Source organism: Macrotis lagotis, chromosome 3 (genome assembly GCF_037893015.1).
Source record: "Macrotis lagotis isolate mMagLag1 chromosome 3, bilby.v1.9.chrom.fasta, whole genome shotgun sequence".
In the NCBI taxonomy this organism is placed as follows: Eukaryota; Metazoa; Chordata; class Mammalia; order Peramelemorphia; family Peramelidae; genus Macrotis; species Macrotis lagotis.
The window spans coordinates 111,373,196-111,661,553 of record NC_133660.1 but is presented as its reverse complement, the minus strand read 5'-3'; the positions used below and the strand labels follow the sequence as shown (position 1 = coordinate 111,661,553).

At 34.7% G+C, this 288,358-nt stretch overlaps 4 protein-coding genes across 6 annotated transcripts; all 4 read left to right on the top strand.

Moving 5' to 3' along the window:
• Nucleotides 1-62,054: 62,054 nt before the first annotated feature.
• Nucleotides 62,055-154,217, top strand: GUCY1A1 (guanylate cyclase 1 soluble subunit alpha 1). 2 transcript variants are annotated; one of them, XM_074229068.1, is made up of 9 exons: nucleotides 62,055-62,826; nucleotides 104,324-104,697; nucleotides 109,295-109,356; nucleotides 115,565-115,623; nucleotides 116,747-117,444; nucleotides 125,215-125,700; nucleotides 129,098-129,241; nucleotides 134,440-134,594; nucleotides 148,125-154,217. In XM_074229068.1, the coding sequence occupies exons 2-9, from the start codon at nucleotides 104,443-104,445 to the stop codon at nucleotides 148,324-148,326; spliced, it is 2,061 nt and encodes a 686-aa protein (XP_074085169.1). In that variant the 5' UTR covers nucleotides 62,055-62,826; nucleotides 104,324-104,442; the 3' UTR covers nucleotides 148,327-154,217. The 2 variants fall into 2 exon arrangements, with proteins under 2 accessions (XP_074085169.1, XP_074085170.1); XM_074229069.1 differs by lacking the exon at nucleotides 62,055-62,826 and adding an exon at nucleotides 63,207-63,540.
• Nucleotides 154,218-171,716: 17,499 nt separating this feature from the next.
• GUCY1B1 (guanylate cyclase 1 soluble subunit beta 1) lies at nucleotides 171,717-241,478 on the top strand. Of its 2 annotated transcripts, none has more exons than XM_074229066.1 (14): nucleotides 171,717-171,829; nucleotides 172,624-172,697; nucleotides 201,906-202,006; nucleotides 206,039-206,157; nucleotides 220,013-220,210; nucleotides 225,333-225,563; nucleotides 226,660-226,776; nucleotides 228,610-228,743; nucleotides 231,280-231,477; nucleotides 233,107-233,344; nucleotides 234,815-234,955; nucleotides 237,480-237,634; nucleotides 237,954-238,080; nucleotides 240,272-241,478. In XM_074229066.1, the coding sequence occupies exons 1-14, from the start codon at nucleotides 171,827-171,829 to the stop codon at nucleotides 240,293-240,295; spliced, it is 1,860 nt and encodes a 619-aa protein (XP_074085167.1). In that variant the 5' UTR covers nucleotides 171,717-171,826; the 3' UTR covers nucleotides 240,296-241,478. The 2 variants fall into 2 exon arrangements, with proteins under 2 accessions (XP_074085167.1, XP_074085168.1); XM_074229067.1 differs by lacking the exon at nucleotides 171,717-171,829 and adding an exon at nucleotides 172,293-172,347.
• A 19,041-nt stretch (nucleotides 241,479-260,519) lies between these two features.
• Nucleotides 260,520-264,677, top strand: LOC141519184 (putative E3 ubiquitin-protein ligase TRIML1). The gene is made up of 5 exons (XM_074231570.1): nucleotides 260,520-260,936; nucleotides 262,423-262,653; nucleotides 263,541-263,563; nucleotides 263,733-263,833; nucleotides 264,148-264,677. Exons 1-5 carry the CDS (start codon nucleotides 260,520-260,522, stop codon nucleotides 264,675-264,677), a joined length of 1,302 nt encoding a protein of 433 aa, XP_074087671.1.
• Nucleotides 264,678-278,228: 13,551 nt separating this feature from the next.
• Nucleotides 278,229-283,592, top strand: LOC141519183 (putative E3 ubiquitin-protein ligase TRIML1). Its single transcript, XM_074231569.1, has 6 exons — nucleotides 278,229-278,249; nucleotides 278,627-278,722; nucleotides 278,972-279,202; nucleotides 280,413-280,435; nucleotides 280,824-280,921; nucleotides 283,045-283,592. The coding sequence occupies exons 1-6, from the start codon at nucleotides 278,229-278,231 to the stop codon at nucleotides 283,590-283,592; spliced, it is 1,017 nt and encodes a 338-aa protein (XP_074087670.1).
• The last annotated feature ends 4,766 nt before the right edge of the window (nucleotides 283,593-288,358 follow it).

Genomic DNA, 288,358 nt, shown 5'->3' with positions numbered 1-288,358 from the left:
CTAAAAACACACACACAAGCAAACTTATTAGCTTTATGGGACTAAGTTATATCATTTGAATATGTATATATGTGTGTGTATATGTGTGTGTGTGTGTATGTATATACATATATATGTAGTACATAAGCTCCAGGGTACTTTAATCAATCTCATCCATTTGACTATCTCACATACTAAAGAAGCTTATAATATATCCATGCTTGCAAGTTTTGAGTGTCATACAAATCTTCCCATAAAATCACTGTCAAAGATTCACTCACTAGATTAGGAAATTTTCTCAAATTCCCTTTATATGATAAGAATATCAGTGGAGCATGAGCTGCAGGTTCAATTGCTTTCTCACTTTAGGTTCATACTTTCATCTTTGTTTTCATCATATATTTCACTGATGATATCTTTTATATCACAATTTCCTTATAACTCCTTGTTTATAAGATATCTTAGCTTGTTCAGATCCACCATTCATCTTTTTGGATAATTTTCAACTTTAATTCCTTGAAGATTGTAATTTTCCATGATTTACAGCCATATAGGTTCAAATCCAGTCTCAGATGCTTAATAATTACCTAGCTGTGTGGCCTTGGGCAAGCCACTTTAACCCCATTTGCCTTGCAAAAAAAAAAAACCTAAAAAAAAAGAATATCAGTGCTAAAAGTATGATTCCTCATTTAAAGAAGTTAATATGAAATTAATTACAGTTTAACAAAGGTAATTCAACCCTCATTCCTATTCGTTTTTGTGTCTAAGTGATTGACCAATTATTTTATCTCCAAGATTATAATTTTTACCATCTAAATAATTTTTTCATGAAAATAATCTATACATGAATTAAAGGTTCCTTTGATGAAAATATTAAAAGAGAATAGACAGGCTTTTGCATGTGATTTTTCATAATAGAGTATAGTTTTACCATCAATGAATTGACTGAAAGATATAAAGAATCTAAGATCCTACTATGTTAATTGCTTAATATTGATTACAAAAACTTATTTGTTTGGTTAGAATGAAGTACTGCTTGAAAAAGCTTTCTAACATCCATCTCTCTTGCATATGTTATAATTATACAAGATTCCTTGAAGAATATATCAACTGAGAGAACCTTATTCAATGAATTTTTGGTTGTTATTGTGAAGTAGGATATAAACACAGTCAAGAGCACACCACTTGAATATCAAAATTGGTCAAATGTGTTTTGATCATATAGATAAAAATTTTTTTGAACTCTATGTAGGGTCTGATGTAGATTTAATAAAGGGGGTTTGATAAAGTAAATTTAACAAAATATTTTGAAACAAGAATATTGGGGTCTTTTTACGTTCATTTATAGATATTTATTTTGTTTTCTCCACAGCACCAAGAAAATGGTAAACACTGAACAAGTGTTTGATTTATTGGAGAATATTGAAAAAGGAGTAATATCATTAAATAAATGTTTTCAGAAAAGTAGCTCAATATCATGTACATTTTATGTGTGGAGGGAGAAACTGAAAGGGAGACAAGCTAATATGCTGTATAATTTTTGATAAATGTTGACTTTATGAGATTCAGAGCAGAATTTGCCTTCTTTTCCCTGAAATTACATTTATTCATTCATTCATTCATTCATTCATTCATTTACTTACTTACTTACTTATTTACTTATTTATGCTTTGTACTCTTCCAAATGGAATATAAACTCCTTGAGGACAGGAATATAAATCCTTTTGCTTTGTTTTAATCTTTTTTTTTTATCCCTAGTAGAATGCTTTAAAAAGAAAACTTTAATAAATTATTATTGAATTGAGTTTAAATAAAAGAACAAGTCTTTTAGTATTTAAATGTTCTAAAATACATTTTATGATTATGATTCTCCAAAAGAGAGGAATGCTAAATTTAAATCACAAAGAATAAGAGTCAAGAAGATCTGAGTTCAAATATAACCTCATTTAAATCATTTGACTTCTGTTTTCCTCAATTTCTTCAAATAAAAATGAATTTTATGAGAACACTCTGAAAGTGTATGTGGAGGTGTCAAATGAGATGATATCAATATATCACAACACAGGACCCCGACACATAACACATGATTAACAAATGCTATTAATTCATGCTTAATAAAAGCATATGCTTTTCTCCCCCAACTCCACCCTATTACATTGCACTATTTCAGTGTGTTGGAAATCCATTGGAGGAAAAAAAAAAATAGCCCGAGATCATGTAGAGATATTTTAATGCACTGGGTAGAGAGCTGGTTTTAGAGTCAGAATATCATGGTACAATTCCTATGGCTATTCCTATTCATATTGGTTGTGTGACTCTGAGTGAATCAGTCACTTAACATTTCAATTAAAGACTGATTGCAAATCTACATTGATAAAGGTGTTTCCTTGGGAAGGATTTCCTTATTAGGAGTTTCCTCATCAGGAACTTCCCATGCCAATGTAATCACCAGACCTCACCAGAACCCAACCAAACATAGTATTTAGAGCTAGAAAAAGTTCTTATATCTCATTCAATTCAGCCCATTTATTTAACAGAAATGTAAACAGAGACCTGAGAAGGGCAATGACTTGGATAATATCATACTATTAAAACAGACTATGTCAAAGCTGGGATTCAAATTCTGAATTTGATGGTCACAATAGGAACATAATATCTTGTTTGTTTTTTGTCACACTGCTGAATTGGAGATAGCCCATGTCCCATTTCCCATTTTCTCTACCACCTTACTCATTCTTGCTTCCAGCTTATTTAATTTAATTTAATGCCCATTAGTGACCCCAGTTTGTGGAATGCCTGGGCTCCGTACAAACTCTTCAGCTGTTGCTATAATTAAATGTAAGAAGCAGCTACCATGTGCCACCTAGCCACCCTGGAGAATATATTTCAATAAAAACTAAAATTCAGTATTATTTGTGACTACTTCCGTGCTGTGTTACAGAAAGATACTTATCCAAACATGAATTTTCCAGAAGTAAATTTCTGTTTAAAAGAAAATAAAGGGGTGGCTAGGTGGTGTAGTGGATAAAGCACCAGCCCTGGAGTCAGGAATACCTGGTTTCAAATCCAGTCTCAGACACTTAATAATGACCTAGCTGTGTGGCCTTGGGCAAGCCACTTAACTCCATTTGCCTTGCAAAAAAAAAACTAAGGGAAGAATATAACTTTCAATCCCTTAAAATACAAAAATCTTAGATTTAATTATTAGAATAAGAAATTTGGAAAATTAGCTAGACACTTTAGTAGTGGGTGAATTAATTGGCCATTACATCCAATTACTTATTGTTAAGACCATAAAAACATGATGCCTCCAAATTTTCCTCAGTGTTGTCCTATCCACACTCATATATTCCACATGATTGATCTTTAATTGATAAATAGGTACAGTATACTTAGTAATGAGCCATTATCTTCTAAAGACTGTTTTTATCTTTCACTTGGTCATTGCCTCTTACCCATACATCCAAAGATAAATTCTTTTCTTGCTCCTCTAATTTGCTTTTAATAAAACCTTTCATATCTAAGTCATGTAACCTTGTGGACCTTGTGATATGAAGTGCTGGTCTGGACTGTCTATCATACAGCTTTTTAAAAAAAATATAATAGCATTAAGTAAAAATATTAGATCTATATTTAACGTGCAATGTCTCCATTCAGTTTCATAATGCTGGAAACACAAAGAGCAAGGAGTTCTATGTGACTGTACATACCACAACTCTGACACATGATGGTGGAAAGAGCAGAAGGTTTAAAATCAAAAACGGTTAGATCCTAGTCCTAATCTATCCCTTGAGGAAAGAAATTCACTTCTCAGTTGTCACAGTCATAAAATGGGAATAACACTGGGGATAAAAATGAGGAAGGCAGCACAGAGCTAGAATGAGAATAAAGTCAAATAATATGGTTGAATGACTGGATGAAAAGAGTCTAATTGAGTGATGTGCCAAACATTGTGAATTCTGTCATAAAAGTGAGACAGTCATTGCTTTCAAGAGGCTCATATTTTAACAAGGGGAGATAAAATATAGGAGCATAAAGCAGCAAGGTAGATGGGAAGGTCAAGTGGTCCTGAGGGCATAGCAGCAAAATAGATGGCAAAGCAGTTTTTTATTTAGTAAAATCATTTCCATTTTTGACATTGAACCATTTAAGAATTCCAAAATCTTTAGTAATGAGGACTTAAATATGTAAGTTGCAAATTTAATACAAATAGAAAATTATTATTAGCATTATGATGTTTACTCTAAAAGAGGAAATTCCTTAATTCTTTTTATGAGGCCTTTAGGGGCTCATAAAATTTTGAGAAAATAGAAAGTCTTTAGCTAAATCTCATAAAAGAAAAAAATCAACATGTTTGATATGACTCATTCTTCCCCTGAGACCTCACACTCAGATAAAGGGTCAGTGCTACATAAAAACAAAATCTTTTCAGCTTTCACTGGTGAGAATGGCTTATCCTTGATAGTCTTATTATTGTTCATTTTATAAGTGCAAATCATTTTGAAAACAGTGATAAGTAGAGGCGGCATAATAATGATAGAAAACTGTCCCTCTTCATTTTTTTCTCCATGTATACATTCTGGCAGCAGGAAAGGAAAAAAAAAATTATAAAAGATTCCTTAAGTAGTGCGACAAAATTTCCCCTTGCCATTATTTAATAAAAACTATTTTTAAAGATCCTGGAGATCTCCAAACAGGAAGGAGAAAACATCGTCATATACTCATCATTACCCTCATCATCAGGGCTGGCATTTATGGAGCACTTAGAAGTTTTCTAAAGAACCTGACATATATTCAAAGGAGAACTTTGAAAGGTTCCATGTGAACTGCAGTCCAACATGGATCAGTTGGTCTGGAGAGACAGGCAAAATTGCTGTTCTGACGAGATGGGGGATGGACTCTGTTGCCCTCAGTCAATTGAAAAGGAGTCAGGTTCAGATCCCATTATCCAGAATGGAGGTAGAATAGAGGTAACAATCACTGGGAATCATCCAATGTGATAGATCCTGAAGATATGGTGGGAACCCCAGGGAAAGTTTTCTTTTCTTTGTGAAGGGCAATGCTGCTCTGGAATTGCCCTCCTAATTTCATCCAGTGAGCAAGAAAGAGTATTTGCAAAACTGAGCAGTACAGATCTCTGAGTGATAGGGTGCTTTGTCCTACTATGGAAAATTGTCGCTAATTGTGCCATATTGTTGAACAATCTGTTTTACATTACTGACAAAAGACTATCACCATAAAATTGCCATGCTAATGATTAGAACAACAAGAGAACAGTTTGCATATGCTGTATTGTCACAAATTTGTCACCAGAAAGTCATATACTTGTGCTTTGCCCAATGTTACTGAAGCACCAGGATGCCTCACTGATATAGGAGGGACCCATATTTATAAATCCAAATTCCACAGCATCCAGTCCATCACCAAAAGTCCTAATTCCTATTAAATCAGGTCATGGGGTGACAACAGTTATGAAAAAGACACTGAAAAATATGTCTTTGTACAATATTCCCCTTATCATAATAAACATAATGTGCAAGTCATATCATACATATGTGTGTATATATATGTGTATATATATATATATATATATATATATATATATATATATGATTTGAAGGACAACTTCTATGACAAATATTTTCTCATTTAATCCTCATACCTCTAAGAGATAATGTTATCTATCTATTTAACTATTTTATTGTTGCTTCTTTTGAAAATGAAGAATGAGAGTAAACAAGTCACTTATCCAGGGTCACACAGCTAGTAAGTCTCTGATATGAGATTCAAAGACTGTCTTTTTTATTTCAAGTACTTATTTGAGAATGAGATGGACTGTTAGCCCAACTCTGAAATGCTTCCACAAACTAAATAGATGATGTTTCTTCTTTAATTCTTAGATATGTGAATTACAGGTCATCTTTCATTATCTCAAAAAGTCCCAAACACTTGGATTTTGCATACAAGTATTTTTGTAAAAGTTGGAGTTTTTGCATTCAGTAATTACCTAAGATGATGAACATAGTTTGGCTTCACAAAACATAAATTGAATCTTTTATACTGCATTCAACACACACACACACACACAAAGCACACATACACACATAAACACTTGTCCCTTCCAAATAATGAATTAGGAAAGTAAAGAGATCAGACCTTAGCTTGATGCAATAGAAAGAGGATAAGATTTTGATTAAGAGGGTCTTAATTGCAATCCAAATTCTGCTACTTGTTATAATATGATATAGGGCAATTCACTTGACCCATCTAGAGCTTGGTTATTTCATCTGTGACTCCATGATCTCTGAAATCCTTTCCAAATCTAAATTCTTTACCATGTGTTTTTATTAGATTTATTAAATGGAGACTCAAAAAAGAAAGTTACCTTTCTCCCCCAACCAAAAAAGTGATAATAAACACATAATTCCCAGAATGCCAGAAAGATTCTGACTGTCAGGCTATTTCTGAGAGGGGCACCATATATACACAAAATGCTTGGAATAATAATAAAAAGTAAAAGGTAGGAAGTTGAGGGTAGCAGTGGATAGAAGAGAATGGATGAGCTTAGGTAAGAGAATTGATATAGTAAGTGGGAGAGAGATTGAGGAGCTGGCAATGATACTTTGGTTGATAAACATGGAGGAAGAGGATTCCTTTGTCAATAACAGGGAAGTTGGGAAAGAAAAGATAATGAATTTACTTTTGGATATATATATATATATATATATATATATATATATATATATATATATATATATCCAGTTTGAGATAAAAATAGTACATCAAGTTCAAGATATTCAATAGGAAAATGGACATGCAAGTCTCCATTTATCCAGGTTTGAATATATTGTATTGTTGCCAATCTGTAGCCAGAAAATCAAAAATTGGTGCTTTGCCCAGTGATGCTAGAGTGCCATGATATCTTGCTGATGTGGGAAAGACCCACATTCATAAAGGTAAGGACTCTGACAGAATCCAGGCCATCACCAAAAGTTCTATTTCCTATTAAATCAGACCTTGGGGTGATAACAGTTATGGAAAAGTTATGAGATAGATCTGCATATATATTATATATGAATATATATATATATAATTATGAATTCATGAGAGCTGACCACACCACCAAATTAGAAGAAAATGAGAGGAGGACTCAGGAGAGAGACTTGAAGGACAGTTAGCTTTAGCAGAGATGACCTAGGTGCAGGCTCATCAAAGGATTGAAGAGGAGCTATTAGACTAGTAAAAAGAGGACCAGGAGAGGATAGTGTCAATAAAACCTAGAAAGAAGAGAAAATAATGAAGAAAAGGATGACTGAGAATAACAAAAACATTGGAGTAATCAAAAAAGTCAAGAAAGATAAGAATTGGAAAATGGTCATTAGATTTGGTGATTGAAAGATCATTCATAACTTTGGAGAGAGTACTTTCGGGTTAAATGATGATTTCGGAAGAAGACAGTAAAGAACTATGAAGAAAGTAAGTAGAGACAATTTTAGATGGGCTTCTCCAGGAGTTTACATACAAAAAGGATGAAAGAGTTCAAAAACTAGTGAAGATGGATGGATGAAATGAATGTTTCATGAATGTGTTTATAGGTGTTAGGGAAGAAGTCAGTGGATAAGGAAAGACTGAAAATTAGTGAAAGGGTAGGAATGATAAGAGGGGACCAACTATCATAGAAAATAGACTTCATAAGCTCACTTGTATGAGTAAAGGGATTTGATTTGGCACTTTATCATGTTGGATGGGAGTGAAGAAAGAAATAGTGGCAGAAGACATATGAGTAATCTGAAATAATTATAAGGGAAGTTTTCAGCAAATAAGCTCTATTTTTTTTTCAATGAAGTTTGAGGTAAGGAGGGAGGGGAGCTGAGCTAAAATGGCAGAGCAGAGGAAGGACTCAGGCAAGTTCTCCAATATTCCCCTCCAAACAACTTTAAAATAACATCTCAAATTAAATTGAGAGTATCAGACTCAACAAAAAAATCAACTGAATATATCTTTGGACTTCAGAAGAAAAGAATTGTGATCCAGAGCCTATATGGATGAGACACCAGTGCTGGAACTTGTTGGTGGCAACAGATTCAGCATTAGCTTTAGGAGCTCTCAAGCCAGAGATGGTAAAAAGTTTCTGGAAATTGGTCAAAAAGAGATTATAGGGGATTCCTGTGCTAGCACTGGATGTAGGATGTAGAACACTTTTTGTCAACTTTATTACCTAAATGTCCTTCTGGGTCTTAGTTCAAGGGCAGAGAAGTGTTTTCATTAACATAAAAATCTGAGATCCTGAGGAAAGAAAATGAGTTGTGATCCCAAGAGAGTGGGACTGTGCTTCCATTCCCAAGGGAAATAGGTACCATTCCTGAATAAGTATTTGGAGAACAGTAGCCAAACATTTCCCCAGATCACAACACTTTGGAATCATCAAAAACTTCAAATCCTCCAGCCCTCTCCCCCAAATTAGTTCTGAAAATAGTAGTACCCCCAAACCCCCTAAGCTTTGGGAAAGTGCCCCTTTCCACTCCAGAGAGCACAGCCTTAACATGAAATTCAAAGTCAAGAAATAGACTGAGAAAGTGAGAAAGTAACAACAACTAAAAAAACATATCACAAAAACGACTATAGTGGGAAGGAGGATGAAGACCCAAACTCAGAAAACATTGATGTCAAAATAGATACAAGCAAAGCCTCAAAGGAGGAAAATGTGATTTTGACTCAAGCCCAACCAGACTTTCTAGAAGAGCTAAAATTGATTCTCAAAATCATATAAAAATAATATAGGGAAGACTGAGTAAAAAAAGATGAGTGCAAGGAAAAAAAATTATGAGAACATAATTAGCAGGTTGGTAAAATAGGCACAAAAAATATTAAAGGAAATTTAAAAAAAGAATTGACCAAATGACAAAAGAAGCATGTAACTTCATTAATGACTATAACTCATTAAAAATCAGAATTGACCAAATGAAAAAAGTTACAGTAGCTTACTGAAGAAATTCATTCCTTAAAAATTATCATTGGGCAAGTGAAAGCTAATGATTCTATGAAATATCAAGAAACAATAAAACAATAACAAAAGAATGGAAATAGAAGGAAATATTAAATCTTTGTTTGGTACAAAAACTGGCCTGAAAAAAAAATCAAGGGGAAGGGGCAGCTAGGTGGTGCAGTGGATAGAGCACCAGCCTTGGAGTCAGGAGTACCTGGGTTCAAATCTAACCTCAGACACTTAATAATTACCTAGCCATGTGGCCTTGGGCAAGCCACTTAACCCCATTTGCCTTGAAAAAAACTAAAAAAAATCAAGGGGAGAGAATTTTTGAATTATTGGATAACTTAAAAGCCAAGGTCAACGAAAGAGCCATAATTTCAAGAAATTGTGAAAACTGCCACACTCAATTTAGTAGGGAAAAGCTCTTACTCAACAAAGAAGGTGGAGTAGAAAGGTATAAAAGATAGAGGTAGGTAAAAAAGGGAGGGCTGATATAAGAAGGAAACAGTCAGAAGTAAAACAGACTTCAGAGGAGGAACAAGATGAAAAAAAGTGAAGGATAAAAAGAAGAAAATAGATGGAAGGTAATGCACAGTTAGGAATCATAATTTTGAATGTGAATTGGATGAACTCCCCTATAAAATAGAGGTGGAGAGCAGAATGGATTAGAAATTAGAATCCAAGAGTATACTTGTATAAGAAACACATGGGAAACAAGGTCACAAAATTAAAATAAGGAGCTGGATCAGAATCTATTATGTTTGGCTGATGTAAAAAAATGCAGAAGTGGCAATCATGATTGGGGGGCAGGAAAAGCAAAAATAGATCAAATAAAAGGGACAAGCAGAGAAACTATATATTTCTAAAAGGAACTACAATGAAGTAAAATCAATACTACATACACACATATGAATATATATGTATATATATTATGTATGTATATGTATCATATGGCATGTTATCTAAATTTTAAAGGAGATTAATTACAAGAGGAAACAGACAATTAACGATTCTCAACTTTTACATTTCATAACTAGATAAATCTAACTAAAATAAATAGGGAAGATGTTAAAAGAATCTTAGAGAAGGTAAAGATGATAGACCTCCGGGGGGGAAAATGAATAGGAATACAAAAGAATATAACTTTTTCTTAGCCATACATGGCACCTTCACAAAAATTGACCATGAATTAGTGTATAAAAAATCTCACAAACAAATGCAAAAATGAAGAAATGTGAAATGTGTCCTTTTTACCATAATGCAATAAAAATAACTTTCAATAAAGGACTATGGAGGAATAGATTAAAAGCTAATTGGAAACTGAAAAATCTAAAACTAAAGAATGTGTGTGAAAGAACAAATCAAAGAAATAATAATTTCATCAAAGAGAATGACAAGAAGAGTCAACATACCAAAATTTGTGGCATGTAGCCAAAGAAATACTTGGGAGAAAATTTATATGTCTAAAGGTGTACATACCTAAAAGAAAGTAGAGATCAATGAAATAAGTGTGCAACTAAAGAAATTTTAAAAATTAATAAATCATAGATCCTTACAGTTAGAAAAATGGAAATCTTGAAAATAAAAAAGTGATGAATAAAATTGAAAGTAAAAAAATGAACATTGAACTAATAATGAAAGCCAGGAGCTTTTAAAAGTTCAATAAAATAAACTATTGATTGTTTTAAAAGATTTTTAAAAATGAAAGAAAACCAAATTACTAGTATCAAAAATGAAAAGAGTGAATGCATCACCAATGAAAAAATGAAATTAAAGCAATTATTAGGATTTATTTTGCCCAATTCTATGCAAGTAAAAGTAATACCTATTAAATGAATGAACTTTTAATGTAATTTATCAGATTAATAAAAGAGAAATAGAATACTTAACTGATCCTATATTAGAGGAAAAATAATTGAACAAGGTATAAATAAGATAAGGAAAAAAATCTGTAGGAGCAGGTGGATTTAACAATGAATTCTACCAAACATTTAAAAAAACAATTATTCCCTATATTATATCAGCTTTTTAAACTTAGATTTAAGAAAATTACTTTCCATAACTTTTATGATGTGTATATTTGTATATATAATTAAATATTTCACAAAGACTTATAAAGATTTTTTAACAATTTTGGAGGTTTGGATTTTGCAAGACAATAGGGTCAAATGACTTACCCAAGGTCACATAGATAAGTAACAATTAAGTGGCTGAGGTTGAATTTCAACTCTGGTCCTCCTGACTCCAGAGGCAGTGCTCCATCCACTGCACCACTTAGTTACCCCAACAATATTTTTAAAATTTCGAGTTCCAAATACTCTCTTCATGTCTCCCATTCCCCTCCACCTTGAAATAACTAAGAAATTTATATTAATTCTACATATGTGATTATGTACAACATATTTCCATGTAGTCTATGTTTCAAAAGGAAATAGACAAAACAAAAAAGATAAAGTTTAAAAAAATTGTGCTTCAATATTTAAAATTCATCAGTTCTTTCTCATTTTTCATCATGGCACCTTTGGAATTGTTTTGGATCATTATCTTGATTAAAGTAAATAAATTTCACAGTTATTTATCCTTACAATATTGCTATTAGTGAGCAAAATATTCTCCTAGTTCTGCTCGCTTAACCTTACATAAACTCATATAAATCTTCCCAGGTTTTCTGACACCATCCTGCTCATCATTATTTATAGCATAATAGTATTCTATGACAATCCCATGCTACATCTTGTTCAGTTGTTCCCCAATTGATGGGTATTCCCTCAATTTCCAGTTCTTTGCCATTACAAAAAGAACTGTTACAAATATTTCAGTTCAACTAGATCCTTTCTATTTTGATTTCTGGCATTGCTGGGTCAAAGGGCATACAGAGTTTGATAGGGCTTTAGACAAGAGTTCCAAGTTGTTCTCCAGAATGGTTGGACTAGGTCACAACTCCAAAGCATTTTTAGTGTCCCAATTTTTTTACATTCCTTCCACTGTTTGTGATTTTCCTTTTCTGTAATGTTAGTCAATCTGAAAGATATAAGGTGGTAGGTAATTCAGAATTGTTTTATTTTTCATTTTTCTTAAAAGTAATAATTTAGAGCATTTTAAAATATGACTATTGATAGTTTTTATGTCTTCTTCTGAAAGCTGCCTATTTAAATCCTTGGACTATTTATCAATGTGGGAATAGTTCTTGTTTTAATAAATTTGACTCAATATTTTATATATTTGAGAAATGTGGTCTTTATCAGAGAAACTATTATAAAATCTTCACCCTAATTTCCTGTTTTCATTATAATTTTGGCTGTGTTAGTTTTATTTCTACAATTTATTTTTAGTTTCATTTAATCAAAATAATTATTTTATATCACCCAATCTTCTCTATGTCTAGTTTGTTCATAAATTCTTCCTTCATCCATAAATGTGATTGGTATATTTTCCTATGCTCTCCTAATTTACATAGGATATTATCCCATATCCAAATAATTTATATTTTGACCTTATCTTGGTATACATTGTAAGACGGTGTTTTATGCCCAATTTCTGCCACACTGTTTTCCAGTTTTTCTGGCAATATTTTTCCAGTGGTGAGTTCTTACCACAAAAGCTTTATAATACTCTAGATTACTATGATTTCTTCCTTTCTGCATTTCTTTATACTACCAACAGTATCAGAAGCAAGAGATTTATAGAGAATGCCACTTAAAATAACTGTAGATAATAAAAAATTCTTGAGTCTATCTGCCAAGACAAACCCAGGGATTATATGAGCAAAATTACAAAACAATTTTTCACACAAATAGAGAGAGACAAACAATTGGGGAAATATTAATTGTTCATGGGTAAGTCAAGCAATATAATAAAAATGATCTATTTTGCTGATGTAAAATTTCCCATAAGTACTGCTTTGGCTATATCCCATAAATTTTTGTATGTTGTCTCATAGTTATCATTCTCTTTAATGAAATTATTGATTATTTTTATGATTTGTTCTATTACTTATTCTTTAGTATTAAATTATTAATTTCCAATTACTTCATAATCTGTCTTTCTACAGTCAGAATCAGTAGACTACCTGGAAGCCATGATTAAAAGGAGAACCTGGAGTGTATCTTTCAAAAAAATTATAAAGCAAAACTGCGCTGATACACTGGAACCAGGGGGGAAAATAGACACTGAAAGATTCCGCCAATCACCTCAGAAAAGAGATCCCAAAATGAAAACTCCAAGGAACATTATTGCCAAATTTCAGAACTATCTAGTCAAAGAAAAAAAATACTACAAGAGGTCAGGAAAAATCTATTCATATATTAAGGAGGCACAATATAGATCACACAGGACTTAGCTGCAACATTAAACAATTGGAGGTCATGGAACAAAATATTCTAAAAGTCAAAGGAGCTAAGATTACAATAAAAAATTGCTTAACTGGTGAAATTAAGCATAATACATCAAGGGGAAAAATAAAACCAAAAATTTGATATTCCAAAAGAAGTATAAACAGGTAAAAAGGAAAAAGAAAAGAAAAGGGATTCAAAAGAGGTAATTGTTGAAATCCTTATATATGAAGATGATACTTGTACTTCTTAAAAAATTATACCATTTTCTTTAAAATTGTGCCGTTAATAATACAGCTAGAAAGAATATCCATAATCAGAGGATACGGATATAAGGTGAATATAATTTTATTGCATTATGATTTTAAAAATAATTTAATGTTTCTATCCTTCTACATTTGATTTTGAGATTTTTAATGCCTTAATAGTACATGGTCAATTTTTATATAAGTGCCACATGCCGCTGAGAAAAAGATAAATTCTTTTTTGTTCCCCTTCAATTTTCATCAGAGGTCTCTCATATCTAGTTGTTCTCATATTCTATTTTCCTCCTTAATTTTTTATTTTTAATTTTTAAGTTGGATTATCAAATTCTGAGAGAGAACAGTTGAATTCCTTCACTAAAATAGAGTTGCTGTTTATTTCTTCTTATAGTTCACTTCAGTTCTTCTTTAAGAATTTGGATGCTATGACAAATGATGCATATTTGTTCAGTATTGATATTACTTCTTTGTTTATAGTTCCTTTTATCAAGATATAACGTTTCTCATTATCCCTTTTAATTAGATCTATTTTTGTTTTGGCTTTGCTGAGATCATGATTGCTATCCTTGACTTTTTTTTAACTTTAGCTGAAGCATAATAGATCCTGTTTCAGCCCCTAATTTTAACTTTGCATTTGTTTCAGTTTCAACTGTGTTTCATATGAACAACCTATTGTTGGTTCCTGATTTTAATCCATTCTGCTATACATTTAATTTTAATGAGTGATTTCATACCATTCACATTCGCAGTTATGGTTATTATTAACTGTATATTTCCTTCCATCCTATTTTTTTATGTTTAGCTTTCTCACTCCGTTTCTTTTATTTTGTCCCTTTTGTAAAGAGTGTTTGATTTCTGACCACTATTCTCTTATTTATCACCTTTTCTTATTCCCCTTCCCCTCCCATTTCTCTGTGGGTTAAGCTAGATTTTTATTACCAATTTAATATGTATATCCATATTTTTCATCTTTGAACCAATTTAGATGTGAGATGCAGTAATTCCTGCCACCCCATTTCTCCTTTCAATGTAAAAACTCTGCTGCATGCCTTCTTTATGTGAAAAAAACTTTTCCCCATTCATCCTCTCCCGACTGTCAGGATTTCCCTTCTTCCTTTGTATCTTTTTTACATCATTCCAACAAAATCCACACACTTCTGCACCCTCTTTTCTGAAGAATCCTTTTAACTTGCACTAATAATTATAAAGTTCTTAGAGGTTACATGTATCATCTTCCCATATCAGAAAGGAAATAATTAACCTTATTGGATGTCTTCTGATTTCTTTCTGGTTTGCCTTTTTATGCCTCTCTTGAATTTTGTATTTAAAATGATATTTTCTATTCAACTCTATCTTTTTGGTAGGAATGCTGGAAAAATTCTTTATTTCATCAAATGTCTATTTTTTCCATTGAAGGATTATATTCAGTTTTCTGGATAGGTTCTTCTGAGTTGTAATATTAGCATTTTAGCTTTCTGAAACATCAAATTTCAAACCTTCCTTCCCACTTCTTTAACATGATAGCTTCTAAATCTAGTATGATCCTGACTATGTTTCCATAGTGTTTGAATAAAATATTTCTTTCACCTGGGAACTCTAGAATTTGATTATAGGATTCTGAGTTTTCACTTTCAGGTGGTGATTTATGAATTCTTTGTATTTCTATTTTGCCTTCTGATTCTAGTTTATTTTCTTATTTTCTATTTTCATACAATGAAATGTAGGCTCTTTTTTGATCATGGCTTTCAAGCAGTCCAATAATTCTTTTTTAAAAAATTTATTTAAAGCATCAGAGTTAAGTGATTTGTCCAAGGTCACACATCTAGGCAATTATTTAAGTATCTGAGGCTATATTTGAACTCAATTCCTCCTGACTCCAGGGCCTGTGTTCGATTCATTTTGACACCTAGCTGCCCTGACTCAGTAATTCTGAAATTTTCTCTCCTTGATATATTTTCCATATCAGTTCTTTTTCTGATGTGATAGTTTGCATTTTCTTCAATTTTGTCCTTCTTTTAACTTTGTTTACTTCTTGGAGTCACATGGAATCATTGCTTTCCATTTGCCCAATTCTAATTTTTTAGGAATTATTTCCTTTGATGAGCCTTTATACTTCCTGTTCCATTTGACCAATTCCATTTTAAAGGTGTTTTTTAAAATAATTTTTGTCAAGCAATTGTCATTTCCTAATTTTCATCCATAACTAATTTATTTATCCAATATTTTGAATCTATCATTCTTAATAGATTTTTAAATACATTTTTAAAGTTTGGACTTTTGTGCCATTTGTATTTTCTTTGAATATTTGCTTATAGGCATTTGACCTTCATTGTTTTCTACTGAGCATATGTCGTGTTCTTCCCTATCACTACTGTAGCTTTTCATGGTCAGGTTCTTTTCTTGCTATTTGATCATTTTTTTCTAGCCTATTTCATGATTTTGAACTTTATGTTAAATTTGGGTGCTTATCGAGTGAATGAATGTCCATCAGTGGGGGAATGAGTGAACAAATTGTGGTATATGTACATTATGGAACACTATTGTCCTATTAGAAACCAGAAGGGATAGGATTTGAGAGAAGCCTGGAAAGACTTTCATGAACAGATCCTGAGAGAGATGAGCAGAACCAGAAGAACACTCTACAACCTAACAGCAACATGGGTGTGATGATCAACCTAATGGACTTGCTCATTCCATCAGTGCAATAATCAGGGACAATTTTAGGGTGTCTGTGACAGGGAATACCATCTGTATACAGAGAAAGAACTGTGGAGTTTAAAAAAGACCAAAAATTATTACCTTTAATTTTAAAAAAGTTGTTTTATGTACTACATAATTTTGCTATCTCTAATATCTTATTTTTTTCCTCAAGGATATGGTTTTTTCCTCTCAACAAATTCGATTTTGATCAATGCATAACATGGAAACAATGTAAAGATTATCAGACTGCTTTCTGTGGGGGGGGGGGGGTGGAGGAGGAAATGGAGGGTGGGGGAAAATTGTAAAATTCGAAACTTTACCAAAAAATGATAGGTAGAAAACTACTGTTGTATATAACTGGAAAACAATTATAACATTATTTTAAAAGAATACTAAAATTGCTTTTACATGTAATAAAGAAAAAATAAAATAAATACATTCTTTAAAAAAGAAAAAAAATGGGTTCTTTTCTCAGGATGCACAAGGTTGTGGATCAGCATTATTTCAAGTTCTAGGTTTTTTCACACTGCTATTTTCAGCGGTTTGTAAGTTTGTAGGTTTCCAAAGTGTTGTGATCAGAGGAGATATGGGAAAGGACAAAAAGGTTTGGAAAAATCTTAAGAGAATTAGTGAATCAGTTTAGGATATTTAAAAAGAGTGAGGAACCAGTTGAGATTAAGGAACCTAAATTTGTAGTGAACCCAGGTATTATAAAATTGTGATTTTCTCCAACTTTGTTCAATAGACTATCAATGGAAATGAAGGAAACATGGTTGCAATAATACAAGACTGAGGTTTTGAAGGACAAGGTTGGCTAGTAGAGTAAAGGAAGAAGGAACTTGAAGATCTATAGAAATTCAAAACATTGATTCCTCATAATCCACCAACCATTTTAAAAGATATATCTAACATAACCTTTCAGGAATAGCCACCCTGTTTCAGTCACTTGAGGTTTCACTTTAGAAGAATAGAACATCTTAGTAGTGAAGCTCATTAAAACATCATTTTTATTACATCTATTTCAATTGCTTATTTTTTCCCTCTTCTATACTATATATTTTGGAATTTCTCATAAATCACTAAAAAAAATCTACCTTCTAACATACATTGATGTGGAAAATAGTCATTCTTTTGGGATGTCTTCTTTTTTTTAGGTTTTTGCAAGGTAACGGGGTTAAGTGACTTACCCAAGGCTACATAGCTAAGTAATTATTAAGTATCTGAGGCCGGATTTGATACCCCCCTGACTCCAGGGCCAGTGCTCTATCCACTGCACCACCTAGCCACCCAGGAATATGTCTTTTGCCTGTTAACGCAATATTTTTTTATTTCCCTTTTTTTCCATTCTTCCAAATTCTATTAAAAATATACTAATTGCATTGGAAAGTTGTACCATTTAATTCTTGGGAATATACAAATATTTGTTAATCCACTATCTTATCCCAACCTTGCACCTTGACTTAGAATAATGTTTTAATGTCATGTAACATATATTTGTTAAGAAAAATGAATTGAAAATATGCAGCCATTTCTCTTTTAAATGTTCCATCTGTTAAATCAAATTTTATGACTTCTTTCTTTAGCAATTCAAATCTCCAACCGATTTATGTTAGTCCATTTCTCAGTAACAGTTCAGTAAACTTTTAGCAGATTAATCCAGTTCTATTATCCAGGTCAATCAAAAATCCATCCTAAGCATAATGGCACATAAGAAGCTAATGAAAGATGCTGAACAGTGAGATTGTTTCTCCTGGGCCTTAGGAGGATTATTTTAATAGCTGTGATTAATAAATAATAATTATAAATAATATGTTTTGCACTTAAAGTTTTGCAAAATTCCTTACAAATATTGTCTCATTTAATGTGAAGAATGGAGTTCCTGTTTCCTTATCTGAAAAAGAGATGAATAGACTAGATGGCATTTGGAGTCTCTTAAGACTCTAAATCTATGATACCATAAATCTATGAATTTAAGATAAGTAGGAAAAATACCCTCAACATACAAATACTATAGAAACAGACATTGTACTTTTAGGAAGGGCCTAAAGTTCCTTGGTTATTTATGGTATAACTACTGCAAAACCACCAGCTATGCTAATTTCTTAGTATACTAGAAAATTCTAAACTTGTAAACTGCATGAGTCCTTCCTTCTTTTATGTAAAAGATTGGTATTATATTTGAATATCTCTCTCTTTTTTATAGTATGTTTCTGGGGGGGGCAGTGTTGCAAGACAATGAGTTTAAATGACTTGCCCAAGGTCACACAACCAGGTAATTATTAAGTATCTGAGGCCAGATTTGAACTCTAGTTGTCCTGACTCCAGGGCTGGTGCTTATCCACTGTACCACCTAGCCATCCTTGAATGTATCTCTCTCTTGATAGCATGTAAGTTTCTTGAGATCAAAGTCTGTTTTATTTTTATCTTTGTATTGCCAGCACCAGCAACAGTACCAGGTATTATATACACATTAAAAAAAACTTATAGATTGATTGATTGTATCACACTTCATCTCAAGAAATGGCAGTGAGCAACTACTTTACTCTCATATTATTTTGCCTTAAGAAATATATTATAAAAATTTGGAGGAAGCTAATTCAAATATATTGAAATATGGATTGTGCTATGCTGATATCTCATTTCCATTCCAGCAAAAGGAAAGAGGGTCAGGGTAGGGAAATTCTGACATATTCCTCCTATTGGCATAATCCCCTGTCCCTTCCAGGCAGTTACCTTCCACTGATAATGATTTTGTTGTGGCAGTTTTATAAAGGAGAAAATTGGGTTTCAGATTTACATACTCATAAGCAAAGCTCGTTTTTATAGTGAGAAAAGGTCAGCATTGCCAAAATATTTCCCTAATGCTTATGTGCTATGGAGATTGAGTCTTCACTTCTTCCTCTCTTTTTGTCTAGACTTTATATCATAAAGAAAAATATAAGTGTGAAATTGATTTTGAAAAGGTTATCTTTGGCAGAGCCCTTATATGTCTACTTCACTAATCTCTCCCATAACTCATCTTCAAAATGGAGCATTCAAACTTGATTTTCTATTCCTTTAATATCTTGCCCACCCTCTCAGGCATCCAAGAAAAAAATCTTTTTTTTTAAAGAATAAAGCCTACAGTAAAATTCTTAGTACATTCATTTTTTTCTTCTTTATTGTTCTATACATAGATTAATTTGGCAGTAAAAGACATGAGCAAAAATGTTATAAGAACAGTGGAGAACAAAAGACCCATAAGTCCCAAGTAATCTTTAATGAATTTTCTAGAACTTAGGGAATTTGTCTTATAGCAAAGGAAGTAAGGTGTTTCTTTTCTTTTAATTCCCAAACAAATTATTATTGTTGGTATCTACTGCTTTAAAAAGGAATACAGGTGCTTAAACCTAAAGCTAAGAAAATGTGCATCTCTTTATGATTTCATTCCTCTTTACAAGACAGTTTTACTTAATTTTCTACCAAGGATAGAAACCTGGCTACAACTAAGGCATCCTGTCATCCTGGTGACATTTGAGTCAGAAGCAATATGGATTTGAATTTCTCTTCTCTGACACTAAATGTGTGATTATAGACAAGACCCATCACCTCTTTAGGACTCAGATTTCTCATCTCTAAAAGGAAGGTTACACCTGCAGGATATATGCTAAAATGTTTTTTGTGAAGTTGATATTAAATTGCATGAATTTGAAGTTGACACATCTATAAGAAATAATTTCAGTCTTATAATATTCACTCTCAAAAAATTCAAGGTCAACTCAAGTTTTAGAAATGCATAGGGAGGGGGCAGCTAGGTAATGCAATAGATACAGCAAAAGGCCTGGAGTCAGGAGGACTTGCGGTCAAATCCTGCCTCAGACAGTTAATAATAATTGTCTAGCTGTGTGACCTTGGGCAAGTCATTTAACCCCATTGCCTTAAAATAAATTTTTAAAAAAATTTAAAAAGAAATGCATAGGGAAAATATATCATGTGATATTTATCACCATACATTAGTATATTCTTAACAGAGAAATGGTACAGCTTTCTTATGCAATTGACTGTTGTTAGAAAAAACTTTTATATACAAATGGTGAATTTTTGTATGAATGTGAATAATATGAAAAAGAATGTGGATGAGGATAATGAGAATAAAACTTTAAATTTTAGAATTTTAGTTTTGAAGAAATTGGGAAATGTCTCTCAAAATGTCTTCATTTCTGGATTCAAGATAAAATTTGGTCATAATGGGGGAAAGGGAGTGACAGATGTGATAAAGGAAACTGGAAGAGAGGAAACAGGGAAGAAAGAAGTGAGTAAAGAAGGGAAGAAAAAGTGCTTCAAGTATACAATTAACAAGGTTTTCCTTCAGATATAGTATAGCACTTGCAAGTCTGCTTGTCTTGAGGATCTCTAGAAAACCTCTTCTGTCAGACAGCCTTAGTTCCTCAAATATCCAGGTCATTTACGGGAATTGCCCCTGGCCTAAATTCATAAAAATATGACCCATTTTAGACAGATAGCATTGACATCTTCCAAACTCTATTTCAACTCAGGCCCCAATCAAGATATCTAAAATGTTCAGTAGATGAATGAATAAATGATTTAATAAATTAAAGAGAAAAAAAGGAGGGTAGAAGAACAGATGAATAAAGATGAAAGACAGTCAATTGAATATAAGGGTAGAAAAGTCAGAAAAATTACAAATACTGTGGCAAATATATTGGAGATATGCAAAGCAAAATTGGAATAACAGCATGCTGTAAGGGCATGGTGTCTGAACACAGAGTGATTAATCAGTGCTAAGAGGATCAGACACTGTATCATTGGTCTAGGATTTTAAGCATTGTGGAATTTTTCCACAGTGGCTTGCATCATAAAAATTTTTAGGGGAGCTAAACCACAAGTAAAATGTCACCTCAAGTATTGTAGAAAGCCAATCCAAAAAGAATATTCTTCTCCCTCTGGAGATATTTGCATATTATTGCTATTAGCTTCAGTGAGAATTGAATATGCTCCATTTACTAGTAATGTTAATAAAAACTATTAGAGATGATTTTCCAGCATTGTTATAAAATAGTATTTGTGCTTCCCTAAGCAAGAGCAGGTGTGTGTCTGGAACAAATTCTGCTGCTGCCACTTTCAGGTGCTTAAAATGTTCATTAGTTGCTATTGACAAAAGTTCCTTATTCCAATTTCAAGAGGGTCTCTTTGAAATGGCATAATACAGTTTTAGATGCTAAACAAAAGCATTATCACAAGATCTCTCCAAGGTGCCTATCCAATTAGTGCATTAAAATGCCTATTGTATCAAGTAATCAATTTCTCATAAAAGATCCCAATGACAGAGAAAGAAGTCATTAATCTTGATGTACTTATCAAGTAGAAGATAGAAAGGGTGACTATATATATATATATATATATATATATATATATATATATATATATACACATATATATGTATATATCTTTGCTTAACATTCATACTAGAACAATTTTCTCCTCTTAGTTGATAGTTAATTACAAATTGATCATTCCAAACTGCATTATGCTGAGAGGTTCCATAAGTGTCCTATCTATAAAAAGTGTCCTATCTATAAAATGCTCAGAGAGCTTTTTTCTTTGAATTCATTTTTTTGCATCTTTGTGAATGATTCTTTCAGTATCACCTTTGACACAGCCTAATGTCCTTTCCTACACAAGTGATCTTGGGTACTGAAGAATTTTAGACCTTGATTCTTCCTGTATGCTATTTAATTATCTACTTCCTTGTTACCCCAGGTCAGTTGACCTCCCAGAGGTAAGTTTTTCTCATTAATGAATAAAAAAAGGATAGACTAGATAGTCTCTTGGAGGTCTTCCAACTCATGATCCACTATGTCATGATCCACCATGTCATGTCATGTCATCAATGCCATTCATTTCATTCACAAAAGTACAGAGTTTCCAAGGTATTTTTGAAAATAAATTAATAGTATAAAGTCATTACATATTTGAGGAAAAGATTTGAATACAGCACAATTGTCCTCTTTCAAAATTCTTCTTTTGGGTTGATCTCAGTTTTCCTACCTTTTCAGGTAGACTCAATTTCACCCTCCTAACAATGTGCTTATGTTTTCATATCCCATTTCCCATAGACAAGGTGGGAAAGGAAGGAAACAAGTATTCGTCAGTGGGTCAGGCACTGTGCTAAGTGCTTTACAAATATTTCTTTTGATCTTCACAACCACCATGGGTATTTGTTGTTACTGTTATTATTAATATTGCCATTTTGCAGTTGAGAAAACAGAAACATACAGAAATTAATTGACTTGCTCAGAATCACGCAGTAAGTGTCTATGGCCAGATTTAAACTCAAATTCAATTGCACTACCCAGCTAACAAAGATGTAAAAGTTTCTTTGAATCAGTCTTCTTGTTGCTTCCCTTCTAGAATTTCTGACTCCTTGATCCTGCCACCAGCTGATCCTACACTTTGATTCACTCAGCTATTAAACTATTACTCATGTATCATCTCTTGGACTCTTACTTTTGGACTATGACAATGAAATAACATTCAGCATTTGCCTATAAAGACACACAAAGAATAAAGAGAAGAAATACTTTGAAAGAGCAAATTTTTAAGACAAGAAAAAAATTCCTAAACAGTTTCAAAACATCTTGTTTGATTTAATTTTTACTTGTTTACATATTGCCTTATATGTGTTTCAAATAATCTCACAACAATCTATAACTATATATCAAATACTTGGTGGGTGCCAGGCATTTTGTCTGCATACAAAGACAAAAGAAAAAATAATCCTTATGTTTAACAGCTTACTTTTTTAATTCTTATTTTATTTTACTTTTATTTTTCCCCAGTACATTTAAAACAAGTTTTAACATTTATTTTTAAAACTTTAATTGTGAATTCTCTCCCTCCTTCCTACCCCAAAGTCCCTCATTGAGAAAGCAACTTATTTGATATAGATTAAAAATGTATAGTCTTGCAAAACATTGCCATAATAGTCATGTTGTGAAAGTAAGCATAATCCCCCCCAAAAAAGAAATCTCAAGAAAAATAATGTTAAAAAAAGTATACTTCAATCTTTATTTAGACACCATCAGCTTTGTCTTTAGGGATCAAAATATTCTTTAAGAAGTTCTTCAGAGTTCTCTTTGGTCACAATATTGCTGAAAAAAGTCAAATCATTCACAGCTGATTGTTCTGTGGTATCACTATTATTTGTATATAGTACATTTCTCATTGTATTTGCCTTTTCAGGTATTACTGAGAGTATCCTTCTTATCATTTTTTATAGAAGAATAGTATCCCACCATAATCACATACACCAATTTGTTCAACCATTCCCCAACTGATGAGTATCTCCTCAATTTCCAATTTCTCAATTTCCTTGCCACCAGGAAAAAGAGCCGCTATAAATATGTATACACACACACACACACACACATACATACATATATATAGATATAGATATAGATATAGATATCCTTTTCCTTCTTATTTTTTTTTATCTCTTTTGGTATGTAGACCTGGTAGTAACAATGCTAGGTCAGAGGGTAGGTATGGTCATAGTTTCAAATTTCTCTATAGAATTCGTGAATCATAAAACAACTTCTCCTGCAACAGTATAAGAATTTATGATTTTCCCAATATCCCTTCTAACATTTGCCATTTTCTTTTTCTGTCCTATTTGTCAATCCAATAGTTATAAGGTAGTATATTAGAATTGTTCTAATTTACATTTCTCCAATCAATAGTGAATTAGGATGTTTTTAATATGGCTGTAGATAGAATTGATAAAAACTGTTCATAGCTTTTGATCATTTATCAGTTTGGAAATGGCTCTTATTTTTTTTATAAATTTGACCCAGTTCTCTATGTTTGAGAAATGAGGTATTTATCAGAGAAATTTATTTCATTATTTTCCCACAGTTCCAATTGCTAGTTGGAATGCCCCTACCTCCCTTTATTCTGTTCTCTCTTCAAAAGTGATTTGCTTCTTACTGTTCCCTCCCCAAATCTTCCTTCCTTTCTACCACCTCCCCCACCCTTTCTACTATTCCTTTCTCTTCCTACTTTCCTCTATGGTAAGAAAGACTTCTATCCTCAATTGAGTATGCATATTATTCCCTCTCTGAATCAATTTCAATAAAATTAAGGTTCATTCACTCCCACTCAATTTCCCTTTCTCCCACTATACTGCAAAAACTTTTTTTCTTGCATATAAAGAATATGATATAATACCTAGCATCTGCATAGGTTTATATAACCTGTAAGCCACTAGGTTGTACAGTAGAGTATGAATCTGGAGTCAGAAAATCTTGAGTTCATTTCTGAACTCAAAATACTTTATGAATATTGTCTCATTTTAATCTCACAATAATCAAGGATATGGGTACTATAATTATACTCATTTTATAGATGAGGAAATTGAGGTAGGCAGAAGTTAAATGACTTGTCCAGGGTTATACAACTAGAAAAGATCTGAGGCTGGTTTTGAATTCAATTTTCCTGCTTACAGTAGGAATCTGTGACTACAAGGTCACCTAGAGGAAGATGAAACTAGTAGTTGTGGAAAGATCACAAAAGGTTTCAGTTAGAAGGTATTTTATAAAATAAAGTTTGAAAGAAATCAGGTATTCCAATAAGTTGATATGAACACTTGAATGTATGTCCTATTATTATAAACATAACCACAATTTTTAGTTGTCCCTCATCTCCAATACTTATCCAACTGATTCCAAATGATCTTTCAATAACTATTTGTGTGTGTGTGTGTGTGTGTCTGTGTGTGTGTGTCTGTGTGTGTACTTTGATGCTTTCTATGTTTCATCCAAACTAGAAACCTCTTCAAGGTAGTCCATCTCTCACCTCCGTACTTGACATAGTCTGGCCCACACTCAAGCCTTCAGGGCTCTCTTTTTTCACTTCCAACTGATGGAATCTCTAGCTTGTTGCAAGACTTAGTTCAAGTACCAATTTCTATATGAGACTTTACTTGATGCCCCCATTTTCTTGAGCCTCATTCTAAAACCTTCCCTACTCTGCATACATTTTGTATTTACTTATCTCTTCACATGACCAAACCCTAATGTACCAGCACTTTGATTTCAGGATCTGTTTTCATTTTTTCCTTTCTATTGTTATTTCAGTGCCTGGCACAAATTTTTGTTGTTATTGAATGTTATTTAATAATAACATAAATTGAACTGAGTTGCATTGAATTACTTAGCACAGAATCCTAAATAATTCATTAAAAGGAGTTCATGGCAATAGAAACATCATTTTTCAATAGTCTTATACAACTAGTTAGTTGAACTTACCCATTCACCTACCTATTCTTAATGCAAATAACCAAGGGACCTAAAAATAGAGTAGTCAAAAGATAGAAGTCACAGTTATTGGTTTTCATTGTTTTGCTTTTCCTCATTTTCCTAGTTTTACTTTAGCTTCTCACTTGTCTTTACTAGATCATCAACCATTTCTTATCCCATTAGCATGAATGTCCACTCAGATTTTATCTTTTGTTCCCTCTTCCTCTTTCTCACTATACTTTCTTTCCTGATGATTGCATTAGTTCCTATAGTTCTAATTACCACCTCTGAGAAGATGACTCCCAAATAAATGTGACTCATTTATCTCTCTCAACTATTTGCTGGGTATCACTTAGATGTCTTGTCATTATTTTACAATCAACATGTTCAAGATAGATTGATCATTCTCCCTAAACAAACCCTTCCCACAAACTTTTGTTGAGAAAGTACTGCCCACCTTTCTTCCAGTAAATCAGACGTGTAACACCAGAATCATGTTTGATTTGTCCTTGTCCATCAACCCTAAATGGTTATTCAGTTGCCAAATCCTATCAATTCTATTTACAATATCTCAAATATGTCCTCTTCTTCAAACATATAATCACCACCATGATTTAAGTCCAAACCCCTAAATCTACTGTCAACTTCAGAGACTTTTCGTTGCTGATGGATTCTGTTGTAGACTCTAACACAGACCTTGATGCCTACAGGGAATTTCACTCTCCATAATGGTGTTGACTGCTGTTCACATGGTGCAACAACTCCAGATTATACTGTCACCATCTTAAGTGGTTTGAAATGCTTTCTCTCATTCTCTGCTGTTCTCACCCTCTGCATAGGGAAGGGGGAGGGAGAAGGGGAAAGCTTACTTTTTTTGGAACTTTGAAACCCAAACCTATGTCTCAAAAAACATTTTAGAAAAATCAAGGGACCCCCATGCCTTCTTCCTGGTTTGGGGGGGTTGGACAATGACTATGTTTATCAATAGATTATTGATTGGGAAGCTTCATGGTTTAATTAGTTAAGAGAAAAGAGGAAGATTTTTTCCTAGGACTGGGATATTCGGATGTTATCTTTCAAATGAAGTCTGAGCCTATGGCTTATATTTCTGTTGACTGGTCTTGATTGTTTATGTGTGTATGTGTGTATTTGAACATCTATAGGGCATTTTACATTTCTCTACTGACCTAGAGAGGTGGGAGAATGTTTCTATATTCTGAGACCTGGTACTGGCCAGGGTGTCAGTCTCAGCTTGGTAATGTAATACAAGAGAATTGTTTTCTGTGTTTCTGTTAGTGTCTAAACTCTGAAATAGTTAGGTAAAGTTAAATGTTACTCCTTTTAGTTTGAATTTTGAATTTGATTTCTTTGAAAGGTTTTTTGTTGGCAAAAGAAAAACCTTTGTAATCTTTGTTTGTAAATTGGGGATAAAATGTATTTCAAGGAATTTGGGAATATTGGCTTTTATATTGTTAAATTGACATTTGTTTATACTATTTTTGAGCTTTTGTTTACAACTTATGTGGCATTCATTATGTAATAATTTTGTTTCAAAAAAAAAAGAAGGGGGATATGTTAGGGACTGTTGTGTGTGTGGGAGCATTGTAAACTGTCATCACTGACCTTGAGCACCAGAACTTTGTTTTACTAAGTACCATGGGAGTGGGAGTGGATTAGAGACTGGGAGGGATATTCAATTACTTGTTTTTTGGTGGATAAATGAAGACCTTGGAGACCTTGGTGTATAGGGAGAAACTTGCCTTCCTTGTCTCCTGCCCCTTCAATGCTGGCCTTGGGAAAGAGTGAGGGAGTCCAGAAAGGGATTCAACATATGATGGACTTGTACATATCATCAGTATAATAATCAAAGACAATTCTAAAAGACTTGTGATGGAAAATATCATCCATATCCTGAGAGGGTATTGTGGAGTTTAAATGTAGACCAAAGCTTCCTATCTTCAATTTTTAAAAGTTGTTTCATATATTATACATTTTTCCTCATTTTTTCTACATTTGAATTTGAGTCTTCTTTTACAACATGATTAATATGGATCTATATTTAGCATGGTTATACATGTATACCTTATATATTAGATTCCTTTCTGTCAGGTAGGAGGGGGGAAGGGAGGGAGGGAGAGAAAAATGTAAAATTCAAAACCTTGCCAAAAAACAATTGTTGAAAACTACCATTGAATGTATTTAAAAAAAATTAATCCCCAAAAAAACTTATTTTCTTGCTGCACTAAAATTCATCTTTTCTTTGAACTTAATCCATCATTTCTTGTGATTGTGTATTTGGATAGGCTATCTGACCTTCCTTAAATTTATCCCTTCCTCATCTGCCCTGCTTAAAAATCACCTTCCTTCAAAAATCAGATTATGGGACCATAGGTTCAAAGATGCCAGGAACTTTAGAAGTTATAGTGTCCATCACTTCACTTTATAGTTGAGGATACCAAAGTTCAGAGAGGTTAAGCAAGTGGCAGAATTAGAATTTGAACCCAGATCCTCTGACTCCAAATCTAGCACTCTTTCCACTGACATGCTATCTCTGTAAAATCTTATAAAAAATTGCAGATTTTTAATTTTGTGTCTCTGTGTCTCTGTCCCCTCTCACTGTGTTTCTCTCAGCATAGAATTATTTATTTATGGACCTGTTAGACATTCTTCCCCCTAGTATAATGTAAATATCTTGAGGATAGAGACTGTTTTGGTTTTCTTTGTTTTCTTGTCTTTGAATCCCTTGACCCCTGGCAAAGGGTCTTAGACAAATGTTTGATGAATTGAATTAAATGGATCCTTAAAATATATTGGCTTTTTTCTTCAACATAACACTGTTGGCTCAGATTGAACTTGCAGTCACCTCAATCTCCAGATATGTCTGGCATACTGCCAAGTAGCTCTTCTTTATCCTATAGCTGTATAATTAATCTTTTGAACCTAAATACAGGACTGAGCATTTATCATTGTCAAATTTTCTTCGGCATTCCAGTATATTAAAGGCTTTTCAAATACCTCTAGATTGTTTCACCTATGGCATTATATCATCCCATGCCTGCCAATCTGATAAGCTTTTCCTTTTAATTCAAATATTAATAGTACACTGAACAGACTATGGCCAAGGACAGAGAATAATGGTACTTTGAGGAAACAACATTTCAGTAGCTGTACTATTTCTCTGCCACTACCTTACCCTAGCAACGATCTATTCCTTTCTTGTTTTTCTTGCTCTGAAAATAGATTTTATAGTATTGGACTGCCCACAGGTTTCCCACAGAACTTTTGGAACCTGTTACTACTGCCCTCCTTCCTGTCCATCTCTTCAAAACCATGACCTAATTTCCCGTGAAAGCATTTCAGAGCCAGAGAGTAAGCCAATTGTGTCTTTCTAACCTCATTGTCTAGTTCAGGTCTTGATGAATAGTAGGCTTTCAATAAGTTCTTCTTGATCATTTTATTAAATCTTAGAATGCAAGACAATTAGAGAAAAGGGAAAATAAATAAGACATTGAAGCATTCTTTGTATCCAATAAAAAAAGATATTTGCCATTTGCTCTGCCTCCAGGGGAGTTAAGCTCCAATTTCGAGTCAGTCCCTCTATTTTCCACCATTATCATTCTCCTTTCAGTCCAATGGGAAGAAGAATTCAATCATTTAAGACTAACACCACTGACTTTGAAATTTAGGGTGCAAATCATCTGCCTCTTGAGGTTTTTTTTTCCTCCATCGAATTGCAAAAGGGAAAGTTTTAAAATATTTGAAATCTCTGGGTTAAACAAATACTGAAGCCTTTTACATGCCTTGACCACAGTCAAATATTACTGTATTTCCTGTTAATACTTCTGATTTCTCCTGTCCATTCAACATGCATTGCTTTCAGTTTCTCTGTTTTGGTTCTTTAGCATCCATCTTGTGATGGTTGCTTCATATAGCTGTTCTCTCCTACTTCCAAATCCACACAACCAGATCTTTCCCCATGTGGACATTTGTTTTAAAAACCTTGAACAGAGTCATTCTTTACCTGTATCATACTTCTTAAAGTCTTTTTATTGTTTCCAGCTGATAAACTCTTTATTTTTACAGAGCTATGTTTTTTTCTTTTTACATTTGTCCTTGGTTATTATTGGTTCCTTGGGAGCATTTGTATATAGCAATCAAAAGTCAGCTTCCAAAACACAATATAAATTGGCTGATGTAATCTATTTTATTTGCAGCTAAGCTCATAAAATGCCAATAGAAAATTTTGGAACTAATGAAATTGGTTGAAAGGAAGTATAGTATAATAAAGAGAAGGTTAGGGTTATGAGCGAGGAGTTTCAGTTGTAGTCCCAGATCTTCAGCTAAGTCTCCATTGAACTTGGACAAGCTAATCAACCAAACTCTTTGGGGTCTGTTTCCCTATTGTTAAAATAGCAGTGATGAGGGAGGAGAGGAAATGAACTTAATGATTTCTAAGGTTCCCAATTCCCCAAATCCTATGATTCTAGTCATTTGTAGAAGTGGTGGTATGATGCGATAAGCATAATTATTCAACAATTCTTATTTTATATCTTTCATTCTCCTTCTAACTTATTGCCCAGATAGATTTCTTATAATGTTCCTCCTCTATTGTGGGAAGTTATATCAAAAAATTTGTATTTTTATTTCTGAGCCTCAAGCCATAGACAGCTATGGTGACTATGGCAAAACATCTGTGTTGTCTCTCTCTCTCTCTCTCTTTTTTCTTCCCTCCTCACCACAATAATTTTTTATTTCCAAAATACCAAGACGTACAAAGGCTTTACTTAAACACCATTTATAAAGACAGAGTAAATATGCAAAACAGAGAAATGTAAACAGATTTCTCAAGTCCAGGAACAAAGACTTCAGGCTTCCACTAGCACTTTACAAAAGTGATTTCATTTTATCCTTGCAACCCCCTTGAATATTAGACACTTTTATTATCCTCATTTTATACATAAGAAAATTGAGGAAGATAAAGATTTCATTCTCCTGTTTTCTTCCTAGTGTCAGGAAGGCATTTAAAAAATTCTGAAACAATTGATGAAGTCTTTCATATGCAATGGCCACTTCAACATGACTTTGTCTCTTGTCATGTCAATAGAGAGGTTTCCCTTTCCTATTGCCATATAGCTTTGTCAAGTTCTCTGTCTTGGTTCTTTGGGATCTGCTTCCAAGATGAAATGACTTATTCAGAATCACAGAACTAACAACTTTCATAATTGGGATTTGAACTCAGGTCTTCCTAACTCCAAGACTTGTACTTTATCCACTATATCACCTAGCTGATGGTAGGAATTCCTAGAGGTCTTAAAGTCTGTAGTGGGAAATGGTTTCTGAAACGTAACTTCTGTCCTGATACTTGACTCTTCTCATACCTGATCTTGCTCCCAGAATTCTGGACCCTTTATTTCTGGCAGCTTTGTTTGTGTTTCTGTTTTAGCCCTCCACAACTTCACATGACTTCCTCTTACGGATTTCCATCTCAATGAGATGTCTTATTTGGTTCTTGTCTCAAACTGTTTGAAGATCTAACAACTCAACATTTCAAAAATCCTCAGAGGAATGACTGGTTTTCTGCTCTTCCTAACCAGACTTCCTTTAATTCCATAAAAAGAAGGGGTTCATACTTTGTAAAGGATCCACATTTAATAGTACTATTCGTTACCCATGTTTTAATGCCTTTTTGTTTTCTACTTTTTTATGAATAGGTACTAGGTCTTCAATACTACTCACTCTCTTAAGTTGAAAGTTTAGAGAACTTTGCTTTAGAACAGTGGTGCTTAACCTAGGGTATGTGAACTTTGTAAAAAAAAATTGATAACACTATTTCAACATAATTGGTTTCCTATGTAATCATATGCACTTTAGTTTGAAACATTCTTCTGAAAAGAAGTCTTTAGACTTTACCAAACTTCCAGAGATCCATGTCACATATGTTTAAGAAATGTTGTATTAGATTGTTCACCCTAGTGAGGGAGGAGATGCTCAGGATACTAGTGTAATATTTGGGTACTTTCAAAAGGATCACATGATGGACTACAGCTGTACTCTAAGCCTTCAGGTTCCAGGTGCCTTCTCCCCTCTAGAAGTTATTTACATTCCAGAAGTTTTAAACTAGGATATTAAGACTGACTACACCTCAATTTGGAGTTCATAAACTACACCCTGTAACCCAGGATGATCACCGATCTATGTTAAAATTCTGTGTGGTAACATGTCAAAGAGCCTCTCTAACTCACCCTTATTGGAAATGATAACATCGTTGTACCTCTAGTGTTTGTCCCTACTAAACTTGAAAATGAACACTGGGAAATCAATTTTTTTTCTTTTTTGAGAAACAGTATATATATTTCCTCTTCTACTGAGTATCAATTTCTCTGTTCTTTAGGAAGATAGGTAAACTGTATTGACCCTTCTAGTTCCAAAATTCCTATCATTTGTTTCATTTTTATTTTCTTTTCAGTGTTATTATATTTGATAATATCAGTAAAATAGGTGGTTTCTATTTAAACACACATTTGTGATATTTTTTCTAATAGCAATATTTAAAAGTCCTATTTTATCTTAGTTTTTAACAAGAGTTTACAAAGGTAAAATAGATTAATCATAGTACAATCAAAAGGTTTTAATAGTCTATATGGATAAACAGAAAAGTTTCCCATAACTTGATCTCTAAAATAATATACTCATTTCATCATGACTATATAAGCAAAGTGTGTTAAGAAATCCGGGAGGTCAAGTTTAAAATCCCAGTAGGTGAATTTCAACCAAAGAAAAGCAACAAATTGTCTGTCTGGATCATATACCAAGGTAAATGGAACTTAAAATTTAGATTCTTAGGGAAAATTTAGAATTCACTGAATAATTATTGTGGCTGATCTGCATGCCCTGTGGCAAAGTAAAAGGAGTCCTGACTAGGAAATTCTATTCTACCACCAGTCCTGCTACTTATGTAAATCATTTCTCTGGGCTTCAGCTTTCTTATCTACTAAAGGAGAGAACTGGGCCAAATTATTTACATGATATCTTTTAGTACTAAGTCAGTGATTATAATGGCTACATATATGTAATATCTACTTTGAGTTTTGAGTGACCAAGACAAATATTTGTCATAAGTAAAATTAATAAGGGAAAATGAGAGATGGGGAAAATCCCCTTAAAACAGAAACCTGTGTTTATAGACTTTATTTTTATTATTGTTATTATTGAAATTTAGCAAAATAGCAATGTAAGACGCTGCTATTATAATTTGAAATGTTGATCTCCTATGAGTCCCAAAGAACAACTTCTGAAAGGATTACCATTTAGATTGGAACAAATAAGAATGGTCAACAATGAACTTAATAATTATTTTTCTGGAGCTTTAAGAAGAAGGGCTGGTAGATGAAAGTCACTTTTCACAAAGGTATAAAAGTTTCCTGATAGATCAATCTAACAATTGACAATGCTGCTTAGAGAAAGCTTCCTGAATTGTAAATAGAATAAAAGTTTGCTTTATTAATTCTATCAAGAGCCCCCATAACTATCTCCCCTTTTTAGAAGGTCCTTAGGACAGCTGATAAGGAACTTCTTTTACCAGAATATTTGATGTTCAGGTTTTCTCTGATCCTGACTCTTTCTGAGTTCCCCTGTCCCTTCCTGAGTTGCTGCAAACCTCTTCTGAGTTGGGTGGGGGATACCCTTCTTTGATTAGATAAGTTACAGGTAACATTTCATAGCCTTCTGCTGGTCAAGGCTCTGTGTAGGCACAGAGGGGGTGGCACTCTAGGTAAACCTCTCCCCCCTCTCATGCTGGCTAAGTCCATGACTTAGAGAAATATCAATAAATATGCTTGACAATCTAATTTTTGTTTTGCTCTTTCTTAAGGTCTTAAAGGTCTTATAACATTTTCCCTGAATAGGATGAACTCTGGATTTAACATTTGTCCCTGATTAGAACAAACTCTGGGAAGATTAGTATATGTTTATTACTAATAGGCCAAAACACTGTGATGACTCTTTCTCATTTTGGTGGACCTTTTCACACAATGGATATTTGCTTTGGTAAATTAAAATATAATAACCAATAACCTTATTATTTAAGCCCAAATCTAAGATATGATATTTATTCTCCCTACAAAATGGCAAAAATACATTGCTAAAAATAGATCTAATGGGTTGATTAAGGGGACTTCCAACAGAAAATAATATAATTGAAATGAATCAGTTATTTATACATATAGGGGTTTGAAATCTAAATTTAGTGATATTTGTTAAAGTTCTAAGATTCTTGTAGCACAACTTCTACCCTTCCTAAAAAGTATTCCTAAGAAAATTATTTATTTTGAGAACATATAGAGATGAATGCTTCTTCTGGAATGGACTTCCAGTCTAAAGCTATAAATCACTAGAAAGAATGAAGCTAGTGACTTTATATAGTCCTCCCACACTTAAATTCAATTCATTTGTATGTCACAGCATCACATCCCTTGGAGAATGAAGGGCAAACAACAACAATAGAAGTCACAGATATTAGTTTAATGAAATAATATTATTGAAATGAATAATATTAGTTTAATGAAACCAACATTTTCTGCCTTATTCCATGTATTCAGTGACTACTTTCTTCTTTGAAAGAAGTAAAGACTTTTCCTTGAAATATACTGCTTGTGGAAGGAGTGGGGTAGGATTTTTGACTGTATATTTTCTCTTCAAGTGTTATTATAATACATTTCATTTATCCTCTATTTTCCTTAAGACTGATTAATTCTTTAAAATGTTTATATTCAAACTGTGAGGCCAGGCTCCCTAGGAAGGCATTGACCTTTTCTAGAAAGCATAAATGTAATCCCAGTGAAATGAAAAAAAATGCTTATTAATTTACATTATCTCTATCCAGCACAAAAACAAAAGGGGCTTTGGTGGTTATTTAACTTACTTAGTCAATATAGACAACTATATTTAAAGAGTTCATCAATATCTTAATAGATTAAAATAATATTTGTAATTTGAAAATCATGCAGCAATCTCTTAAAAGTCATTCATAATTTAACATTCAGGAAAGGAGATTAAAGATCAGAAGTAGGCTTATAAATAAGATGAAAATTTGTAAAAGTCATTACCAAGAAAATCAACAAGGTAGTGTTTAATTAGTAAATTTTAATATAATATATAAATAACAGATCTCATTTCAAGGGATGTTATACAAAATAAAGGGAAATGATGAGATGGAGAAAGAGCCTTCTTTTCTCTGAGGAAAAGTCAGTGACAGTCACATTGATAAACATAGAGATTATGTGGTCAGTAGAAAGAGTACATGATTTGCAGACAGCAAAAGTATGACTCAAATCTGCCTTCTGGCAATTACTACATGGTAGATTAGGGCAAATCACTTCTCTAAGACTGCTTCCTCCTTGGGAAAGGGTTGTTATACCTTTCTTATAGGACCTTGTGAGAACAAAATGATGTAGAAAAAGTTTTGTGAATGTCAAAATAGTATATAATTGTGAGCTGTTGTTATTTTGTTTTCCATTGTTTTTGAAATTTAGGGAGGGGGAATGTACAAAGAGACCCAAGTTAGTGTGACTGAAGAGAAAGAAAATAAGAAGCATTTCCTGGAAATAAAAGATAGCAATCACAGATTAGTATTCTTTCTTTAACGTAGGTACAGATATAGCAAAAGAATTTCAGGACTTTTGATACCAGTTGAAATTACTGAATGTCCCAGAGAATCACACAAGTCCAAGTAGGATCTAGCTCCAAGAAAGAGTGAGTTAAAAAAAACTGTTTACTTAGGTCAGTGACAAAACAGGTTTAGAATTGGTGGTTGAAAATAACTTTCCTCAATTGATAAATAATTAAAGGATATGAACAGGTAGTTAGAAATTAAAGCTATATATGATCATAAGGAAAATGTTCCAGATTATTACTGATTAAAACAACCTTGAGCTACCACTTATCAAATTGGTTAAGATGAAAAAAATGGGAAATGATCAATGTTGGAGAGGTTGTGGAAGGACTGGGACATTGATGCATTGCTGGTAGAGTTGTGAACTAATCCAACTATTCTGGAAAGCAATATGGAACAATGCCCAAAGAGCAATTTGATCCAGCAATACCACTAATACTAGGCCTATATTCAGAAGAAATCATAAAAAATGGGAAAAGTCTCAAATTTCAAAATATTCATAGCAGCTCCTTTTATAGTGACAAAGAATTGGAATTTGTGGGAATGTTCATCAATCAGGAATGGCTGAACAAGTTATGGTATACGAATGTTTTGAAGTGCTATGGTTCTATAAGAAACCATAAATGGTTGAACTCTAGAGCAGTATGGAAAGAAATACAGGAATTGATGCTGAGAGAAGGGAAAAGAACCAAGAGAGCATTTCTCATATTAACAACAACACTGTGAGTTGATAACTTTGATGGATGCAGCTCCTCTCAGCAGTTATGAGAGTTAGAACCTCTGGAAGACCTGTTAAGGACAATGGCATTCACTTCCAGACAAACAAAACAAAACAAAACAAACAAATTCTACTCTGAATAAACATTATGTTCACTTTAAAAAAATTTCTCTCACGTTTTCCTTCCTATTTCATGGTTTCTTTCCTTTCCCTTAATCCTAATTCCTCACACAGAAAATGACTAATATGTGAACATGTTAAACATAAATGTACATGTGCAAACATTTACTAGACTGTTCACCATTGAGGGGAGCTTGGGTGGGAAGGGAGGGTAGAAGAAAATTATGTAAGTTATAAATATGGATTTCAATGAATGTTGAAAAACTTTCATAATATGCAATTGGAAAAATAAAATAAAATATCAATAAAAAAGGAAATAATAGACAGCTAATCAATATGGAAGTTACCAATGTTTAAATATTTGTTTTTCTTTTAATCTTGCCCTAAACTGTGTCATTGATATTTTTAATTTCCAAGTTAAAAATAATGTTAACCATCAATCACAAATACTTTAAAAATCTATGATTTATCATTATGTATTTTTACTTCACTAAGGCTGAACATAAGTCTAATAAATCACTATAGAGGAAGGGTTTTTAACTTTTTTGTGTCCTGGTCCCCTTAAATCTCTTCTCAGAATTTTTATGCATGAAATGAGCTATATAAATATTTGCCAAGGAAATTAATTCAATTGCAATGTAGTTAATCAAATATTTTTAAAAGTTTATGGATACTCAGAAACCTATCCATAGATTCCTTGGGATTTCATAGATTCCAAGTTAAATAACATTTCCATAAGTGATAATTTCATTATCCTCTGGGTAATCACAAGAAGTCCTTGGGTGACCTACAATACCCATTCATCATCTGGTCCTAAACTCAAAACCTTTCTAGTTTGGTAGGAATAATCAGAGTTTGTATTTCATTAAAATATCCTGTGGGAACCCTGGGTCATTTCCATATCATAATAAGGCACTAGAATTCATTAATTGATATACTTTGATGTCAAAAACAACTCTATTTTTACTACAATTAGCAAAATTGAATAAAAAGTATGTTCATGTTTTTAACTGATGTTGCCCATGGGAATCCTGGCTGACCCGGAGGCCCAGGTATAATCCAGTGGTAGAGAACTCATGTATCATATATAGTCTCTAGATTCCCTATCTTCTTTCTCACACATGGACTGCTTAGCAAAATTAAACATGGAATGGGAAAGCAAACTTCACAAAAATTCATGTGGTTTCATGGTTTTCTTCTAGCCTCTATCAAATACAAAAACTTCAAAGTCTATATTTTCCTACCCTCAGTTAAATGATTAATGGTTAAAACAGTGATTACTTAGTCATTTTGTAAGTGCCTTCTATATTCAGATCACTATCTTAGATTCTGGAAGATGAGGGTGGGGCACAGTTAGATGATGCAGTGAATAGAGCTTTGGCCTTGGAGTCAGGAAGACCTGAGTTCAAATTCCAATTCAGACTCTAGATGCTTATAGCTATATTAAGGGAAAAAAATGAACAAAAGATGGTTTCTATCTTCATACAGTTTACACATCATTTGTTTGCTAATTCATTTTTACAGACATTTATTACCTGTGCTTCCTACTTCCTGATTCATTGAACACTTAAAAAAAAAAAAAAGAAAAAGAAAAATCTTCAAGATAAAGGTGCCTGGTCCAACAAAACAAATTCTCAAATTGGTTTTGTCTAAATATGTAAGATTCATTTTGCATTTTACTTCCATCACATCCCTGGCAGGTCTTTTGTAATAATAATTTTTCATTGAAATTATGAGAGAAATCTCTCAAAGTCATTTTTTCTAAAATATTTTATCATATAAATTATTTTCTAGTTTCATCACTTTACTCTTTATCACTTCAAAGAGGTCATGCCAATACCCTCTGAAATTATTCAATTTGTCATTTCCTCCAGCATATATATAATTCCACATTTTCCAGAATGGCTTGATCAGTTCACATCTCCACTAATATAGCATCAGTGTTATATAATCGTCATGGTATCTCTCAAAGCATAAACAAGAGAATCAAAGGAGACATTCATAGAATCTCTGAAGTATTCCAACACCTTTTCTAGAGTAACTGAGATCCATGCTTGTGGTGAGCAGGAAAAAGGACCTGCTATATGACTACAAAAATTAGAATTGTGTCTACCTTTCTTTCTGATATGTCTAAGATATGATTGATTTAGGAGAAAAATAAACTTCCCTGATCATTATCCCTTAAAGGGGAAAGAGTAGCCCTTAGTTCACACAATCCAGGTTTATTTTTTCCCATCAACTACTAGACACAAAAGATCACTAATAATGAACAACAAATAAATCTCTATATCCAAGGATTCAAATATTTTAAAACATACACAAGAGTAAACAACTTTTTAAAGTCAAGTCAGCTAGCATTTATTAAGTGCCTCCTATGTGTTTGGCATGATGCTTAGCACTGAAAATGAAAAGAAAGACAAAAAAGTAGCCCTGGATCTGAAATATGCCAACTATATTCAAATAAAATATACACAAGAGAATAGTCATAATGTCAGAGGGAAAACACTAAGATTAACAACTAGGAAAAGCTTGAAGATGAAACTGAAAGAAATCCAAGAAGCCAGGAGGCAGAGAGATATAAGTAAGTTCCCATCTTATCAACTAAGAAACACCCCAAGGGGAAAGTTCCTGAAGCCTCTGGAGAGGCAAGCTAGAAATCAAGGCCGTGTTGAAGAGCTGTGTTTCCCTGCATTTCTCTTTCTCCTCCCTGGAGCCAGTCCCTAAAAGAATCTAGGACCACACAACTTTCTCATGAAAGCAAGAATAAAGAATGTCTTCCAACTCTACCCCCTTATGTAAGCACATACATTGTGTCAGTATATCCTCCACCATTTAGGAGAGTTTCTTGAGTCTCCAGTTTTGACTGAAAATCTAGGATGTACATGCATGCATGCATATACAGATAATACACATGCATACATATGTATATAAACACATATATGAACTTATAGGGGAATAGAAAATTATGACTATTCAACTGTTCTACTAATAGAGGTCTATACTTAGTTGACAATGAAGATATTTAAATAATCAGAATATTCCACTCATTGAACAGACCTGGTAGGAGAGTTTCCTGTCCTACAAAACATAACATTTGGGAGGAAGCATCAGTATTTGGGAATCTGTCAGATTATCTACTGCAAAAGATACAACTGTGGTGAACTGAAGATCTTCAAAAGAAAATATCAATGTTGATTTTCCATTTAGTTATTTTTCGTTAGCTATTTAGTTAAAGCATTTGATTTCACAATGCATTGAATTTATCTAATCAATAATTGATGACAGTGTCCAGTCTGAAATCAGGAAGACTCATCTCCCTGAGTTCAAATCAGGCCTCAGACACTAGTTTTGTAACCTTGGGAGTCACACCCAAATTGGATCATGAAGAGTGAGACAAGATTAAAAAAAACCCAACAAACAACAAAAATTCATAACTGATATTATTGTTCTCTTGACTTACATTTGTAAAGTATTAAAGGGAAAAATCTATTCCTTGTAACATTATATTAAGAGCATATCCACCCCAGTCCCTTGAAAAAAAAAGATCTTTACTGGTTCCCTATTGTTTTTAGGATAAATGTTTTTGGTTTTGGGTTTTTTTTTTTTTTTGCAAGGCCATGGGGCTAAGTGACTTGCCTAAGGTCACACATCTGGGGCAATTATTAAGTATCTGAGGTCAGATTTGAAATCAAGTCCTCCTGACCCCAGGGTCAGTGCTCTATTCACTCTGCCACTTAGCTGTCCCCAAAATAGACATTTTTTGAAGTTACTTGAGATCCTCTCCCACCAATATTTCTCTAAGTTACATTTCCAGCCTTATTTCACAATTATTTCCCTTCATACCATATAGATGGCACGAATCTGTCCAGTTTCATAGGTAATCACTTAGTCTCTTTACCTTCCTGGACTGAAGAAATCCTTAATATACTTTAAAATATGGTTTGTGTGTCATTTCCTCTATGAAGTCTCTGATTTTTCCCAACTAGAAGTGATTACTTCTACAATCTCAACTCTTTTCTTATTGATCTCATATATGAATTATCATCTTTTAATTTTCATCCCTATTTAATGCATATCTTGTCTGCCCAAACCTTAGCCCCTCCACCCAAGATTGCAAAATCCTTGAGGGCAAAAACTATGTTTTTTCTAAATTTTCATATTCATCTCCAGGACCCATCCCAGTGCTCTGAACTAAAGAGGTTGCCTGGAACTTTATTTACCTTTGTTAAGATTGCCTATAAATTCAAGAGGAAAATTTTCTATTTATGCAAAATGATTATTAGTGATGTTCTAGTCTAGTTACTGACTAAAACACAGGGAGAAGTACTATGAAATAGGGGAAAATTCAAATTAGAATTTAAAATGGATTTAAGCTACAAATAAAGCATAGAAGTCACAGAAAAAAGGATCAACATTCACATATTCTACCTCAACATGCACATGACTAAGGGGCTTTGAATGCTGTCCCTCTTAGTATTGTAGTGACATTTTCATTAAAGCATGCATTACAGAATCCATATGCATAAAGTGGGGATATAATGCAGAGGAAAGAGAGACAAAGATTTATATGTGAATTAACAAAATGACCTTTCCAAGTAAGGAAACTAATACGAAATATGGAAATAAAAAAGGAAGCTGAATACAGAATGCAATGCAATAATGGAAAAACTACAAAATTAAGTAGAGAGAGGTCATAAAGCTAACAGAAAAATCTATTTGAAGTACATAAATACCATAAATTGAAATGATCTCAAATGTGTTGCTATTCCTTCAGGTATAAATGATTGAATTTGGTTCAGTAGAATTAAGATCACTGTTCCAAGAAGACCAGTAACTAGCAGTTCTGACATCTAGCACAAGCAGCAGGAAACAACTCTCAAAATAACTTTGCAACCTGTGAAATGAAAATGCTACAAGGAATAAAAATATTTTTAACAAAACAGGGTATTATTCAATATTGGAGCTTTGATATGCATGTAATTAACAATTTGAACCACTAAACTAATTATTACACAAATAATGATTCAACTAGGTTCTTTCTTCTAGATTAATTTTTACACCCTCTAAAATTCTCTACCCTGGGGCAGAGCTCATATTATCCCAAACTAGCCATATCTCTTATTACAGGCTTTGCTATTAACAAGTGAGAGGAAGTACTATTCTCTGACTCTTCCAGAGTTCTAGAGACCTTCCTTTTCAGATGAAAAAGTGAATTAGTCTCTCTGCTCTTAAATCTAAATTAGGCACTAGCATTTTTATGGACAACTTTAGGAGGAGATGACTAGAGAATTGTGCAAGAGGCACCCTTATATCATAAAAGAATGTCTTTCCAACAAAATAATTTGTTGTCAATAAACCTTTATTAAGCACTTACTGTGTGCCAGAAACTTGTTAAGCATTGTGGCTATGAAGGAAGATAAAAAATAGTTCCAGTTCTTAAGAAGTTCTTGATCAGGGGAGATATGCAAATAATTATGTATAAATAAGATATATATATTTATACCAAATAATTTGGAGGTGATCTCAAAGGGAGGGCACTAGTACTTAGGGGGAATCAAGAAAAGTTGAAAGAAGAAGGTAAGATTTTCACAGAAACTTAAAGAAAGCCAGGCAAATCAGAAAACAGAGAAAGAATTCTAGTCATAGAAGTACCAAGTGAAAATGCATGAAATCAGGAGATGCAGTATATTAAACACAGTGCAAAAAATAATGCATATATCTCTGGATTGCAGAGTACAAGGAGGGAAGTAAAGTATTATGAGACTAGAAAAGTAAGAATGGGTCAAATTATAAAGACTTTAAAAGTCAGAGATTTTGTATTTGATCTTGGATATAATAGGAAGTCACTGAAATTTATAAGGCTAGTGTGTGTTTGTGCGTGTGTGTATATATGCAACACAGAATATGTATGTGAGACAGAAAAAGTGTGTATGTGTGTGTCTGACAGAGAGACAGAAAGCATGTGTGTGTGTGTGTGTGTGTGTATGTGTGTGTGTGTCTCAGAGAGAGAGGCAGAGACAAAGACAGAACAGAGAGGGAGACAGACATAGAAAAACAGACAGACAGAGACAGAGAGAGATAGACAGAGGCAGACAGAGAGAGACAGGGAGAGATGTCAGATTTGTACTTTAGAAAGATCTATGTGATAGATGAATGGAAGATGGATTGTAGAGAGGAGACTTGAGGAAGGAGACCAAACAAAAGGCTTTTGTTATAGTCTAGTTTTGAGGTTATTATACCAGAGTAGTGGCAATGTCAGAAGTGAGGATGGGATTTCCACAAAGAATACTAGGAAGATAAAATCAACATTAATGGAAATAGATTGCTTATGAGGGAGGGGTATGAGGAATTGAGGATAAGATCTAAGTATTGAGTTTGATTATCTGGGAAGATGATGATACCCTTCATAATAAGAAAATTAGTAAGATAGGAAGGTTTTTATTAGAAGATAGCTAAAGTTTGGGGACAGGTGGAGTTTAAGATTTTTATAGTATATCCGATTTAAAATGTCTAATAGGCAGTTGGAGATGTGTAACGAGATCAAGATAAGGGTTAAGAGTGGATAAGTTGATCTAACAATCTTCTCCAAATAGATGATGATTTAATGTGTGGGAAATCAAGATATAATAAAGAGAAATAGTATAGAAGGAGAAAAACTTAAGGCCCAGGAAAATACCTTGGAAAACTCATAAGAAGATTCCATGAAAGAGTCTGAGATGGAGCAGTCAAAAAGGTAGAGGGAGAAGTGGGAGAAAGCAGGATCATGAAATCTTAGGGAGAAGAGACTATCAAGAAAAAAATGGGGGCAACTAGGTGGCGTAGTGGATAAAGCACCGGCCTTGGAGTCAGGAGGACCTGGGTTCAAATCTGGTCTCAGACACTTAATAATTACCTAGCTGTGTGGCCTTGGGCAAGCCACTTAACCCCATTTGCCTTGCCAAAAAACCTAAAAAAAAAATGAGGAGGTGATACAGTCTTTAGATTTGGTAACTAAGAGATCATTAATGACTTTTGAATGAGTAGCTTTTTTTGAATGATGATGATGATTTTGAATGATAAATAATCAAACTGCAGAGTGTGAAGAAGAGAACTGGAGGCACTAAATACTAAAGCAAGTTTTCTCAAAGTTTAGCTATGAAAGGAAAGCTATGGAGAGATGGAACCATGATGACTTTTTGAGCAATGGAAGATTGGTATGTTTATAGGCAGTATACAAAGAAATACTGAAGACTGGTGAAATAATGGCAGTGATAGAGAGGGGACTCTATTGAAAATGACAGGATGAAGTGGGATAATTTATTCATACAGAGGGTTTTAACTTGGTAAGGAGAAGTGCCACCTCTTCAAGTGAGACATGAATGAAGGAGGAGAAAATGAAAGAAGGCATCTGAGAGATGTAAGATGATGAGAAGGTGAAGAGAGAGATCTAAGAGGATGGGAAGGAGAAGCCAAAAGAGACTTGAAGGGGAATAAAAATATTTATATAAACTGCTTGGTAAGTGGAACAGTGAACTGATAGGTATAAAAGGAAGACTTCACTGCAGTAATGGCCCAGTTAATAGAAGGCAGCATAAATTTGTAGTATACTTGGTCAATATGGATTTATAAGTTTCTATAATTTCATTCTGAAGTAATGAGTAGCAACAAAATCAGTGGTTGATGGGAATAATCCAAAACTGTGGTTTAGCAGGGTAATATTGACAATAAGACAGAGAAACAGGGAACCCAAGAGAAGAGTATAGAGTTCAATTGTTTCACCAAGGTGTCAAGATAGATAAAAACAGTACAGGATGATGGGTAAGGAAAGAACTGAAGGGTAGAATGTTTAGAGGTCATGTTGAAGATGAAGAATAGAGGAATTGTAAAGCAGAAGCAAAAATGCAATGAAAAAGCCTTATAATCAGATAAAGGAATTTTAGAACTCATTCCCATGGAAGTGGAATTCTTATGTGAATTGAGGAATTGCCAAATTGGGGTAATTGAAGGGCTATAAATATGCACATTAGAATCCCATAGTATGAGTGTAGAAAGAAAGACCATGGGCTAAGTACTGCACTAATTGAGGAGAGAATAAGGTCATTGATGTTCATAGGAAAACTGCAACAAGAATCTTGATTAGATGATAAATATCAATTGAATGAATATCTAATGAAGAACTCAGTTATGATGGTAGGAGAGCCTGGAAGTGACCATGAGAAGCAAGGAATATTCTGACTCCCCTACCATGATTAGTCAGTGTAGGGGAGAAGTCATAAAGAAAAGTGTGACCAGAGTTGGAAAGGTGATCCTGGACCTTGGCATCAAGTGGGAGCTAGTGAAATCAACTTGATCAGACTCAGGAGAACTGCTTTGTAAATTTTTGGAGTGATCGTTCATACTTCAGAAATTCTCACATGCTACAATCAGGGAATGATTGATTATCTTTTAGACTTAGAAATAGAGAATGATATTGGGACAACTAGGTGTTGGCACAGTGGATAGAGCACCAACCCTGGAGTCAGGAGGACTTGAGTTCAAATCTGGTCTCAGACACATAATAATTACTTAGCTGTGTGACCTTGGGCAAGTCACTTAACCCCATGGCCTTGCAACAAAAAAGAAATAGAGAAATATTAATAATACAGAAAGTAGGTTGTTAAGTATTGACCAGTACACCATTGGAACTATGTGTCAATGAGTACAAGATGGAAGTAGTGAGAAAGGAAACATTTTTAGAGATTTTAAGAAAGCATTTAAGAGAGCACCAGAAGGCTGAACAGATCTGCTGTTGGAGGAGTTGGAGTGAGGGAGATAGAAATAGAAGAAAGTGGATTGGGAATAGGATTAGTGTGAAGCTAATTAGGGATTAGCAATATACAATAGTTCATTTAGCTGCCTATATCTTAGGTGAAACAAAGACAACATGCTTTGCTCTGTCCCAGATTGTAAAACATTCTGCAGTTCATCAACCATTGCTCTGCATCCATCTTCCTCATTCTTCTTTCACATCTCATCTCCCTGCAAATAGCTATCCTCCTCAAGTTTATGTATGTCTGTTGTCCAAACACAAAAGAACAAGTTAAAAAGAAACTTCCATTGGTCTTGAGATCCATCAAAAATTTCCCCAGATATTATATATGATCAAATTAAATGAGTTGGAAGGAATCTAAGAAATTATCTGGTATCTCTCCCTCATATTGCAAATGAAGAATCTGCAAACTAGAGTAGTTAAGTGATTTGCAGTAGCATACACAAATAGTAGGCAATGTGGTGGCTAAGTGAATAGAGGACTGGGCCTGGAATCAGGAAGACCTGAATTAAAATCTAATATCAGTCACTAGCTGTGTGACCTATAAGCAAGCTTCTTACCCCATGTTTGACTAAAATTCACAGGAAGAGGAAAAGATAAACTATTCCAATATCATTGCAAAGAAAATTTTCATGGACAGGAATTGGTCAATGGGGTCATAAAGTCTTACACAGCTGAGTAACAACACACAGATAGCAACGAAGCTGGTTCTAGAATTCTAGTCTTCTGAGCCCTAGTCTAGTTCTCTTTCTACCATACTGTCTGACTCCATAAAATTGTGTAAAACAAAGTTTTTATCTGAAATTATAACAATAATAAACTTTTATGTAGCACTTTAAAGTTTTCAAAGCATGTTGCTTACATTATCTTAATTGATCACATGACACAGATGCTAGCTGCTAAAAATATGAATATTTAAGACAATTGAATGGCCACTGTTCCAAATTAGGGCTATTAGCAATGTTCTTTCTCATGTTTTTGGAAATATGATTCAAAGTGGAAAAAAAGCTGAACTAATAGAATACTATCTATACTAACTATAATTGTTTAATTAAAGATAACAATAATAGTAACAGATTGGTATTATATACAATAAAAGAAAGTTAAAAAGAATCAGAAATAAGAATGACTTGAGTACTACTCTCATATATATATATATATATATATATATATATATATATTATTTAGGGTTCCTCTGTGTGCTTCATAGATATTAATCTAAAAGAAACCTTAAGAGGTCATCTAATACAATATTCTCATTTTATAACTGAGAAAAGGGAAACCTAGAGAGGTTAGATGACTTGTCCAAAATCATTCAGATAACAAGATGCAGGGTCTGGATTTGAACTCACATCTGATTACTAGTGTAGGATTAAGCTTTTCACTGCACCTCAATATGCCTTTAAGATCAGCAAATTATCTAAGAATTTCCATCTTTTTTTTAATGATGTGGGCTCATGAAAATGAAGCATGTAGTCCATGGTCTCACAACTTAAATATGTCAAAGTCAAGATTTGAATTCTGGTCTCTCTGACTCCATGTTTGACTCTTTCTCCACTATGTCTCTCACTGGGATGGGCTTAAAAGTTATTATATAATGAAAGTATTTAGAACTATGAACAATCATTCATAAGGTTTTTGGGGTGGGGGAAAGGGTTACCTTACCTGTTTTTTCCCTACTTTCTTTTCTTATTCTGTGGCTTATATATTTGAGTACTTCCATTTATTAATGGAAGTTAAATAAAAGTTCTTTTAAAAATTGAATATGTATAAGTGAGTGAATATATGATCATCTAAAGATGAAATCAATGAAAATATAAAAATTAATCTGATATGTACTAATGACATGTATTATAATTACTTTGTCTCTTGGACCAGAAAAATGAGAGGCAATAAAAGGTATTTTCTAGCATTTATCTAATTGTGGGACCAAAGGAAAGTGACAACTTTTTTATCTTAATTTTTCCGTTTAAGAAAAATGGACATAGCATTTACAACATCTACCTCCCAGAATTATTGTGAGGAAAAACCTTTGGACATTTTAAAGAAATATATTATTGTAAGAAAAAGTAATATGCAAAAGAGAAATCTTTCCTATAAATGACTAATTAATATGACTCTTATGAAGCCAGAATGAATTTGCGGTTTCTCTCTTCTGTTTTGTCATAAACTCTGAGTAGAGTGAGCAAGGACAATACAAAAGACTTGATCCATAGAAATTAGGACAACTGGTAAAATGACCCCAAGTGCAGTACAAAGTCAGTGCCCCGGTATCTATCAACAATGGGCTGCTAGATGACTCAGTGCATAGAATGCGGAGAATGGAGTCAGGAAGATCTGTATTCAAATTCAATCTCAGATACTTACTAGTTGCATAATTCTGAGCAATTCTTTTAACTCCAATTTGCCTGTAAAGTATGAATAATAATAGTGTCTACCTCTTAGGACTACTGAAAGACTAAATAAAATAATTGTAAAGCACAGTGCCTGGCCACAGTAAGCTATATAAATACTTGTTGCAGTTTCTGTTTTTGTTGTTAGTGTTAGCAGTTTTTCTTCATACTGGAGATTTAGGAACATGCTGTACAAACACATGAACTTACTATATATTTCCCCTGGGAGTCACTATTAATGACTCCCAAGGAGAAGGGAAAAAGCAAAAAAAAAAAATCACTTTTTCTCCCTTTTTGCTGTTATAATAATAATAAGAAAAAGAACAACAACAACAACAAATAGAAATCCTAATGAGAGAACAAGCGTGCATTGTTCTCACAGTTGACTTGATGTAGACAATGAAGGCAAGTATGAGTCACTCTTCCAACAAGGGTCTGTCTCTCTAACTCTCTGTCAACAATTATCTTGAAGAAAGCTCTAGTTCCTGAAATTCAATCTGGTAACTTCTTAGTTAGGTGTTATTTTCAGACTCTTTCCTCAAAGAGAAGGTGATCTGCATATTGCTCCAAAAATAAGGACCAGATCCAAGAATCTCATCAAGTTAATGAGGGAACTTTTTAAATTGACCAGGAATTTCCCTATTTAAACCCCTTATATATGCAATTAATTGATAACCCAATCTCTCAAACAAACCTTTGCCTGGCAAAAAAAACCCAACTTACTTGTAGTCTGATTTGGAATGTGGGTGACAATAGGGAATATTTCTTGGAGGAATGATTATTTGAGCTGGGCTTTAAAAAAAATTGATAAAAGTTTAATGGAAAAACTTGGATAATGGATAAAAGAAACAAGGAAGACTACACTCAGCCTAGGTAACAATTTTAGTCACTCCAAGAACAATTAGATGTTCAGAGGTAAAGAATGGAATATTTTGACTGGAACACAGAATTTCTAGAAGAAAGTAACATGAAATAATGTTGATAAAGAGACAACAGCTTGTTGACAATCTTGAATTCCAAACAAAAGAGTATGAATTTCCTTGGGAAACTGACAAGTTTGCTAGCAAATCGTGGAGGTCTGCATTATGACTGCAAGTAATGCATTCATTATAATAGAATTGCAAACAATTTGGAGACCATGAGAATACTGTATTCCATCTCTTTGTCTTATGTGTTTCTTATTTAGAGGATATATTTTTTAAGAAAGATAGACATATGCTGGAGATTATTCATTAACAAATAAGGAATTACTCTAAGCTAGGGATAGGGACTAAACTTGTCATTTTACTGGTTTAAGTAACTCCTGGATGAGGAAATTCCCTTTACCAATATAGGTCGAAACTTTTTCTTCAGCTTACAATCTCAGAGAGTTGTCTTAAGCACATGGGTCAATGGCTTGTCCAGAGTCACACAGCTGGTAAGGGTCAGAGGCAAAATTTCTACCCAGGTATTCCTAACTCTATGACTAACTCTATCCACTATTGTCTACTACCTTGCTTATTTATTGTAAAGGATTACCTAGAAGGCATGATTATATCATAATATCACTTTACGCTTGTGGTTGTGTGTTTTTATGCACATTTCCTTTTACTTCTTTCTTGTTTGTGGGACATAAATGACATGAGTTTTCTATAATATTTCTCTTCTTTAATTGCTGGGATTGTGTAACTGGTTATTATTTCTGTAAGAGTTTTGCTATTTCCACTTTTTAAGAGATCTTTGTGGGGTGGCTAGGTGGCACAGTGGATAGAGCACTGGCCCTGGAGTCAGGAGTACCTGGGTTCAAATCGGGCCTCAGACATTTAATGATTACCTAGCTGTGTGGCCTTGGGCAAGCCACACAACCCCATTTGCCTTGAAAAAATCTAAAAAAAAAAAAGAATATTTGATATCTATTATCCGTTCAATTGGGCAAAGAACTCTTTTTTTTTTTTTTTTTTTAGGTTTTTGCCAGGCAATGGAGTTAAGTGGCTTGCCCAAGGCCACACAGCTAGGTAATCATTATGTGTCTGAGGCCCGATTTGAACCCAGGTACTCCTGACTCCAGGGCCAGTGCTCATCCATTGTGCCACCTAGCCGCCCCGATATAAAATATTCTTAACAGCATAAATTGTGGTCACATAAATAAACTGGATTAAAGAATGATTAAACAATTTTAGCATGAATGTAGTAAAATTATTGAATGGTAAGAAATTATTGAAATGAGGAACTAAAAGAAATATGAGAACAATTGGCAGATGAGATGTGTGAGCAAATATCAGAGCTATGTGAATGATCATGGCTTACCTTATATCCATCAGATAGGCAAAGATGACAAAAGAAGAAAATAAATGTCAGAATAGCTGTTAAAAGACAAACATACTAATACTTTTCTCAAGGAAGTGTCTGGGCTCATACTGCTGCTTCTTTCTTGGGGCACTGATCATTGAATTAATCTAGGATGACAGGTTCAACTTAGACTGAGGACATACAAGCTTTCAGTGGTCTCATCAGGATATGTATCTAGGGCAAAGTCTGATTGTTGCACTCAAGAGTCAGTGCTCTTGAGTGTCTGACCTGGGTTTGGGTCTGAGTAAAAGGCCTATGGACATTCCCTGGTTAGGTCCTGTGGACAGTTCTTTGACTCAATCACTATCAGCCTCTTGAAAAGCTCTGCTAGTTCACATAGGCAGGACTGGAAGTATCCTTTTGCTCTGCGATTTCTACTTTGGTTATTCCTCTGCAAGCTCCAAATTGGATTAGAACCTAGAACTGAGACTGTTTGAAGGTAGGGAAATGAGGATAGAGATATTTGCTTCTTTCTGCTACTCCACTACCTTGGACCCCCTCAATTAAATATAAATTTCAGTGCCTAGGATACAAAATAGAATGGCCTTTATATGAGCTCTCTAAAGGAAGTCAGTTGGAATTAGCTGTGATTTTATCATATATAAGGAAAGATTACATATTGGTCCTTGGAAAAAGCCCATATAGAGATTTGATAATGAATTTTCTTAGGTTGAGAAAATATCTTGGAAAATGAGAAAGGTACCAAAAGATTAGAGAAAAGCAAATGTTCCATTTTTCATATTTAATTTGCTTATTTTCACATTACTACAATAGTCACACACACACACACACACACAGATAGAGAAACTTAAAGAAAAATAAAGTGAGAGAAAAAAATGTATACCTCAGTCTGTGTTCGAACTGTCTCTGGGATGGATCATGTTCTTTACCATGAGTTCATCAGAAAAGTTATTTCAATATTTTTCTCAACAGTTGCTATTGCTAGCTGAATTTCTCTCCACCCTGGTCTTCCCCACCACCACTTAATCTATTCTCTCTCTCCTTTCACCCTGTCCCTTCTCAAAAGTGTGTGGTATCTGACTCATCTCCCATGATCTTCCCTCTTATATCATCTATACTCCTCCTCCCCTCCACCTGTCCCCCTTTCTCCCATCCCTTTCATCTCCTTTTTTCTCCAGAGTAAGATATATTCTTTCCACTTTGAGTTACTTTGAAGGAGAATGAAGGCTCACTCATTTCTCCTCACCTTCCTTCCTTCCACTTCATTGCAAAAGATCTTTCTTAACTCCTTTATGTGAAATATTATGACCCATTCTATCTCTTCTTTCCCTTCCTTCCAGTACATTCCTTTCTCTCCCATTGACTCTTTCTTTATAATATACCATACCTTCATATTCAGCACCCTAGTGTTCCTTGTCTATATATGTTCTTTCTAACTGCTCTAATAAATGAGAAAATTCAAAGGAATTATCAGTATCATCTTCCCATGCAGGAATATAAGCAGTTCAATATCATTAAATCTCTCAAAATTTGTCTTTCCTATTCTCTCTCTCTCTCTCTCTCTCTCTCTCTCTCTCTCTCTCTCTCTCTCTCTCTCTCTCTCTCTCTCCTTCACCTGAGTCCTGTTCTTAAAGAGAAAACTTTCTGTTCAGCTCTGGTTATTTCAACAGGACAGTTTAAAAGTCCCCCATTCCATCTTTTCCCCTGAATTCTTCAATTTTGCTTCAATTTTGATTCTAAGTTATCATATTCTAAGCCCTATAAGACCTTAATGTAGATGCTGCTAAATACTGTGTAATCCTGACTCTAGTGCCACAATATATGAATTGTTTTTTCTGTCTATTTGTAATATTTTCTCTTTGACTTGGGAGTTCTGGAGTTTGACTATGATATTTCTGGGAGTTTTTATTCTGGAGTCTCTTTCAGGAGGTGATCAGTGAATTCCCTCATTTTATATTTTACCCTCTGCTTCTAGGATATCAGGGCAATTTTCCTGGAGAATTTCTTTAAAAAATGAAGTCTTAGGCTCTTTTCCTGGTCATTACTTTCAGGTAGCCCAAAAAATTTTAAATTATTTTAAAATTTTAAAATTATTTTAAAATATATTTAAAAATATTTAAAATTATGTGTCCAAGATCTGTTTTCCATGTCAGCTGTTTTCCAATAAGATATTTCATATTTTCTTCTAGTTTTTTCTTTTGTTTTTTTCTTGTTTCTTGATTTCTCACAAAGTTATCAGTTTTCCTTAGCTCCAGTCTACATTTGAAGGAGTTATTTTCTTCAGAGAGTTTTTTTTAATCTCCTTTTCCATTTGGCCAGTTCTGTTTTTAAGAAAGTCTTCTCCTCATTTACCTTTTGCACTGCTTTTTCCATTTGACCTAAACTGTTTTTAACATGCTGTTTTCTTTGGCATTTCTTTGTATCTCCTTCACTAAGCTGCCAACTAGGTTTTCATGAGTTTCCTCCATCACTGTCTTTTCTCTTCCCAATTTTTCCTCAACCTCTCTTACTTGCTTTTCAAAGTTTTTTTTTTTCTGGGCTCTTCCATAGCCTGAGACAAATTCATATTTTTCTTGGACGCTTTGTAACTTTGAAACTTCAACTTTTGGGACCAAAGTAATTGTTTATAGTCTGATTCTTTTACTTATGTTGTTTGTTCATTTTCCCAGCCTATGACCTGATTTTAACACACTTTCCCAAACTTTTGGATGGTTTTTGGACAACCACTAGGCACCTCAATTCCTGCAAGGATTTATGACATGCTCTAACTGCTCTCCTGGCCTATGCTCTGATCTGTGCATAATCACAAGCTTTCCCCTCTGCCCTGGAGCTATGTAGAGAATCCCTGCTCCACTATGGCAGTATGGGACCCTAGACTGTGACCTAGATCTGGGTATGGGCAAAGCAGCAGAGTTCTGTCCCATCACTCCTTACCAATTATGAGTTGAGCTCTCTGGAAGCAGCTGCTGAATGATTTCACAGATTCCTGGGGCAGGGTTGCACTGAAACCAGAATTGACTTAGACTCCATGCTCACTCTCATGCTCCAGAATTTTCCAGTTGACCTTCTAAATTATCCTTGTTAATCCCTGGGTTGAAAGGTCTGGAAACCACTTGCTTGCCACAAACCCCTAGGAGCCCAAGCACCAAGTGGGCTGTTCCTGGAACACTGGAACTGGTTTGGTCTAGTGGGGAAAGGCCCAGACTGAACTGTGGCCCTTTCCAACCCTAGTGGAACAGACCCTTCCTGGGGAATCTTCCAAGTTGTCTTGAACTGGAAAATTGTTTCACTCAGTCTTTCTGTGGGTTCTGTCACTCCAGAACTTGATTAGAGTCATAATTTTAAGATATTTGGAATGGTCTGGGAGAGAGCTTCTGGGAATTCCTGTCTCCATTCTGCCATCTTGGCTGTGCCCCACCCCAATATTCCATTTTTTTTATAAAGGAAAGAGGACAAAGTCTGAAAACTACAGATTAGTAAACATCCCTTTAATTTCTGGGAAATTATAAAATCATTAAGAGAGAATTGGTCAACATGAAGAAAAAAGAAATTACAAAAAATGAATGTGGTTTCATCGAGAATGGATCATGTCAGGTTAAAATCATTTCATATATACATACATACATATATATATATATATAATTACAAAATTCAGAGAGAAGAATGCTATTCATATAATTTACCTAGATTTCAGCAAAATGTTTAACAAATCTATAAATTAAATAGTCCTTGGAGAAGGTAGTTATGAATTAGATGACAATACAATGAGAGGTATGTAGAATCAATTGGATGATAAGATTCAAAGAACAGTTGTTAAAGATGAAATGTCAACAGGGCAGGAAGTCTTCAGTAGATTAGAGTACCACAAAACTTAATTAAAGGTTTGCAGATGACACAGGACAGGAAAGTTCAGCAAACACAGTGGATGACAGTCAGAATCTAAAAGTATCCCAGCAGGATAGAGCATTGGTCTGAATCTAATAAGATGAAATTCATGGGAATAAATGTAAAATCTTGCATTTGGGTATAAAAATTCAACTTTATAAGCATAAAATGGTAGACTTTGCCAGAATTGATACAATAGTAGATTAGGTTGTCTCATGAGATGGTTGGTTACTCTCTTTGAGAGTTTCAAGTATAATAGGGATGGGGAAACTTTATTTTGCCAAGGACCATTTGGATATTTATAACATCATGCACCTGCTATATTTGATCATTCAATTAATTCCATCCTTAAAAAGCTCCTAGATGTATAGAATTTCAAGACCTGCCTATAGTTACCATGGCAGCACCCTACCAAATGATTTCATCTGCCTATGGCCCCATGGCAAGCCATTCCCCACCCCTGAAGTAGAAGATGAAACAGCACTTGTTGGATAAGATATATTATAGCAAATATTCTTTTGCATTTGTGTCAGACTAGATACATGGTCAGTGAAATTCCTTGGAATTCTCAAATTCTATGATTCTATGATTTGCATGAAATCAAAAATTAAATTAAAGTTAACTTAAAAGTTAAAAAAACTGGGGCAGATAGGTGACCCAGTGGATAGAGCACCATCCTTGATGTCAGGAGGACCTGAGTTCAGATCCTCAGACACTTAATAATACATAGCTGTGTGACCTTGGGCAAGTCACTTAACCTCACTGCCTTGCCAAAAAAAACCCCAAAACCAAAAAATCCAAAACAAAAGTTAAAAGTTAAAAAAATCAGGGGAATGATAAACAAAATGATTCCAATAATGTAAATGAAATTCCCATAACTCTAATTGCAATAGATAATTTTATCCCATATAACAAATGAGGAACTAGTTCTCTCTCAATATTGTATTTCTGTCAGATGTTTTACTTTATTCTTTTAATTTTGCTTAACTTTTTCTTTGCCATAAAGGAAATGGATTTAAATGGAGAAGGGGAGATATTGGAAAATTATTTTGGCGTCAAAACAAAAGGTAATGATAAAACAATTTTAAAGTTACTAGGAGAGATTTCTAACATTTTCATATAAAGGCATTGAAAATTCTGAAATAGAAAGAATGGTTTGAAGACAGAGAACTTTGGGACAAGTTGATTTAATCTCTCTGTACTAAATTTTCTCATCTGTAAAATGAGACTTTTGGTGTAGATACCTTTTGAGACTCCTTGCAGCTTTATGTCTCTGATCTTATAAGTAAAAGTAAATATTCTGCTTTTAGTAAGAAATAATGCAGCTTGAATCCATTCTTCTTTTGCTATATCATTGGAATGGTTAAAACTGGCAAGATAAAGTTTCAACTTTTTCAATGACTTTGATGAATGTGGAAAACCAGGTGGGATTGTTGGGGTCAAGAAAGTTTTTCTTTTTGCCAAATTATCCACAAAATTTCTTTAATTATAAAGATTTTTAGGAATTATCCATATTTTCTTCAAGATTTTTTCTTTGCAGACATAATCCTCATCTCTATAAACATAATTCAATCCCATTTAGTTGTGCTCTCAGTTTTATGATTTTATATATATTATGTATGGTATACACATATAGATACATTTATATTTTATGATATATTATATATGGCATTTAATACATTTTATGTGGTATATATAGTGTGGTATGTTATGGTAGATGTGATATACACATATGCATATATATATGCACATATACTATTAATAGTTGTGTATATCTATGTCCATACATACAGATATGGTTATACTAATATCTGTGTGTATGCCCATACATATATACACACATATTTAAATGTATGGAGTTCATATATTGTGGATGTGGATATGTGTGTTTTGTGGATGTGTGTGTGCACACCCAGGTTGTTTTCAAGGAAAGATTTTTCCAGGCAAGAATCCTACTAATGTTACAATAAAATGTAAAACTAGTGATTGTGTCCCAATGTTTTTCACATACTGATCTCAGTTCACTTCTTATGTTTATATGATTCTTCTCTGCCAGCAGAGAGAAAGAACTACATGACGAGAGGAATAAGATATAAATAGCTTAACGTGATATCCTTTGAAGCCACTAGTTCTCAAAATCCAGGTAGTTTTTTCCTCCCTGTACATATTTTGTAAAATCTAACTCTATATATATTAGATTAAGCATTGGGTTTAAAGTGAATAATTGAGGTCACAAAGTACCTTAGAGAATCTCTATACAGAAACTAGTTCCCATCAGGCATTTTCCCTTTATGAACTTGAATCACAAATCATAGCAAAATGTCATCAACTTGGATTTATTCACTTTTCCTTTTAAGGAGAATGAATAAAGGAATCTAAGAGTAAATGGAGCCTTTCTGTCAGACATACAATGATCACGGGACTCAGGACTCAGGTTAGTTAGAAAATGGGGATGGGTGGAGAGGTAATTAATATACTATAGTTTTTGTCTTGAGCAACCTGATGCCTGGGGGAAAATCCCTTGAATGACCCAACCCATCACACCAACACCTAGAATTTTATTTCCCATTGAGCTCTGGAAAACTTTATTCACTAGGAGAAATTGTCTATTCTCCAGTTCTCAAGGGAGTTATGTATAGCATCACATAGTAAGATAATACTCCAATTAGGAGAATATGGGATTCAGGGTAGGATGTTTAAAAAAACAGGGATGGAGGGGCAGCTTGATGACACAGTGGATAGAGTACCAACCCTGAAGTCAGGAGGACCTGAGTTCAAATCTGACCTCAGACATTTAATAATTACCTAGTTATGTGGCCTTGGGCAAGTCAAGTCACTTAACCCCATTGCCTAGCAAAAAACAAGAACAAAACAAAAACAAAAACAAACCAAAAAACAGGGGTAGGGAAAGCTAGATGATACAGGAGATAGAGCACCAGTCTTGGAGTTAGGAGGATCTGAATTCAAATTTGACCTCAGATACTTACTAGCTGTGTGATCCTGGACAAGTCACTTAACCCCAATTTCCTTGCAAAAAAAAGGCAAAGGAAGCAAAGACATAGGGTTGTTATCTGGACAATAGAAGAGACATGACTGTAAGAGAAGTGTGTTCATAGCATCCCCAAATCTTAATATTGTTTTTCCAAAATGACAACAGAATTGAAAAGAAAAACCATCAAGCTGTTTTTCATTCTAACTGAAAGATTCTTTGGGAAGATTCCAACAGGCAAATTAAAACATACTCCTGGAATCCAACTTAGGAAACTATGTGTTTCAAAGTGACTAGCAGGGGAATCAGATTTTAGGTATCCCCTCATGGTGAAAGAGATTGTAACCCTATGTGAATGAAGAGGAAAAAATAATTTACCACTAAAATAGGTGACCTCTCAGATCTCCCCCAGATCTCAATCTATGATTCTATAATAGATATCATTTTATGTCTTAATGTTTTTAGTATTGATTTATTTATCTCTGACTCAGTCTAACAATTTAGTAATAGATCAGATAGAGGCTCAGGCCATATCTTACATAAATGACTGCCCCCAAGCAATGTTACTGAACCTGGAAATAGTAAGAGGTGCTTCACATATGTGAAAGTATGCTATTCACAAAATTATGCTTTATGAAAACCAGGGGAAAAAATAGAAAATTTCAAATGAATAACTCACAAAGATACCACAAAGAAAACCATCCTCACTTATCATAGTTCTAAGTACAAAGTTTCATTTGACTGAGGCTCTCCACAGGCTTATCTCTCTTTACATGCTGTTTCCTTACATTCAGCAGTCTTTTTTATACCTTTCCTCATTAAAGCCAAAATTAGTATTTTTGGCACCTGATTAAAGGAGAGAAGAAGCTAATGAATTTTTTATTAGCCATCAGAAATCCTAAGTACATATTTTATAGAACTACTGGGGATGTTATGAATAAGTAGAGGTAAAACACAACTATAGGAATAATTGTAATTTACAAGAAAAATATTATTCCCAAGGTAACAATTTAAATTTCCAAAAATCAGAACAAATTTCAAAGTTTTTTGGATAGTTATTTTCATAAAATTAGATTTGAATAAGTATATCCTTTTACAAGAATTTATCAATCTATCAGCAAAAATTTATTAAATACCTAATATTTTTGTGTGTGTATATATATATATATATATATATATATATATATATATATATATATATATATGGCTCTGGAAACAAAAGTGAACAGAATAAAGAAATTCCTTCTCCCTAGTCACTGACATTGAAATAGGGAGACAACAAGAATAAATGAGTGTATATATGTGTATATATATATATATACACACACACAATAAATATAAACTGAATAAAACAAATATTATCAAAGCACAGTTAACCCTTCCTTATCACAAGACTTAGGAGCATGGTTCCCCTAAAATCCAGAACATTCATGTAAAATTGTTTGACCCTCCTTGCAAAACAAACCAAAAAACCCCCAAAAAAGTAAATAGCAGAGTTATATTTTATCATTGAAGTAACAAGAAGTCACTGAATATGTTGAATAGGTCAGATCTACACTTAAGGAAAATTACTTGGAGAGTAGTGGGAAAGATAAACTGGAGTGGTGAGTAATTTGACCAGGATTCTCCCAATTTCCAAACAGGGAAACTAGTTTTCTTGGACAAGGCTTATAGATCAAATTGTCTCCGTGGCAGACTAGGACTGGAGATCTTGCAGGCTAGCCTCCTCTACGATCTTCAGGTTTGGATTCAGAGATATAATTCATTGCGTTTTGGTTTTGTTGAAGACTGGTACAGAAGTTTTGGAGAGACAGACTGGCCAACAGGCAAGCAGCTTCATTAGAATTCCTCTGGATCAATGTCTAATACCAGTGAACTGACATGCATTTATTATACTTCAACCATGTTCCTGGACTGTGTTAGAAGTTGGGGATACAAAAATAAAAGTAAAACCAATTCTGCCCACAAAGAATTTCTAAGACGGAGGAATAAGGCAGTCCACACATAAATAAGTGTGTACAAAATAAATACGCGGGAAGTGGGGGGTGGGAATTGCAACAAGAGGAAGGGGTAGCAAAGACCTTATGTAGAAAATACCATTTGATCTATTTCTTGAAGGTATTTCTAGAACATCATTACTACTGGTTGCTATCTTTGATTTTCTTTTTTTTTTTTTTTTGATATGTATGTCAGTCCCTTTGCTAACATCATATAAATGATATGGCGACTATTATTAATTGTTACTCTAAACTTCATGAAGCTCTGAAGATTGACCAGAATTTTTGCAATATAGGTGTGAACATGGTCTACCAGCATTCCTCCTAATGAATATTCAAACACTAGCCTGGTCCTGTTTTGAAATGGCTGTGAGGTCCCGAGAGTCAGGGTACATTTTGCCTTAATTTAATTGTAAGTAGGGATCTGATATTTCTGTCTAATCTGTAGGAATTGTCTTACCAGTCCTATAATTTCTTGTAAACCTTGGAACAGTCATAAATATCTTATAAAACAAAAAAAACTATCATATTTTAAAGTTAATAACAAGGAGGAGGAGTTTAGGGTTTGAATGAAGTTATAAATACCCCTTCCATTTGTCCATTTTAAAATCTACTCCTTTGAAGCATCATTTTAGGATAATCACCTTTTTTGGCAAAGGAAGATGGAACATTCCCTTCATCATCACAATCTCAATTCAAACTTCTCTACGAAGTTCCTGAATAAACAGAGAATGTTTACCAGATCTGGAGATAGATTCTCATGCAGAAACCTTAAATTATTCTTGTTTCACCCAAATGAAGCTTCACATTCCAGAAGGAGCATTTCAGAGCCAGGCTAATTATAATTTTTTAAGTGACAAGCCCCCCCCACCAAAAAAACTAATAAAATTTATTTAAATTAAATTAAAAATATAGAAGTCTCTCTTAAAGGGGGAAAAAAGAAAACAGAAATTGAAATGAGAAAAGAAAGTTATGAAAGAGAACAAAAATATATAAAATGTCAAATTACAAATAATTTATTTGGAACTTCCTGTTATTAACATGCCATTTTTTCCTGTTCCTCCACCTAATATACTAGGACAAACAAACAAAATATATAATGTAGAAATGATAATGCATGTTTATAAAAACAGTGGGTCCAAGTGCTGGATCTTTAGTTCTGTACCTTTCAGAAAGCTTACTTATCTCCTACTTGATCTTTCTGTCTCCAATCTTAACAGATCCCTAGTCATATTTCACAATGCTGCCCAATAGATTTTCCTATTGTAAAAGAATGTTCTCATCATTCCACTGTTTATAAATTTCAGTTGTTCTTTGCCAAATGAAGAAAAATAACACTGGAGATTTGAATAATTTTATTTTATTTATTTTTTTTAGGTTTTTGCAGGGCAAATGGGGTTAAGTGGCTTGCCCAAGGCCACACAACTAGGTAATTATTAAGTGTCTGAGACCGGATTTGAACCCAGGTACTCCTGACTCCAGGGCCGGTGCTTTATCCACTGCGCCACCTAGCCACCCCTTAAATAATTTTAAATTGCCACGCAAAGCACACAGCATTTTCGAGCTCAAAGAGAACTTATATGTTATCTATTCTAACCTTTTTATTTTTCAGAGACAGAAAATGGCGAGAGCTTTGAAGTGATTTGTCCAAAGTCACAGCTGGTATCATAGATTACATGATCTAGGAATATAATCAAAGCAATCAAAAGGCATTATCTGTTATAACTCTCATTTTACAGATGAAGAAATTAAGATCTTCATGCTTAAACCAGTGGCTCTAAATCACACAAGTGGTAGAATGGGTAGCAGAACATAGGCTTTGTGAAACCATCTCCAATACTGCTTCCATTGTTCCCTACTGCCTATAGTTATTAAAATGAATGGCTAACATTTGAATGAGCTTAACTCTTGCCTCTGCTCCTTTACTGTGCATGCTTTGGACAAATTGCTTAATCTCTGTAGAACTGAGTTTCACAATATAAAAAGGGATTGAACTACATACTATAGAACAATTGAAAGAGACATTCTTTTCATAAAGGAAGAAGGGTTTGTGCCAGAACTTGAAGGATGGATAAGATGTCAACAGGCAGAGAGAAAGGTAATATATAGGCCAGACTTGAAGGGCCAGTACAAATTCCCATTCTTCCATTTGTCTGTGAGACCTTTGTCAGAAACTTTAATCTCTCCAAGCAAAAAGGAACAGATGATCTCTTAAGTTTCCATCTCTAAATCCTATGATGGGGGTGGGGAAAAGGAGGGAGGAAACTAGGTAAGGAAAGACCTTTAGACAGAAAATTAGAAATATTAGGTGGTTCTGACTCAGCAGAAGAAAATTTAAGGAAATACTGGACGAAATGAAACTAAAAAACTAGATTGGAAGAAGAATGTGAAGGGCTTTGTATGGCAATTTAAAATTACCATTCAAATCTCCAATGAGATTTCCCTTCATTTGCCAAGGAACAACTGAAGTTTTTAAACAATGGAATGATGAGAACATTCTTTAAGATCAGGAAAATCTATTGGGCAGCAGTGTCAAAGATGAATAGGAATCTGTTTAGACTGGAGACAGAGAGATCAATTAAGAGATAACTAAACTTTCTGAAAAAGATGACTCCCAGGACAGGGCTCTTCCCATTATAACATACTGCCTGTCCACTACTGGTGTTCGAATTCAAAGTCAGATAATGTTAAAGCACTCTGGAAGCATAGTGAGTATAGGAATGTAGGGAATAGAGAAGATCTAGGATTATATACTTTTAATGCTCTCATATATTTTCAGGCATTCATGCCTGCCATGATTTGACTTGATTTCATTTCTTGCTTCTCTCTAATCTCTTTATTTTTGGAGCAATAGCAATTTGGAAAGAAAAAGAACTCAATGTACTTTGTACATTCAAATCTGAATTCAGACTACTAATAAAGAAATAGATAACCATATCCATTCAAGGAAGGGTTGGTGACCGTATTTAGCAAGTCAAATGATATAATCAATGTTTTCCTCCGTGATAGGAATAGTGACAAGATAGTTTGACAGAAAGGAACTTTTTTTTGGAGGCAGCTGGAATTAAGTGACCAGCCGCTAGTTAGTGTCAAGTCTGAGATTGCATTTGAACTCAGGTCCTCCTGATTGAAGATTTTTTAGAGGAAAACTTGTCACATGAACAATGGGAAGACTTATTAGTTTTGGATATTCCATCTAGTGTATCATTTAAACTGTTCTATGATGCAATTATCAAAGCAGCAGCAGCATAGAATCAAAAGGAGTGGAAAAGACCCTCCAAAGCTTCCATGGTTGTAGGGGGGAAGTTTTCAATTTTTATTTTACAAAAAAAATAATATAATGGTCTGCTCATGGTGCACACTTTGTATACAAAGGCAAATCTTTCAGTGACTCCACACATCCCCTGAGAGAGGCGAGTCTCAAGCTGACCCTGGAATTCCTGACCCAGTAAAAGTCAGAGAAATTAATCATATCCATAACTCGATTGTCCAAGTGGTATTACTATCATTTCAGTCGGTTGACCAGAAGTTTTCGGAGCTACTTCAAGTTCAAGGAGGAGGGCATATTGAAGTATATCGGCGCAGGCTTCTGGTTCCCCCCCCCCCACCCCCCCCGCCTTTGGCCCTTTGGTTTCCCACCTCTTCAGAATGGTTGCTGGACTGGTTAATCTGGCAGCCCAGGAGAGCAAGGCTTGCCTTTTGCTAGCAGAGGCTGGTGGGTGGAGCATAGAGACGGTAGCCGCAAATACAAGTTGCTAAAGTGAGTTTGGAGATTGGGACAAAGGAGTGAGAACCGAGAGGAGGCCCAAGGGCCAGGAGCCAGTCTTGCACCGAGGGAGCAGGCTCCGCCGAAGGAAAGCAGCGGTCCAGAAGCGGCAGGCTGATAGAGACATACATACAGTCAGACAGACGTCCAGGAAGGGGGACAGCGGCCAGGACATTTGCCCCGATCCTCGGCTAAGCCTGCAGAATTACTTTCATTTTTCTGAACTCGAAGGAAAGGGAGGGTTCGAAGCTTATGGCGTGCAAGAGGACAAAGAGGAGGCTGTGAAGTGCGTGCGTGTGTGTGTGTGTGTGTGTGTGTGTGTGTGTGTGCGCGTGTGTGTGTGTGCGCGCGTGTAAGTGTTGCTCACACACAGGCGCACAGACACATAGGGAGATAGAGGCAGAGAAAAGCCGGCAGTCTGGTGGCTAAAGGGTTCCCTGCTCCCCGCCCGCCCAGGAGCTGCTGAGCAGGTGGGGTGGGTGACTCCAGGGCAAAGCCCCAGGAGGGCAGGTATCCTCGAGTCCTGGCTCTCCCTGCTTCCCCCTCCCCCTGACGCCCCTCTGCGGTCCAGTGCTTGCCATCAGGCTGGGTGGATCGCGCCCCAGAGCCGCCAGGGATCCGGAATTCCAGCTCCAGGCCAGCGAAGACAGCAAGTAAGTAATCGCCCCTCGGCGCCGGCGCGCTCCGGGGTGGCCTCCCGGGCGAGCTTAGCCCCCTCGCTCGAGCGAGCTCGGGGTTCTCTCCCGCCTCCCCGCCGGGCAGCCTCCTGCCTGGCACCCCGCGCCCCGCGCCCCGCGCCCCGCTCCGGCTGCAGCCCGGCTCGGCCCTGATTCCCACGCTTGGGAGGAGGGAGTGACCCGGCAGCACGGGTCGATGCCCGGGGCAGACTGGGGCCCGGGGGAGATGAGGAAGGGGAGCGTCCCGGCCATCCCCGCTGACCCAGGCTGGCTCCCTGCGCTCAGGGACCGGCCGTGGGAAAGCGCTGCCCACGCCCGGGCTGCGGCTCCAGCGGCTCCGGACTCTCCACTCCCACAGCCTAACGGGAGGGCAGACCCACGGCGGGCTCTCTGGGCTTGAGCCCAGCTTTCTTGCCAGGGAAGGCCAGCGCAAACAAGCCCCTTAAAAGGCGTCGCGAGGTCCTTTGCACCTATGAGGAGGAGATTTCTGTATCCGAAACCTTCTCCTGCCTTTAGTTAGCCTGCTAAGGAATGAGCTGCTAGCTGCTTCAGATTTTCGCCCATCTGCAGCCTCCCTTCAGAAAACCGGAAAGGCCGACCTGCGCTCTCAGTCAGCCAACTTCTTGGGGTTGCAAAGAAGGGCAGGGATCGGAGAGATGAAATAGCTTTCTAGTCATGGCCTGACAAAAGGTAATTTTGGTTTGAGTCTAACTGGAAGTGATAGGGTAGCAGCAACCCTGAGAAATGGGTCTTGCTTGACTATTTGTACAGCTAGGATCTGCAGACCTGGAAACCTTACTGTACTATTGCTAACTTCATTCACTTTTCTGCTGCTTTTTCTTTTAAACACTGTTTTTCTCCCCCCCTCCCCCGATTGTATTTTGAAACGTAGTGGTTGCAACCTCTCAATAAAACCAGAGGGACTCGTCCTTTTGCCCCATTGGAGTATTAGAGGCATCTTGCCATTTTCTGAATCCTTGAAATTCTTCACATTTTGAATGGTACAGGTTGTTTTAGAATTTGATGTTTCAGTGATGAGACTTCTGCCCAACTGTTTCTGTCTTTGAAAAAAACCCCAAGTTTCTGAAAACTCCACCTGTTACTGCCATCAGTGATGAAATTTTATTGATAGAAGTGGCTTTTTATAGTTTCTTCACATATAGAACTCATCTGTTGCTGTTTCAGATTTATTATTTATTAAATTGGCTGCTTAGAGTGAAATTGAATTCCAATGTTCTCTGGAGTTATAAATCAAAACATGCCCAACCCCCCCTTCTAACCTCTATATCAAAATCAACAGCTTCAGAATTATATTCTTTGGAAGGCCAAAGCAAACAATGTGTTTTGCAGGGTACTGGAATCCTCTTGTTAAGTAGGACTTTTCTAAACAGGGAGTTTTCAATGAAAATTAACCCAATGTACATACATAAGTTTTTTCAAGACTAAGGGCATGCTGATAATTCTTAGACTAATGATTTATCATTGTATTATAACTAAAGGAAAACATTTTGTATGAAAATTGTGAAATTTTTTCTACAAAGGCATGAAAATTGATTTTATGTTGCTCTTTAGATACAGAAAAGCAGAAAAAACCATACTGATAGCACAATACCAAGAAAATGAAATTTTTGTCTTTGTATAAGAGAACTTTGGAAAACCTGATATCATGCAAAGAAATACAGTTCTTATATTTGATTGGAGGTTACATTGGTTACATAATTATGGCAAATCCTCAATGATCTCTGATTTCTTAGATGCCAACTACCTTGGGAGATCCAGAATCAATTATAAAAGAGAGTCTTAATGACTTGCTAGAGGGTCAGGAAAGTTAAATCCATGTCCATCCTCTGCTTAAGCACACACACACACACACACACACACACACACACACAGATACATACACATTCACTCACTCACTCACTCACACAATAAACCTATTTAACTATTTAGGGTATCTGTAGATGTGTGTATGTATGGTTGAGAAAGATGAAGAGAATTGAACCCATGTTTTCCTAGATCCCAGGTCATAACTTCTGTCTATACATAATAAATATGTCATGCTTCCTTTAATGGTAATAGTAATATGGTAGTGGGGGTGAGGAAGATGAGATGTGATCCATTTTAGTCACATCAATTTTATTAAACATCAATTTTACATAAAACATTTTTTCTGGATGACTGAGAGGATTAAAAGTTTAGAATATTCTGAGGAATGTATATATAATATATATATACAAATATAATACACATATACATAGATATTATGTGTGTATGTATTTATATAAGTATATATACATACACATAACTGTAACATAAGATAATATATAGAGATGCATTATAGTAATGTAATATTAAAGGGCTCTGTGAACTTTGGAGAGAAAGCTCACTGAATCAATTTGTGAAGGTTAGCTGGGGGAGGTGATATTTTAAATGGGTTTTAAAGGAGGAGTCTGTACAGTCAGTGCAGCCAAATGAAAAGATAAGCTTTGTGATGTCCGAATGTGAGTGGTCACTGCTCCAAATATTTTCCTCCCTTTTTTAGAATAATGCTAATACGAATTTAATGGGTGTATTCATTTGATTTTGGTATTAACAACTCGTTCATATAGTATTTTGAGAGGTGAATCATAATATTTGGAGTTGGAAGAGACTTTAAATGTCATTGCATCCAATCCCCCATTTTACAGATGAAGAAACTGAGGTCCAGAGATAGAAAATGTCTTCACAAAGTGCGTTCTCCATATAATTTTGTGATAAAGTGCAAGAATTATCTTCATTTTACAGGTGAAGAAATGGATAAGCAGGGAAGTCAAGCAATATACCCCAGACTTTTCATTTATGCACATAGAAAGTCAGCTAGGATATGAACCCAATTCTCTTGATTTCTGAGTCAGTCATCTTTTTGTTACCTTGCCAACAATAACAGGAGAAAGAGAGTGAAATTGTCTCATGGGTTCTTATTTCCGTTCCATTACTTAAGGATTGATTTTGAAAGCCTGTTTCAAAACTAATGTTTTTAAACTTGAGTAACAAGTAGTAAAACATTAATGCAAGCAGTTTAAGTGACTAACAACAATTGTATAACCAAATACAACACGATTGTCACAATCCCTTGACAAGGTGTTTTAATTTTGTCACAGGTATTTCCAAAATAAATGAAAAAAAAATCTAAAGAATCTGAAAACACACAAAATAGAATGGTGGCAAGAAGATGAGATCTGGAGGTCAGAAACCACTGACCCAATTTCCAACTCTACTGTTTAACAAATAGAGCAAGTAATTTAGCTTCTTTATTGACTTCAGTTTTGTCCTCTGCAAAATGAGGGGAATAATCTCTAAAGTTCTTTCCAACACTAAATTTTCTATTTAGTTGATAATATATACTCTCCCATAACACTGAAAAATGTACATTGGTAAGATGAAATCCTTTTCCTTCTCAATGGTAAATGAAAATTATTTACATAAATAAGGAAAGAGTTCTGATTTTTTCAAATACAAGTCAATTTGAAATAATACAATGGAAAAACTTAGATGATCTATACCCCAATTCCCAAATCATAGGATTTAAAACAGTATGGGTCCTCAAAGATTATCTATCCCAGCTACCATTAAAAAAAATTTGTCCAGACTAAGTATGCACTGTAGTCAACTCCAAAAATATTAAGAATAAACAACTCAGATTCAGAGCTGCAAAGATCCAGAGTACAGGATTTGAAATCTGAGGAACTGTATTAAAACCCCAGATCTGTGTGACCTTAGTAAACTGTGCCATCTATACAACTCTCAGTTTCTTTGCCTATAAAATATGAGGACTGGATTAGATCACCTTCTAGATCTCTTTCCAGAGCTAAATACTCTGAACTCTCCTTGTTTTACTTATGTGGAAACTCAGGACCAAGGAGGTTAAATGATGTGGACACTGATTAGTGTAAAATTAAATTCTTATTACTTGATCTTGTTTCTCTAACTAACTCACTTATAATGGCTTTATAAAAATTGAATAAGTAGTTATGTATTCCCTTAGAATTAGGGTGACAGAATCATATAATCCAATAGTGTAAACTCTTTTGAGATTATTTCTTTTTTTGTATTTGTATCTACAGAGTAGTGCTAGTACACTTGTTTTTTTTTTAATTTTTAAAGATTTTATTTGAGTTTTGAGTTTTACAATTTTTCTCCCAATCTTACTTCCCTCCCCCATCCCCCCAAAAGCAATTTGTCAGTCTTTACATTGTTTCCATGTTGTACATTGATCCAAATTGAGTGTGATGAGAGAGAAATCATATCCTTAAGAAACAAAAAGTATAAGAGATAACAAGATCAGACAATAAGATATCTGTTTTTTTCTAAATTAAAGGGAATAGTTCTTGAAATTTGTTCAAACTCCACGGCTCTTTCTCTGGATATAGATGGTATTCTCCATTGCAGACAGCCCAAAATCGTCCCTGGTTGTTGCACTGATGGAACGAGCAAGTCCATCAAGGTTGAATATCACCCCCATGTTGCTGATAGGGTGTACATTGTTTATCTGGTTCTGCTCATCTCACTCAGCATCAGTTCATGCAAATCCTTCCAGGCTTCCCTGAATTCTCATCCCTCCTTGTTTCTAATAGAACAATAGTGTTCCATGACATACATATACCACAGTTGGCTAAGTCATTCCCCAGTTGAAGGACATTTACTTGATTTCCAATTCTTTACCACCACAAACAGGGCTGCTATGAATATTTTTAGACAAGTGATGTTTTTACCCTTTTTCATCATCTCTTCAGGGTATAGACCCAGTAGTGGTATTGCTTGATCAAAGGGTATGCTCATTTTTCTTGCACTTTGGGCATAGTTCCAAATTTCTCTCCAGAAAGATTGGATGAGTTCACAGCTCCACCAACAGTGCAATAGTGTCCCAGATTTCCCACAACCCTTCCAACAATGATCATTATCCTTTCTGGTCATATTGGCCAGCCTGAGAGGTGTGAGGTGGTACCTCAGAGAAGCTTTGATTTGCATTTCTCTCTTAAGTAATGATTTAGAGCAATTTTTCATATGGCTATGGATTGCTTTGATCTCCTCATCTGTAAATTGCCTTTGCACATCCTTTGACCATTTGTCAATTGGGGAATGGCTTTTTTTTTTAAAAAAAATATGACTCAGTTCTTTGTATATTTTAGAAAGGAGTCCTTTGTCAGAATCATTAGTTGTAAAGATTGTTTCCCAATTTACTACATTTCTTGTGATCTTGGTTACAGTGGTTTTATCTGTGGCACACTTGTTGTTTGAAGAAATGCTTGTTGATTGATTGATTGATTAGTTGAGTTCTACAGCTCCAAAGATAAAAAAACAATATGATCTCATCACTCAAAGAGCATACAGTCTAATGGAGGAAGAAAGTAATTGCACATGGAACAAAACAAGTAATATATGAGGTAGGAGGAGGAGAAAAATAAAGCCAGGCAAAGCCAGTAGGAGTGAAGAAATTTTAGAAGACTACATTTTGACCTGGGAGGAAGTGGGGCAATGATGCCCCTATGACCTTGGAGTCTAAATTTGATCTTGTCAAAAAAAAAAGAGGAACTTCTACACATGAGTAACTGGGGTGGGTAAAGTGGCAGCTAGGTGGATAGAGCACAGGCCCTGGAGTCAGGAGGACATGAGTTCAAATCTAGCCTCAGATACTTAATAATTACCTAGCTGTGTGACCTTGGGTAAGTCACTTAACCTATTGCCTTGCAAAAACAAACAGATGGAAAAAAACATGAGGGAATTCATTCTAAGTGATCTGCTGAACTGATTATCAGATATTAACATCTATCATACTTAACAGCAATAATATTTAAAATAACTAGTGTATCTATAATGCTTTAAAACCTTTTTGTAAATATTATTTAATTTGATCCTCACAACAGTCCTAGAAGATAGGTATTATTAAATTCCCACTTTGCAGATGGGAAAACTGAGACAGAAAGAGATTTAGAGATTTGTCAAGGATCATAAAGCTTGCAAGTATTGGAGACCAGATTTGAACTCTTCTTTCTGATAGCAGGTTTGGTACTCTAATCCACCATACCACCTGGCTGCGTTTCTGAGGTCCCTATTTTCTCTATATCCCCTAAGTTTTTTTTCAAAATTTGCCTATCAAGTCTTTTTACTCCTTTCATTCTCTTAAGTTCACTGAAAGGGAGTGAGTGGCATTATTAGTAGTTTTCTCTATTGGAGGGAAAAGTAAGGAGAAGATGGAGGAAGTTGTAGATGCATAAGTATACTGATCCATTAAGTAAAGGACAGGTTGAGGGCATGGTGGAAGAAACACTTTTCTAAGTCTCAGACTTTCAGTAGTTCAGGTCACTGAGGGTACTAGGCAAGAATATGATTGAGAGAAGAAACTATCACACACTCTAATGAGAGAGCACTAGCACCTTGTGATTTAAAGGCTTACCTTATGAATTGAAAGATCACCATATTGATGCCCAAGACCAAGCTATCTAACTGCCTTATTATTCCTTTTTTTCAATTCTGAAGAGTGTCTAATTATTCTTAGACTTCTTTTAAATTGTAGATTCTCCTAGGATAAGTGGTACCATAATCTGTTATGGAAATAGTCCTTTAGTTAACTCCAAATCTGGATTGACAGATTTGAGAAAAATGATAGATACCTTGAGAGGTTGGAGAAATTAAAGGAGGGATGGCTAATATAGGAGGTGGGCAGAATATTCATGAATAATAAAAATAAGATAAGTTGATGATGATTCTTCTAAATTAACAGGTAAATTGCTATGCCAAAAGCATAGATCTCAAACTATCCTCAAGAATTCAGTAAAGTGCATTCTAATTCAATCAAAGTATAATCATAGGAAAAACTTTTGACCACTCTTGCTTAGATATAATATTGATCCATAAAATTGAAAGAGTAACCTTTTAAATAGATATTTCCATGCCAAATACTCACAATTTCTCAGCTGTGTAGAATGAGAATCATTCAAAATAGATCAAATGGATTAAATCAATGGATTATCAACATTAAAACATCTTGAAACATTGTCCTCTCTGCAAAGTTCTGCATTAGTTCATGTAATGTTTTTCATAAGCCTATAAAAGACAATTTTATATATCACTACATTTATGTCCCTATTCATTTATTTTTAAAAATAAGGTAGTCAACTAATATTTATTATATTACATGCCAGTTATATTTGCCAGCAAATAAATTAATGCCTATGGATACCAAGAAAGACAAATATATTCTTGGTGTCAAGGAACTCACATTTAAATAAGGAAGAAAATAAATTACTAAGTACATGCCAGATATATACAAAGTAAATGGAAGGTAATCTAAAAGAAACTTCAGAGGCCAGCAAATAAATTAAGGCCTATGGATACCAAGAAAGAAATATATTCTTGGTATCAAGGAACTCACATTTAAATAAGGAAGAAAATAAATTACTAAGTACATGCCAGATATATACAAAGTAAATGGAAGGTAATCTAAAAGAAACTTCAGAGGGCTCGCATAGAAGGTTGCATTTGATCTGATCCCTAAATGACTCCTAAAAGTCAAAACCAAAAGGTGAAGAGGGAGAGAATTTTAGTCATGAGGGGCACAAAGGTGGGAGGTAAGAGTGTGTTATGTGTGAAGTAAACCAATTAAGCTCTAGCCAAATAGGCTGAATTATAGATTGTGTAAAGAGAAGTAAAGTTTAAGAAGATTAGAAAGGCAGAAGGGATCAGGTTATAGAATCTTTAATGCCAAACAGAGAGGACTTTTTGGGTCTAGAGGTAATAGGGAGTCGATGACGTTTATTGGGTAAAGAAGCTACCACAGCAGTTAGAACTACACTTCAGAAAAATAGCTGGCAGCTGACTGGATTGGAAAGGGAATAGACTCGAGACAAGTAGTCCAAGTAAAAGATAATAGCAATAGTACAGGTAAAACTGAAGTAGAGGCTCTGTTATTAGAAAAAATATGAAGGAGAAATGATGAGATTTGACAAGTAATTAGATATGTCAAGTGACTTTTTGTAGTGGCAAAGAACTGGAAATAGAGGGACTGCCCATCAATTGAGGAATAACTGAATAAGTTATGGTATATGAATGTTATGGAGTACTGTTGTTCTATGAGAAACCATGAATGCATAACCCTGGGAGACCTGTTATGGACAATGCCAAAAAAAACAACAACCAAAAAAGCCATAGAATCTGAATGAACACAATGTTCACCTTTTAAAAAATATCTCCTATTTCCTCCTTCCTATACCATGGTTTCTTTTTTTCCCCTTAATCCTAATTCCTTTTACACAACTTGACTAATATGTATACATGTTAAACACAAACATACATGTACAACCATTCAATAGACTGATCAACACTGAGGGGAGGGGGATGGGAAGAGATGATTGAAGAAAATTGTGACTTTTAAATATGAAAATGAATGAATGTTGAAAAATTTTCAGAACATATACTTGGAAAAAATACAATAAAATATAATTTTTAAAAAGGTTATGCTGAGTGAATGAGCCTGAGATTTTGAGGTTGACTGCAAGGCTGTGAGCCTGGGAGACTGGGAAAATGATGGTATCCTTAATAGTAATAAGGAATTTGGGAAGAGGGGAAAGTCTTGGGGAAAATAATAAATTCTTCTTTGAACATTGTTTAGTTTGAGGTGCTCAAGGGACATTAAGATTGAAATGTCCAAAAGGCAGTTGATTATTTTTGGACTATATCTCCAAAGAGAAAATAGATCTGATTATATCATCTACAAATCATCTGCAGAGATATGATGATTGAACATGTTGGAGCAGAGGAGATCAACAAATGAGATAGTTTAAGGTTAAAAGAACAAAGAGAATTCGAGACAAAACTTTGGGTATATGTTGGCAGTGAGAAGGGTGTAGAAGAAAGAAAGAAAGAAAGAATGAGGAGAGAGAGAGAGAGAGAGAGAGAGAGAGAGAGAGAGAGAGAGAGAGAGAGTGAGAGAGATTCAGAAACTGCAATCAAATTGATAGAAATCCAGGAATCAGAAATTTTGCCTGATGTCACAAAAATGTCACAAAATGTCACAAAAAAAACTGAGCAGAGAGAGATCCTGGGGGATCTCCCCCTGGTGGGGAGAGGGTTATCAATGATGCCAAATGCAGCAAAGAGGTAAAAAAAAAAATAAAAACTGAGTAAAGAGATTTAGGAAATAAGAGATCATTAGTGATTTTCAAGGGGACTTCAGTTGAATGATGTTAAGAAACTAGAATGCAGACTAATAGTCATTTTATCTCCTTGTGCAATAGCAAATAGAACATCAATTTTTTAAAATATCAGAATAATACAGCAAAGTCTGCTAAGATCATTTCTAGTTGAACTCAACTAAAAAAAGAATGAGAAAAAAGATATTGATGACACATACAGAACTTTAAGATTCTTTAAGCATATTATCTCATTTGTGCATCAGAAAAGCTCTGGGAGGTAGCTGCTATGAAAATTACTATCAATTTAAAGGTAGTGAAATAGTCTCAGCAGGGTGAGACTGCTATTAATCAGACTGCTTGTAACTATTCACAAAATTCACAAAGTTCATCAAAGACACAGTTTAGCTAAGGACTAGACTGTCCTCTCAGGCCCTACCATTAATTGTTTTCATCCCACGCTACTATATTTCATTCTTACCTCATATAATAGCAATGTTTAAAACATAATGCTGAAAATCCATAATCCTCTTTACCATTTTAGAATCTGTACTAAAATGATTGCTGTATATAGAATCCCAAAATATAATCTAATTCCTCCATTAAATAATACTTTTTGATCATTTTATTTGTTTCATTGCTGATGTCATAACCAGAGATTTTTGCTTATGTTTTTACTTTAAGATGCTTCATGGAGTTCTCATAAAATTTCTTTAGCTTATCTCTATCTTTACTTTCCTCAGCAAAGCTATTTGCCAACAAGTATGAATATTTATTAAATAATTAATTATATTTATTTTTCCCTTATTGGATTGTTTTGTTTTGTTTTGTTTTGTTTTTTGACAAGGCAAAGTTGGATTTGAACTTAGGTCCTCCTGACTCCAGGGCCAGTGGTCTGTCCTCTGTGTCACCTAGCTTCCCCCTCTCACTGGATTGTTAAGCAATGTGTAAACTACAAATCAATGTCAAATAAGATATTAGGAGACCAAGAGATAATTTTTTTTAAAGAAAGGTTTAGGGTTTGACTTATTTAGTGTGTGGCCAGACATCTATTCTATAACAATCTTGTTTTATTTTCTCATAGAATACTAATGTTGTTCTGGAAATGCCCCCTGTTTTTGGTTTTGGTTTTAAATTAGGAAAAACTTTTTGGATTCATTTTAGGAAGAAATTCCAACTACAGAGAACTAGACCTATTCTTCAATAGCTTCCTTGCTATTCTGGTATAAGTTCCTGCCAAGTCTTATACTTGTCATTATCTTAGTTCTAGCTGCTTAGTTGTGGATTTGTCTGACAATGCTGTTGGCAGTCTGTCTAGAATCTGCAAACCCTGCTACAGGTATAGAATTCTAAGACACAAGGATGGTATTTTCTCCCCTTTCACCACCTGCCCTTAGCTTAGATCTACTCATGAGATTCCTCACCCTATAATTCATGACCATGAGCCTGAGAAAGTCCTTTTTTCCCATTCTTTTCCTTACTTTCCAACCAGAAAGACTTTACTACATGAATAACAAGATAATTTCAGCTTTAGTCTTAAAACCTTTCATCTCCTATCTTCGTTACCCTATCAAAGATCTGCTTCCTTCTGCATTTGCTTTTTGATGTTAGCTCATCCTTTCTATTCCTGATTGGTATATCTGAAGCAAATTTTTCTAGTTGGATTACCTCTGCCCTTGGTGCTGAAATTGTTTCTTCTATCAATAGCCTACCTAGAGTATCAATGTACTCTTTTGGCAACAAAATATAATTCAACAAGCATTTTTTTTAAATTCTAAGACAGTCCAGGCATTGTACTCAGAGTTGAGAATATGAAGATAAAACGAAGCAGTCTTTGTCCCTTAAGGACATTCTTATATTTTGGGAGACCATTGGACTAAGACTTAATTACTTACCTCTTTGATCTTTAGTTCCCCTTTACTTACATCTGGTGCCAACAGACATTTCTCTCAGAGACTTACCACTCTTCAAGACCTTATGCCTTCTTTCACCTACGACCAGTTAGCTCCCACTGGAAAATGGGAATTTATAGACATACCATATGGACTATGAACATTGAACCTTTTCTCTAATAACATATATTGCCTCTAATCTTTTCTCTTTTTTAAGGTGGGCTTTAATATATTGGAGAGTGATGGGAAATAAGATTAGAGAAGTAAATTTGCACCAAATTATAAATATAAGAAGAAATTTGGACTTGGTACAGTAGAGAGCCAGGCATGACTTAGAAAAGGTATTTAATAAATGTTCGTTAAATTGTAAATTCTTTAAAAAGGGAAAGAGTTGCATGGCTAAAGAAATGCATTAGCAAAATAAATCAGGCAGTGTATGCATTCAGATTTTGGAGAGGTGAAAGAATAGGAGGTGGTTATGATAATTTAGACGTGTGTTAATGAAGGATTGAACTGTGGTTATCATAATGGAAAGTGAGAGCAAAATGCAAATCCAAGAGATTTTTTTCCCTATATATTTTAATATTAAAATTTTATATAATGTTTTAATGCTTCTAATAATTTTAAAAAGTTCCTAAGGGGGCAGCTAGACGGCACAGTGGATAGAGCACTGACCCTGGAGTTAGGAGGACCTGAGTTCAAATCCAGATTCAGACACTTAATAATTATCTGTGTGATCTTGGACCCCTTGACTTGTAAAATACAGTATACATATGTTTCTGGGAAGAGTTGTAAATTTATATTTAGCTAGTAGAGTGAGATAAGATTTTCTAAAATGTCAACAGTTTACTAAATTCAGAGGTGGAGTTTTCTTACACTCTTTAAGACATAATTTTATTAAAGAAATATCAAGGAAAATTTGTAAAGAACACTGAAAAGGAAAGACAGTTTCTGGCCTAGTAGCCTGGAGGAGTTAGGGCTACCATTGTCCATGATGAGCAATAAGGATGGGACTTGTTCTGGACCCAGAGGAAATAAAAGGGAGAAATTGGTGGATGTTGCTGATTTAGATTTAGGTTTCATATAATTGAAAACTTCCTAATGATTTGAGCTGTCCAAAGTGTGTTTGTCCTAATTGTAACTCTTTTAAGCAAAGTTTGAATGGATTTTGTAGCAAAGATTCCTATTTCAGATTTGGATTGAACTAAAGAGCCTTTGATATCCCTTTTAACTAACTAATCTGTGGCTGATTATGAAAGTAGATCAGACTTTTAAGGGGAGTAGAGGTATATTCAATTTTATACATGTCCAATTGAAAAATGAAAGTGATGCATTCAAGTAGAGTTACTTATAAGCAAATGAAAATGTGAGAATTAAAAGGAGGCAAGAATTTCTTAGAACCAAATCTACTTGGTACTTATTCACATGGTGTGGAAGTTTGCAAAGAAACTGACCATATATAGAATTAGGAGCAAAAGCTAAGACCAGAACATTTTGATGGATGCACACAGTTAGGGGTCAGAAAATGAGTCAGGAAATTGGATGGAGAAGAGGTAAGGAGAGAATATGAAAGAGGATTAGAAAAACACTACTACATGAAAGTCAGAAGAGAAGAGAAATTCAAGAAGACTGGGTAGACAGGAATAATACATGTCAAAGAGAGGCTAAAGAGAACGGGAACTGACCAAAATATCATTAGATTGATTTCCATAGCTAGGATTTCTAGAATTATATCAAATAATATCTGTGACAATAGAAAAGAAGTTTTATTTTGCAACTTTTGATATAATATGGTTGTTATTGGTTTTGTTGTTACTAGAGTTTGTATTTTTATAGTTTTCTTAATATTGAATCAATTGCTATTCTCAGTACAAATCCAATGAGTCAAAGTGTATAATCATTTCAATATATTGCTAAATCTTTTCATTATTTTTCTATAGTATTTATATTTTATTTCTTTCTGATTTAGATATCAAGAACATATAGTCTTATAGAAAGGGTTTCATGGTTTGTCATCTTTCTTTACTTTTGCAAGTAATTATTTAATATTGGAGTTAATTTGTCTGTAAATTTCCATTACAAATATGTGTTGAACTGGTCTTTTCCCCTTTCCTTTGGGAGACCAATTATGACTTGATCAATTTTTTTCTTGAAATATTAGATTTAATGAGATATCAATCATTAATCTTAAAAGGTTACATCAGTCTTAACAAAAGTTAAAATTCCATGGATTATCAGTAGAGATAAAAAATGTAGACCAATGAAATCTGGCAGTTAAAGGAGAAGAAAAATTTAATGATAATTAGAAAATATATTGGGGTGAAAAGATTTTTTTGGACTATGGAAACCAAAATATGTAAGCTCCTATAGGAGAACTAGATTTTCTAGGAACTAGGATTTTAATAAATTAAGTGAGTTCTTAATACATATCTATTAAAATGAACTGAATTGAATTAGAAATAAAAAGAGGGGCGGCTAGGAGGTGTAGTAGATAGAGCACCCAGGAATACCTGGGTTCAAATCTGACCTCAGACACTTAATAATTACCTAGCCATGTGGCCTTGGACAAGCCCTTAACCCCATTGCCTTGAAAAATCTAAAAAAAAAAGAAAGAAAGAAAAAGAAAATGAGCTCCTGGAAAAATAATCATTTTAGAGAAGGAGGTTAAAACTATGGAAGACGAGCCCAGAGGAGGTAAAAAAGAAATTGTATTCAAAATATAGATTAAAAATATAAATAAACTTGTACTTAATGAGAAGGGAATGTGGAAAAAAGAGGAGAAGATGTTGCTGTTGCCCATTATTCTTGAAGAGAGCTAATGACATCTTGAGGGTCATTCATATCTTGACATGCACATCAGTTGTATAAGGGTGAAGGAGAGTTGACTTGTTGTGCCAAGTCATCAGCCTCGCTCTCTCTGCCAGATTCATTGAAGTTCAGTGGCAAGACAAAAGTCTAGAAGACTAAAGATGACTCAAGTTGTAGAGGGTAACTTTGGTCTTACAAAATTAAGGCCTTTCTCAGGTCTCAGATTGTATGAGTCAAAACCTATTCAAATTTGGCACAAAATAAATATGGGGCTCAGAAGAAAATGTGGATGCATGAGTGGGATAAGCCATATAGGACAAATTAATACATAATACATGTTGGAGTTTTAAGTCTGTTAGAGAGTTTCAGGAGAAAGACAGATATTCAACCTGGGAGATAAGTAAAAAAAAGTCTTCATGAAGGAGATGAGGCTTTAGTAAAGAATGAGAAAGTAGGGGCAGCTAGGTAGCTCAGTGGATAGAGCACCGGCCTTGGAGTCAGAAGTAGCTGGGTTCAAATGCGACCTCAGACACTTAATAATTACCTAGCTATGTGGCCTTGGGCAAGCCACTTAACCCCATTGCCTTGAAAAATCTTAAAAAAAAAGAATGAGAAAGTTTTCAAAACTCTCAGAGATGAAAGAGGAGTTAATACCAGGATGCTTAATGCACTGAATCTGGATAGATCTGGATAAGATCATAGAATGGCAAATAGTTCAATTTACCTTATATAACATTACATGAGCAGGTTGGGTCCAATGGAAAAGTTTTTACTATTCTGGGTTTTAGGGATAACTCTATGGTTGGAAATCCTCCTAGACTTGAAAAGTTTGAAAACCACGAGACCTCACCAGTATGCTTTCCCTGAACTAATCATCTAGTAGATTCAATTTTAAATAAAAAGTCTCTACTTGACTGGCATGACAAAAAGAATAAGTACTCTGAGGTGCACTCTTCCATAAATATGCATAGATTCTATAGGAGGAAGAACAGACATAAACTTATAGTAAAAATGGGAATGTGCACAATGCAGAGAGCAAATGTGACCAAAGCAACTTCCAGCACCAGAACTATAAAACCTTAATGTCTTTTTTTTTCTATAATTCTCAGTTAAAATTTTCTGCAGTCTGAGAAATCAGTGATGGTTGAGACAGTTCACTATGAAACTAGGCTTGATCTTGAGAAGGTAAAATATTTCAGCCTGATGAGTCAATGCACTGCTGGAATGGATCAAGCAGGTAGCTTATCTAGAAATCTGGATCCACACAAGATTAGCTGCTGCCATGCAGGACTTGTTGGGCTGGGCATGTTGCACAGTCACTGGGATCCAGATGCTCCATTTATAAGGTAACACTTCATTGGATTCTCTGGGCTCCCATTTGGATGAGGGACTCTAGTCTTCACTATTCAGTGTCTTCTCATGACTTAACCATGAGAGGAGGTCCTTGGCCAACAGATCTTGTGTGCCCTTGATTTTTCTTGCAGTGAGTTCATTGTATTCTACTCACCCACTGAGAGGTATGACTATGAACAGTTATTCTCAATTTTGGGATCTTTAGTTCATGCCTAAAGGAAGAGACTGCTGAAGTAGAACTAGAGGTCAGTAGTTCAGGGATGTCCAACAGGAAATAGAAAATGAAAGGAGAGGTGCACATAGAATCACTTATAAAATTGTGAATTATAGTTGAAAGCACTAAGGCAGTAGAGATCTGTGGCAAATGAAGGAGTGCTTGAGGGTTGTGGTTTGGCAGTTTTCCTGATCCATATCTGACCACTGGATCCTGTTGACTCCAGAGGAGAAAGTGAGACTGGTGACTCTGCACACACTGAACTTTGCCCCTCACTGAAATCCAATTTATTTGCATGTCATGGCATCACTTTCTTGATATCATGTCTAGAATGAAGGACAATCAACAATATTACAGCAACCATTACTATAGACTTCTTGTGGAGGGAATGGACTAACTCTTTTCCAAGGTTTATTCAATAATATATCAATGTAATCTCAAAATTATTGCCATCTTAGCAATATCTAATTATCATAATGTTTCTCTGGTTTTGTTGTATCTGTCTGGAGCTTATCTGCAGCTTGCCAAACCAGAGGCCACTACTGGGATGGAGGAACCCTTATCCTGGGATCTAGCTATCTTTGCCAGGTTTAGTTTACTGTCTTTGGATGTGATCTTAATTAGTTTAGAAGGAGGTTTTTTCAAGTGGCTTCTATGTATCCCTTTATCCTCAATTCCTACTTATAATATTATTATCTTATCTTGGCTACTTATACACCTACTTACTATATTAACTAATGATGTGGTTGAGTGAACCAAGATACAGTTTGAACATAGCCAACCTCTGGCTTAACTGGGAATTACAGTACCCTACTTTTGAAGTGTTGCAGAGTTCCTTTTATCAAGGGTTAGTGACATTTAGCCTAAGATTAACATCAGAAATGACATCAAAACCCATAGTTCTGAGATTTGTCTCATCCAGTCAAAGATGTGAGAGTTGCAACATTTGCCATTGGGTAATTCTGATTTAGAGGTCATTTCACAGTTTTGGACTCCTGCTTTACTTATAATGATCAATGAGGTTATACTTCTGCTGTGGGGACTTAATGACGATGAGTGAATAGGAACAAACTTGTTGAAGTAATCTGTGACCTAGAGTAAATTCATTATGTTGCTGGTCTCTTCCTAAGCAATTGAGCTCTTGAAACTTCAAACCCTTACTAAAGTGTGGAAGATTTTCTTTGCATTAGAAAGGTCTTACCTTTTAGATCTCTAAGTCTCTGTCCCTCAGGATCTTGAACACTGTTGAAATCAAAGGGGCCCTACTCTTATATCTTTATAAATCTTTTGCAAAACAGCATAAAGATATTAGCATTTCATAGTTCACATTGTCAACACAGATAACATAAGTTCAGCATGAAATATGATGTGCTTTTAATGTGACACTATATACCATTTTAAAACACAGATAATAATGATGCACATAATAGTCAACTATAGAAGTGATGTGCATATATATAATTAAATTTAAAAATTTAAAAACTTACACATACCATTATAACATCAACACTACATTCCTAGAAACCGACCTTATTCAAATGTGTATACTAGTTAAATATACATGATACACTGAAATACATACCAAACATGCATGTGGCGTACAAAACACACATAGCATATGAAATTTGACCACATCTATCTATTGGATCCTTCCCTGATAATATGCTCATGTCATCCTTTATCCTGCTTTCATACTGGGTGTTCTTGTTCATTTTCACCACTAAACTTACTTAGAAATGTTTCTATACTTGTTGCTGCCATTTCATCTTTCACTCTAGTTTCTCTCTTCTTACTCTTCTATGCCCTCTGCAATCTAACTTCTGTTGTTACCACTCAACTGAAACAGCCTTCTCTAAACTTACCAATGATTTCTTTTTTTAAAATTCTGAACTTAAATGACAAAAGAGAAAACATCAACAGATAATGAAACCATGAATCTCCATCTCATAGTACCTATTTTTTTATATTAATTCTCTATTATATTATTCTCTTAATTCATTTTGTAAACTACTACAAAGTCTTCAATTTTCGGTATCATTCTTGCTAACCTCTCAGCCCAATTAAAAACTTCTGTAACAAATAAACATAGTCCAGCAAAATGATTACATCCAAAGGTCATTTAACATTTTTGTCTATTTCTGTTTGTCTATGAAATTTGTATTTCTTGTCATGAAATATCTGTCAGAAAGTAGGTAATATGCTCCATCCTAAGTCCTCTATTAGGAACATGGTTTATAGAGTTTTCCCTAATTCTGTGAACTATGGCATTCCTCCCCAATACTGAATTCTCTCCAATATCAATTTCCAGTTACAGTTATCATCCCCTCTATATCTATGAATTATCCAATAATTAGCACCTCAGTATTGACATCTCCTATATCATTGATATTCAATTAATATCACAGCTTTTGTAAAGGGATAGTTACTAAGAAGGTATGGCAAATATATAAACACAAGCCTACCTCTCCAAAAAGGGTCACTACTTTTCCTCTATTATCTTGGTCCCTGAGAAGAATGGGATGAAACTTAAAGGAGTTTCTAAAAACTTTTGCTCTTACCAGGCCAACTTTCAAATGGGGCATAGCTGATAAATGAGACATTCCCTTGCTACAAAGTTTCAGCTACCAGGTTGATCCATTACCAATTCTAGCATTGACTGTATTTCCTGAACATCATTTCTGACTTTTTGAAGTTCATAAGATTGTAATCATCTAATCTTCCACCTAAGAGTAGGAGAAAATAGATACATTGGAGAAAGAAGCAACAGTAGGGCCATGTATCCAAGGGACTCAGATTGACTCAAATCGAGTCGAAGACCTTGGGCCTCTTGCTACAGAATTTTGCAACATGTCTCTCCTCCATCACCACTAGCAAAGTGACATTTGGTGGGTTAGTTTCTTTGGTATGTAAAAGCAATTCTGGTTCCACAATCAAAGGTCAGCAAGCAGACAGAAATTTTGCCTTGTAGAACTGGACTCCTCCATTTCACGTAATCACAATATTATAGAAGCAGTTTCTCCAAAGTTGGATACTCCAGAACTTCCATTACTTTTCTGAATGTCGCATTTGCTACTCTAACCCCTGTCTCAAAGCCCATCAGTTTGGGACTCTCCTTAGTGGTAGAGATGAAAGTCCTGCCTTGCATGAGGGTTGGGGTGGAATTGGCAAGAGCAAGAAAACTCTGACTATTCAATTTTTTTTTTTTGAACTTTGAATTAGTTTGGGGACTTCTGGTTTCCATATGTCATAGAGAGAATGAAGGAAGCCAACTCCATCTCAGGTTGCAAAAGGAAAAGATTTAGAAGAAATGAGAGAACTTGGTCATCTCCATCATGGCCCCATTCCTAGCTTACCATACTAGAGACTTTAGAGTGTTTCCCTCTGGACTAGATCTAGAACTCTTTCTCCTGATTAAATTGAACTATGTTCCTCCCAGTGGGAGAACTGCATTACTCTATATAGTTTGGTACATATTCTCCTTTGTGTAGTTTCTCATTTCTGTTTTGTTATAATCTGAATGGGGTTCTTTGTTATTCACTATGTGTGTTCATTGTGGAACTGGGATTTGTTGGGAAAGGGGTCAAGCCATGGATAGAGTTTGTTGTCCTAATTCTTTCTAATAATGACACAACAATAGAAATTAGATTGAACTAAAATATGTCCCCTAAATTAATGATATTTAAGAGAGCAGATAAATATAATTCTAGCCTGGTGCTCCCTTTCTCTGAGGCAAAGAAGGTGACCTCTTGTCTCAACTTTCTTCTTTTAGTTGTGGCAGGATAAAGTCTCCCTGAGTGAAAGTTAAAGGAGAGGAGGCTAATGATATTTTTTTCTGTCTCCCCATATATGTTACCTCAAGCCACACAGTGGCATCCACATTTGGGGGACAACTCTCTCCATGATGGCTCTCTATGGTCTGACACACAATAAATCACTTAATAAAAATTTCTTGAGTCACTGATAAGAATTCTTTTACCTTGCCCATGGTCACACAACTAGTAGGAACTAGAAACTAAATTTGATCTCAACAAGATAAGTTTTCCTGACTCCAGACCTGGTGCTCTATCCACCTTGTCTCCTAGCTATTCTAATGCCTTAATAGAGACACCCTATCAGAATAGCTATTTTTAGTTCAGAACTCCTAAGCATGGAAAGTTTATTTATCATTTATCATTTCATACTTCAGAGTGTAAAAAAAACCTCTACATCATTTCCCAAAGCCAAAATAACACATTGTCACATTTTTCTTTCACAATAGAAGGATATCTTTGAATTTTTGCTTAGACAATCATTCAACTTTATGTATAGAAACTGTGAGTAAAAATTCTCACATTCTTTGTCCCTCAGGATAGACACATCTTAGAGTTGTTTTCTACTAATTTCCTGCAAGGGCAGACCAGAAAGTAACTCTGACATCTTTTGAGTTCTGAAATCTTGAGGTGACTAGCAGAGATAACAGACGGCAATGGTAGAGGGCAGAGTAATTTTATTTGAAACAAGATTCAGTGAAGAGAAGTCTAATGAATGTTACCATTATTATTTTCTGCAGACTCTTAGAATTGTTTACTCCCTTCAAGGTTGAACTCATATTCTATTTTCTATGGTAGAAGCCATTTCTGATCCCAGGGATTGTTACTATTCCCTTCTTTTGCAAATTATCTTGTAATTAATTACTTTTGCTTACTAGTTTTATCCGAATTAGAATGTAAGCTCTGAAATGCCTGGGACTATTTGTTCTTTTTTGCATTTGAATGCACAATGCCCTAAATTAGAGTCTTGAACTATAGTAGATAATATTTAAAATGTTTGTAAATAGTCATAAATAATCTCAAATAATAGCCAGTTTTATTCACTGTGAATTAAATTTATCCCATTATCTCCCTATGTCAGCTCCTTTAAATGCCTTTTTTCCCCAATTGTCCATGTTATATTTGTAGGTTTAGCATGGGTGCTTAGTTAGTAGACCTTATAGAGTAATAGGAAAATTTAGTAGCATGGCACAGTGAATCAAAAGTGATGAAATTATTATTTTAAAGTTTTCTCTGAACCCTCTACCATATATATACTTTTACTTATATTATGTACAAAATTTTTAATGCAAACCAAATAAACTAGTTTATCTTATGTTTTGGGTTTTGATCTGGTAGAATTGCTTTATATGTATTTGATGTATACTTGTATATTTCTATTAATATTCTGGGAATGGCATAGCTCCATTATTCTTGTTATGAGTTGACATTCATTGAACATGTACAAGGTATGCTGTGGCATAAAATCCTCCATGTACTGCTAATTCCATTAAAGTCCATTTGTCCTTGAAGACCATGGTGAAGTTTTCTACCATACTTGTTTAACTTGGCCATTACCTTTCTTTACCATATCTTGTCATTTGTATTGAAAGAAACATGACTAGTCAACTAGGTGGTACAGTGAATAGATCCTGAGTCAGGAGAACCTAAATTCAAATTTGGCCTCAGGCATTTAATATTTACTCAGCTAGGTGACCTTGGGCAAGCCACTTAACTCCATTATCTTGCAAAGAAAAAAAAGAAAGAACATGACTGCAGGCAATACATTCTTCACTAAGGGGAAAAAGATCTATTTTGAAGAGGTTTATTTCCTGATATGATTTTCAGGATCTATTGTATGGAAAAATATCTATTATCTATAAATAGCATTTAAATTCTTATTAATTATGAGTGAATTTCCACTATAATTCTCTTGGAAATGCATATTACTTTTCTACATAAGATTTCCTTTCTTACTATTATTGAGTTGGGCTGACCATAAAGATAAGATGTCATTAGTCAATTCTTTGAATTCATGCATAATATTGGGAAAAGTCTCTAGCATTCTTGGGGCCTCAGTTTTTTCCATATGTAAAAGTAATGGCATTGTGGTAGGTTACCTCTAAGTTTCCTTATAAAATCTAAAAGTTTTTATATTTTGTCAGATTTGGGACATTAAGTTTGTTCAGAAATGGTAGATTTAAACTCTTCCCAATAAAAATAAGTTTTTTTAAGATTTCAATGGCCATGTGACTTTGAAACATATGTTGTTTTATCCTGTGTACTGATGAAAAAGAGGCATGAATGTAAATTCACTGTTCATACACTGTCTTTGATCTAGGCAACAGGACATGCTGACCCTGAAGCATTAGCCAGGGAGAAATTTATATAGGTTGAAATACTAACTGCAGACAAACTATAGTTAGAATAAGAGGAATATAGATAAGCTAAGAGTGAATATCATCAGTTTCTCAATGTATTTTGCTACTGGGGTTTTTTTTGTAAGGCAAATGGGGTTAAGTGGCTTGCCTAAGGCCACACAGCTAGATAATTATTAAGTGTCTGAGGTCTGATTTGAACTCAGGTACTCCTGACTCCAGGGCTGGATCTCTATCCACTGCCCCTTTTGCTACTGGTTTTGACAAAATTCAATGTTGCTAACCAAATGATTTGTAATCATAGGAGTAACTAGCACTGAAAGACTAATATTCTTTGTTTTGCTTGACTCTACAAATTTTTTACTAGTTTTGCTTCTCTTGCTTTTCTTGATGGGAGGGGGACCAGGTAAGGTGAGAATTTGAAGCTGAAAATAAAATAAAATTTTAAAAATAAAGATATTCCTTTGATATCAAAGGTAATAATTTTTAGCATTTCATATTTGATATCTTAATAGAAAAAAATTTCTAATGGCAATGAAGGGTCTGTATGCAAATTGTTAATTAGGACTTGTCCAATGCCATAAAATAGTTTGAATAAAGACTTTAAAAAGATGATGCTAAGAAACAAACAAAAAATAAAACAGTACTTTGCATCGTATACATTAGGCATGCTTAACTACTGAGGAGACTGAAGTTGATAGCTCTCTAGTTTAGGAGTTCTGAACTAAATGAGCTATTCTAATAGTGTTTCTATTAAGGCATTAGAATAGCTAGGAGACAAGGTCAGGCCTGGAGTCAGGAAAACTTACCTTGTTGAGATCAAATTTGGTCTCTAGTTATTACTAATTGTGTGGCCATGGGCAAGTCAATTAAACCTGTTTGACTCAGTTTCCTCATCTGTGAAATGTGCTGGAGAAGGAAATGGCAAAACCACTCCATTATCCTTGCCAAGAATAACTTAGAGTCAGATATGACCAAAAACAACTGTACAACAAAAATTGAGTCATTTTTCTGATGAACCTTAGGAAGGATCTCATAATTATGATCTTAGGGTACCATGCTGCCTAAAGTGGTACCAACCCAGTGAGGTCAGTAATGGAGGAGTCAAAATTTCTCTGCTCATCAATACTAGGATAGAACTTAAGGGCAGGCCTTGGACTTCCAACCTGTGCAAGATAGGGATACCCAGTCTTTAAAAAAAATAGATTAATATTTTTTAAAAAGGAAGTTGATTTTACAAGCAATTCTCACCATCTTTCATAGTTTTTTTAAAAATTAAAATTTTATTAAACCGATAGTTCTAGATTGTGTTGGGTTTTTTCCTTTTTGGTATTTGATATTTGTTTCGGGGTTAAGTGACTTGCCCAAGGTTCCACAGCCAGGTAATTATTAAGTGTCTGAGGCTAGACACTTAGTGAACTCAGGTCCTCTTGACTCCAGGGTCAGTGCTAGCTGCCCCTGTGTTAACTTTGATGAGATAAAGTTAAACAATTTAGTTTTTTCTTTTTTTTTAAATGCCAGGTTGTAGATAACATTTGGAGTACTAGTTATAAAGGGCTAGAATAGAATGAGGATCACAGATCCTTCAGTATCCAAAGGAATAATTAAGATTTGAGTCATTAGATTGTAAGTTCATTTGAGTCATTAGATTGTAAATTCATAAAGAACACATTTAATAAATGTTTATTGATTAATCTATTGGATGACATAGCTTAAGGTAGGCAAGAGATCAAATCTAACAGAAAAGTTATTTTTAGATTAGTACTTTAGGTCTGAAATAGAATTACGGAACGTTAAAGGTAGAGAGAGTCTAATACAGCCCAATCACTTTCCAATTGTGAAAACTGATTCCATAAAAGGTTCTGTGAATTGCTTAATGTCATTCAATTAATTAGTACAGGCCAAAAACCCAGATCTCTTAACTTGCAGTCCATCAACCAATGATTGGGATTCACATTCCAGATCAGAGTCAGAGAAAAGAGCATTAGAAAAATGAAGTATACTCTACTCTGTTCTACATAGTATACTCATTGAAATCAGTTTATTAGAAACATTTATTACTATATGATTGGCATAGAGACAGAAATTTACCTTTAAATAACATAATCAAGTTAACACTTTGCAAATAGACCATGTTCTCTACAAAGGTCTTGTAGACTTGCAGTCACTTTAAAATATAGAAAAACCTAGTGGATAAGGAAGTGATATTAAAAGATGGGTATTTGACACCCAAATCCATTGTTTTTTCCCCAAAATATGATAACCACCATAATTTTAAGTAGCTATTAACACAAAATTATATAAGAAAAATGTTTTGGTGTTTTCTTAAATCTGTGATCTCATCAGTATGAGTATTCTCTCTTCAGTCATAGATATCATAACCTGTTCAGACCTTCTTCTCTTGTATGACTCTTGTCATTCCATAAATACTTCATAAGAAATTTGGGGGGGCAGGGTTATCATAGATCTAGTGACATTGCATGGATATCAATGAAATGTGCAGGGTGTGCAAACATTACCCAGCTCTCACTACATGTTCACTGACCAACTTTTTTCAAATAATACATACTCTGATAATATCTTTTATATTGCTTTTCCTATAGTTTCTGATTGATAATGTGTTACAACCTATGCCTGTTTACCATGTGTCTTTCTTTTTCCCTTTTAATGACTCTTGCTTTGAATTCTTTAAAGACTGATGTTCAGTGACTTGTGGCATTCAATTAAATGCTCATTGCCTGAAAAATATTCTTGAAAATTATAGGCCTTTGTTTCAGGGAAAAGCTAGGGTTCATTAAAAGGGTTATGCAATTTTCCAAAGACAATGTAGCATTTTCTGTTTCTGTTTAATTCTGAGTCTAACTCATTGTCCCTTTACAGTATCTGTCCATGATATACATAATGATTAATGATTCAGTTCTATTATCAAAAATGAAATATTATATTTAATTGTAAATGCAATTTCCAAAAATTAGATATTTTACTAGACTGTAAGATTTATGCAGTCATGCAATATGTATATATATCTCACTTAAAGGTAAAACTATAAGTACTTTAACAGAAAAAAAACTTTATATATATATATATATATATATAGAGAGAGAGAAATTATTTATTAAATTTTCTTGTACAGTCCACTAAAATTATAACATTCATAAATCTTACTATCTTTAAGATACTATCTGATGTAATAATGGTTTCATTGAATTAAAATGGCTAATTTCCCTTTGAAATGTAGTTGTCTGGACCATGGAAAGTATAGTTGATAAGAGGATGAGAGTGCGTAAAGTTATAGTTAGAACTCTACAAATGTTACAATTTTGCTATAAGAAGGATAGAGTAGAACTTTCGGGGGTTGGGGGAGGGGAACCAAAATGGCAGAGTAGAGAAAACACCTAGCTGATCCCTCACAACATTCTCTTCTACACAATTTTTCAATAATGCCTCACCTCAAATTGAATTCTGGAGTGGCAGATACAACAAAAAGGCAGAGTGAGACATTCTTCCAACTGAAGACAAATTAGGAGGTCTGAGAGAGGGAGTTCTGTTATTTAGGTGAAGCTTAATCAGGAGCCTGTGTGGATGAAATTCCACTGGTGGGACTGGGTGATAATGTCAGAAGCAATAACAGCTTCAGAAACTCTCAAGACAGGTACATAGTTAAGGAAACCTGGAAAGTGATAATTACAAAGGACCCTGGTCCTAGCACTGAAACCAGGATCAGAAGCTGTCTGGCAAATCCATTACCTATTTCCTTTTCTAGATCATAGTTCAACTATAGAAGGAAAAACTTCAGTCAAGAGAGAAAGGGAGACATGAAAATAAGTATCACTTTTGGTCAAAATGGATCAAACCCTGAGAAATAACATTGTTTCCAGTCCAAAGGGAGCAGGGATCCTGATGAGCAGTATCAGTCACAATCCCAAGGGATCAGGGTAAGGATCAGAATTCTGTCTAACTCAGAAGCATCAAAAACCTTCAAAATCCCAAGACATCTCTGAAACCAGCCATGTAGAAAGTCTAAAGCCTAAGATAATGTCCCCCATGCCGCCTATCATATCAGGAACAGAGTTCAACTTTAAAATTAAGTTCAGGAGCAGCTAGGTGGCGCAGTGGATAGAGCACCGGCCCTGGAGTCAGGAGTACCTGAGTTCAAATCTGGCCTCAGACACTTAATAATTACCTAGCTGTGTGGCCTTAGGCAAGCCACTTAACCCCATTGCCTTACAAAAACCTAAAAAAAAAATTAAGTTCAAAATCAAGAAATAGAATGAGAAAATGAGTAAACAATAGGAAAAGAACCTGTCCATAAAAATCTGCTATGGTGTCAGAGAAGATCAAGACTCAAACTCAGAAGAAGATAAATTCAAAATTGCTACATGGACCAAAAATGAAAAAAAAAATGTTAACTGGACACAAGTCTGATACAGATTTCTGGAAAAACTAAAAAATGACTTTTTTTCAGCATCAAATAAGGTTGGTAAAGGGAAAAACAGACACAGAAATGAGAGCAAAGGAAGAAAAGTAGAAAAGACAATCAACAGGTTGGTAAAAGGTACAAAAAAGCATGAAAAATATAACCCATTAGAAACAGAATTGGCTAAATGGAAAAAGAGGCACAAAACTTCACTGATGAAAACAATGTCTTAAAAAGCAGAATGGGTCAAATGAAAAAAGAGATCTAAAAGCTCACTAAAAAAAATCACTCCTTAAAAATTAGAATTGGGCAAGTGGAAGCTACTGACACCATAAAAAATAAACAAAGTCAAAGAAATCATGAAAATATGAAATATTTCATCAAAAACTGACTTGGAATATAGATTATTGAGGAATGATTTAAGAATTCTTGGACTTCTTGAAAGCCATAATTAAAGAAAGAATGCAGATGCCATAATTAAAGAAAGAACCCAGATACCAAATTTTAAGAAATCATCAAGGAAAACTGCCCACTATCTTAGAACCAGAGGATGAAATGAAAATTGAAAGAATCCACCAATAATCAATCACCTGGAGGAGATCCCACAATGAAAATTCCCAGGAATATAAGAGTCAAAATCCATAAGGCCCAGGATATATAGAAAATACTTCAAGGAACCAGCAAGGAAATATTCAAATACAGTGGAATCATAGTCAGGATGTTAAAATATTTAGCAGCTACCAAGTTAAAGGAGCAGAGGGACTGGAATATGATATTCTGAAAGGCAAAAGAGCTGAGATTACAATAAAAAATACCCTACCCATGAAAACCAAGTATAATCCTTCAAGGAAAAATATATTTAATAAAATAGAGGACTTTTAAGTTTTTCAGTTGAAAAGACCAGAACTGAACAGAATGAAAGACAAATCATAAGGGACTCAATAAGCTTAAATTGTTAACCTTTTTATATGGGAAGATGATACTTGTAATTACTAAGTCCTTTATCATTATTGAAGCAATTAAAAAGATCCTACATTGAAACAGGCTGGGAGAGTAAGATTTTGTTGGAATGAAGTAAACAAAATGGATAGATGAGAAAGAGAGATTCCCTTGGAGAAGAGGAAAGGGAGAGGAAGAATGGTGAAAATATTCTCATACAAAAGAAGTATGCAAGGAAGAACTTTTACAGTGCAGTGGAAAATGCTCTGGTGGGAGTGAGATGAGTAGTACTTGAAACATCTAAATTGTCTCAAAGAGGGAAAATATGTGTGTGTGTGTATGTATATATAGGCATACAAATCATGTTGTGTGTGTGTATGTTCTCGGTGGGTAACAGAAATCTATCTTACCCATCAAAGAAGTAGTAGAGGAAAATAATAACAAAAGGGATGGGTGAGAAAAGGGAGGACAGATAAAAAAAAGGCAGTGGTCAGAAGTAAACATATTTTTGAGGAGAGGCAAAGAAAAAGGAAAAGAGAGAGATGGATAAACAGAATAAAATAGGATAGAAGGAAATACACGTTTAATAATCAGAACTGCAAATGTTAATGGAATGAACTCACAAAACAGAAGTAGACTGCAGAATAGATTAGAAACTAGAATCCAACAAAATACAAGAAACATACTTGAAACCGAGACACATAGCTAATTAAAGTAAGGGGATGGAGCAGGGGGGCGAGGGAGCTAAAAAAGAAGAAAAAACTACTGACCAATTTCTTTAATAAATACTGATGTAAAAGTTTTAGGTGAAATTTAGTAGGGAGATTAGAGCAACATATCACAAAATTCTTTCATTATGATTAGGTAAGATTTATAGCAGAAATGCAAGGATGGGTCAATATTAGGAAAACTCTAAACATAATTGAACATATCAACAACAATAAAAGATCTTTATGATTATTTCAGTAGATGGGAAAATCTTTGAAAAATATAATATCCATTCATATTAGAAACTCTAGAATGTACAAGAATCAGTGGAGTCTTTCTTAAAATAGTAAGTAGTATCTATTAAACCAAGAGGACACCTTAGCTGTAATGGGATAAACTTGAAGTCTTCTCAGTAAGATCAGAGGTAAAAGCAAGGATGTCCATTATTACCCCTATTATTCAGTATTGTAGTAGCACTACTAGTTGAAGCAATAAGATAAGAAATACTGATTGAAGGAATAAAATAGACAATGGGAAGACAAAATTATAACTATTTGCAAATAATATAATGGAATACTTAGAAACACTAGAGAACTAAAAAACAAATTGAAATAATTAACATCAGCAAAGTTGCTGGCTTTAAAGCATATCCATATAAATCATCAGCATTTCTATATGCTACCAACAAATGACAACAATAAGAGAAAGAGAAATCCATTTTGTTTCAGACACTATAAAATTATTGGTTGTCTACTTGGCAAGACAAACCCAGGATTATATGAGCAGAATTACAAAACACTTTTTCACACAAATAAAGACATATCTAAACAACTGATGAAACATTAATTGTTCATGTGTAGGTTGAGTTTTTATATAATAAAAATGACAATGTTAATTTATTTATTCAATGTTACATCAATCAAACTATCAAAGAATATTTTATGGAGCTAGGAAAAAAATTCACCTGGAAGAGTGAAAGGCATGACTATCAAAAGAATAAATGAAAAAAAAATGTTAAGGAAAGTAGCCTAGCAGTGTCAGATTTTAAAGTATATTGTAAAGTGAAAATCATCAAATAAGTTTGATAAAGGCATATAAATAGAAGGGTGGATCAATGGAATATATTAGGTACACGACACACAATTTTAAGTGATCATTATAATATAGTTTGATAAAACCCCCCAAATCCAAGCTTTGTGGGTACTCCTCATCATTGCACAGAAATTGCTGGGAAAACTGGAAAGTAGTTTTGAAGAAACTAGAGAAAGATCAACATCTCAGTCTATCAAGATATGCTTTAGGGTGGCTAGGTGGCGTAGTGGATAAAGCACCGGCCCTGGAGTCAGGAGTACCTGGGTTCAAATTTGATCTCAGACACTTAATAATTACCTTGCTGTGTGGCCTTGGGCAAGCCACTTAACCCCATTTGCCTTGCAAAAACCTAAAAACAAGACAAAAAAAGATATGCTTTAAATTTAATAAATTATTTAGACATAAAGTGTGAAATCATGAGTAAATTAGGAAAAATGTACCTGTCAGATCTATGGCTAAGAGAAGAGTTTATAATGAAACAAGAGATAGACAGGATAACTGGAAGCAAAATGGGTAACTTTGATTACATGAAATTAGACAGCTTTTTCCCAGAAAAAAATTAGAAGCAAACAGAAACTGGGAAAAATTTTACAGTAATTTTCTCATATATAGATTATATTAATACAACAAACCAAACAACTCTGAGCTATGATCACACATCTATTACTAACATAACAGAAAATGAAAATAACAAATGGAGGGAATGTAGAAAAATTTGTACAGTAATACAGCTTTGATAAGAGTTGTGAACTAGTTCAACCATTCTGGAGAACAATTTAAAACCATTTCCACTATAAAACTATAAAACTGTGTTTACCCTTTGACCCAGGAAATATCATTACTGGGTCTAAATTCCAAAGAAATCAAAGAAAAGGGGAAAGATACTATTTATACAAAAATATTTATAGCAACTCTTTTTTTGTGGTGATAGAGTTTGAGAGAATGTCCATCAATTTGTGAATGTTTAAATAAGTTGTGCCATATGATTGTAATGGAATTTATTGATCTATAAGAAATGATGAACAGGATCATTTCAGAAAAACCTGGGAAGGCTACATGAAATCATACAAAGTAAAGTGAGAAGAACCAGAAGAACATTGCACACAATAAAAACAATATTGTAAGGCTGATCACCCATAAAAAAATTTAACTACTCTAATCAAGACAATGATCTAATATTATTCCTAATGTCCCATGGTGAAAAATACTATTCACCTCCAGAGAGAGAGAACTGATGAACTGTGATTGCAGATCAAAGCATGATTTTTTAAAGCTTTATTTTTTTGATGTTTTTTGTGATCTGCATTTTCTTTGGTTGCATGGTCAATATTGACTTCACATATGAAATCAATTTCAGTTTGAGTGCTTTCTTGAGTGGGGAGGAGAAGAAAGGGAGAAAGAATTTTGGACCTCAAAATTTTAGCAAATGAATGTTAGGGGGCAGGTGGGTGGAACAGTGGATAGAGCATTGGCACTGGAGTCAGGAGGACCTGAGTTCAAATCCAGACTTAGACACTTGATAATTACCTAGCTGTGTGACTGTGGGCAAGTCACTTAACCCCATTGCCTTGCAAAAACAAAAACAAAATGAATGTTAGATATTTTACATGTAATTAGTTAATATTTAATAAAATAGGCTGCGGAGAGTCCTGCCCGTACTTTATCCACGTCCACCCGGGGCCTGGGACACCTGCAGCCGGTAGCTATGGACAGGGGAAGCGCCCGGGGACGGCAGCGGGGGAGCCGCGGAGGCCGGCCGCGTGAACGATCGTCCTCCGCACGATGAGTGGGTGAGCTCGCCTGTTACCCCGGGGTCTCCATCCGGACACCCCCTCCCCGGGGCCGCCATGTGGACCAGGTGCGGACGCGAGGCCGGAGACACAGCGGGCGGCAGGAAGCTCGCCCCCCCCCCCCGGCCTCCAAGGATACATTGTAACAGACAGACTAAATCGGCCAATCCTACCTCTTGACACGTGGGGCTACTAAACCAACTGGTTTCAGGTCCTGTCCGATGACTTGCTGTCAGTACTTGTGACTTTTGGTGGACTGGAATTGGCTTTTCATCAGTTTTGTGAAAGGGACAGAGTGGGATTATGGAAGCTTCAAGATACCATCTCACTTCTTGGAATTTTTGGACAATGGACTTGGTCCTTAAATGATGCTTAATAAACCTGATTTTTTGGCAATAAAAAAATATTTAATAAAATAAATTTAACAATTTTTTAAAAAATAAAAATACATAGCCGTTAAAGAGCTCTATTGAGTCAAATGCATAGAAAACAGCAAATTCTCAGTAACAAGCAGTGAAAGATTATAGCACTATCAAATGATCCTGTGAAATAGACTAATAAAAACTTAATTTTATATTACTGGTAAAGCAGTTGACTAGACATAAAGTAAATGCAGTCATCATTATCATCATTAATGAATATATTACACTGGAATTATGTTTATGTGATGCCAAATGTGTGCATGATATCTAAAAGATGACATGTAAAATCCATCCTTTTTTAATTCAGTATAGTTACTTTTATGCCCTTAATGATGATAACTTTGATTGTGAGTCATTTAGATATTCTTTGAGTCTAGTATAGAACTTGAAAAGCACAGTATTTGCATTTTTCAGAAATTACTTTTTTCCCATAATTTTTAAAAGTCTTTATTTTAGAAATTACCTTATTTTATAAATTACTCTAGAAATTATACAAGGAGAATAGACCTGCAACTTATCTGAAGGTAAAGTCTGATCCTTGGTTTCACAGCTGTTATGCTAAACAATTGTTCAGAATTTCTCTTGACATTTCTCTTGACATTAAAAAAGCAACCTCAAAAAAAAAAAAGAAATCTTTTGATAAAGTGAAGCCACTATCATAAAAGGTGGTGGTGGGGGGGATAAAACAACAGAGGAAAATACACATTCAAAAAAACTCACTTTTCAAAAATTCTGCATGTTAACAAGGACAAAAGCGGAAGCAAAATGGGAAGACCAAAGACCTTAAATAGTGATGTTAAATATTAAACTGCCAAGATAATTTGTAAACTCTAAAATTATTCAACAATTTTTATTTAATTTAATTTTATTTTTTGTTCAATACTGATTTTGTCAACTCTTGAACCTAATAGGGGCAAGGGGGGAAAACCTTATAAGTATGTATAGTCATACAAAAGAAATTCACACTTAAGTCATCAAAATAAAGTAAAAGAAAAAAGTATGCTTTGATTGACACACTGAGTCCATACGTTCTCTACCTAGAAGTAGATATCTTATTTTATTATGAGTTCTTTGCAATTATATTTATTGATATTGGTTGGTGTAACATTGGTTTTTGTATTGATCAGTATTGCTAAATCTAAGTTTATTACCTTTACAATATTGCTGCTATTATATAACTTGTTCTCCTGAATCTCCTTACTTCACTTTGCATATATGTCTTCCCAGGATTTGCTGAAAGTCTCCCTTTCATCATTTCATACAACAAAACAATATTCTACCACATTCATATACAATAACTTGTCTAGCCATTCCCCAGTTGATGGGTATCTTCTCAATTTCAGATTCTTTGCCACCACAGTAAGTGCTGCTATAAATATTTTCATAATATGGGTCAATTTCCTCTCTTTCACTCTTTTTATCTTTTTGGAGTTTAGACCTAATAATGGTATTTCTAGATCGAGGAGTATAGACCAGCAACTTATCTGAAACCAAGGGACGCATAAAACAAAAAAAGAATTAAAATGAAAAGATCAGAGAAAATTAGGAGTAATGGAGGAAAGAAGATTAGACATTTGTTTTTTTGGCAAGAAAAATTAGGAGTGAGAGCAGTTTGGACTATCATTTTGTTTTTCTTTGTTTCTCTCTCTTTCTTACTTCAGTCATTGGTAAGCAATCGACTGCCTCATTAATTCAGTTATTAAGATAAGGATAGTGACCCTTCAAGTGAGAAGGACTTAGGTTGAAGTCTCAGCTTTGACACATACTGGCTATATATGTGATCATAAGCAAGTCAATATCTTAACACCCAAAACAACTTGAAGTTCCAGAGCATTGATAAATAGGCTTTCTTTGATGGGAGTTCCCTACATTAATGAAACCACAAGTCTAGATACTGAAGATGATGATGAAGATGACTATATTGATGATGATGATGATTATGATGATGATGATGATGATGATGAGAGCAATATGGATTTTCATAGCACCTTTGTTACACATTCCTAACAATAGTGTTGCTAAGTGACTAATTTCATAAGTGAGAAAATTTTAGCTCCATAAGAAGTGAAGTAGCTTGTTCAACATAACACTATTAAGTAACACTATCCATAGGTGCATTCATCCCATCAAATTCCAAATATTCTATTCTTTCCACCACAAATTTGTTCTTTGTATGCCCTGGCCAAAATAAAGCATTAGATTTTTAATAATTTTTTTCATGTATGCCAGTTATCCTTTGGTCAATACTGACCTAAGAAAATTTCTCAGACTTCATATCTTTATTGAAACTTGTTTAAAGCTGTTAGACAAAAACATCCTTCCCCAAACTCTTTAAATGATTTTAAAAAATGTGTGAAGGTAAAGTTTGATCCTTGGTTTCACAACTGTTATGTGAAACAATTGTTCAGAATTTCTCTTGACATTAAAAAAGCAACCTCAAAAAAAAAAAGGAATCTTTTGATAAAGTGAAGCAACTATCATGAAAGGGGAGGGGGATAAAACAACAGAGGAAAATACACATTCAAAAAACCTGTATGTTAACAAGGAGAAAAAGAGGAAAAGAATAAAATGAGAATAGTGACCAAATACCTTAAATAATGATGTTAATTAAACTGCCAAGTTAATTCATACTCTCTGTACTAACAATACTATATTATTTATTAAAATATTTGATGGAAGTAATTCCTCTGCTTCTCCATTTTAATATAATCAAATCATTAGACAGGTAAGGCTTAAAACATGCTGACCAGAAACCTAAGGAAAACCCTAAGAAGAGAAAAGAGGTGATAAGACTTGAAGAAACTGGGTGAAAAAAATTAGTGTTCCCTACTGCAGCCAAAACAATTGGGAAGCAAGCACTAGTGTTAATAGAGTGGAAGGCAAGTTGACAGCCAAAGACAAGAAGGGTAGAACATACTGAATCAAGAGGAAATATTACAGGTAGGTCTCAGTGAAAATAATGAATCCCTTAAGTGTTTGCATTATTCATGTCTCACTGTATTTTTCCATTGACCAATATCATATTTTATATAATTATACATTTGAATAGTGCATATCCAAATATTTGTAAATTATTTGTACCTAGATGCAGTCAGAAATAATGCAGACAGACAAGATGGTTGGGTAGTATGCATTAGTATTAATAGTTTAAGGCAGTAAGTTTGCCAAAGAGAGTAAGATGGAGTAGACTGAATCAAGAAGAAATATTATTGCCTAAGCAGTATTAGGATCTGTTTTGGGAGTCAATTTGAAAGTACACAACTGATGGGGGGGGGATGAAAGGAAGATTTGAAAAGTAGAGACTAAGGGGCAACTAGGTGGCACAATGAACTGGCTCTGGAGTGGAGGACCTGAGTTCAAAATTGACCTCAGACATGTGATATTTACTAGTTGTGTGACCTTGGGCAAATTGCTTAACCCCTTTGCTTTGCAAACAAAACAAAACAAAACAAAACAAAACAAGCAAACAGACAAAAGAAAAGTAGAGAATAAAAGGGAGGTTGTGATCATATGTATGTATGCATATGCATGTGTATGAGAGGAAACAAATTTTAGTATCTTTACATTAGGAGGAAAATTAGGGGAGAAAAGTCTTATTTCTTCAAAGGAAGTTTTCTTTTAAAGACCCAGGTAATTAGTAAAAAACTAATTGATTGAAGGAAAACAGTTAAATGAAAGAAAAATTGACACCAAAAATCTGAATTTGAAATTCTGTCTTCATCCTGCAAGTTTCCACAACAAGAATAACTTAGTCTCCAAGGATTCCTAGTCCTTAGAGTAACCAAGTAGGTTTAGGGATTTTGTGTGTGTCTGTGTGTGTTTGTGTGTGTGTGTGTGTGTGTGTGTGTGTGTGTGTGTGTGTGTGTGTGTGTGTGCGCCAGGGTGTGGGTGGAGGGGAGAGTTACTAATAGATCTAAGGCTCTGGATTAGTTTAAGACTACCTAAATTCTATAGAACTCACCCTCTCCTCCCCACTTTTTCCATCTACTTTGTTTTGGAAATGTTCAGATCCTATTGCCAATGTGTAGACAACCCACAGAATTAACCCAATATTAGAAAACTAGCAAGAATTCAGTTAATTTAATTGTGATTCTATTTTTAATGCAACTATTAGGTTAAATGATAGTCATCACAAATGTTGGCTTGTCTTATAAAAGTAAAATTTAAGAAAGATCATGGTTTCTTTGACATAAATTCCATTCAGGATCATATTTCTCACATCATTAATCAGGATCCTTTGTGACCTTTTCTCCTCTCTAGTTGATTTAAGTGAAGTAAAAATAAACTTTCTTCTAGTATTTCCAAAAAGAAAGCCAATATAAAACCATAAAGAAGAAAACATTTTAAAACATAGAATTGTAAAACTTGTAGAGGACTTAGATATCATCTAATCCAATGTCAGTAACCTTTTAAAATAGAAGAAATATTTTTGCATGTTATTTTAAAATAACATTATACTCATTTTCTTCCAGTAAAGTATGTCTCTGATTTCCTGTGGGTATATAAAGTTAACTCTGGCTTCTTGAAGATTATGCCAACACAATATAAGCTTTATTGAGACTTCCATAAAACTAGAAATGTTTTGAGTACAAATCTGTTGTATTGTACATCTATTGTCTGAGGAATAGTCTTGCTAAATGTGAATTGTTAATTACTAGAATGACTATGAAGTGATACATTATTTGTTCATCGCAATCCTCTTTGACCAACTACATAGTTATAGAGGGTTTGCAATATATTGCAAACCCTCTATAAGTATGTAGTTGTATGTATATATATATATATGTATATATATATGTATATATATATGTATATATATATATATATATTTTGGTGAAGAATTAATGAAATTTCAGGTATATAAAGCATTGGAAGAGAATAATCCTTAAGCTATACATATGTAAATGATATAATAAACATTATGTGATATAAGATAATGAAATATAATATCTAATATGATGTAATAATATATACTTTATTATAGTGAGATGACTCTCTGAAGGAGAAAGTGAAGCAGATATCCTAGCACATCAACCGCTCACTCATGTCCAATTCATGTGCTTGTCTTGGCATCACCTCCCTGATATCATGGTCTTTTTCAAAAATGAAGAACAAACATTATTATTATATGATAAAATATAATGGTATAATATACTTTTGAAGATTCATAGTATATTTTATCATCTATATTTTTTCAATTGATATCAAAAAAATTTTACACCAAGATCATTTGCATTAGTTCATGTATTTTTGGTAGATTTAATAATTCAGAAGGTTATAGTTAGATTTTATATGTTTATATGTTACAATGTAAGTAACTATTTTCTTCATAAACTCTTATTATGGTAATGTACATATGCGACCTGGGGATCTAGGGAGGAGAGACATGAGAAGCTCATATAGCCATTTACCATGCCTACAATGACTTTTTTTTGAATATCGTTTTTCCCTATTACATGAAAAGATGGTTTTCAGCTTTCATCTTTTTGTAAGCCTTTAGGTTCCATATTTTTTTTAACTTCCCTTCCTTCCCTCCCTCCTCCCCATGACAGTAAGTAATCTAATACAGTTTATACTGTAAAATTACCTACAATGAATTTTTGAGATTAGTTTTCTGTCACCTTGGAAGACAGGAATAGTTTACTTTGAGGAATTTGGTAGGCTGAAACAGGAGTAGAATTAGAGAAACATGGAAATTATAAGACCCGAGGAAAGGAGGGATGTAAACTTAAAAGTAAACTTAAATGAGGGCACCCTCACTAGAGGCTAAATGTTTTGTATAGCATGATAAATGCTATAAAGTAAGGGGAAAGGAAAGAGGGGGAACAGAAGAGTTGTAGATGTAAGCTTCCTTTGCCTTTAAGACTAGTTATTACCATCTTTAATTGATGTTTTGCTTTGGCAAACATACAATCAGTTTTCTAATTTTGGATTGGTTTCAAATATTGTGAATAAGGAAATTGAGCTTTAAAAAGAGTGTCATTTACCCAAGATGAGGAGCAAGAACCAGAACATACTATCCATCAGTGCTTTTTCCAATATCCAGTGCTGCCTCCTTAAGATATTTACCAAATATTTTGATCCTATATCTGATGATCTCCAGGTCATGAACAGATATGTGTGGTACAAAAAGGAGATGAGGAAGTCACATTGTGAGAGAAGAAGATAATCTGTAAATATCTGTTAGGCACTGGTAATTGAAAATATTAGAGAATCCTGAAAGAATGTCTACAGCACATTGAGATCTTCTTTGAAGGATTTGTGGAAGAACATGGAGTAGAATTACACAGAATAAACAAATATGAATGGGTTGTGATTTGTTTCCTTGGAGAAAATATCCACAATGACAAGATGATAAATCTATGGCAGTATCATGCCTCAATACTCAGAATGTTTGCCCTTCCACTTATAAAAGTCTGATCCTCTAAGTTTATAATTTTGAGCTATCTTGTTATTATATCCTTTTGAAATTATCTACCAATTTCAAATATCCTGGATTTGTAGAAAATGTTAGTCACATAAGCAGCATAAAACTTTTTTTACTTTGTATAAACATGGATTTCATTTTGTGAATAGAAAAGGGACTTAAGTATCAGCTTAATGTAACTAAGCTTTCCGGATATTATTTTAGTAACAGCATTTGTTTGGCCCAATATGTATTAGCAGATGGAATTAAATAAGATGAAATAAAAAAATGAGTCTCTGCTCTGTGCTGTATAATAATTCTATTTTTATAATACAAAGTGCTATCTATTGACATAGATATCTTTTCCTTAATAAACAATGATTTTCACAAAGTAGTTTTTATTTTTTCCCATTATGCCAATTTTCTCAAGCTATAACAAAATTACTTTAATAAGAAGCTGGTGGAGACCATAGAACTTTTTATATTGGAAGGTATAATTACCCAGAGTTGTATCTGGGCTCTTTGGAGAATATGCAAATAAGTCTTTGTGTGTGTGTGTGTGTGAATAATTATATCAAAAGTACATGAGCTCTGCATCTCCTAAGATTGGTACATATGTGTAAGGATCCAGCTCCCGTTGTCTGATGCCATATTAAACCATATAGCTCCTAACCACCAAGGGCCAACTGGAAGTTAGGCTATTTTTAGAGAGAGCAGTCACATATTTGTCTCCCTTTCCCCTGAATTAGACAAAAAGTTGGCATTGAGGCAAATTGCCCATGTAACTTTCCTGAATGCATAAATATGCTGACTAGTTTGAATGCTTTCAATAAACTCAATAGTTTCAACAATTTAGGTTATATCTTCATATTTGTTTTCCCAAACACTAGATCTAAGTAGAAAAATAATCATATTTCTTGATAGTGAATAGTAAAAGAATAAATTAGCTATGGTTCATTCATTAAAAAGAGCTTTGCATGATTTTTATTTTATATTTAGTTCCTGAGTTGGCATTATACTTCATACTACTTGAATAGTTTAGAATATTCTGTCATGCGAATTTCTCCATGACTACTTTATATTAAAAATAATTTTTATGAAGATCTGATAGAAGTGCTAATTGATTTTGACAGCAATAATAAAATTGATTCCTGGTTTTCATTAAGAAGTGAAAGTTTTAGGGCAGCTAGGTGGCAGAGTAGATAGAGCACAGGCCCTAGAGTCAGGAGTACCTGGGTTCAAATATGGCCTCAGGCACTTAATAATTACCTAGCTGTGTGGCCTTGGGCAAGCCACTTAACCCTACTGCCTTGTAAAAAAAATAAATTAAAAAAGTTTTTTTTAAAAAGTGAAAGTTTTGAGGTAGCTGGTTTGCTGAGTGGTTAGATCACTGGCCCTGGAGTCAGGAAGATCTGAGTTCAACTCTGGCCTCAGACTTAATAATTACTTAGCTTGGTGACTTTGGACAAGTCACTTAACCCCATTACCTTGTAAAAACCAAAAAAATAAGTGAAAGTTTTTACATACTCTCCACATGGGAGACTTTCCTGAAAGAAGGGAAGTTGTAGGATGCTCTATTAAATAATCAACACTTTACTCTTAAATACTCCTTTGAAATTTTTAATAATGTTTATTCATTCTGTTGTTTGCCTCCAAACATGTTGCTATGTTTCAAAATTTTAAATTTCACTCATTAGTTACTTTTCCTAGTTCATAATTTCCATAATCAGACATGATCAAACACTGAATTCTTCACAAAACATTAAATATCACTTTTATATTTGAAATTTAAATTTTTAATTAGCCTAGTATAGAGTTAAATTAGTTCATGGTCCAAACCAATTGCAAGAACAAAACAAATACTGTGATTTGGGGCATGCAAAGAATATTGTGCATCTCTTTTATGGTATTAGTTCATTTGCCGAACTAACTTTTTTTTTTAGTGAATAAGCAAATCTTACCACATACCATACTGTTTCCCTTTGGAGCCATATCTATTTTTTTGTATTCACCTACAACTGTGCAATTTTTGTTAAAAATCTTTGCATTCAAAATGTCTTATTTTTTTCAGCTTGAAGTCATTAAATAGATAAATATATGGTGTAATAAACTAAATGTAGATATATGCTTATGGAATATAAATGGATGACAGTAAGAAACTTATCCATCTTGAGAGAGAGATTATGATTGGAGATTAGGAGAGGGGATACATAAAGAGCATAAGGAGGTTCTTAGATATGGCTCTTTAAGAATAGGAGCTTTTTTTCTCTAGGGTGAAATGAGGGAAGTCATTTTAATATACTACTCTCTTTCTGCCTGTAAGTGTTTTGGGGTCATTCCAGTTCCCTCCTTGTCTTTCCTCCAAGTATTTCCTCATCTGTGAAATAGGCAAAATAAAGCTTGTACATTATCAAGGAATGTGAGGAAAATGATTTTGACAATGAAAAAATTGATTCTTGATTTTCATTAAGAAGTGAAAGTTTTCAGATAAGAAACCCACATGAAAGTTTCCTGAAATGTAACAGCACCACAGAAATTATATATAATAATGCAAAATGGTTACAAATGTACGACTATAATTCTTTCCCTTCCTAAATATACAGTATTCCTCATTTCTATTATGTTCTTGTCTGCCTCATTGTATCTTACATCACATGACCTTGAGGCTATTGTGATTGTTTACATTTAAAATTATACTTGCCATGACTCTGGAAGGAAATGCAACATCCACAATTTAGAATTCAGTTTAGATTTTGAGAAGAGAATCCACTCATCACTATTCAATTATAGGAACCAAAATACCAAGAAATCAATTTTGAGAGAATTTTAAGATCACTTAAATTAGAAGATCAGTAATAAAATTAACACATATTTGAACTGTAATGTACAATACTAAGTTCAAGGTATAACTGGAAGAAGTTTTCAAATGAGATGAATATTTTTATTTCAATGCATATCTCATTTTTCTACTAGATCATATAACATTATAGGCAAGTTATTTATTTTGGTCACATAGAAGTGCAGCATGAATAATTAATGCTTGATTAATGGAATTGACTATGATAAATTGCAATTTGTATTTTTCAAAGGGTCAATGACAGAAGCCATTACTATGCAACAAAGCATTAACAGGAGTTAATTACATTTTCCTTCATTCTTTTCTCTTACAAGGGAATGTACCATCTTCATCCTCAACTCTCTTTCTAAAAGTGTAGCATGATAGATTAGGAGCCAACACACATGGATTCAAGTTTTAACATAACCCTTGACCAGACCATGTGATCTATAGCACATTACTTCAATTTTAAGCCTCATTTGTAAAAATATGAATGATAGCATAGTTGCATTCTCTATTTCATTGGCTTATTGTAGAGAACAACTGCAAAGATAAAATGGGAAATAGTGCATAACTTTTTGGTAAGAATTTCAATTTAGATAAAAATCAACAGGAGCCCAAGGTGGGAAGTATGGTGGATAGGCTTAATAGAACAGTTAATGGATGTGCTATTGTTATAGGATTATACCACATACAACCTATACATAAGGATGAAGTAGATGAGAGTTTAGATTTCTGGAGAAATAGATCACAAATATGACATGGCGATATGGTGGTAGAGTATTGGTAGGTAACTTCTTTATATACTGAAACATTCTCAGTTCTCTCTGTATGTATCTATCTTTATCTCTTTTTATTTGTACATATATCTAAATTTTTTTTAATTACTAGTATCAAAGAAATTTTATAAAAATTGGAAAAAAGAAATGGCTACCAAAACTTTACTATTAGAAATATATGACTATTATATTGATTATGGGGAAAAAGCTTGCAACTATCAGAAAATTTTTCTCCACTGGAATATTAGATTATGCAAACAACAAAATAACCACTAAAATTAAATTTAAAAACTCATAAGAATTCTTTGGGTTATTTTTACCAAATCAAGTCCTTTAATTTCATAAAATGAACATTAAAATTGTGTGAAAGCGTCATTTTTTTCCTCTTTATGACATGTTTCTGTCATGCCTGCCCTTTTCTCTCTTCCAAATTATAAAGGAATAAGGAAACAATTTGTCTGTTCCTTTTTTCTCTCGCAAATAGACATCAAAGTCACTGGATTCATCAGTCTATTGGTGTTTCTAAGTTTCCAGTTAACAAATTAGAAGATCACAGCACAGTCAAGGAGGAAGGTACTCAGTTGCTAAAAACTTGCCCACAGGATGTTCTGCACCAAACTGAAAGACCTTAAGATTACTGGAGAGTGCCCTTTCTCTTTATTGACTCAAGGCCATGTCTCAGAAGAACGGGAAGAGGAGCATGCAGAGCAACCTGATAGTTCTAAAGCAGCCCTGCCCGTCTGTCAGGAAGTTACTGAGAAACACATCCATGCAAATCTTCCTCAAAGAAAGACCAGTCGAAGCAGAGTGTATCTACACACTTTAGCAGAGAGCATTTGCAAACTGATATTCCCAGAGGTAAGTAGAGACACTTTGACATTATTTATCCCTTTAATTTCTGCCTGTTGAAGTTGGTGACTAGGAAGATTATGAGTTCATTTAAAATCAATCCATAACCATCATTTCAAAAATGAAACTAATTTTTTTCTCTGACAGCTAAAATATTTTCTTTTTCTAAGTTTCCTTTTCCTTGCAGCTTCGAGGAACAGAACATGAACCCTTCAAGACTGAAAGTTTCAAAAAACAACTTCTCTACCCTCTTGGATTGTATATTTAGTTTGAGTGGACATTGCCTAATCTGGAGTCAGTAGTTACTCTAGTCACTAACTCATAATAGCTGCTGGCTCTTGTCACTTTGTTGATTATATATAGGAGATGCTCTGCATAGTGACATAATGAGGTCTTAATAACTATTAGATCTACTTTTGTGGAATGCTTGAAAAAATAGAATTCTGTTGAACCCCCTCAGTCAGGTGGAAATGCAGAGGGTATTTCTACTTCCTCCAGGGTAGATGATACATGGGTGCCCCAAAGGATTCTGGCTGAGAACTGAAAGGGACCTATAGGTCTCATAAACCATTTAGTCCAACCTTCTCATGTTATAAGTTAAGAAGCTAAAGCCTAGACAGGTTGAATAACTTGCCCAAATTCATGCTTATTATGTCAAAGATATGATTTGAAACCAGATCTTCTCACTCCAGTGCCAATTCTTTTCCAACTCTCATCATTTCTTTCCTTTGGAAATTTATGTGGCATTTATCTTCACAGGTTTATGCAAATGATTGATAAAATGCAATCTCTAATCAAAGTGACAAAAAAATCAAGTGCATACATTCGTATTGATTATGATTACTATTTTTTGTGATCAAATTTAAAGGTTTAAATGGATCTGTGGTCTCATTGATCTGAATAGTTTCTCCAATGATACAGGTATCATCTCACTTCTACCTTCTCATCTATTAATGTTGTTGATGATGATGATGATAGCATATATATATAGCTCTTACAATGTGCCAGGGACTTCTTTGCTAAATTTTTTGAAAATATTATTTCATTTGATCTTCACAACAGCCCTGAGAAGTAGATGCTATTATTATGCCCATTTTGCAGTTGAGAGGACAGAGTCAGACAGAGATTACATTATAACTCAAGTCTTACCGACTCCAGACCCACTATCTGCCTTGTTCTATACGACTCTTCTTGTCCTCCTACAAGTTCACCTCAGGAGACTCACCCAACTTCTGGAGACCATTTTTTGCTTTCTTTTAACATTTTGAAGGAATCCAAAGAATACATGACTGCCTATTGTTTATTCCTCGGTGTTTCAGTGTGATCTGCCCACCTTATCTATCAATCATACATTTCTTTGATGATATCATTTACTCTGATTGTTACCTTCATTAACTATCATTAACTCTTCTAGTTATCTTCTGATTCTTCTTTATAGCTCCCTTCTTATTATGGATCATATCCTGGTTATGTGCATAACACATAAGTGATACCTCAGGGTAAAAACAGCATTGAAAGGTTTCCCAGAGATCATCCAATTCAAATTTTTCTTTTGACAAAAAAAGAAAACTAAATTTCAGAACAGTTCCAGTCTGTTTGAAATGACATATCTTATTCCTATAAAGATTCAACCAGTCTAGGCACTATGGTAGATATATAAAAAGGAAAGCATGTGATGTAACCTCATTAATTTGAGAAATTATATAGCTCTTAATTTGAGAAATAAGTGCATGAAATATTTACATGATAATATTTAAGACTTAGCATTTATAGAGTATTTGGAAAGTGTCCCATGTTTATTAACTCTTTTGATCCTCACCAGAACTGTGGGAAGTAGATACTATGATTATCCTCATTTTACAGCTGAGGAAACTGAGGATAAAAGAGGTTAAGGAAATCGATGAGTCACACAGTAAGTTTCTGAGACAAGGTTAGAATTCAAGTTTTCCCAACTCCAAGTCTAGAACCCAAACAAATGCCACTAATATATACCCTATTACTGTGCCAAAAAGAGTGATAGACAATAAATATTACAGGAACTCAAGGAGGTCCAGGGAAAGCTATTTGAAATGATGATGATGATAAAACTGGCATTTATATAGCACTTGCCTTCATTACCTCATTTGAACCTCACAACAACCCCAAGAAAAATGTTAGCATCAATGTTTATAGGTAAGGAAACTATGACTTACAGACTTACCTAAGGTTACATAGATGATAATTATCAGAAACTTGAAAGTCTACTCTGTGTTTTGCTGTGTGTAGTTGAGAGGGGAAAAGATTAAAATATCAACAACTCACATTTAGATAATGATTTAAGCTTTATAGAGTGCTATCCTCAAATCAACCTGTGAAAGTGATATTTTAAATATTATTATCCCCATTTTATATGTGAAGAAAACTAAGGTTCAGCAATTTTTTTTGTTCCAAGAACTTAAATGACTCACAATAGTTGATAAAATCCTGTAGCCAAGATTATAAAATAGCTCACTATGAATGCCAAGATCATTGCTTTTTTGTGCCATACTGCACTGGAGAGATTAGACTCCTGTAATTCTCTTAGGCAGATAATGAGAGAAGGTACAGGGAGATTATATGAATATGAACAACTCTTCATTACACAAGTGAAGAATAAAGACAGTGTTAGTATTAGTATTCGGATGCTGCTTAGTCCTTATCTTTCATTTCTGTAGAAATCATAATCCCTCCATGCCTTAGTAGAGTCTTCTTGAATTTAGAAAAAAATTCTCTCAGGGACCAATCCCTTCAAGTATCCTTGATAGATTAGTCCTTGAATAATAAACATGCAGCGTAGTGCACCTTTGCTTGATGCTTTTTTCCTTTGATAGGAGCTGATGGAACTTTTCCTCTGCTAGCACGTCATTGGAGGGCTACCTACATGCCATGATGAGGTGTGGGAGAAGAACTCTAGTAGAGATATTTCTTAATAAGTATAACCAAAATATATTGCATTGGAACAGATGGTTTTTATTCTATTTTGTCTTCTAGAATGTCAGAATTTTTTCTCCAATTAAAGTTTAAGTATTCAAAAGTTTCTTGCTGGCCCTTGTATTTCCTTAGAACAAACTGACAGTTTCTTTTTCTTTTTTTATCTAAAAAATCATTACTGCTTAATCTATAACAGAAAAGACTATTCTATTCTGCCCTGTTTAGTTCTAAGATAGGACTTTGCATCTTGTCTCAGTTTTTTATTAGAAGTGTAGTCCTAGATGGGTCACTTAATCTCTTTGAGTTTACATCCTCATTGTAAAATGAAGGTAAGTGATAAATAACTGTTGTGCTTACCTCACAAGGTTGCTGTGAAGACTAAACAATAAGGGGGTATGTAAAGTGCTTTATATAAATGTGGCTATTATTTTTATTAATCCATTTGATCAATTGTAACTTAAAGGGGAAATATAGGAATATGAAATCTTCCAAGATAAATAACATTCTCTTTTCTCAGCGCAAGTGGAAAAGAAGCATAAGTGGCTGTGAAGAATCTGTGTAAGAATATGGTTGGAAGTCATCTACACTTGTCTCAATTCCTCCATTTGCTATTATTTTAATCGATCATTAGATTCTTAAGCTCATTCTATATGGATAGCATTTTCCTCAGAATTATTGGGAATATAAAGGAAGTGTCTGGTCATTTTCAAAAAGAACTCACAAACTAGATGGAGGGAGAGAAGCTTTACCTTTGTGAAATATTTAGATAGCAGTACAAAATTATAAAGAACTAAGTATTGCACCCATAAATTCAATAGTATCTCACAGATTCTAAGAATTGAAGGGGACGTCAGGGACCATGTTCTCAATCACATCTATCTAAATATAACTTTAACAAATAGTCATTTAGCCTCTGCTTGAAGAATTCTCATTACTCACTATTTCCCTAAGGCTGTCCATTTGACTTTGGGATAAATCTAATTGTTATGAAACTCCTCCATATATTAGCAATTTCAGAGGGGGGAGGAGAGAGAAGTAGAAAAAGAATTCAAGACTGATTTTTAAGAAAGAATTTAGAATTTGTTGACAGAATGGATCAAGAAGAAAAAGGATAAAGGAAGAGCCTAAAATGATTCCCAATGTTTCTATTATGGCAGAATGGAATAATGGCAGCAATTTAATAGAATTGTAGCGGAGATGGGATATGTAACCAGTTTAGTATAGCTTTTTGAGGGTTAATTCAAGATGAAGAGCTTGGTTTGAGTCATATTGATATAGAAAGGACATCCAAGAGATGACGTTAACTCAGGGAAATAATAACAAATGATACAGGATCAGATTTAAAATGGCCAAATCAGAGACTTTTATTTTGGAACTAAACCAGCTTCATTTTGTGGGTGGCAGGTAGAAATGAAAGGATAATGGAAGCAACTATAAAAACAACATTTATAAAACTAAATATTTATCCATGTCTAACTGGTCTTTCATGAGGTTAAAAAAAAACAGAGAAAATTAATATCAGCTTCTGTAGTAGAAATTGATTCCATTTATCATTGAAACAGTACTATTTGTGTTTCGCCTTATGAAAATGGCATGGTTTGTTTATTTTGATTTATATCCTAGAAAGGATTTTTAAACTGTTTTTTTCTATTTATAGTATGAAAGACTGTATCTTGCACTTGAGAGAACATTGGCAAAGCACAAAATACAAGAAAAGAGGTAAGTTTAAAACATTTTCAAAATAAAAAAACAAAAATGAATAATTAGTATTTGTGTTGGTAATGACTGGTATTTGAGTAGTAGAGCTTGTAACACATGGAAAAGCATTCCAATAACCTTGTGACAAGTTACTGAGTCCATTATGTTCTGTGCATTAGAAGGCAGATGCAGATGAAAGAATAGTAAAAACATATTGAGAAGGGCAATACCTTGATTGTCAGACATTCTTTGGGATAGTTATCCTGGATATTCACATAAGCTGAATAACAAAAGATTAAAATGTTAACGATTGTATCTTTTTTCATCATTTTTATGGAAATCTTTTTTAAAAGATATTATCCTTGCCTTTTTATCTTTAGTAAAGTATATTAAGCATAATCACTTTTTGAAATAATTTGTAGTAATAACTGCAGATAGTATATTTATAGTTATTATTTGTAATATTATAATTATTGTGTAGGTATCTGTTTTCCACCTCATCCTACCCCTCAGATACAAAATAAATATAGCCTAATCATAATAACTCAGCAGTATAAAGTACTTAACTTTATACAATTTGGTGAGTTAGGTAGAATGCAACAATTACTATCTCCCTTTTCAAAAAAGGAAATCAAAACTAAGCAAAATTAGGGACTTGTTTCTTTTTATAGGAATAATGAGTGGCATAGTCAGGATTCAAATTCAATTTTCTGACTCCAGGTATAACACTTGTCCCACTGAGCTGTACATTGAGGTGTTTTGCCATCAACCAACTCCCTATCCTACCAAGATTATAGTTATTTGATTTTCTGTCCATCCCTAATTTCCTCTTTATTGTCAGTGTCTACATCTTCTTGTGACTATTGCTACTTGTAACTACTACTTCTGTAACTGATCTCTCTTTTCTCTTTCTGATTTTTTTAATATAGAAAAAAAGGTTTTTGGATACCTTCTATTTTTGCATGAGAAATATTTTCCATTTTATTATTTGTAGTTTTAGAATTATCTGGAAAACTTAATATTAGAGAGTTCAATTTTTTTTAGGTTTTTTGCAAGGCAAATGGGGTTAAGTGGCTTGCCCAAGGCCACACAGCTAGGCAATTATTAAGTGTCTGAGACCAGATTTGAACCCAGGTACTCCTTACTCCAAGGCCGGTGCTTTATCCACTATGCCACCTAGTTGCTCCGAGAGTTCAATTTTAGAAGCAGGAAGGATTCTTCTAAAGGCAGTCAACTCTCTACCAGCCATGAGTGGAGTGTATTTTTGGTGAATTATCCACAATCATTTTCCTTCCATTGGCAAGTTCTGGTCAGTAGTAAGACCAAATCATGAGTGAGTCTCAGAAATGTGGGCCATCCAAAGACAATGGAGAAAAACATGGAGGGATTCATACGATCAATAAAAAAATTGCACACAAGCAGTATCTTTAAAAATACGGTTAGAAATGAGTGACTGGAAAAAAAAAGAAGTGGACCAGTTCTGTAGCAAGAGCAGAGGACAATCAAAGGATATCCCACAAACTATCCCATACTGTACCCATACTATGACGAGATCTGAAGAAAATTCTCAGCATATTAAATTATCTCCTATAGAGGTATTAAGGGAAAAAATGGATGCAAATCATATAGGATAATAAGCTATTGGTAGATCGTGATCTGAAATGAGAGTACTCAAATAATATAGATCCATAACAATTTGCTTACTTATTTTTAAAAGTATACTGTTATATATTTTTACTTTCAAAGTGATACTATTTGAAGAGTACAGCCTCAACTAATGCAACTAAAAGGAAAGCAGGAAATTGGGGGGAGTGAATTTTACAATGTTTCTCTGATAAAGGCTTTATTTCCTGAATATATAGACAACTGAGCCAAATTTATACAAGTACAAAACATTTATCAATTGATAAATGATAAAAAGATATAAATAGGCAGTTTTCAGAACAAGAAATCAAAGCTATCAATATTTATATAAAAGACTCTAATAATAAATAGGAGAAATAAAAATTAAAACTGAAGTATAATCCCATATTGCTAATATGACAAAAAAGGAAAATGACAAATGCTAAAGAGGACATAGAAAATAGGGATATTAATGCACTATCAGTAGAACTGAAATGGTTCTTTCATTCTGGAGAATAATTTGGGCTATGCCCAAAGGTCCATAAAACTGTGCATATTCTTTGATGCAGAAATATCACCACTAGTTCTATTTTTCAAAGAGATTGACATAAAAGGATCCATATGAATAAAATTATTTATGCCATCTCTTTTTCTGGTGGCAAAGAAATTAAAATTAGGGCATTTCCCATTCATTGGGAAGTGGCTGAATAAATTATGGTACATAATTGTGATGGAATTCTATTTTGCTTTAAGACATTATGAAGGGGATGGTTTTACAAAAACCTAAGAAGATTTCTTGGAACTAATACAAATTAAAGGAAGCAGAATCAGAGACCAATGTTGACAGTAATAGCAATATTACAACAATAATCAACTGAGAAAGACTTAGCAATTCTGCTCAATACAATGAACCATGATAATTCTCAAAGGATTTGTGATTAAAAAATGCTATTTTGGTCAACTAGGTTGCATAGTACAGAGAATACCAGCCCTGAAGTTAGGAGGATGTGAATTCAGATCTAGACTCAGACATTTACTAGCTCTAAGACCTTGGGCAAGTTATTTACCTCCCCCCCTCCCCAAAAAAGACCACATAGTAAAATACTATCTACCTCCACAAAACCAATAGACTCTGATTACAAAGTGAAGTAAATTTTTTCTCTTTCTTTGTTTTTCTTTATTTTATTTGCAACAAAGCTAATGTGGAAATATGTATTGCATGACTTCATAAGTATAATGGGTATCATATTTCTTGCCTTCTCAATGAATGAGGGAGGGAATAGAGGGAAGGAAAGAATTTGGAACTAAAAATAGAAAGGAAAAAAATGAAGAGTACAGACTCTTTTGGACACAACCTATATTTAGACCCCAGTTTTCCTATTTGCTCAAATTCATCATTATGAAGATCAATTATTGTGCTGTATAACTCACCCTTTAAAGGCTAGTGAGGAAATATAGGTATGTTTTTACTAATGTTAAATGACCCCAACTATTGTGATATTTTTGAGTTTTCATAATAATTTAATGATCTCTCTCTTGACTATAAAGTCATTAGAAATCATTTATTGAGCACCTTCTATATGCTAGCATTGTGCTAAGTGTTAGATATACTAAGAAATGGGACAAAATTTTCTACTTGCAAGGAGATAACATGCAAACAACTTTTTCAAACAAGATATATATGGGTTAAATTGGAGATAATCTTAGAGAAAAATTTGCTAAGAATAAGAATGATTAAGAAATGCCTTTTACAGAAGGTGAGATTTTAACTAAGATTTAAAGGAAACCAAGAAAATTAGGAGGCAGAGATGAGTAAAGAGTTTTAGGCATAAGGGACAGCCAGTGAAAATTCCTGGAGTATAATAATAGTAGCATTTATGTAACAGTTTAAGATTTATTAACCCTTGGAAGTGATCCAGCAAGGTCCTTGAGAGCAGAGATTGGTTTTTTTTTTTTTGCTTTTCTCTCTGTCTCCAGAACTTACAGACATAGAGAGCAATTAACACTAATTATCTGACTTATATTATAAATATTATATAATTTGATCCTCACAAAAATCCTAAGAGGTAAGTACCATTGTATCCCCATTTTACAGATACAGTTCCTCAGTTTTACAGAAAACTGAGACAGAAAGAAAAAAGGTAACTTCCCCATGGTCCCACAGAAAGTAAATTCTAACTGCAGGTCCAAGAACTTTATCCAATGCATCACTTAGAAGTGCACATTTGACTATTTATGAATATAATATTATTTATAAACTGGAAAATTCAAGAAAAAATGAATTCTGGAAACATAGGATTTTATTATAAATGCAATTAATTTCCCCAGCCATGGGTAGGATACATGTTTTGTGAGTAGTCGTGACTACCAGCCGGTTGAATCCTAGGCTGTCAGTAACTGGACTAAATAATGTCTTGCCATTGTCAAAGTTACTGCTTTTAGAAACTACCTTAATCCATTCTTTGAATTAGCTGTAAGCTGAGAAATTAGTAAATTATGATGTAAGGCTTGAAAATCTCTTGTGTGAGAAAAGGTCACAGACTTCTTAGTGCATGAACTTTATGATATCTGTCTGCACTACATAAACTCCTGTTTGGCTTAATTTCCTTCTGGTCTGGAATGTGTTCTGAACTTAGTTTCTAGATAAATGAACTCTCAATACAAGAGAGTGTTATTGTGTGTGCTTATCACGGTACCAGCTTCCTGATGTCCTGGTCTTCTTCGAGAACGAAGGACAAACACTGTCATTGGAATAACATAAGTTGTTTTTGTTGTTGTTGTTGTTGTTGTTGTTGTTTTGGGTTTGTTTTGAGTTTTGCTTTTTTTGTCCTTCGTTCTCAAAGAAGACCATGATATTAAGGAAGTGATGCCTTGACAAGCGCATCAATTAAATTTAAGTGAGGGAGGCTGAGCTAAGGTCACCAGTCTCACTTTCTTTTCCAGAGTCATCTCGGTCCAGTGACTAGAAATGAATCATGATGACTAGAAATGGCTCTGGATGTGAGGCAATCAGGGTCAAATGACTTACCCAGGGTCATACAGCTAAATAAATGTCAAGTGTCTGAGGTTGGATTCGAACTCCCATCTTTCTGACTCCAAGGCCAGTGCTCTATCCATTTAACTATCCTTAATGATACAAATACACCAAGTATGAAAGAAGAAAAACTAAAGACAGTGTTTTGTTTTCTGTTATGTTTGCAAATATCTATGCCTCTGTCATGGGTATTGTGAGTTTAATGGGACTCATGATTGTTTCTTACACATACCTTAATTTTGTAAAAGAAACAGATTCAACTTGAATGGCAAAGGAAGGAAATATAAGAACACATTAACATAGAGAAACACATCCTTTGATTTTGTGGTACATAGACATAATTCAGAGATAAAACTCTCTGGTACATATCAGATTGTACAGATCTGTACAGATTGTGGGAAACATGTCCATGATATTTTCATTTAATGTGTTAGGGATTTTTTCTCATATGACGTTTATGTCTATAGCTTTTACTCATGTATCCTATTGTCAATGAAATTAGTTCAAAGTTACTAGAACTATACCTATTTGAAAATTTGTAGCAATCTATTTAAAATGGCTGACTCAATTGCATTGAGGATTTGGAATATGATTTAAAATTCTTTAGAATTATACCACATTTGGCCAAAATTAGTCAACTCATTAATTAACCCTGAAATACAGAGAGTCAAACCTGAATTGTCAAGATGGCAAATGCATTCAAACAGAGCTGTATTTCTACTATAAGAAAGTGTGAAACCAGAACTTGGATGAGTCATCAAATAACTCTATGCCTGTTTCCTCATCTGTAAAATGAGAATGACACTAATACTTGAACTACCTATCTTTCAGAGTTACTTGGGGAAAATCTTTGTGCAAAATTAAAAGTGATATTAATTTTTATATTGACAATTATCTGCCACTAATATTTAATACAATTCAAAACTTCAGATCATAGTAGAAACTGAGATCAGAAAATATCCTATTGAGTCTTTCAAACCTAACAAAGATTAAGAATATGAATTTTATCAAGGAAAATAACAAAATTAGCAAAATTAAATAATCTACAGAATAATACAACAGAGAGATTTCCAAATTGGGTAGTCAAAGGATGTAATTCTAATAACACTTTCTGGAATTCATACTCTTTAATCTCTAAAATGAGAAGTTGAGCTAGATGAATTTGAAATACCTTTCTAGCTAAAAGTTTATTATTTTATAATTAGATTATATTCTTCATTTTGTTGAAATTTGAAGTCTTAGATAGACTTTTTTCCTTTGTCATCTACTACTTTGAGCGAACACTTTGTGTTATACAAAACTAATATTTTTAATTTGATTTCATTTTAATATTAACTTGAGAAGAAACACTTAAATTTGTTTCATTAAAACACCACAAAATAGGCAAGTTATTGTCATCTGTTGCCTTGTCCTATTCCTTTCCACTAATCTCAATAATTATTAAATGATCCTTTACAAAAAGTAACTTTATATTTTACTCTTTTTTCTATTCCTTGGAATTTCTTTGTAAAATAAACAGAGGGTTTTATCATTCATTTGCTAGTTTCTAATTTATGTTGTGATCTTTTTCAGGAAATGTTTGGAAAAAGAGGACTTTGAAAAATTCATTATAGATCAGGCAAATGCAACAGGTAATTTAATTATATATAAATTGGTATTTAGTGATTCGGAAGTATAATTATTGACTCATCAAATCCTAGAGCTGGAAAGTATCTAAAGGTCATCTAGTTCAAATATTATAATCATCAAGAACAAATGTATTCTAATAAAATAAGCTAGATTTATATAAAAAAAGAATTTCCATGCTCTACTGCATGGTCGACTCAAAATACTTTCCCATTTTATATTATTTACCTGCCAAGAACTATAAAAATAATTTCTAGGAAGCAGAGTCATTCAAAGATAATCACAGACTTTGATCTAGGAAACTGACCAGGGATATTTAATTTGCTAATAGCCAATTAAGATTTGAACAAAGAAAATTTTTTTCAATTAGGAAGAGGGAAAAAGGAGTTAGTGAAAAAAAGCAAAATTGAGATTTAAAGTAATATAAAAATAAAATTATATAAATAATATAGATAATTTTAGTTATATTATTTACATAAAGATACACGTGAATTTGTGTATATGTATATATAATCTGTGAAATGTATATATTCTATCTGTGTGTATGTATGTATGTATTCTATATAATCTATGATTTCACTAGCATAGGGAACTTTTCATGAGGAAATTCTCTTTGGCAATGCAGTAAGTATTCTGAAACTTAGTCTTTTTCCTAGGACTCTAAAAGTCTTCTTTATGTATTAGCAGATATAAAAATATGATTATCTATGAAGATGAGATGAGATGATGATATGTCATTCTACATGCTTATATTGATAAAAAAAATTATTATTGGTAGGTTGAACTGACTATTGCCAGAGGGATCAATCCAAATATTGAAGCTAGAAGTAAAAGCCATTAGAAAAGGAAGAATTTTTTTTTCAGCTGTAGCACTTTTACAGAACATGTCCTAGTTTAGTGATATTCACCTGAAAGCCATTGTGCTTCTTGTGCTTCATAAGCCATTCTATGCATTATTGATCCCAAAGCAATATGTAATTGAATTAACAAGTGTTTGTGAATTGGAGTAATGACTGAGATTTTAATTGTGCAAATAGCTTAGCATATAAAATGAAAAGGAAAGGCAATCTTGAGTTTGTTGCAACTGCTGTGATAGAAGTGACCAAAAAAAATCCCATGCCATTCCAGGTGTTCCAGGGGATATTATCAAAGAAACTCTAGGTGAAGAACTCTTCAAAATATGCTATGAGGAAGATGAACAAATCCTAGGTGTGGTTGGAGGGACCCTCAAAGATTTCTTGAACAGTTTCAGCACCCTTCTGAAGCAGGGTGGAGCAGAAAAGAAAGACCGACTTGAGGAAGTGTCCATACTCTGCTTGGAAAAAGACCCCAGTGTCTTAAATGTTTACTATTTTTTCCCCAAGAAGACAACTACTCTCATCCTTCCAGGCATCATTAAGGCTGCAGCTCATGTGTTGTATGAAACTGAAGTGGATGTGACCCTGATGCCTCCCTGCTTTCGTAATGATTGTAATGAGTTTGTGAATCAACCCTACTTGTTATACTCTGTTCAGGTGAAAAGCATAAAACCTTCCCTGTCTCCTTGCAAACCTCAGTCTTCCTTGGTGATTCCAACCTCTCTCTTCTGTAAGACCTTTCCTTTTCATTTCATGTTTGACAAAGACATGGCCATTCTTCAGTTTGGCAATGGCATCCGAAGGCTGCTGAATAGAAGGGACTTTCAAGGAAAACCTAACTTTGAAGAATATTTTGAAATCCTTAACCCAAAAATCAACTACACGTTTAGTGGGATCATGACTATGTTGAACATGCAATTTGTCATAAGAGTGAGAAGAGGGGACAACTCGATCAAGAAATCTTCAGGGGTAAGGATATATACATGTGAAAGAAAGGGAGGGAGGAAGCAAGTGAGATTGGGAGGTAAGGAAAAAAGAAGGAAGGAAGGAAGGGCAGGAGGAAGGGAGAAGGAGGAAGGGAGTAGGAGGAGGGAGGGAAGGGGGGAGGGAGGCAGGGAGGCAGAAAGGGAAAAAAATAAATGCATTATTTGCCCTTTGAAAATACTGAGATAGGGGCAACTAGGTGGCACAATGGATAGAGCACTGGTCCTGAAGTCAGGAGGACCTGAATTCAAATCCAACCTCTGATGGGTTTAACAATTATCTAGCTGTGTGACCCTGGGCAAGTCACTTAACCCCATTGCCTTAAATAAATAAAAATTTAAGAAAAAGAAAACTCTGAGATAAATGTTGGGATTGTATATGCAAAAGTAAAACTATCCTTGCCCCAGAGGAGCTTGTATCTTAATATAGTGAGACAAAATATATTAGGAAGAGGTAATCAAAGAAAGATGTTTAGATCTAAAAAGTCTCAGAAACATAAAATTTTTTTCACAGGGCAGTCAGTTTACTTACCCTTTCTAAAAGTAATGCTAGCACTCATTTGATTATTATATTCAGGGAAAGAGGTATAAAGAGGGTATATGTGAGGAGAATTATATGATGATGTAAGGAATGATGCCCTATGTAGAAGGCTGTTAGGAAGTATGACTATGCTGAGCTAGAAATTATAGGAAGAGATAAGCATTTATTAAATGACTACAATAAGCCAGGTAAGTGGTAAATACTTTTAAAATATCTTACTTGATCCTCACAGTAACCCTGAGAAGTAGATGTCATTATTACAGTTGAAAAACCTTAGACAGAGGTCAAGTGACTTGTCCAGGCTAACATAGCTATTAATTATTCCAGGCTTAATTTTAACTCAAGCATTTCTGATTCCAGGTCCATATTCTATTAACTTCAAAACCAAATTGCCTCTAAAAGACTATGTAAGTTTGTACTTTCTCACTGAGTTTGATGTGGATTGTTAAGCCTCTGGTCAGGAGTTCTAAAATTGAGTGATTTAAATCCCTTGGGGCATAATCTATCTGGGTGATTGGAAGGATGCATCAACCCTTGGCACCCTTGGTAACAGATTGCTGTATCAGTAGATAACAAAGTTTGGGGGAAGTAACTGATTGGTATGTGAACCATAGGCTGGTCCTGAGGTTATAAAGCAGGAATTATAATATTACTGAGTTGATCATTTAAAATATGAAAAAGATATGAACAAGGAAATCTAAAGTATGTACCAGTCAGTCATTTTGGCAAAACCTGTAGAAGAATAATTTGATTTGATTTAGTTTACCAGAATTTGTAAAATTTCCAGTGTTCCAGAAACCAGAATAGATGATGGAAATATGAAGACCAAAAAGACTGAATCCCTGAGAAGTTTATGAACTCCTGGTACTCCTGGTACCAGTTCACCCGGCAGTGAAAAAATGTTTTATTTTTAAGAATTATTTTTTTATCCTCTACAATATATCCAAAAGTCCATTAAAAACTTCTTTTGGAAAATATTTTATAGGTAGAATGTCTATTTAAATCATCATTTTAAAAATTTTATAGAAAGCTAAAAAGATAATTTGAAATTAATTTGAAATAATAGGAAGTTAGGATTAGACAGATATCTTTCTACAAAAGACAGAAAAATGGATTTTCCTACCTATATTCATTTGTACAATAGCCCCTTATTAATAATAATTGAAATTTATGTAGGGTTTTAAAGTTCACAAAATGCTTTACTTGCATTATCCCATTTAAAACATCCAACAACCTTATAAAACTTTTATTAAACATACTTTATCAATAAGGAAACTGAACCTCAGAGAAGTGAGCTGACTTTGATCATATAGCTAGTTAGTACTAGTGGTGAAATCTGAACTTGTTGAGCTTGGACTCCACACCCAACACTGGGTCCATATAGAAATTTCCTGTAGAGCATTGAATAAGATGCTAGGGAAGAAAATAAATCCAAAAAAGATGTTGTCTTTGCCTTCATTAGAGATGACGGACTGTATTTGTATTTGCTTTGAAAATCAGTGAAGATGATTGGTCCTTTCATGGCAGAGAATTTTGAGTGATTTTTGTGTTCTAAGGAAGGCATGCTTGTATTGCTGTAGGCCTGCATTCAACTTATAATAGATGTCAGTGTGTTATCACGCCAGACTATTTAAACGTTTCATGCACAATCCTGGCTGAGTTCCTTCTTAATAATCTTGTAAAAGACTCTTTTAGAAGGGAGAAGAGTTTAATGCTACTATATGTTGTTAAAATGACTGAATTTCCTTAGTGATTCTTAATATCATCTAACATGATTGGTTTGTTACTCCTTAAACAATGTCTTCTGTTTCAGTTGAGTTCTTTACATCAATTCTGTACTTCTGTTCTCAAATTTGGTGTGATCTAGATCTAGAAGGACCCTCACAAGTTCAAACCCCCATCATCTTATAGATAACTGACAGAGCCAAGGACAAAACAATTTTTCACCCTAGGGAAAGTTTAAAACCTGGCCCCTACCCCACAGTTGTTAATGTCCACTAGATTATTTTTGATCCTTCACTGAAACACATGCAGTTTATCACAAAATGAGTAACTATAGGCCACAAACATATTTTTCTGGCATTAAAAATATTTGTCTACAAAAAGTCATGTTTTAAAAATAAATCGTCTCCCTTCACCACTGATTTCACTCTTAATTGTTGCCCTAAGGGCAGCTAGGTGGTGCAGTAGATACTGCACTGACCTTGGATTCAGGAGGATGGGAATTCTGATCAGACTTCAGATACCTGCCACTTACTAGCAATGTGACCTTGGGCAAGTCACTTATCCCTGATTGCCCTGCATCCAGGGCTGTCTCTAGTTTTCCTGATTCATATCTAGCCACTGGACCCAGATGGCTCTGGAGGAGAATGTGAGCCTGGTGACATAGCACAGCATCCCTCCTCACTCAAATTCAATTCACATATTTGTCATGACATTGCCTCCCTGATGTCATGATCTTCTTAGAAAATGAAGGGCAAAATTTTATTATCAATTGTTGCTCTAATTTGGTGACACTCCCAAATGTCATCTATGATATGGCTGTCTATTAACTGCTGAATGTTTTCAACAACTTTCAAGAGGTAGACAGTATAATATGTAATATGGCACATCTATCACCACTATCATTTCTTTCTTTTTTTTTTAGATTTTTTTTTCAAGGCAATGGGGTCAAGTGATTTGACCAAGGCCACACAGCTAGGTAATTATTAAGTGTCTGAGTCAGATTTGAACTGAAGTCTTCTTGACTCCAGGGTCGGTGCTCTATCCACTGTGCCACCTAGCCTCCCCATAGGCATGTCATTTCTAATCTTGGTTCTGCCATTTGCCATGTTTATGATCTTGGAGAAACCATTTCGACTGAATCTTTTGTTATTAGATTTCTCATTTTAAAAAATCAGAACTATTTAGTATTTATTGTTGTATAAATAGCTGCTTTTTTATTTTCTCTATCCTGAAGGAAGTTTTTGGGGGATAGAAATGGGGATAGCATAATGAGTTGTCCTGTAGTTGGTCTTTTCTTTTACTAAATAATGAGGAGTATTATGTAATAGCAGCATTTAAAAATACTAAATAACTCTGACTTTTTAAAATGTCCAAGGCTTCCAGGTGACTTTCCTAAAGTCACAAAGGTAGAAAATAGCAGAACCAAGAGATTAGATGTCCTCTAGCTATCGATACAGTATCCACTACTGTACACTTGCTAAAGATGATGAATATTCCTATTGACTTCAATTAATTTAATTGATGTTATTATGATATTAGAAACTAAACTGAAACAGCTCCATTTTGTTATTTGAGAGGGGCAGTGCAACATAGTAGATTGCTAGTAGAGTGCTAGAACTGGAGTCAAGAAGACCTCAGTGTGATTCTAACCATTGACACTAGTGACAGAAAGTATCACTAGCACTTGATACATGGTACTTCTCTGAGATACAAGAAACTCTATATCCTAAAATCTATAAAATTGAGTTATAAATGAGTGGAGGTCTTGGTTACTGGAGGGAGATCCAATACCCAAGAAAAGTTGTTTAATTAATCACTTTATTCAAAGTCTAAAGCAGGGTACCTTGACTTTTATTATGTCATGGATTCCTGTGACTGTTCAGTGATATTTGGACCTTGTCTCAGAATGTTTTTAAATAAAAATAACATCGATAGTTTCTCAAAGGAAATCAATTGAATTGAAATGCTTTTACCTAATTTTAAAAATTCATGTTCCAAATCTGTACTGTGACTCTCTTTTTGCACAGTGGCAGGCTAAGTACTGATCAGGTTTGGTCTTCTTAGGATTCTTTTTACAAAAATATATCCAGTTGAAATTTTATTTACTCATTTGCAGCTTTTTGGCCCAATGACACCCTGCAGCATGAATGTGATTTGAATGGAGTCACGGTACTTGTCAATAGAATGAGGTACCTGCAAGTTGAAGGATAAAAAACAGACTTAATCATTCTTTTTCTATCAGCTCTTTACTACAGCCTTGAAAAGGCACTGGTATAGATCCACAGGGCTGAAAAGAACTACACACTGAATTCCATATATCAGGGACTTTGCTAAAATGAATCAGGTATTCTTTCTACCCTAACCATTGTGAAGTGCTATTTATAGTCCTGAGTCTTCTTAGGATACTTGGTACCTGGATAATAGGGACAAATATCTGTTTATAGTAGGCTCTCAAAAGTTATTTGTCAAATTGAATTGAACTTGACTTTGCTTCTCTTATAGATTTCTCCTGCTCCTCCCCTCATCTTAAATACAAGGTGCTCTCTATCTTTTCAGGGGAATATATTTTTGATATTCATTAGATTGTATGTGTCCTTTCATATTTTGCCCATAGAAAAGACCCCCAGAGGTCCTTAAGATGAGGCTTGGCAAGTGCTGAAAGTTTTTAGCTCAGGCATATAAAAAATGAACTGTTATGCTGGGAAAAAGCTTCTAATGTCTGTAATGATGCCAGCATGTCACAATGGTCATGACAACAGTGAAAGGATTCTTTGTTCTGTCTCCATTTCTGTCTATTTTCTAAGAAGGGACCAGAATAGATTAAACAGCAGGAGAGTGAGTGAACTTTAGTTGGATTAGTCAGTTATTAGAGAAAATGAGATTGTGTTCCCTAGAGAAGCTTATTCTAAGGTGTGTTTATTAAAGAGTGGATCATATTTTGTGATCCAGAGAGACAAAATAGTTGCAAAAAAATATCTCCCTCAAAGATATTTTTGTTTTTTTATGTTTAAACAGAAATTGGTGGAAACTGGTACCTGGATGAAGGGGAGAACAGAGAAAAGAAAGAATAAGATGAAACTTCAGGGCACTATACCAAATTTATTTTTGTTTTCTTTTTTCTTTTATTTTATTTAAGGCAATGGGGTTAAGTGACTTTCTCAAGGTCACACAGCTAGGCAATTATTAAGTGTCTGAGGTCAGATTTGTACTCAGGTCCTCCTGATTCCTGAGCTGGTGCTCTATCCACTGCACCACCAAGCTACCCCCCAAATTTATTTTATGTCAGGTCTGGGAACTGGACCTATAATGTCAATAGGTTAGGGGATTCTTTCTCCATATTAATGTCAGAAGATTATTATAACCAATAGTCTTAGATTATTTCCCAAAGCACTGAGACATTAAATATTGCTCAGGATGATATACACTTGAATTCAGGCATTTCTTATTTTAATGTTAATTTTCTATTGCCTATACCACTACCTCTACTTTTTTTCTAGGTTTTTGCAAGGCAAATGGGGTTAAGTGGCTTGCCCAAGGCCACACAGCTAGGTAATTATTAAGTATCTGAGGCAAGATTTGAACTCAGGTACTCCTGACTCCAGGGCTGGTCCTCTATCCACTGAGCCACCTAGCTGCCCCCTTGCCTCTACTTTTATAGAGAGAACAATAACAGGAGAGGCAGCCTGATAATGAATAGAGAACCCTCCTCAGAATCAGGAGGATCTGTGTTGAGACGCCACCTCTCACAGTTTGTGTAAGTAATACAGATTACCTAACCTTTAGGTGCCTTGATCAAATCAAAGATTAAAAGGTCTTGAACAGTGACTGATCAACACTGATGGAGGAAATATTTTTTAATCACTGAGCATTCTTTGCAATAATGTCTCCAACATCAAGGATGGATGCCTGAGGGTAAGAACAGGAATTGATTCCAAGACAACTGTGGTTAGGCAAACAGAAGGTGAGAAAATGGGATCCCCATGTAATCATTCATGGAACTTTTTTCCAATATGCCTACTTTTCATCCATTTAGCCCCACATTATCCTTCTCCCCCCCCAATCACCCAACAAAAAAGATCTCAACTTTTCTCCTTCCAAGCTAGATACTGAACTGCAAGGACATGAATACCAGCAGCTTCAACTATAAGTTTCATTGAAGCAAGCCCCCACTATACACACACACACACACACACACACACACACACACACACACACACGCACGCGCGCGCCAGCCCAGCATACCCTCTAAGAAATTTTTTTTCTTCTGATGTAATCACAAAAGTTTAAAGACTATCCAATCCCACTACTCTACACTAATCAAATCAGCCAGATAGGTAGTTAGAGAATAGGCCCTGGAGGTTGTAAAACATGAGTTCAAACATAAGACTTACTGGCAATATGATCCTGGGAAAGCCACTCAAACTCTGTTTTAGTTTTTTCATCATCTATCAAATGGATAAAATAATGGTACCCATCTCCCAGAGTTATTGTGAGTAAAGTAATTGCAATGTGTTTAGCAGAGTGGCTTGCATATGGTGCTATAAAAATGTTAGCTACTATTATTACAAATGACAGATCTAGTATAAAAATAAAAGAAAAAGATATTGGTTGCAGAGTGATAAACTGAAGGAGAAATAATCATGGGAGGGGGTGTGTGGAAGTGGAACCGAACCCCATTCATAAAAACCACAGATCCTAGAAGGGTTAAAAGATAGAGAACAATTTCATTCAATGTAGTGCAATATTGTACCAAAGATCAATAAATCATCAACCTATAGAAGAAAGCATAATCTCTGATTAGAATTTATTGGAATCCCCTCAACTTCAGTGGTGGACTCTATAAAGTTCTAGAGCTACTTTCTGGACATTACCCTCATTTTCTCTTCAAATAGCTTTATCTTGTTTCGGAGGCCACAGTGACCTAATGATAGAACTAAGTTTTTTGCTATTCATTTTCCATATGTTAAAAATAAAAATACAAATGAATTATCATATCATATTTAGCTATTATTTCTTCTCTAGTTTGAAATTTAATTTAAAAGGAAATTTAATCTGAACAATTGTAAAGTCCAGTTTTGGTCATGACAAACAATGAAACTACATACAAATAATTTCTAGGCCCTGGGTCTTGGTTTCTTCATCTGTAAAAAAAAAAAAATGAGAGGTTGGGTTGGACTAAATGGTCTCTAAAGTTCTCATCTTATTTAAGATATATGATCCTCTCAGCAGAAAAATGATAGTTTGGTGGGCATGTAGAAGAGGAAGGCAGAGTTTTTCAGGCAGTCATTTAATGGATTGTTTTTGTTTGAACTGCTTTTTCTTTATTTTGAGGGAAAGTTAAGTTCTGTTGTGATAGAAGTATGTGTGTTTGTAGGAAGGCACAATGTCAGTAATGCCTTTGATATGGAACTGAAAGAACACTGACTTTTTTATGTAAAGGGAGATAAAAGGAAATTGAAAGTTGACAGGACCCTCTCCTTTGCTTCCTAGGTAATGGATCTCAAAGGTCAAATGATCTACATCATTGAGTCTAGTGCCATCTTATTCTTGGGGTCCCCCTGTGTGGATCGGTTAGAGGATTTTACAGGTCGTGGGCTCTACCTCTCAGATATTCCAATCCATAATGCCCTGAGGGATGTGGTCCTAATAGGGGAACAAGCTCGAGCCCAAGATGGGCTGAAGAAGAGATTGGGGAAACTCAAAGCCACCCTGGAGCAAGCACACCAAGCCCTTGAAGAGGAGAAGAAGAAGACAGTTGATCTTTTGTGTTCCATTTTTCCAAGCGAGGTTGCTCAGCAGTTATGGCAGGGACAGGTTGTACAAGCCAAGAAATTCACCCAAGTCACTATGCTTTTCTCTGACATTGTTGGATTTACAGCCATCTGTTCTCAGTGCTCACCAATGCAGGTCATTACTATGCTCAATGAACTCTACACTCGCTTTGACTACCAATGTGGAGAGCTGGATGTCTATAAGGTAGGAGTGGGGAGTGTGGAAGGAAGCTCTATGGGCAGCAGATGGTTCTTTGGCACACAAAAGTACCTAAAAATAAGGTTTTGTTTTATATGTGTACATATATATATATATATATATATATATATATATATATATATATATATACATGTATGTATGTATGTATACCTGAATTAGATTCATTTGTCTTAATCATGAAATGAAAATTACCTAGGGAACAATGAACAAACTGGAGGTAGGCACCCCGAAACGATCAGCATGACTGTACTGTGCCAAAAATAATAATGCCTTATAAAAAGAAAAAAAAATCAGAGAAGATCATTGTTCTGCTTAAGGATTACCATACTTCTTTACCAGAATGTAAATAAAGGCATGACAGCCCAAAAGGAAAAGGGCGATTGGGTGGGGAAGAAATAGGTTTGATTGGAGATGATTGAATAAAACCCTGATTCTCAGTAACTCTCAGTTTAGTAGCTGCAGATATGATCATTATCATCTTTTATGTTACTTCTTAAGGGTTGGACATTCCCTTCTGTGAACTCAACAGAGTAACAGTTTTCCATAATAAAAAATCTATATGTATCATACACACATATAGAATGTATAGTCACACCATACATATATGTGTGTGTGTGTGTGTCTGTATATGTGTATATATATATATATATATATATATATATATATATATATATATATATATATGGCTTTTGTTAAAGTTGTAACAATGTACAGTGATTTTAGCCTGACCTTCACTGGTTCTAATGAGACTTATATATCTAAGCCACCATACACTCATGGTTACAATTCACTGAGGCACCCAGAAAGATGAAATGAGATTTCTATAGGATCTGAAAAGAAATATATAGAGATAACTTCATTTACTCTTGTAGATAATGAAATAGAGACAGCAGGTAGCGTTGATAGAATGCTGGTATTGCAGTCAGGAAGACTTGAATTTAAATTCTACCTCAGACACTTACTAGCTATGTGACCCTGAGTAAGGCCACTAACTTCTTTGGGTCTCAGTATCTTTACCTGTAAAGGGAAGGGACTGGATCTAATGCAGTTAGGAAAACTCCTCTTTGTAAGTTCAAATATTAGATACCTATTAACTGTGTGACCCTGGGTAAGGTACTTAACCTTATTTGTCTCAGTTCCTCAATATGTTAAATGATCTGGAGAAGAAAATGCAAAATCATTCCAATATCTTTGCCAAGAAAACTCCAAATGGGGTCATGAAGTGTCAGGTATAACAGAACAAAAACAAAACAACAAATCCCTTCTAGTCCCATGATCCTTTAAGGGAAGACAAATTATGATATGTTTTGCATGATTTAAATTTAACATGTATAATCCATATTAAGTTACTTACTATTTCAGGGAGGGGGGAGTTGAAGAAAGGAAAGAAATTTTATAACTCAGCTTTTTTAAAAATTAGTTAAAATTGTCTTTACATTTAACTGGGGGAAAATAAACTATAATTTAAGTGAAGACAGAAATATCTAAGGGCTATTGTCAGTAGTTTTTAGTACAGTTTACTAATTCATACTTTAGTTTTAAAGAGAAAAAAAAGAAAACAAGATCACAGGCAATATGTTTAATTGTAAGCGTGCAAAAGAAAAAAAAAACTAATGTACAGTCATTTTCCTTTAACTTTAAGCATAAGTTGATACAACTGGAAAAAGAGACCCTGGAGTCCAAGATCTAGGTTCTGTCTCACACTAGCAATGTGACCTTGGGCAAGTCACTATAAGAAAATAAAATAAAGAGAAGTTGGAATAAATGCCTCTGAGATCTCTTCCAGGTCTACAATCAGTAATTCTATAATACTATATTCCTATATAGAGAAAATCTTTTTGAATTGCTAGGAGAACTTGACACTTAATAGTGGATTGCTATCAGCTTTGTAATCAGAAAAACTAAATCTAAGCTCTATCTAACCACTATTTTCTTTGTGACCCTGGCTAAGTCACTTAACCTTGTCTCGCTGTATACCCCAGTATAGAGTATAATAACTCTATAATATTTTAGATCACAGATGCTCATTTGTACCAATTGAAAGATTCCCCATTCCTGTGAAATCATATCTGCAATTTGAATTGCTATCCATTGCTAAACTACAGGTATGTTTTTTGATGTGGGCATTAAAATTAATAAATAGTTCCACAAGTTACACCTTCCTTTTCCTCAACTCTCTTCCTCATAAAGCTTTCTTCTGTCATGAATTATGTTATTGCCAGAATTATCTTATCTGCTATCTTCATCCTTCTTACACTCTTGATGTCATTGCAGACTGGAGACTTTTCCATTTTTCTTGCTTATTTATTTTATTTTTATTTATTTATATTTTTCTTTTGCTTCAAGGTACTAGTTTCACTCTGCTCCTCACCTTCCTTATATGATTGTGTGCAGAATACTGTCCTGTGGTATGAAGAGGATGCAAAATTAAGATAAAACACCACCCTCACTCTCAAGGAGTTCATAATCAAATAGAGAAGACCACAGACATCTATCTAACCCACACGCATCAGCTACATCTCTATTAACATATCCTATTTACATGTTAGATTCATATAACATCCCAAAATGTGCAACACTTAAAATAGCTTCAAATTGCTTCATTCATTTTCTCAAAACTCATTTTACAGAAGAGAAATAAAGTACAAAAGATTAACTGATTTGCCACTGGTCATACTGTGCACAATTAATAGCAAAACTTAGAGAATTCTGATTTCTCAAGTTCATTTTGCTCTGAGTTGTCTGCTTCCCCCAATTTCATAGCCATTGAACAAAGTTTTCTCATTTATCCATTACATCAGGGGAAGTTATCATATGCTCGGGTTAAATACTGCTTTAACTCATCGATGGGTTTGAGGTTAATCTCAACCTAGTTTAGCCCATCTCCTGAGATCATTTACTGAGGTATGGGCCCTACACATGCTACAGTTTCTTGGAGTCACAGATGAAAGTTCAGTGCCAAATGGATACCAAAATAGTATTGCTGTAACATAATAAGCTATCTTCTGCTGATCAGGATATCTCTCCTAAATGAATAATTTTTATCTTTGTTGGTTCATGATTCTTTTCTTTCTTCATATTAACTCTATGACTTAGGTAAACTCAATTTATTGAAGAATTTTTTTATGCTATATTTTCTGACTCTGAAAATGATGAAACCAAATTACATGGTCTCTAAGGTCCTTTGTAATACAAAGATCAACTGATCTAAAACTCTATGTATCTATAACCATATAATCATTTTAAGGAGTATTTCATATTGTTTGAGTCAACATAGCACCTGGACCATGGTATTCTTCCTCTCTGAATTTAAATGTACATTGTCTTCTTTTGTATTTACCCAAAACAGTATTTATTCTGAGAAACCAATTTGTATGCTTAGGTGGAGACGATTGGAGATGCATACTGTGTAGCTGGAGGCTTACACAAAGAAAGTGAGACACATGCTGTTCAAATTGCCCTTATGGCCTTGAAGATGATGGAGCTGTCAGATGAAGTGATGTCTCCACATGGAGAACCTATCAAGGTCAGGTGAATGTGTCTGATATCTGTGGGATATATTGAATTACTGTGCAGTGTCAAGGAGAAAAAGTTTACTAGGAGGATCAAAAATGGTATCTAAAGCAGACCTAAAAAGAAATCACTAGACAAGCTCAATCCAAGAGTTATTTGGCTGGAGATGATTGAATAAAATCGTGATTCTCTGTAAGCATCAGTTTAGTAGATGCAGATATAATAGTTATCATCTTTTGTACTATTTTTAATATATTATCCATTCTTTTCTGCAGAGCAAGGTCTGGTCTTCAGAAATAGGACTCCCTGTCTGCAATAACAAGAAATCCCTATACTTTGCCATATACCAAGTAAACCAAAAAGGATAATTATTAAAAAAAAAAGTTCTAACAATGTACAGTGATTTAACCTGTGATTTTCAGTAGTTCCAATGAGACTCGTGTCTAAACTTTCATACACTCTGCTAAATGTTTACTACTCACTAAAATATTCAAGAATGTTATTGGTAAATGTATACTTTAGTATAGTAAAATCCTTGACTGATCTCCATCCCAAACTTAATCTTGCAATTCTTGTTCAATGGAAGGATCATTCATTTCTCTTTCTAATTTTTTGGCATGACAAAAACTGTTTGAAAAAAGAACCTTCAAAAATGTGGCTTAAAAATAAGATAATTCATTGTTAAATTCTCAGAGCTTTTTGTGTGCTTTGATGGAATGATTTTTTAAGATATGGAGATTTGTGTGTGTGTTTAATTTTAATAATGATAAGGATAGTTTAGAGTTGTTTCAACAACTGATTACCAAAATAGTTTTTGAGTTTTAAAGTCTACTTAAGGAACTCCAAAAGAATAGTTGATTGTACCACATGAAAGCTACTAAATAAGCCAGAAGTAGAAACTAGAAAATATACAAGTTGTTCCTGACTGGCAGAAAGCAAAGGTCAAAAATAAGTAAATCTAGATTGTGGACTAAACAAAATTGAGTTCAGGGAGAAAGGAAGAATATAAGAAAATGATTCCTTTCCTCAGAGGCCCTGTCTAATTTTTTCTATGTCACTTTCACTATCACTCATTTATTCACTTATTTAGGTGCCCCTCTCTTTTCCAACAGGCACACACACACACACACACACACACACACACACACACACACACACACACACACACACACACACTTTTATTTCCAGGGCAGGGATATACCTCCTATCCTACTCAAGTACATAACTGTGTAGTTTCTGTCTTTGTTTTTGCTAAAATGTGAATGAATTCAGAGTATACTCTATATAGATTTGCGTTAGGTTGGAAGTACATAAGCCTGTATTTCTCACAGAACTTGGCACAGTTTTAAAGTGTTACACAATCTTTTCTAGATGCTGCCAGTTTCTACCATGCAGTTTTTCTCCTTGTGACCCTGTTTGAACCCTCAGTCCCAGCACTTGTGGTGAATTCAAGTCATTTTTTTTCCTGTCTTGGTCCTTATTCTGCCTCAGGTCAAAATAAGTCTTTTTTTGGACACCCTTGGGCTCTATCCATAAATAATTCCTGAGATGTATTTCCTGGGTTTGGGGGCAAGTAGCATCTCACTTAGTTTCCCTGAGCTGACTCTCCCATCACAGTGAGTTCTTACTGAAAAACTGAATTTATTCACCTTTTCCATGACTTTGGTTTATCATACAATATTCTAGGTAGCAGTTTATGCTAGGGCAAATGAAATGCTTTTTGTAAAACATTTAGCATAGTACTTATCACAAACTTAATACATTTTTATTCTCCTTTTCCACAAATAGACATTCAGGTCCTTTTTCCTTATGAAGTTGAAGGAGTTAAGCCAGATGACTCTGGAGGACACTTGCAGATATTAATGCTATGATCACGAGGCTATGGCCTCTTTGTCTCAAGCCATTTCTCTTAATATTAATTTTTCTTTTTCTCTTCAAATACCTGATTATGAAAACAGAAAAGCTAGTTTCCAGTTCCCATTTCCAAGAGCTTTTCTTAAGGAAGAGAAAAGGATGGATATGGTCAGGAAATGAGGACTAGGAAAATCTTCAAATTGTATTTACATGACTAATCTATCTAATATTATTAATCTGATTTTTAACTTTCAGTTATGACTTAGAAGAAGGTCATGAGAAGTTAAGAGATATTTGGAGTCTTGTAAATGTATTTGTTATGTATCTTTCAAAAGGCATACTATGCAAAAGAAAAAAAATAAACTTTTAAGATAGACACTGCTATAGGCTATGTTTTGATTCTTTTTTTCCTGGTTATAACACATAACTGAGTCAAAGAAGTAGACAGGTGCTTAGGGATCAGCAAGGGTTTAACCTTTTTTGTGGTCATGGATTCCTTTGGCAATCTGGTGATGACTATGGGATCTCTTCAAAATAAGGTTTTTAAATATATAAAAGAAAACACAGAGTTACAAATAAAACAACTATATTTAATTTAATTGTCTTTAATTTAAAATTAATGAAATAAATTTGATTTACTCATATATGCATTGAAAGTCTAGTATAAATATTGCTGATGAGCATGAACATAATATCTGCAATAATTGTAATATGATACAAGATGTCTATTGATGAAAAGTCACAATTACTGCCAATAGGAGGTTAGTTTGTTGCCTTGATAATTGATAATTGATAATTGAAGAAAATGTTAAGTTTTAGTTAGAGCTTGGTGAAAATAAAGATGCAATTTTTCCTATTAAAGTTCATAGATCTATTGAACTCTATCCAGGAGCCCCTTGAAGAGTTTGTGTTGCCAAGGTTAAGAATCCCTGATCTAGTCTACCTTCTCTTCTTATAAAAAATAAAAAGGAGGCAAAAAGAATTTAAGTGACTTGTCAAGGTCAAATATCCAGTGTGGCAAAACTAAAACTAGAACTGAAATTGCCTGATTCTCAAGCTAGGGATCTTTTTTCATAGCAGGATGAATGATTGTTTAGATTGCAAAAATCTAGATTTACTTTGATGAAGAGAAATGCTACATGTGATCTTCCAGTATCCTTATATAATCATTAACAGAATTAAATAGAAATTATTTCCTGGGTTATAATTTTTATTTGAGTTACTAAAATCTTAGACTTTATTTGAAGTAAATTCTGGTGATAAAACAATACAAAATATCTGCTACATATGGACAGTAATAAGGAACAGGTCAATTGAATCATAATGAACATAATGGAACTTTACATTGCCTGTTAAAATCTAATGAGTTGTTATAAACATGTCCTGAGACTGTTAGATGGCTCAAAGGATAGAGACCTGGGTCTAGAATCAGGAATATTAATCTTCACAAGTTCAAATCTGGCCTTAGACACTTCATAGTTGTGTGACCCTATATAAGTCACTTAATCCTGTTTGCCTCAGTTTCTTCATCTATCAAATGAACTGGAGATGGAAATGACAAACTATTGCAGTATTTTTGCCAAGAAAACTCCAAATGGACTTAGAAAGAGTCAGACACAACTGAAACAGCTAAAAAACAAAAATCACATCCTACCATCATTTTTGTAAGTATCCCCAGGTTGCTTTGTGTTGCTGACTCCTGACCCATATACATTTAGTCTTCCTGCTTTAGTTTTGGGTTAATCAAATAGCTTATCACAAAAGCAGAGAGAAGGAAGATTTAATGAGGTTTTTAGTCTAAGATACTCTAAATGTCACAGTTTCTTGCTTTAAAATTTGGAAATAGAGCCTGATGCAATGCGATAGACTCAGACTAAGAATCTTGTGTTTGAATTCTGGTTCTAAAATTGATTAATTGTGCATTTGGAGGCAAGTCATTTAACATCAATGAGCCATAATGTCCTTGATTATGAAATAATGATAATAATATAGGTTGTGAAACAATGTGGTATGGTGGAGAGACCACAGGACTTCAAATCAAGAAGATCTCATGTCCTGCCTCTAATACTTATGTGCTGAATGACCATAGGGAAGTCATTTCACCTTTTGGGGAGTCCTAATTTCTTCATTTGGTACATAAGGGTATTGGGTGAGATGACCACTAAGGACCAGTCAGCTTGAAATCTCTGGTTTCACTGCCTTGGGCTGTTGTGAGGAAAGGACTTTGGGGAAGAGAAAGCAAGTTGTTAGATTCAGGCAGATCATAAAATAGCCTGGGCAAGTAGATGGCTGGACCAGAAGTGAAGTAGAACCAAGGACTTGTGTTTAGAACAATCTAGTATGTAATTGAGGGCTAAATGGGCTAGTTTGCTCCAAACATGAATTAATTTTCCAGGAAACTGGAATTTAGATTGTGAAAAAACTGGTGACTAGGTCTTCCAGAGTGGAGAGTCTGATCCAGTTGGGTTGGAGCATATTGGCAGAGACAAGCAGCTAGCACAATGACCTAGCTCAGTACCGGATAGGATCCAAAACATGAGAGGGTGAAAAAGGCAGAGCCACCATCCTAGTACATTTGGAGGTTTACGAATCACTTTCCTGGCAACAATGCAAATTGTGTTGTACAAAAACTCTTATCCCTATTTCACAGGGGAGTACTCTGAAGCCTGAAACTTGTTAATGGCAACAGAGCTAATAAAGATTAGAGTCTTCTGATTTTAAGTGAAACTGTCTTTCCAGGGGACTTTTAATTTTGTATAAAGGTCAGTGGGGAGTTAAATGAAGAGTAATAATCATAGCTTACATTTGCTTAGTACTTTCAGGTTTGCAAAGCACTTTATAGACATTACCCCATTTTATTCTCCCTATAATCCTGTGAAGTAGGTGCTATTATCCACCTTTTAAAAATTCAGAAAATGAAATTCAGCATTTAAGTGACACAACTTATGAAAAAAAGGGTAATGATCTAATTGTTCATAAGAAAGCTATCACTCGTAGTGGCATTTAAGTACCCAGTCGGAAGCACTAAATGATGCAAGATTTCTTAACAATAAAAGGAATAAGATCTTTTCAATTCACTTAATTCTACAAACATGTATCAAAAGGACCTACTATGTAATAGTCACATGACAGGTGTTAGTACACAAAAGTGAAAACAGTCTTTGCCCTTCAAGAGCCTTCCATTCTACTGGAATGATAAACATGTACCCATATGGGAAATATAAATAGTTTAATTAGAGAGATTATCTAAGATCTTTCTGGGTTGTGGTGGGGTATCAGAAAAGCCCTCTTGTGGGAGTTGTGACTTGAGCTGTGCTTTGAAGAATTCCGGAAATTCATACTGTCATTTTCTTTCAGATGCGCATTGGCTTGCACTCTGGGTCTGTCTTTGCTGGAGTTGTTGGAGTTAAAATGCCTCGTTACTGTCTCTTTGGAAATAATGTCACCCTAGCAAATAAATTTGAGTCCTGCAGTGTTCCACGGAAGATCAATGTCAGTCCAACAACTTACAGGTACCAATTAATCAATTAGAATCTGCTCCTATTATTGTATTTGGATTTGTTATTCATTTGTTGTTGTTGTTATTATTATTATTAATGTGCTTTTACTTTCTTGGGTAGTAAGGCAATTCATAGTTTTCATTTCATGAATATATATATATTTATTTGTTTGTTTGTTTTATTCAATTATATTGTTTACCTTTGAATTACCTATAATCTGCTTCTTGGAGTATTTGCTACCAAATTGCATTTTTTATTTTTATATATAGCGTCTCTTATGAAATTCTTGAAAGCAACATTTTATTTCATTTATTTGAAAAACTTAATCTTCTTAGAAGAAAACTTTGAGGGGAGGAGTGGGGTCAAGTAACAAATTATCTATTAGTTTGCAAATTGTTAGACTTCTGTGAGCAGAACCTAATAGGGAGACCCTTCGTAACTGATAAGGAATGGATGGAGCAAAGACAGATTCTCTGGAAACCACTTACAGGCAACCAGAGAATCATTCAATTCAGCCACTTTAATAGCATGTCAACAAATTCCTATTTATATAGGAAAATAATGATCAAAATCCAGAACTGAAAGGGGGCCAGGTGATATAGATTAAATTATATGAGAAAAACAAAATCTCAATCATAAAATTCCTTATGCAAGAAAAAAACTTTCCGACTCTGACTGGCAGTTTTCTTATTTCAGTCATGTGTTATTCTCTAAAAACTCTTACCCCAGTGCATTCTTGTGGTATGAAGGTGATTCTGGGATCTTAAGGATCAGAAGCCTCATCCCAGAAAGATCAGCATTGGGTTGGAACAAACAATAACTACTTCCTGAGGACCTTTCCTCCTAAACACAGACTGCATCTTCATCAAACCATCTAGTGATGATTTCTTTAATATGAAACAAGAACAGTTATAAAACAATCCTTAGACAAATTTGGCTCCTCTTTTCTTGCATTACTGGTGAAAGAGTAAAAGAAAAGAGATAGAAGATACTAAGTTTTATGTCATGTCTGTACATGTTGCCATTCTAAATGTGAGATGTGAACAAGTGGAGGAAAGAATCTTAGACTGATAATATTACTATGCCCATAGTTCTATTTCATATTTCTATTGAACTTTCATAGTTCTATTAGGAAAAAATTCATATCTCAGTTTTAGAGAAAACAGGCAAGCTTTCCTAAATGACACTTTGCATCAGATTTATACTCACGCAACTGATTGAAAGATATACAGAATACAAGATTCCATTGAGTTATTTGATTAAAAAAAGAATTTCAATAGAGTAAAAATGCAACCTTGACTCCTATAAAAAATCACTTATATATTAAAATCAACCTAGATTCTTTGAACAATGAAATCATACATATAATTTTTATTCATGTGAGACATAAAATGGGAAGTGTTTGTCAAAGGGGGTTACCCCTGTCGTAGAGCCTAAATGGAAAAGTGATTGCTCAAGGATGAGGTCTTTCAGATGCTTCTATCTGCAGATTATATAAAGATGGCTGTCTTAAGCCTTAGAATAATTCAGAGCCTCCAAAGTGTTATCCTATGTCATTCGAAAAAATATATACCTAAATATTGACTCAAGAAAAATTAATTAATAGATGAAGTATCTGAAGTTGTATTTAAATTCAGGCCTTTCTGCCTCCTACCCTGTTTATTAATGCATTGTCTTAAAAGTCTTAATGTAGTTTTAAACTTTAAGGATCTTACATAAACTTATTGAATTAAGTAATAAAGAGATCAAATGCAGTCTTCAATAAGGTTAAAACGGCACCAAGAATTTTTGGACTGGTGTATTAGATCATTCATGTTTGCAGTTGTTATTTCAACTATACAATGCATGGATGAAATCTGGAAATTCCAAGAACAATATTGGTAATATTGCATATTCATGTGTTTTGCAAAGACTATAAAAATGTTTTCAAATAGATGGCAGTATTGAATGCCATGTACAGTAGAAGGGAAAAAAATCAAAGGTTAATACTGTTGAGAAAATGAAAGTCAAGCTTTTATTAAGCACTGACAAAAAATAATATAAAACTTCATCTATACAGTGTCAAAAATCTTAGCTCAGTTTTAAATTTTGATAAACTTATATTGGCTTGTTAAAATAAAATTAAATGGTGTCAGTTAGGTGGTACAGTGGCCCTGAAGTCAGGAGGACTTGAGTTTAAATCCAACCTTAGACACCTAATAATTACCTAATTGTTTGACTTTGGGCAAGTCACTTAACCCTATTGCCCTGCAAAAACCAATAAATTCATTAAATAATAGTTAAATTTTACTGATGGAGAAGATTAAACAAAACTTTAATAAGCTTTAAAATACCCTTACAACAACTGTAAATTTCCACTTTTAGAAAGAATTTTTACATGCCCACGGGGCCTTGAATCTATTTCCCTGTTTCCTCTGTCTGGAGGACTATATAGCCAGTCTATTATCAGTCCTTAAGTGGATTCTGTGATTGTCTTTAAAAAAAAAATTTCCATAACTGTATTTGAATATAAATGGTTTCTTTTGTTGTCTTCTTTTTAAAATCTTATACATGTGAAAACATTCTGAAAAGGGATCTACAGTTTTCACCAGGCTGGAAAAAAGAAATTATTCACACACACACACACACACACACACACACACACTCACAAAATTAAGTAGCCTTAGGTTAGATAATATTAGTCATGAGGGTTCATGTTCCGAAGTCTTACAAAACAAGCATTTATTTAGTACTTGCCACATATGATACACTATGATAGGGACTAGATTAAAAAGGCAAAACTTTTAAATAAAATTAAATGGGATCAGCTAGGTAGCACAGTGGATAGACACTTCCTACCCTTAAGTAGCCTACATTCTATTAGCATATACAAGAGATATATAAAATAAATTCAAGGTAATTTTGTCAGACTAGGATCTGGGAGAATCAAGAGAAGTTTCATTTAGAAGATATTGTTTAAAGGGTGGCTAAGTGGCACAGTGTATAGAGCACCAGCCCTGCACCTAAGTTCAAATCTGACCTCAGACACTTAATTACCTAGCTGTGTGGCCTTGGGCAAGCCACTTAACCCCATTGCCTTGCAAAAAAAAAAAAAAAAAAAAAAAGAAGATATTGTTTGAATTGAGTCTTTAATGAATCAAGGAATTCAAAGGGACAGAGGTGACTAGGGAGCAAACATCCCAGATATGTAGAAGAAGTAGTATTGTGATATGGAGATGGGAGATATACCATTGGATGGGCAATAACCAGAACTGGAATTTGATTAGATTAGTAATAATAAGACTGGAAATGTAGGTTGGGCAGGGTTGTGAAGGAAGGGACAAAGGAGATAAACAGTCACATGTTATAATTGTTGTTGTATACTTTCAGTCATGTTTGACTCTTTGTGACCCATTTGGTGTTTTCTTGGTAAAGATACCGGAGAGGTTTGCCATTTCCTTCTCTACCTTATTTTTTAGAGGAAGAAACTGAGGCAAATGGAGTTAAGTGACTTGCCAAGGGTCACACAGCTAGTAAGTGTCTGAGACCAGATTTGAACTCAGGCACTCTAGTCCCTGTACCATGTATGATGAACTAAAAAGAAAAAAGAAAAATAGGAAGGAAGGAAGGAAGGAAGGAAGGAAGGAAGGAAGGAAGGAAGGCCAATTTGATTGATTCATATAATGAGAAAAATGATGTAATACATTATAAGACTAGAAAGGTAAAATGAGACCAGGTTGTGCAGATTCAAAGTAGAGCCATTTATATTTAATCCTAGAGATAATTGAGAACAATTGAAATTTATTGAGTGTGTAGACAATGGGAGTTGAGAGTTTGGACTAATAAGGCCTACACTTTAGGAAAATCACTTTTTGCAAGTATAGAGGATAGATTTGACAGATAAAAAACTTGAGGAAGAAAGTTGAGTTAGGGAGAGCCAATAAAATAGTCAAGAGGCTAAAATATTGAACGTAGTGGATTTTTTGGTATTCATAGAATCATAGAATTCATGGAATTTCAGATTTTGTGAGATATATCAGAGAGCAGAAAGCAATGTAGGGAAATATGTTTATTTGGACATGAGAATAAATGATAGCACTGAAGAAGACTCTGGGGGAGGAGGGGAGAAGAGATCTAGAGGTCTAGATCTGTGATTTAATTATCCTGGAAGAAATCCCAGTGTTAAAATTAGTTCTATTCATACAAATTAGCAAACTCCTCTGTATTGTATAGTCTTAGTTTCCCAGAAAACTGAAAGATATAGCCATTTCCCAAAATCTCTACATTTTAATCTGAATAGTAAAGGCAATACTTAAATTAAATGCAGGTCATTTTGACTTTCACATCAGATCTCTCAACTAGACCAATCTGTCTCTTCAGAAGAAGTCAGTTGTGTTACTTTTAATGATTTCTTCTAGAAAAACTTTATTTTCCATGTTGTAGCAAACTTCAGGAGGAAAGGAACAATTTGAATTTTCCATCTGACATCTGTGCCTTGTAAATATATAATTAATAATTGACTTTAAAACACAGGCAAAAAAGTTTGGGTTTAAATCTAGTTACAGACTAAGTGGTCGGTACAAATGGACTTTTGTGTAAAATAACCAAGAAACCCTATTTGTCATGAAGTGTAAATATTTCTCTTGACAGGACTTTTGGTAGCATGTTCGCTGAAAGCTGAACTTTGGAAGAAGGTTCCTCTGAAAATAAAATTAATTGTCTAATGTCAAGAATCTTTTTGATATATTTATGGCAAATATGATGTGAATTCAGGACATGGAGTACATATCACATAAAAAAAATACCTTTTGTGAATAACAAATAATAGAATGGACTCATGCCGAAATACTCATTGTTTCCAGATTTTGAACAATGCACCAAGATATTTTAGACCTAATGGCAATTATATGATGTTTTCCTAGAGTCTCAAAGGATTTTATGTCACCATTTTAAATACTGCTGATTTTCCATTTAAGACCAGATTCACTTTTATAATATCAAATCCAGACTTTATTTTATTGATAAATATGAATGAGGGAGTTTAAATGTCATAAAGAATCTGAATATTTTGAGCTTTGGCATGTGTAATGGCACTGAGGTTACAAAGAGTTTTCCATGAATAAATTCAAAGTGATAGAAGGATGATGTTGATAGTAAGGAGTTCAACAAGGGTCAAGGTTCAGGATAATGTAGGGGGGAAATAGCTGGTATAGTAGATATTTCACAGAACTTAGAGTCAAGAGGAACTGAATTCAAATCCTGCCTCTGAAATTTACTTACCTTGGAACCATAGGTAAATAATTTAACCCCTTTCAGCCTCAGTTTCTTCATCTGCAAAATAGTAATAGCAGTAGGATCTGCCTCCCAGATTCACTTTAAGGATCAAATGCGGTGATATATATATAAAGTAGTTTGAGAATCCTAAGGAACTATATGAATATCATGTATTATTTTATTGTTAACAATAATTATAATATTTTATTAAACTATCCCAGACCTAGGAGGATGGTCTAACAGTATAATAGTAAGAAAAATATTATAAGAAAAATGATGTGAATTATGGTAAAAAAAATTCCAAATCAGACAAGGAAAATACCCCCCAAAAAAGAAATGAGGAAAAAGTAATGGGAGGAGGGGGAGGGAAGTATTCAGTAGAGAGGAAAGGAAAAGATATGAAGAAATAAAAAGAAGTACTAGTATTGGGGTGGAAGGGCATAAACACTGATATAGAAACTACTATGCATTAGATACCATGCTGAGCACTTTACAAATATTCTAATTTGATTCTTGCAATGACCCTGTGAACTGGTAACTATTATTATACCCACTTTACAGTTCAGGCAAGATATCAATAACTAATAAGATTATGATGCAGGATTTGAATGTAGGTCTTTTTGACTACAGACCCACCTTTCTTACCATTGTGCCACTTAGTTGACCCAGGTATCTGAAGAAGCACATACTTTCCAAATATTTTCCTTTCTGTTCTAATTATTTTTCTTATGGATTCTGAGTTATTTAAAATACAACAAAATAGTATTCTTAATTGCATGACCATCTTCACTTTCTCCTTAGGTAAGATTAGTATTTCACAGATAAAATGCTGTGAGGCAGCTCTAGAAAATATCTATGAGTTTTAGTGGAGTGTAGATACAATATATCTCTAGGGTCCTAGAGCAGTTTTTGAAGTGCTATTAAACTACATTAAAATGGGCATAATTACAGACCAACAGGAAGCAGCCTTGGAAAAGTTTTCCCTCTCTTATGTCAAATCCTATTGTCCAATTCCTACAGGTAATGGACTGGATGTTGACTCACTCATCCCACTCTCTATTTGAAGTAACTTGTCTCTGCCCCAACCCCTAGAATATGATTAGGGAACATCTGCTTTGTCATTGCTCCCAAAAGTCCCCTGGACCATGCCATCTGCTCTGCTATTTTGCCCACTGGACCTTAATCCATGTACCATTAAGCTGAATCACCTTTTTATGAGTTGTCTCCCTGAGTAGAATGTAAACTTATTGAAAGCAGGAATTATTTGAATTTTCTATTTGTATCTCTAGTAATTGTATAGTCTTTGACATTAAATAAACACTTATTAAAAGCTATTTTATTCCTGATGTCCAGAACGTCTGAAGTATTGCATTTAGTTCTGGGCATCACAGTGAAGGAAAGATGATGAAAAGTCAAAAAATGTTCAGAAGTGGATCAGTCAAAATGATGAAGGGTCTTGATTTCAAGGTTCCCGAAAGCAGGCAACACAGTTTATTAAGTGTTGGGCATAGAGAGAAAAGCAAAAAGAAAGATGGCACCTGCCTGCCCTCAGGAAATATTCTAATGGGGAAAAGCAACACATAAAAAAGGAGTTTGAAAAGTAAGAGCAAGAGAGGGACACTGGAGATAAATACCCAAGCAGGGGCATAGTGACAAAACCTAGAGACTCAGAATCATGGCTCAGAAGCAAATGAAGCATGACTAGCTTGTGCCTACTCACAAAATGTAGCTGTCTAGAAAGAACTCAACATATGATTTTTGAAGGTTGAAGGTACCAGAGTAAATTAGAAGATTTACTGGGAGATATAATTGTTATTTTTATTTGAAGGACTGTCACATGAAAGAGTCAATAAACTTCAAAGGGAAAAGGAAGGAGTTATGGATAAAAGTTACCAAGGAAAATTTAGGATTGAGAAAAGGAAAAATTTCCTAATAACTAAATTGATACAAAAATGTAATAAGCTGATTCAGGAGGTTAAAAATCTTCTCCTCTCTCATAATCATCAAGAAAAAAAAAGATTGAAATCTATTTGGGGATGTAGTGGGAAGAATTTTTGTCCAAATACAGCTTGGACTTGATGATTTCTGATGTTGTTTTCAATCCTGAGATACTATCTCTTTAAACACTGGAAGGATTGTTATGTGAAAGAGACTATAGAATTGTTGTTTTATATTGAACTGGAATCAATTCTGTAACAACAAGTTGAATATCAACACCTAGTACAAACAATTCATCATTCTAGGGAGTGTGGACATAAAAGACTTTTTGGTGGCTTACTTGCTTCCTCGATAATGCTTCCGCTAAGTAGACTGATAGGACTGTGGTATGGACAGAGCTATCTTGGTTCTTTTTCAATGTTTATTTGACATACTCACCACTAAATCGTTAGGGACCAGTTAAGCTATATATGTTCTAGCACAAAGAGTTCTACTCAGCTTATGCTCACATAGAATAGTCAGAGCATATCATAGAACCAAAAGTTCTTAATCACTTCACTTCTTCTGTGTGGACAGAGCATCATGACACTAATTATTAATGGGTCATTGTTTACTTGAGAGACATAAAGTTGTTTTTCACAGAGGTTGGGCCAGAGCCCAGATCTATTCAGCATTTTCATTGGTGACCTGGATAATAGAATGGAGAGAATATTCATCAAGTTTGAAGAAGACATAAACCTGGAAAAGTGAAAAGGAATAGAAACCAAACAATTTGGAAGGATAGAATGAGAATTCAGAATGGACTTTAAAATTTGGTGAAGTTCAAAAGAAGCAACGAAACTTGTGATAACCAGGGGAGGGTAGTATTTTAGGGGGTGGGGTGGTATTGCAAAAAGTAAAGATGGAAAAAAGATTAATTATGTACAAATACAGTTCAAATACTATAATGTCTTTGTAATTTGAGAATCATTATCATTTCAAATAGATAACTAAATATAAGAATTCATAGAAGAATGAATACTGAATTTGAAGTAAGAGAGCTTGGATTCTGATTCTGGTTCTTATACTACCTTAAACACTTTTCTTCTATTAGCCTAAGTCCTATCATATCTAAAGAAGTTTGGTTGATCACACAGATCTTTACAAGCTAAAAATAAATTTATCATTTTAAGTTGATATCTTATTATTCTCTTTTAAAAGGACAAATTAAGAAAGTAAGGTTTTGGGGTGGCTAGGTGGCATAGTGGATAAAGCACCTGCCCTGGAGTCAGGAGTACCTGGGTTCAAATCCGGTCTCAGACACTTAATAATTGCCTAGCTGTGTGGCCTTGGGCAAGCCACTTAACCCCATTTGCCTTACAAAAATAAAAAAAAACCTAATAAAAAAAAGAAAAAGAAAGTAAGGTTTTAAAAAGATTTTTGGGAAAGAATGTGTTTACCTGACTTGAGAAGGTCAACTATTTTACCAATATTTAAACCAATTCTATGACAGGCATCATATGAAAGGAACACAAGCAGTATAGGAAACTCTCAGGTGAGGGAATTCCATCTATCAGTGAAGGTTCTCTGCACCTTCTCTGCAATATCCAGTCCTAAAGACTTACTGGTACAGGTTCACACAAGTCTGTATGAGAAATCATACTTGAATCTAGGTTGTCCTGACTTCAGGGTCAACTCTCTAATGACTATGCCATCAATCAGTATGATTAGCATATATTTAAGTGTCAATTTTGTATCAACACTGTATTAGGGTCTGGGGATAAAAGTGTAAATAATTAAATTATTCATATTTGCCTTGAGTTTTTGTTGCAATTGAGGAGACATAAAATATATAGGGGTGATATATAAATATATGCTAAGTATATAAAGTAAATCCAAATATATATGTTGAAAATTGTTCAATACAAGGTAGTATGAAAAAGGAGGGTAGTTATCTGGAAAATCAGGTAGAATTTCATGTAGAATACTGTGTCTCAGCTACATCTTTATGAGGCATAGAATAGATATAGAAAACAGACAATACATAAGGAACTGAGAGGGACCCTATTTGGCTAGATTGTAGAATGAAGAAATGGGAGTTAAAATTCAGAGTTTGAAAATATCTTAAGGTGAGATTGTATAGGATGTTAAGAAGTCCTGCACAAATAAAGGAGTTTGGTTTATTTCCTATATGTACCTGGAATTATTTGAATAAAGCAATCACATGAACAAACCTGCATTTAATGAAAACAGTTTTGCTAGTAATGTATGGAATGCACTAGAGTGGGAAAACACTTGAAAGACCATTTAGGAGACTGTTACAATCACTAGTCATGCTGGCTATAATCCAAACCATTAATGTGAAAGTACTCATCTGTTAATTGAATCAAGGTCAATGAATTCCATTCCAAAAGGTCCAGTTCAGTGACTCAAGATGACATATTGGTATCTGTGGGTCCTTAGAGGCTATACCAGTAGCATTTAAAAACCATAATGGGCTAACAAAGTTTTATGCAAGGACCCAGAAGGTTACATTATGTTTCTTTTGAAGACCAGGTTGATTACATATAGATACGCTTTGGCCTCAGGAGGCTGACTACTAGATGATTAACTCTTTGGCAATGAGACCATGAAAAAGTACATGGAAACTTATGCACTCATAATGCCCAAGTTAGAAAAAATGAAAGCATAGAGTGCTAAGTAAGAATCATGCAATTTTTAGACAATTTATAAACATTAATTTAGTCACTGGTATTCCAAACAAGAAATTCTTGTTCAGTGACCAGTGAGTTGATATAATATTGGAAGAATTGAATCATACCAATTTTAATTTTCTCACTATAAACATAATGAGCAGATAAAAAGAAACCATAATTAAGTAGAAGGGTAGGTGACAGATTCTCTTTGCAGAAGTACATAAAGAAATTGATGGTCTTAGTTTAATTATATATCCTTAAGCATCAACTTAAAATCATCTGTTTCGTACTCTTAGCCCTTGGTAATCTGTCCCCTTCCTACCTTTACAGTCTTTTCACACTTGATTCCCCATCATGAGCTCTGGCCTCTAGCCTCCTTGCTGCATCTCCTAAATCTATGTATATTCACTGACTGACCCCCATGCCTGTAACTGTCTCCCTCCTCATTTCTGCCTCTGCCTTCTGGCTTCCTTGATTTTCTTCAGGTCTTAACTAAAATCCCTCCTTTCATGAGAAGCTTTTTCCAACCTCCATGATAATGCTTTCCCTCTGAGATAATTTTCAGTTTATTCTGTGCAGATCCATTTTATAAATAACTGTCTGCATGTTGTCTTCTCTTTCCTCCTATTAGTTTTTGAACTCTTATTTAAGAGAAGAATCTGTTTTTGACATTTTTTATATACCCAGCACCCTATAGTGCATACTAAATGTTTGTTGACAATGAAGGTAATAAGCATCATTCCATGGAAGTTCTTGAGATGAGTATGAGCATAAAGATAACAATGAGGTCAATTTGTAGAATTGGACACTGGAAAAGAAAGAAAAGTATATTGGAAAATACCTTTCAGATATAAGAAATGAAAGATTCCAAAGACTTATCAACAAACCAGAATATTCATATCTTTATAATAGGAATATTTTTTTCAGCAAGAGTCTAAGATTCTTCACATTGCAAGAGCTAAATGTTCTTACTAAAAAATGAAATTGATTATATCTTAAGGGACACGAAATGACTGGTTATGGTTATAGAAATCATTTCCAAAATAGTTCATTGACTTGCTGTGGCAGAGAGTAAAATTAACACTAAATTAGAAGAAAAGTTGTATCCCATAATTATAACAGCTCCAACTATTCTTATTCAAAGAAGCAATGATGTTAAATAGAGCTTAAAATTCACTTCTGGGAGCCTGAAGTAATGCTTTAGTCTTCTAACCAACCAAAATGAAAAAAAAACTGGTCAAGATTAACACAGTTTATAATTCAAAGTCGCTAGCAAAATCTTAGGGAGGTAACTGGGGAACAATCATGAGAAGTATCAGCTCCTAAAGTATCAAGAAATTGTAAAAAGGGAAAGCATAAAATTTCAAGAAGTATGATTTGAGAATCAAATAAACCAGGCCATCCCTAAAATATTCAAAGTTTAAACTGGAAAGGGAGTAACAAACTGAGAGAAAACAAAACAGCAACAGCAGCACTTGTTTAAAAAAATATTCCCTATATTTTTACATGAATGCACAGATATAAACTCTATCAGATTGCTTATCATCTTAGAGATGAGGAATGGGGAAAAGGGAGGGAGAAAATTTGGAACTCAACTATTTAAATGAATGATAAAAATTGTCTTTACATGTAGTTGGAAAATATAAAATGTTATCTTAAAATGAATAAATAATATTTCCTTATAAGTGATCACAGAATCATAGCATATGAACTCTATTGTCATTCCCTGATAGGATATAAGAACAAGTAGGAAAAAAGTACTCATAATGAAGGTTAAAAATAAGAAAGGAGGTTAGTCTGAAAGTAGAGTTGAACTCAGTTCTTCCTGACTACAGGAATGGTATTCTATCCATTGTGTAACCTATATTTACTGTTATCTAGTCCATGTGCTATGCATCATCCTGAATTCTAGACATAAAAAGAGGCAAAAGAATAGACCCTAACCTCAAAAATCTCACCGATACAAATGTTAAGTTCCTCAAAAATGTGGAGAAGGATACTAATATGATGGAGAGAGGCAAAGGACAGCAGTCAGGTGGAAAAGAATTTCAAGATCATGCCCTAAAGAAAAAAAAGAAAGTAGAAAGAATTGATATTTCACTAGGAAAAAGAGTGGGAGGTGTGCTAGTTATCTCCAAGTTTCTGAAGGTCTCTGATGTGGAAGAGAGGAGATCTATTCTGCTTGGCCCCAAAGCACAGAACTAGGGACTGTGAAAGGAAAGCAGAGGAAAAATTTTAGTTTCATGCAAAGAAAAACTTCCCAATGATGAGAGCTGTCCAAGATTGCAATAAATTGACTCAGGACCAGGCAGATTCTTGATCAGATGTGGTTCAGCTATCTAAGATCTTTTCCATCCCTGAGATGGTCTTTTCCTGCAATTTTTTTTGTTTTGTTGTCATTGTTGTAGTTGTTGTTGTTGTTGTTTTGCAAAACACTGGGGTTAAGTGACTTGCCCAAAATCACACAGCTAGGTAATTATTAGGTGTCTGAGACCGGACTTGAACTCAGGTCCTCCAGACTCCAGGGCTGGCTCTATATCCACTGCGCCACCTTAGTTGCTCCTGTTTCTGCAATTTTTCAATAAAGTTTTAAGGTTTGTATTTTTAAGAGATATTGACTAAGACTTTCTCGGAAAGCTTTTTAAGAACCCACAAAAGCACAAACACCTGCAATAAATAAATAAATAAATAAATAAACCTTTTAAGAAGAGAAATTAATTTTTATCAATTCAATATGTAACATTTATTATGACTGGCATATTACATTTAGATCAAATTTATTTATATACTGTGGGTATACTATTTTTTAGAACTAGAGAAAATCTTGTGATTTTGTTTTTTGTTCATCTCTTAATTATGTCTGTTTTATGCCATATTATTATGCATAACTATAATTGCTTTACTTGAATTGTGTACTTGATCAGTAGCAATCTCTCTTGGTTTTCTTCCTATTCATCAGACTGACTGACTAATACATCAGATAGATTGTAAGGATTGTTCTAGAAACAGAAAGAGAATGTCAGAAGTCTGATGTGATAAATAAGACTAAATGGTATTAAGATGTATGGTTAGATGAGCCTACTAAAATAGATTATATAATTATAATTGATTTCATTATTACTCTCATTAATCCCACAGACATGGTCAGTTGTAAAATCACATCAATTCTTTCTCCATAACATCTCTCAACATTTTTGTCTTTTCTCTGCTCACAAGACCACCACCCTCCCTTTTAACTCCTTGTTATCCTTTGACTGAACCATTGCAACTGTTCTCTACCATCAAGTCACACCCCACTCCAATACATTCTCCCTTACAGCTGCCAAAGTGATTTTCCACTTTCAGGAGACCCACTCTTCCTTTCACAAAACACTTTCTATCCAGAGATAACCAGTGCAAAATTCTCAAAGGGAAAGTTGGAATGGCAAGTATGGAGAACTGCATGTAGATCTTTTAGGGTGACTAAAGGAGAAAAAAGTCAAGTTCCTTCTTCTGGTCAAGATTAAGGTTTCTACCTAAATCAATAATCTCAAAAATATCTTGGATATCTTTGGATATACTTTGGATATCGTAGATATACTTTGATCTACTTTTTTTCCTTAAGTCTCCTTCCTTTCTGAACATTTGCTTATTTTATTTAAATAATTTTAATGACTTCCTTTTAACTGCTTTTCAGACTACTCAAAGGATGTCCTGGATTTGTGTTTACTCCTCGTTCGAGAGAAGAATTGCCTCCCAACTTCCCCAAAGAAATTCCTGGAATTTGTCACTTCCTGGATGCTTACATACAAGGAGCAAATCCAAAGGAATGCTTCCCAAGAAAAGATATTGAAGATGGCAATGCTAACTTTCTGGGCAAAGCATCAGGCATAGATTAAGTTGAATTTTCACCAATTCTATCAATATTTGGGGGTTTAAATCCAGTGAGGATGTATGAAGCCTCAGAAAGCACTTTAGGATTGCAGATGCCTGAAAGCCAGTATTACTGATTCAGGAGCTAGGTCCCCTAAGACTTGTTACTTCTCTTTTAAATGACAGACTATATTTACTGAAATAATATTTCAACTCCTCTATTTTAATATTATGTCTCTTGAGGTAACTTTTCTTTTCTGTGACAGATGATGTTATATAAGTTGCTTCAACTCAACCTGTACTAAGAATTCTAGACCCACTATATATAACATCAGAAAAGTTGAATGTATTGTACCAAGAGACAGATTTGCCTGCAGAACTGTTCCTTGCTTGAGCACCAATCATGCTTTATCACAGTATTCACAGTGTTCCCAAGAACAGTCACAAGAAATTGCTATTCCTATTATAAATTTTTAAAACTCACTGCATGTTATTATTTAGCCTCTGAAACCTACAGACTGTATGACTCAAGGCAAGTCATTTGACCTCCTAAGGTTGTTGTAATATTAAAATGTGACATTTGTAAAGCACTTTGGAAAACTTAGAATGGTATATAAATGCTAGCTATTGTCATTATTACATGTTTTCATTGTGACTGCCAATATATAGCAAAATAGACTGAGGATTTTTCTGTCAAGTCCTCTTATTTTAAGAAAATAAAAAGTATGGATCACATATAATCACAAATTTGATTCAAAGTAACACTAAAATATTATTTTAGTTTGTGAAGATTTTTTAAAAGCATGATTTTTCATATAGTATGTATCATATAGCAATAAAAGCTATTTTCTTTTCATATCTTCTTCATGACAAAAACTTTCCATAGCAAATAGACATATGAGCAAAATGTTCAGGTGAACATAAAGGATATAAATTTACATTTATTAGGGATTGCTTTTTGTAATGTAATACTCTTGATCTGATCACCACAAATTAAGTAGAAATGGAATAGGACTGAGATAGAACTCAGACCTGTGCTTTCACTGATATAGGAAATGCTCAGATGGAAAAGTCCATATTAGTAAAGATTGGCTTTCTGTGCCCAATTTACATGCTTAGAAAGTTTCCCAGAATACTAGGTTAAGCAAGTGGTCCAAAGTTACATAACCAGCAGAGGCCTAACTTGAACCTAGATCTTTCTGAATCTAATGCCAGCTATCCATCTTACCATATACTATAACATACTGCCTCTTGAGGTTAAAGGAAGTGCCCCCTAAAAAAGGGAATCCATTATGCAGTTATACATGAGAGCATGCAATTTGGGCCTGAACCAATAAAAACTGTCATTTGACTTTTTAATGCCATAGAAATACAATTAGGGAAAATCTAAGCTATATGAGTAGGAGATATTAGGTTTCTTTCCCTTTTTTATTTTTTTTTAGGGTTTTTCAAGGCAAACGGGGTTGAGTGGCTTGCCCAAGGCCATACAGCTAGGTAATTATGAAGTGTTTGAGGCTGGATTTGAACTCAGGCACTCCTGACTCCGGGGCCTGTGCTCTATCCACTGCGCCACCTAGCTGCCCCTCTTTTTTTATTAAAGAGATAATATTGACCATTTTTTGGATGTGTACATGTATTTAAAAAAAAAGAATCATGAATTTTCTATACTCTTCAGGGCTTGCACAGATATGGTGGATAGAAGCAAAATAAAAAAGAGCCGTTATGTTAATGTCTTAGTTTTAGAGATGGCAGGATTCTTTGAATTCAATCCTTTCATTTTACAGATGAGAAAACACAATTCCTAACAAAGGATCATTTTCCAAAATTACTTAGATAGTCAAGGCTAAGACTTAAGTCTACTTGACTCCTCATCCATTGTGTTGTGTGCTGACTCAGATTTTTGCTTTCAGAGTTGGTGTTTTAAGTAATTGTCCTTGTAGTTACTTAGAAAACCTGATAATGAGAGCATCATTTTAAAAAGAACAATGCCCAAGCAAGAACATGATGTGAAAAATGAGTTTTAAATCAGGTATATACAAGTAACAAAAGTTTAACAGAAGATTCCAAACTGATTTGAATTCAGTCAACATAGTTCCACGTACAAGCAAGTTTTTGAATAGTTCCATTATTCGTCACCTGTTCTGTGTTGACATTAGGATGAAAAAGTTACTATTGATTAGCCTATTTTGTCTCAGTGTTCCAGTTAGTATTTTTCTATGACTTATCATCTAGGTCCTAAACAGAACCATCTGGGCATCTAACCTCTTACTAGAAAGTGACTTCAGCACTCAAGGGGAAAATGGTTTTTATTCTGTTGCAGTCTTGAAATCATATCAATATCCTATATGTATTAAAGAAAGCAAAGAATTGCAGACCCTTTTCTCTCTGGCTCTGAGTCCTTATTATAAAGGGGGGAAGAGAAACAGAAAAGAATTACATAAAAGAAAAATGTTCTCATGCCCATAAAGATGTCTTACTTCCAATCCACTCTTAAATCCCATTAATTTTTATTCTTTATTATTCTGAAAGGGTTAAAATCTTTTCTGGAGCAAGAAGAGTGCTAAATAGAATTCTAAATAAGGAAGGCAAAAAGCAGCCCATACTCTTGAGGAGCTCACAGTCAAATGAGAAAGACAATATTTTTAAAACAACTATGTAAAAACAAGAAAAAGGCAGGATAAATTGGGAGTCTCAGAAGGAGACAATAAGATTCAAGAGGAAAAGCTTTTTGCCAAAAGTGAGACTTGAAGGAAGTCAAGGAAATTAGCACTTTAAAATTGGCTATATATATATGCTCTCCTTAAAATCATATTGTGAAACAAGTTATTCCAAGATCATTATTCTCCTTTGACAGCTGAGCAAACTGAGGCTAGGAAAGGTTGTGATTTCTTCAGGTTTGCCCAGGGAATGATGAAGCCAGGATTTAAATCTAAGTCCTCCTAAATCTATGTCTGGGACACACCTAGATTCTACAACTCTAGTATGTTCATTAGAGGAACTATCCCTGATATGCTCATCAGTCTTGCTTATGAAATCCTTATTTTTCCATCAAAGACATGATATTAGAAGTATGTTCTCTTGGTATTTTTCTACCCTTGAATTATTTCAAAAATGAAAAAGAAAGCAAAATTTTCCTAAGGATTAAATAGAAAGAACTCTGACCAGGAAAGACCTTAGAGAAAACTCATGTTCCAGAGAAAGAGTTCTCAAATAGAAATCAATAAGTATAATTTCTTTATAACACAATAAAGAATTATGAAGAGGCATTCTCATTTTATTTGGAGAAATTTTTACTCAAGAAAAATAACATTGCTTTTTTTTGTCTTCCATCTAAAGCAAAGTTCATGTCCCCCAAACCTATACAAAATATGGCATCTAGGCAAAAACCTAATAATGGCTATTCAAGTTACCTCCATTTTAAACACATTATAATTTTTATATGAGTGCATGCTTTTTTCATACTTTATCAGTTAGAGCAATGTATTTTATGAATAAAGTACTCTTTCTATTAGGAACTTTTATACATAATAGTTAATTTTTTCAAAATTCTTACATCATTTTCAACATTTTGCTAGGCTGTAGAAACTCCTGTGGTCATATTCTTCAATTAGCAATACTACTTCTTCCAGTTGTCCATCACCATCATGATAACTTGCATAAATTGTTCAATTAGAAACTGTGAAATAAGCAGAGCTGAAGAATCAATATGTATGACTACAATGTCAGGGGAAAGAACAGAACAGTAAAACTGAAAATAATATAATTATAATGACCAAGATTAGTCCTGGAGAAGACTAAGAAAATGCATCTTTCTCTTTTCTTTGTAGAGTTAGATTGTAGGGGGGCAGCTAGGTGGTGCATTGGATAGAGCACAAGTCCTGGAGTCAGAAGGACCTGAGTTCAAACTCATTCTCAGATAATTAATACTTACTTAGCTGTGTGACCCTGGACAAGTTACTTAACCCTATTGTCTTGCAAAAATACAAGAAAAAACAAAGAAGTAAAGGATTGTGGTAGGTTACTTGTATGTGCTGTCAGATATAATTGGTGTGTTTGGTTTTCTGAACTGTTTTTTTGATCTGTTTTCACCTTTGTTACAAAATCATGTCTTGCTGGTTTGGACATGAATGTAATGGAAAAATCAAAAGATATTAATAAAAATAATCTTAAATATAAAATACTACAAACTCTGATCACCCTAACTATATCCAGTATATATATTTGTACATATGTGTGTATAACACTAATGAGCTCCCTAAAAATACTGCCAGAGTTGAGCATCAGGGTGTGTGTGTGTGTGGGGGGGCTTTTTTTTCCCCTGACAAAACAAACACACTACCATAATGTTAAGCATACCTTGGGATTTTCACATTTCCCAGGTGTAGTTTACTGCCTATTCTCTGCAAAAATTCATGATAGGGGCAGCTAGGTGGCACAGTGGATAGAGCAGCAGCCCTGGAGTCAGTAGTTCCCAAGTTCAAAGCCAGATTCAGACACTTAATAATTACCTAGCTGTGTGGCCTTGGGCAAGCCACTTAACCCCATTACCTTGCAAAAACTAAAAAAAAAATTCACAATACAAGTTCTCTCCCAGCAGGTACAAATCCATATACACTAATTTCCTAGGGAAATAAAGGGGGGGAAGGAAGAGAAGAAGCAGAGGGATTCTAAACTTTGAAAAATGGGCTTGAATGTCCTTCTGCCTTAGAACTGTTGCCAACTTAAATTTGATTCCTTATTATAAGGAACCATTTCTCAAAGTTATAGAGGACTGGCAATCTGAGTTGGGTGAGGGAGCACCAATATTCTGAATTCACAGATCCTTGTAGTAAAAAGACAATGATTTCTATGAAAACATAATGAGAATTTGGATCAATGTACAACATGGAAACAAATTAAAGGCTGACAGATTGCTTTCCATGGGGGTGGAGGGAAGTAAGATTGGGGGAAAAACTGTAAAACTCAAATAAAATCTTTAATAAAAGAAAATAAATAAAACATAATGAGAAAATATGATATTTTTAAAGATCATCAATTTCTTTCACGGATTTCAATGTATGGATATACTAATTCATCTGCTTGAGAGAAAAATAATTCAGTTGCAACAACCAAAAAAATAAGGAGATCTGGGAAGTTAAATTCAGATTTCTGACTGAGGGCTTAAAAGGAGGCTTGCTGTCTTTAGATATTTAAAATTTTTAAATATACATATATATATATACACACATATATGTATACATTATACACACACACACAACACAACACAAATGTAACAAAATAGATTTTCCATCCAGTTTGAGGTTTATTTAGAATGAAATGACTTGAAACCTCCCTATTTTGAAGAGATCTTGAAAACCATATGAAGAACCAAACTCAGATAAATCCATTCTATTGATTGTTTTGTTTGGGTTGGGTTTAGATCTGAACCTGGGGTTTCATTTTCATTCTACAGTATCTAAATTTGTGACTTCCTAGTTTTGATTTTTGAAGCAGAAAGGGACTTTCATTTTAGCCCTTCTGTATAAAATGATTCATGGATACACATATGCCAAGACTCAATTTTTTTTTTTATTTCTGGCAAATACGGCCCTCTTCCCTATCCTATTTGGTTGATGTTTGTTACTGAAGATGTTATACTTCCTTTGACTTCATGGTTTTTCTAAGTTTCAATTAACTGAGAAAGGAAAAAAGTTAGACTTTACATTGAAAAGTTGAATAATGTTTATTATCAACAGATAAAGAGGAATTATTTTCACCATAGCCTTTCAGCAAATTGTTTAAACCTGATTTTTGCTTCTGGCAAGCTGCAAAGCCTAACAAAATGTAATTCAAGATTCTTGAGAGTTTCCTTGATATGCTGCCATATAAATATTGTAATGAAACTATTTAAAATATAATTAAAATATATATATATATATATATATAACAAAATTAGTCTTTTTGTTACAAAAGAAACATCAAATTCATGTAAAAAGAATATTGTTCCAAGTTATGCAATTGTATCAGTCTTTAACTCTTCTAGCCCATTTGGAGATAGCAACGGAGGAGACTGCCATTTACAAGAACACTTGGCACAATATCTGGAATGTTTAATAAATGCTTATTGACTTGGCTTTGGATCATAAGCAATTTTATCCACCTGAAATATCTTATTATATTTAATGACAACTAATATTATTGCCTCCTTGATGATATATATGATAGAGGGGTAATTTCCTCCTTTCTATCTTCAATTTCAAAATAGGTATAGATATTGCTTCTTATTGACCAGAATTGCTTTAATTGGCTACTGAGTTGGAATTCCATAGACAGACTAAACCCTATAGTGCTCAGAGTAATCTTGCTATTTCAAGACCAGCAGGAAAAAGAAGACTGAGGGACAGAATGTTTCTTTAGTAAATCTCAGATCAGCCTACCAATAGAGTCCTCATAGTTAATAGGAAGCAGTCAAAGGATATTTGTAGATGGTCTGAACAATGGGTGCGGTTTGGAGGGGAATCCATCCTCAAGGGAGTGCCATACTATAAAGCAATACTAAAGTAACAGCTTCTCTTCAGACAATATATGCAGCTTTCAAAGATCCAGGGTCACATCTACTCCATGTTACAGGGTTATTCTTACCCTAATTGTACATATATAAAACTCAGACAACTGTCCTAGAAAAAAATGTGCTTATGTTAAAGATAAGTAAATTTCATTGAATTTCACAAATAATTACTAAATGTCTGTTAAATACAAACTATTGGACTAGGTCCTTGAGTTAAAAAAAGATAAAAATAAATGCCATTCTGCTTAAGGAACTTATGATCTATGAGACTAGTGATGATTTGTTTGTTGACTCTTTTTAATAAAAAAAAAGATTCTTTACTTTGTAGAATAATTTTAATAGAATTTTTTAGATAGTGATTTTGCTTTTACATCTAATATATGATTTACCATGCTGTGAACATTTCTTGAGAAGTATTGTGATATAATGCAAAACACAATGATCCTTATTCAGGAAATCAAGATTCTTATCCTATCCCTGTACATAATTTACAAAGTGGTTTCTGGGAAAGTCACAGCTTCTCTGTGTCTCATTTTCTGAAAAGGTAAATGTTATAGGACTGACTAAATGATCTCTGTTATTTTTGCCCTCTGTAGTATGAGCTCTTTAGTTGGCATTATGGTTTTAAATATGGGGTTTAAATATGTCACATGTAGAATGGAAGTTTCATTTTATGACTTGAAGGGAGGCAGAATAGACATTACTATTATCTTCTCCCCCACCCTTCTTCAAGGGAGACTGATGCTGGCCAGAAGAAGGGTTATGGTTAGGGCCAAGAGCTTGACCTGGAGGAGTTAGAATTCTGAGTTAGAATTACATCTATCTCCCTCCTTAAATACTGTTAGGTTAAGGAATGTGATTTTTCAGGTCTAATCTAGGTTCGATCACAGTATCATTAATTGAAGGGAGGAGAGACCTAAACTTTATATACAAGGTTTGACCCTTTTCCCACCACATACCAGTTCCGTGATGAACACATACATAGGAAACAGAAAATGAAGGCATTTATCCAGCTGATAGCAAAAAATAAGTTAGAGAAATTATGCATAAGAAAATATGTACCAGACAAAACAGAGTGAAGGAATGCTCCCATTAGGAATGAGGTCATTCAGCTAAACCAAGAAGGAGGGTCCTCAATCTCATCCTAGGGGAAAATTCCCCAAAATCTCCAGAATCTACTATTCCGATCATGTTGATTTCCGTCCATAGTCTTTTCCTTCAATAAACTGAAGTGGAATTGACTTCATCCATCTTCTATCTCAGAAGTGGAACCTAGAATACCTAAAGTCCAAAGATACTCAGTAACAAAAAACAAAACAAAACAACGAAACAAAATAAACCAAACAAAAGAAATCTGAAGAGTTCTCATTATGCCCATTAACTACATCCTGTCCATCTTGCAAGCATGGGGCATTGAGTTCCATTAATAAAGAGACAGCCTCATACCAACAGGCTTTGGGATTACAGTTACAAATATATATCATTAACCTGAAGGCCATTTACTTTTAGCATAAAAAAGTAGATCTTATGTAGTTGTATAGTTTGCTGATGGAAAAATTCAGTACCTTTTTTCCCCCTCCTTTGAAAAACCTATATATATATTCAATCATCTAGTCCATAAAATTTTATTAGCACCAGGAACTGTGCAACAAAAGCACTGGGGATAAAAAAAAATAAAAAAGGAAAATCCTGCCCTCAAAGAGCTCGCAATTAGACAAGACAACATATAAAAAGAAGTTGAAAGAGGGAGGGAGAAGAAAGAAAAAGTAGAATGAGGGACATAACAAAATCAAGGAGTACAGTCAGATGGAAAATGATGAGTGTGGAAAATTAGAAAATGATTGCCCTGGGCCTCTCTAAAATGAAGGATTTGGAAGGAGCCCTCTCCACTGTCCACACCCTACCTTCTCCAAGCAGAAGGAAGGAGGGGTCTGAAAGGCAAGGGGTACAAAAGAGATATGAGATTCAGGATTGTTGTATTCTTGTAGGATGCTGAGATTCCAGAGGGTGAGCAAGGTGAGGAAGGTCAGAAGTATGCTGAGTTGGAAAAACATTATGTTAAAAATAGGGAAAGCTCTGACTTCAGAAAGGTTTAATAGACTTATTCAACCCTCTCATCATTAGGAGAGCTTTTGCAATGCCTGCACCATCTATCACAAAACATGCTGAGAGTCACCATCTGTTTTACATGTTTACATTTTTAGATGAAGAAACTAAGCCCTCAGAAGTCTAAGTGACTTGCCCAAGGCCATAAATAATAAGAAAATGATAATATATTCCTTATTATTGGGGAAGGGGAATATTACCAAGCTTCAAAATCTCATTCTTAGAGTAGCTTTTATTTATTAATGTTTTAAATTTTAATCCTTTTTTCCTCCTAGCCATACACTTACCTTAGAGAATACAACATATTTAACAAATACCTCTGAGACCACTTGTAAACTGTGTGTATAATATAAATTAATTGTCTTGTTAAGTAGTGGAATGAATATTGGATTGCATTCTTTATATATGACTTTGAATTCCAACTCTATTTCATAACTGTGTGACCTTGGATATGTAATTTACTTTCCACAAATCCTAGGTATTTTTTCTCTGAAAAATAAAAGTAATGCTTGTCCTGTTTTAGAAAAGTATGTGAGGATGGCATGACAGAATAAAAGTACTTTGAAAATTGGAATGTATCTTTTCTAAATATAAAAAGGAAAGTAACAGGGGGGATAGCTGGCTTGCCTCAGTACAAGAAAAGTCAGTTCAAGTTCAGACATATACTAGCTGTGTGGCCATGAGTATCTCCCTTGGGACCTCAAATGATGTTCTCTTTGGAGCCAGTATAATGTTAAATAATTGCCAAACCCTTTTTTTAAATTAAAAAATGTGAATACATTCAACTTAGATCAATGCATACCATGGAAACAATGTAAAGACTAACAGACTGCCTTCTGTGGGGAGTGGAAAAAATGTGAATAGATTTTCATATTTTCCCCTTCTTTAAAGAACTTAGAAAGACAAGTCTTTACTCAAATATAGATATTCAGTTTCTAAATATGTATTTCCCATATTTCCAAGGTAACATATGGAGATTTGACTGTTAGGTAAGTAATAAAAAAGTTCAAAGCTGGATTTTCCACCATAATGAAAAATCCCAGCACACTTCTGCTTCTTAATGTCTCTACCTCTTTTTAATACTCAGTTTAGATGTCATCTCTTAGCTAAATCTTTTCACATATCACTGGTTGTGAGCACTTTTCCTTTTCTCCAAAATTCTTTTTGTACTCCCAACTATAGAAAAACGTAAAATCTTTGAAGACAGAAATTTTTGTCTTTCTGTTCTTAGTTTCTGTTCATTCATTCATTCATTCAACAAGTATTTCTTAAATACAAACTATATTGCAAGCATAATAACAAACACCAAGGAGAAAGAAAAATGAAACAATTTCTGTCCCTGAGAAATTTACATTATATTTGGGGAATGGAATTGGTAGTGGAGGAGAAAATGAAAAGGTAGTTATAAATATAAATATATATATATGTGGTTTTATAAAATTGCATGTATGTCTATGTGTACATGATATCTGTGTATTGTATATGTGTAAATATTTACATGTATATATATACACACATTTACATCACATGTCACATATAAATGCCATGCATGATTTTTATATATTAAATACATCTAAATCTATCTGTGTGTGCACATGTACTGAAATATCTGACTTGGGAATTTCAAATACCAGTGTCAAGAGTCACAGGAATTTAAGAGTCAAAATCCAGGTCAAGTCTTGTGAAGGTTGCAGCCAACATCGCACTGATGCCCGAGTACCAAGGAGTGAATTTTTTTTTTAGGTTTTTTTTTTGTCCAAGGCCACACAGCTAGGTAATTATTAAGTGTCTGAGACTGGATTTGAACCCAGGTATTCCTGACTCCAGGGCCGGTGCTTTATCCACTACGCCACCTAGCCGCCCCAGGAGTGAATTTTTGAGAGTGATTTTGGAACCCCAGCTGAGGGGAAGGATTCATCTATCAGTGATACCACATAAACTTGGTAGGATCAGTGATATTTAAGAACTGACATGAATTTAATGCTTAAAACTATCCCAGAGACTAAAGTGGTTTAGGAAGGGTGTTATTTTCAAGGTGTTGGGGAAAATGTTTATAATTTTGGTCTTTTTTATATTTCCACACATCACTGGTTGTGTAGATGTTTTATTTCATTTGTACAAGTGATAACTTTACCTATATCAGATTGCTTTCTGTCAGAGGCAGGGGGGGTGGGAAGGGAGGGGGGAGGGAGAAAAATTGTAAAACTCAAAACCTTGCCAAAAAAAAATGATTGGGTAAAAACTTCCATTGTATGTAATTGGAAATATGAATAAAGTATTTATTGGAAAAAAACTATGGTGGTTAGGTGGTGCAGTGGATAGATCACCAGCCCTGGAGTCAGGAGTACCTGGGTTCAAATCTGGCCTCAGACACTTAATTACCTAGCTGTGTGGCCTTGGGTAAGCCACTTAACCCCATTTGAATTGCAAAAAAAAAAAAAAGAAAAAACCTAATGATAACTTTGCACTTTCCATGATGAATGATAGCATAATATTTTCTTTCTAGACTTATTAGTTATTTTCTTTTCCCTAGATCTAGATTCTTACTCTTTTTTCCCAGGTCACCAATCTCTTTGTCTTTTTCCTTATAGCCTTACTGATAGAAATACTGGCCAAATTGATCTCTAAATGTGAGCAACCTCTCCCTTATACATTCCTGATTTAAATGTTCAGTCTTGAAAAATCAGAAAAGGGATCTATTAAAATGCCAAAGTTATATTGTTTAGTGATAGTGGTTACATGGGGGATTTCCAGTTGTGAAAAGGCAGGAAAAATATCACCAGACATTGTTAGGTTCCCATAACTAGAAAGGTCAAAAAAGACCTTTATAAATTTCTAAATTCATTCACTAACTATTAACAATGCTCTCTCCTTGTAAAAGTCACACAGATGGACTCCACACTTGTCACATGAGAACAAAATAATGTGGTCAGTGACTCAACATTACTGACCAAAATCAACCCCTACATTTATTCACTAGTCATAAATGCAATTTTAGAAATAACTTGTGGTTTGTGCTTTGCTGTATCTATATTTGTCTTTTTAAAAGTATGTACTTGAAGGCAAAAGGAAAGGGGGATGTCAGAGGATGATATGGATAAACAGTATCAGAGAAACAATGAACATGAACTTGGATAGGTGATACAAGGTAGCACAGCATAGAAGGTTCTGATGTACTACGATCAATGGAGTCACAAAGCGTTGAATGTGACTGAAAAACTGAACAACAAAAAACTTGTGTAGGATCAGAGAGCAGTAAAATATCTATAGATCAATCATAGATTATGATTAAGGCATGGTTTATGAATTCCACTTTGTGGAATGAAAAAAAAGTATAAGAGGAACTCCACTCCTGCTTCTGCATGTTGGGTAGACCATACCTGTTGGATTTGTGGGAGGTTATGAATAAGTATTACATAAGATGAACAGTTATGGATAGGTTGACTCTGCAGACTTAAAGAGTTCACAAATCCATTTGAATACTGAAATATTTTATATGTGTGGTGAATAAAATTGTTCTCTATAAAAGTATAATGATAATTATCTTGTTTATGAATAATTGCTCTGTACTATGGATATTGCAAACTTTTCAACTATGCTTATACTTTGTCCTACAAATAACTAAGGCATACTGTCACTGAAGAACCCTGATAGGTAATGCTTTATAAAGTGCTATGCTTTGTTTTCTTTTCTTTTTTCAGTGGTGCTATCGATTGGTTACCTGGGATGGCAATAAAATACAGTTATGTACAGGGCTGGTGTTTGTAGTTATGCTATATAGGAATCAGTTAATCTTACTCCTTGATTTTTACAAGGAATTGCAAAAATGTTTCAATCCAGAGGAAGAATGTAGCCCTACCTTTATCACAATGGACTCAAGACAGTTTCCTAAAGAAATATTGTATAGACAAGAGATATGTGAATCTTGATTGGATGAACGAACTCTAAGTAAGTTTCTAAATATGTCTCATGCACATTTGTCTCTGTGAGAAACTTACCTCAGTTATCTCCAGAAACCCTTTGGAGGCCGATGCTATTTTTGTAATTTACAGACGACAGTGAAACTAGAAGAACTCGAAGATTCCTTTCAGTTTTAACTCCTATAGTCATTCTGGAACAGTGGAAACCATCTTTTAAGATGTGAAGAAGACAAAACACAAACCATACTTGACTTAGCTCATATGTTCTCATATGTTTCTTATGCTTCTCAAGGTATTTAAATTAAATATACCCACATTTTCAGCCAAAATTATTTCATAGGTCAAAGATGAATATGATTTATTTTCAAAACATCATGGAGTTGCCAGAGTACCATTGCAGGAAGATATGTCTATTGTGTAAGTAGATTCATGAATCATTTGCCTCTTTCTTATTATTCTTGCATGTAATTCATTTGTGAGAAACTTCATTTCAATGCACATTCTGGTCTGGAAAAACTGTAAATCAATGTAAATGGGGATGATTTAAACAGAAAAAGCATTAAGAACAGGCAGTCATTTGGTCATTACTAACCTTTTCTGTATTTTTCCTGGCAAAAAAAATATTAAAAAATAAGAAGAAAAACAATCTAAAATTGAGAAGGATCAGCAGGTAGCAGAAGAAATTCTAGCTTGCCAGGTTAAGGCCCAGTAGATAAATTATGGAAAGATTATTTAATATCCCCAAATATAACAAAAAGGACTTTCATCACAACAGCATTATAAATACATAGTCTAAGTATTGTGATGTCCATTTTGATAAGGAATCCAAGGTGTATAAATGTTAAATCACTTGCCCAAATTCATAACATAAGGAAAATAGTTAAGATTTAGACTCAGATCTACTGACTAAGATCCAACTCCTTCTATATGATTTATACCCATTTAAGAATTTCCTTAGGAATCCTGCAAGTGAGCAGTGATTGAGTTAACATAACTAAAAAAGTAGACTGCAACAGAGAAATATTTGTTATATACCACTCTAAAGCTTATTTTTGTGTGTTCTGTCCTAATTCCACCATTAACAGAATATTTGATATCATGACTATATCAAAAACAGTATGACTAGTTGAAACCCATCTTCCTTTAGACCAGAAATAGCCACAATCAATTCAATTCAGTTCAACTATTTATTGAATTAAATTAATTAATTGAATTAAGTAAATAATATGTTAAAGCAAGAATAGGCATTGGGAGGGGTAATACAAAGTTTGAAAGAAATCAATATAGAATGATTAAGGAGAAAATGAAAATAATTATATAATATTATATTATATAATTATATCTCTGGCATAGAAAACATCAATCTCACATGGGTTTATAAGAATATATATAAAGCTTTTATAAAACTCAAGTTGTGTCCAACAACTTATAGTGTAGGTTAAAGTTAAATACTACCCAGTACCAGATGTCTTTGATATGGACTTCCCATGATATTTTCTGTTTATTTTATTTTATTTTATTTCATCATTTTCCTTATAAATCCCCACAATGAATTCTTTTGGTATAGTCTTTAAAGCACAATGAAAAATGAAAAATGAAGTAGATACCAGCATTGAACATCTATTTATTATAGTGTCAGAGGAAGGGGGTTGAGTAATTAGAAATTAATTATGGAAGAGTCTCTTTGACAGCCAAGGAGATTCAGAGATTTAGAGACCAATTAAGTATTGGAAAGTTGTAGAAGGTAAAAGCCCTAATGCAAATTTAGGATAAAAGAAAGAAACATTTTCTAAAATTGTATATTCTTTGAAAAAGACAAATATATATGATAAGTATGCAAAAATTCAGAAGCAGAAAGACAAGTAATAAAACTTTTTAAGTTTGAAAGAACATATGAAAGTTTAACAAATCTTATGTTTTGTAACAAAACTCTGTTCCTACTTTCTGAACCATGATTTTCATTGGCATGTTGAGCTTTCAAGAGTGACCGGCTACTCCTCCCCTAGGATTTGAGGTTTCTGGTTCTTTTGTTTCTGTACCCCATCAAGAACACAACTTCCACCTCGTATTGTTAAGCAGTTGATATCAGTTAGCATTTGCAAAGCTTTTTTACCAAGAAGGTATAGTAGGACAAGAAATACAAAAAAAAAACCTTTCCAAAGTGGGGATATATTCTCTGTAATGCATAGACTCAATTTGCATGGGCAAGTTGGTTCCTCTTTAAAAGCACAGTTACATATGTACATGTATAGGGAGCACATGAGATCTCTCCTGATCCTGGTAATTCATTTCTCTTCTCCCTTTGCCAAGTCCCCATCAAGTTTGGTTCTCAATGTATAGTAGCCAGTGGATAGTCACTTCAAGATTGGGTCAAAAAGGAAATCCTCAAGCTTTATTCCCATCAAAATTGGCTAATGCTGCAAGCAGTTCCAGTGGTCTCAGATGCCTATTCCATTTGCTAAAGGAATTTCTAATGTCTCTTCGGACTTTACAAGGCTCACAAGGTTGTAACCTGGTCCATTTATCTCAGGATATTCATTCTCCTAAGGTTAGGAAAGAATAAGTACAACAGTCAGGTAATATATATTCAGGAACTCATGGTGCTCATGTGAAAAGATAAAATAGATGCTGCCCTTCCTCCAGCATGATGGCTCTTAACAGTTCTTGTTTCCCTTAAATCTTGGAAGAAAAAATAGGAAAATGGCCAGGCAGAGTTCGTGGATTTATTTTTTATATTCATTTGCAGTTCTGGGTCCATCATCAGCCTTTCCATCTCTGAAAGTATTAGATCATCACTCAAGAGCAGACTTTCAGACAATAAGAAGGGAAGAAAACTCTTCTTAAATCTTTTTTTTTAGTTTTTTTGCAAGGTAAATGGGGTTAAGTGGCTTGCCCAAGGCAATACAGCTAGGTAATTATGAAGTGTCTCAGACTGGATTTGAACCCAGGTACTCCTGACTCCAGGGCCAGTGCTTTATCCACTGTGCCACCTTGAAGCCTCCTCTTCTTAAATCTTACCAAATCTTTGTGTGTTGGGTGGACATCAGGCACGGAATATTAAATAAACTTTAACTGACTTACCAGAAATTTCAAATTCATATATACTCTAAAACCTGGGTCACCATTGACCAGTGCCTGATTATGCAAAAATTTTGTACTAGAAAAAGGATATGAAAAGATATATTTTCTGAAAAATAAGAAATTCTGTAAAAGGAAACTTAAACACCATATTTACAAAAAAATCAGATATAATCCTGCCTAAAAATATTTGGACTAGATAGATAAGTATAGATTAAGAAAGTCCTCAGAACAGCTTCAGAAGGGAAAAAAATCCTGAGAAACTGTGGTCAAATTCTAGAACTACATCATCAAAGAGTAGATTTTTTTTTCAAGGCAAGGGAGGAAATATTCTAATTCCATGGAAAATTCCTAATAGCACAGGCTATTATCATGTTTGCAAGAAATCAAAGGAAAAAAATAATTTAGATATTATGAAGACCAAAGAAGGTCAAATGGCTTTTAAAAATAACAATTTGCCAATCCTAATCATCAAAGAACCTGAACAATGAATAACTGTCCAATTATTTAGGTCTACCTTTCTTAAGGTAAGGAAGTGTTTTGTTATATTCATAAATGTATATTTCTTGGTGGGTAGGTTGCTAAGAATTTTGCATATTCTGTATTTATTTTAAATGGAATTTATCTGGTGATTTATATGGATTTGTTTTATATCTTTCAACTTTACTGAAATCATTGCTTTAATCCATTTTAGTTAACACCCTAGTGTCTCATCTATTAAAAAAAAATTTAGTTTCCTTTTTGCCTGGACCTAGTTCCAACATCTTTTTGTTAATCTTATTTTTAGAGCTAGCATTTTTAGACCCAAATCAAATAATATTATTGATAATGAGCATCTTTGTTTTGCCCCTGATCTTATTGGAAATGTCTCTAGTTCATCCCATTATGAACAATCTTTACCCTTGATTTTAGATAGATTCCACTTACCATATTAAGGAATAAAAGATTCATTTATTCTTTTGGTTTTAGTGTGTTCGAGAAAAAATAAATGTATTTTTAAAATGTCATTTTCTGGATTTATTGATGTGGGCATATAATTTTTGATGCTCTTGTTATTAATGTGATCTGTTATTTTTATACTTTTCTTCATATTGAACCAACTCTACATTCTTGGAACACATCCAACCTGGTTATAGTATGTAATCCTTTTGATATAATGTTATGTAACATTTTGTTTTCTTTAAACATTTTTTCATAGATGCTCATTAGCGATAGTATCAACAAATTTCTTTCTGTGTTTTGACTCTCCCATGTTCATACATAAAGATTATATTTTTATCATAGAAACATTTTGAAAGGATGCATATTTACCTATTTTTGCAAAATTTATAAAATATTAGAATTAACTTTTATTTGAATATTTTGTAGAATTACCTCATAAATACATTTTGTCCTTGGCTACCCCCCTCTTCCTTTGGAAGTTTATTTATTTATTGTTTAAAAATTTATTGTTTAAAAATGAGATTAGGTTACTTAGTTTCTCTAGTGCTCTTTTAATCTTGGCACTTTGTTTTGTAACAATGTCTGTTTTATTTATCAGTTTTATTGGCATATAGTAAGACAAAATAGTTTCTAATCATTTTTTAGATTTTTTCTTCATTTATTGGTAATTTTTGGTCGACAACTTTTTTTAAAAAATCTGGGTGGGGGACAACTAGTTGATACAGTGGATAGAGCACTGGCTCTGAATTCAGGAGAACCTGACTTCAAATCCCACCTCAGGCACTTAATAATTACCTAGCTGTGTGGCATTAGGCAAGTCACTTAACCCCATTGCCTCAAATAAATAAAAAAAAAATTTAAATCTGGGTGAATTGTAAGACATTGATAGTAATATAATAAAAATAGGAGAGTTTTCTTTTAAAACTGGATTAGGCTATAAGAAAGATAATATAAGCAAAAACTAAAATAGGTAACTTTATAGATGAATAGATTGTTTAAAACTTGTCTACCCTATTTTAGCTTCTAAAGAATATGTATATCACCATCCCTTAGTACATTCACTAAATTTTACCATATAATAGAGCATAAAGGCATTTTAAAAGAAGTATTTAATACATCTAATGTAATAAATATATTCTTTTTAGATGATCTAACAAAATTTGTCATGAATAAAGGAAAGAAGAGTAAAAGATATAGATCTAAATGAGGATAAACTAATGCATCCTCAATGATGACTGAACTAAATTCATTCATATAATAAATTAACAACTCTTAAGTACAAAAGAAAAATGGCAAATAGAATAAAAATATATTAATCCTTTAAATTTGAAGACTGATTTTAATAATGTACTAATAAAATTGATAACCTGATTAAGAAAAAGAAAAAGAAAATCAAATTACTAAAAATAAAGATTTAAATAGAAACTAAATAGCATATGTTTAAAATAGTTATCAAAAGCTACTATATAGTAATCTGTTGTTTGATAAACCCAAAGAGTCCAACTTTGGGGATTAAAAACTCTCTCTTTGATAAAAACTGTTGCTTGGATCAGACCAACACCTCACATCCTATGCCAAGATAAGATCAAAATGGATACAGGATTAAGACATAAAAAACAATATTATAAGCAAACTAGGAGATCAAAGAATAGTTTACCTGTCAAATCTATGGAAAGGGAAGCAGTTTATGACCAAGGAAGAGATGGAGAACATCATTAAAACAAACTAGATAATTTTGATTACATTGATTACATTTGATTACATTGATTTTGCACAAAGTCACTGTAACCAAGATCAAAAGAAATGTAGTAAACTGGGAAACAATCTTTACAACTAGTGTTTCTGACAAAGGACTCATTTCTAAAATATATAGAGATCTGAGTCAAGTTTATAAAAAAAAATAAGCCATTCCCCGATTGACAAATGGCCAAAGGATATGCAAAGGTAATTTACAGATGAGGAAATCAAAGTGATCCATAGTCCCATAGATCCACAGTCATTGCTCTAAATCATTACTTATTAGAGAAATGCAAATTAAAGCATCTCTGAGGTATCACTTCACACCTCTCAGACTGGCCAATATGACCAGAAAAGACAATGATCAATGTTGGAAGGGATATGGGAAATCTGGGACACTACTACATTGTGGTGGAGTTGTGAACTCATCTAAACTTTCTGGAGAGCAATTTAGAATTATGCCTAAAGGGCAATAAAAATGTGCATACCCTTTGATCCAGCAATACCACTACTTTGTCTATACCCTGAAGAGATCATGAAAAGGATAAAAACATCACTTGTAGAAAAATATTCATATCAGCTCTCTTTTGTGATGGCAAAGAATTGGAAATTAAGTGAATGTCCATCAATTGGAGAATACAAATTATTGTATATGTATGCTATGGAACGTTATTGTTCAATTAGAAACCAGGAGGGATGGGAATTTGGGAGAAGCCTGGAAGGATTTGCAAGAACTGATGCTGAGAGAGATGAGCAGAACTAGAAGAATATTGTACACCCTAACAGCAACATGGGGTTGATGATCAATCTTAATGGACTTTCTTATTCCATCAGTGCAACAATCGGGGAAAATTTTGGGGTATCTGTGATGGAGAATACTATCTGTATCAAAAGAAAGAATTGTGCAGTTTGGACAAAGACCAAAGACTATTACCTTTAATTTAAAAAAAATTTACTTATAATGTAATTTTGTTCTTATATTTTATTTTTTTTCCTTAAGGATATGACATCTCTCTCAACACAATCAACTTAGATCAATGTATAGCATCGAAACAATGTAAAGACTAACCTATTGCCTTCTGGGGGTGGAGGGAAGTGAGATTGGGGGAAAATTGTAAAATTCAAAAACAAAAATTTAAAACAAAAACAAAACAAAAAAAGCTGCTTTATACATCATTTTCGGTCAACAAAATTAAGACTTCAGAAAAATGAACACTTACAAAAGTATTAGAGAAATAATAAAATCAGAAATAAAGGTCTTAAAATGAACAATCCAGTCTCAGAAAAAAAAGGCATTCAACAATCTATGAAAAAATTACCAAAATAAGAATGAGAGTCTAGGCTATGTGCATTTTCCAGTGAATTCTAGCACACATATAGATATCAATACTAATCTTACAAAAATATTGTTAGAATAGAGATAGAAAACTATCAAATTTTTTTATATCAGATATATTGATATTCCACTGGAAGACAAAGCACATAAAGTCAACTATACATCAATCTCATTAATAAACATCAACCAAAAAAATGAAAAAAAACTTTTGCAAAGGAGACTACTACAACATATTTATAAGATATTTTCCTATGACCAAATTGTATTTATACTGGAGATATGAAAATATCTTAATAATAGAGAAACTGTTAGCATAAATAATCAAAATAACAACAAAGACTAAAGTAGACTACTTCTTTAGATGTTGCCAGTCTTTTACAAAATAAACCAATCATTTATATTGACCAAAAAAAAATTTAAATCCCTAGGAATGAAAGGATCCTTCTTTAATATAATCAAAAATATATTTCGAATCAAGAACTAGTACTTTTTTTACAACGAAGAATCACTGGAAGCTTTCCCAATACATATAGGGATAAAGCAAGGATGTATGTTTCCCTTGTTATTTAATATAGTTTTTAAAATGCTAGTCATAATAAAACAAGAGCAAAATTAAATGCATAAATATTGGCAACGTTGAAATAAAAATCTGCCTATTTGCAGAGAATAGGATGGTATACCTTGAAAGTTCCAGAGAATCAGTGAAGAAACAAATTGAGATGTTCATAGTTTTAACAGGGTAATGGGACAAAATAAATGAATTTTTATAGTATTTGAAACATAATAAAGAAACAACACTAAGATAAATCCTATTCAAAGTAACTGAAAATGTATAAAATACTTAGGAATCTATCTACCAATACTTAACATTTCTTTAAACATAGCTACAAACCCTTGACAGAAAAGAGACAAATAATTAGGATATTGGTTGGGCAATACCAATAAAATAAAAATTATTATGTAACATATTAATTTGCAATTCTCTATCATGTGTCTCAAATTATTTATAATGTGCTTTTTAGAACTAGAAAATAAAAAGTAAATTATTTTAAAAGATCAAAATGTGGAGGAAAAGTAAAAAATGAAAAAGATAGATTACCAATATCCAACTATTTTATAAAGCAGTAGTCATCAAAGTTATTTGGTACTTGTTTTTAAAAAAAATTAGTAAAGCTGACTAGTTTAGCAGAAAACCAAAGCAAAACATAAAAAGTAATTATCACATGCTTGACAAATGCAAAAGAATAAATTACTTTGAGGAAGAACTATCTTTTTTAATCAAGAGCCGCTAGGGGAGATGGAGAACTGTTTATATCAGTCCTACACCAGAGTAAGTGTACTGTTCTTAGAAATGTGTTTTTAATGTGGTCAGCAGGGTAGGTATTATAATTTCTGTTTTGATGGGAAAACTAAGGTTCAAAGATATTGACTAATGTCTTTTGACTTTATAAGACAATCATTTCGCCCTCTTCCTTGAATCAAAAAAAAAATAAGATAAAGTAATATCTGACCAAATGTGATAATCTCTTTTTGCCTCTCTGCTTTGGAAGGGTATTATGTTTCATAATCTCTTCTTTAAAACTTTTATTTTTGAAAAATACTCAGAGGATAGTAAGGTGATCCAGTGGATAAGTCATCAGGCCTGGAGTCAGGAGGATCTGTATTCAAATCCAACCTCAGACACTTACTAGCCATGTAACCCTGGGCAAATAATTTAATCCTTATTGCTTTATCACCTATGTAGAGTTATTTTTAATTAGAATGGAAGATGAGGAAAACTGAAATAGCTTACCACTGATCTTATCAAAGTATGAAAAATAACAAGCAGTAGCAGAACAGTGGAAAGTCTCCTGGGCTTGCTAACAGCCTGAGAGATTCCACTAATCTTTCTATATCATAGTTTATCTATGAAAGAAAACAGTTGGAAAAGATGACCTGTAAGACTCAAATAGCTATAAGTCCTAAATCAGCAATAGTTATAAGATAAAAAAACACAGAACTGTTTTCTAACTATACTGAACTCTTCCACAATGAGCCCCATACAAGATTGCATACTTCCCTGGTCCCCAGAAGAATACATTTTATATGTTTGCATACACTGCTAGCCATCATAATCATAAGTCTCCTCATAACCATTGTCAGTTGTTGAGCCACTTAAAATAATGGTTAAATGACAGAGGCAAAGATTTTTTGCATTTTTCATTATTTCTCCTCACTCCTTTACTAGGCATGGAGGTCTGAGCCAAATGCCCAATAATGAGATAACTGGAGATGGCTGAGCCAAAGAGCTAACTCCAGTTTTTGCACTGGAATCTTTCCAATACATCAACAATCACTTTAGAAGGCAATAATATATTCAGGCACCAGCCTTTACTTGAGCATTAAAAGCCACCTGGAGCAATGGCCTTAGCCAACTGCCCTAGGTTTTGAAGCCAACCACCCTTTTGTCTTCCAGACTTGGGCTGATGCCTGGCTGATCCCCAGGAGTCCAATATTTGTTAAAGGTGTTGACTGTTTAAATAAACATTTTCTTTTGTATAAAAGTTCTGTGAAGTGGTGTAGGCAATTTGGATGCATTGATCTTACAGAAAATTAAGTGGGGCTGTTTTTTTTTAATGAATAACACAGATAACTTTTTTCCTAATGTTATGATGGAGGATGCACTATCTCTGTAACCTTAGGTATGTCTCTTATCCTCTCTAGTGTCGCAGTGGATAGAGCACTGGCCTTGAGTCAGGAGGTCGGGAGTTCGGATAGACTTCAGACCCTTGACACTTACTAGCTGTGTGACCTTGGGGAAGTCACTTAGCCCTGATTGCCTAGCATCCAGGGCGATCTCCCGCGGTCTTGCTTCATATCTGACCACTGGACCCAGATGGCCCTGAAGGAGAAAGTAAGACAGGTGACCTAGCACAGCACCCCCCCACTCAGATCCAAATCATCCTCCCCGATGTCGTGGTCTTCACTGAAAAATGAAGAACAAACATTTATTCTGTCTAGGAATCAATTTTTTTTGCATAAAAAGATGGGGGGGGCGAGCAGGAGAGGGAGACTGGAGTAGATGACCTCTGAGGTCATCACTTTTCGCTCTGTGATTCTGTCTAGATCATAGTTATAGAGCTCTAGGAGGCCTTCACTTCCGACCCAAGCTTGCTAAGTGACTCACTCAAGGCTATAATTATAGTAAGGTACAGCTGGAGAGGTTTCCACAATACGTTCAAAGCTCCCTATTCGAAACCCCGTGAACTCTTATTGGTTTGACCTATTATCGGGGATAGACCGAGCCCTCAGAAAAGAAATTTCGGAAGCCCGCGAGAGAAAGTCTCTGGAAACCAGGGCGGTGACAGGCTGTATAATCGCACCCGAAACTGGAGTTGAGTTACTAGCTGGCGGCTGCCCTCAGATTTAGCCTTGACTATTGAGCCCACGACAAAGCCTTTCTCCCAGGGTGCAGCCAGCAGCGTCAGAGGCGGGCTCCCTCACAGGCCCGGGCACCCTAAGACTGGAGAGGGGACGGTGGGCATCGTCTCGGGGCATCCGAATTCCCTCCTCTAGAGATGATTGGTGGAGAGACTGAGGACAGAAAAAAAGCAGCCCCACGGCCCAACTCTCCATTGGCCACTAGGAGGTGGCAATCAGGGCGGAGCCAGGGGGCTCCGCATCGGTGCTCTGGAGGCCCCCCCCGCCGCCTCCGCTGCAGTTGGGGTGCGCCTTTGCCTCTTCTGCCGCCGCCGCCGCCGCCGCCGCCGCTGCGCTTCCTACGACTGCTCCGACTGCCGGGACCGCTCACTCGGAGGCGCAGCGGCTGGGGAAGGGGTTCCGGGGAGCCCTCCGGGGGAATCTGAGGCCCGGCTCGCACTATGGTGAGTGCGGCAGCCTTGGGGGCCTGGCTTTCTTTCACCTGGCTTTGGGGCGGGGGCGCTTCGCAGTGCGAACGGTGCCCCGGTCTCGTGGAGAACCGGCCTGGCGTCCTCCCGGCTCCCACTCGGGAGAAGTGTGCCGGGGCTCCCCCGGGAGACTGGAGGGATGCACGGAGGTGGGGGGCTGGTGGTTTTAAGAGGGGATGTGGAGAAGAGAGGGGAAAATGGAAACAACTAAGCAAGCTTTCTATTTCTTCCTCCTCCTCCCCCTGCCCCATTCCCTTTCTCCCTCCCCTGCTTCCTGCTATTGGCAAAGGATTGGGGAATGGAGCAAAGAAGAGATAAGGGTTTGGCCCCAGAAATTTGCCCAGCTTGTGCCATGGCTGGGGGGGGGGGGGCGGAGTAGGAGGTGCAAGGAAGGATGGGTGCAGCACTGGGGCAGGGACTGGGGTGGGGAGAAGCGTGCTCACCCCCTCCCGCTCTGTGCGGATGCTCAGCTCCGCAGAGAGCAGTGGCAGCAGGTGAGCGGAGCAGAATAAGGGAGTCCTGTGGCCTGGATCTATTTGGGCCCGGGATCTCGGTACCCTCGGCTGCAGCCAGCTCTGGCCGTCCGAGCAAGCTTCCAATAGAGAGTTGGACCCAAGATCCAGCACAGAATCGCACGGGCACCAGCTTCCAAATGGGTTGACTCGCGGGGTTCCGGGGGGTGGGCGGGGAGGCTGAAGGGAGGCAGAAGAGGGTTTTTATTCTCATCTGCCTTTTCCCTCTCGTGTCTTTCTGTCTGTCTCTGCTTGCAGTACGGATTCGTGAATCACGCTTTGGAGCTCCTAGTAATACGGAATTATGGCCCTGAGGTCTGGGAAGATATCAAGTAAGTGTGTGGCGTTCCTCTTCTCTCCTCCCATCACATAGACACACACGCACACAGACACACACAGACATAGACACACGCTCACACACAAACACATACACACACTGCTGCAGAAGATACAATCTTTTCATCCTCCCCCCAAAGCCGATCTGAGCGACCCAGGCTCTCCTCCCTAGAGAAACCCTCCTGCTTCTGCTCCCAGCTGCTGTCCAGTCCCAACGCGGCCTTAGCTCCGGGTTCCCACGCTCGGGAGGGAAGGATGCAGGCTAGGGAGGCAATGAGAGCCGCCGAGAGGGCGCGGTTCAGGGCCTGGGTAAGGGATCGGGAGGGAGGGCGTATGAAGGAAGGCTAGAGGTCCTGTGGTCACCACCATTTCCCTCCAAAGTCTGATCTGCTGCTCTTCTGGCCCAGCCGTGGGAAAGAACTGGTAATGCCCTTGCATGACCCTAGAACGGCTCCGTTCCTCCTTCTCCCATATTGTTTGGGAGCCTATGGGACACCAGTCCTTAGCCAAACCCTTGCAGTCCATGCCCTTCCTTGCCTCCAAGGAATTCCCCCCCCCCCCCCGAAGGAATTTGACTAAAGGAAAGCCATGGATCTCTTGGGGGCAGGGGAGGAGTCTTTGTAAAAATAACAAGAATAATGTTAATGAGATATGGATTTTTTGAGCCACTAGGATTAAGTTCATTGTTGGTTCTAAAATGCCTGCAAAGTGAAATATGCAAGAATTTCTCCTTCCGGGTCTCAAACTTTTTATGGAATCATTATCCAGCTAATAATTTACAGCCTTAACCCTGGTCTCTTCTGTTGAACTATCAGTCTTTCATCCAGTCCATCAACAGACATTTATTAAATATCTTTTATGTGCCAGATACTTTGAAGCTATAACAATTAGAGGAATCAATATCTGAATTCAACAAGGCAATATTGATAAACTCAGAAGCCTTCTGAAGGGACAGTCACCTTTAGTAGAGGCAGCAACAATCACAAAGGCTTCCTTCAAATGAGTCTTGGGACTTGTGGTTACTTTATTACATAATTAACCACTACCAATAATAACAACCAGCCATTTCTGGAGCTTTCATATTTGGCAAACAAGAGGATGCTTTCCATCCCTCCTAAAAATTACTGCTGGTTTTTTCCTGTGAATGATGTGTCTTGAGGATGTGATATTCAAGGAGGATTCTTTCTCTAGAAGTTATTAAATTCTATATTACTTCTTTTTAAAGCATTTTTCAGCTATAACTAATTCTTATCTGTTTTCTTAGGCAGATAAAGTTTCTTGTGCTCTAACAAAACTCTTATTTCATGGAAATGATCAGGGTTCAAATTAAGCTAAGAAATGTACTACTTTGTAGTTATATAAGGCATTTCTAGGGTTTTTTCTTTATCTCTCCACAGATAGGAAATATTTTATCTTTTGAATCATAAAGGAAAAATTTGGATTTGGCAATTTGCCTTTTGAATTAGTTGGACAAGTCAAATTCTCAGGTCTACATTGGGCCAGAGCTTCATGAATTTGACATCTACATTGATAATTGAATAATACCCACTTAGCTTTATTGCTACAACCATGGAGACATATGATGCTAAAATTTAATTATTTAACTATGAGATTTAAATTTTACTATGGGTCTAGAATACTAATAAAATTCTTTCAACATTAGATAAAATGGATAACCTTCATTGAATAGTCTCACTTCATCTATAAAGTGGGAATACTAAGCATTTCTTATTTCTGAGGTACAATGAGAGTTAACCAATGTTTGCTTTTTAAATATCTGTGCCTCACATGGGACATTCTATCAGCATACTCTTGCATAGACTCTTTTATGTCTGAAATACACTCACCTCTTAGAAATACTTATTTTCTCAAAGGTGCAGCTCAAATGTCACTTACTATGTGAGGTCTCTCTCAATCCCTCCAGATACACTTACTATCTCTACCCTAAATCATGATGGAATTATTTTGCTTATTTTTATCCATATTCATGGACATATTGCTTCCTCTAATAAAATGTGTGCTCTGAAAGTGAAAAGATCATTTGTTTAAGCCATTTTTGTTTTTGAATCCTAGGTGCCTGGTACAAGCTCTTGCATATTGTAGGCACTTAATAAATGCTTGCTGATTGATATATGAAAGAGTACCTTTATCATCAAAAGAACACAAAAAAGGCATAAAAACTGTAGGATGGTTTTAAAATGGCCTGAGTTGGAAGTCAGGAAATATGGGTTCTATGTCCCAGCTTTGCCACCTTTTACCTATGTGACTTCAGGGCAAGTCAGTGTCTTTGGGATTCAGTATTCTCAGTGGCAAAATGAAATTTTTGAGTGAGGTAATTTCTAATGTTTCTTTCAGCACTAACATTCCCTGATTTTTAATCTGAATGACTAAGACAAAAACAAAGCTACACATTACCCACTTCCAATACAGACTCTTGGCTAGACATGATGCTGAAAAAAAACACTTTTTAAAAAAAGTGACTTGCTTCTAATTAAATTTTAAAAAAGAAGACTGATGCTTGCATTGACCAATACTGAAAACTTCCCCTGTAGAACATCAAAAATTCTCCAAAATTTTTTTTTAAAAAGGCCACACATGCAAGGCTTTGATTAAGCCAGATGAAGCTAAGAACCTAGCCACACCCCACATCTTTAATAAATCTAACCCTATTTTTCTGTTTCTTTTGGAAAGCAAATAGCTTTTAACTCATTAATTCTTGTTATGTTGGTGTGAGTAATATTTTTGCATTCTGCTTAAGAAATTATGTTTAAATAACACAAGAAATGCATTGGGTCATGTGAAAAACCACATCAGTATTTTTCATGCATAATTGACTCAAAGATTATGTTGCCTTGAAAAGGAAATACTGTGGCTTAAAATAGAACCTAGAAAGTGTCTCCGTTGCTGATTAGTCTTATCATTCCAAAGAAGATCTTCTCTGTTTATGGAATTTAAAATCTGGTTTTTAAAAATTGACTCCATATTTTGAATAAAAATATTGTATGAAAATAAAAACGTTTATAATTCCCCACCTATACCCTCATATTTAGCTAAAGTGCTTTCTCTGATCTGCTAGTGGCTCTTATAAAACTGACAATAAAAGTTAACATATTTTTGTTAACTTTAATAGAATAAGATCTCCAGATAGTCGAATCTATCTAGCATCAGAGAGACTGCCAAGCATTTAAGAACAAATGAAATCTAAGTAACAGGTTCCAGACAGGAAGCTCTAAATGCATAAAAGCTCTCAATATGTTTCATTCTATTAATTTTCACTTTCTCTCTTGACCATGACGTAGCCTTTCCACCACCACATTTAATTGTCCTTTTCTGGAGAGGGGAGAAGTTAGAAGCTAAGGCAGGAAAAATCTCTAGGCCATAAGGGTCCGATGTAGACATTTTTGAATGCAGTTCAACTGCTTTGTTTTGTTTTTCCTTTCTCCATACTCCTCTGTTACTTTGAAGGAGTCATGGTATTTTTAGGAGCTATTGTTTCTCTTTGACAAAAACAATGAACCATTATTTATTTGATTTGTAAGCACTTAGGTACAGTGGAAAGAGCAATGATTAACCTTGAAGATAGTAAAACAAGGGTTCATGTTCCACCTCTGACTCTGACTGGCTTTGTGACCATGGAGTCTTTTTTAAACCTCTGTAAATCTTAATTTCCTTATCTGTAAACTGGGAGTAATGGTAACCTATGGGGGATATTTAGGGGTTTCAAATGAGATAAAAAATGTTTTTCCACATTTTCTCTCATAAATTTTATTAGATCAAAAAATTAAAAAAGAAGATGCTATTCCTGCTTCCGTAGGGAAAAACACATCTTATTGTGTAACTTGAGAGTTATAAATGTAACTCCAGATTATCAGACCCAACTGCCTTTTCCCCATTATTCTATTTGTATCCTAAAGATAGAATAGTTGTTTCAATGGTTTCAGTGAGAGAGCTTAATGAAATAATCATTACATATATATAGTTTCAAAAATTTTAAACCACTATCTAAATACCAGCTAGTTTTATTTTCATAGGATCATACCATTAGAATTTAAAAGGGCCTTCCTTAGAGATCACCTTGTCTAATACCATCATTTTACAGAACAGGAAAATCAAAAAGGTATTTGCCTCTGGTCATGTATAGCTAGTAAGTAACAGAGGTGGCTCTTTCAAACTATGCAACCTTCAAACTATGCATGAAGAGTTGAAACAACTTAATAAAACGTATTGTCACCCATTAGAAACTAAGGCTCCATAAATAACAAACAAAATCATTGTCCTCCAGAAATTTGAGTTAGGATTTTTTTTAACCTTTTTTTTTTAAGTTTTGTGTGCCAAATTCCAACGTTCTCTCTCTCCTTCTCTTCTCCCCTCCCCCCAGACAGTAAGCAATCAGATATACATTATATATGTGAAACATTTCCATATTAATCATTTTGTACAAGAAGATTCAAAAAAAGAAAAAACAAAAGAAAGAAATGCTTCCGTCTGTAGTCAAACAATATCACTTCTTTCTCTGGAGGCTGTCAGTATGCTTCATGAGTCCTTTGGGATTAACTTGAATCATTGTATTACTGTGAATAGCTAAGACATTTGTCATTCTTCACTGAACAATATTGCTTTTCCTTTATATTATGTTCTCTTGGTTCTGTTCACTTCATTGTGCATCAGTTCATATAAGTCTTTACAACGTTTTTTTTTTCAGAAATCATTCTGCTTGTCATTTTTTATAACTCAGTATTCTCTTATAAAAATATACCACATCTTGTCCCCAAAACTATAAGCTATTTAAGGGAGAATGGAATGGTTTATCTATCAGATTTATGGATAAGTGAAGAATTTAGGATGACAAAATGTATAACAATGTATAACAAATGCATAACAAAATGTAAAATGGATAATTTTGATTATATAAAATTTTTAAAGTTTTACCCCCCAAAAAAGTAACCAAAATTATAAGAAAAACAGAAACTAGGAAAAAATTTCCTACAAATATAACTGAAAAAAGTCTCATTTCTCAAATGTATAGAGAAGTGGGTCAAATTTATAAAAAAACAAATCATACCCCAATTGATAAATGGTCAAAGGATATGAACATGCAGTTTTCAGAAAAAAGAAATCAAAGCTAGTTATAATCATATGAAAAAATGCAAAAAATGCAAGTTAATATCTCTGAGGTTCACCTCACCTATGAGATTGGATAATATGACCAAAAAAAAGGAAAACTGGGGTACTAATGTGTTGTTGATGGAATTGTGAACTGATCCAACCATTCTGGACAACAATTTAAAACTGTACCCATACTATAAAACTGCCAACCCTTTAATCCAGCAATGCCACTACTAGGTCTATATACCAAAAACTTCCCAAAAAAGGGGATGAGGATCTATTTGTATGAAAAATATTTATAGCTGCTCTTTTTTGTGGTGGCTAAGAATTGGAAATTGATGGGTTATGTTTTTAGCAAAGTACTAGGTCCAGTTTGAGGTTATACAGTGCAAGTGTACATTGTCCATTTGTAGAGGGTTTTAAATGTAAAACCAAACAAATTTAAAAGTTGGAGAATAAGAGACTTTTTAGGAAAATTTCAAGACTTGGGGATCATTTAGTCTGGAGAATAAAAGACTGAGGGATAAACTAAAAATGACAATGCAAGTAATAATATTCATCTGTTCTCCCTCTCTGCAGAGGACAAATAATTCCTAAATTAGAGTTTTGTATGTCATGGTTAGGTTTGACATAATGAAAGGTCTTGGATTTGGAGTAGACTGGTTTTCTCCGAGTGGTTAACTACCTCAAAGCCAAGACTTCTCATCTGTGAAATGGTTTTATGTCTGGTTCTGGCTAAAGAATACACTACTTGATTATATAAGAGCCTGTAATTCCTGTTTTTCTGTCCTATATCATTGGCTGCCTAACCCATGGAAGTTCCTGGTGAATGGAATGAAAAGCTATTCTCTCTCTTTCTTTGTCTCTCTGTGTCTCTGTCTCTGTCTCTCTGTCTATCTTTCTCTGTCTATCTGTGTCTGTGTCTGTGTCTGTCTGTCTGTCTGTCTGTCTCTCTCTCTCTCTCTCTCTCCCTCTCCCTCCTTCCCTCATTGAATTTTCTGGGTCTCACACTCTTCTATCCTACTCTTCCCTCCTTCTCTCCTCTATATAGCTATAATACCTAATTTTTTTACCAGTGAGGAATCATTTTTGCCCTACTTAATGCAGTCAATGGGAAGTTTAAAATTCTTATCACTTTGGATCCCCTAATAAAAAAATAACAATCATCAGACTAAATATAATCATTACTCTTTCTTGGGATTTATTAGATTAAAGCAGACTTGGTTTCTATCTTAAGGAATAGATACCTCTTTAAAGCCACAACTCAAACTGAAGGAATCATTGCAAGTTATGCCTAAGGAGTCAAATAGCACTAAATATGTTTTTTAAAAATACTCCTATATGTTTTGATCTTATATTTAGCCCAGCTTTTGATCATAATACCTCTATTCTTTCAGTCTTTTGAACTCGATACCTTCCCTGATAGGTTGTTCCTTTATGAGAGTGAAATAAGTGGTGCACTAGATAGCTTTGGAGTCTGGAAGTCCTGAATACAAATCCAAGCTCAGATACTTGCTAGCTGTGTGACCTTGAGCAAATTAATTTAACTTCACTTTATCTCAGTGTTCTCTATTTTAAAATGGGATTAATAATAGCCCCTACCTTCCAGGCTGTTGTGTTCTAGGACAAAATGTAATACTATTTATAAAGTGCTTTGTAAACTTTAAAGGGATATATAATAATTGCTAATATTTGTATGGGTCTTACTGTGTGCTGAGCAGTGTGCTAAGCACTTTACATATGTTATTTCATTTGATCCTGGGAGGTGGGTGCTATTATTATTCTCATTTTATTGATAAGGAAAGTGAGGCAAATAGGTTAAGTTACCTAATAACTAATAAATGTTTGAGACCATATTTGACACAGGTTTTCTTGACCCCAGGTTCTGAACTCTATCTACTGTACTACCTAGCTGTCCCATATTAAATGATTTATAAATATAAATGCTAGTTATTACAATTATATATATATCCATTTTATCCTTAAGTTTTGTGCTATCTTCATTTGAAATTTTTTTTAGATTTGTATTTCCCTTTGCCACTATCTTCCTTCAGACAAACTTTGCTTCACTCTTACTAATGCAGTAGTGAAATAACACTGTTCAAGAGGTCAGGATATTTAACTGTGACATTAGCAGAAATAATCACCTCTCTGAGCTCCAGTTCTTTTATCTATTAAAAAAATGGGGGGGGGGTGAAGATACTTGCACCACCCACTATTTCACCAAGTGATCATGAGGAAATATTTTGTAAATCATAAAGGGTTTCATAAATATAAGTTATTATATCCATCCCACATCCATCCCACCAGAACCACTTACATAAAATAATGCAGTCAGCATGTCACCTCCTTGCTTAACATTCTATGATTCATTCCCTCCCTCATGAAATCTAAACTCCTCTGCATGTCTTTTAATGTCCTCCACAATCACACCTCATCCTATCTACCTACTTAATCTCATTTTTCTCTGTTCTCCAAGACTTTTTCTTTGCTGTGGTTGGAACATTCCACTGAGGCTCTGCAATCCTTTTCAGTCTCCCTCTTCCTAGCTACTAAAATGCCTTCTTTCTTTCCAACTTTCCAAATCTTGTTAAAAACCATACTTTAAGGCCCAGCTTAAGCTCCAATTTTCTCCATGAAGCTTTTTCCAAACAATGCCTTTTTCTGAGATAGTACCTCACAATTCAGTCTTTTTTTTTCCCACTTATTGATTTCTTCATTTATTTACAAGTTCCCTGAAGGCAGGAATCTTGCCCTATATCACTAGGCATGCAAAGTATAGTATATGCTTGATAAATCAGGCTACATCTTCCTTTATTTTTGAAAATACAAGTTTTAAGTAGTTTTTTTTCTGCCACTACCCTTTTGCAACAGTTTAGTGGCACCAGTGTTAAGTCATGGAGGAAACTAAAAATCTTGTACCTTAAAAAGCAAGAATCTGCCCTGTTCTCAGTTTACATGAAGATCTGTTAACCAACATTTACAAGATCTATATCAGTTCTTTTGAATTTATTTTATATAATCTCACCTTATCTTCACTCCCCCCCTTCAAAAGAAAAATATAAACTTCCCAATGCTGGTAGATATTTTTATCAATTGTGACTTGTACCATGTCCTGCACATAATAAATGTTTGTTGAAATGAGTTAAAATACCCCACTAGAGGCCTCAGATCCTGAAATGTGTTTGAAATAGCTGCTTGTGAGCCCAAAGGCCTGGATTATTGGAACAAGCAAATTTTCATGAACAAATCTAAAATTATCCTTATCTGGATTTTTACCATTATATTCTACTTTCTAACATATATGATGGTTAAAACCCATTTCTCAAGTGATGTTTAGCTCAGCAGTTTGTGACTTTAATCACAAAAATCCACTGATATAACACAATAATTGATAATGCTTCTCATAGACATCGAAGCAGTTCCTTCTTTTGTTTCCAGGGAAAATGATTGTGTTTTAAATTTCTGTAGCCTGATTCAACTCATCTCAAACCCTTTACCAAACAGCCTCTTTTTCTGACGCTCATTTAAATCACTCCAGTGCACCTAAATGAAAAACACTTGAGATCCTATAATATCCTTTCTTTTCTTACCTCCTGCACCACTGGGAGGGATTTCTTAGCTCTCTGACATAAGGGAGACCAGTAAATGACAATCAACAATGGCTATCTTGGTATTATAAGGCACTAAATAAAAGTTTATTAGATTGCATTGGCCATGTCAACAAATACAAAATTCAATAGGAGATGGAGGTAATTATTTTGAGAATTTCATAGGTATGATTTTGAACAAAAGTAGCCTGCCAGGGGAGGGTAGGGGCAGCTAGGTGACTCAGTGGATAGAGCACCAGCCTTTGAGTGAGGAGTACCTGGGTTCAAATCCGACCTCAGACACTTAATAATTACCTAGCCATGTGGCCTTGGGCAAGCCATTTAGCCCCATTGCCTTGCAAAAATCTAAAAAACAAAAAAACGGGGAGGGTAATTTCTGAAAGCATTAATGTAAATATTTCACTTATCTATACTTTTTCTGAATGAACAATAACTTTCACATGCCATAAGGTTGCTTTACTTGGAAAGTTTTGGTTGTTTTCATTTTTTTCAAGAAACAATGACACATTGTTCCTTAGATGCTTTGTGATGTGGTATAGTGGAAAGAGTATTGAACTTTAGATTAGAAAACCTTTCATTTAGACGCAGCTAGGTGGTACAGTGGATAGAGCACTGGCTTTAGAGTCAGGAGGACTTGAGTTCCAATCCAGTCTCAGATACTTAATAATTACTTAACTGTGTGACCTTGGGCAAATCATTTAACCCCATTACCTTACCAGAAAGGAAAAAGAAAGCCTACCATTTATTAGCTAGGTAATCCTGATTAATTCATGTAACTTCTTTTTATCTCTGTTTATTCAACTGTAAATAGAGATGATAACTGCCTAAGCCAGTTATTAAAATGCTTCATAATGCCCAATATAAAATTTTAGGGTGTGTCAGAGATGACATGGTGCATGGGAAAGAACTTTAGGCTTCAGAATGTAAAGGAATGAAGCCTCCATTGCAGTCATATTAGGTGAACTCAAATTCTAACATTACCAGCTGTGTGAGTTTAAACAAATCTCAAAAATTCTCTGATTCTCATTTTTTAATTTGTAAAATCAACTGGAATAGATAAATGACTTCAGTGTACCTTTTCAGATCCAAGTCTGTGATGCAATCAATTGTAAAATGTTATCCTTGTAGAGTCTTTTTTATTTTTTTAATGAAGAATAATTAAGCAAAATGGAAATATGGTAACTTTCATTTCACAAATGAAACAGTTACTATGGGGAAAAAAAGATCTTGAGTAATCTTGGGTTGTCTTAATTTGGATTTCACTTAAAGTTTCCAAGCTGTTGAATAAAACAATATAAAATCTGTTTACTTATGACTCCTGAAGTGATCAGTATGAATGGATATGGTTCAATTAAATAAATTTTTTTTTGTTAGGCTTAATTGGAATTTTTTTCTTTTCTTCTTCAAATGTTCTATCTAAATATCTAGATCTTCAGCAAAAGAATATTAGTGACATGTCTGTTTAGTCATTAAGAAAAAAATCTGGGGGCGGCTATGTGGTGCAGTGGATAAAGCACTGTCCTTGGAGTCAGGAGGACCTGAGTTCAAATCCAGCCTCAGACACTTAATAATTACCTAGCTGTGTGGCCTTGGGCAAGCCACTTAACCCCATTTGCCTCACAAAAACCTAAAAGAAAAGAATCCGTTTTCTTTATGATATATATTTGCATGTTAATATAAAAATTGCCCTTTAGTATTTGCCATTTAATAAATATGAATTCACAAAATAGTCTCCATACCCCCATAGCACCCTCTGTGACACAAAAAAGTATCCTTAATGAGAAAATTGGCTGTTAGACATATTCAATAATCCCTGTACATTTAGCAGTTAAACTTTTTAATCAAAGTATTTGCTTCTTTTGTAATACTGTTCCTATAGAGCAGTAGTACCTGAATAGTAATAAAATGTCAAATATTTTCTCTTTTTAATAAAAACATGATCATTCTTTATTACTTCATACTCCTTTTTCTTTTTTTTTACATTTTCTTTTTATCTTTTTTCTCAATGATGTAAACAAAAGCTTTTAGCATTCATTTAAAAAATTTTTGAGTTCCACATTCTTTCTCCTCCCCATCCATATTTTAAATTATGACTAATTTCCATATTCGTTTCCTTTACTGTCTCTGAGAAAGCAATTTGATATAGGTTATACATTTTCAGTCATGCAAAACATAGTTCCATATTAGCCAGGTGGCAAAGAAAACACACACACACACACACACACACACACACACACAAAACTTCAACAGGAATAATAAAGTAAAAATGTATGCTTCAATCTACATTCAGACTCCATCAACTCTTTCTTAGGTGGTGAATAGCATTTTTTCAGCACAAGCCCTTTGGATTTGTCTTGGATCATTGTGCTGCTGAAAATAACTACATCATTTAAGATGTCAAATATTTTCAATAAAAAGTAATGTTTTCCAAAATGCTGAGGGTTTTTTGGTTTTGTTTTATTTTTGCTTAAAAACTTTTTTTGGATATTTATGTCTAAATTAATGGGAGCTCTAAGATGATAGACCCTTGTCCAGCTTCAGTTGGTATACAGTTATGAAGTTTTTTCCTCAGCTTTGCCATATTGCTAATCATATTCACATGCTATCCACAATTCTTTAAAAGTGCTTGATTCAGGGGACAGTGGAGTCAGGAGGACCTGGGTTCAAATCTAATCTCAGCCACTTGAAAATTACCCAGCTCTGTGACCTTGAGCAAGTCACTTAACCCCATTGCCTTGAAAAAAAAAAGGAAAAAGAAAGTGCTTGCCTTGTGGTTTTGCTATTCTCTAGAATTTGCAGTCCATTACCAGAGCTAAATCAATCACTATCATTGTTCAGGCCCTATCAGTCTAGAAACCAACAATAGTAAAGTGTTCCTGATTCAAGAAAGGTAAATCAAAATAAAACAATAATTTAGTAACAGTGGAACTACAAAGAATCACCAAATGTATCATGATGAAAAACATGACACATTGTATTGCAAATATATTGGCTAAAAATTGGTTGATACAATTAAAGCAGAAGGGATAAATACAAGCACTGTTTTGAAACAATCATATCATTTTGCAAACACCTTTTTTGTTAGATCACTTCCCCCTTTGTTGTTTGAAAACATAACATACACTGAGTATCACTAGACTGTCTCCCTATTAAAACACTGAAGCAACAGCCTTCTGTTTGGATAACATTTGGGTAGTTCATCTACATAAAATTCTTTATGAAGGCAGTTTACTTAGCAAAACCTTCTAAAATGGAAGATGGATTATACGAGTATTATTCTACCCATTTTATTTTATTTTTTATTTTTTGCAAGGCAAATGGGGTTAAGTGGCTTGCCCAAGGCCACACAGCTAGGTAATTATTGAGTGTCTGTGACCAGATTTGAACTCAGGTACTCCTGACTCCAAGGCCAGTGCTTTAGCTACTGCCCCACCTAGCTGCCCCTATTATACCCATTTTACAGATAACAAGAGAAATTGAAAAAAGTGAATCCTCACATCCCAGTTTCTATAGAAAACCTTTCCCGTGCTCCTCTGCTGATAGACTCTTCCATTTGAGATTACATTTGATTTACATTGTGTATATGTTCTCTATATACCTTATTTGAATGCTCTTTCCTCCATTAGATGTGAACTTCTTAAGAATTTTTTTTAATTGCCAGTTCTCAACATAGTTCTTTGCTTTTAACATTTAATATATGCTTATTGTTTGACAGACAGTAAATGGAAATCCTGAGACTTGAACTTGGATCTTCTAATTCCAGTCCAGTACTCTTTCCCTTATACCTTTCTGTATACAATTTAAATTCCCATAAAGTCCTATTAGGTGGAATTCAATACAAATAATTATTATCTAATCAAATTGTCTTGGAAGAGAGACATAAATATTTTATGTAATAGATTATGAAGAAAATGCAGATCTTAGTGCTAAGAAAATATACACAAGCAAGGCAAGATTAAGTGGTGAAGAGAAAAAGAAAAAAAGTAATCAATTTAGGGGGCGGCTAGGTGGTGCAGTGGATAGCACACTGGCCCTGGAGTCAGGAGTACCTGAGTTCAAATCTGGCCTCAAACGCTCAATAATTACCTAGCTGTGTGGCCTTGGGCAAGCCACTTAACCCCATTTGCCTTGCAAAAAAAAAACAACCTAAAAAAAAGTAACCAATTTATAGATTGTGAATAAACCTTAAGCTGATGAAGGCTGTGGTAGATTATTCATTAAATTATAAGCTCAAGAGCAGTGACTGTCTTTTGCCTCTTCTATATTTCCAAAATTTAGACAGTGCCTAGCATATAATAGAGGCTTAAGAAATATTTATTGAATTGAATCTAAAAGATGAACCAAAGATCATCAATTGCTAGGTTTTGTAACTTCCAAGAACTTTTTTTTAGGATTGCAATAATTTGGAGCATGTGCATTTATGCTCCTGCAATTCATTCCCCGCCCCCATCTTTTATTGCTACAGAAAAGATTATTTCTTAGTTTTAAGGGATTTTTTTTCTTCGATTAAACTCTGAACCCAGTTGAAATTTCTCAGTAGATCACCATCTAAACAACATCACAACTAGGTCAGAGAAGCAATGGAGCATTTCAAAGGTGCTTCCTGAGTACAATTTACCCTCCCCCCCCCCCCAAGTCAAGAATATTCACATCTGTCTTCTCTACATTCTGGGAAGAGATGATGAGTGTCTTTGATGCTGGGCAGTTATGAGTAAGAAAACAAACAAGGAAATAAAGACTGAAGAAATATGTAAAATTGGCCCCCATTCAGAAAAGGACAAGGCTGGAGAAGCACTCCCTAATTTGTATGTTTCCATATATCTAACTCACTTTCCTTTGTATGTATGATTCTTGAGGCACTTACATACATGTGTCTAAGAATAAGACGGTAGAGATCCATTCAACTATATGAATGTCATCCACAGATGAAGTTATTTGGAATTTAACTGATTGAAACAATGTTTTAGAGAACTAAGTGCACATGTTTTTTTCATCAGAGACTATCCTTTTTTGTTAGGGGAGGTAGATGAAGCTGCTGCTCCATAAATTGACAGGACTCAGATATCAGACCTCTCACCACCCAGTCCTCTGAACTTCTTGACTAGCCTCAGGTCTACGTTCTATGTCTGGAAACAATTACATTATTTTCCTCATTATGCAATATCATTAAAATGTCTATTCTACTATTCTGTGAGAGCAGTCACATCTTTGTTTGTTTGTGATGATTTTTTAATTCTCTTTGTCCATGTGAAAGATTAAATTGATTTCAAACTGATATTATTGAAATGATGGTGTGGTCCATCAAAATCACCTATGGATGGAAAGCTAGTATCCTTAGACAAATCACAGAATCTCAAAATTGGGAAAGATGTAGATATCCTTTAATACTCTATAAGCAGGAATTCCTTCTCCAACATTCCAGAAAGATGCTTCAACACCTCTAGTAAATAGCCCCACTATCAATTGAGGCAGCTCATTCCATTTGTAATTATTGGGAATATTTTCCCTTACCTCAAAACCTAAAGTCTTCTCAGCAGATTTCATCCTTTGCTCCTACTTTTGCCCTCTGGAATCAAACAAAGGAAGTTTAAACTCTTTTATATGGTAGCCCACCAGGGACCTAAAGAATGAAGAATGCTTTCATACTCTAATCCAATCACAGGTTTTCAGACTAACAGAAAAAATGTCTTCATCTGATCCTTCAGTGGCTCAGCATCCATTTCTTAGAGTCCTTCTTGGATTCCTTTCTCAGAATGTGATAATGTTTTTTAAACTTAACTAGATCTGTTATTTTATTAATATTATTCTTGTCCAGTCATTTCAGTCCAGTCCAACTCTTTAAGATCCCATTTGGATTTTTCTTGGCAAAGATACTAGAGTAGTTTTCCATTTCTTTTTCCAGCTCATTTGACAAATGAGAAAACTGAGACAAACAGGGTTGTGACTTGCTCAGGATCAGTGTCTGAGATCAAATTCAAACTCAGGTCTTCTCATTCCAGGTTTGACACTCTATCCACTGCTCCACCTAGCTGCCACCTAACTGCTCCCTTTATTGGTATAAGAAAGAGCAAATGAGAAAACACACCCAATCAATGCAAATAGATACCTGCCCTTCAATTTGTAGTTTTAGATAATTATTTAGGAGCACTGAAAAGTTCATTTGACATGTCAGAAGTAGGTCTCGAACCTTGGTCTTTCCAACTCTGAGGCTAGCTTTCTAACTCGTATGCCACATTTCCTCTTTAGAGGCATCCAGAATCTAATGCTGTACCTCAGATGTAATCTGAGGAAGGAAGACAGGAGATAAAACTTCCTGTTATAAAAGAACAATTTTGGCGATTCATCAGACACTATTGAAAAGATCTCAGAGAATTATCAGATTTGCAAATGCTATTTGGGGACTTAAGCATAGCACAATTAAATTTGGTACAAAAGAAACTTTTAGATAAAAATTATCCCCCCCTTTATTTCTTTAAATTTTTGTATTAAAAGATACTTCTAACTTGAGGATTATGCTTCCCAATAGGGCTGAGGGCCTATTGCAAATGTTTCGTGCATTCATATGTGCCTCAAGCTTAATCAATTTGTCATTAATTTTTGTCAATCAAAGAATGCTAGAGGAATAACTACCATCAAACCTGAGAACCCTTTTTCTATTCAAAAAGAGATCCAAATACTCAGAAAGTATGGGAAGCACTGTTGTAGACCCATATTGGCAAATCTCTCCCAGAAGTACTTTGTTGTACTTAATGCTTAATTAAGTTTTTAAAAATTTTTAAAGAAAAATTGCCTTTCATTTTGTCAGTGGTGACCATAAAGTGGGAAGACAATATAGAGAGAAGATTGTGGCCAAACTTTTACTAGAGTTTGCAAGTTAAAGAAAATCTAAGTGAAGATACACACACATATGTATATATGGATAAATGTATGTATCTCACAATTTTTAAATTTAATCTACATTATTAACATTGTCTTACATTTAAACAATCAGTAAATAATAAATCAAGTTCTGTTTATAGAAGTTTTTGATTTCCAAAGTATAAATGCTCATATTGAAAATTTATCAATTGCCTCTCCATTTAGAGTTGGCTCCAGGACATACCTAGTTCTTTTATTTCTTGTCATAATCTACATACAATATAGAATTTGTCTGAAAATTCTGCCTCATTTCTGCACTTCTTGTGTTGAGGCCAATGTCCTATTTCATATTAAATTTTTCTCTTTGTCTTTTGGACATTGCCAACTAATTGATTGGAAATGATTTTTGTCATTGTTTGACTTCATATTTTTACAATTTTACATTTTTTTCAGTTTTTCTCTTTTTCTTTTGAAGAGAATTGGTGGAAATAAGAGAAAATAATTTATTGAACATTGAAATAGAATCCGTTTTTTAAGCATAGAAGCAAAAAAACTCATAGATGCAGTTCCCATTCCTAATTTGAAAAGTAATGTAATATTTATTTAAAAAACAGCAAAGAGGGGGGGCTAGGTGGCGTAGTGGATAAAGCACCAGCCCTGGAGTCAGGAGCACCTGGGTTCCAATCCGGTCTCAGACACTTAATAATTACCTAGCTGTGTTGCCTTGGGCAAACCACTTAACTCCATTTGCCTTGCAAAAAAAAAAAAACCTAAAAAAAAAATTAAAAAACAGCAAAGGATACAGAAATGTTCAAGTGGATAGTTCTTATTCCTATAAACTGCAAAAGCATAACATGAAACTAATTGAATGAAGACATTTCTTTTGGAGATACTATTGATCAACTACTTAGCTTTACCATGATCTAATTTGCCACAAGACTGAAACTTGGGAGAGCAACAAAAAAGATAGTTCTCATACCTGTGGGATTCCCTGAAATATAGATACTCTATGTTGCTTGTTAAAAGTCAGTTATTTTAGGTTACCAATATGTTGTGAAAGTTTTATTGACTGACTTAAAATTTATGTTAGGGCAAAAAAAGGAGGATAATCTTTCTGCGTAAATAACGGTAACTAGGGATATCTGCAATTAAAGCATTTTTCTGCAGAAAAAAAGGCTTTAAATCTGAAATATTTGAGTGTAAGTACTTGATATGACTGTTTTAATACATATGGCACCTTTCTATTTTTCCATTTCTCCTCTATATATGATAGTTTGACACCAAGTCCAGGGTTCATTATTCTATGAATACACTCTAGAAATAGAAAATGCTTAATACTTGCCAAATGCACATGGAGAAGAGTCTATAGGATAGTAAAGTTGGATGAGACAGCACTTGCTCTGATCTATTCCAATATATAATTCTACCTGTGTTTTCCATCTATTTTCCAGTCCTTATGGGTAGAATGAATGAATCTACTTCACAGCTATTGAGTACCCACATTATCAGGCCTCTCATTTTTTTATAGCACCTTGCAGCCAATTGGCCCAAAGTAAAGAAATTAGACACCATTTCCCTTCCACCATTAATCTAATCAACATCAAGGATAAACCCTGGTGCTAACCTATTCTTCTTATAGTGGAAGCCTATAATAATCTAAAGTTCTTTAGCTAGCAAGTTCTCTTTTCTTGTGATTTGGAGTTGCTGATGCCAAGTTTCACCTTCCACTTTCCTGCCACTACTCATATCCACATCAACCTTATTTATCCAATGTTCCCATGCCATTCCCATGCCATTTCCCCTAATAGATGCTGTCATCCATTCATACTGACCTATTTACTATTCCCCATGCATGATAGCATCTCCCGCCTTCCTCCATTGGGTCCTCTGGATCTTCCACTCTACTTGTTCATTCACAAATTTCTATTCATTATCTTCCTTTTCATTCTTCTTCCATTTCCTTGGAATCATAAAAACTTGGCTCCATCTAGAAGACACTGGTATAATTTAGGTACTTTGTTTTATGCAGTGGTCTAATTTACTATGGAGCTAGAACTAGGAAAGAAAGAATAGTTATCATTCCCATTAGATGGCCTTTATTATATATCTTTGACTAATTTGTCCAAAACTGGATTTCCTTTTCAGAATCAATTTTTCTTTCTTTGATTCTACTCTAAACTTTCTTTCAAAGCAGAAAAAAATCAGCATAGAGTGAGACTTTGCTTTAAGGAGTGCCTCAGTTGCCACTTCCAGAACCTTCCCCTATACTACCTCTTAAAAAATCATTATCTTTTGAGATTCATGACAACCAGATTTATTACCCTGATTCTGAATACAGTTATCTCCTAGGCCCCAAACCACTCTCCATCTTTTCTCACATAAATCAGTATCTAACTTAGTCTTCTCCTTTAGCCCAATGTTGTCCTTTACGTTTGTGAACTTCAGCATAGAAGTTTATGTTTCTCCAAGTACATTCTTCCTTAGTTCCCACCAGAGACACCTTTACTCCACTCCAGTCACACACAAAGATGTTCAAAGCTTTGATCTCATCATCATCCAAAAATATTTTACCACCACAATTCAAAGCGGAAATTTCTGTTTGACTATCAGCACCTGTTCTTCCTTCTCTCTGCTTAATACATCTTAAAACTATTATTCATCTTTACCATGAGCTCCATTCACTGCACTTCTTTGCTTTTCTTTTCTAAAAATTCTTGTTCAAGTATCATTCTCCTCCCTCAGAATCTGAACTTCTTTAAAAATGCTTTTGCACTAGAAGGACCAGAATTTAAGGAGCAACTGCATGGATGGACTAAGCACCTTTGTGCATACTAGAGATAGTATTTTTAAATTATTTTTTCACAATAAAATTATAATATTTACTTGAAATTCTTTGCATTTATAGCAAATTTGTACATATAGGAGAAATAGCACATTATAATAAAATTATGTGAATATTTAAATCATTTAAAAATCTTATCATTTGATTTATTTGACACCTATGGTCATTCTGAGTTCAATTGGATATTAGCCATTATCTTTGAAATCATTGCCCCCTTTACCCAGTCTTCCCCAGCCAAACTCCTTTCTTGGATTATGACCACTACTACCATCTCTGCTTCTACTCAAGTGTTGCTGACCAGTAATAGAAAAAGTTCACACAACTCTGTAGACTTTTTTTTATTATTTTATTATTTAATTAATCTTATTTTATTAATTATTTCATTAATGCAAATAGAAATTATTTTATTAACCTTAACCAAGCCTTTCCTGTCACACACCAAACCTTATAGGTTTCTTTGATTGTCTCCTGATCTCATACACCATACACATCTCTTTCCAAACATTCCTGCTAAACATTTCTACTTGAATGTGTCATAGGCATTTCAGACTCAACATGTTCAAAAGAGAACTCAAAAAATATAGGTCTGACTATTTCACTGCTTAAGAGTCTTTAGAGGTTCTCTAGTCCCAATAATAGAATAAAATAAAAACTCTTTTGTCTAACAATTAAAGGCTTCTACAGATTATCTCCAAACTACCCTTCATACTGCCAAACCCCTAAAGAAAGGTGTAGGTACTTATTTGCCCTAACAGATGCTGTCATCCATTCAAACTGACCTCTTTACTATTCCCCATGCATGATACCATCTCCCAGATCTTTTCAAAGAAAGAGGTTCTACATGTCCTCCTTCTCTAACCCTGGTCTTGCTTCCAATTGGAGATTAAAATTGCTAGTTCTCTTTCCCTGAAATTACTTTGTAATTGAACTATATGTATTTTGTATATACTTCTTTGTATGCTTGTTTTTTCCCCATCATTTGAACATAAGCTCCTTGAGGGCTGCGATTTAGTCATTGCTTCCAGAAAAGTCTAGTACAGTACCTGGTTGCTGGTATTTACACTTTTAAAAAAATTTAACTGATCCGAGGCCTTTTGGGAAGTCAAAATACCTAGAATTTTGAAAATGATTTGAATGTTGATATTGTATTAGTGGTAATACAAAGGCAAACCTTCTTAAACACAGTCTTTCTTCCTTTACAAATGAAAAAGCAGAAACCTACTTCTCTGGTCTCCTTTTCATGGCCACTACATTTTCTCGCCACTTTTTTGTCATTCTCTTTTCTCATTCCCACAATATAAGGAAAGATATTATAAGCAGGGGCAGCTAGGTGGTACAGTGGATAAAGCACCGACCTTGGAGTCAGGAGTACCTGAGTTCAAATCCGACTTAAGACACTTAATAATTACCTAGCTGTGGGAAAGCCACTTAACCCCATTTGCCTTGCAAAAAAAAATGTAAAAAAAAGATATTATAAGCATTTTGTTTTTTAAAAATGAATATTGAAAGATTTACTTAAGGAAAAAATGTTCAAAAGGAAACATGACAATGAGTTTCTGATATTTTACTTTGAGCTCTCAGTTATCAGCAATATTCCATTAATATTCATCAGGCTGTATCTCAATTAATCAGGTAGTTAGAAGGAGCATATATTGACAATATTAAAAAACTGACATATTAATATTAAAATATATTGACCTATTGACAGGGTATAGGAGAGAATTGAATATGAAGGTATAAGATATTATAAAGATGGAGTCAATGAGTGAAAAAGGAATATCCTGGGAGAAAGGGAAATAAGAGGTAAAATGGGCTAAGATGTTTCATATAAGAGTGAAGAAAAAGCTTTTGCAATGGAGTGGAAGCAAGGGAGAGAATGAATAAACCTTCGTTCTCATTGGAATTGGCTCAGAGATGAAACAACATACACACTTAATAAGGTATAGAAATGTTTCTTAACCTAGAGGAAAACGAAGAGATAGGGAATGAAAGAAATGGGACGGGGGATGGGGAGAGGAGAGTGTAGGTGATAGAGGAGAGAGAAGATGGTGGGGGAGGGTAGTCAGATACAACACACTTTTTTTGTTTTTTGCAAAATGGTGGGGTTGGGTGACCTGCTCAGGGCCACAAGACTGGCTGGTTATTGGTGTCTGGGATGGGATTTGGGCAGGTCCCCCTGGCTCCAGGGCCCATGTTCTCTGTCCAGTGGACCACTGGCTGCCCAACAAAACACTTTTTTTTATTTTTTTTCAAGGCAAATGGGGTTAAGTGGCTTTCCCAAGGCCACACAGCTAGGTAATTATTAAGTGTCTGAGGCTGGATTTGAACTCATACTCCTGACTCCAGGGCCGGTGCTTTATCCACTGTGCCATCTAGTCATCCCAACAACACACTTTTAAGGAGGTATGAAATGAAAGGAGAGAGAGAACAGAATAAATGGAAGTGGGAAGGAATGGATGGAGGGAAATACAATTAGCAATAGCAACTGTGGGGAAAAAATATTGAAGCAACTTCTCTGATGGACTTATGATAAAGATTGTAGTCTATCCCAGAGAAAGGACTGACACCATCATATCTGAACAGAGACCAAAGTATATTTTTTCTTTTTTTCTCACTTTATTTTTCTTGAGGTTTTCCTATTTTTGTGTGGGGAGGGGAAATTATGTTTACTCTTTTTTTAAGGTTTTTCAAGGCAATGGGGTTAAGTGACTTGCTCAAGGTCACAAAGCTAATTATTAAATGTCTAAGATCGGATTTGAACTCAAGTCCTTCTGACTCCAGGACCAGTGCTCTACTCACTGGACCACCTAACTGCCCCAATTCTGTTTACTCTTACAACAAGACTATTTTAGTAATGTATCCCATTTAAAGTTTGCTGTGGATAACTAGCTCTTCTATCATTGTGGTAAACTAGCTGCTGTTGTTTTTTCTAAGCACTCACTGTAAAAATAAACTTTAGATTTTTTTTGTCTTCTCACAATAATTAAAAGTGAAATATCTTGCTCTGTTTCTGAAATCTAAACCTGACTTGATTTTTAAGTCACTAAGCTGTTTAGCTTAGAAATTGCTTTTAAAGAACTGCTCCCACATGAAAGCTGGAGGATTGGGTTCTTAGAAGTAAAATATACATGGACTACAGATTGGACCTGAAGAGATTTTAACATGATAAAGTCCTGCTTTATCCCCTATACTTGATTTGTGGGTGTATTAGAAAGTTGTCTTCTTACAATTGCATACTCTTAGGACAGCTAAGCAGTGGATAGAGCATCTGCCCTGGAGTTCAAGAGGATCTGAGTTCACATTTGAATTCAGACACTTAATAATTGCCTAGCTGTGCAAACTTGGACAAGTCACTTAACCCATTGCTATAAACAAACAAACAAACAAACAAACAAATGAATGAATGAATAAATAAATAAATGAAAACTGCATATTCTTTTGGGGTTTTTTTTTGAGAAGCAAATGGGATTAAGTGATTTACCTAAAATCACACAGTAAGTATCTGAAGCTGGATTTGAACTCAAATACTCCTGACTTGAGTGCCTGTGTTCTATTCACAACACCACCTAGCTGCCCCTTCATTTACATCATTTACTTTTTACCCAAATTCCCTTAATCAGAGAAGAAAGCTTTTTTTTTTTTTTTTTTTTTGGTGTTTCCCACATTAACAAGATACCACTACAAGACCATCTTCAAAGCTTTGGTATCATAATACCTGTTTCTCTAAGTAATCCTCATGTTAAAATAGAAAAATGTCACCAGGGCAGGCAGGCCTTGCAGAAGAGGAATGAATTATGACAGAAACACCAAGTGTAACAACAGAGATAAAGGTAACTACTGCAAGTCATCCAGAAATAGTCATCATATATGCCAGAATAGGTGGCAAAATTCTTTTTAGCTGAGTGATACATGTACACCACCTGAACCCATTTTAAACCATGTACTCCCAGGAAACTCAATTTGTTTGATATCAAATCATTGATAAAAATGAAAATTTGACAACAATCCACTTTCCTGACCAGTGTTAAATATTCACAACTTGTCACTGAGCTTACAGGAACATTTCTGACTTAGGGCTATCATAGAAGTTTATCATTTTTCATACATCTCTAGCCTGTGATTATATAGACAGCATAAAAGAGAGTTATATGATAACAGAGCCTAAAAATAGGGCTTGTATATAGATGACTAATAGAAATGTTGTATGAATGCATAAATAAATGAGGAAGTGAATGAGTCCATGAAATTTGACTAATATTAAGTCTTTTAGAACCTGAAATTCAAACTACATCTGAATTCAGAAAATGAATGCACTTACCCTTTTGTGAAACTTTTATTGTTTCTTATAGCTCTCCCTTCCTCCTCCACCATCATCCCCCTGCCCAATTTGGGTAAATGCTATATAGTTTACTCTCCACCTAGGATGGTGTAAGCCCCTTTAGGGCAGGATCTTTTTCTTCCTTTCTTTAGTGACAGTACCTACCACAGTGCCTTGCTCATAGTAGCTGCATAATAAAAAGAAAAAAATGTTGAGCTGATTGAAGGAATCAGCCTAAGATTACATTTTATGAATCTTTTAATTTATTTAATATTTTATTTTCCTTAATTAGATGTAAAGAAACTTTAACATTCTTTTAAAAAAATTTTTTGAGTTCTAAATTCTTTTCTTCTGTTCCTCCCTTAACCCTTATTGAGAATAAAAGCTATTTGATATAGGTTATACATATGTTCTCATGCAAAACATATCTCCATATTAAGCATAAGATTACATTTGAAAATGTAATACTGTAAAAAAAAATGTAGTACTGTATAGTAAGTAGCCCAATTCAATTCAGTTCAGTTTAGCTCTGCTGTTAATAATCTGTGTGATGTTGAACAGGTCACTTAACCTCTTTGTGCCCTAGATATCTGAATTCAGCTAAAATTTATTAAATACATAGAACCAGGAAGGGCCTGTAGAATAAAATTTTTAAAAGACATAATCCTTGCTCTCAAGGAGTTTACATTCTGCTGTAAAATGAGGGGATTAGACTAGATGATATCTGTGATCCCTTATAGCATTAGCAATCTTTTGGCAGTTATTCATTCCCTGCAGTTATCTAATTTCTTGCCCAGACATCCTTCCTGTTGCCAAAGCCCAGCCTCATCTTCCTCCCACACTCCTTCTTTACCCCTTCTACTGAAGGTCACCTTTAAAGGATACAGGAGCCTATAAAATATTATTGATGAATTGAAGAGGATTGGGTTCTTAGAATTAATATATATATATATATTAGTAATATAATAATATATATAAATATATAATATAGTAAAGATATATAATATATAATTAGTAATATAGTAATATAATATAATATAATATGTGTGTGTATATATATATATATACACACACACTGCAGATTGGACCTGAAGAGATAAAGTCCTGTTTTATCCAGTAATCTTCCAGGCTTCCAGTCTCAGTGATAAAATATATATATATGCAATGGGAGACAGGGAGGAAGAGAAAGTGAGCATGGAGTTTCAGATAAATGCTACAGGAGATGGATTGTAACAAACTTTGATAAAGAGAAAAGGGTTGAATGAAAATTTCTAAGTGAGCCCCAATTCCAGCACTGGCGATTGGTCTTTCTTTTATCCCCTCATGGGGGTCCTTAAAGTGATAAGATCTTTCCAGGCAGAGAATGTTGCTTTAGAACAGGGGAGGGAAACCTTTTCTCTGACAAGGGCCATTTGTATATTTATAACAAAATTCTCAGGTCATACAAAATTAGGAACTTAAAAATAGCCTGTTTTATTTAATAAAACATTTAATTAATTCACTCCTTAAAAGCTCCTAGATTTATTGAATTTTGATTCCCGCCTGCAGTTCCTCTGTCAGCACCAGACCAAATGATTTTTTGGATCTCACGCAACCCCTGATGAACATTCCCTGCCCTTGCTTCAAAGGGAATCATTGTGGTTACCACCAGAGGAGTCTGGTCTGTTTGAGTTCTCCTGAAAATTATGAGTATTTCATGATAATTGTGAGTATCCCATGATAATTATGGTAAGATAATTTTTTTTCAGAATCTTTGTTTCTGAGTAAGATACAAAGGTATCTTGAATTCCTGTGGATGAATGAACAGGAACAAGGGATCAGGAGAAGATGAGTATGAGTTGATTGATAATTATGAATAAACATTTGTCTTCAAAGTGATTCTCAGAGTTGGATGGGATTCTAAAAATCATCCCACCCCTGAGCATGAATCCCCTACAGAATTAATGATAGTAGTAATCCACTCTTTTAAAAAATAAAAACCTCCAGTGAAAGAAAAATGTATTATGTTCAGGAATAACCCATTCATTTTTGATATTTGTAATTAAAAGGAAGATTTCCCCTATGTTCAAATAAAATCAGCTCCACTGAGACATTTTCCTGTTGTTCTGCATCTTATCCTTTAGGGCAAAGTAATAATTTTTATTTACTGTTATGGTCATTCAAATATGTGAATGTAGAAATTTTCCCTAATTCTTCTCTTCTTTTGGATATTTTCCTTTAATTCATTCTGATGGTCCATGATTTCTAGGCACTTTGGCATCCTACTCACCTTTTTTTTCTAAATATGATTTAGTTTGTGATTGTCCCTTTATCTGTGTGTGGTATTACAGGACCACAATAGGATGCTAGCAATGTTCTGACTAGGAGTTAAATAAACATTTGAGAAAACATAAAAATTCTTGGAAAAAATATTGCATATTTTTCTCCCTAGGAAACACAAAAACGAAAAAGTCCAATTTGTGAATAAAGAAAAATATTCTTTTAAAGCACTGACTATTTACAAAGCACCATCCTAAGTTTCAGGAGTATGTTGAAAAAAATGAGTCAATCCCTGCTCTGAATTTATCTCCTGGTTCTATACTCTTCATGTTAGCTGAATGGTACATGCCTGCTGAATAGAATTAGCCTCAGTTGTATTACTATACTCTAACTAAAGGCAGTCAACTTTCTCAAGAAAGTTCATGTCAGGGATGTCCCTGATTCTGGGTTAGAAAGGCAGAGCCTTTATGACATAATTTATATCAATAGGTTGTCACACTAGGTAAAATAGTTTGACTAAATTTTCAATAAGCCTATGTTTTTGATTCATGACTAAGAAAACTTGCAAAACTAATTTTACCTGGTGATGCTTCTAGCCATATAGTGGACCTATTTTGGTGTTTGTCAAGACAAGTTCAAGAATTGTAAACTTTGGCCAACTAAGTATTTCAGAAATAAAAATTGGAGGAACATCATTTCAGAAGCTAGTCTTGTTTAATATATCATGTAAATAGAATTTTCTCCCCACAGTAATCTATATCTTGTCTTAATCACTTCAGTGGGGAGTCGGGGCCGGGGGATTACATTGGGCTCATTAACAAAAGAAGCAATAGGTCTTATTTTTATTCTAGTTATTTTCCAGAACATTTTCAAATGTATGCAGATTAGCTGGAGGTCAAAACTAGTAATAAACTGAGAGATGCTTTGCCTTTTAACTGTGTTTTTAGCAACTCAGAAAAAAGGAAATGACCAATTATTTTTGGCTCAACTCTTGATATCCCCCTTCTTTCTCTTAATCTTGTCTAGAAAACTCTCTCTCTCTCTCTCTCTCTCTCTCTCTCTCTCTCTCTCTCTCTCTCAAAATTCTAGGACATTTAATAATAGTTAACAGTTCTATAATACTTACTATGTATCAAGCACTGTGGGAAGCAATTACATTAATATCTTCTTTAATCCTCACAGCAACTCTGAGAGATAGGTGCAGTTATTATCTCTTTTACAGATGAGAAAATTGAGGCAAACTGAGATTAAGTGACTTACCTAGAATTCTATCAAAGTGTTATTTTTTTTAAAACAAGAAGTGTATTAATATTGTACTAGAAATGTTAGCTGTAGCAATGAAAAGACAAAGAAATTAAAGAAATCAGAATAGACAATGAAGAAAAAAACTCATTCTTTGCAGATAATATGATGGTATATTTAAAGAATCTTAGAGAATCAGTTTAAAAACTACCTGAAGTTATTAACAATTTTAGCAAAGTTGCAGGATACAAAATAGGCCCACATAAATCATCAGCATTTCTATATATTACCAATAAAGTCCTGCAGCAAGATATAGAAAGAGAGCTACCATTTAAAATAACTGTGAATTATATAAAATACTTGAAGAAACCCAAGAGAAACCCAGGAATTATATGAACACAACTATAAAATACTTCACACAAATAAAGTCATATCTAAATAACTAGAAAAATATTAATTACCCATGGCTAAGTAAAGACAAGATAATAAAAATGACAATTCAACCTGAATTAATCTACTTGCTCAGGGTGGTACCAGTCAAATTATTGAAAATATTTTATAGGGCTAAATTAATAATACAATTAATTAAATAATTAATAACATGACTAAATTAATAATAAATTAATAATAAATAAATGAACACAGTACTGATAACTTAATTAATATAAATAAATGAATAATAAATTAAATTACTAATAAATAAATAATAAAATTCATCTGGAAGAATAAAAGCTCAAGATATCAAGGGAATCAATGAAAAATGCAAAAGAAGGTGACCTAACTGTACTAGATATCAAACTGTATTATAAAGTGGTAATTATCAAAACAACTTAGTACTGGTTATGAAATAGAATGATGAACCAGTGAAATAGACTAGGTACAAATTACATTATTATGGTAAATGACCATCATGATCATCTATATGATAAATCCAAAGATCTAAACTTTTGGAACAAAAAAGTTAATGTTTAGCAAAATATCTGGAAAAACTAGAAATAGTATGACAGAAATTAGATATAGATCAATATCTAACACCATATACCAAAATATGGTCAAAATGGGCATATCATTTACACATAAAGGATGATATTATAAGCAAATGTGGAATTATTTATGTCAGATTTATGGATAAGGAAGAAATTAGAATAAAAAAAATATAGAAATTATTATAAATTATGAAATAGATGATTTTGATTATTTGAAATTTTTAAAAAATTATACAAACAAAACCAATGCAACCAAAATTATTATAAGGAAAGTTGATAACTGTGGGAAAATTTTTACCATGAGTATAACAATAGAGATAAAGGTCTCATTTCCCAAAAACAGAGAACTGTCAAATTTACAAAAATACAAGACATTCCTTAATTGATAAATGGTCAAAAGAGTTTTCAGATAAAAACCCAAAGTTATCTATAGTCATATTTTTAAAATGCTCTAAATAACTATTGAGTAGGGAATGCAAATTTAAACAATTTTGAGATACTAGTTCATACATATCAGATTGACTAATGTGTCAATAATAGAAAATGATAAACATTGGGAGGGTATATGAAAAAGCTGAAACATTATAATGCATTATTGGTGGAATTGTGAACTTATCCAATCATTCTGGAGAGCGATATGGAATTATTTTCAAAGAGAAACTGAACTGTGTATACCTAGGACTATATCCTCAAAACATTCAAAAAAAGGGGGAAAAGGTATATTTGTGACTCTTTTTTGTGGTGGCTAAAATTTGGAAATCAATTGCTGAATGTCTAAATAAGCTATGGTAAATAATCGCAATAAAATAGCGTTATGTTATAAGGAATGACAAGCAGGCTGATCCTCTGTAATGAATTATATAGATTCCTTTTTTTTGTCATAGTCATTTCCAAATAGAACCCACTTTCCCCATCTAAAACAAATTCCTAGAATGAAAGTAAAATAGTTAATCAAAACCATCTGATATGATGGCTGTGCCTGATAATATGTCACATTCTGTATCCATTGCCCTTTACCTCAGTGATAAGAAAAGGGAAATTTGTTTTAACACCTTTCCTTGGACTAAAAATAGCAGTAAAATTATTGAGACTACATTATTGTAATAACTGTATATATTTTCCTGCTGGTTCTGCTTTTATCATTTTATAGCAATTCATAGGGGTCTTTTCATGTTACTCTGCATTTTTCATATTTCTCATTTCTTTCTGCATTACAATGAATTCCTGTTTTAACAGAACAGAATGGATCGTGGATTAAAATAAGTTTATGATCAATGCTTAGAAATCCAATGTTTGAGGGTGGCTAGGTGGCACAGTGGATAAAGCACCAGCCCTGGAGTCAGGAGTACCTGGGTTCCAATCCGGTCTCAGACACTTAATAATTACCTAGCTGTGTGGCCTTGGACAAGCCACTTAACCCCATTTGCCTTGCAAAAAAACAAAAAAACCTAAAAATAAAAAAATAATAAAAAAATAGAAATCCAGTGTTTGCACTGTTATTGTGATCCATAGATGCTTTCTGCATACATGCTTACATTTTTATGAAATAATCCTCTTAGCCTAATATTTGGAACAATAGGAGAGATCAGGAAGAAACATGGGGAAATTATTCCAATCTAATTTTTGTGAGTTTTTCATTGATTTCCAACTGTTTAAGTTCCAGAATATTGATTTCAGCAAATTTTTTTTAAATTGGATATGTTTCAGATGTTTAAGACCTATTGCTTATTTTTTACAACCAGCATAGCATTTTATTTTGAGGGGAGGGGTGTTTTACAAGGCAATGGAGTTAAGTAACTTGCCCAAGGTCACACAGCTAGGTAATTATCAAGTGTCTGGGGTTGGATTTGAACTCTGGTCCTTCTGACTCCAGGGCCAGTTCTCTATCCACTGCACCACCTAGCTGCCCCCAGTATAGCATTTTAAACCCTGTCTTTGTTGTAATTGTATTTTTCTTTTTATTTTTCTCTTAATTCCCCCAGAAAAGAGGCACAATTAGATGAAGAAGGGCAGTTTCTTGTCAGAATAATATATGATGATTCCAAAACATATGATCTGGTTGCTGCAGCAAGCAAAGTTCTCAGTAAGTACACGTCATTTATTTTTAACTTTTTAAACTACCTTCTCACCTGAGACATTTGGGGGGAAATGTTCTCATTATTTCCTTCTTTATGTCCATAAGCCTGTGGTCACTAGGGAAAATAAGGATTTCGTTCAATTCAATCTAACAAAAGTTTACTGTCTTTTATATGCACATTTTTGTGCTAGGCAAGATGAAAAAGATACTTTCCCTGTCCTCAAGAAACTTAAAATCTACCAGGGGTTATGACATAAAATAATACATTAATATAAGTAGAGCATGAGAGTAATAAAGGAAAGACATGGACAAAATGCTCTAGGAAAACCTTAGGAGGAAGAGAACCCTTTCAACTAAGGAGGGGGTATGATAGAATAAGATTTTAACTTGAATAAAGTTTCAGCAAAGCTGAACTTTGAAAGAAGAGATCTCCACAGCTGAAGTTAAAGTACATTCTAGTTAGGGGAGAGGATGCTGCAAAATGAAAATGGAAGAGAACTGGACAAAATCAGGTAGTCAGGACATTACATAATTGAGCTAAAAGTATATGAAGATGATTAATGTGAAAGAAGACTGGAAAGATGGGCAAAAATCAGATTGTGGAACCCCCTAAATGCTAGGCCTAAGGAGATTGAATTTTATCTCAGAAAGTAGAGAACCACTGAAGTTTTTGAGCAAGAAAGTTATGTAGTCAGACATGTTTAGAAAATTTTCAGCAGCATGATTGATGGACAGAGAGTGACTGGAGGTAAGAAGTATAAGTAGCAGTGAAGAGGCTAACCCAGGGACATAGTAATGTGAGTTGAGAGGAATACAAACATAAGAGATATCATGGAAGTAGAAAATACCAAGTTTAATAAATAGTTGAATGTAAGAAAGATGTGAAAAAATGACATTATGGGGTGGCTAGGTGGCTCAGTGGATAAAGCACTGGCCCTGTAGTCAGGAGTACCTGGGTTCAAATCTGGTCTCAGACACTTAATAATTACCTAGCTATGTGGCCTTGGGCAAGCCACTTAACCCCATTTGCCTTGCAAAAAAAAAAAACTAAAAAAAATGACATTGAAGTTTAAAATATAAGTAAGTGAGGATATGGAAAATAAAAAAAATTGGCAATAAACATTTAGAAATTGAATTTAGAAAATTGAAAAGAATGAAAAACAGCATTAACAGAGCAAAAGCAGAGATAGTTTGATTCTTTAATAAAATTACAACAGCAATACAACAAGGCTTTAAATGTAATTGAGCTCAGATACCTCCAAAAATAGCTTAATAAAGTTGCAAAGAGGGACAGCTAGGTGGCTCTGTGAATAGAGAACTGGTCCAGGAGTCAGGGGATCTGAGTTCAGATGTGGTCTCCGATACTTGTTATTTATTGTGTGACCTTGGGCAAGTCACTTAACCCCATTGCCTTACAAAAAAGAAAGTTGCAAAGAAAGAGAGTGTGTAGTAATTGACCCAGAGTGGGAGAATACCTGCATAGGAGTACCCAGTTTTGTTTCTACCTCACTTTTATCTCTTCCCTTCTGAAAATATCTCCATGATCCTTGCACACACAGGAGAGAACTCTTTCACAGTTCATGATCACCACAAACATGCAGATGTAGTTTTGAGAAGAAAATCTGAGAGTACAATAAAAGGATGATTTATCTTACCTCCAAATCTTAGACTGAATAAAACAACAGGAAACTAAAAAGGAGTTGGGACAGAACTGTTTCTGTTCCTTCTTAACTCCCAAACTCTCACTTATCTAATATAAATCTAATTACACACCTTCCTTCCTCACTCAGAGTTGAAAACTTTTTTAGAGGCAAACTTTGGTGATTCTCAATGGAGAGCTGCTCTTAGTCTCCTAAACATGAGCTCAAATAACCCCTTTATTTCACAGGGGACATATTTAATTCAACCTGATATGTGACATCAAAAAGAAGAGAATATCCTATTTAATCCTAATTAATATCCTATTAATCCTATTATCCTAGTAAAAATGCTTATTAATAGGAACTTACATTATCATCTCATTACTGTGATTTTAAAATTATTGAACCTAAATTATCAACAAGCAATCAACATACCAAGCAGTGTATATAGAAGGGAAAAAAACAATCTTGAAAGGATATTAAACATATTGACATTTCATATGTCTAATATAATGCTAATACATACACACACAAAAGTTGTTTAATATAAGGGAGTTTTGTAGGAAGGCATTAGTATTGGAGTATCAGAAAAGGTTTCATTTAGAAGATAGTGTCTCCTTTATTTTGTAGAGGTCTTTAGAAGGATGGTTAAGGACCTGAGTATTTCTGGGTGGGAGATGGGAAATGGGATTTGTGTAAGGAAATGAAAGAATGTCGGTTTGGCTGTGTGGAGTGTGGGAAGAAGATTAAACAATATCCAGTGAATCTATAAAGGTAGAAATGAAGTTGTATAGGACCTTAAAAGAAAAGCATCAATGTTTATATTTTATTCTAGAGGTAATAGAAAGTAATTGGGGTTGGTTGAGTAGAAAAGATGGTCATATTTACATTTTAGAAAAATTCCTTTGCTGTCAATGTGTAGAATGAACTGGAGTGGTGAGTAAGGAATCTAATTTGGAAACTATTGCAATAATCTAAGTAAGAAATGATGACATCCTAAATTAAGGTGGCAGATATGTCAGTGGAAAAATTTTAGATAAAATAAATTTTTTATTTTTGTATTTTATTTGAATTTAGAAATGTCAGGATTTGCCAAGTGTTTGAATATGTGGGATGAAAGAAAATTCATAGTTGGAGAAAATGCTAAGATAGCAAATATGAGACACTGGAAGGTTGTTGGTGCTTTTGATGAAAATGGAGAGCCTTAAAAAGATAAGTTTTAGACATTTGGAGTTTAATTGATATCCAGTTTGAAATGTCCCACAAGTGAAGGATGATAGAGGACTAAAGCTTGTGGAAGAGACTGGGGCTTGTGGAAGAGGAACACAATAAACTGCATATATTAATCTTACATTTTATATGTCTAATATAATGTTAATACATATACACAAAAAAATGTTTAATATAAGGTAGTTTGGAAGGGAGGCATCAGTATTGGAGGATCAGGAAAGGTTTCATTTAGAAGATAGTGTCTTGGTATAAACTGCATATAGATGATAGTTAAACCCTTGGAAGCTAATCAGATCCCCAGTAGAATATAGTGATAGAAGAGAAGAAGGTAGAGAATAAAGCCCTGAGGAAGGCTCATCTTACAAGGAATGATGTAGACTTTTCAATTTTTACTTAAGTTCAATAATGAAAGAATTTTTAAAAAAACGAATTATTTTCATGACCATCATATAGTCTAATCAGAGAAGGAAATATTTGAGAAAGCTATTAATACAGGGGGAAACCAAGACCAAGAAAGATGAAGAAACCTCAGATCTCCCTAGTGACCCAAAATTAACTCCAAACCACCACGATTAACAATCAGATTGTGTCTTAGGAGAGAGAGAGAGAGAGAGAGAGAGAGAGAGAGAGAGAGAGAGAGAGAGAGAGAGAGTAGCTAAATAATTTTTCCAACCTAATCAAAAAGTCAAATAAATTTATAGGAAAAAAGTCATCTTCTTAAACTCTGTGATTCCTTTGGTTATTAAGATTTCTTCAAAATGTCAGACTTCAAAATAGAAAGACTTTTTAAGCAATGTAAAATGTTATTTCCTTCAAACAATCAGCAAAAATTCATTTCAATTTTGCTCCTTTTAAATGAAATAAATTCAATGATAATAATAACTTATGAATTAGTAAAAAACAAAATGAGCATTAGGAAATTTTGAGGGGGAAAAATAAATTAGAAATATACTTTTATGTACAAATCATCTGATATAAGTGTATTCTTTTGAAAAACTCTTGCAAACTTTCTCTTTTGGTTTTCTTTCATGACAAACTTTTTCTAAAGTCATCTGCAGGAGTATTGAAGACATTTTAGTTAATTTTAGCAATAATCATTTATAATGAAAATTCCCCATGCCAAGTTCTTAAGTAATCAAACTTTTTTCCCCCCTAAACTTTTATATAGATCTCAATGCAGGAGAAATCCTCCAAATGTTTGGAAAGATGTTTTTTGTGTTTTGCCAAGAGTCCGGTTATGATACCATTCTCCGTGTTCTGGGCTCCAATGTTAGAGAATTTCTACAGGTAAAAAAAAACGTTATGTATTTATATTATTATGTTGTGTCTCTTGATTGAAAGAAGATTGTACTTTTCCCCCTTTTCAGTTTACTTGATTAGAAGAAAAAGTCAAGGCTGTCTCATTAATATCATCTCTACAGTTTTTTTTTTTTTTGGCAAATGAAAGGCAGGAGAAAAATGGAAGAGGGAGCTATTTCTGGGTGGAGCAGGTTATTTTAAGCACCCTCATTTGTGAGAGAGACCCTCTTCTGGAAATGTATTAGCTTTGAAAGTGATGTTCTTGTTTACAATTGATATTTCTGACCTGGCTGCTGAAGGTCTTTCTGGAAAGTGATGTCAGTGTGTGACACCAGCAGAGCTGAAGCCCAGCTTAAGGGAATGTAAACCAGTTCCTATCCAACTGCATTACTGATTTAACAACCACAGCAAGAACTTGAGTGTTTAATCAAAATGGCTGATGTTTACATAGTAACATTTCCCCCCCTGCTGAACTTAAAACAGTATTAAATCAAGATGGAAACTGGTCTGCCCTTACCTCCATGGATTTGACTAGTGTCAGAAAAGCTCTGCTTCTTCATGAAGTAGCTGCTTGCAGAAATGTAAATTGAAATTAAACATGCCATTTTCAAGTGGGTTTGTTTGGAGATTTAGTCTCTGGTCGTATTTTTGGAATTTGAGGCAATAATCAGTGTCTTATACTCTACTGCCCTTAGACTACTGTCATCTCACTTGCCAAGGTGACAGCTTTAATTATCCTCTAAATCATCATGTCCCTTACAGTGCTCGAACCTAGATCTCTGACACATATTTGCCATGTCTGCATAATCAAGGAGCACATAGTTGCGTTGTGTTATTTGCTGCAGGATTCCTTGTGGTTACTTTCATATAATAAAACAGTGAGAGAATAAGCAGTCATGAAGGGTGTGTTTATTGATTTTTAATTGAATTATGTTTTTTGTTTTACACTCCAACCAATAAAATTTTATTTGAAAAAATTAAGCATAAACATTAACAAATAATGATAGTCTAATTAAGTAGGTTTTAAAAACACAGTATTAAAATTAAAAAAAATTCTTAGAAGATACAATACTTTTCTCACCAATATTTGTTTATTGTAACTACTTAGTATAATGATTGTTTTCATGAGGACTATATTTATATAAAGTAATATCATTTTTGAAGTAGGTACTTTAATAGGAATTCTCAAAGCATTAGCAAATAACTTTATTTTTTATTTATTTATCTTTCCAACTACAGGCAAAGAAAGTTTTCAACCTTCATTTTTCTGTAAAGTTTCAAGTTCCAAATTTTTTTCTCCCTCTCTTTCCCCTCTACCCTTGGCAGAGAGTAATCTGATATAGGATATACATGTGTAACTATGTTAAACATATTTCCATATTAGTCATGTTGTGAAAGAAAAATAACGCATAAAACAAATTTTAAAAATTGAAAATAGAAAGTTTGATCTGCATTCAGACTCCAAAGTTCCTTCTCTAGATGTGGATGCTATTTTCTATCACAGGTCTTTTAGAGTTATCTTTGCTCTTTGAATTGTTGTGAAAGATATGTCTATCATAGTTGACCATCACACAATGTTGCTATTAATGTGTACAATGTTCTTCTGGTTCTACTCACTTCATGCAGCATCAGTTCATTCAGATATTTCCAAGTTTTTCTGAAGTCCATCTGTTCATGATTTTTTACAGAACAATAGTACTCCATCACATTCATATATCATAGTTTACTCAGTCATCTCTCAATTGATGGGACTCCCTTCAATTTCCAATTCTTTGTCATTAAAAAAAGGAGCTGCTACAGATATTTTTGTATAATTGGGGCTTTTGTCTTTTTTGTGTAATCTCTTTGGAATACAGATTTAATAGTAATATTACTGTATCAAAGGGTATGCATAGTTTTATTACCCTTTGGGTTACAGTTCCATATTGCTCTCCAGAACAGTTGGATCAGTTTGCAACTCCACTACCAATGCATTAGTGTCTCAGTTATCCCATATCCCCTCCAACATTGATCATTTTCTTTTTTTTTGTCATATTGGCCAATCTGATTGATGTGAGATGGTACAGAGTTGTTTTAATTTGCATTTCTCCAATCAATAATGGGTTTCAACATTTTTTCATATGTCAATAGATAGAATTATTTCTTTATCTGAAAACTGCCTGTTCATATTCTTTGACCATTTATCAGTTGGGGATTGACTCACATCCTTATAAATTTGTCTCAGTTCTCTATAAATTTTAGAAATGAGTTCTTTGTAAGAACTATTAACTAAAGTAAGAAATACTAACTGTAAAAGTTGCTTCCCAACTTTCTGCATTCCTTTTAACTTGATTGCATTGGTTTTATTTTTGCAAAACCTTTTTAATTTAATGTAATCAAAATTTTGCATTTTATAATGTTCTCTTTTTCTTGTTTCGTCATAAATGCCTACCCTTTCCATAGGTCTGATAGATAAACTATTTTTTGTTCTCTTCACTGGCTTGTAGTTTTAGCTTTTATATCTTAATCCTGCACCTGGAAAGAAAATTAAAATTAAATAGAATGACTTTTAGGAATGGAGGGGAATAAGATTTTATAAATAATTTTATAAATAATTATAAAATAATAGTGACTTAATCCCTCCTCTGAAAACTCTTAGTGCTCTAGGGCATCTTGAGGGTCATCCTATTCAAACCCTTCATTTTACAGAGGCCCAAAGAAGTGAGCAGACCTGCCCTACATCATAGAAGTGTGAGTAAATCTCACAACTAAGACTCAGAACTACATCTCCTTATTCCTAACTAGGCATTTATAATAAATTATGCATCTTATCCCACAATCGTTTTCTTTGCCCTTAATAGATTTTTCTACCTAGTAAATATATTTAAATATATGCAAATGATGTTTCCTTAGGAGCATGACATCATGGGGAGAACAAGAGTGAGAAAATCTGTTATATAAGATTTATCTTCGTCTCTGTGTCCTGCCACTTAAAAATGCCGATTTGAACTTGGGCAAGTTTCTGCACAAATGAGTTCCCTCATTCTCGAGATGTTACATTTGAACTAGATCTCACTAAGTAACTTTCCATCCTTCATCTGTGCTTTTAAATGAACTGACATACTGAGGTTAGCAGCCTGTGTTTACTGCTTAAAGCAAACCAGTGACCACACAGTACAAGCATGACTTTTAAGTAATCAGGATGATTCTCATATGTGGTTTGTAGAATCAGGTTCATTCTCTTGAAGTCATCCCTCATAAGTGAACATTGACACTTTCAGAAATACTAAATTATGAAGTTGATTTTTGCAGTTCTTGATTTTCTTCTATGCTGTTGTCACCCTTGAGGACTTAGAAAAGATATTTTAGATTGAACAGTTAACAGCAATCACAAATTGCTCAGATCAGGATTGTTACCATATTTAGTTTCTTTTACAAAATATATTTTAAACATTCTCCACTGAAGTCTTACTCTAGGGCTTCATCATAACCTAGAAGTAGGTCAGTCTTAAGGAAGACCATTTCAATGGATTATAGAGCTTGGAAAGTCCTATCCATTTAGAAAGACTTGAGGTATAGACCCACAAAACTGATTCTGTGATGATACAATTTTTTTGACCACAGCATCTTATATTATTGAGACAGTGCTACAATCTGTGTTGTTAGGAGGGTTATCAACAATGTTAAAATGTAAATATCTTAAAGCAGAGGTGTTTTTTGACAGGAATATTTGATTTGAGATAATGGCAGTGACTGGGGGTGGGAGGGAGATCTAGCCTTGGAATCAAGAATGCCTAGGCATGAGGGACATCTCTGAAACATAAGAACTCGAGGACCCTGGATTTATTGCTTAACCTCTCTGTGATCCAGGCAATAATAAGTTGTAGAAAAATTTTGAAGAATTCATTAACACAACACAGTCACACACACACACACACACACACACACACACACACACACACCATTGGCCAGACAGTGACACATTTGCAAACCAGAATGACTAGACGCCTGCTTCAGAAAGAAAAAGGGAGATTTTTTTGGGGGGGGGGAGGTGGAGATGTTGAGTTCTATTTGAGCACATGAATGGTATGAATAACCGTAATATATGAATTGACATATGTATCACATTTTAAGGTGTAGAGTGTTTGACATGATAACTCTGTTTATCTTGCAATTACCCTGTGAAGTAGGGACTGCAGGTATTTTTATTTTTATTGTACAGAGGCAGAAGAGGGTCAAAGAGGTCAAATGGCTTGTTGAGGACTGGTGTTTGTATGAGATGGGGTTTGATATGTTGGATATGGGATTTGAATTAAGTCTCTTTGGACTTCAAATTAGTATACTTGTAGATTTGATTTTTCAGATTTTTTTTAGCCTCAATATGATGTCTTTTTTCATACCTTTGAAAAAGTAGTGGATACAAAGAGGAAGCTAAATATCTCAAATATGATTTTTGAGGTATAAAGTCTTTTATAAACTAAATAAATTACATGAACCTAATTCTTTTCATTCCATGGAACTTTTTGTTCAGTTTCTCAGTTGGGATTTCTTATGTTGTATCCCTTGACTTCCGCAATAAAGATTCTGAGATTTGGCCCTTGGAAAAAGAAAACACAATTTTTTGAAGATTTTTTTTTGGGGGGGGGCTTTTGAATAGCATGTATTTTATCTAGATATACTCTGTTGTAGAAAAGTTTGTAATTTCACAAGAACTCTTCTATACTGCCAAATTTCTTCCTAAATTAGAAAAAAATAAGGCAACCATATTGTTGCCATGGCAAATTGCTATTTGAAACCTCTGTTGTATTGATGTAAACATTGGAGGGAAAAGTTGGAAGGCTAATACAGAGAAAAGACAGCTGGTCAGGAAGGTCTAATATGATAGTGAAACTCTCAAGCCATGTCTCCGCCAGACAGATGATTTCCTCTTGTCCTTTATTAGTCCCATCCTTCCTCCTCATTTTTTTTATTTCTGTAAATTAGGCAAAGAATTGAATTGTATAAATTAGATAGTAGAGTAGAATACCCACTCTTTATGTTTTTTATAATCCAAAAAAAGAACTTCCACAGTCTTCCTTATAGCACTGCAGATTTCCAGTGTATTCTGGTTGAGACTCTAGTTTGATTCAGGACTCAGAAGATGTTTTAGAACTCTTGGAGTCCCTTAGATTTCTGCATACAATTTCCCTATTTCCAACTCAACATAATTGCTTATAGCAAAAAAATCACTCTGGGAAGCAGTATCCAAAGAACCCTGAAAATGTATGTGTGTGTGTATGCATGTGTATATATGTAAGTGTGTGTGCCTGCATATGTGTACATATATATGTATGTGTGTATGTATGTATATTCTCATCCTTCAAATCAAGAAAATATGGTTTCCCTTAGTCCCCTAGATATCTATACCATGGCTATCCCAAGGGAAATTGACAGTCGGAACAAATCCCACAATAAGCAGCTTACCCTCTTTTCAGTTTTTAACAGCAGTTCAGAGAAAATAATACAAACAAGTAAAATTTGTTGTGAAAGGCAAAAGAAAGCAATACAGATTTTGAAAGGAAGTGTGGGGAAAAGAACAAGATTTCTCCCTAATTTTAGATGGATCCTGGGGACCTTTTTCTCTGAGACAGTCTCTGGCAACCTCACCATCCTTTTCAGCCAATTTTAATGTGAAAGTGTGATTTGGCCAGGCTTACTAGGAGCTGTCTAGAACTGATGACCTATGTCAGATACAATGCCTAAGTGTTCTTGAGAAGTGCTATTTTGGGAAATATGGTCATTTTCCCAAACAGCTGTAAAAATCTGTCCCTTTGGATTACTTTTGTTTCTTAGAAAAAGTGCAACAGTCCCTTACTTTTAACTCCTAAACCTCAAAGGAAACTAACTGCTTTCTCATGATACAGAAAGGCTGCCTTCAAACCCAGGCAGAGGAAGCTTAGTCATTGAGAGTGCAGGAAAAGGAAATAATAAACAACACCAACAGAGATCAGTAGCATATGACACACTTTTTCTCCCCTCTGAACAACTGTTTTCCAAGTTTTAAATAGTGTTGAGGGCCTTGATTCATTATCAGACCTGATGAATGTCATCTAGGTTGTTTGAGTCTTTTTTTAAAAAATTATTTATGTTCTTAAAGGTTGTCTGGGTGAGTGTGAAAGCACAATGAAATCATTCGCACTCACCCTTTGTATTCCTGAAAGGAAGAGCTCATCCTTAAATATATGACTTGGGTCTATAATGACTTTCTTTTCTCTTTAATTAAACTGGAATTCCAGGAGAGAATGATTGCAATTCCTTAAAAACCCTGCCATTGTAATTTTCCCCCCATCTGGATCATGTATTTAGAAGGTTTTAAAAAATAATTTACCAGTCTATGGGAGAGAACCCACTTCCTCTATCCCAAAGATTAATCTTTGTCTCCAACATTCCAAATGTCTCTGAATTTTGCTCTTGAAATTTCCTGTCACTGAGTCATACTCCCTCTGCCTTTTTTTTAATCTGTTGAGGCCTTATTGATCTTTTAAAGCCCTCAATATTTTGTTTTGTGATGCTTTAAAACATCTATCCTTGAATTTTGTGTTTTAGAATTATTTTCAGTGTCTATGTTTTCATCCTAGAGTGATTAGAGTACAGGAAATGTTCTTGATTGTAAGGTCATTGAAGCAAAAATCATATTTTTAGCTAGTGTCTCAGCTACTAGTCCTTTTTCTTGAGGATTAGCTCCTAGCTACTCTTTCTCCCCCTATTTTATGAATTTAATTACATATATTTTCTCCCCCATTAGAATGTAAGCTTCTTCAGGGCAGAGACTTTTTTTTTTGGCCTTTCATTATATCCATAGTTCTTTAGACTTAAAAAATATTGGGGCAGCTAGGTGGTGCAGTAGATAGAGCACTAGCCCTGGAGTCAGGAGGACCTGAGTTCAAATTCGACCTAAGACACTTAATAATTGCCTAGCTGTGTGACCTTGGACAAGTCACTTAACCCCATTGCCTTAAATAAAAAAAACACTTAATAAATATTGATTGATTTATTTATCTAAACTCTTCCTGGCTCTATCATGGTAACATTCACTCTGTAGTTTCTTCTTTATTGATAACAATCATAGCAGTTATAGGAAAAGAGTAAGAAAAAAGAGTTGTAGCCAAAGTCTGAACTATTTATTTGCCCCTGTTCTTAATCATGCTCACTTTCTTCTGAGGTCCACCATAAAAACAAATGAACAAACAAAAATAGAGGAACAATACCCAAGCAGATCTGAGATGTCATCTAATATAGATCTTACTGAAAATGACTTGCTTTCAATTTTTTAAAAACTTTTTCCCTAAGAAATTTAGAGAAAACATGCTTAACTTATTTTTAATGAGCTGATAAAAAATTTTTGTTATTCTTTATGCTTGATCATGTTATAGTTTCCACTTGGTAAAGATGAAAAAGAATTTAAAATTCATTCTTGTCATGTGTGTAATATTGAAAAAAGGTATGTGTTCATTGCTAGATAATTATTAAGTGTCTGAGGCCGGATTTGAATTCAGGTTCTCCTGACTCCAGGGCTGGTGTCCTATCCACTGTGCCACCTAGCTTTCCGTGGTCAAGAATTTTAAAATAAGGTCTTTTTCATCTCTGGGTGATAGTTTAAATCTGACTAACTAGATGCCTGGTGTCAGGAAGATGAGGTCTTGTTTTCCTTTTGAGTCTGGACTTATATGCAAGCTTATTTTTAGTTTACTTTTTAAAACAGAAAAACTTTTTACCTAGAAATATCCTGAAGGGATAGAAAAACCTGAATGTTTCACATAGTTCTCAAGGGTACAAGATACTGTCATTTGGTTGTCCTAACACTAAAAATAATATCCTAAATCTTTAACTACAGTGCAGTTTCCCAAAATTTGAGAAATAATTCTCCTCTATTATTGGTGGGCTTCAGGTTAGGTCAGAAACCATATTGAACTCATGGATAGAAATAACACAGAGTAAAAACAAATCCTTTATCTTATAGAAAATATAGGAAAAATCAGAGCAAGTCTACTGAAAAAATTGATAGACTCTCCCAGGCTGACTTCTTGGTTTTCAAAGGATGACAAAAAAGAATGTACTTGCTCTCTATTATATTTATTTCCAGACTGAAGTAGCTGAGAAAACTTCAGCAGTTCTGAAATGGGGAGGAAAAACCTCAAAGGATTTGCAGTTTAATCATTGCTAACTGGTAATCCATTTGAGCTGTAGTTGTTTAACTTTTGAGTTTATTTCAAGATGAGTTTGAAAACATGAATGCATGTATGTGATGAGTCTTTTAACCTGACCTCTTTTTCTTATAAACAAGATTTTTTACTGATAAGATTAGGACTTTCAAAAGTTAAAATGATGTTTTGATATGAAAATTTTATTATTCACAATCTGTGGGTAGAACTATGAGTAAACCACTCTAGTGAATAATGGATTATATTATTGGCAATGTTAACATGAAATGGGCTTTCTCTTTGCAGCTTGATAAGAGAATCCTGGCTATATTTAGAATCTCTTCTTGTAGTCTTTAAAATTCCTAAAAGCAATGATGGTAGCAGAAAGAGATGATCAAATGTAATAGAATCAAATTCTTCACTTTCCCATGATAGTCATCTCCATAATATGAAGAGAGGGAGGAGGGGAAAGGGCAGAGAGACAGAGATAGACTGAGACAGACAGAGATCAAAAGTGACTGAAATTGAAAAAAATCTCAAGAGGGCTTTTATATGAAGTTCTACCTAAAGGAAATCAATACTGCACTAAAGTGGTGCAATTTCTTTTATGCTCCAGGAAATTACTTTATTTGTCCATTTAATTAATAGCAAACTCAATAATGCATTTGATATTTTGAGGTTTGGTTGCCACAGATGACAATAAAATTTAGCACTTTCTATTCACATCTTAGAGTAATTTACAAGGTGGTAATATAATCCAATGATCTAATAGGCAAGTATTTAATAAAGGACTTCTATTTGTAAGAGGTTACTACTCTAGGCTCCAGAGTTATGTCTGAATGAAAAACAGACCTTTCCTTCAAAGAGTTTGTATCCTATTTAAACTCTTATTCTATTTCAAATTGTTTATAATTACCAGGAATTATGAATCCAGATAATGTCCATATTATTACTATCTAATTGTAACTAGGGCAACTAGTGGATAGAGTCTTGGAATCAGGAGGATGGGAATTTGAACCCAGCCTCAGACACTTGACTTACTATCTTGTGACCTTGGGCAAGTCATTTAACCCTCTCCAGTTGTTCTGATTCCTATCTGTCCACTAGACCTAGATGGCTCTGGAGGAGAAAGTGAGGCTGGTGACTTAGCACAGGGTCCCCTCCCTCAAATCCAATTCATGTGCTTGTCATGGTATCACCTCCCTGATGTCATGGTCTTCTTCGAAAATGAAGGACAAACATCACCATCATCATGATCAGTATTATTATTATTATTATTATCATAGTAACTGTCAGCAATTATGAAATCAAATAAAATTCTTATCTTTCCCCTCTAATTACCTGGAATTATGAAATCAAATCATGTCCATATCTTTGCATAATAGACCTAATCTCCTTAGTTCACTATAGCTTATCTCCTTTTTCTACCCACATATAATAATGAAAGAAGTTAATTGATCGATCATCAAGATACTTAGTAGAAAATGTTTCTGACATGTCATCTTTCAGGTTTGGCTCTGAATTGTTCATAGTAAAATATATATACAGTATAGAAGGTCATTTGTATGTAGATAATTAAAAATAACACACTTTACTGGCAGCTAGTTGGCATAGTGCATAGAGTACTAAACTAGAGTAAGGAAGATATGAGTTCAAAATTGTTCTCAAATACTTACTAATAATTGTATAATTCTGGCAAATTACTTAACCCTTCTCTGCCTCAATTCCTTCATCTATAGAAGGGGCAGTAGCACTCATCTCTCAGGTTGTTGTGATAATCAAATGAGATAATTTGTAATGAACTTTGCAAACCTCAAAGTGCTACATAAATGCTAAATATTATCATTAATACTACAGTATTTTAAAAAATTCATAATTTCCTTACTGTGAGTATGTCAATTTCAATATCTCCATGCCTCGGGAGCCAGTCTTCTTGAGTTACTCTGCTCTTCTCCCCACCACAAAAGTCACCACCTAGTATTTTGTCCATTAGTGGTAAAGGTCTTGTACTTTAACTGACTAGGACCTCACTCCAAGGTCTCTGCTGGCCTAAAGTTCAGGAAAATGGGGTCATTTCATCCATTACGAGGCAGCTGAGCAGGATTTTATCGAGAAGACTTAAGTATAATCTTTTTTTGGTAATAGAAAGTCAAGATCTGTAGTGTTGGGTTTAATTTTTTAATGGTGTATCATTTGATATATCAAATCATTATTTGAAGTATTTCTCTGGTTTTTTTCATACAAAGGAACTGAGGAATCACATTTGTATAGTATTTTATCTGAATCTTTCCTTTAAAGTGAGCATGACAGATGAGTGCATGTGGGGGGGGGGGAGATGGGGGAGTATAGGTGTGTGTGTTGGAGGTGGGGGTTGTATAAATATGTGTAGGTGTGTGTCTTCCCTAACTCCCTTTTCACTTTTAGATTATAAACTCCTGGATGATTGGGTAAGGGTCATATAGTTTTGTATTCCTACCATCTAAGACCAGATCAAGGTACCTTGTCAAGACCAAATACATATTTGTGAGCTTGAATAGATTCATTTGTCTACTCTGCTTTAAAGAAACCCAGAAGCAACATTAGTCTCACTCAATGAATTTGGATATGAAGGAGAAAACAAAACCATAACTTCCTCATTTAATAGTGAAAATTTAATAATTTTCTGAATTTAAGGAAAAAGAGGGATAAAGAATCTGTGAGTAATATGACTAATTACCATAACCTAATCCCTGACTCTCCCTTTCTCCAAACTTTCTCTCTGGAAATCTAAAGATGTATAGCTCTAAAAGCATGGAATTCAACAGACAAAGGAAAAATTGCTTGCTCCCCAAATCAAGTGGAATTTTCTGCTTATAAAGGAGTAGAGGAACCTACATAGAGAATAGGAATGGCCTCCTATTCTGTAGCAACACTACCCTCTGCTGGTGATCAAGAGTAAATAAAACATTTCTTGAAGAGGTTTGGGGGGGGATGTCCTAGTCTTTTCCTTATGACAAGCTGATATTTTGGGTGGGGAAAAATGAAACACTGCTCCTAATCTTGGCAATATTAAAAATGATTCACTGAATCAAACACTTATTTGTAAGGCTGGCTTTTTGGTTAGTATGCTAAGATGGTGGGAGAGAAATTATACATTATTGCAAGTATCCTAGGGCATCCAAGTGATTACCTAAGCTTATTATGAAAAAAGATATGCTGATTATTTTTCTAAGTGATATATATATATTTGTTTATCTATAAATGTATTAATAATAATATTATCTTATTATTATGAAAATTATTTTAGTTTCAATCTGTCATTTTTCCAGTGATTTGACATTTCATAGCTAACCCTAGAAAATCTTCAACTGTCTGAACCTCATTTGAAATATTTGTGAAGAATAGGAATAACCAATTCTATCTCAGAGTTATAGTGAAAACAACCAAAAGTTTTCTGTAAATGTGAACTACAATATATAAGATCACTAAACCAGAAGCATGGATTTAGAGTAATCCTGTTTTATCTAAAATCTTTTCCATTCTATTTCTCTATGTACTGCACAGACACAAAGTAATTTGGGTCCAATCATGAAATATTCTTAGATACACTTGCCTGGAGTAATTCCTACCTGGATTTTATTTTCTCCAATGTTTATATCTTCATTTCTTTTGAAAACTCCCTGCCCCTAACCAAAAAATTAGAAACAAAATGTGTCCAAGAATTGAGGAATGGGTGACCAAATAGTGATATGTGAAATAATGGAATACTATTGTGCTATAAATGATTACTAATATCTTTTTTGTTTGTGTCCCCAACATCTGCATAGTGAATAGAGTTAGATAGTTGGTGTTCAATAAATATTTGTGGAAATACTTTTCCTCCCAAAAGGAGGGGTGGGTGGGACGGAGATATAATATATTTTCATATACTGAAAAAATTAATTTTGAAAAAATTAAAATAAAATTATTTTGAAGAAAAATTAAAAATAAATCAATACTGAATGATTGATGAGGGGTTATTGAAAAATAACATTTCTCAAATATGTTGGAAATTTATAAATCCCTTTTATCTCATTAAGAAGTCAAACTCCTTTCATCTGATAATACCTCAGATACAGATATATAAATTAACAAATACTTTTCAGATTAGAAATACACACACTTGGGAACAGCTAGGTGGCACAGTGGATAGAGCACTGGCCTTGGACTCAGGAGTACCTGAGTTCACATCCAGCCTCAGATACTTAATAATTACCTAGCTGTGTGGCCTTGGGCAAGCCACTTAACCCCATTTGCCTTGCAAAAAAACCCCTTAAAAAATACACACACTTATTTCTGTACATACATATATATATATATATATATGTGTGTGTGTGTGTGTGTATATAAATTATTTAGTATTCATTATTGAATATCTTTCACTTTGAGCATTAGACAGAATTTTCTAGTCAACACTTAAATGGAGCTCCAGTTTCCTCACTTTGGATGTTCTCTCCAAGGATGCAGTTCATAACCCATCCACACCTGTCCATCATATGCAACATATGTGGAAGCATCTAGTTGGTGGATAGGGAACTGGTTTGTAGTTAGGAAGATTCAAGTTTGACTTCAGACATTTGTTAACTCTGTGACCCTGGTTAGGTCAATTAATGTCTTTTTGTCTCAGTTTTTTCAACCTGTGAAATGGAGGTCATAATATCACCTACCTCACAGGGCTATTAAGAAGATTGAATGAAATAATATTTGTAAAGTGCTTAGCACTTAGCACTGGGTATTTGTGAGGGTTTAAAAATGTTTGTTTCTTTGGGTTTTTTTCCATGTCTTCTCAGAAGTCTGTCATAGTGGCTCTGCCTATAAAAGCGAGGCTTTCCTTGCTTTTTTCTTGCTATCTTGAAAATATCAGTAGAACACTTGGTATATATTTCCATGATGAGAGCTTTATTTCCTTCCTTTTCTTTGAAATTCCTTATCTGTTATATGTTGCAGTCTACTCACATCCACAATGTATCCACTGCCAAAGGGATATATGATAGTTTAATACATATATATTTATATGCACATATTGCTAGGCCTCCTCATGTGACATCCCCATGTCTACACAAGTTCATATACTTTAGGTAAAGCTTTTCTTTAACAAATTTTACATTAATAAACTTAAAATTAAACATCAATATGATCTACCAAATTTTCTTAGTAACTATTTACCTTTAAATTAATTTAAATGAATAAAAGTATTATAACTTTTTACTTAACCCCTGAATATCATAAAATTTTTGTTTATTGATTCATCTCATTCATATTTTCTTTTATGTTTTCGAAGTCAAGTGGATAATTTTATCCTCTGATTCTTCCTTTTTGCTTTGTATTTTTTATGTAATCCAGACTTTTTTTAAAAAAATCAAGATCACTTTGCTGTTCCTCTGTAGTTGTTTGTTTTACTTTTTTTGCAGGCACCATCTTTATTTGATTATCCTGCCTTTTAAGCATACTTCTGTCATACTTATTAAATCAGTCTTCAGTTGTGATTTACACTATATAAATATCTTTATGAAGAAGGCTGTTCTTTCTGTAGGTATGCTAAGAGGCTGAATACCATTCCTTTTGTAAACTACACTCAAATCTTGTATTGGGATATCACTTTTTTCTCAAGCCCTTTAAATTTCACCATTCTGATGTTTTCACTCCTAATTTCCTTCTCCCTTTAGAACCTTGATGCTCTTCATGACCACCTTGCTACTATCTATCCAGGGATGCGTGCACCTTCCTTCAGGTGCACTGATGCAGAAAAGGGCAAAGGACTCATTCTGCATTACTACTCAGAGAGAGAAGGACTACAGGATATTGTCATTGGCATCATCAAAACTGTTGCCCAACAGATACATGGCACAGAAATTGACATGAAGGTAATATTTGGTGATATGTGTTATTTTGAGTGTGAATGGCACTTGTCCTGCTAGAATAATAATTGAACTGGTAATATATGGGAGTAACAGCATTTATAATACAGAATACCATATAAAATAAGTCTTCGTATTTATTTTTGGAATGAATAAATTTCATTTTGGGGTGAAAAGAAGAAGAGCTGGTAAGGGGATAATAGAAGCAGAGTTATCATTTTGATTAGGAGTGATTTAAAGGTAATGTCAAAAACAGTTTTAAACTCCAAGAATTTACTGGTTGAAAAAACCAATTAAGGAGAAGAAATAAACTAAGCAGATTATATTAAGTTGATTTGTCTCTGCCTATAGATTCTTGATTCACGGGGTAATAGATTTAGAACTGCAGAACTGGGAGGGACTTTTCCATTATCCAGTCCAACTCTTCATAATACAGTGAGAAGACCCCTAGTTGTAGCATCAGATGGTCTAGGGAGCAAATTGTACTTCAGTTTTCTATTTGTTTGACTGTTGTCAAATCACTTATCCTCTTTGGGTCTTACTTCCCTCATCTGCAGAGTGAGAGGATTGATCTAGATGACTATTCTAGAACTATGAACCCCTCACTATGAGGAACCCAAGGTCCACAAGCAACTAATATGATGATTAATTTTTTTTCTATTTCCTTATCATGAATTATCCTTTTTTTTTTGGTTTCACCATACTTAAATAACAGTTTGGAAGTAACATTTTTACAGTCTGGATTGTTTTCTTGCTTCAGGAGTACCCTTGGCGAAACAAATTCAATTATGAGGCTTGAAAAGGTTCTTTATTATTAGTTTCTAAGATGGTCACCAATACCATATGGAATATAACATTAGCAAACACAGGGCTCTGTGAGACAGTACTCCAATACAAATGACCATATCTAATAAGCTGGTATAGTCTCAGATCACAGGCATTCATTTAGCTCATCCTTTTAAGGAATAAAATTTGTTTTTAAAAATATTATCTCAGCAGCTGGAAATGAAAAATGAAATAAAAAATGAAAATGAAAAATAGGAGACAACCATTGCTATCTGTGTATTAAATATGTAACACTGTAGTCCCCTGGAACTTCAAATTTAGAATGTCTATACTTGGGGCTTTGTTGTCTTTTTCTTATGCATCCTGTTACTAATGTTCTAAAAGCATACATTATTGACTTATACTTATTGTTTCAATGGGAAAAAAAAAGTTCTACTTAGATGGTGGAAAAACTCTCAGAAAATTGTTTCATGTACATTTAAAACTCTGCATCTGGGGCAGCTAGGTGGTTCAGTGGATAGAGCACTAGCCCTGAAGTCAGGAGGATCTGAGTGCAAATTTGACCTCAGACACCTAATAATTACCCAGTTGTGTGACCTTGGACCTTACTGAAATAAATAAAATTCTGCATCTTGGTAAATCTTGAGTTTTGTTCTCCTCTTTGGATTTTGTGGGGCATTAATTGCCAATTTCTTTCTAATCCAGTGTGGTATAGAAAGATATTCTTGGTGCTGGCTCCCTTTTCCATTTTTCATCTCTAGTATACTTAGCATAATCTCTAAGGCTGACTATCTTCATGGTTATTTTTTAAATGCTCATTTTTTATACACAAGAAGAAAAATACTGTTGTGATAATTGGAATGATATCATTTAATTCAATTCCAAATATAATAAACTGATACTATACAACAATTATTTGCTAAAATATATAAAATGTTGATAACTGTGCATCTTCCAATTTTGACATAGCCTTGCAATGGTATGCACTTGATTCTTGATCATCTGCATAACTATTGGCACATAATAACTGAGTAATAATTGCTTTTAAACTGTAATAATAAAGACAAATGGAGGTAGAAATGTACAATTTTAGATGGTCCACAGAGTATGGATGTTGAGAACAAGGGTTTTTCCTGTTGAACTGATCCCTTAATTCCCCCTGGCTCCCTGGATTCTGCTCCAGATGATGATTTCCTCTTCCCCTTTCTATTTATCACTTGTCTCTACCTACTCTGGACCACCAGTGATGATGCACTTTCTATGGCTAATTTATAATGGGTCAGAGAATACACAAATTTTAAAATAGCAGTGCTATTGAGAGACACTATAGAATTAAGAAATACTATACTATGGAATATGATGATTTGGGTTTAAATTCTGGCTCTTTCTTCTATTTCCTTTGTAATTTGGGCCAAATTACTTGATCCCTCTGCGTCTCAGTTTTGTTTTCTATAAATTGAGAGAATTTGACTAGTTGACCTCTACTGTGTCTTGTAAATCTATGGTGATGGATGATTCAGTGGTACTATTACAGAAAAGCTCATTCTCATTCTTGAAGGCACTTGGTGGTTTTTTTGACTTGAGCATGTGTTCTAACCACATTATTCAATTAGGTAACTAGATACTTAACTTCACCTCTTCTCTCCAACCAAGAGACTTAAGGAAATGCATCCAAATAAAGAGGACAATTCTCACTGGATCAATATCAGAATTCAACCCATTACACAGATCGTCCCCTAAATCCACCCCAGAATCTCCTGTCTTTATATAACCCCCAGAGCATGACAGTGAACTAACAGTATTGCTGTTTCTAGGGAGTTTTCACATCTAGATGTTGGAAGAATGATGAAGTTAAATCCCCAAGTTAAATCCATTTTAAAAATTATTTCCTTTATTATTGTTCTGACTTTCCAATTACCTAAGTTAAATAGGCACAGGTGCCTGCTAGCACTGCAAGGGGAAAAAAGTAGCTTGAAATCTCTGAAAGCTAGTAATTTATCAAGATTTGCGTGAATGTTGCTATGGTGATTACAGTCTTACATGGGAAGATGATGTCAGAAGAATCCCACTTGATTACCAGTTGTGTCAGGGCAAACCCTGCAGTCTTATTTATTACACATTCACAGTATGTTTGTCTCTTAAAATATTTGTTAGATATTGGACCTCTGTACAATAAACCTGGAATATATAAAGGGCAGTGTCCATAGATAGAATTGTAGAATGGAAGATACACGGGCTAGGTTCAAATCCCATCTTTGACACTCTCGGCTATGACAGTCCTTGAACCCCGGTTTTCTCATCTATGAAATCAAAGGGCTGTACTACTTTTGGAATTGTTTCCATTTCTAGATCTATATATATCCTGAGTTTGTAAATTTTCTCAATTACTCATATAGTGGTTATTGCAGGGCACTATACATATATCACTTTTAGGAGTCTTTTGAGTTATATCCAACTCTTCTCGACTACATTTGGGGTTTTCTTTGACAAAGATGCTGGAGTGATTAGCATTTCTTTTCTCTAATTCATTTTATAGATCAGGAAATTGAGGCAAACAGAATTAAGTGACTTGCCCAGGGTCACACAGCTAGAAAGGGTCTGAGGTCAAGTTTGAACCAGGACTCTATTCATTGTACCACCTAGCTTCCTCATTATCTACTTTTGCACTTTCTTAAATTCACTAGATCACTACTCATCCTTTCTTTGTTTTAGCTGTATAGAAATGGCCTTAGTCTGATGTTGGAAAACTTGTTTAACCTCTAGGTGTCCACCTCTTTAGTTCTATAATAAGAATAAAGATGCTCGTTATTTAATTTTAATCAGTGGAAGATAGTGAGATTCATTTTCCAGATGTTCCTTTTTTATAGAGTGATGGTATTGAATTCTGGGATCAATACAGTACATTTTCACTTGAAAGAGAATAAGTCAATAATCCACATGGGAAGAAAAAACAAGAATATAAACTGCCCAATACCTAAGACCATGGCATGCATTTGAGTGGAAAGCCCACTAAATGTGTGTGTGTGTGTGTGTGTGTGTGTGTGTGTGTGTGTGTGTGTGTGTAAACACAATACAGATACAAGAGTTGAGTCCAGAATTGAATAGGAAGAAGAGATTTAGGAAATTTTGCTGATTTCTCCTGGATTCCAAGCTGCTCTCTCATAGAAGCCTTACCTCTCAATTGCAGCATTTCCTTGGGTATATACTATAATTGGAATAATGATGAAAGAACTATTTTTCCCCAAGTTAAAACACATATTATAATCTCAGAAGAATCAAAACTGTGAATTAAATGATAGTAGGTGGCAGCATATTTCCAGAGATTTGAGAAGTATCATAAGAGTCATTTTTAATAGTATATAAGTCTAGATAAGGAGATGGACTGGTCATTTTGCTTAAGTAGTCTTGCACTGTTAATTGTCTAATTATTAAGAAAACAAGGACTCTAGCATGGAGAGAGAAGATTCTCTGTGGAGATTTTACAGGAGGAAATAAGAAGAGAAAGAATTGTATAGGATAATAAATATTGAAAACATTAGAAGCTTATGAGGAAACACAGGCAAAGCAACATGTCCTATAAAACCTATTCATTCACTAGAATAATGAAACCTGAATGATATATTTCTAAAGCATTTTGTAAATCTTGAAACACTACATAAATTTACGATGCTATTATCATTATTTTTACTAGTTCTCATTCATTGAAGTAACATTCATTAAATGAATAGAGTGTAAAATAACCAATATTCAAATCCTTGAATAATTAACAGCTCAGAGTTCTTGTCCGAAGTTGTACTTATTTTCATAACTTCAGAACAATGAAGTTAAACTAAGAAAGAAAATAATTTATTTTAGCTTTCTATAGTTTATTTCTTTACAACTGTAGCAACTATTTACTATTAATCAAGAATGTTTAAAATAGGTTATAAACACTGATTATATCTTGAATACAACATAATAAGATTATTCTTGTGTCTATACTGACCCATTCAAGGAAACAAGGAATGTAGATACAACTGATTTTCATTCAGGGATCTAGACATTTTAATATAGTTTTCCTTCAGAATTACAATTTCATTTTAAATACTTTGTCTGTCTTCTCATTGATTATTTATAGAGGGGAAAGCAAATATCTATTTGGTTGCATTTGAGCATTTTTTTCCTTGTTCCAAGTATATATTGAACAACTTGTGCATCTATATAAGCATTTTAATTCATATAGAAAAATCTTACTATTCTCATCTTCTATATGTTCTAGATGATATGTATTTTGACTATGCTAATGAAAACCAGATCTCTAGTGCTAGACATCATCTATCTTTCTTTTTTTTCTTTTGAGCAGGTTATTCAGCAAAGAAATGAAGAATGTGATCATACACAATTTTTAATTGAAGAAAAGGAATCTAAGGAAGAGGATTTTTATGAAGATCTTGACAGATTTGAAGAAAATGGTACCCAGGAGTCCCGCATCAGTCCTTATACTTTCTGCAAAGCTTTTCCTTTTCATATAATATTTGACAGGGATCTAGTAGTAACTCAATGTGGAAATGCCATATACAGAGTGCTTCCCCAGGTAAAATTACATCAATCTCTCATAGTACCATAGGAGCTCAAATTTGAATCTTGTTTCTTTCTAACATTTCTATTCTTAGGCAAATTTTGGGTTGCTTTTCAACATAACCATTTTTTTCATGACTTATGGATACATGAGTCATGAACTTTGAACTACTATTTTCCCTTTTTTACCTTTTCCTCCCCATACACATATTCATATCTATTTAACTTTTCCATTTGGATGATCTGTTAAGAGAATAAGGAATTAAAGTAAGAGTGCATAATTTTAAATTATTAGAGATAGTGATCCTCATATAACAAATCTTTTTAGGAAAGAAACTTTAAAATAAAATCTCAGGACATCCTAGAAGGAGATGAAGAATATTGAGGAGGTTAGCCTAAGAGATAGAAAAGAAAAGGCAAAGTAAAGATTACATTAGATAGTGTGAAAACAACAGAATACCTAAAGGAGCTTGCTGAATGATTTCTTTAATGCTCCATTCTCTAATTTCTGAAGCTCTTCTTGTCCTGTAGATTCAGTTACATTGATAAAATCCCAATTTGTCCATTCTAAAACTAGTTGCTATAATCAGATGCCAAATTTCAATTTGGAGAAAAACCAAAGTCAGCTTTAGTTACATATAGGAAAGTCTGGTAGTTGCCCACTTTTGTTACTTTCATCATAGATCCAAGGATAATTAACAGTCAGGAAAGAGATCATCTAAAATTTGATACAACTTATTTTAAAAACTATTAAATGTTAAAATCTAATTTTAAAATGACAAATACTAAAAAAATTAAGAAGCCCAAATTTCTCTCTTTTTATATTCATTTTGAAGTACATTTTGTTTGAATAGAATGATCCAATTCCATTTGGTTCCAAATATTTTGGCTCCATGATAATCAAATTACTGTGATGGTTCAGAGTCTGGCCCCTTGTTGAGCTTGTTTTTATCTTCTAAATTTCAAGATGATATAGTCTATGAGACTGATAAAGTAACTGGTAATTAATATCATTATATTAAATTGTCAGTTAAATAGCAATTATTTCTGATTATATAAAATGTTTGTCTTACATTATTTGAGTTCTCTTTTCTTTCCCCCCTACATTTTAGCTTCAGCCTGGAAATTGCAGCTTGTTATCTGTCTTCTCTCTGGTTCGTCCTCATATTGACATAAGTTTTCATGGAATCCTCTCACATATCAACACAGTATTTGTCTTGAGAAGCAAGGTAATCAAAGCATCATTTCAGTTAAAATTTTAAAAGTTGATAAAAAACTGAAAATTGTTGGGAGAGAAAAATACAAATCATTAGATGATAGGAAATGGGTACTGTAGAGTTGCAAAAAATAGTACTTAATGGTAAAATAATAAACTGGTATTGGTATGGTTGTTCTACATGATGGATACTAAATCCTGTATAGTCTTCTTACCTCTCAAATAAAATTGGCATATAAAAAATACGTTCAATTGCAAATTTATCCTCTTGTCAAAACTATTTTTCTTGGTGTTAATTACTAGTAATAGTTAGTACTGACTAGTAGTGGACAGGAAACTTGTCTGTATGCAAAGTGTATTATTCCTTCTTTTCCTTCCCACACCCCTAAGTAGAACTTAAGCTCCTTTAATGGCTAGCATTTTTTTTAGTTGCTATCTTCATTGTCCAGCACAATGTGTTGCAAGTTGGAGGTTGCAAAAATAAATATTTGTTTGTAAGATTATAGAAATGTAAATATTAGAACTAAAAGAGACTTCACAGTTAGATCTAATCTAGTCTAATCTCTCTTCCTGTAGTTCAGTAAATTAAGACTCAAAGAGGTTGAATTGAATTGAATTTTTCCTTGGCATTCTGATTTTGCTTTTATAAAAACCTAAATTGATTCTTGCTATCAATTTCTTTTGGGGGGAACTGTGTAAATTAGGGAAAAGTACTAAAATTTAAGAGTCCATTCACAAGACACAATATAACTCTAAGTTTCCTCTTCTTAGAAAGAGTTTAGTTTTCCCAGGGAAGGAAAGGATTGGCAATGTTCTGAGTATGTCAATAGGGAAGGTGCCATTAGGGTTTCGGTACCAAAGGATGGTTTGTCTTATTGGTTTGTGTGAAATTGCCTATGTGCCAACAGACTGCAAAGCCAGTTTCCTCTACTGCAAATAATATTCTGTGAAAACATGAATACATTTCTGATTATATAAAATGTTTGTCTTAGATTATTTGAGTGTTCTTTTCTTTCCCCCTACATTTTAGCTTCAGCCTGGAAATTGCAGCTTGTTATGTCTTCTCTCTGGTTCGTCCTCGTACACACACACACACACACACACACACACAAAACAAATAACAACCAAAAAATATATATCCTGCTAGGAAGAAAAAAAAGTTTAATTTTCTAAAATACCTACCATTTTCTAATGCACACTTACATATAGGGAGAACATATCTTCTTTTTCCTTCTTCAGTATCCTTCCAAATGTACTGATGTAAGACCATTTGTTGTGAATTTGGTATATAAATCCCTAAAAGAGTTGTAACCAAGAAGGAACTAGAGTTAAATAATATTATTGTTTCCTATATAGTATACTCTAGATTCTATTTAGATTACTCAAATATTTCTTCATAGTGTTTTAGCTATGAAAATTTAAGGCATGTACATCTGGTCTCATTTCTGTTTGTCTCTGTGAAGCGAAGAAGGTTGCTGCCTTATTGTGTAGTATGAATCTGGCATGAATCTGTTGGCACTAAAGAATGATGTGGGAAGGAATGCAGGGAAGATTTGGTATATTATTTGGAAGATTGTATAATGATATTATCTTGCTGTCATGAAAGAAAAAGCTAATCAGTTAGTCAAGTGCAATTTTTTTAAATGTAAAAGCAAAATTAAAAACAAACCAAAAAACCCAAATCTCGCAACCCCTCACATAACTGATGTTCTTTTAACCATTGTACATTTGAATAAGAACAATTCTATTTTGAATTTTCTGAAAAGATGGTTAAAAATAGGCACACTGAGAATAAAAAAAAATGACTGATGTGAACTAACAGTTACGATTTATTTATTTATTTAAGGAAGGACTGTTGGATGTAGAGAAGCTGGAGTGTGAAGATGAGCTGACTGGAACTGAAATTGGTTGCTTACGCCTTAAGGGACAAATGATCTACTTACCTGAAGCAGAAAGTATTCTTTTCCTGTGTTCTCCCAGGTATTACAATAAATAATTGTCCTTCAACTGCAGAAGTAATGTTGGACTCCCTTTTTTTTATCCCATTTCAATTTAATCTGATTACCATGTGTCCTCACACTTTGAATTACTATTGTATATTGATTATTTTTTAAAGGTAGTGCCCTATACCTAGAATTATATACCATTTTGAGCATTTTATTTTCTGCATCTTAATTGTGCAAAGGAACTTAGATGTTTTTAGATTTATGAAAAACTCAATGATAGAGACATCAGGAAAGCTAACTTGTAGAAAAGTAATACCATAAAGCAATCATAGTTTTTGTACATTATTTGTACATTTTAGCTTTGAAAGTTAAGTACTTGCATATGCAAGGGACTTGAATGTCTCACAGACACAGAGTTCTTGCTAGGAATATGTTAGTATATCTTTCTGTTGGTCAGTTACCTTTCAATCGTGTCCAATCCTTTGTGACCCATTTGGTGTTTTCCTGGCAGAGATATCGGAGTGGTTTGTTATTTCCCTCCCCAACTCATTTTACAGATGAGGAAACGAGGCAATTATGTGCCCAGAGTCACATAACTAGAGTTTGAGGCCAGATTTGAACATAGGAAAAGGGGTTCCTAGCTGCTTATTAGTATATCTAGACCTATTTTAATAAAGTGTTTCAAAAAGCAAATTGTTTTTTTTAAACTTCAGTACCTGAAACAGCACCTCAATTTCCATAGGATTGAAATTAAAATAAAATAACATACTTGGGATATATATATATATATATATATATATATATATATATATACACCTATATATATATATATAGACAGATATAGATGTATAGATATTTGTTACATATTTAATTTGTTTATAAATATCATGAGACAGTAAAGATATGCCAGTTAAATGGTATATTAGAATTTCATATCTGACTTCAGATACTAGCTGTGTCCCTGGGCAAATCACTTAATCCTTTTTTCCCTGTTTTCTCATCTGTAAAATGAGCTGGAGAAGGGAAATATCATGCCACTCTAGTATCTTTGTCAAGAAAATCCCAGATGGGGTCACAAAGAATGGAACACAATTGAAATAAATGGCCAAATGAAGTTATTTTAAAATTTGCTTTCTTAGTTAATAGAGAAGGAATCTGGAAAACTGTTTTAATAAAAATAGATACTTATTTATATTTTCTTTTGCTTTTTATGATTGAGTTCTCTAAGGAATAACATACACATGTAGCACTTTGTGTAGTAAAAATTTGTGCAACTTAATGTACATTAGATAAAAAAATATTTTAGGACTGTAGGTTAAAGACAATTTTAAAGTGACTTTTGTGGATAAAACATTCTTTTAGATAAGATTCCTCATAGTTTTATAATGTAATTTATTTATTATATCTCTTAAAATTATTTTTTAATTATTGTGAATTTGAAGATATCAAGCATGAACATTTCCCTATTCAAAGAACAGAAACAAGAGAAATAAAACACCCCTATTTAATTTAACTTTTGTTGTTTTTACAAAATAGGATAGATCCTTTCTGCAATAGGAATTTTCCTTAGAATGTAGAGATCCTTTCTGAATTGACTTTCTCATCTTTTGTCTATGCTCATGGTGAAAACTTTTAGCAGATAACCAAAACTCTTTTGAAAAGTAATTATATATGGAACCAACATAAACACTAACAGAATGCCTTCTGTGGGGGGTGGGGGGAGGGAAGCAAGAATGGGGGAAAACTGTAAAACTCAAAATAAATAATATCTTTCTTCAAAAAAAAGAAAAAGAAATGAAATGATATAAAAACATAATATATACATTTATAATTAAGGGTTAGCAAAGCTAACAGCTTCCCATCAAAATTTTCTAAAAATTCAGTATAATCTTTAGGGAAATTTGACCAAATAAAACAAAAATCTACTTTCTTATTCAGAAGGACTCCTAAAAGTCCACAGGGGTTGAGAATGCTTCTAGATTTTGAAACCAAAAGCCATAATGTTCTACAAATGAAGATACATGAAAATAAAATAGCACTCTCCAAAAATGTGACAAAACTTTGATTTTTTTAAATTACCATATCAAACATTTTCTAGTTTTTCCTTTTGCACTAGTCCTTGGAATAAAATCTGATTTTAATGTAATGTAACAATTAAATTAAGCACACATTTGAAAATTCTCATTCCTACTCAGATTATTCATTTTTTTTTATTTTTGCAAGGCAATGGGATTAAGTGGCTTGCCCAAAGCCACACAGCTAGGTAAATAATGTATCGGAGGCTGGATTTGAACTCAAGTACTCCTGACTCCAGGGCCAGTGCTCTATCCACCGCATCACCTAGCCACCCCAGATTATTCTTTAATAAATTTGTGACTCCCTTTGAACTTGAGGCTTAAGAGAAGTGACTCTTCAGCATTTAGCAGAGGACTTTATTCATAGTAGATTCTTAATAATCTTTGTTTATTTGAATTGGTAATGACCTTTGATAGCCTCCTTCTACCATGTCTGTTGATAATTCCACTTGGATGATTTGGGACTGATCTGCAATGCTTTTCTTTTTATAATAGTGTGATGAATCTGGATGACCTAACAAGGAGAGGTCTTTATTTGAGTGACATCCCCTTGCATGATGCCACCCGTGATCTTGTTCTTTTGGGAGAGCAGTTCCGAGAAGAGTATAAACTGACACAAGAACTGGAAATCCTCACAGACAGACTACAGCTCACACTCAGAGCACTGGAAGATGAAAAGAAAAAGACAGATACGTAAGAAAGACCTCATGTTTATATAAATGGGGGCAGGTATAATTTTAAAAGTTCGACTGTCAATTTGAGAAGGAAGTAAGAGATGTATAACTCTGTAGTTAATTAAAATGAGATGAAATTTTCCAATTTTCATTTACAAAGTTAGGGCAAATGTGGTCATGCTGGAGAAGGTGTCTTTTTTTATGAACGCTTACATTTTCAAAGTATGCACATTTCTTTAGAATACGTTAAAAAGATGATAGTTGGCAAAAAACATCAGTCTACAGATTGGTTGCATGTTGGTTCATCAGTTTCTATATTATCCTGTTCAAATTTCCTCACGGATGTATTTTCCTATTCTAAGCTTGCATAGTCTCTTCAAATAAGTTGGCATCTTCACATAATTACACCCTCTCCCCATAAAACAACTTGTTCCATGAAAAGGAGAAGTATAAGTGGAAGAATGGTGCCTTTGGAAATCACTGAAATTTTAATAATTTTGCAAGTCCTGGTTACTAAGGATTTGGTATTGTTAGTTTTGGGGGTTTTTTTATGCTTTCTTTTGTCTCACAGCAGGGGGCACTGGAAGAGTTGTGATTTCATTTATTGACTCTACCATTCCATGTGTAGTCAGATATAGTCAGATGACTAAATCTGAACATTTTTCTTTACCCCTTACCTAAAAACGTACATAACTATGTAAGACACTTTGTTAAAAATTTATTTCTCTACTGAATTCATTTATTTATTTATAAAAGTATTTTATTTTTTCTAGTTACCTGTAAAAATAGTTTTCAACATTTTAAATTTTCTTTTCTTTTCTTTTTCCCTGGTTACATGAAAAAACTTGTTTCAATATTCACTTTTTAAAATATTTTATGTATTTTTCCTGTTTCATGCAAAGGTAGTTTTTACTAATCATTTTTTGCAAGGTTTTGAGTTTTACAGTTTTCTCCTTCCTTCCTTTCCCTCCCCCCTCTCCCTGACAGAAAACAAGCTAATAGAGACTCTACATTTATAACCATGCTAAACATAGATCCACATTGATCATGTTGTGAGAGAAGAATCAGATCCTAATGGACCAAAGAAAACATTAGAAACAAAAAAAAATAATATAATACAGCTTTTAAAAATTGAAGATAACAAGCTTTAGTCTTCATTTAAACTCCACATTTCTTTTTTTTTCTGGATACGGCTATTATTTTCCATCACAAATCTTTTAAAATTGTCTTTAATTATTTTACTGCTGAAATGAACAAGTCCATCATAGCTGATCATCACATAATGTTGCTGTTAGTGTGTATAATGTTCTGGTTCTGCTCATTTCACTCCACATCAATTCATGCAAGTTAAGGTACCTTTTAATGCTCTTTTAAGAGTCAGCCTTTATGGGCAGCTAGATGGCACAGTGGATAGAGGACCAGCCCTGGAGTCAGGAGGACCTGAGTTCAAATCCAGCCTCCGATACATTAATTACCTAGTTGTGTGACCTTAGATAAGTCATTAACCCCATTGCCTTGCAAAAAAAAACAAAAAAAAGAATCAAGCTTTAAAGGGTCTTTGATTATTTGACCTGTACACATGCTAAATCCAGTACTGATATCAGGTTTCTCCAGTTCTCATTCAGTCTGATTTTATTTCTTTATACAGGTTATTGTATTCTGTCCTTCCCCCTTCAGTTGCTAATGAACTAAGACATAAACGCCCTGTACCTGCCAAGAGGTATGACAATGTTACTATCCTATTCAGTGGGATTGTGGGATTCAATGCTTTCTGCAGCAAACATGCCTCTGGAGAAGGGGCCATGAAGATCGTCAATCTTCTCAATGACCTCTACACCAGATTTGATATACTGACTGATTCACGGAAAAATCCATTTGTCTATAAGGTAAGTTGTCATTTCAGATGTTAGACTTAGAGAAACCTTTATTCCATGAAACTCCTTTGCAATCCATCATCATTATCAAAATTCATAACGAGCTGAGGAGATATGGAATAAATCACTTTGTGTTCAGAATTTAACATTTGCCCAAATACTTGTGTTTTGAAATTTTTCCTTCCTTGTACCCAAACTGTTTTGAAAAACAGTGTGATTTCACTGTGAGCTTTATAGTTTCATTGAGAGGGGTGTGATTTCAATGAAAACAGGGTGAATCCATTGATTGATTTCCTTAGATGAAATGAAATCTTCAGCTGCTCACTCACTCTTAGGGTTAGAGATGTGCCAGGTCTTGATTACATTTGGAATAATCACTACATCCATTCTGGAGAATTCACAAATTTCACATTTTTACTTAGCTTTTCTCACTGAGAGCTCCAGAGCAGGGGAGTGATAGAAGGTGCATATTTGCCTTCAGATAACATCAACTTGAGCATAAATATTTATAATATATTACTGTGCTGTATTACAACTAGAAAAAAAAATAATGTTGGAAAAAATTAAGTCAGCCAAGTCTTTCTTCACAAAGTCAGGAAAGTTAACCAAATCATTCCCAGATCTTTGGTATAACGTAAGCTCTCCAAAGATTGTTTACTTTATATTATTTGTTTAAGTTTACAAAATTCCGCACCTGGTGGCTACATCATTAAAAAAAAGATTAATGACAGTGATAAATCATATGCTAAGTTTCTTCAGTGACTAATGCCCTCATTCTCATCCTGTCATTATCTGTCCTTGATTTAGGAGAGATTACATTGACAGTGAATTTTGCTTCTATTGAGCAGAGAATTAGCAGAGTAAATTTTAAAGTTATTTTCCACTTTTACTCATTGTTTCCCAATATTATTCCCTCTCATCCTAATAGACTCTTAATTGTAACAAAGAAAATGCTTAAATAAAGCAACCAGCACAATAGCTGTATTTGTCATTGTATTCAACAAAGTGTTGATAGTCCTGAGAATGAAGGGGCATTATATTATCTGAGCTTTATGTTTTTGTTTGTTTGTTCATTTTTACATCATTGCAGTCATTTGGATAGTATTCTTCTGGTTCTGCTTTTTTTTTTGCTCTGCATCAGTTTATACAACCTTTTGCAAGTTTCTCTGAATTTATCAAAAGCATTGTTTCTCAAAGTGCATTCCATATTAAAACTGATTCAGTCATTCCTCAATCAGAGGCCCATAAGGATGTTTCTTGAAGAAATCAATATTGCCTTTAGACCACCCATATCAATACCATAAATGATGCTTCCAATTTGTGCAATTGATTCAATCTCTTAGTGTTTCTCTCAGAATTTTCAACAGAGGAGCAAAAAAACTTTGAAGCTACTAGAGAATTTGAGAGGTCATTTATAGGAAGTGGAAACAACTATAGTAGTCACTTAATATGGTACCAATAATGTTCTATGTTCTCTAATAGGTGGAAACTGTTGGTGATAAGTATATGACTGTGAGTGGTTTACCAGAGCCTTGTATCCACCATGCTCGCTCCATTTGCCACCTGGCCCTTGACATGATGGAAATAGCTGGCCAGGTTCAAGTAGATGGAGAATCTGTACAGGTTAGTAAATACTGAACAGAATTTACTGTGCCCAAACTCAAGTATGCAAGTGAATGTTGAGATTTAATTATTATTTCATGCCTTAATATGTTTAAGTTAAAGTGCTACATTGTATAAAAAGTAAAAGTTCTGGAACCAATTCTTTTCCCTGAAAGTACAAAGATATTTTCTTGACTGAAATACATATGCAACAATGTATTGAAAATAGTATGCAGACTAGGTGAACCTTTTATTGTTGTTGTTGGGAGATGAGATTAAATTTGTTGAGTAATTGCTGTGGGGAACTCTCGGTTTGGAAATTTCTACCATGGATGCAGCCCAAAACAAATCTCTAACTTGCAATCTTAGGTGGTTTCTCGATGCACTGAGAGGTCAGGATGAGTCAAGGTAACATTTGAACCCACTTCTTCTCTATGACAAAGCTAGCTCTTTACCCACCATATTTTTCTGCCTCTTGGATGATACTGCTCTCATTTTAGTCTAGAAATTCCATGATTGTTCTCATTGTGCCTGAGCTCCTATTATCTCATCCTGATTTTCTCTATACTTGTTAATTGGCATTCTAGCAATGAATAGAATTTAACTTTACATGTACATACCAATTCTATACAAGAAGTGCTCTGACATAAAGATAGCTTCACAGTCTATAAAAGGTATTTGGATTAGATTACAAAATTTAGGTTTAAATCTTGATTCACATACACTTGAGCTAGGGATCTTGGACAAGTCACCTAGTTTTTCCCAAACCTCAGTGCTCTCATTTATAAAATGGGGATGATAAGCACTCTGACTCACAGTGTTGTGATGACTATCTCAGACAAGGAAAATGTGTATTATTTCAATGGGTTGAGATCTGCACCACTGGAAAGAACATTCAGATGAATAAGATCATAGGTCCCTTGTATATTGTTGTTAGCATCCTCATTATTATTATCTGATAGAGATAGTGTATAGTTATCAATAGCTCTCTCATCTTTTATAGCTCTAAATGATATGGCACCTCCACGTATTGGTTTGATGACAGACTAATTGATAACTATAGCACTCTTCTCATAGCAGTCCTTTTTAAAAAGAAAGTCTTAAGATTATTATGACCTTCAATTTACAGATGAGGAAACTCATGCTAAATATGACTAAATATCTTAACTAGTATTGGGCTCCATGACTCAGCCTATAGATCACATTCATGAACTTTCTTTGTTTCCTTAATAAAATAAAAAGAGGTAAACTTAAACAGCAAGTTTATGCAGTGAATAAACACTGGACCTGGAGTTAAGAGGACCTGAGCTCAAATCTGACTTCAAACACTAATAGCTATGTGACCCTGTGCAAGTCCCTTAAGGTGTTTTCCTCATCTGTAAAATGAGTTAGACAAGGAAATGGCATAACACTCCAGAATCATTGCCAAGAAAACTTCAAATGAGGTCATGAAGAGGCCGACCCAACTAACTCAACAACTATCTCTTTCTCTCTCTCTCTCTCTCTCTCTCTCTCTCTCGCTCTCGCTCTCGCTCTCGCTCTCGCTCTCGCTCTCGCTCTCACTCTCGCTCTCACTCTATCTATAGTTATATGAAGTTATAGTAATGGTTATGAATATAGTCATATGGTTATATCTAGTTGGATAGGTAAATAGATGATAGACAGACAGATAGATAAAGTAATAATAATTCTGGCTTGTTTGAATATAACTCCTTCTGTACTTTTTCTTCTCTACATTAAAAAAGTATGCAACACAAAGGGCTTAAAATTTAGGTATTAATATCACTAATCATAGAATTTTACATTTGTAAGGAACCTTAGATGTCATCTTACTTAAAAGATGAGAAGCCTGAGGTCCAAAGAGATTAGCGACCTGCCTATTACTTGGTTGTAGAATAGAACCAGATGAGAACTGACTCTCTTTAGAGGCTTGGTTCATTACTTTCATCTATTTTGGGTTATATGACTAATTTTACTTTAACCACAATAGAAGGAACTAGAAAGTGATCTAGAAGCCTATTTGTGTATGTATTTGTGTGTGTTCATTTAAGTCTCTGAGAGAACACTTACCTTTTCAATAAACAAAATATCACTTCTTGTGGTATTGCCACAGAAACAAAGGATTTAGATTTGGAAGAGACCTGAAAATGATCATCATTTTCAAGTTTTACAAATGAGGGAACTGAGACCCAGAGGAGAGGGTTGGAGACTTATTAATAGTCTTTGTATAGGAAGGAGCAGATTTAAGATTCAAACCTATTTTCTTTAAGTCCACTATAAAAAAAAATCTCTCCAGTGTACCTTGTTATGAAAATTTCTTGTATATAATTGCTTTTGGAAAAGACTCCCTTTGATCTATGAAATTCTAAATCTGTCCTCAGAGAGTTTTCATGGAAAGGATTTGTTCCAACCAGTAATTACATAATGAAAGCACTATTGACTCTTAGGTATGAGCATGTATGCTAAGTAATCACCACATCAAATCCCAGGGTATTGGTGTCAATAGTTACAAAAGTGATTAAAGTATCAGCCTTTATTTCTGCAGATAACCATAGGAATCCATACTGGAGAAGTAGTGACCGGGGTCATAGGCCAGAGGATGCCTCGTTATTGCCTCTTTGGGAATACTGTTAATCTTACTAGCCGGACAGAAACTACAGGAGAAAAGGGGAAAATCAATGTGTCTGAATACACTTATAGGTAAGGAAAAACTTCTTTTTTACCAGAATTCAAGAAAAACCAGATCTCTTCAAACCTATCTCAAGTTTACTTTAAAAAAGTGCAGGTTTCACTGTTAATTTTAGTATTTTTCTCATCAGATCATTGCATCTGTCATGGTCTCTGATGTTTATTTCCATTCAAGGCTAACCTCATCATCATGGCAATGTCCAAGATGGTCAGAGCACTATGGTCCCAAGTGATCCTTTATAATGATCCTTAATGTATTCTGTGGCTGTTGGATTAATGCCATATTTTCAGGAAAAAAACTCTATGTGTGCTTTATCTCTTTCTATTCCAGATGTCTTATGACACCAGATAATTCAGACCCACAGTTTCATCTGGAGCACAGAGGACCAGTGTCCATGAAGGGTAAAAAAGAACCAATGCAAGTTTGGTTTCTGTCCAGAAAAAGTACAGAAGATGAGGTATGAGTAAGAAAGGAATAATACTTTTTTTTCAATTTCTTTTAATCCAAAACATCAGAAATCTTTTGTTTTTCATTTTTTGGGGAAAATATACTCTGAAAGATATTACCCATTGGTTGAGTAAAAGAAGTGGAAAATTAATGTGCAGGGCTAATCAAAAGATATTTCCTAAAGGCTACATTTTACGATTAGTTGCTTTTGCCAACAATGAAAATCAAAACTGACAACATTCACACTTTTAGTACCTGCCCCATTTCATTCTTGTTTCTAGACTGTGGCAGGGGACCTCTCACCTCATCTATATGATACTCCTCTAACATATTGATCTTCCCCTATCTTCCATGATGGGTTCATGAAAACTAATGTGTTCCATAGACAACATAAGAGCATTCTCTATACCTGACTTCTAAGCCAGGGTCCAAGAATGGAAATGGGAGGTGATTTCAAGTCCAATTTGAGTGTCTTCTGGGAAGAGAAATGATTCCCACTTTGGTCTAGATTCTTTGGAAATCTCTTACAAGTCAATGACAGAATCTCTGATCCTTGAACACCTTACCTTCTCAGAACACCCCAGTTATCTTGGGCTCTGGATATTCTCCAGATTTGGTAAAAGGAAGGTCTAACTGATCATTCACATTCCAAGGATGATCCTTAGAGTCCTGGATTTCCAGAACAGGTCTGAGCTTTATCAATTGCCTGTTGGTAAATGTTTAACAACCAACTCCCTGGGGAATGTGTGTGTGTGTGTGTGTGTGTGTGTGTGTGTGTGTAAAATATAACAACTGATTCTTCTGAGTCAGTTTGATCTGGGTTCAGCAATTCCTCAAGCTGCTCATCTCACTGTCTATATACCAATACTAACTAAGGCATCTTTATGCCAAGCCTTCTGGTAACCCAAGAATGCTTTCAACAGCATATCTGATATGCTGTGCCACCTTTGATGTATTAGCTTCTGACTGTGAGTTAAACTCTTTGATTACATTTCTCTTGTGTTTATGAATTCTCTCCAAAAAAATGCTTTTAGTATTTAAGTCTAGGAGATAATTGATGTCAAGTTTGAAAATATTTATCTACATAGTTTTTTTGCTGCTTTATTATTATAGCTTAGGGTAAACATGCATTTGGTTATCCTCTGAAAAGAAATAGACATAGTGAGTAGTCCAGGATATGGAGTCAAGGAAGATTGGGGTTTGAATCCCACCTCCTAGTTATATGACTATGGCTGAGTATGACTCAGTTTTCTCTTATTTAAAATTAAAATATTTATCTGCAGTACCTATATCATGAGACTTTAGGGAAAGTATGAAAATTTTTTTTTTTTTTAAAACTTAAAAGTACTACATAAAGTCAGCTATTAAATTTCTTAGGAGACAACTAGATAGCCCAAAGGATAGAACTCTGGGCCTGGAATCAGGAAAACTTGAATTCAAATCTGGCCTCAGATACCTACTAGTTGTGTAATCCTAGGCAAGTCACTTAATCATTATTGCCTCCACAAAACAAAAATGGAGATGGAAATAACAAACCAGTACAGAATCCTTATCATGCAAAGCTCATGGACAGTATGAGTCTGAATGACTGAACAGCAATTATATTGCAACTTCATATGTCAGGCTAAAAAAGCCTATAAAATCATGGGCATTGATCATCTTTTTTCCATAAAAATACTAAATAATAATCAAAGGTGTACGTCACAATAGTTGTGCTGATAAACAGTTGAACTGATTATTTTGATCAAGAGTTATGGGAGGCAGGATGCTATAGTGAACAGAGCACCAGTTTAGAGTCCAAGGATCTGGACCAAGATTTAGATTTTTTTGGATCTGTTTTCTTGTTTTTGTTCCACTACTTACTGTTTGTCATTCAAGACTTTTCTGTTACTCAGTTTCCTCATGTATTAAAATTAGAGTGGACTAGTTAACCTTTAAAGATTTTTCTAGTAGAAAACTAGCATATAATATCCTTCTATAATCCTTTTGCTCCAAAATCCTCAATCCTTCAGAGCAAACAGTCCTTAGCTAGGCATGTCACTCGTTCTTACTATCATGCTTGGATATGTATACAAAATGACCTTCAAGACTTTATTATTGATATGAAAAAAAATTAGAGATTTGCTCCTATTGAAATCAAGTATGAACAAATTTGTTTAATACTATAAGCTAAGACTTTCTCTCCTTAATTTTACTTTAAGGAAACAAAACAAGATGAGAGCTGAAGTGAGGGACCAGGAGAAAGACAGCAGATGGGGGTCCTCTGTTCCTTGACACCAACCCAGCCCAGTAGCAGTGATTCTATGTGGCTATATATTTTGTTTCATTTCTTTCAATGACCCCATATACATATATATATATCTTTACATATATATGTACATGTATATTTTTCTTCTATTTGCCTCTAGCCTAAGTTCAAGTTCATATTTCAGCTCTGTTTCAGATATTGTTCTGTTTTCAGTGTGGGTATATTCTTAGCTTCTGCTCTCAGTGGATGATGTGAATGAACCTTTTCATGTCCAAAACTTCATGAACTGCTGAATAGCATTTGGTAATATGTCTGTGTACCAAAATTGACCACTTCCATTTGGTGCTTTGCACATATCTTCAACATGCTAGTGTTCATCATTTTAGAATCCATTCTATCATTGTATGGATTTTAACCAGTAGAAGAAAATCACAGCACTGGCACACTTTGGGCAGCAAAATTTAGGGACCAAGTTATGGAGTTGTTTTATTTGTAACTGACCTTTCTCATCTGTCTTAAAGAGCATTAATTTCCCAGAATAAAAACTAGGGGGCAAAATATTTTCTATGATGAACAAGTACATCACTGCTTCAACCAGATGGCAATTGCAATTTCATGTTTCCTTTACAATGCATCTCTTAGATTCCATTGTACCTATTGGATTGAATATAGGTAATTATGTACAGTTATAGTTTAGTGCTATACAATTTTTCATTGATTTTTTTTTTGTTTTGGATTGAACTGAATGTCTGAATGGTCTTGAAATATCTGAGAATAAAGTTGGAAACTTTCTTCTGGGACTCTTGGTGTTAAGAGTCTTTGCCTGATCTGATGCTTTTCAGAAATTAGTTTCTTTTGCTTTTGGTAGATGAATGTGATCATATTCAGGATTTGAGTTCCAGAATAATTAGCTCAATCCCTGCAGAGGGTGCATTCCTCTTAGAAGTAAATACCTGTATCCTTAATATTTTCTGAATATGTCTTTATAAAATAATACAGAACAGTACAGTGCAATTAATTTTGTGTAAAAAAAAAGTTTGTCTTTATATTTAGTATATTGTATTAACACATAAATATATGTATAAATGTTTCATGTTTATGGGTAAAAGAACCGGCAATAAATTATTTTTTCCACTTGTCTCAAGACAATTTGTATTTCAATAAAAAATTAAAGTTAAATATTATTTGTGATTAATTCCCAACTCTTTTACAGAAACACATTTACCCAAATGTTGATTGTTAAGGGGTCCTCCAGAATTTTGGCCTTGAAAAATAATAGTTAAATGAAATATTTGTTAACCTTCAGACTGTGTCCTAATATGGGACAAATATTAACCTCCACAGTTTGGCCTCAAAAAATGCAAAGCAGAATTTATTTGACATACACATTTATTAATATTTCTCTAAATTTGCTTATTATGCAGACATGAGGAGCAGGGGTGGAATCTGACCAGAGTCAAATTCCCAAAATGGAGTTTTTATATTTTAACTATTAGAAGACAAAATCCAAAAATTCATTTCCAGCAAGTCCAATTAAAGAAGGGAATGCCCTTCCCCCAGTTTAGGATGGGAAGAAGGGAAACTCAGAATGGGGCAGAGGCAAATCAGGATAGGGTCAGGGGAACTAGATAACAAAAATTCTAATAAAAGGAATGCCCTATCAGTATTTCTAGGACCTACACAAAAGTAAATCTCCCTTTCAGGTTGTTGATACTCCCAGTGACCTTTGATAAAATGAGATTAGTTATTAGAGGTTAACAGTTCCCCATTTTGGTCAAAGTGACACCATGACATCACCTACAGACCAGTAAAGGGAGATACGGGAATGTAAGGGGCATAATGGAGGAAAATTGTTGAGTCCCTGTCCTGGACTCTTATGTTGAGTCCCACTTCTGGACTCCTTCAATATTCCCCAGACAAACGTTGGAGGGGTGGGAGACAAGGAAGACAAGTTTCTCCCTATACACCAAGGTCTCCAAGGTCTCAGTTTATTGAACCAAATACCAGTGCTTAAATATCCTTCTCAGTCTCTAATCCACTCCCATTCCCATGGCACTTAGTAAGATAAGACTGGTGCTTAAGGACACCAGGTGATAGTTTACAATGCTCCCATACACAACAGTACCTAACAGAAAATGGCATAGCTGGATGCAAAATCTGACCCAATTTAGGTTGCTAAAAGATATAAAGGAAGACAATATTAGAGAGAAAAATGGACAGAGCTTTGAAAACAGAACCAAAATAGTTATGATAGTTACTAAATAACGGAATCATATCCTGTTGTCAGAAATCTTTATTATTTACCTAATTATCCTCATGGCATTGTGAAAAATTAAAAGATTTTAATTAACATGGGAATATGAAACTAGTAACAGATGTCAAAGGTAAGCACTTGATTAGCTAGTTTAGAATTTAAAGTATGATACACCAAATATTTCAAATCTTATACCTGCCTCTTACTATAATAATCAGATGTGCTTCAATATTAATCTATAAAATAAGGATTTAATATTGTGTTTACACTGATCATCTGACATGATTATAGAAATCTGCCATGAAGAAAAGGGTCTATAAAGGAATTTCCTTATGTTGATATTAATTCCATGAAAAAATTATGTGGATGACCAATTGCATTGAGCCAGGCTTAAAGTCAGCTTGGTGTGGAACTTGAAAACATCATGTTAGGGAAATTGAATCAGAGGAATCCTACCTCAGCTCATGGTGATTGCTTTTTTTGCCAGCCTTCCCCATGAGAACCTATCTAAATGTAAAACCTATTGAGTTGCCAGCTTCATAGATCATTGACCCAACATTATTCCTTGATAATCATTCTTGGAGTCCAAGTCAGAGCAATATCAGTTAACAGTTTCATAAGATCTTTCAATAACAAGTTTTCATAATCAGAGGTTCATAGATAATGACTATAATCTCACATTGGTAATGGCAAAAGATTCATAGAAAAATCACAACAAATTTTGTCAGTATTGCACAAATGATTTAGCTCTAAAACGTTTAATAGCAAGCAACAAGGACTTCAGATGTATAAGTACAATATTTTCTTTTTTTCTCGTTTTTTTTTTTAGGTTTTTGCAAGGCAAATAGGGTTAAGTGGCTTGCTCAAGGCCACACAGCTAGGTAATTATTAAATGTCTGAGGCCGGATTGAACTCAGGTACTCCTGACTCCAGGGTTGGTGTTCTATCCACTGTGCCACCTAGCTTCCTCTAAGCACAATATTTTCAAACTGCATATGGTTATTTTATGAACCTTTGTCTTTAGTAAAATGTGTTCAATTACTAACCATGCTCAAATAGACATAAACAGATAGTTCTCTGAACTCCTTTAAACAATGAGAACATCTTTAATTTAGTCTTAAACATGTTTAATATATATGTACACATGTATTTCTAATTGGGGTGACACAGATAACATAAAATATTACTCTTACTAACCTAATAATTCTGTACTGAAATCTTTTCTTAGTACAAAAACAGAGGTTCTTTGAAGGATGCTGAGGCCAAGTACAGGACACATTCTCACAGGACCAAAGGACCAAAGGGAAAATTGGAACCATGAGAATTAAGGGAATGCCAAAGGCCCCAGCCTGTTTTGAGTTACTCGAGGACCCACTATTCCGGGAATCACTGCGTAGGGCTTGAGGCAGAATATGCTGACAAGGTTCTCCTTGATTGGCTCCTTCTCTTCCATACACAGGGGCTTCACAAGCTGATCAGTCAGACTCAAGGGAATATTAGGAAGAGCTGGTGAAGGCGGGGGGTGGGGGGGAGGGGGGGTGGGGAATGTAACTGCAACATGCCGCAATAAAGAACTGCTTGCTTGCACTCTCCTTGCCTTTGGTCTTCTCTCAATTCTTCAATCCAAGACTGTTGCTGGACAACAGGCCTGGGGATGCCTGGAAGGCAAGCGTATCGCAGGTAAGCTCCTGGCACCCTTGGGTGGGTAGGGAAGACTCCCCCCCTACAGTTCTTAAGCTTATAAACATTATCAATTTGCAACTTTTGACCCACAAGCTAGTTTTACCTTTGTCTAATTATACTCCTATCATTCTGAAAAAATGAGCTGCTTCAGGAATTGAATCTAATCTTAAGCCTTGGCATGATAGCAGACATCAGATCAAACAGCAAGATCCTAGGCTTTAGAAATGAGATATTGAGTTGTTTAAATCTGTTCCTCTGAGAGAACTCATTTAAGGACAATCCTTAAATTAATTAATTATTAAAGTATTTTAAATTAAATCTATGAATGGGCGCGGCTAGGTGGCACAGTGGATAGAGCACCGGCCCTGGAGTCAGGAGTACCTGAGTTCAAATCCGGCCTCAGACACTTAATAATTACCTAGTTCTGCGGCCTTGGGCAAGCCACTTAACCCCACTGCCTTGCAAAAAAAAAGACCTTAAAAAAAATCTATGAATGAAGCTCCAAAAGAAATGTTTAGTCAGGTTTTCAAAAGAAATGTTCAGTCAGGTTTTCAAAATCTCATTAATCATAGTAGACCAGATATAATTGTTATCAATAGCAAATTATTATTATTATTACAGTGAATTAGTTCACAGATGAAAATGTAGTAAGCTTTCTATAAATCACAGAAAAGATTTTTATAAAAGGTTTTCCTAAACTTAAACACTTTTTCCTAAAAGTATTTCTTTTTCTTACTTCTAAAAATGACAGATGTCTTTTTTATTCAGTCTTAACTCTAAGGATTATAAATAAATTTCAAAAGATTTAAAAAATAAAATAAATTCTTATATACCATAAAATAGCTAAGTTTCTTTCTTTGGCCAAAAGATTTTACAGTAAGGAAAAAAGTATGAATTTTTCTCTAAGTCAAAAAGAACACATCTTATTCCAAAAAAAGCAAAGTTGACCAAACTTAAAATTTACTCAATTTTAATTTTTTTGTCTTTAAATATATCAACAGAAATAATCTCACAAAGATAGTATACTTAAATGCCTAGATTATCAGCATTATCTAATTGCTCTAAATCTTCAAATTAACATATATAAATCTAGCCTTAGATGAAGCAGGCTTGAAAGTTATACTCCATTTTGTGCAAGGATTTTATAATACTTATGTAACTATTTGATTAAAATAATAAATCCAGGGTAGAGCCAAGATGGTGGTGTGAAGGCAGGATTTCCCTGAAACTTGTTCCCCAAAAAACTCCAAAAGTCATCAAATTAAGACTCTAGCCAAAATTTAGAGGGGCAGAACCTACAGAAAGACTGAGTGATACAATTTCTCAGTCCAAGACAACTTAGAGGTTCCCCAGGAAAGGTGTGTTTCACCAGATCCAGGGGTAAGAAAAAAGCCACGGCTTCAGCACAGCCCAGGGATCACCAGGAACAGCTTGAAAGGGAGGTGAGAGAACTCTGCTGCACCAGAGAACTGGAGCAACCACGTCAGAACAGCCCTGCGGTGAGGACCTACAGCACAAATCAGGGAAACCAGTCTGCAGCCCACAGATGGTAAGGGAGTAGGGAGAGACTGCAGAAATCCCTCTGCTCTCCCTAGGGCAGGACTCTGCTATTTGTCCACACTCAGACCCAGGTTCCATACTAAGATAGCAGGGATTCTCCTTACAGCTCCAGGGCAGAAGGGAGCACCTGCGGTCATCTACATATCAAAGCACATGCAAGAGAACATAAGACCTTGGACAAATAAAGGTCCCAGTGGGGTGTCCAAAAAATCCCCAAAGCCTTGGAAGTCTTAGGTTGAGGAATGAGCAAACAAAAGAAAAAGAAGAATCTGGCCATAGAAAATTACTTTGGTCTCATGGAAGATTCAGATGATGACAAACTCAAAGTTTCTGTATCCAAAGCTTCTAAGAGAAATTGAAAATGGGCTCAAACTACGGATGAGCTCAAAAAAGACTTAGAAAAGCAATTAAGTGTTGAGTCCCTTTTCTGGACTCTTATGTTGAGTCACCATCTGGACTCCCTCAATCTTCCCCAGGTAAGTGTTGGAGGGGAGGGAGACAAGAGAGGCAAATTCTCCCTCTGTATACCAAGGTCTCCAAGGTCTCCAAGATCTCCATTTATTGAACCAAATACCAGTGCTTAAATACCTCTCCAGTCTCTAATCCACTCCCACTCTGATGGCATTTACTAAGATAAGGCTCTGGTGCTCAAGGACAACAGATGAAGATAATTTACAGTGCTCCTACACACAACAGTCCATAACAATTAAGGAAGGTGGAGGAAAAATTGGGAAGAGAAGTGAGAGCAATGCAGATAAATCATGAAAACCAAGTCAGCAGCTTGGTGAAAGAAATACAAAAAAATACTGAAGAAAATAATACGTTAAAAATCAGTTTAGACCAAATGAAAAAAGCAAAACAAAAGGCAAATGAGGAGAAGAATGCCCTAAGAAGAAGAACTAGCCAGCTGGGAAATGAGATAAAAAAGCTCTCTGAAGAAAATAACTCCTTCAAATACAGAATGGAACTAAAGGAAACTGATGACTTTGAGAGAAATAAGTAAGAAATAAAATTCTTCCAAAAAAGTCAAAAATTAGAAGAAAATGTGAAATATCTCATTGGAAAAAACAAACAAAAACAGATACAGAAGAAATAATTTAAAAATTATTGGGCTCCCTGAAAGTCACAACCAGGAAAAGAGCCTAGACTTCATTTTTCAAGAAATAATACAGTAAAAATTGCCCTCAGATCCTAGAAGCAGAGAGTAAAATAGAAATTGAGGGAATTCATCAATGACCTCCTGAAAGCGTTCCCAAAAGAAAAACTTCCAGGAATATTATAGCCAAATTCCAAAACTCCCAAGTCAAAGAGAAAATATTAAAAACTGCCAGAAACAAACAACAACTACCAATGGTTCTATAGTCAGGATTACACAGGATCTCGTAGCATCTACATTAAGGTTTCATAGGGATTAGAATATGATATTCAGGAAGGCAAAAGATCTTGGTTTACAACCGAGAATCAGTTACCCAGGGAAACTGAATGACCTCTTTTAGGGGAAAAGATGGACTTTCAGTGAAACAAGGAACTTTCAAACTTTCCTGTTGAAACAACCAGAGCTGAAGAGAAAGTTTGATCTTCAAGTACAGGACTCTGGTGAATCATAGAGATGATAGATGAGAAGGACTATGAGGAACTTAATGATGTTGAACTGTTTGTATTCCTGCATGTGAAGAAGGTATTGATAACTCATGAACTTTCTCATTTATAAGAGCTGTTAGAAGGAGTATATATAGACAAGGCACAGGAAGGAGCAGAATATAATGGTATAATATAGTAAGATGGAGTCAATGGGTAATAAAGGAAAATACTGGGAGGAAAAGAAAGGAGAAGGAGAAGAGGCTAAGATATTTCACATAAGAATTAAGAAAAAGCTTTTTCAATGGAATGGAAGGGCAGAAGGTGAGGGGGAATGATTGAGCCTTCATTCTCATCAGAAATGGCTCAGAGAGGAAATAAAATACACAATAGGATATAAAAATCTATCTTACCCTAGAGAAAAATGACAAGAAAGGAATGGGATTGAAGTACAATATCAATGTTTGTGAAATTCCTGTATAGAAAGGGGTACCTGACATACTTCTGGGCCCTGAGAAATTCCTGAGAAATATAAATTTGGCTAGGTCCCTTTGGGTCTGAAAATAACCAAACAGGACCCAAATGCTTGACCCTGGGGGTCACAGATATGTCATAAATTTTTCTAAGATTCACAAAGCACCCTTGTTAGCCTAATTATCTTGCTGTATCTTTAAAATTCCTGCTTTCTCCCAAAACTTCCTCCCTTTCCTCCAGATGTGGCTGGCACTATAAGATAGTAAATTTTCACTCCCTCAAACCTGTGGGAAGCTCATTAATAAATGAATCCCTCCATTTCAGGAAACATGTTTAGACATAACACAAGGATCCTGACCCTTTCCCACTCTGTCCAGCCCCCTATCTATACAGAGCCATATGTTTAAATATGTTTGTAGTAGTACGACAAGAAAATATCTCTAACTGCTATCTTTGCTTCTGTATCATGCTTGCTCTCAGTGCCCTTCCTCCGAAAACACTATAAAAACTCTATCCCCTGAACACTCATGGACTGTCTGATTAGGGTATTCTTCATCTCCAGGTAGTCCCTGGGAAATAAAGATCTCCAGATTTATCAAATTCTGGTCTCAGTCTTGCTCTTTGGGTTCAGCAGGATAAAGGGGAATGGGGGGGAGGAAGGGGGGAATAGGTGATAGAAGAGAGGGAAGATTGTGGGAGAGGGTACTCAGATACAACATACTTTTGAACAGGGACAGGATGAAAGGAGAGAGAGAATAGAATAAATGAGAGTGGGGAGGAATAGAGTGGAGGTAAATACAGCTTGTAATAGCAACTGTGGGAGAAATATTGAAGCAACTTCTCTGGTGAATTTATGATAAAGAAGTCAATTCACCCCAGAGACAGAGCCATTGGAATCTGAACACGGACTGAAGTACATTTTTTTTCCTCTCTCACTATTCTTAAGGATTCTCATCTTCTTGGGGGGGGGGGGGGGTTATGCTTACTCTTATAACAAGATTATTATAATAATATAAAATTTAAAAATTAAAAAAATAACTCCAAATAACAGTTAACAATTCTATTATTTTCATAAGTAATAACCAAATAAATTTAGGTGAATTTTCTTTCAATTAGGCAAAAACTTGGAAGTTTATAATTTCTTAAATTACAATACTTTAGGATTTTATATCACAAGGTCAGCATATTGATCATTATAATATGTAATGAATTTGCCAACAATTTAGTTTTCTAGAGATTCTTTTACACAAGAAGATTCTGATGCAAAATTAAATGAAGACAATCAGCCTGCTATAGGGGATTTTATACTCAAATCTTTCAAAATGTTTGTTTTATTGTTTTTGTGATCCTTTCTACTCATGATAATGTATATATTTTCTGCCTTAATTTAGCAGCAAGGAATTTAGCAATTTTGATTTGAAAATCTGTTTATAATTACAATGAATAACATCTCAATTAGGAGAGAAATTGCTCTTTAATACAGTTTTATTCCTGAAACTTTGAGTGATTGTGATTAAATGAATAATCTAAGTTTTACTCCTAGATTAAAGCTGATTACAGATTTACACTATGTGATTCACCTATTTCAATTGAACCAGAATTTCAAATTAAGGACATTTTTTTCTAATAAATTATTTTCCAATAGATTGTCTGTGTACTTAATACAGTTTTCCAAATTAAAAATAAATTATACTCACCTCGACTGCTTCCCATGATGAAATGGGTTGAATTCAGTTCAAGGGCTCATGGGAATGGGTGGCACCACTCTTACTAGAAAGATTTTCCTTGAAGGGGAAGGGAAACAGTAATGAGATGTGAAAATGGGATGCAAAATTGCAACACAGAAATGCTTATGGGGAAATTTCTTTTAGAAAATTGCCTTATTCCACAATTTAAATGAGACTACATTGTGAAATGAATTTACCTTCTAGTCCTTAATTGGAATAGTCTGGGCTATGTCCTTTGACTGTCTCTGTAAGGGATCTACAAATAGAGAGGGGAAAGGTGATGGAGGCAGCATAAGAAGAAAAAGGAGAGAGGAAGAGGCACAATAATCACAGGGCTTTGATAAGGCTAAGAGCAGAATGAGAATTGAAACAAATTTACTGGAGAAAAGAAAAAGAAAAATGGAAACTTCTACAAACCAGAGAGTGTATAAATTAGACATCTATAGTTTTAATTCTCTTTTTGAAATCAATGCAAATTAAGACCAGTCATCAGAATAATTTAGGATGTCTTTTAGCTGAATCAGCACTGGTAATATTGATCTTAAATCATGCCCAATTTTTAAAGATACCCCTACAGAAGAGCCTACTTGAAATAATTCATGGTCTTCTTCCTCAGAATGAGATTAGAGAAATATGGATTTAGCCAAAACAGTCACTGGTTTTTAGAGTAAGCAATTGGAGATGAGATGGGGACAGACAGAAAGATACCCCATTTTCTTTTTTTTTAATTTTTTTAGGTTTTTGCAAGGCAATGGGGTTAAGTGGTTTGCCCAAGGCCATACAGCTAGGTAATTATTAAGTGTCTGAGGTCTGATTTGAACTCAGGTCCTCCTGACTCCAGGGCCGGTGCTCTATCCACTGAGCCACCTAGCTGCCCCTAATACCCCATTTTCAAAGCTGTGATTCCAGGTAAAAATCTGGGAACATCCATTATAACTTGTCAAAGAGGCAATCTAGTCACCAATAGTATAGGTGTGAGTCATGTGTCAAAAATGAGGAGGGATCCTCCAGAATTTTGACCCTGAAAAATAATAACTAAATTAAATGTGTTAAACTTTAGAATTTGTCCTAAACATGTACAAACATTAACCTCCAGAGTATGGTCTCAAGAAATAGCAAAACAGAATTAGATTAACATATACATTTATTAATATTTCTCTAAGTTTGCTGATTGCACAGGCATGTATGGGGGGGGGGGTGTCTGTCCAGAGAGTCAAACCCCCCAAATTGCAACCTGAATGGAGGATTTTATAATTTTGATTATCAGTAGATGAAATCTGAAAAGGCACTTATGGCTTATCCAAACAAAGAAGAATGACCTCCAAAGCAAGATCTGGTAGGAGGCATCTAGGAGTGTTGATCAATATTGCCAGGACCTCCAAAAATGTGAATCTTCCCTTCAAGATGTTGGTATACCTAGTGACCTTTGATAATATAGGTTAGTTATCAGAGGTCAATAGAACAAAGAATAAAATTTTCATGAAGTACAAAAGGATTGAACTTTTTTGCCTCCAATGAGCATTACTAATTTTTCTCAAAAGGCATTCTTAAATATTTTCATTTTGATGTCTTTATTAACTGGTAAGTAGGCAATTTTAATGAATAAAAACTATATTCATTCTGAAAATAATAGCAAAAGTTGAGCACAAATACTCCATATTATTGCTCTTTAAAGCAGGAACCAATAAAAATCAAGAACTTTAATTTCTTCACATTCTGATGTCTTCTTGCTATTCATCTTTCCTTTTTGAAGAGAACTGGTGACATCATGATATAACAAGTGAGAGAATTTGGGGGCTATTTAGCCATCAACCATGCTTTCTCCTCCATAGACATCTGAATCCATTGGCCAGATATGGATCAGGAAGACTGGGGATGGTCTTGAATGCATAATCTATACTAAATATTATGAGGGTCTTTGTGTATCTGTCCCAATACATTTTGGATCTATCTTTCATCTGAATCAATTGAAGATAGAACTACAATTTTAAATCCAAAGGCATGTAACCATATTCACTTGGTTTACTGAAATTCTATTAAGTTTTCTCATTGGTAAACTTTGTTCTAAGAGTTTCTTTTTATCAGTGTTGTTCAGTTATGACCACATTTGGGGTTTTCTTGGTAAAATTATTGGAGTGTTTCATCATTTCCTTCTCCAATTCATTTTGCAGATGAGGAATTAAGGTAAACAGGGTTAAGTGACTTTCCCAAGATCACACAGATCTAAGGTCTGATTTGAACTCAGGTCCTCCTGACTCCAGGTTAGCATTCTTTCCACTGTTCCATCCATCTTTCCAACAGTTTCTTTACTCAGGTCTTAAATAATTCATTAGTTTTTTCAACAGGCTGTGTAGTATTTTAAGTTAGGTAAAATTCCATCTAATTCCTGGAACTTTAGCCCAGTCCTTTACCTTACCAGTTTGAATTGTCATCCTTAATGGTCCTTAGTCAATAACTACTAGACATAATAACCAATTAATAATGCTACTCCTTTCATAGTGGTTGTGTAGAAGAGTGAAGGAATATAGCCCTGTGTATGTGTAGCATAGGGTTAAATAATATATTTTTGTTAAGTTTATTGTTGAATGTACCAATGCTAATTATCTAGGAGACTTTCTGGTGATGGATCTTGGCAGCACTTTCAGTGATAGTCTAATCTTCCACTAGACTGGACAAAACAACAAAGAGGATTATTCAATATTTCTCCTATCTTTAGTCCAGGTTCATATTCAATCCAAGATTTAGTGGTCTGAGTGATCAAATGTTAAATTTTCTCATGTCCTAATTTTACTATTACAATCTCATTCACTATCTTCCTTCATCTCTACCTTTCTTAATGAAAGTATCCTAAGGACACAAATTTCTTTTCCTTTTCCTTCTTCAATTCTTCCTCCTTTTCTTCCTTTCTTCCTCCTCCTCCTTTTCTCTCCTTTCCCCTCCTCTGCCACTTTATCTTCCTTCAATATCTTCATTCACTCTGGTCTTCCTTAATTTGCTGTGATCCATCCTTTTTTTTCCATTTTGTCTCTTCTGATCATACTTTAGATATTCTGAGACCTATGCAACTTCAATCTTAATATTTACATTAGTATGCCTAACATCACTGCTCTTAACTGTTATTTTCCCCCTTAATTGATCATATGACTAGTCTATTAGCTAATGCCTGTGTGTGTATGTGTGTGTATATATATATATATATATATGCATATATATATATATATATATATATATATATATATCACTAAATTATTCATCTGCTCCTATCAGTATTGGTGATAACTAACCACACAGTCCTTAATTCTGCATATTGGGTTGACTTTCCATCCCTTCTTCAATCACCAGTAGATGAGCTGAGGATGGATGGCTTTTCACCAATACACACTTTGTGGGGTGAGACTAGCAGACCTATTATGAATCTTTAGTTTTAGTTCTCTTAGCCCTTGTCAGGCTGGAGACAACACTGCAAAAGGTTTGCCTATTCTAAAGATATCCCTTTGTGGTAGCTTAATTAGCATGTTAACAATATGGACTGATGTCTTCTCCTGAAGAAGCTCTTGGAAATAGAGCTCCCAGGACTGGTTCTGTTAGTTTTAAGTCATTTCCATTTCAATATAGACTGAGTGGTAGCAGTTCCAACATGTTTTCAGAGGGGAGGGAAGATTATGATTCATGCTTGCATGGGATCCGTAGACCAGTCCACTCATCCCTTTCGTTCAAAATCCTACTAGCATGTAACCTTTCTCATTATTCCTTTTCATCTTGGTCCATAAAGATCAAATCATAAAAGTCTCGTAGTTGCTTTCTGGTCTAAAAGAAAGCTCTAAAGAAATTGCAACAAGAGTCATGGCAAACTGTTCTGCCTCATTCACTTATTTGAAAGCATGCTATTGTTTCAGTCCCCATTTGAAATTTCTAAATTTCCTTGTAACTTTATATATTCTAGCTAACTGTAGAATGTGGTTTCTACAGAGACTAAACAGTTCAACTAGTTTTTGTGCTTCCTTCTTGTCCTTTGGGTGCTTTAAGGCTAAGAATTTTTTTCTGTAACTGGTTGAGGGATTGACATTCCTTCTGAGGTTTAGATCATTCCTAGAAATTAAACTGATTAGACTGTTCTGTCTGAATTTTTGGTAGGGCAACTCTCCATTTCCTATCAGTTAATCCTTTAGTAACCCTTTTTTTCTAATTCTCTCCTGCTTATCATCTATCCCTTGACTAATATGCCATCTCTGCATTGTGTCAATTTTGGTAAGGCAGCTGGGTGGATCAATGGATAGAGAGCCAGGCCTAGAGTCATGAGTTCAAATCTGATCTCAGACATTTAACTAGCCATGTAACCCTGGATAAATCACTTTACCCTGTTTGCCTCAGTTTCCTCATCTGCAAAATGAGCCTGAGAGGGAAATGTCAAATCACTTCAATATTACCGCCAAGAAAACTATAAGTGAAGTCAAAAAGAATCATACAAAACTGGAAAAAAAAACTCTGGACTCTGAATTTCTTTCTAGTCAAAATATTTTGTAATTCTGTAATGTCTACAAATTGAAATGGTTTGTTGTTTAATCATTGACCTCCATGACCTGTCAGGTTTCTCCCAACTATGAGATTCTAGGATATAATGATTTTTCTCATTTCTCTTTGATCTACTGCGTTCTTCCCCATACCATTACTTATTTTCTAATATACTAAAAGCTATATACTGTCATCAGGGTAAATATCTCCTCCTTCAAATATCATTCTTATTTTAAAAAATATAAGGGGGGCTAGGCAGCACAGTGGATAGAGCACCAGCCCTGGAGTCAGGAGTTACCTGAGTTCAAATCTGACCTCAGACACTTAATAATTACCTAGCTATGTGGCTTTGGGCAAGCCATTTAACCCCATTACCTTGCAATACATACACACACACACACACACACACACACACACACAGACACACACACACACACACTAAGATTTCTCATTTAGGATGTATGGGGGAGGGGCAGGCAGCACCAATAGTAAATGCAGGGATTCCTACAAGCTCTCTCCCAAACCACTCCAAATACCTTTAAATAATGACTTTAAACAAATTATAGAGGGGCAGAACCCAAAAAAAGACAAAGTGAAACAGTTTTCCAACCCAAGACAACTTGGAAGATCAATGGGAAGGGTCTGTTGTATTAGAGTGAGAGAGGAGCATAGTGCAGTGTGAGCCTCAGCTGTGCAGACCCAGTGGATCAGAGCCAGTTCTTGGATGCTGCTAAATCAGTGGAAGTGGCAGCAACTGCTTCTGGAGCCCTCAGTCCACAGATGGTAATGGGATCAGAAGGAGATAACATGGTCTCATTGCTATCCCTGAAGCAGGACTCTGTTACTTTGCCCATACTCAGATCTGGGTCACAGTCTGGGACCCCAGTCCCAGGAAAAGAAGCAGGAACAAACAGATTACTGCCTCAGCAGAGCAGGGATCCTTCTCACAGTTCCAGAGCAGAAAGGAATCCTTGTGGTCACCCACAGACCAGAGCACAGGCCAGGAGAGTGGTACAATCCTTTTCTTAGATCATAAAACCTTGGAAGAATTGAAAACTTGCAGGTTCCCAGAAGTATATCTGAAGTCAGCTGCAAAAATCCTCAAAAATCTGGGACAATGTACCCACCATTCTAGAAGCAGAGCCCCATTTTAACAAAGAAGTAAAATCAAGTCACAGGCTGGGGAAATGAGCAGACAACAGTACAGCAAACAAATCTGATCAAAGACAGTTAATGTGGTGATAAGTAGGACCAAAACATATACTCAGAAGAATATAACAAAGTCAAAAGTTTTCACATTCAAAGTCTCCCAGAAAAATATGAATTGGTCTCAGGTCATAGAAGAGTTCAGAATGGATTTTGAACATCAAGTAAGGGAGGTAGGGAAAAAATTGAGAAGAGAAGTAAGAGTGATGTAGGAAAATCATGAAACCAAATCAGGGGCTTAGTGAAGGAGATACACACACAAAAAATGAAGTAAATAACATCTTAAAAACAAGATTGTGCAAAATGGAAAAAGAGGTCCATAAAAGTCAATGAGAAGAAGAATGCCTTTAAAAAGCAGAATTGGCCAAATGTAAAAGGAGATGCAAAATCACTGAAGAAAATGATTCCTTAAAATATAGAATGGAGTAAAGGGAATCTGATGATTTTGTGAAAAATCAAGAAACAATAAAACAAAGCCAAAAGAATGTAAAGCTAGAAGACAATGTGAAATATCTTATTGCTAAAGGAACTGAATTGGAAAATAGATCCAGGAGAGATAATTTTAAAATTATTGGACTTTCTGAAAGACATGATCATAAAAAAAAGCCTAGATATTGTTTTTCAAGAAATTATCAAGAAAAACTGCTCTGATAGTCTAGAAAGAGAGGGTAAAAAAGAAAATGAAGGAATCTACCATTCACCTCTTGAGATGCCAAAAGGAAAACTGCCAGGAATATTATAGCCAAATTTCAGAGCTCCCAGATCAAGGAGAAGATAGTGCAAGTAGCCAGAAAGAAACAATTCAATTATCATGAAGTTGTTGTCAGGATAACACAAGATTTAGCGGTGTTTACAATAAGAGATCATAGGGTTTGGAATATGATATTCCAGAAAGCAAAAAAGCTTTGATTACAACCAAGAATGAACTACTTAGTAAAATGAACATACTCTTTCAGGGGAAAAGATAGAAATGTAATGAAATAGGGAACTTTCACACTTTCCTAAAAGACCAGAGTTGAACAGAAAATTTGTTCTTCAAATATGAAACTCAAGTGAAGCATAAAAAGGTAAACAGTTGAACTACTTTTAGTCCTGCTTGGGAAGATGATACTGATAACTCATAGAACTTTCTCATTTATTTGGGCAATTAGAAGGAGTATAGGTGGACAAGGCTCAGGTGGGAGTTGAATATTAAGGGATAATATATTAAAAAGATGAAGTTAAGGGATGAGAGAGGAATATACTGGGAGAAAGGGAAATAGGAATGTAAAATGGGATAAGTTATTTTACATTAAAGAGGGAAAGAAAAAGCTTTGGCAGTGAAGTGGAAGAGGGGAGAGATGAGGAAGATTGATTCAGCCTTATTCTCATAGGAATTAGTTCAGAGAGGAAATAACATACACATACAATTGAATATTAAAATCTATCTTAACTTAGAGGAAAGTAGGAGGGAGAGGGTACGGGAGAAAGGAAGAGGGAGGTGATAAAAAGGAAAGGAAGATTGTGGGAGGGGGTAGTCAGATGCAAAACACTTGAGGAGGGACAGGGTGAAATTAGAGAAGAGAATAAATGGAGGTGACAAGAATGGGATAAAGAGAAATACAATTAGCAATAGTAATGGTGGAGAAAATAATGAAACAAATTTCTCTGATAAAGATTTCATTTCTCAATAGCAAACTGAATCAAATTTATAAAAATAAAAGCCATTCCCCAATTATAAATGATCAAAAGATAAGAACTTTTTCAGATAAAGTTTTCAGTGCTATCTAAAGTCTATTTTTTTTAAAAGTCCTAATTCACTATGGATTAGAGAAATGCAAATTAGAACAATTTGGAGGTACTACCTTATAACTAAAAATTTGGAGGGGAATATAGGGAAAATGAGACATTAAAGCACTTTTGGAGAAGCTGTGAAATTGTGTAGAACAATTTGGAACTACACCCAAAAAGTTAAAAAGAACCATGCCTCCCTTTAGACCTAGCAATGCCACTACCAGGTCAATATACCAGAAGAGATAGCAAACAGGAAGGAAAAAGACCTATATGTATAAATATATTTATAGCAGCTCTCTTCTGATGGCAAGTAATTGGAAAATGAGAGAATGCCCATTAGTTGGGGAATGACTGAACAAATTGTGGTATGTGATTTTGATGGAATGCTATTCTGCTACAAGAAATGATAAACAGGATGCTCTCAGGAAAACCTGGAAAGATTTATATGAGCAGAGGCAATAGGAAATAGACTATATACAAAGTGTCAGCAATATTATAGGATGATTAGCTGTGAAAGATTTATTTTGCAATGCTGTGATCAAGATAACACTGAAAGACTTACATAAAAAATACTATTCATCCCAAAGACAGGGTTGATGATATCTGAATACAGTTTGAAGCATACCTTTTTTTACTTTATTTATTTATTCGTTTGTTTGTTTATTTATTTATTTTAGGTTTTTTTTAGTTTTTGCAAGGTAAATAGGGTTAAGTGGCTTGCCCAAGGCCACACAGCTAGGTAATGATTAAGTGTCTGAGGCTGGGTTTGAACTCAGGTACTCCTGACTAGGGGTTGGGGGGGCTATGCTTACTTTCACAAGAAAACATGGTAAATTTTGCAGGACCACACATTTTTAACCTATATCAAACAATTTGATTTCTCAATGTCAGAACTCAAAGTTTTAAAAATGAATGTTAAAACTTGTTTTTACATGTAACTGGGGGAAAAATAATATAAAAAATATAGTATTTTAAGTAGTTTAATCTTCTTATGTTTACAATTATGAAGCATTTAAAAAATTAATCTGTTTCTCCCCCTCCTCCACCCTCTCCTCCATTGAGCAAAGAAGGATAATTTTAAAAAACAGGTAAAATAAATATTTCAATAAATATTTCTATTGTATCACAAAACACATTCCCAAATTAGCTATGTCCAAAAATGTATGTATCTTTCTGCATTTGAACTTTATCACCTTTGTTAAGAGATGTTTCATTTTCATTTTTTGGAGTAGCTGTTTGTCATTGCTTTGGTTACATTCTAAAGTCATTCAAATTTCCTATCCTTATATATTCTTTCTGTATACATATCTCTTAGGGTCATTAAGGCACTCACCTAAATGTCCTCGGGACTATATATATAATAGTATTTTTGTATTAGTATGTGAATAAGAAAATGAAGTTTTCTTATAAGTAAGTTCTCTCGAGCCTGTATGAGGATGTGCCTTCCTCACGAATTTACCCCCCCACAACATTCCATAGGTGATTGGGCCCCATTCCAAAGATTCCAGGAGCCAGCCACTCCTTGGAATACACAGGTAGTACTGGGGAGAACTGGCTATTCTCACAGTATTGACCTTATTCAAAGTAAAATCTTCTGGCCCTCTATGGCATTTCCTTGAAGTCTTCAAATTGCTAGACTTGTAAACTTTTCCCATATATCTGTTAAAGGAACTCAGGAATCCCTCCCAACTAAACAACTAAATTAGCAACTAGCCTTCTTTGTTCTTCACTGATACATACTCTGAGGCTCTAAGCATTGGTGGGAATCTCACCCATGGAGAATTTTTTCTGCCTAGGACTTTCTCTCTCTCTCTCTCTCTCTCTCTCTCTCTCTCTCTCTCTCTCTCTCTCTCTCTCTCTCTCTCTCTCTCTTTCTTTCTTTCTTCCTCTCTCTCCCAAGTCAAAAGACTGAAAAGAACATGGGATTCCCCCAGCCACAGACTGTTCAGAGTTGGTGCTCCCCCGAATTGGTGATGTTATCTTTATCTTTTTTCTTCTACTTTGATTATAGGATTACTAACCCATTGTCTTTAATGTATTAGTTGCTGTATTGGATGTTATTGTAATCAATCTATTCCTTGTGTTGTGTAATTAAAATACTTTCATCTTCACAAGTGTCATCGAGAATGTCATTTGCAGGAATCAGAACCTCATTTAAAATCACAATACAGTATGGATTTTAAAAAGTGTTGAATTAAACTCAGTACCTGTGAAACTCTGGCACAGAAAGTTCAGTTCAGGTGTGAATTCAGCTCTGGTACTTCCATCTAAAGTAGAACCCAGGTCACCAGGGTTGTTAAGGCAATCAGGTGAACTAGGTGTGAATCCAAGAGGTGGGGTTGGGAAGTGCAGAGGGGTATAAAGGGGCCAAGTCAATAGAATGATCTAATTTCAGAGCCTATTTCTTGGAAGTTCAACTTGGAAGTTGCAAACTGAAGAAAACCTAGATTTGTGAAAGTAGAGGTAAATTTCCCACTTTGAAATCATTTTTTCTTATTTTCAGGATATTTTCCTATCCTATTGCTCATTCAAACTGAAGGAATATTCACCAGAAAAGAGAAGACAGTAGAGCAGAGAATGTCTCTGGAGGGTTTCAGATTTACCTAAAGTCAGAGCCATTTTTATTCAGATTCTAGCAAAGATATGTTTGTTTCTAACCCCAGATTTGGTTACAAAATGTCACTTAGTTTTGTTTTTCAATAATAAGATCATTGACTGCTTACTTTAAAATAAGCTTTTGAGAGATTTAAGATTTCCTGAACCTGTAAGTCCTAAATGTAAAATGAAGAAATTGGCTATTATGTTGTCTTTGGCCCCTTCCAAAGCTGATGTCTGAGAGGTTATTAATTGTGTATCTTTGAAACTGAAGGATAAGGACATATCCTAGGTATCAGACTAGGATGACTTGACTTACATCACAGCCTTATGGAAAAGGGGTTATTAAATGCTTGTTAAACATAGCAGTTTCACCCTCAATAAATAGAATTTTTAGAATTGTTTGGAGAGTTTGAGTTTTAGGCATTTTGGAGGATGTATAGGCAGATGTTTTCTGTTTATTATCTCCAGGAGAACCTGGACATAGATTAGACTCTGTGATTGGAAGGAAGAGATAGAAGCAGAAGAGACCATTTATGAGGCTAGAAAAATAAGGCAGGTGGGAGAGGACTTCCAACTTCACCACAATGGCTGATTCTGACTTTTGGTGGGTTCAGAGAAGAGAGCTTAAGTTCTTCAATCCAGATCTTTAGAGATTTGTTTGGCCACAACTATTCATTAATTTCCTCTCTACTCTAGTAAAATGATGTTTCTCTTTCAGAGAAGGAAAGAAGCTGAAAGTGGCCAGAAGACCCTGGGAGATAAGTAAGCACAAGCAGAGAAGACCTACTCTCCAACCCTTTAGGAGACTGAATTAGAGTTTGCTTCTGCTCACAAACATGGCTGGGGCTCGTTTTGCCAAAAGCCTCAAGGAACAGCTGTCCTGCCCTATATGCATGGATTACTTCAAGGAACCAGTGACCTTGGGCTGTGGTCACAGCTTTTGCCACCTGTGCCTCCTCAGGAAGTGGGGAGAAGATGACCAACCCCACCCATGTCCTGAGTGCGAAAGAATCTTCCAGTTGAGAGACTTTGAGTGTAATTATTGCCTAGAAAATTTGGCCAACATAGCCAGGCATATCAAACCCTACTTGCTGAAGATCAAAGAGGAAAACACCAAATGTACCATACATGAGAAAGACCAAGAGCTATACTGTGAGGAGGACCAAGTCTTCCTCTGTATACTTTGCTCAGCAACACCAGAACACAGAGGACATAAGGTTTACTTTATAGAAAAGGCTGCAGAGGATTCTAGGGTAAGTATTTCTATGGAGAAATTGCATTCCCTCTCTCCCACTGCTGGTTCTTTGAACCAATCCCTTTGTCAATATAGATGGACTGGAGGCTAGGAAGCTCCTGCATTACCTGTACCTTTTCAGGCCAAGGGCAAATGCAGCAATAGACCCTTTTAACTATCATTGCCTTTCAGGGAAGAGCATCATGTGTGAATTGATGGTAGTGTTTCCTTAGGGCAAGCTCCAAACGATTTTGGATCATTGCTGGAAAGAAATGGAAACTGTTCAGAACATGCTGACTCAAGAAAGGGAGAAAGAGAAAAATTTCAGGGTAAGTGATTTGAGTTCCTTTGGATTAGAGTCAGAATCTTCTGGACACTGCAGCAAAAAGAAGTTTAGCATAATCTTTTCTGAAAGTAAAAATTCATGCAAATTTTTTCTAATAAAAGCTTTCAACTTTGGGAAATATTATTCAGGAGGATCACCAGGTCTTTCAATTTCCTTGGGAATTTGTGAATGTGTAAACACATTCTGCCAATACAAGTCTACATCTTCTCTAAATTTAAAGTCTTGGGAAGCTAGGTGGAACAGTGGATAGAGCACGGGCCCTGAAGTCAGGAGTACCTGAGTTCAAATCCAGCTTCAGACACTTGATAATTACATAGCTGTGTGACCTTGGGCAAGCCACTTAACCCCATTGCCTTGCAAAAACCTTAAAAAAAAGATTCCTGAAACTAGAGATAGACAGTTCATCAATGAAACTTCTTAATACCATGGTGATCTAGAATTACACATTCAAGCTGACTGCAGTAGAATCTTACCAGCTAGTAGAAAAATTCCATATGTTAAATTTAAGGTCTTAAAGGATTGTCTGGTTGCAGAGGTGGTCATTCAAAACCAACTGGGCAGCAAGCAGCCCCAAAAATACCTGAATTCACCTTAACCAAATTAAAATGTCATTGGGAAATATTTAACAAAAAAAGAAAAAGAAAATACAAAATGGATAATGCTAATTTTATGTTTCCTAAGTCAAAGTGCAACCAACGAAGATATATTTCTATGAGATCTGAATACCACTTCCCTAGGCTATCAAAAGTATAATCAGGGGGCGGCTAGGTGGCACAGTGGATAGAGCACTGGCCCTGGAGGCAGGAGGACATGAGTTCAATTCTGGCCTCAGACACTTAATAATCACCTAGCTGTGTGGCCTTGGGCAAGCCACTTAACCCCATTGCTTTGCAAAAACCTAAAAAAAAAAAGATTAATCAAAGATTTATATAAGCTCATAGAATTATTATGTGTTAGAAGTAAGACCTGGTAGACCAGGGTTCCTTGACTGTGATGCCATCTTTTTATGTACTACATCAAAGGAAATGAACAAGATAGTAAGTACTCACAAAGTCTTCCTAATGAAGTGGAGATAAGGACCATGGTTTTTTTTTGTGTTTTTTTTTGACATTGATTGAGAGACCTTTGAACCTAATCAGATCAAGCTTCTTCCTTGTAGGAAAATTGCCAAGTTCAGAGGAAGAGTATGATGGCTGAATACAGAAGATTCTATGAATTGCTTGAGAAAGAACAGCAACTTCATCTTTACAAGTTGGAAAAGCAGGAAAGTGACCACCTGAAGAGAGTAAGAGAACATGAAACCAGACTCTCTCAGCGACTTCAAAGCTTGAAGGAGGTGATTGGAGAATTACAGCAACATCACCAGAAACTCAATGTCCAGTTTCTGCAGGTGGGAATTGGAAGTTATCCAATAATCTAATGACACTTGATTTACTCAGCTGCCCAAGATCTCCAAAATCTGACTAAGAATGAGCAAATAACAGATGAGATTAACAGCAGGATCTGGAAACTGATTGCTTCCAATTCTGAAACATCTGATCAGGGGCAGCTAGGTGGCACAGTGGATAGAGTACCAGCCCTGGAGTCAGGAGTACCTGAGTTCAAATGTGACCACAGACATTTAATAATTACCTAGCTGCGTGGCCTTGGGCAAGTCACTTAACCCCATTTGTCTTGCAAAAACCTAAAAAAAAAGATCTCTGAAACATCTGATCATCAGAATTCCAAGGATACACTACATAAAGAAAAAGATAATTATTTGGGGTTCTTTTCAGATTGGGTTGGAAATGGACAGATGACAAATAAAAAAGACCCTCAAGCAGATTTCCTAATTCACAAGATCTTATAGATCATGAGCATTTAGTATGAAGGCAATTGCCCTGGTACAAACTCTTCAGTGGATTTAGAGGGCTCATTTAAACTCTTCATAGGAGTATGTGTTCTTAATACTAATGTGTCATCTAAAAAATATTAAAATAGAAAGCATGTTCTTTTGTTCAGTAGACAGGCATCTAAGGTCTAAGTTTTATCAAAAACTTAAGAGAAATGTGCTAGAAATTAAAGCATAGGGTTCCTGAGCTATCACATTTAGGCAATTCTCTTGATGAAAAACTCTAGCCACAATGAGCCTAGATCAATAAAATGCATGGGAACTGAGAGCCAATTGTATTTGGTACTCATGACTTAGAGGGGCAAATGGACAATCTTATCACTGAAGTGCCAGTGTATAAGGCATAGCAAAGACCAAAACTCAGTCTCTCTCCTCTTTCTCCCTAGGTCATAGGACATACACTGACCAGGTAAGATTTAATTTGGGGTCCTTCTAAGGAAACTAGAGCAGCAAGAGGTTTGGGAATGGAAATATACAGAGGAGCTTTTGGAATAATGCAGTGCTTAGATGGAGGGTCTAGCTGATGGGAGGAAGGGCTGTCTGTCCCTGAGGATAAAATAAATCTGTCTGTTCTGCAGGTGTGAGTCCCTTTTGGGATATCATCCAGAGACTGTCACCACTACTCCAGGGAACATATCTTCTTACACTTTGATTGGGGAAATGCTGACACACTTCAAAGGTGAGAAACTGCATTGATGGTATTAAACTTCTATTTCAAAGGACCCAGAGCCTTCCTTAATGGCTTAATGGAGGTTGAGTAGGTAGACATACAGACATACAGAGAAGCCATGACATTTTCTTAGCTCCCAAACTAGCAATGGGACAACCAAAGGAACCATAATATTATTATTACTTTATATCAATGCAGAGATTTTTTTATACAAACTTTACTCATGGATATGGAAAAGCTGAAACAGATGGGACCCTATGCTGTACTTGTCTATTCAGGGGTCCAGAAACTAAAATTCTCTACTGCTTGTTCTCTTTTTTCAGTGGATGTGACCCTGGATCCAGAAAGTGCGTGTCCATATCTCATTGTGTTTGATGATCTGAAAACTGTTGTACATGGAAGCTACCAGCGGACTGTAACTTTCACACCTAACCAATTTAAGGAGAGTATCATTTTGGGAGCACAAATCTTCATTTCTGGAATCTACTATTGGGAGGTTGATGTGGGAGACAGTTGGCAGTGGTCAGTTGGTATATGCAAGGAATCATTGAGGAGAGATGTCAATATCTCCTCTGAGGATGTATCCCTTCTTTCATACGTTAGGAATGGAGATCTTCACACTGTTGTGACTATTCCTCCCTACTTCAAATGTCAAGTCCATGCCCCTATCCATATTGTTGGGATTTTACTGGACTGTGAGGAAAAGACCATATCATTTTATGATGCCTTGAGGAAATCCTTCATATTTCGTTTCCCTCATTTCCCCTTTTCTATGCCAATTCGACCCTTCTTTTCTCCTTGTCCTCCAAGCGGGGAATTGAGTGGAATTCCAATGATCCTCAGGGAAGTCTAATATTTACATCTAAAATAGTTTTTCCCTAGACAACCCCCCCCCCTTTGAGGCAATTCTGGTTAAGTGACAGTGCTCAGGGTCACACTGCTACTAAGTATCTGAGGTCAAATTTGAACTGAAATCCTCCTGACTTCAGAACTGGTACTCTCTCCATGATGTCACCTAACTGGCCCCTTCTTTGACATTTCTTAAGGACAGTTCTAATATATGTCCATCCTAGACTGAATATTGTTCATGATATGATTTTGAAGCATTCTTATTGGGTATTGTTAAGTAAGCATTTGAGCCCAATATTGATTTATCAAAGGTGCCTCTTCAGAACAATGGCACTCTAATAAAACACCCAAAGAGCCATCAATTGCACTTAGTCAAAACCTGGTGTTGTAGATACAAGTCAAACTCTGTCATTTAATAGAAGCATTGCTTTGAAGACACAGAATATTGTGGGTTTTATGTTATTTCACTTCAGAGAGTATAGCTTCACCTTACAAGGGTAATTGAAGGGCTCAACTGATATAATCTAAAGTCCTTTGTAAGTGTAAAACCCAATGTAAAATGATGTTAATGTTTGTTAGTTGTATAAATTGCTGACTTTCTATAAAGATATGACTATCACTTTGTAACTTTGCAATCTCATTAAAGGTTGGAAGAAATGATTTTATTGTCTATTATGAAACAAATATTTGGAGGAATGCAGAAAACAGAAGCTCTAGTTGTGGTCCCCTCTTTTCCAGCATATGACAAGTTAAAAAAAAATTGAGTATTTGGTCATGAAGAATTTGAACATTAAGGAAACACTCTTACAGGGGATCTTTAGTGGATATGGATCACAGTTCTGTTAGGGCTGAACCCAGACTACAGTCAGTGAGAAGTAAAGATCTGCCTAAAATGTGAGTTTGAGAATTCAGACAGAGTAAAGTGACATTGCCACTGGTACTTATCTAAATTTTTAATGTTGTCAGCTCATTTCTACAGGAGAATAAATATTCAACTATAACAAAGGCATTCTTGATCCTTGCTTTATAGAGACTGTTGAGCTCTAATAAAAAATATGAATCTCCTGATTGTATCAAAAGTCACTAGGTGGTGCCAACATCTTGGAGGGGGAAGATTCACATGTTTTGTGGCATAAGTGATAAGGCACAAAGATCCTGGTTGGAAGGAGTCATTGCTCTTGGCATGTCCTCTTGGTCATACCTTCTAGGAGGTATAGAATGGTATACCTGATATCCCTCCCCATCCTGATTAGAGGGTTACTCGCTTGATGGATAAAGCCAGAAAGTAACTTTGCAGATTCTGTCTTTATGATAATGAAATGGTATAAGAATCCCTCTCCAAAACTCTATTTTGGGGTCCCAGTTTTCTAGTTAGACCCCCCCCCAGCATGCCTGCACAATCAGCAAGTTTAAAAAAATTAATAAACATGTTTGTAACCTAATTCTTTTTTGTTCTTTCTTGAGATGTTTGTCCCTTTTGTGTACAATTCTAGAGGTAAACCTGTTTAATTTAATTACATTTTTAAGGCCAAACTTACAGAAGTTGTCAAGGCCTGAAAGTCCAGAAGAGAAACAAGTAAGAGACAGAGATGAGAGATCTTAGGAGAGAAAAGTGCACTCAGACACCTTTCTGGTGAGTGGTGCTTAAGGAGTGGTTTAGCAACTAACTCCACTTTTCTCCAATGTGTGTGGCTTAGGGAATAAAAATCCCAGAATAGGACCTGAAAGGTTTTTTTATGTCACATAACATAATTTCATAAAATTGGATCGGGAAAGCTACAAAAACCATGTTACATTAGAGGGAAAATATTTAAACTTTGGAGAATTAATTTGATGAAAATCCCTTTACCAAAGCAGGTTGGCACCTTCTATACCACTTGTAATTTTAAAAATTTCTTAGAAAACAGAGAGACTAAATGATTTGTTCAAAGACCTAAGGTCAATATTGATATAGAGTAGGCTTTGGCCTAGTCCTTCATGTCTTTGACTTCAGCCCCCTGTCCAGTATAAAAAGCTGCTTTTCTCATAATTCTGCATGGTGCAATAATTTTTGTAACATTCTTGTACCACAAGTCCATAATCTAGGGATCTCTCTCTCTCTCTTGCTCTTTTCTCTTTTGGACTCTCAATGAATTCTGCTTGCTCTTTCTAAGCTAGAGCCTAATGATCTGACCATGTGACTGGAACAGTTCAGCTCTTTGTGGCTGGATCTATGTTGACCTAAGCTTCTCTTTTATTTCTCTCTTCTAAGCTTCTTACCTTTTCCCTTTTTCTTATCATTTTAACTTGACTACTCCTATCTCCTTGTGACTGGATCTATGTGGATCTAAGCTTCTTTACTTTCTTTTTCCTCTTAAACACTTTAACTTTTTTAAACTCAACATCTGCTAATCAGCCTGACCTTTAAGTGGCTCACCATCTTGAAGCTTCTCCGGAGAGTTTGACATGTGAATTATTTGATGTCACCCGTGAACTTTCTATAATTCCCTGTGAAATTTACAATAACCTGTGGATTAAAAATTTAAACCTTTCTTAACTTTGGAATCAGATGGTTTGTGAATTTTTCACTTAAGAAATGAACCTAAATAATTTTTTTAAAAAAGGGGCAGCTAGGTGGTGTAGTGGATACAGCACCTACCCTGGAGTGGGGAGGACCTGAGTTCAAACCCTCAGACACTTAATAATTGCCTAGTTGTGTGACCTTGGGCAAGTCACTTAAAAACCCCACTCCCTTAAATAAATTTTAAAAAAAGAAATGAACAGATTACCCATCATCAAGCAGAGGCTGGCAACAAACTTTTTCTACCCACATCAAAAGACAATCATGTTCTCTCTTTAAAACTTTGGTCTTAGAACATTATCTGTGAGCATTATAATTAAATGATTTTCCCAGAGTTACACAGCAGATATGTGTTTCTTAGGCAGGAATTGTACCTAATTGTGCCCACCTAAATGACCAGAAGTTTTTCCATTTTGCCATGATGTTGAACCAAAATAGACATTAATCAAGAAAGGGAAGAAACACATAACTGAAGGGAAAAGTCTTAAGTAATATTGTTGTCACCTAAAAACAAATTTAAATTCTGTTTTTTTCTTTCATAACAAATATGAACCCCCACCCCATTTGTATCAATGGTCACTGGATAGCACCCACATCTTGGAGGGGGGAAATTCTCATGCTTTGTGGAGGCCTTTAGCATAATTGATAAGGCACAAAGGTCCTGAGATGGGAGAAGATATTCCTCCTGGCATAATAGGAATATCTGCTATCCAACTCCAACAAGAATTGAGGGCAGGTCCCTAGATGGACAAATCCGAAGCAACTTTTTCAGATCCCCAGTTCTGATAGTAGAAATGTATAAGGATCCCTCTCCAAACCTCCATTTGAGAAGTCCCATGCATGCCTTTGAAATCACTAAGTTTAGAGAAATTTAATAAAATTGTATGTTAACTTATTTCTGTTTGCTCTTTCTTGAGATCAAACTCTGGATGCTAACATGTGTCCCTCATTAGGACATTAATACCATGTTCAGTTTAATTCTTTATTAAGACTAAATTCATGGAGATCATCAGTAAATAATAGGTCAAAGAATAATTTAATGGAGTCACAAATATTTTTATAGAGTATAATAACAATGAGACAATACAGGAAAATTTATAAGAGGAAGTTTAAGTTTTTCTATATGGAAATGTATTGAAGATAGAAATGTTGTGCAGCTAGATGGTATAGTGAATAGAGCACTGGCCTTGGAATTAGGAGGACAGGAGTTTAAATCCAGTCTCAGAAGCTTGATAGGCATTAGCTGTGTGACCTTGGGCAAGTCACTTAACCCTGGTTGCCTCACATCCAGGGCCATCTCCAATTGTTTAGATTCATGTCTGACCACTGGCCCCAGATGGCTCTGGAGGAGAAAGTGAATCTGGTAACTTAGCACAGCTCCCCTCAAATTCAATTCATATGCTTATCATGGCATCATCATAAAAAAACTGCTGAAATGCAAATTTATACATCTGAAAACAAACATTAATATACCAGAAAAAGAAAAAATAAAAATAAATTTTGAATGAAGACAAAATTACCTAGGAAGGCAACAAACTAATGATTTCATAAGAAGTGCAGAAGAAAATCTGATAATCAGAGCAGAAACATTTTTAAAGCCTAATAATATAAAGGCTAATGAACTACTATTTTTAAAAAGATTATTTTTCAAAGTTTAAAAAAGTTTGTGGTAATCCTATGCAAAAAAAAAAATAGAAAAATAGAACCACCCAAATAAACACAATATAGCAAAAGGGGAAATTAGATAAAATAAAATAAAATAATGGCACAATTTTGCACCACAAAAAAGTATCTAAAATGTTTTTTATAAATTTCAGCTTCTGAAAAAATCTCTCAAATATTTTGAAAGACATCTTCAAAAGAGAATTCAATTAGGTCATTTATGAATTCTCAGAACAAATTTCCAGCATAATTAGAATTACAAAGATTTCTAGGAAAATTTAAATAGTAATTAATAACTTTGTTGTGGGGACTGATTTTTGACAGCAGACTAAGACGGAATAGAGATCTCCAGTGTCTTTTTTTCCCACCTTTCTCAAGAGTAGGCTTTAATTCTTGCCAGGAGGGGGAGCAGTAAATTGGGACCAGAAATCTCAACTTTGTTCTCCTTAGAGAGGTGGAGTTCAGACCTAGAATTTTTATCTGATGCTTTAGTTATTTGTGTGTGAATTCTGATTGCCTCAGAGTGAATGTAAATAGCAATTGTTTTGTGTTTTTTTCCCCCCAGAAACCCTGAGGACATTTCCGGGTTGATTTTTTTTCATTTAAACTGCCTCATTTTTTTACTTAACCTCTAGGGGGCCTTAAGAGCACTTAAGTACTTAGAGCACTGACCCTCCAGCACCATCAACTTAATTACTTAATGAGCTCTGCCTCAGTCAAACTGAGAGCTGTTAAAAACCCTAGCTTTCAAAAAGTCAGTTCTCCTACTTTATCCTGGGCCATCTCCAGTCATCCTGACCCTCAGCTGGCTACTGGACTCCGGTGCCTCTGGAGGAGAAAATGAGACTGGTGACTTTGCACAGCCCCCCTCCCTTAATTTCAATTCACTTGGACACCAAGGCATCATCATCCTATTATTGTGATGCTTGTCCTTCTTTCCGGAAGAAGACCATGACATCAGGGAGATGATGCCATGATAAGCATATGAATTGAATTTGAGGGGAGCTGTGCTAAGTTACCAGATTCACTTTCTCCTCCAGAGCCATCTGGGACCAGTGGTCAGACATGAATCTGAACAATTGGAGGTGGCCCTGGATGTAAGGCAACCAGGGTTAAGTGACTTGCCCAGGGTCACAGGGCTAATGCCTTATCAAGCTTCTGAGACTGGATTTGAACTCCTGTCCTCCTAATTCCAAGGCCAGTGCTCTATTCACTATACCATCTAGCTGCACAACATTTCTATCTTCAATACATTTCCATATAAAAAGGTTCCCAACCCACCTCTCTAAGAGACTAGTCTAGAATAACCAGATAATTTAATAACAGTATTTATATAGAGTTTTAGGCCATGACTGATGGATCTCCCCTAAATGAGGAGAGGTCCTGGTTGAGTATGGCTTGTTGAAAATAAATGTGTTAACCAGACCAGAGTTTGTCCTAATCAAACACAAAAAAGTTACAAGAGGTTTCGGCCTTCAGAAAGAACAAAACAGAATTAGGTTAACAAGCACAGAGATTTTTCTTTAAATTGAGAAGTGGGGGGGGGGGGGGGGGGGGCTAGGTGGCACATTGGATAGAGCACTGACCCTGGAGTCAGGATACCTGAGTTCAAATCCAGTCTCAGACACAATAATTACCTAGCTGTGTGGCCTTGGGCAAGTCACTTAACCCCATTGCCTTGCAAAAATTTAAAAAAAAAAACTTAAAAAAATAAATAAATAAATTGAGAGGTGAGATAGAGGGATTTAGCCAGACCCCTCACTAGTAGGTGAATCTCCTGACAAATAGTAGTGTCCATGGATTGGTGCGATCTTAAATGTCACCTCTGGCTTGTCCAGTCAAAGGACGGTTCAACCCACAAAGTAGGATAGGGAGAGGGCCAGGTGAGGGAAGAGGTGGAGGGAAGCCAGGAAGGGGTTGGGAATGGGGGAGGGGGACTCATTCCAGTAAAAGGGAGAGTCTAGGCCTCTATGACCTATAGTCTACCGTAGAAGATAATGCTTTTGTTTCATTTTACTATAAAAGGAGTCATCTTTAAGTACCCTCTTCAAATGCTAATGGATTTGATTACTGGGAAATTCTCTGTAGTTTGACTCAACCTCCCCCTCTCCTCTCCATTCTCCAATTTAATCAGTAGGGGAGCTGTCACTTGTTACTGAAATAGAAGTTTAAAATTCTTTCATCTTTGACAAGGTTTATAAAACACTTTACATATAATAACTCATTTAATCTGAAGGGCAACCTTATAAGACAAGTTCCTTTACTATCCAATGTGAAGACGAAGGTTCAGGAAGGGAAGTGATTTGCTCACACAGCTAAGAGAAATTTGAGCTGTCTTCCTTTTTTATTTTCTCATTATTTCTTAGTATTTTCAGTTTTACTAAAAAAAATTTACATTTGATCCCATGTTAAATGCAATTTAAAGAGGAAAGGGTTTTTCCCAAAGAGATTGTTTGTTTGAGGGCATTTAATGTGTGCCTGTATGGTCAGGGGAGGGAATATCAGAGTAACCTCAGAGTAAGTTGCTTGAAACCACAGGGTAGAGTAAATAATGTTTCTAAGGGTTGCCCTTTCTTTCCCTCATTTATTAATTCTAGTGCCTGATTCTGAAAATTGTCTCTTAATTTTTATCCTAAATATAACTTGCTCTGTATATATTTGTTTGCATATAATCACACCCATTAGATTGTAAGCTCCTTGAGAACAGGGACTCTCTTTTGTCTCTTTTGTCTGTTCTTAGAAGTAAATCCTGTAGAAAGTAGGCATTTAAAAAAATGACTTTTTATTGAAAAAAAACCCCATGAATTTTGATGAAGCAGCCCTATGTCCTTTCCATCTTCCATTGATCTCTTTTGGTATAGACCTAATAGTGATAGAGCTGACTTGAAGGGAATGTACATTCTGTAAAATCTCTGGGGATAGTTCAAAATTGACATCTCCAAGAACAGCTCAGTTTTTCTTCTAGCCCCACCACAATTTGTCACTGTCCTCTTTTTGTCATCTCTGGCAGTTTATTTTAAAGTGCAACCTCTTTAATTATTAGTGATTTGGAGAATTTTCTTTTAAAATAATTACTGATACTTTGGATTTCTTTTGAAAAATTCTTATTGATATCTTTTGATCCCTTGTCAATTAGGAATGATTCTTAATCTTTTAAATTTGAATTAATTCCTTATATAACTTGGAAATGAGACTGTTGGATACTATTGACTAAGAACAGAGTCGGATCCCACAGCTGTGAATTACCTGAGGGAAGACGAAACTGGTTAAAAGGTGGGCTATTGAAACCCGTTATAGGAAGAAAGCATCCTTTCCTCAGCCCCTTTGGACTATTTTGTAAAACAAACTTTACTGAACTCTATCGATTTTCAGGATGGAGGGTAAGGTTGGTGGGGGTGGAGGGGGGAGTATTTCCTGGGATCCTCCTCCCTTCTCATGCTAGGTACTCCTCTATTCTGTTGCTCCTTGTTGGCCCCAATTTCAATCTCCTACTACTTTGATAGCATTCTTTATTTCAGGTTAACATAACCTTTATCAGAGAAACTCATTGCACAGGTTTTCTCCCCAGTTACCTGTTTCCTTTTTAATTTTTGCATTAGATTTGTGAATAAGTTTTAAACTTATTTTTGTTATTTCTATAACAAGTGATTCAGCTTTTAAAATGTATAAAGATTTTGCTATGTAAGAATACTAGACCTTGAGGGAGATGAAAGAATAAATAAATTCCTTCAAGAAAGTTTCAATAAAATAAGGCACACAAGACATTTGGGGGCAGCTAGATGGTCCAATGTGCTGAGTCTGGAGTTAGGAAGATGAATATTCCTGAATTCAAATTTGATCTCAAACACTACTACCTTTGTGATGCTGAACAAGTCACTTAATCCTATTTACCTCAGTTTCTTCATCTACAAAAAGAGTTGGAGTCTTAAGAATTGTCAAATCATTCCAGTCTCTTAGCCAAGAAAACCCCAAGTGGGGGTCATGAAAAGTCTGAACAGGTTTGAAAGGATTGAACAACTACAAAAACAATATTTACATGAAAATTTACATTTACATTAAATATTCTACCTTTAATCTTAAAGAGACTATGCAAATAGACTCAGGGATCTACAAAAAAATCCCTTACAATGCAGAAAAAAGGCAAGATAAAAGGATTAAAGTAAAATCTTTTTTGTAATTTTAAAAAATTTTACCCTTAAATATAAAATGAGAAATAGAAACAAAAACCAAGCCATTGCAGCAATATAGCTGACCGTTAAAAAAAAGGATTCAATATATTTTCATTTCAAGAAAACATATTATAATACTTACTACTCTTTTCTAACCTTCCCTGCTTTGCTTCCTTGTTGGTTTTCTTTGTTCTTTGTTGTCACTATTTACTTTATTTTTTTCCTCCCTTACACCCAAAAAGGCTACAGTTAATCACAGAAATACATACTTATACATAGATATCTATAAACATGCACATAAATATATATATATATATATGCATTTACACACATACCTTACTCTGCTGATTTCCTCCTATCATCTGTTTCTATGAAGGTGAATAGCATTTTCCTCCAAGTCTTTCCATGCAACCATCCCATCATTTCCTAGACAACAATATTCCTTTCTGGATTCAAACAGTCTTTTTCTTTACAGGATCTTTAAGGTTATTTTGGGTTTTTATTATAGTCAAATGACTTTATTGCTCAATATTCTTAAACTGATATTGCTATTATTATATACAATGCCCTCATTCTGCTCATTTCACTCTCCATTATTTCATAGAGTTCTATGCTTTTCTAAAATCATTAAGCTCATCATTTCTTTTAGCAAAGAACCATTCCATCATGAACATATACCACAATTTATTCAGACACTCCCCAATTAACAGGTTTCCCTAAAATTTCAGTTCTTTGCTATCACAAAGAGAACTACTATAAATCTTTTAAAGCATGTGGGTTCTTTTTCCATTTCCTCTACTCATATTGAAATAAAACGTTTTTAAAAATCAATTGGGGTTGTCTCAAAAAAGTATCCATGGTAAAACACAGATCTTTTTCACCAACTCTTCAGCGTAGTATTTTTATGCACATACTGTTGTGGTAACTGGGAGAAGATGGCAAGACATGCAAGTGACTTGGATTAAAATGAGGGAGGGTTGGGAAAAAGTTACCAGCCTCACTGCAATGAAAAATCCCTTCTCTGAAGGTAGGTGGGTCTTTGAGATCAAATGATAATCCAATGAAAGGTTGTGGAATTTGAGGAGGAGCTAAAGAAAAGAAGTCTTCTGTATTCTTAATGACCTAAAAGACTAGTTAGTCTCATACTTCCCTGTCTGAACTAATTGAATAATGAACTAGTTTTCTTGGAGGTGAGTTTTTCTCTTATGTATATGTATGTGTATGTGTGTGTGTGTGTGTGTGTGTGTGTGTGTGTGTGTGTGTGTGTGTGTGTCTGTGTTTGGGGGGGCCTGTTTATGAGTAAATGGGTTCTAGGATCAATATAGAGAGGGAAGGGGAGGAGAAATGAAGAGCCAGAAAATACAAAACTTCATGATCTTTGGGTTGAGGGAGGCAAATGACTAGAATACTAATCTAGTGCTTTCCTGCTTTGCTGCTTGAGTTGTTTCTGATGATCTCCACTCTGGAGGGTTTGCTAATATCTGAGTCAAATAGTCACCTGAGATAATCAGAAATCCCATTCCCTGAGTTTCAGAACTGATTAGCTAAACCCCAAATACCCAACTAGGTAGACTAAACCCTCCGTGACTCTAGGTTGGAGGCCTCTTTCTATGGGCTAAGTGATTCAGTACCTTAGGTTCTGTGACCTGTTTGTTCAACATGATCACATCTTCCACCTTCATAGATTGAAGTCTCTCATAATCTGGCCAGAGGAGATGGAGGTATGCCTTGGAAGGCATGGAAGACTTGCTGTGGTGTCTGAGGAATAACAAAAAATCCATTTTGACTTGACTGTAGATTGTTTAAAGAGAAATATTGTATAATAAGGCAGGGAAAATAGATTGGAAGCAGATTGTGAAGGATTTTAAAATGCCAAACAGGAATTTGTTTGAATTTTAGGAAGGCAATGATACAGTGAATCCCAATCAGTTAGGAATGATTGAATTTATGAATTTTAGAGTAGGTACCCTTTATTTAGTGCTTTAAAGTTTTACAAGTGCTTTATGTTTATTTTCTCTTTGATCCTCAAAAGTGTTGTCTTAACAATTTTGATGAGGAAACTGAACCTAGAGGTTGAATGCCCTCCAACTGTAGTAGTGCTGTCTGAGGTTAGATTTTAATTCAGGTTTTTCTGACTCTCCAGATTGAGATTTTTTTTTTATCCATCACATCACTTAAATGCTTTGGTTTATATTTTTATATTTGATAAGTGAGAAAAGAATAAGGTTGAGGACAAAAGAATTTCACAATTAGGGAGATTAATTTTTAGCATTGGACTGTGCTGCTTCTAAGACTGAGCTATGAAGAAGTGGAGGAAAGTAACCAACTGGCTTCTTTTTTTTTTTTCTGAGAGTTTGGTGGCAAATACAGACAGTCAAAAGCTTGAGAGGGCGGTGAGTGAAAGTGGTTTTTAAAAATATGTGTTTAAATATAGAAAAGACCTGGGAATCTTACCTAAATCAGGGAAGCAGTTTATTGGGGCAAGTACTTCAAAGCTACTGAAAAAAATAAAAACATGAGTATAAGTAGATAAACCTCTTCCATAGAAACAAAGGAAGAGACTTTTGAGATGAGGATAACTAGGGAAATGAGAAAGTTCAAGATGAAGCAGCATGAGAGAAATCTGAAGGAGAGACACTGATAATCTGAGTGAAGAGGATATTTGTAATAACTGCTTTGGAGAAAGACATTCTTTATAAGGCTTGGAGCTGAAGCAGAATCAAGTGGCTTGCCCAAGGCCACAGAGCTAGGTAATTATTAAGTGTCTGAGGTCAGATTTGAACTCAGGTACTCCTGACTTCAGGGCCAGTGCTCTATCCACTGCACCACAGAGCTGCTCCAGTTTCTTAAGTTTTAAAAATTATTGTGGTCCCCTTTGGCAATGTGAAGCCTATGAAATATTTTTTATTTTTATAAATTTAAATTTATTTTTATTAAAGATATTATTTGAGTTTTATATTTTCCCCCAATCTTGTTTCCCTCCCCCCCCCCCCCCCAGAGAGCACTCTGTCAGTCTTTACTTTGTTTCCATGTTGTACCTTGATCCAAATTGGGTGTGATGAGAGAGAAATAATACTTAAAGAGAAGTCTAAGAGGTAACAAGATCAGACAATAAGCTGTTTTTTTTCCTAAATTAAAGGGAATAGTCCTTGCACTTTGTTCAAACTCCACAGCTCCTTATCTGTATACAGATGGCACTCTCCTTTGCAGACAGCCCAAAATTGTTCCCAATTGTTGCCCTGATGGAATGAGCAAGTCCTTCAAGGTTGATCATCACCCCCATGTTGCTTTTAGGGTATACAGTGTTTTTCTGGTTCTGCTCACCTCACTCAGCATCAGTTCATGCAAATCCCTCCAGGTTTCCCTGAAATCCCGTCCTTCCTGGTTTCTGAAATATTTTTAAATGCATAAAATAAATAAAATAGAAAACTAGTTCTATATTTGAAGTGGAGATAGCAATAATTTTAAAAAAACTATCAACATTATAGATACCAAGTTAAAATTAAACCCCACCCCCCAGTAAGGAAATTCTTTCTACCAATTTAGATAAGTAAACCAACTTTTGAGTTACTATTTCCAGTGGTGTTATTGAGATGTAAAGTGGTACAGAGAAGGTGGGGGGGGGTGAAGGTTAGGGGTGCACTGACCCTGGAGTCAGGAGGATCTAAGTTCACATCTTACCTCTGATACTTACTAGTATGTCCTTGGGCAAGTCACTTAACCCTGATTATCTCCCCTCATTACAATACTTCCAAAAAAAAAAAAGACCTATTGATTTAGGTCAATCTGAAGTCACTGTAAACTCTAGATCCTTGGCCACTTTTTTAAAGTAGGGAATGAAGCACATCCAAAATAAATTTCCATGTCCTAAGTCATACATGATTCATAAAGGGACAGTAACTCTAGGTTCTCCAAATATATTTGGTCACTTGAGGTTTGAGATCTCTGATTCATTTACATTGGAAGTAGATGATGGAACCCCTGGTCCAGGTCTTCTCAACTGCCTCAAAATTACTGAAATTCATTATGTACTGCAGTCCTGTTTCTCTCTCAACCAAGGATTATGGCAGCCACTTTCAGAGATGCCTTTCGAAATCTCAGGGAAGAGCATGTCCACTCCGTCTGCTTATACAATTCACTGAGCTAGTGATTACTAACTAGCCATCATTTATATAAAGAGTGTGCTAAGGAACCTGGATGAAGACGGTATACCAGCAGGAGAATCATTAGCTCTTGGGACTATGCATCTAGCCAACACCTGGGGAATTGGGTCATTCTTTTTTTTTTTTTTTTAGAAAGATTTTATTTATTCTGAGTTTTACAATTTTTCCCCCATTCTTGCTTCCAGTCCCCCACAGAAGGAATTCTTAGTCTTTACATTGTTTCCATGGTATACATTGATCTCAGTTGAATGTGATAAGAGAGAAATCATATCCTTAAGGAAGGAAAAATAACATATAAGAGTTAGCAAAATTACATAAGATAATGAGTTTTTTTTTTTCTCTTAATTGAAGGTAATAGTCTTTGGTCTTCAAACTCCATAATTCTTTCTCTGGATACAGATGGTATTCTCCATCACAGATAGCCCCAAATTGTCCCTGATTGTTGCACTGATGGAATGAGCAAGTCCATCAAGGTTGATCATCACCCCCATGTTGCTGTTAGGGTGTACAGTATTTCTGGTTCTGCTCATCTCACTCAGCATCAATTCATACAATTCCTTCCAGGCTTCCCTGAATTCCCATCCCTCCAGGTTTCTAATAGAACAATAGTGTTCCATGGCATATGTATACCACAGTTTGTTAAGCCATTCCCTAGAAGAACATTCACTTAATTTCCAAATTTTCCACCACAAACGGGGCTGCTATGAATATTTTTGTACAAGTTATGTTTTTACCCTTTTTCATAATCTCTTCAGGGTATAGAACCAGTAGTGGTATTGCTAGGTCAAAAGGTATGTACATTTTTGTTGCCCTTTGGGCATAATTGAATTGGGTCATTCTTGCTAACCATCTCGAACCCTTTTTCCATAGTACATCCATAGATCACCTGTGACAAATAGAAGAAAAAGTACAACTTGTTTTGTGTGGCTCACCATAGTATAGTCTCTGGCAACTGTCTGTCAGTCTTGGAACTCAAGGAACATTAAGGCTTTCCCTTGGAAATGACTACTCAGAATTACCTGGTAAGATTCTCCATTCAATATAATAAATCCCAGAGAAGAAATTTAGTCCTCTCATTGGTCTTTGGAAAAGTTGTGTGATAGGGTAGAGTCACATAACACTCCATCCCCCCAATTTCTTCTTTAAAATAAGATTTGGATTCATTTTGCTTTTCTGTACCAAATTTTCATAATCATGATTCTATGATTCCTTTTTCCACTTGAGGTCACTGTCCCATTTGGCTAAAAGTTCATCCTCAGGGTCCAACATTTCAATTCTTATTAGGTTCAATGCTAAGATCACAACTGTCTTATTCTCACGTATTTTACACAATTCTCCCAAACTTGAGATTTTTCAGTTCTAAAGTTTACTGATACATATTCATGTTTTTTTCTTTTAGAACAAGTCCCAAGAGTTATTAAATGATTTATGGGAAAAAATTAATGAGACTGAAATTGTACTAGCTAAGGAGAAAGAGAAGTATGCATGGCATAAGGTGAGTGTCTTTGTGTCTTGGATTATGAAAACAATCAAAGTTGTATGAATATGACTCTAGTTTGCAGGAAGTAGAAATTTTCGTGACAGAAGAAGATAATATAGTTGGGTAAGGGATCAGGACCCATAAATTTTTCCAGACATGGGCAAGTAAGACTTACTAGGAGGTTAAAATAAAAGAAATTTTGATGCATAAAAATGATATTTAACTTTTTCGTTCCTTCTCTTGATCTATATCATCTGTTGACAGGCAAACGTGCAGATTATGAAACAGGCTGTTGTATCGAAATACAACAGAATGTACCTGTTCTTGAGGAAGGAGGAACAGCAGCACCTTATAAGACTGGACAAGAAAGAAAAAAAAAACTTGGAAAAATTAAAGAAGATTGAGTTAAAACTATCTCAACAAGTACAACAACTACAAAGGATGGCCGTACAATTAGGATTAGATTTTAAAAAGTTAGATATTAAAACAATCCTGGTAAGAATTTTAAAGAATTTTACAACAGTAATTTTGAGAGTAGAAGGAACATTTATTGTCATATCCAGGATATGGTCACATTTGAATTATAGCCCTCTTGTGGGACTGAAGGATGAGTTACTTTCAATTCATAAGACCATAGAATTAAACAATTAGAGCTAAAAGCAACCTATTCCAAATTTCATAAATATGGAAATTGAAGCTTAGAGAGTTGAAACTGATTTGTCCAACACCATCATACAGGAATTAACTGGTGAAGCTAAGTTTTGAATCCATGTTTACCTGGTTTTATATCCAGCATATTCTTTACATTGCTCTACCCTGCCTCTTGAGTTAAACTCAATTATTGTTTTTTTTCAAATGCACTTTTTTTGTCTTCTCAAAAAGGATTTACCATTATTTAACTTTGTCAGACAACATTTGAAAGACTGGCAACACTTACATTTATTTAGAGAGAAAGGCAGAAATATAGTAGGTCCTAGAGATTGTTCCATAGATGATACCTTTAAAGGAAGGGAACAAATCCCTTTTAAAGGAAGGGAACAAAATATATCATATAGAGAGTAGATATATTTTGCCTGCTACCTACTCTAGACATGGGGACCCTAGAACCAATGGATAGAATAATATTGCTTTGCCTGTAGTTGAAGACCAACAGCAACTCTGTAAGTAAGGTAGATAAAATAGCAATTATTCCCATTTTACAGATGACTCGGAAGTTATGGCTCATGGTCAAAGGCAAATATTAGGAGTAGGATTTGTATTAAGATTTTCTGACTTGAAGTTCATACATCAATGTACTATAAAATGCTATCATCCTATAGAGATAGATTTTGTCTTTACATAAGAAAAGAACAAAACAAAATGACTTTTTTTTTTCAAAATTTTCCAAAACGAAATAGAGCTGCTTTTAGAACTCCTGGGAGAAGTGTCCATTAGAGACTTGGTGACCACCTTTGTGGATGTTATAATTATTACATCAGGTAGAGAGTGGACAAGGTAAAGTTTAAAGATAATTTTATCTTTTTTAAGATTCTAGTTTTCTAATCAATAACAACAAAACATGAGACCTAGAGGTCTTAACCTGGGATTCACAAAAAGTATGCTTTGGAAAAAAAGAAGACTTTAGGGAAGTGTTACTGGAATTTCTGCAAAAGACATTATCATACATTATACAGAAAACTAAACTTATTTTTTTCTCTCCCTTCAGGATGTGAAAGACCTGTTGAATAAGTAAGTTTCCATTTCATGTTAAACTACTCAAAGTTGTAACCTTGCATTTGAAGAAAAAAATCTTGACCCTATTTGTGCAAAACTCTAAACAGAATAGATTACTTCTTGATGTAGTAAGTTCCTGGAATGGGAGACTTCTCATTAAAAGTTGATATAGACAGAATTCATAAATTAAGTACAGGTTGGACTGGATAAAATTTGAGGGTGCTTTAAACTCCTTAAGATTCTAGTTTTCTAATTCATACCATCTGTGCCCATGTAGGAGTAGAAGTCTGTGTAGATAAAGGGCTCAATTGAGGTCTGTTGGAATATAACAAATTTTTGCTTAATATGGTGATGACTTTGAAGATTCAAGCAAAATATATAACCAAGTCTGGCCTCTTTGTAGAAGTGATGCACAGCTACTTCAATATCCACAAGATGATTTCCCCAAATGGACAATGTGTCACATTACTGGACTGAGAGAAATGATGATGAACTTCCAGAGTAAGTTTGCCCTTCTGGGTCTTGGGTTGGTATTCTGGAGGACTCAGGAGTTCTATGATATGTGAATTTGCCTCTGTATTTGCTTTAGGGATGAAGAAACAAATTTTCAGGCAGTCTCTACCAGTCAAATTCTACCCCTACTCACTTCTACCCCTGATAGAACACACTGTTAATGTGCTCATCATATTTTCTCTGCATTTTTAGAGATCACTGTTTCTGTGCCCCTAGGCAAGTTTTTTTTGCTTCAGGGGACTTAGTTTTCTTACTACTCTTATCCTTACTAAGCATTTAGCAACTAATTCATTGTTAGGAATTCTTAATATTGAGAGATTCCTAAATACTTTATATGTTTATGTGTGTGTCTTGAGCCACCAATCTCACAAAACAGTAAGGAAGGAAACAGTGGAAGGAAAACAATAGCTTTAAAAGATAATCACTTAGATTATTTCTAACTTTTAAAAGGTAGTTCTATGATCTTGTTCCTGTACAATGCCTGAAATTCTGATGCATCTCCTATAAAATGAATGGTCATGATAGTATTTTTGACTCAATTTTAACAATGAAACATCTATATACATAGTTGGTTTGTGATTTTGTTGGTTAATTCAATAATTTCATTATTAGGACAACCAATGTAAATCCCTTCTTGGAGGAGATGTTGAAAATCCATCAGAGAGCTCTGGGGAATCTTTACCAAATTAAGACTGTGTGGGTGCACAGTACATTAGGATATATAGCACTTGGTATGTGTTCTCGGGTGACTCATTGGACAAATTCTGAATGTGGAGACTGAAATCATTGAATTTAGTTCACATAGAAATTTTTTTTTAATGAAAACTGTAGAATATTGTGCTCAGAGCTTGGAGAGAGGTTCATGTTCTTACAGTTTAAAATGTTTTAGGGGTCTAAATAGTTAAAAATCACAATATAAAATAATACACAGATGAATGTTAAATGTATATTTCCAGTCAGAGGAAAAATGTTAAAGATGTAGAGTTGCAAGGAATCTTAGAGGTCATTTATTCCAGTACTTGGAATTTACAGATGGGATAAATGAAATCCATAGAGGTTAATTTATTTGCCCCAAGATCATGTAGGTAGTAAGAAAAAAGACACAAATCCAAGACCTTTGAACCCATATTTACATTTCATGATGCTACCCTAGTCAGGAAAATACAGATATATTCAAGGATACAGTAGTCCAATTGGACTATAACAGAAAGTTCTTAATTGTAATGTGAAATGAATTTAGAGAGTTGCTAGGATTCTCTTGATGGGAGCCAACAAAATTTAAGTTAAAATCCACCCTCACGGACTTACTGAAAAGTATTTCAGCTGAAAATACTTTAGTATTTTCAAAACAAACAAAATAACAACCAAAAAAACTTGATGAATTGCAACATGTGAGATAAAAATAGGTAGAAGTTATATGAGAACAAATCCCCAAATTTGAAAAGTTTTAAGAAAGAAATTTATTAAGTAATTTAGTAGAGAGAAGGAAGGAATGACTGGTTTTCCAGTCTTTGAGGCTACATCAAAGAGTTCAGACAAGGACTTAAAAACCTCTTGTCAGATAGGCCTCCGTAGACAATATGTAACTTCCTAGAGAGGATAGTTTGCAATGTATATCATCAAGTAAGTCAACTAATTTGTGAAATCCAAAAGACAGGTTTTGGGTGGACCCAAAACAAGTACTGGATGGGACCTAAACATACTTTACCATCCTGACCTCAGTCGTGAGCTTTTTGAATTAGCTAATTTTCTAACTAAATAAACTTAGATTTAAACAGTATTATAGATGATAAACAATAATCCATAGAGATTAATCCCATATAAGGGATTAATAATACTATAATAAGGGGTACAACATGGATTTCCTGCAGCCCCCAAGGGCTGCTTTAATAATGTATTACATAAATTTTAGACCATTGTAGGAAGATTCTAGATGAATGAGATTTTATACTTCCTACAGATGATGGGGGAATCAAGAGAAGCTGGGATATTCATTAGAGGAGATATTAGCCTGAGTCAGGAGAACAATACTTTTTCCTGAGTCTAGAGAATAGGTGATGAAATACTTAGATTCAGACATTCAGAATAAATAACTATTCATCTTTCTGCAGGAGATATAACACTGGATCCTGAAACAGCCAATCCCTATCTCATTGTGTCTCCCGATCTGAAGAGTGTGAAACACACATGTGTCCCCCAAGATGTCTCTGATAACTCGGAGAGATTTAACTATTCTGTCACAGTGTTGAGTGCTCAAAGGTTCACATCAGGTATACACTACTGGGAAGTGGAGGTGGCAGGCATGACTGAATGGGAAGTGGGAATCTGTAAGGATTCCATTAGCAGGAAGGGGAACCCCTCTTTGTTACCTGGAGAAATAATTGCCCTGAAAACCTTCAGACTCAGAGATAACTTCTGCCTTGAAATCTCACACATTGGGGGTAACTTTCACATGGAAAAACCCATAGAAAAGATTGGTATTTTCCTTGATTACGAAAATAGAAATATATCATTTTACAATGTTACAGATGGATTGCTTATCTATAGTGTGTCAACTATTGCCTTCCAAGGACCTCTTCGGTCTTTCTTCTCTCCTTGCTTTCAAAATGAAGATAACACCTCCAGATCTCTTGTTATTTCCCGATGTGTATCCATTTAGCAAGTTCATTTATAGGTCTATGACTAACAAAGAACTCAGAGTGATAACATTTGTTCCAGAGACTTAATTACAGGTAACTGAAAACAAGTGGTGCAATGATTTTTTTCATGAATTGAAATTGTATACTGAACTGATCCATAAAAAACTTGAAGCTTAAATGTCAAAATAGACCTTATCTTTTCCATTATATTCACACAATTAGTAAGTATCAAGGGTCTGAGGTTGAATTTGACCTTAGATCCTCCTGATTCCTGAGCCAGTGCTCTAAGGCATCACTTACCTGCCCCCAAAATATTTATACCCTATTTAAAGTCCAATTGCTTCAACTTCATATAGTACTGGGGACTTCAGTGAGTGAAATCAGTCCCACCTTCCCCAAATGATTTATTTCTTTTTTTATTAGTTTTTTTTTTAGGTTTTTGCAAGGCAAATGGGGTTAAGTGGCTTGCCCAAGGCCACACAGCTAGGTAGTTATTAAGGTAATTATTAAGACCGGATTTGAACCCAGGTACTACTGACTCCAGGGCCAGGACTTTATCCATTGAACCACCTAGCCGCCCCTTCTACATATCTCAAAGTATCTTGGGTTATGGGGTAAAAGTACTGATTCCCTTTGCTCTGTTCTACTTCATGACCTTATCAGAAGTTAAGTTTCTGTAAAAGTTTTGTTAGTGATGAAAAGGAGTTCTCTAATCAACTTAGCTTTTATTTGGAACATTTAATATTTTGATAGCAATATATTTCATTTTTTTTTACAACTCTGCATTAAACATTCCATTCTGAGAAAGGGGTTTTGACTAAAGAGATCCTATGCACAAAAAGATTAGAAGCCTTGCTGTGGAGATTGGGATGATTCATTGACTAGGGCTACATACCCACTCTCCTCCCCCTTTTCCCCCAGTTGAATTGACTTTGACTCTTAGGAGGATGGATGCTTGTCAGGAAAGACATTCAACTTTTCTGTCTTAGAAAAGGGTGAAGTCCTTGAAGTCTTTTTGTGTTTTTCCATTTGAGGACTGACAAAACGTCCCTCTTGAGACCCTAGATTCCTCCTGGGATAAAGCATACTTTTGGGGAGTATGTGAATATAAAAATCTTCCAATTGGTCTACTGAAAAAAAATCTTTAAAGCAAGTTGTACTATATGGGTGTGAAATTTAATATTTTATATACTAAGATGCACCATTTTGTTCTTTATCTGAACATTTGATCAGCTGCTATATCTAATAAATGAATGTTAGTGATTTGGGGAAAAAAGTGACCTGAGATCTTGGCGTTATATTTGTTTTTCCTAAGGAAATATATATCTGAATTATGATGAAATTATGAACTACTAAAAATGTTATTTGGCATACAAAATAATATTTAAAAGTTGATGGGTTGGAAAACATTAAATGAGGGAAGGTCATTCATTTCTAAAGAGGAGGAAGTGGTATTTGAATTGGACTTTAAAGAAAGTTAGAGGTTCTAAAAGTGAAGACAAGGAAAAGAGCATATAGAGATTATGAGATAATGAATTTTTCAGTCTTTTTTTTTTTACTTGAAACTTGATTGATAAGAATTAAGCCAGAGTATTGAGGGGCAAGAGGCAGAAAGAAAAAGATGGAGGAAAATAAGGCTGACATGTTACCACTCCTTCCCTGAGGAGATAACTCAGAAAAACTATATGGTGGACATGAAGCAGAGAGAGCAGAAAGCAATTCTGAATATAGAGTTTTGTTGTTTTTTCAGTGATATCTGACTCTTCATGACCCCATTTTTGGTGTTTTCTTGACAAAGATATTAAGGTTGGTTTGGCATTTCCTTCTCTGGTTCATTTTATAGAAGGGCAAACTGAGGAAAGGAGGCTAAGTGACTTGCCCAGGGTAGTGCAGCTAGTTTCACTTGGGTCTTCCTGACTCTAGACTCAGCACTATTCACTGTTACCTCACTAACCCAATTGAACTCAGGTCTTTCTAATTCTTAATTCAGAACTCCATATATATATATATAACTAACTGCCTTTTCTGCTAATTTTTTTTAAAATTTACACTGGAGTATCTCTACTCACTCTCTCCTAAATCATTCCTATGTCTTGAGATCTGACTTCTAACACTATCATTCCACTTAAACTTCTATCTCCAAAATCATCTGAGATTTAAAAATAAAATCTACCATCCCTTTTCTCAGTCCTCCTTTTTTTTTTTTTTTTTTTTTAGGTTTTTGCGAGGCAAACGGGGTTAAGTGGCTTGCCCAAGTCCACACAGCTAGGCAATTATTAAGTGTCTGAGACCGGATTTGAACCCAGGCACTCCTGACTCCAAGGCTGGTGCTTTATCCACTATGACACCTAGCCGCCCCCAGTCCTCCTTCTTCTTAAACCTACTATACCTTTCCCTTCTGAATACATTCTCTCTAAATTTTTATGATACTGTTCACTCCTGCTTCTCCCACTTGTTTCACCACTCCCTTTCAACATCCTTTTCGGGATTTTCCACTATGCCAAGTCCATTAACTTTGAGTGTTTCCCAAGGTTCTTCCTTGGTCATCTTCTTTTCATTCTATATTATTTTATATTATTTCAAATGATGATCTCAGTGACTCATTGGGCTTTGACAGATGGAAATTCTGATCTATCTCCTAAGCTCCTGGTAGCAATTCCCTTTCAGGTATTTGTGTTGCTTTTTTTTTTTTTTTTTTTTTTTTTTTGGCAAGGCAATGGGTTTAAGTGATTTGCCCAAGGTCACACAGCTAGGTAATTTTTAAGTGTCTGAGGCTGAATTTGAACTCAGGTCCTCCTGACTCCAGGGCCAGTGCTGTATTCACTCTGCACCACCTAGATGCCCCTCCTTTTCATATATTTGAATTGGAAGTTCTATAGAGATCTTAAATGTGACATATACTTTTGGCAATTAACTCATGTATTGCAGGTGTTAAAGGAGTGCATGTGATATATCTTGGTTATTTCCCTGTAGTTCCTTGTCTGTGGAAGGTGCTCCAAAATAAATTGATTGAATAAATGCTTCAGTAATTCTTTCTACACATGCTATTAACTCTTCATACCCTCACTCAAGAGTATCCCCATGAGCAAAATGTATGAGTTTGGAAAAGCAAAAAGAAATTCCTTTTCAATACATACTTTCATTTGTCAGCAGTATCAGCATTTATCTCTCTCTTTGATGAGTATTTTTTGGGTGGTTTTTGCAAGGTAAATTGGGTTAAGTGGCTTGCCCAAGGCCACACAGCTAGGTAATTATTAATTGTCTGAGACTGGATTTGAACCCAGGTACTCCTGACTCCAGGGCCTGTGCTTTATCCACTGCTCCATCTAGCTGCCCTATCTCTCTCTCTCTCTTTGAGAGAGAATTTTGCTGGTAATCTTATACTAACATAGATGCTTCAGCTCAGGCTCCAGCTGCTATTGTTGCCACTATTTATGCTCCTGAGAATGCTGTGCCATTGGTTGAACCTGGCCACAGGTACTACAGACATCATAGCCCTGACTACACCACTTGTGGGGCTCCAGATGGGAGGAGAAGGGAGGAAGGGGTCAGTGGGGTTGGAATCAAGACTCCAAATTCTTTATGGCTCACTTACATCAATATGCTGAAGTTCTGTCTTTAAACCACCCTATACATTTTCATAGTAGCTAAAAATTTCAGATGAAGATTTGCCATTTTATATTATAACAAAATATACCTCATTAAATATTTGTTTTCAAATATCTATTTTTAAAAGCCTGTTTCATGTATAAATATCCAAATGATGAAAGTTATTTTGTCTTAACAGCATTTCTGTTACAATGGTGTCTCAAATTTCACAATATTGAACAATTTAGAAATAAAACACATGTATTTAAATTTTGAAAGAAAAGTTCAGATGACTTCAGTTGCATTTCAGTTATTCCATATAAAATCATTGATCTTATTACCTTTGACATTTTAAAAAAATTTTGAAGTTATCAGTTATAAAACAGTTACATTAAATTTTAAAAAATAATGAAGTATAAGCCAATCACTGTTAAACACTTTATGATCCTATTTTGATCTTTGCAACACCTAGGAGGTGGCTACCATTATTTTTCAGAAAACAGGAAAACAAATGATATCTTGCCTTAAGATTATACAGCTAATGAATTTCTGTAATTGGAAAGAAGAGTGGATTTTGACTAAGGCAGAAGCTGATTCCTCCAGCCCCCCCCCCCCCCACATACATGTTAGGTGCTGCCAGGGTCACCCAGACCTTTGCAGGCAGCAGCTTGGCAGCAAGAGTGACTGGGCTTTAGGGGTTGCAGCAGAATGGAAATCTCAGGGACTGAGGTGACTGGTACCTTCTCATCGGTGGAAGTTCTCATTGACAAGGCAAAGTGGTTGCTGGTCATGCATCTACATGGCATCAAAGCTGCAGCTTTGGGGCTAGGTGCTGCTTGAGTTGAGGCCACTTTCATTTGCTGAGGTAGGCTGGACAGGATGTAATTGGTACCACTGCCTGTGCTTTCCCTCTCTCCTGCAGCTGTTGACACCTTTCCACCAAGTGGTCCCTGCGTGACTGGAGGAACAAGTTTCCTTATATTTTTCCAGCAATAGAGAGGGTCTCTGACCTTGGGGGAGTTACAGGGGATAAACAATAGTTCCACAAGGAAGGGGTTCCCTTTAGATCAAATGAACTAATGGCCTGTAACATGCCCTAGTAAATAACTAGGGGCCTTAGGTGAGGTAGGGAAAAGATGTAGAGAACTGTGAACTAGCTGGAACAAAATTTGTAATCTTAAAGGCTGTTAAATCTTGT

What these genes read in the sequence shown, in the direction of transcription:
- GUCY1A1 (XM_074229068.1), top strand. Translation starts at nt 104,443, where the DNA reads ATGTTCTGCACCAAACTGAAAGACCTTAAGATTACTGGAGAGTGCCCT. An exon ending in CGATCAAGAAATCTTCAGGG is followed by an intron (nt 117,445 to 125,214) that starts GTAAGGATATAT and finishes TTTGCTTCCTAG; the next exon opens with GTAATGGATCTCAAAGGTCA. An exon ending in CACATGGAGAACCTATCAAG is followed by an intron (nt 129,242 to 134,439) that starts GTCAGGTGAATG and finishes ATTTTCTTTCAG; the next exon opens with ATGCGCATTGGCTTGCACTC.
- GUCY1B1 (XM_074229066.1), top strand. An exon ending in TGCAGCAAGCAAAGTTCTCA is followed by an intron (nt 202,007 to 206,038) that starts GTAAGTACACGT and finishes ACTTTTATATAG; the next exon opens with ATCTCAATGCAGGAGAAATC. An exon ending in GAAAAAGTACAGAAGATGAG is followed by an intron (nt 238,081 to 240,271) that starts GTATGAGTAAGA and finishes TTTTACTTTAAG; the next exon opens with GAAACAAAACAAGATGAGAG.
- LOC141519184 (XM_074231570.1), top strand. Translation starts at nt 260,520, where the DNA reads ATGGCTGGGGCTCGTTTTGCCAAAAGCCTCAAGGAACAGCTGTCCTGC. An exon ending in AGGCTGCAGAGGATTCTAGG is followed by an intron (nt 260,937 to 262,422) that starts GTAAGTATTTCT and finishes TCTTCCTTGTAG; the next exon opens with GAAAATTGCCAAGTTCAGAG. An exon ending in ATAGGACATACACTGACCAG is followed by an intron (nt 263,564 to 263,732) that starts GTAAGATTTAAT and finishes TCTGTTCTGCAG; the next exon opens with GTGTGAGTCCCTTTTGGGAT.
- LOC141519183 (XM_074231569.1), top strand. Translation starts at nt 278,229, where the DNA reads ATGACTACTCAGAATTACCTG. An exon ending in AGAAGTATGCATGGCATAAG is followed by an intron (nt 278,723 to 278,971) that starts GTGAGTGTCTTT and finishes ATCTGTTGACAG; the next exon opens with GCAAACGTGCAGATTATGAA. An exon ending in TAGATATTAAAACAATCCTG is followed by an intron (nt 279,203 to 280,412) that starts GTAAGAATTTTA and finishes CTCTCCCTTCAG; the next exon opens with GATGTGAAAGACCTGTTGAA.